Source organism: Cervus elaphus, chromosome 13 (assembly GCF_910594005.1).
Source record: "Cervus elaphus chromosome 13, mCerEla1.1, whole genome shotgun sequence".
Lineage (NCBI taxonomy): Eukaryota > Metazoa > Chordata > Mammalia > Artiodactyla > Cervidae > Cervus > Cervus elaphus.
In genome coordinates this window covers 37,524,653-37,807,322 of record NC_057827.1, presented here as the reverse complement: position 1 = coordinate 37,807,322, position 282,670 = coordinate 37,524,653, and the positions used below count along the sequence as shown (strand labels likewise).

The 282,670-nt window shown below is 50.1% G+C and overlaps 8 protein-coding genes, 1 long non-coding RNA gene, 1 other non-coding gene and 1 pseudogene across 26 annotated transcripts in view; 6 read left to right on the top strand and 5 right to left on the bottom strand.

Moving 5' to 3' along the window:
* LOC122706842 (cathepsin G-like) overlaps window positions 1-8,883 on the bottom strand; it is a 13,937-nt gene extending 5,054 nt beyond the window's left edge. The window contains exons 1-3 of one of the 2 annotated variants that reach the window (XM_043922358.1): window positions 8,765-8,883; window positions 7,872-7,970; window positions 4,384-4,480 (exon numbers count right to left, since the gene is read on the bottom strand). In XM_043922358.1, the coding sequence (XP_043778293.1) occupies window positions 4,384-4,480; window positions 7,872-7,874 (100 nt within the window). In that variant the 5' untranslated portion in view covers window positions 7,875-7,970; window positions 8,765-8,883. Of the gene's footprint in view, window positions 1-4,383; window positions 4,655-7,871; window positions 7,971-8,764 lie in introns of those variants that run through there. The other variant, XM_043922359.1, reaches the window with a different exon arrangement.
* A 7,949-nt stretch (window positions 8,884-16,832) lies between these two features.
* LOC122706548 lies at window positions 16,833-18,988 on the bottom strand (annotated as a pseudogene).
* Window positions 18,989-26,264: 7,276 nt separating this feature from the next.
* On the bottom strand, window positions 26,265-28,414 carry LOC122706547 (mast cell protease 3-like). Its single transcript, XM_043921798.1, has 5 exons — window positions 28,282-28,414; window positions 27,940-28,087; window positions 27,319-27,454; window positions 26,872-27,129; window positions 26,265-26,536 (listed from the first exon to the last, which is right to left on the bottom strand). Exons 1-5 carry the CDS (start codon window positions 28,334-28,336, stop codon window positions 26,375-26,377), a joined length of 759 nt encoding a protein of 252 aa, XP_043777733.1. The 5' UTR covers window positions 28,337-28,414; the 3' UTR covers window positions 26,265-26,374.
* Window positions 28,415-64,243: 35,829 nt separating this feature from the next.
* On the top strand, window positions 64,244-88,818 carry LOXL1 (lysyl oxidase like 1). Its single transcript, XM_043921812.1, has 7 exons — window positions 64,244-65,755; window positions 79,855-79,963; window positions 83,030-83,167; window positions 83,593-83,749; window positions 84,355-84,450; window positions 86,270-86,385; window positions 88,480-88,818. The coding sequence occupies exons 1-7, from the start codon at window positions 64,606-64,608 to the stop codon at window positions 88,484-88,486; spliced, it is 1,773 nt and encodes a 590-aa protein (XP_043777747.1). The 5' UTR covers window positions 64,244-64,605; the 3' UTR covers window positions 88,487-88,818.
* A 16,001-nt stretch (window positions 88,819-104,819) lies between these two features.
* STOML1 (stomatin like 1) lies at window positions 104,820-118,640 on the bottom strand. 3 transcript variants are annotated; one of them, XM_043922123.1, is made up of 7 exons: window positions 118,375-118,640; window positions 116,713-116,819; window positions 115,333-115,482; window positions 114,830-115,033; window positions 111,547-111,742; window positions 110,869-111,081; window positions 104,820-110,348 (listed from the first exon to the last, which is right to left on the bottom strand). In XM_043922123.1, the coding sequence occupies exons 1-7, from the start codon at window positions 118,505-118,507 to the stop codon at window positions 110,155-110,157; spliced, it is 1,197 nt and encodes a 398-aa protein (XP_043778058.1). In that variant the 5' UTR covers window positions 118,508-118,640; the 3' UTR covers window positions 104,820-110,154. The 3 variants fall into 3 exon arrangements, with proteins under 3 accessions (XP_043778058.1, XP_043778059.1, XP_043778060.1); XM_043922124.1 differs by having other exon boundaries at window positions 110,869-111,078; window positions 118,375-118,605; XM_043922125.1 differs by lacking the exon at window positions 118,375-118,640 and adding an exon at window positions 117,846-118,363.
* Window positions 118,641-121,174: 2,534 nt separating this feature from the next.
* On the top strand, window positions 121,175-173,718 carry PML (PML nuclear body scaffold). 5 transcript variants are annotated; one of them, XM_043921691.1, is made up of 9 exons: window positions 121,175-121,428; window positions 123,345-123,811; window positions 150,360-150,940; window positions 152,645-152,715; window positions 158,713-158,832; window positions 159,243-159,501; window positions 160,826-160,878; window positions 170,030-170,180; window positions 171,209-173,718. In XM_043921691.1, exons 1-9 carry the CDS (start codon window positions 121,294-121,296, stop codon window positions 171,991-171,993), a joined length of 2,622 nt encoding a protein of 873 aa, XP_043777626.1. In that variant the 5' UTR covers window positions 121,175-121,293; the 3' UTR covers window positions 171,994-173,718. The 5 variants fall into 5 exon arrangements, with proteins under 5 accessions (XP_043777626.1, XP_043777628.1, XP_043777627.1 ...); XM_043921693.1 differs by having other exon boundaries at window positions 171,214-172,031; XM_043921692.1 differs by lacking the exons at window positions 170,030-170,180; window positions 171,209-173,718 and adding an exon at window positions 161,552-162,628.
* On the top strand, window positions 126,749-126,810 carry LOC122707093. Its single transcript, XR_006344617.1, has one exon. It is a non-coding gene; the product is annotated as a U7 small nuclear RNA (small nuclear RNA).
* A 13,289-nt stretch (window positions 173,719-187,007) lies between the features above and the next one.
* On the top strand, window positions 187,008-195,483 carry ISLR2 (immunoglobulin superfamily containing leucine rich repeat 2). Of its 6 annotated transcripts, none has more exons than XM_043922442.1 (3): window positions 187,008-187,203; window positions 190,161-190,274; window positions 191,764-195,483. In XM_043922442.1, the coding sequence occupies exon 3, from the start codon at window positions 191,772-191,774 to the stop codon at window positions 194,022-194,024; it is 2,253 nt and encodes a 750-aa protein (XP_043778377.1). In that variant the 5' UTR covers window positions 187,008-187,203; window positions 190,161-190,274; window positions 191,764-191,771; the 3' UTR covers window positions 194,025-195,483. The 6 variants fall into 6 exon arrangements, with proteins under 6 accessions (XP_043778377.1, XP_043778378.1, XP_043778379.1 ...); XM_043922443.1 differs by lacking the exon at window positions 187,008-187,203 and adding an exon at window positions 188,686-188,704; XM_043922444.1 differs by lacking the exon at window positions 187,008-187,203 and adding an exon at window positions 188,940-188,958.
* Window positions 195,484-232,135: 36,652 nt separating this feature from the next.
* ISLR (immunoglobulin superfamily containing leucine rich repeat) lies at window positions 232,136-235,275 on the top strand. 2 transcript variants are annotated; one of them, XM_043921839.1, is made up of 2 exons: window positions 232,136-232,447; window positions 233,254-235,275. In XM_043921839.1, exon 2 carries the CDS (start codon window positions 233,255-233,257, stop codon window positions 234,539-234,541), a length of 1,287 nt encoding a protein of 428 aa, XP_043777774.1. In that variant the 5' UTR covers window positions 232,136-232,447; window position 233,254; the 3' UTR covers window positions 234,542-235,275. The 2 variants fall into 2 exon arrangements, with proteins under 2 accessions (XP_043777774.1, XP_043777773.1); XM_043921838.1 differs by lacking the exon at window positions 232,136-232,447 and adding an exon at window positions 232,934-233,068.
* A 1,957-nt stretch (window positions 235,276-237,232) lies between these two features.
* Window positions 237,233-280,160, bottom strand: STRA6 (signaling receptor and transporter of retinol STRA6). 4 transcript variants are annotated; one of them, XM_043921835.1, is made up of 19 exons: window positions 280,029-280,160; window positions 259,560-259,692; window positions 254,371-254,437; window positions 253,994-254,079; window positions 252,654-252,793; window positions 252,033-252,056; window positions 251,683-251,849; window positions 250,207-250,329; window positions 247,761-247,828; window positions 247,506-247,582; window positions 247,173-247,234; window positions 246,089-246,251; window positions 242,862-242,937; window positions 241,489-241,622; window positions 240,120-240,237; window positions 239,930-240,031; window positions 239,123-239,286; window positions 238,747-238,896; window positions 237,233-238,075 (listed from the first exon to the last, which is right to left on the bottom strand). In XM_043921835.1, the coding sequence occupies exons 2-19, from the start codon at window positions 259,673-259,675 to the stop codon at window positions 237,906-237,908; spliced, it is 2,007 nt and encodes a 668-aa protein (XP_043777770.1). In that variant the 5' UTR covers window positions 259,676-259,692; window positions 280,029-280,160; the 3' UTR covers window positions 237,233-237,905. The 4 variants fall into 4 exon arrangements, with proteins under 4 accessions (XP_043777770.1, XP_043777771.1, XP_043777769.1 ...); XM_043921836.1 differs by lacking the exon at window positions 280,029-280,160 and adding an exon at window positions 266,174-266,306; XM_043921834.1 differs by lacking the exon at window positions 280,029-280,160 and adding an exon at window positions 262,882-263,012.
* On the top strand, window positions 261,502-266,317 carry LOC122706576. Its single transcript, XR_006344414.1, has 3 exons — window positions 261,502-261,917; window positions 262,608-262,700; window positions 266,255-266,317. It is a non-coding gene; the product is annotated as an uncharacterized LOC122706576 (long non-coding RNA).
* Window positions 280,161-282,670: the final 2,510 nt, after the last annotated feature.

Here is a 282,670-nt window from a genome sequence, read left to right as displayed (position 1 = left end):
CGCACAGCTGCTGAGTCAGTGCCGGCCACAGAGATGGGAGCCCAGGGCACCGGGGCGGGGCTGGGCACTGTGCCCCAGATCCCCAAACCCACCACATTCAATGATGTCCTCACAGGCACCAAGGCTGGGACCTGTCTGCTTCCTCCTCCTCCCTCGGGGAATAGAACCTGCGTGTCTTCACCCCCTGGTCCTGAGCCCCACCCAGACCCTTGCTGCTCCCACTTCTTTCTAGAAGCTCTCAAGCGCCCTGAGGAGCTCTGCTCCTGGTGGGTGGAGGGCACGGCCAGAGAAAGAAAAGGGAAGAGTGAGGCTCTGCCACTGACCATTTCTCTCTCAGGTCACTTGAGCCCCCAACAAACTCTCAGTGCATCATGACACTGAGGATGGCTTCTATTCTTCTGCCTCCTCCTGAGGTGAGTGTTTTTGTGTCCCAGAAGCTTCCCTGCCTGCAGAAAAAGCCCCGTGACTTGATTTTGTTGACAGCCCTCAGACCCTGTGGAAAAGCATCTCAGATCCTATTCATCCAGGATAGACCGGTCAACCTAAACCCATCTCTGCTCCACGGGCGCTAGCTCCTAAGAAGGAGGCGCCTCACTGCTGTGTTACCTGTGAGACATGAAGAAGGGAACACTCACCATTGAGAGGAAAGGATGGGAGAGTTCTATAGAGTAACACAGGGGGTTGGCAGACACACGTAAAATACTTGGAAGACTCTGTGTTGCCTCAGAAAGCCCTACAGCAAGGTTAAAGTTTTGCAAAAATGTCAGAATTGAATTCTAATGATTCTCAACCTTTTGTGGATTGTTTTAAGGCCACTTGAAAGTCTTATGAAAGTTATAGATCCTCTCTGCATATATAAATACCTGCAGGTTATCACTTATTCTCAGAGGTGCAAAGAACTTAATCCTTTCTCTAATGCATGGTTTATGCTTGCAACCTTTGAATATAGAAGAATTTCTTTATACACTCATCATTGTAAAAACAGATTATATTATACAGATATTGTATTAATATTAATATTGTATATTATACAGATATAAGAAGCACTAACCATCAATAATAATGGATGAGTTCATCTACACTAAAAATGTGTTGGGTGTATATGAATAAAGATAAAATTCTGATTACCAAAGACACTATTGAGACAGTGAAAAGTCAGCCGCATGGTGGGAGAACTAAGAAAGAGTTTTTGTCTGGGAGATATATATATATATATAAATCATATCTATATTAACTTCTAGGTCACTGGGAAGCCAGTAATTTTGAAAATCAGTAGTAAAGAATCTGCCTTCTAAAGCAGGAGACACAAGAGACATAGGTTCAAAAAAGAAAAAAGAGAGAGAGACATGGCTTCAATCCCTGGGTAGAGAAGACTCCCTGGAGAAGGAAATGGCAAACCACTCCAGTATTCTTGTACGGAAAATTCCATAGACAGAGGGGCCTGGCTGGTGGCAGTCCACAGGATTACAAGCCAGACCCGGCTGAGCGACTGAACAGCAACACATGAAACTGACAAATCCTTAGAAAATGTAACTTAATGAAACATACTCAAGAAGTTTGAATTTTCCTATGAATGTTAAATAATTTGATTCAGTTTTCAAAAATAGTCCATCAAGGACAGCCCCAGGCTCACAGGGATTCACTGGAAATCTGAGAATAAAAGTTCCAAGAATGATATACAATTTCTGCTGGCAAGGAGATGCTAAACATCTCCATTATGAGAATAGCAAAACCTAGATGCCAAACCCAGTGATGACAATATAGGAGAGGAACATTATGGGCTAATGTTATTCCAGTATTGATGTAAGTCAAATTGGTCAATAAGCAAAAACATTAGGTCATTTCTAATTTGGGTTTTTTCTGAGGATGAGTTGCTTTTCATTCAACACACAATTACTGTATATATGTTTCTCTGCTTCCCACACCTGTTGCTTTCCTGATTATCAGTTTTGTGTGTGTCTGATTAATAAAGCTGTAGCAGAAGTCTTTTAAAAAAACACACACACACAATTGCTATAACAACATGTTGATTGATGAAAGAAGAAACACCATATGATAATTCACCTGAAGGGGGAAAAGGCATGTACTAAAATTCGCCATTATTTTAAAAAATTCTTAGCAAAATAGGAACAATAAAGAGGCTCTTTATTCTGATAAAAGTCTCTGCAAAAATCCCATACCAAGCATTATACTTAATGATGAAGTATTGAATGGTTTTCCATTGGCGAGCAAAACAATACAAGGTCACACAGATAGCCATAATCATCATTTCTCTTCAACATTATATGAGAGATTTTAGCCAGTACAGTTAAGCAGAAAATAGAAGGAAAGCTTCTATTTATAGATATAAGGACAGGAAAAGAGGAAATAAAACTGAATATTTGAGATATAGTATACATCAAGAATGCCCAAGAATTTCCAGACCCATTATTATGATTACTAAGAGAGTTTGACAAATTTTCTAGGCACAGAATCAATTTAAATATATACCCACTACAATATTGTAAAGTAATTAGCCTCCAACTAATAAAAATAAATGAAAATAAATAAATAAATATTAGTTATATTCTATATACATGGTAATACTGTCAGAAAATGAAATTTGAAAAAAAATTTAAAGCATGAAAATTGTCAGATAAGTAAATATAAACCTAAAGAAAAGATATGGTGAAAATTATAAAACTTTATTAAGAGACACTTAGAAGATTTAAACAGAAAGATATTTCATGTTCATGTTTAGAAGAGAAAATATTTTTAAAATGTCTCCAAAAAGTGATCTATAGATTCACTGCACCCAAGAGGTATTTCATAGAACTTACTTGGTTCTAAATAGACATGGAAAATAGATGTGGAAAAACCCATGACCAAAAATAGCCAAGCAGTCTTAAAGAATGAGAACAAGATGGTAGGTCTTGCTTTAACAAATGAAGTCATAGTAGTGAAGATGGTGTGGCATTGATGGAGCATAGAGATATAGACTAATGGACAAGAAAAAGAGACCCCACACATACTGGGAAAATGATACACACATATCAAGGGCTACCCAGGTGGCTCAACAGTAGAGAATCCACCAAATAATGCAGAAGACCCAGGTTCAATCCCTGGGTCAGGAAGATCCCATGGAGAAGGAAATGGCAACCCACTCCAGTATTCTTGCCTGGGAAATCCCATGAAGAGAGGAACCTGGGTGCCAAAAGTCAGACATGACTTAGTGATTAAAGAATGACACATATATCAAACATGGTTTATGATGGAGGTTTTATGGCAGAGAATGAGGAAAAGACTATCCTTTCCCCTCCTCAATAAGTGGTGCTAGGACAATAAATGGCAGTATGGTGTCTTATAAGGCACGTCTTTCTCCATGGAAAAAATCACTTGGCCCTGCGGCACCCTCTCCTGCTCCTTGACGCTGTGGCCCCAGGGTGCCGCTGACTGAGCTGCAGAGAGCAGAGCAGGGGTGTGAGGAGCGTGGAGTCACAGGAGATGCGGCCCAGGAGCCGGGACGGGCAGCGACATCAGGGCAGGGCTGCAGCTGAGGGGACACTGGGGTGACAGACAGCCCTGGGGCGTGACACTGTGTCTTGTGCTTTTCAATGACATGAGTGCAGGGCTTCTGGGGGCTTTCTCAGGAATATTGTGAATTTAATGTAAGCTTGCACTAGGGGCTTATAGAGGTGGATTTTGTAAAATCCTCATGTCCTTGAGCCTAATGCATCCCAGGATCTCAGTAAATGCTTTTTTTGGCTGCACGAGTGAATGGCTTCCTATTAGCTTTTGCCTGAGATTGGTAGGGATAGTACTGGTGGGATTCAAGACCACAGGGATGGGGGAGGGCACTGCTAAAGACAGCGGGGCAGCTGAGGGCCTGAGAGGCAAGGGGAGCTGGGGCAGAAAATGGACATCTGGGGGCCTGGAGAAGAGTCAAGGCACCTAGAGAGCTCTGGGTGATGTCACCTAGCCACTTCTGATCAATCACCCTGGACTTATCTCCTAGCAGGAGTGAAGGGTGAGGGGCACTGAGAAGTCTTCTCTGGTTCTTAAGCTGGGTCCACCAAACACTCCCGAACTGTGGATGGTTTGTCTGAGTTGTCCTTTCCTGGCTGGACTGAGGGATTTTACTTACTCGTGTTTTGTAGCTTCACATCCTCCAGCAAATGCACAACCCACTTTCCTGGTGGTGAGAGAGAGTCTGAGACCCATGAAAGCTCTTAGTGAAAATCTTTCTTCCAGCCTGCCATCCCTCCTTGCTGAGTGTCTATGTGGCATCAAACTTGTAGTCTTGGGATGGGAGCTGGTTCAGAAATTGGAGCTGAGCAGAGGGTCAGGACTGCAGGAGGTTCAGTGAGATGGGTTCTGCCCTCAGGAATGGGGACAGTCACTCACCTGTCCCAGCCCAGGAGGCAGAAGAAATGCCATCAGGAGCAGGAGTGGCTGCATCTTCCAGAAGGTCTGCCCAGGTCACAGCTGCTGGGGTTTCTCCCTTCCAGACACAAAGCATAGAGGAAGGAAGGAGGGGAGGCTCAGTGACCCCCAGACCTCCCAGAGCTGTGCACCCCCAGCCAGGTGTGAGCACGCCACGTGTGTCCACGTTCTCTGCTGTGGGATAGGTGAGAACGGCAGCCACCACACTTGCTCTCCCACTGCTGAGTCACAAAGCAAGAAGAAGAACACGAAAGCGGAGGCCGGGGTGCAGTCAGCGTTACCAAGTCCAGGCTCCCTGCTGTACAGAAGGTCAGTAAACAGAGAGATGAGTTGTTTGGGCGAGAAATAGTGACTCTGCTTGGAAAGCCAGCAGACCAAGAAGATGTTGGACTTGTGTCCCAAGGAACCGTCTTGCCTAAGTTAGAATTCAGGCTTCTTTTACACTATGATAAGAGGAGGGAGTAGCACCAAACATTTCTTGGTTCCCGTCAGCCTCCAGAGAGGATGTGTCGGCTTCTTCTATCCTGCAGTCTTTCCTTGGGGGGCCTGACCAGGATGTGTCCTGTGTTGTAAATTGTTGTAAATTTTAGCTTAATGCTCATTATTTGGGAGGCAGGATTCCAGAGATGAGCCACCATGTATAATTAAAACTTGTTTCCAACACCCCATTAGTAACTAATCTAATAGACTGCAAGGATTCTTCCATAATAGAGCAGTAGAGGGGCTGGACTCCAGGAGCACCTCAGTGACTGAATCAAGAATGTCTTCATTTCCCCACTGTTGGTTCTTTTATGATTCTGATGAGATCATGAGTAATTACTCAATAGCAAGGCCCAGGGATCTGAGAGACACAGTTCCTGCCCTTGAGAAGCTGACAGTAGGCAGAGGTAGACTTAGCATCTGCGGGTAGAGAGAAAGATGGTGAGGACCAAGACAAGCGGGTCTGCTTGGTGCCACGTGAGAAGGCAGAGACTGGACTTGCCTTATGAGCAGGTACCCTGGACACACCCAAGTGCCCCAAACAGCAATCCCGTTTCCTATCCTGTTACCATTCTAGCCTCACATTTTTGGAGTGTTAGGAATCACCTCTTTAAATGTAAATATTTCACAACATAGGGAGCTTTTCTTATCCCACAGTTCTGAATAGAGTCCTGGACTTGATACTCACTGGCCAAAACAAACCATCCCTGGGACCTTTGGCACTGAGCATCCCTCAGGCTGAGATGGGGGCTCTTCCACCCAAGTCAGAGTGCTTCTGAGTGGGAAGAAGCTTCCTCTCCAAACATGCTGGTGACGGGTGAGCAGTGAAAGAGATACAGATACTGCTCAATCTAGTAATACCTCCCCACAAAGTATTCTCTGTCCAGTGTCCAGAGAACCATGCCTCACATAACCCTGGGCCAGGCCATCCTAAACATGTGCAGATGACCCCAACACTCTCACCAGTATGAGGACAGAGGAAAGAGGAATGGAAAGGACAGCATGAGGAGTTCTGTACAACCCAATCCCAAGTGAATTGAAGGAACAACATCTTATGAACAAATAGAAAAATAGCAAAACGAAACATGTTTAAGCATTAATGATGATCTGAGAATGATGGAATTCTGCACTTCTTTTAACTTTCTTATTTATATGTTCTGTATTTAACTATGATGTCTTTTGCTTTTCCATCCAAAATATATTTGGCCACATTCAAAACTCACTCACCATGCAAGTGTTCAGCAAACCACTCCCCTTCAGCCTAGCCTTCCCTGAGCTGCATGTTTTAAAAGTTAGTAACTTTCCCAAATGCATTCATAGATAAAAATTCAGAGATTATTGATAAATAGAAGGAAAAATTGAGTCAATATCCTATAGGTTATAAGAAACCTTTGAAATATTAGGATACCCCTGAATCCAAAACTTTTTATTACAATGACTTTCCTTTAGAGATAAATATATTTATATACATACCACATGGGAATAATGGAGGTGGGGAGAGGCTGGCTCAGCCCAAGATGGAAGAGCTCCCTCAAGGTCACTTGGGGCTGAAGGAGGATGTGCTGTCAAGACACCAGAGGCTGTATAGAGCCCTGGATCCAGGACCCCAAGACAGGGCTGTGACAGGCACTTGAGCTGGGCCTGGGAATACTGAAGCCCTCCTGAAACTTTCTCAGACTTCTCACCTCTGTCTCTTCTGATGCAGGGAGGGACTGCATTCAGTGAGTTTCACCTTTGTAAACCTCCCCCATTTCTGTTAGGATGGACAAGTGCCCCCCTCAACCCCAGAGCCTCAGGTGGCCCTCCTTCCAAATCTGGATTCTCCTCTGTTGCCCCCTGGGCACTGGGATGAGGGATATGAGAGTAAGTGTGGATGAGGAAGAGGGCATATGGATGAGACACGAGGATGGTTAATAAGAGGGTCGTGAGGAGGGGTCTCTCTTGTCTGATGGAGCTCACGGGCAGCCTGCATGGGGACTAGCTCTGGGGACATGTGACTGGAGGGAGCTGGCTGTCGGTACAGCAGGAGTTTTTATTTCAGAGTTGGAAGGTGGGGGTGGGGTGCGGTGTATGTGCTGGAGGAGGAAGATCAGGTGTGAATAGACGGTTGCCTGACAGAATACATGCCTAACAAATGTGTTTAGGTAAATAAAAGAGGAATCAGTGATTTCTGCTCAAGAGAGGAAAGTTTATTAAATTCCAGGCAGCCCTCCTTCACCCACTTTGCCCAGTGCACCCATTCCAGGGAAGATGGAGGGTCCATCCCAGGGGCACCTCAGGCTGATCCCTGCCATTTGTACTGTCTCACTGTTGTTTGGATCCAGGACAGAAAGCTGGAGATTCTGGTGTAGACATTTGGAGGCGTACCATACTCTTGTCCCCATATATGACTTTGGGGCAGTGTTCACCCCCCAGGGACACAGGACAGAGACCAGATAGGAGGACAGTCTGGGGACACAGGGATGGGGTTCATTCCCACTGCCACCCATCCTCCCAGCTCAGCTGACCCAAGGTTTTGCATGGACAACACTGGGGATCTCACCAAGAAAGTATTCTTCCTCTCCAGCATAGCAAGTGATACATTTCTCCTCCCTTTGGACTTTAAGATCTACCTCCTGTAGTTTGCACAAGGCATATCTATCCCGAGTTGCCCCTAGCCAGCCACACTGCACATTGTACCTGGCTTCACCTTCTGCCAGCTTCTGGGCAGATTGGTGGGGCTTACTGCATCTGTCAAGTCAGCGTCATCAGCTGAAGAAGAGAAAGGCATTCTCACCTAGTGATGGCCACAGAGACTGCAACAGTCGTGGGGTTGCCTTCTTCTCAGTGCTCGCACCACAGAAGGGGTCGCACAGGAGGAAGGGCAGGAATGAGGTCAGGGGGATGCAGAGCCCTGGGAGGAAAGTGTCCCAGAGCCAGTGCAGCCATGCGTCCCACCAGAAGTAACATATCATTGGGCCAAGTCTTACCATTACAGTCTGGGTGGCGGATGGCTCCTGTCACAGGGATGACCTACTGGATCCTCTCTGTTCCATGATGTTGTGGGCCCCCAGGTGACATTGATTGAGCTGCACAGAGAGCAGAGAGGGAGCAGGTGTCACAGGAGATACAGGCCAGAGGCTGGGAGGAAAGATCACTGCTTGGGACAGGGTGGGACTGGAGAGGAGAGAATTCTAGGCGATGGGCCTGGAGCTGAGCATCTCTGAGCTGTCTGTCTCTGGCAGCCCAGGCAGGGAGGACCTCCTGGAGTCCACGAGGGTGTTCAGTCATGCAGAAGCTTGACAGTCACAGAGGGAAACGTGAATTTCTCACACGTGTACTCTAGGGTCCAGGGCACAACCTTGGCTTCCTTCCATTCCAGGTCTGATCAGTTGCTTCTCTTCATGTGCCACTGGCATGCACTTGGCCCTCTCTCCCCAACGCTCACCTGGACTTTGAAGAGCTTCCTACGTCCCCTGCAAGGGGTCAACAGAGGGTGGGGGCCGGGCACTGCTCCTCATCTTCCCAAGCAGTGAGCTGCTGTCAGCATAAAGGCCTCACGCACGAGGAAACCCACACAGCTGAAAATGTCCTCTGAAACCTGATATTCAACAAATGCCATGTAGGGATGGGAGTGTGGCTTGGCCTCATGGCCCCCGATGATTTTCCCTGAAAGAAAGATTCCAGACTGCCCGCTGTGCTCATGGAGGCGAAGGCTGAAGAGGGGAGATCGGACCAAGGTTGCTGGTCTTTGAGAAAATTCAACCTGAGTTCAGAAATTTCCTGACATGGACCAGGGCCAGAGTGTGCATGAGTGTAGCATGTAAGCAGGTCTGTCCATGTGGGGTGTGTCTGGGCCTCTGAGGGTGGGACCATCACTCACCTGCCTCCCCAGTGGGGAACAGAAGAAGGGCTGCCAGGAGCAAGAACAGGACCATCTCTCCAGGAAGGCTGATCAGATTCTGAACAGCTGCTGCTTCCTTCTGATCTTTTAACCCTGAGTATCTCCTCTGCTGTGGTGGCCGTTATCACAGGAGGCTTCTCAGAGTGTCACACCACTGTTTGATCAAGTGTTGGGGTCTCAGTGGAGTAAGAAGTTAACGAAAGCCTCTGATAAGTTCTTATCCGTGGGGTGGTAGGGATACTGCATCAGCAGATCTCTGATCCCTGAGCCCCAGAAACCTGGGCCTCATGATGGTAGATCAAAGAATGTCTTCATTTCTGTTGCTCTCTAGATCATCACAGCGATTGCGTCTTGGACCTCTTTGTGTGAAAGACTGTGGGAAACACTGAAGATAAGCTCTATTGCTTCTGGTGGAGGAGAGCTTGCCATCATGATCAGATAAGAACAGTGAGATTAAGGGAGGGAGACACACAATGGAGGTCATATCTGCACCATGCAAATGTGGAAAGGCATGGAATTAAAAAAATTGTTGTTTCTAAACATCTTGATCCCAAGCCTCTTGAAAAGTAACATCTTAGTTAAACAAACAAAGCCCATGGTCAATAGTGATTCGGCCTGGAGAGTCACAGTGAGCCAAGGGGTCTCCTCACACCACATGTGCTCGAATCCATGCACTGCGTGGCCCGGATATCAGATTACATGTGATGTGAGGCCTGTTCAAGGATCTACCGTAAATCATAAGCAAAATCATAATGGAAATTAAAAGAAAAGAAATTCAAAATGGTAAGTAATGATGAAAATATAGTTAAATCTGTTGGCTATGTGTGAATAAAAATAAACTTGACCACTTAACACTTTTTCTCTAACTCATTGAAAGGTAAAACATGAAAACTTTGAATATAGGAGAATTTCCTTATACATTTAACCTTGTAAAAGCAAATAAATACAAGATATAAAAAGGACTATCAAAATGATGGATAAGTTGATCTATATTAAAAATTTGTTGAGTATGTAAGAATCAAGATAATTCTGATTACTGGATCACTCACCTAGAGCCAGACATCCTAGAATGTGAAGTCAAGTGGGCCTTAGAAAGCATCACTACAAAAAAAGCTAGTGGAGGTGATGGAATTCCAGTTGAGCTATTTCAAATCCTGAAAGATGACGCTGTGAAAGTGCTGCACTCAATATGCCAGCAAATTTGGAAAACTCAGCAGTGGCCACAGGACTGGAAAAGGTCAGTTTTCATTCCAATCCCAAAGAAAGGCAATGCCAAACAAAGCTCAAACTACCACACAATTGGACTCATCTCACACGCTAGTAATGTCCAAAATTCTCCAAGCCAGGCTTCAGCATTATATGAACCGTGAACATCCAGATGTTCAGGCTGGTTTTAGGAAAGGCAGAGGAACCAGAGATCAAATTGCCAACAATCACTGGATCATCAAAAAAGCAAGAGAGTTCCAGAAAAACATCTATTTCTGCTTTATTGACTATGCCAAGTCTTTGACTGTGTGAATCACAATAAACTGTGGAAAATACATCAAGAGATGGGAATACCAGACAACCTGACCTGCCTCTTGAGAAACCTGTATGCAGGTCAGGAAGCAACAGTTAGAACTGGACATGGAACAACAGGCTGGTTCCAAATAGGAAAAGCAGTACGTCAAGGCTGTATATTGTCACTCTGCTTATTTAACTTATATGCAGAGTACATCATGAGAAACACTGGGCTGGAAGAAGCACAAGCTGGAATCAAGATTGCTGGGAGAAATATCAATAACCTCAGATATGCAGATGACACCACCCTTATGGCCGAAAGTGAAGAGGAACTAAAAATCCTCTTGATGAAAGTGAAAGAGGAGAGTGAAAAAGTTGGCTTAAAGCTCAACATTCAGAAAACTAAGATCATGGCATCTGGTCCCATCACTTCATGGGAAATAGATGGGAAGACAGTAGAAACAGTGTCAGACTTTATTTTTCTGGGCTCCAAAATCACTTCAGATGGTGATTGCAGCCATGAAATTAAAAGACGCTTGCTCCTGGGGAGGAAATTTATGACCAACCTAGACAGCATATTAAAAAGCAGAGGCATTACTTTGCCAACAAAGGTTCATCTAGTCAAGGCTATGGTTTTTCAAGTGGTCATGTGTGGATGTGAGAGCTGGACTGTGAAGAAAGCTGAACACTGAAAAATTGATACTTTTGACCTGTGGTGTTGGAGAAGACTCTTGAGAGTCCCTTGGACTGCAAGGAGATCCAACCAGTCCATCCTAAAGGAGACCAGTCCTGGGTGTTCATTGGAAGAACTGATGCTGAGGCTGAAACTCTAGTACTTTGGCCACCTGATGAGAAGAGTTGACTCGTTGGAAAAGACCCCGATGCTGGGAGGGATTGGGGGCAGGAGGAGAAGGGGACGACAGAGGATGAGATGGCTGGATGGCATCACCAACTTGATGAACATGAGTTTGGGTGAACTCCGGGAGTTGGTGATGGACAGGGAGGCCTGGGGTGCTGTGATTCATGGGGTCGCACAGTCTGACAAGACTTAGCGAATGAACTGAACTGAACTGAAAGACACTATTGAGATAGTGAAAATTATAGCCACAGGGAGGGTGAACTAAGAAAGAGTTTTAACTGGGATATATATGTATGTGTATTTACATACATAAATCTTATCTATGCTAACCTCTAGGTCACAGGGAAGTGAACAATTTTGAAAATCTACATGGAATTACAAATCCCTAGAAAATATAACTGAAAGAATCATACTCAGGAAGTTTGAATTTTCCTAAAAACATTACATGAATTGATTCCATTTTCAAAAATAGTCCATCAAGGACAGCCTCACGCTCACAAGAATTCCCTGGAAATTTTTGAAAACAATTTAAAGAATGATGTACAATTTCTGTTGGCAAGTAGATGCTACCCATTTCCCTTATGAGACTAGCAAAACCTTGAAGACAAACCCAGTGATGACAATATGGGAGGAGAACTTTATGGGTTAATGTTATTCTGGTATTGATGTAATCCAATCAGTCCATAAGCAAAAGTATTAGATCATTTCTAGTTTGGGTTTTTCTGAGGATGAGTTGCTTTCATTCAAAACACAATTGCTGTAACACAACATATTGACTGCTGAAAGAAGAAACACCATATGATAATTCAACTGAAGGGAGAAAATGCATCTACTAAAACTCACTATCCTTAATTTTAAAAATTTCTTTACAAAATAGGAGCAGAAATGAGGGTTTTCATTCTGATAAATGGTCCCTGCAAAAATCCCACACCAATCAATATAATTAATGATGAAACATTCGATGTTTTTTAGTCGAGAGCCAAACAATATAAGGTCACCCAGATAGCCATAATCATCATTTCTCTTCAATAATATACTAGAGATTTTAGCCACTACAGTTAAGCAGGCAGTAGAAGTAAAAGGTATAAGATAGGGAAAGAGGAAATAAAATTGTAAATATTCAAGACATAATATACAACAAGAATAGCCAGGAACCTGTAGATAAATTATTACAATTAGTAACTGTCAAATTTTCTGGGCAGAAAATCAGTTCAAACATTAATTATATCTCTATCTATATGATAATAGTTAGAAAATGAAATTTGAAAAAAACATTAAAATATTGAAACAGTGAAATAACTATGTATGAATCATAAAGATATTGCACGTTCCTGTTTGGAAGAGACAATATTTTTAAGGTATTCATTCTCCAAAAAGTGATCTACAGATTCATTGCACTCAGGAAGTATTTCACAGAACTTTATTGGTTCTAATTAGACATGGAAAACCAATAGCCTACATTGGGGAAGACAGTCTTAAAGAATGAGAATAAGATGGGAGCTCTTGCTTTAGCAAATGAAGTCATAGTTATGAAGATAGTGTGGTAATGATGGGGTCATAGAGACATCGATGACAAGATAGAGACCCCGCACACATTGAGACATTCTACACAAATATAGAGCACTTGGTTTATGAGGGAGTTCTATGCAGAGAGTGGTGAGAAACTATTTTCTTCCTCCTAAATAAGTGGTGCTTAGTAAAACAAATGTCTCTATGGTGTCTTTAAGGACACATCTTTCTCCATGGAAAAAATCACTTGGCCCTGCGGCACCCTCTCCTGCTCCTTGACGCCGTGGCCCCAGGATGACGCTGACTGAGCTGCAGAGAGCAGAGCAGGGGTGTGAGGAGCCTGGAGTCACAGGAGATGCGGCCCAGGAGCCGGGACGGGCGGCGACCTCAGGGCAGGGCTGCAGCTGAGGGGACACTGGGGTGACAGACAGCCCTGGGGGCGTGACACTGTGTCTTGTGCTTTTCAATGACATGAGTGCAGGGCTTCTGGGGGCTTTCTCAGGAATATTGTGAAATTAATGTGCGTTTGCACGAGGAACTTATAGAGATGAGTTTTCTAAAATCCTCATGTCCTCGGGCATCACGCATGCAGGATCTCAGAAAGTGTTCTTTGGCTGCACAAGTAGCCTCCCGTTAACTTTTGGCTGAGGTTGTTGGAGATAGTGCTGTTGGGATTTCTGGTCACAGGGTGGGTGGAGGGCTCTGCCGCAGACAGTGGTGCAGCTGAGGGACTGAGAGATGGGGGAGGTGGGGCAGAAAGTGAGCTGCTCGGGGCCTGGGAAAGAGCCAAGACACCTGGAGAGCTCTGGGTGCTGTCATCTGGCACCATCGATCAATCTAACACTGCCTCCTATCCTGGAGAGGTGTGAAGGGTGGAACGCACTGATTCATAAGCCTGGTCCACTGGTAACTCCTGATCTGTGGTTGGTTTGCTGAGTTGTCTTTTCCTGGCTGGTGTGAGGAATTTTACTTACTTGTGTTTTGCAGCTTCACATCCTCTACCAAATGCACAACTCATTTTTCTGCTGGTGAGAGAGAGGCTGAGACCCATGAAAGATCTTAGTGACAGTCTTGCCTGCCACCTCCCCTTGCTGAGTGTCTGTGTGGCATCAAATTTGTGTTCTTCGTTGGGATGGGACCTGCTTCAGAAATTAGAGCTGCACAGAGGGGTCAGGACTGCGGGACATTTAGTGAGATGTGCTACACCCTTAGGAATGGGCGGTCACTCACTGGTCCCTGCCCAGGAGGCAGAAAAAAGGCCATGAGGAGCAGGAGTAGCTGCATCTTCCTAAAGGTCTGTCCAGGTCACAGGTGCTGGAGTTTCTTCCTTCCAGACACAAAGCATAGGGAAGGAAGGAGGAGAGGCTCAGTGCCCCCACAGACCTTGAGAGCTGTGCTCCCCCCTAGCCAGGTGTCAGCATGCCACAGATGACCACCTTCTCTGCCCTGGATTAGGAGAGAATGACACCATCACCCTACTCGCACACAAAGACTCAGCAGAAGGAATAAGAAAGTGACGCCTGTGGTGCAGCCAGTGTTACCTAGTGCAAGCTTGTACTACTTGCTAAGCAACAGGCCGATAAATCATGAGATGAGTTGCTGAAACAAGGAATAGCAACTTTATTCAGAAAGCTAGCAGACCAAGAAAATGGTGGACTCATGTTTCAAAGAACCACATCGCCTGAGTTAGAATTCAGGCTACTTTTATACTAGAAGGGAACCGAGTAAAGTCAAACATTTCCTGGTTCCAGTCAGCCTCAGGACGGTTGTGTTAATTTCTTCTGTCCTGCTTTCTTTCATCAGTGGGCTTGTTTCCTGTGAGCTAAACAAAGGTATTTTAGCTTAAAGTTCATTACTTGGGAGTCAGCGTTCCCAGAGATGTGCCATCATGTATAATTAGTGTTATAGGCAATATACCACTAGTGACTAACTAACAGAATACCAAAGTTCTTCCCTATCACACCAAGAGGAGCTGGATCCCCAGGAGCTCCTCAGTAATTGAATCTCCATTTCTCCACTCTTGGTACTTTTATGATACTGATAATATCATCAACGATTACTCAATAGGGGAGGTCCAGGGATATGAGAGATTCGGCTGCTGCCCCTGTGCAGCTGACAGGAGGCAAAGGTAGACCTAGAATAGGTGGCTAGAGAACCAGTGGTGAGGACTATGATGAGGGGTCTGCTTGTTGCCAAGGGTGAGGAAGCGGCTGAACTCCGTTTGGGAGCAGAAAAACCTGGACTCACCAAAGTGAACCAAACAGCGACCCCATTTCCTATCTTGCCAGGGTTCCAGTCTCATATTTTTGTTGTGTTTACAATTGGCTCTTCAAATGTAAGTACTCTGTGACAGAAATTTTCTTATCCCACAATGTTGAACAAAAGTCTTGGACTTGATACTCGTTGGACCAAAACCACCATCACCGGGTCCTTCAGCATTCGGTGACCTGACTGGCTTGGCTTGTGCTGAGGTATCCAGCATCCCTTGAGCTGAGTTGGGTGCTCTCCCATCCAAATCAGGGTTCCTGTGAGGGGAAGGGCCTTCCTGTCCAGAAATGCTGGTTACTGGTGTGCGGTGATGAGATAAGTGATGGTGATCACCCTAATAATTATTCTCTGCTAATTCTCTCAGTCCAGAGACAAGTGAACCACGTCTCTGGTGTCTCTGGGCCAGGTCATGCTGAACATGTGCAGATGATTCCAGCACTGTCACCAGTATGAGACAGAAGAAAGAGGAATGGAAAGGATGGAATGAGGAGTTCTAAACAAGCCAAGTCCCAGCGAGTTGTAGCAAGAGCATCTTATGAATAAACAGAGCAGAAGGAAATATGCTTAACAATTGATGATGATGATCTGAGGGTGGTGAAATTGTAGGCAATTTTAAATTTCTTACTTACATATCCTGTATTTAGCTATCTTTTCCCTTGTAGCTCAGTTGGTAAAGAATCTGCCTGCAGTGCGAGAGACCCGGGTTCGATATCTGGGTTGGGAAGATACCCTGGAGAAAGAAATGGCAACCCATTCCAGTATCCTTGCCTGGAAAATCTCATGGACAGAGGAGCCTGGTGGGGTTGCACTCCATGGGGTCACACTCCATGGGGATGCACTCCATGGGGTCGCAAAGAGTCGGTCACGACTGAGCAACTAACACTCACTTACTATATGATTATATGTGTTGTTTTTACACGCAAAATACATTTTGCCATGGTCGAAGTTCACTCACCATGCAAACGTCCAGCAAATCACTTCGCTTTAGCCCAGTCTTCTCGAAGCTGCATGTTTTTAAAATGAGATTACTTTCCTGAATAGATTCTTACATGAAAATTGAAAGATTATTGAAAAATAAAAGAGAAAAAATTATTCAATAAGCTATTGGGTATGGGCCACCTTTGAAATTTTAGGATACCTTGAATCTAAAAAATTTTGTTACTATGACTTTCCTTTATAGAAACATACATACATGTGGGAATGATGGAAATGGGAGAGGCTGGCTCAGCCCAAGGTGGAAGAGCTCCCTCAAGGTCATATGGGGCTGAAGGCGGATGTGCCCTCAGGACACCAGAGGCTGCACAGAGCCCTGGGCCCGGGACTCCAAGACAGGGCTGTGACAGACACGTGAGCTGAGCTTGCGAATACTGAAGCCCTCCTGAAACTTTCTCAGGCTTCTGACCTCTGTCTCCTCTGACGCGGGGAGGGAACACTCATGGGGTGAGCCACACCTTGGTAAATCTCCCCATTTCTGTTAGGGTGGACAAGTGCCCCCCTCAACCCCAGAGCTTCTCAGGTGATCCTCTTTCCAAGTCTGGATTCTCTTCTGTTGCCCCCTGGGCACTGGAATGTGGGGGAGGGAAGTAGGTGTTGACGAGGAGGAGGGCATATGGATGAGACACTAGGGTCGGAATCAAGAGGGACCTATAGTCCTGAGGAGGGGTCTCCCTTCTCTGATGGAGCTCACAGGCAGCCTGAGGGGTGTTGGCACTAGGGACATGTGACTGGAGGGAGCTGGCTGTCGGTACAGCAGGTATTTTTATTCCAGAGATGGGAGGTGGGGGTGGGAGGAGCAGTGTATGTGCTGGGGTGGGGGAAGCCTCTGACAGATCAGAAATGTGAACAGATGTTTCCCTGACAGAGAAGGTGGCTAACGAATACGTGAATAAAGGAGGAATCAGTGATTTCTGCTCAAGAGATGAATGTTTAATAAGTTCCAGGCAACCTTCCTCCACACACTTTGACCAATGCTTTCAGTTCCAGGGAAGATAGAGGGGTCTATCCCAAGGACACCTCAGGCTGATCCTTGACGTTTGTACTGTCTCATTGTTGTCTGGATCCAGTACAGAAAGCTGGAGATTCTGGTGTAGACATCTGGAGTTGTCCCATCATCTCTTACATAGGACACAATGCCCTGGGCCACACCATCACACACGAGCGGGCCCCCAGAGTCACCCTGTGGGCAGAGAGAGCAAGGGCTGAGCTCACCTTCTTCAGGTCTAGTCTCCCTGCCACCCTGGGGTGGGTGGTCTTTGTTAGGGGTCCTGGCTGATATCAGGGTCTTGTTGTTCCTGAGGTTTCATCTTGGGTTGACAACCCCACTGGTCTTTCTGCAGGAAGTCACTGCCCATATATGACTGTGGGGCTGTGTTCACCCCCCAGGGACACAGGACAGAGACCAGATAGGAGGACAGGCTGGGAACACAGGGACGGGATTCGTTCCCACAGCCCCCCGTCCTCACAGCTCAGCTGGGCCCAGGGTTTTGCATGGACAACACTGGGGATCTCACCGAGAAAAAATTCTTCCTCTTGTTTGGATCTCCAGCACATATCTGCGTGATGGGGATGTAGTTTTTGAAGCGAGCGATACATTTCTCCTCACTTTGGACTTCAAGATCTACCTCCTGTAGTTTGTCTGCAGATGTCAGACCTCCAGTCGCCCCCAGCCGGCCACACTGCACATCTTCCCTGGATTCACCTTCTGCCAGCGCCTGGGCAGATTGATGGGGCTCACTGCATCTGTCATGTCAGCCTTCCAAGCCAGCTGAAGGTAGAGGACAAGCATTCTCACCTACTGATGGCCCACAGAGGCTGCACGACAGTCATGGGGTTGCCTCCTCACAGCCCTGGGACCACGGAGGGGTGGCACAGGAGGAGGGTCAGGAATGAGGTCATGGGGGATGCAGGGCCCTGGATGGAAGGGTCCCGGAGTTAGTGCAGCCACGGGTCCCACCTGCAGTAACATGATGTCGTTGGCCCGAGTCTTATCATTATACCATGGATGCAGCATGGCTCTTCTCACTGGATGACCTGCTGGGTCCTCTCTTGCTCCCTGATGTTGTGGGCCCCCAGGGTGACATTGATTGAGCTGCACAGAGAGCAGAGAGGGAGCATATGTCACAGGAGAAATGGTCCAGAGGCCAGTAGGAAAAAGCACAGCTTAAGACAGGGTGGGACTGGAAGGGAGAGAATTCTAGGCCATGGGCTCTGGGGCTGAGCATCTTTGAGCTGTCTGCTTGCTGGCAGCTGAAACAGGATGGCAGTTCCTGGAGTCCACAGAGGGTGTTCAGTCTTATACAAGCTTGACTGTCTCTAGGGAAACATGAATTTCTCACACGTGCACCCTGGGCTGCAAAGCACAACTTTAGCTTCCTTCCATTCCAGGTCTGATCAGTTGCTTCTCCTCATGTGACACTGGCATGCACTTGGCCTTCTCCCCCCAAAGCTCACCTGGCCTTTGAAGAGCTTCCTACGTCCCCTGCGAGGGGTCAACAGAAGGTGGGGGCCCGGGCACTGCTCCTCACCTTCCCAAGGAGTGAGCTGCTGTCAGCACAAAGTCCTCACGCACGAGGAAACCCACACAGAAGAAAATGTCTTCTGAAACCTGGTATTCAACAAATGCCATGTAGGGATGGGAGTGTGGCTTGGCCTCACAGCCCCCAATGATTTTCCCTGAAAGAAAGATAACAGACTGCCCGCTGTGCTCATGGAGGCGAAGGCTGAAGAGGGGAGATCGGACCAAGGTTGCTGGTCTTTGAGAAAATTCAAACTGAGTTCAGAAATTTCCTGACATGGACCAGGGCCAGAGTGTATATGAGTGTAGCATAAATAGGTCTCTCCATGTGGGGTGTGTCTGGGCCTCTGAGGGTGGGACCATCACTCACCTGCCTCCCCAGTGGGGAACAGAAGAAGGACCGCCAGGAGCAAGAACAGGACCATCTCTCCAGGAAGGCTGATCAGATCTGAAGAGCTGCTGCTTCCTTCTGGTCTTTTAACCCTGAGTGTCTCCTCTGCTGTGGTGGCTGTTATCACAGGAGGCTTCCCAGAAAGTGTCACACCACTGTTTGATCAAGTGTTGGGGTCTCAGTGGAGTAAGAAGTTAACGAAAGCCTCTGATAAGTTCTTATCCGTGGGGTGGTAGGGATACTGCATCAGCAGATCTCTGGTCCCTGGGCCTCAGAAACCTGGGCCTCATGATGATAGATCAAAGAAAGTCTTCATTTCTGTGGTTCTCTTTAGATCATCACAGTGATTGTGTCTTGGACCTCTTTGTGTGAGAGACTGTGGGAAACACTGAAGATAAGCTCTATTGCCTCTGGTGGAAGAGAGCTTACCATCATGATCAGACAAGAACAGTGAGACTAAGGGTGTGGGATGGCTAGAATGGTATGAAAGTGATGCTTAACAGAGCTTATTCCAGTTACTAAATGACTAGTGATTTAAAATAACACCAACATTGCTTGACCCATGAATCTGCAATTTGCTCATGGTACAATGTGGGCAGCACCCCTCTGCTCCCATTGGTGTCAGGGAAGCCTGAAGCCCAGAAGCTGAATCACTTGAAGGCTCCCTCACACTTGCTCAGTGGTTGCTGCTGGCTGTCCTCTGGGCATATTGGTTTCTTGCCACGGGGGCCCCTCATGTCGTCTCACTTCATGGGATTCTTTGGCTCCATCCAAACACAGTGCCTGGCTCCCCCAGAGTGAGCCTCTCCTAAAAAGTGAACCATCTAGAAGCTGTGTTCTTTTCATTACCTAGAGTTTGATGTCATATGACATCCATCCTACTATAACTACTGCTTGGGGCAATCAAGAGCAAGAACTTTCACCAGATTAAAAAGGAAGGGCCCTAGACCCCACCTCCCAGCAGGAGGTGAGATATTGCAGTCATGGAAGAAGAGCCTGTGGGATGGAGACACACAATGGAGGACATATCTGCACCATGCAAATGCGGAAAGGCATGGAATTGAGAAAATTGTTGTTTCTAAACATCTTGATCCCAAGCCTCTTGAAAAGTAACAACATCTTAGTTAAAAAGAGTTGATGGTCAGTAGATATTTGCCATCACTTCATGGCAAATAGATGGGGAAACAGTGGAAACAGTGGCTGACTTTATTTTTCTGGGCTCCAAAATCACTGCAGACGGTGAGTGCAGCCATGAAATTAAAAGACCCTTACTCCTTGGAAGGAAAGATATGACCAACCTAGAAAGCATATTAAAAAGCAGAGACATTACTTTGCCAACAAAGGTCGTCTAGTCAAGGCTATGCTTTTTCCAGTGATCATGTATGGATGTGACATTTGGACTATAAAGAAAGCTGAGCACTGAAGAATTGATGTTTTTGAACTGTGGTGTTGGAGAAGACTCTTGAGAGTCCCTTGGACTGCAAGGAGATCCAACCAGTCCATCCTAATGGAGATCTGTCCTCGGTGTTCATTGGAAGGACTGACGTTGAAGCTGAAACTCCAATACTTTGGCCACCTGATGCAAAGAACTGACTCATTGGAAAAGGCCCTTATGCTGGGAAAGATTGAGGGCAGGAGGAGAAGGGGACGATGGAGGATGAGATGGTTAGATGGCATCACTGACTCAATGGACATGGGTTTGAGTGAACTCCAGGAGTTGGTGATGGACAGGGAGGCCTGGCGTGCTGCAGTTCATGGGGTCATAAAGAGTCAGACATGACTGAGCGACTGAACTGAACTGAACTGATGTGATGGAGAATAATGATTCAGGCTGGAAAGTCACAGTGAGCCAAGGGGTCTCCTCACACCACATGTGCTCGTAACCATGCACTGCGTGGCCTGTTCAAGGGTCCACTGTAAATCATAAGCAAAATCAGAATGGAAATCAAAAGAAAAGAAATTCAAAATGGTAAGTAATGATGAAAATATAGTAAAATCTGTTGGCTATGTGTGAATAGAAACAAACTTGACCACTTAAATAATTCTCTAACTTCTCTAACTAATTGAAAGGTAAAACATGAAAACTTTGAATATAGGAGAATTTCTTTATACATTTAGCCTTGGAAAAGCAAATTAATACAAGATATAAAAAGGACTATCAATAATGATGGATAAATTGATCTACATTAAAAATGTGTTGGGTATGTAAGAATCAAGATAATTCTGATTACTAAAGACACTATTGAGATAGTGAAAATTGTAGGCACAGGGTGGATGAACGAAGGAAGAGTTTTATCTGGGAGATATATGTTTGTATATATACATTCCATAAATCTTTTCTCTGCTAACCTCTAGGTCACAGGGAAGTGAACAATTTTTAAAATCTACATGGAATTACAAATCCCTAGAAAATATAACAAGGAACATACTCAGGAAGTTTGAATTTTCCTATAAACATTACATGAATTGATTCCGTTTGCAAAAATAATCCATCAAGGACAGCCACAGGCTCACAAGAATTCTCTGGAAATCTTTGAAAACAATTTAAAGAATGGTATACAATTTCTGCTGGCAAGTATATCCTACCCATGTCCCTTATGAGACTTCAAAACCTAGATGACAATCCCAGTGATGACAATATGGGAGGAGAACTTTACAGGTTAATGTTAGTCCTGTATTGATGCAATCCAATCAGTCCATAAGCAAAAGTATTAGATCATTTCTAATTTGGGTTTTTCTGAGGATGAGCAGCTTTCATTCAAAACACAACTGCCATAACACAACACATTGACTGGTGAAAGAACAAACACCATTTGATAATTCAACTGAAGCAGGGGAAAGCATCTATAAAACTCACTATCCTTCATTTAAACAAATGCTTTACAAAATAGGAGCAGAAAAAAGGGTCTTCATTCTGATAAATGATCACTACAAAAATCCCACACCAGTCAATATACTTAAATGATGAAATGTCAGATGTTTTTCATTCGAGAGCAAAACAATACAAGGTCACCCAGATAGCCATAATCATCATTTCTCTTCAATAATATACTAGAGATTTTAGCCACTACAGTTAAGCAGGCAGTAGAAGTAAAAGGTATAAGATAGGGAAAGAGGAAATAAAACTGTGACAATTCAAGATATAATATACAAAAAGAATAGCCAGGAACTTGCAGATCAATTATTACAATTAGTAATTGTCAAATTTTCTGGGCACAAAATCTACTCAAACATTAATCATCTCTCTATCTATACAATAATAGTTAGAAAATGAAATTTGAAAAAAAAAAACATTAAAATCATGGAAATGGTGAAATAACTAAGTATGAATCGTAAAGATATTGCACGTTCCTGTTTGGAAGAACAATATTTTTAAGGTATTCATTCTCCAAAAAGTGATCTACAGATTCATTGCACTCAGGAAGTATTTCACAGAACTTTATTGGTTCTAAAGACGTGGAAAAAGAGTAGCCAACATTGGAGAAGACAGGTATAAAGAATGAGAATAAGATGGGAGCTCTTGCTTTAGCAAATGAAGTCATAGTAATGAAGATAGTGTGGTACTGATGGCGCCATAGAGACATCGATGACAAGACAGAGACCCCGCACACATTGAGACATTCTACACAAATATAGAGCACTTGGTTTATGAGGCAGTTTTATGGCAGAGAGTGGTGAGAAACTATTTTTTTCCTCCTAAATAAGTGGTGCTTAGGAAAGCAAATGTCACTATGGTGTCTGTAAGGACACATCTTTCTCCATGGAAAAAATCACTTGGCCCTGCGGCACCCTCTCCTGCTCCTTGACGCTGTGGCCCCAGGGTGCCGCTGACTGAGCTGCAGAGAGCAGAGCAGGGGTGTGAGGAGCGTGGAGTCACAGGAGATGCGGCCCAGGAGCTGGGATGGGCGGCGACCTCAGGGCAGGGCTGCAGCTGAGGGGACACTGGGGTGACAGACAGCCCTGGGGGCGTGACACTGTGTCTTGTGCTTTTCAATGACATGAGTGCAGGGCTTCTGGGGGCTTTCTCAGGAATATTATGAAATTAATGTGAGTTTGCATGAGGAAATTATAGAGGTGAGTTTTCTAAAATCCTCATGTCCTCAGAAGATGTTCTTTGGCTGCGCTAGTGGCCTTTTGTTAGCTTTTGGCTGAGGTTGTTGGGGATAGTGCTGTTGGGATTTCAGGTCACAGAGGTGGGTGGAGGGCTCTGCCACAGACAGTGGCGGACTAAGGGCCTGAGAGGTGGGGGAGGTGGGGCAGAAAGTGAGCTGCTCGGGGCCTGGGAAAGAGCCAAGACACCTGCAGAGCTCTGGGGGCTTGTCATCTAGCACCTTCGATCAATTGTACACCTGCCTCCTATCCTGGACAGGAGTGAGGGGTGGAAGGCACTGGTTCATAAGCTGGGTCCACTGAAAACTCCCATACTGTGGTTGGTTTGTCTGAGTTGTTTTCCTGGCTGGTGTGAGGAATTGTACTTACTTGTGTTTTGTAGCTTCACATCCTCTACCAAATGCACCCATTTTTCTGGTGGTGAGAGAGACGCTGAGATCCATGAAAGATCTTAGTGACAATCTTCCTGCTTGCCTGCCACCTCTCCTTGCTGAGTGTCTATGTGGCATCAAACTTGTGTTCTTCATTGCAATGGGACCTGGTTCAGAAACTGGAGGGGTGCAGAAGGGTCAGGACTGCGAGAGGCTTAGTGAGATGGGCTACACTCTTAGGAATGGGCAGTCACTCACCAACCAGTCCCTGCCCAGGAAGCAGAAAGGCCATCAGTAGCAGGAAGGGCTGCATCTTCCCAAAGGTCTTTCTAGCTCACAGCTGCTGGGGTTTCTTCCTTCCAGACAAAAGCACAGGGGAAGGAAGGAGGAGAGGCTCAGTGCCCCCACAGACCTCCCAGAGGTGTGTTCCCCCCAGCCGGGTGTCAGCATGCCACAGATGACCACCTTCTCTGCCCTGGATTAGGAGAGAATAACACCGTCACCCCACTCGCACACAAAGACTCAGCAGAAGGAATAAGAAAGTGACGCCTGTGGTGTAGCCAGTGTTACCTAGTCCCAGCTTGTACTACTTGCTAAGCAACAGGCCAATAAATCACAAGATGAGTTGCTAAAAGAAGGAATAGCAACTTTATTCAGAAAGCTAGCAGACCAAGAAGATGGTGGATTCATGTTTCAAAGAACCACCTAGCCTGAGTTGGAATTTAGGCTACTTTTATAGTAGAAGGGAGCAGAGTAAAGTTAAACATTTCCTGGTTCCAGTCAGCCTCAGGACAGTTGTGTTAATTTCTTCTGTCCTGCTTTCTTTCATCAGTGAGCTTGTTTCCTTTGAGCTAAACAAAGGTATTTTAGCTTAAAGTTCATTACCTGGGAGCCAGTGTTCCCAAAGGTGTGCTATCATGTATAATTAATTTTATAGGCAATACACCACTAGTGACTAACTAACAGAATACCAAAGTTCTTCCCTATCACACCAAGAGGAGCTGGATCCCCAGGAGCCCCTCAATAACTGAATCTCCATTTCTCCACTCTTGGTACTTTTATTATTCTGATAATATCATGAATAATTACTCAGTAAGGGAGGTCAGGGATATGGGAGATTCAGCTGCTGCCCCTGTGAAGCCAACAGGAGGCAGAGGAAGGCCTAGAATAGGTGGCTAGAGGACAAGTGGTGAGGACTATGATGAGGGGTCTGCTTGTTGCCAAGGGTGAGGAAGTGGCTGAACTTGGTTTGGGAGCAGAAAAACCTGGACTCACCAAAGTGAACCAAACAGCAACCCCATTTCCTATCTTGCCAGGGTTCCAGCCTAACATTTTTGTCGTGTTTACAATTGGCTCTTCAAATGTAAGTACTCTGTGACAGAAATTTTCTTATCCCACAGCGTTGAACAAAAGTCTTGGACTTCATACTCATTGGACCAAAACCAACCATCACCAGGTCCTTCAGCATTCAGTGACCTGACTGACTTCTGTGCTGAGGTATCCAGCACCCCTTGAGCTGAGTTGGGGGCTGTCCCATCCAACTCAGGGTTCCTATGAGTGGGAGGACCTTCCTCTCCAAAAATCTGGTTAGTGATGTGTGGTGATGAGATAAGTGATGCTGATCATCCTAATAATTACTCCCCACTAATATTCTCTGTCCAGAGTTCAGAGAACCACGTTGCTGATATCTCTGGGTCAGGCCATGCTGAACATGTGCAGATGATTCCAGCACTGTTACCAGTATGAGAAAGAATAAAGAGGAATGGAAAAGATCACATGAGGAGTTCTAAACAAGCCAGTCCCCAGTGAGTTCTGGCAAGAGCGTCTTATGAATAAACAGAGCAGAGGGACACAGGCTTAACCATTGATGGTGATGATCTGTGGGTGGTGAAATTGTAGGCAATTTTCAATTTCTTACTTAGATGTCCTGTATTTAGCTATCTTCATATGATTATGTGTGTTGTTTTTACATGCAAAATATATTTTGCCATGGTCGGAGTTCACTCACCATGCAAACTTCCAGCAAACCACTTCTCTTTAGCCCAGTCATCTCTAAGCTGCATGTTTTAAAAATGAAATTACTTTCCTGAATAGATTCTTACATGAAATTCAGAGATTATTGAAAAATAGAAGAGAAAAAATTATTCAATAAGCTACTGGGTATGGAACACCTTTGAAATATTAGGATACCTTGAATCTAAAAATTTTTAACAATGACTTTCCTTTAGAGATAAATATACACTCATGCAGGAATGATGGAGGTGGGAGAGGCTGGCTCAGCCAAAGGTGGAAGAGCTCCCTTAAGGTCATTTGGGGCTGAAGGAGGATGTGCCCTCAGGACACCAGAGGCTGCACAGAGCCCTGGACCCAGGACTCCAAAACAGCGCTGTGACAGGCACTGAAGCAGGCCCTCGGCATCCTGAAGCCCTCCTGAAACTTTCTCAGGCTTCTGATCTCTGTCTCCTCTGATGCAGGGAGGGAACACTCATGGGATGAGCCATATCTTTGTAAACCTCCCCAACTTCTGTTAGGGTGGACAAGTGCCCCCCTCAATCCCAGAGCTTCTCAGGTGGCCCTCTTTCCAAATCTGGATTCTCTTCTGTTGCCCCCTGGGCACTGGGATGTGGGGGAGGGGAGTCGGTGTGGACGAGGAGGAGGGCGTAAGGATGAGACACGAGGGTCAGAATCAAGAGGGCCCTGTACTCGTGAGAGGGGTCTCCCTTCTCTGCTGGAGCTCACGGGCAGCCTGGAGGGGAGCTGGCCCTGGGGACACATGACTGAGGGAGCTGGCTGTCAGTAAAGCAGTTGTTTTTATTCCAGAGATGGAAGGTGGGGCTGGGAGGCGCGGTGTATGGGCTGGGGTGGGGGGCAGCTGGTGACAGATCAGAAATGGGAAGAGATGGTTCCCTGATATAGTAGGTACCTAACGAATATGTGAATAAAGGAGGAGTCAGTGATTTCTGCTCAAGAGATGAAAGTTTATTAAGTTCCACACAGCCTTCCTCCACACACTTTGACCAACACCTCCTTTCCCAGGGAAGATGGACGGGTCCATCCCGGGAGCACCTCAGGCTGATCCCTGCTGTTTGTACTGTCTCATTGTTTTTTGGATCCAGGTCAGAAAGCTGGAGACTCTGGTATAGACATTTGGAGGCGTACCATACACTTCTCCATAGGACACAATGCCCTGGGCCACACCATCACACACGAGTGGGCCCCCGGAGTCACCCTGCGGGCAGAGAGAGCAAGGGCTGAGCCCCGCTTCTTCAGGCCTAGTCTCCCTCCCACCCTGGGGTGGGTGGTCTTTGTTAGGGGTCCTGGCTGACATCAGGGTCCTGTTGGTCCCGAGGTTTCATCCTTGCATTGACAATCCTGCTGCTCCAACTGCAGGAAGCCTCTACCCATTTGTGACTGTGAAGCAGTGCTCACCCCCCAGGGACACAGGACAGAGACCAGATAGGAGGACAGGCTGCGGACACAGGGACAGGGTTCGTTCCCACAGCCCCCCGTCCTCACAGCTCATTTGGGCCCAGGGTTTTACACGGATAACACTGGGGATCTCACCGAGAAAGAACTCTTCCTCTTGTTTGGATCTCCAGCACATATCTGCATGATGGGGATGTAGTCTTTGAAGCGAGCAATGCATTTCTCATCCTTTTGGACTTCAAGATCTACCTCCTGTAGTTTGTCTGCAGGGGGTATATCTACATCCAGTCGCCCCCAGCCAGCCACACTGCACATCATCCCTGGCTTCAGCTTCTCGAAGCTCCTGGGCAGACTGATGGGGCTCACTGCATCCGTCATGTCAGCCTTCCTAGTCAGCTGAAGGTAGAGGACAAGCATTCTCACCTACTGATGGCCCACAGAGACTGCAGGACAGTCATGGGGTTGCCTCCTCACAGCCCTGGGACCACGGAGGGGTGGTACAGGAGGAGGGTCAGGAATGAGGTCATGGGGGATGCAGGGCCCTGGATGGAAGGGTCCCGGAGTCAGTGCAGCCACGGGCCCCACCTGCAGTAACATGATGTCGTTGACAAAAGTTTTATCATTATAATGTGGGTGCGGGAAGGCTCTCCTCACGGGGATGACCTGCTGGGTCCTCTCTTGCTCTCTGATGTTGTGGGCCCCCAGGGTGACATCAATTGAGCTGCACAGAGAGCAGAGGGGGGTGTCACAGGAGAAATGACCCAGGAGCTGGGAGGAAAGAGCTCAGCTTGGGACAGAGCAAAACTTGGGGCGGGGCAGGGGGAGGGTGTGGTGAAATTCTAGGTGATGGGCCCTCGGGCTGAGCGTCTCTAAACTGTCTGCTCCCTGGCAGCTTGGGCAGGGTGGCAGTTCCTGGAGTCCACGGAGGGTGTTCAGTCCTGCACAAGCTTGACTGTCTCGAAGGAAAACAGGAATTTCTCACATTTGCACTGTGGGCTCCAGGCCACAACCTTGGTTTCTTTATTTTCCAGGTTTGATTGTCCCTTCCCTCCATGCGCTACTGACATTGACCTGTCCCTCTCTCCCCAGTGTTCACCTGTCCTCTGAATAGCTTCCTATGTTACCTGGGTGCACAGGTCTGCAGCCCCTAAGAGGGTTCCCTGGGAAGCTCAACAGCGGCATGGAGGCCCAGGCCCTGCTCCTCACCTTCCCAGGCAGTGAGCTGCTGTCAGCACGAAGTCCTCACGCACAAGGAAACCCCCACACATGTGAGGTTTCCCTGAAATTTTGAACCGAAGAAATGCCATGTAGGGACGGGAGTGTGGCTTGGCCTCATGGCCCCCGATGATCTTCCCTGAAAGAAAGATTCCAGCTTGCCCGCTGTGCTCATGGAGCCAAAGTTTGAAGAGGGGAGATGGGATCACGGTTTCCCTGAGTTCAGAAATTTTCTTAGATGGACCAGACCCAGGCTGTGCATGAGGGTATTGTCTGAGCAGGTCCATCCATGTGGGGTGGGACTGGGCCTCTGAGGGTGGGACCATCACTCACCTGCCTCCCCAGTAGGGGACAGAAGAAGGGCCACCAGGAGCAAGAACAGGACCATCTCTCCAGGAAGACTGCCCAGCTCTGAGCAGCTGCTGCTTCCTTCTGGTCTTTTAACCCTGAGTTGTCCCCTCCCATACTCTGGTCTTATCATGTGAGCCTTCTCTGAAAGCCTCAAACCACTTTTTTGGAGTCAGAGTGGGCTGTGAATTTGAATTTAATTAAAGTGTCTGCTGAGTTTTCATCCATTGGGTGGGGCAGGGGTCGGGGTTGGGGGGGCGGTGGTTCCATCAGCCAGTCCTTAAGCCCTCAGGTGCCTGAGCCCCAGAAACCTGGGCCTCATGATGAGAGATCAAAGAAAGTCTTTGTGTGGTTCATTTGAGATCACCAGGGTGATTGTGCATTGAGACCCCTTCTTCAGCAAGAATGTGAGAAATATTGGAGGTGAGATTCCTTGCTTCATGCAGAAGAGAAAAACCATCATGATCAAACTATAAAGACAAGATCCATGGTGTGGAATAGACATAATGGTGTGAAAGTGATGCTGAAGAGGGCTTATTCCACTTACTAAAGGACTCAGTGGTTTAAAATAACAGCAACATTGCTTTACCCATCCGTATTTTGGTCCGGGTACAGTATGGATGGCATCCCTCTACTCACCTAGGTACCAGGGCTGCTCGAAGCCTGGAGGCTGAATCACTTGCAGGATTGCTCACACATGCCCAGTGGTTGGTGCTGGCTATCCACTCGGCACGTTGGTTTTTCTCCACAAGAGCCCCTCAAGTAGTCTCACCTCATGGGATTCTTTGGCTCCCTTATAACACAGCAGTTGGTTTCCCCAGAGTGAGCATCTCCTAAAAACTGAGCCAACTAGAAGCTGTGCTTTTCCATTACCTAGATTTGGATGTCATGTGGCACCTATTCTACCATATCCCACTGCTTAAAGCAGTCAAGAGCTCCCCTCACCCAGGTTAAAGAAGGAGGCCCTCGACCTCCTTTGCTGCAGTCACATCCCATATCTCCATGTGGGATGGAGACAGGCAATGGCAGTCGTGTCCCCATCATGAAAATGGGGCAAGTCATGGAATCAAAGAAATTGTTGTTTCTAAACATCTTGATCCCAAGCCTCTTAAAAAGCAACAACACCTTAGTTAAAGAGACAAAGCCCATGGTCAATAGTGATTCTGGCAAGAGAGTCACAGTGAACCAAGGGGTGTCCTCATCCCACATGGGCTCGGACATCCCGCACTGGACGACCTGGATGAGATATCAGAATACAAGTGGGGTGAGGAATGTTGCCTTCCATAGGGAATGCAGAAGGGCATGGCAGCCCACTCCAATATTCCTGCCTGGAGAATCCCATGGACAGGGGAGCCTGGCGGGCTACAGTGCATGGGGTCACAGAGACTCAGACACAACTGAGCGACTGTTAGTACTACTACTACGCAGGGAGTGAACATCCAAGGGCTGTGAGGAGGGTGTTTACACAAGGGTTGACCAGTAGGCGGTAAAGGAGCCCAAGGAGGATTCAGGGACTCCAACAGAAAAGGGCATCTGGTGGGATGTGTCAGAGCAGGACAAATAGGGCGAGGTGGGCTTTGCTTTGAAGTGGCTGCCTGATGTGGATCACCAGGGCCTGGGTGGGGAGAGCAGGGGATGCACTTGGAGAAGATGAATAAGAGAAGTGTTTTATAAATCTCTGTGGGGACTAATCAAATAATTAAACATATTAAGGCAAGTGCCCCGATTTCTTACTGTCTGAAGATTAGATGGTATTGGTGGAATCAATGTTAATTTCCTGGATTTGATGGTTGAATTATGGTCACATAAGCAGTCCCTTGTTTGTAGAAATTGCACTCTAAAGTTTTTGAGAACTGATGGAACACCATGTCAGTAACTTTACTCTCAAATGGTTCAGGAAAATAAAAGTTTTTTGTATTATAATTGCTACTTTTCTGTAAGCCTGAGATTACTTCAAAAGTAAAAGGAAAGCCATAGCCTTCACATATATGAACATATATGAACCAGTTTGAAGATACATTTGAAAAGATAATCTGTCACAGCAGCAACAAAAAAATAGAAGAGCTTGGGAAAAACTTAACCAGAATTGTGAAACACTATTTGAGCAAAATGTTAAAGGATTCCTGAAAAATATATAAGCAGAGTTTACAAATAGAAAGACAGTCTTAGTTCTAAGATAGGGTAGAACCACACCAAAGAGGCAATGATTCTCCCGAAATTAATATAAAAATGTGATTGGGATTAAAAAATTTTATTTTCTCTTAGTGTTAGGAAGTTCTAGCTAATGTCTAAAATTTATTTGGAAAATAGCTTGAACGAATAACTAGTCAGATATTAAAAAACATCCTGTAAGATGTATTTTCTGAAAACTGTGTGTTGCCCAGTTTCAAGAGTAGAAAATCCAGAAACATTCCCAAGCACATATGAAAATGTCGTTTACACTAAGGTGACATTTTTTTAAAAAATCGCTGGGGAAAAGTAGTACTTTTTAATAAATGATACTGGAGCAATACGTTAGTCATACATCACATAAACCACCTGAGTAAGTGTAAAATATGAGACACAAATGTATAAAATAAAGCCATAGTAATAAATAAATGTGGATAAATCCCTTCATAAAATTAGAGGTCTAGCAATGACTCTAAATACAGAAACATTAAAAGAAGAGATTGATAAATAAATTGTGATATGTAAAATATAGATTTTAAAGTTTATATCTCAAAAATCAAGCATAAGCAAAACCAAAATACAGACAATAACTTGGTAAAAAATTATTGCAACATATATCACAATCAAAGAGTTGATCTATATAAAAATAAAGAGTTAGAAAATCTAAAGAAGAACCAAGCAGTACTGAAGAATACAATAACTGAAATTTAAAATACACTAGAAGGAATCAATAATAGATTAGATGATACAGTGGAGTGGATCAGCAAAATAGAAGAGAGAGCAGCAGAAATCACTCAACCTGAATAGACAAAAAAGAGAGAGAGAGAGAAAGAATGTTTCTAATGAGGACAGTTTAAGATAATATCAAGGATATTATATATCTGAGATATTATATATATCTGATGATATATATATATATATATATATATGATGATATATCTGAGATAATATCAAGGATACTGATACTCACAGTATAGGAGTCCCAGAAGGAAAAGAGAGAAGAAAAGGGTTAGAGACCATATTTGAAGACATAATAGATGAAAACTTCCCTAACACAGGAAAAGAAAGAAATATCCAGGTCCAGGAAACACAGACAGTCCCAAACAGGATAAACACAAAGATGATCACACTAAGACACTGTAATTGAAATGGCAAAAATTAAATATTAATTTTATATTAATATGCACATTAAAATCAGTAAAGGAAAAGCAAAAAGTTATGTTTAGGGGAACGACCAGCAGACTTTTCAACAGAAAATTTGCAAGCCAGAAGGGAGTGGCATGATATATTTCTAGTGAGGAAAGGAAAAAAATCTTATAACCAAGAGTGCTCCACTAGGCAGGCTATATTTGAAGGAGAAAGCTAAAGTTTTACAACAAGAAAAGCTAGGAGTTCAGCAACACAAAGACAGTCTTATAAGAAATATTATATGGTCTTCCCTAAATGAAAAAGAAAAGACCACAACTAGAAGTATGAAAATTATCAAAGAAAAAGTCTCATTGGTAAGGAAAAATGAAGGTATATGTGTCTGGGAGAGAGTGAAGGACAGGGAAGCCTGGCATGCTGTAGCCCGTGAGGTCACAGAGCTGGACATGATGGAGCAACTGAACAACGTCCTTCAGGGTAGCTATCAACCACTTATAAAGCTAGTAGGAAAGTCAAAGATGAAAGTAGCAAACTCATCTATATCCACAATAGGCAGTTAACGAATACTTGAAATAAAAAGCCATGAAATACAATGTCAAAAAAATGAACAATGAGAGGGATAAAAATGCAGAGTTGTAAGGATGTGTTAAACTTAAGAGGCCAGCAGTTGAAAATAATTACAGTTACAGAATACTGATGTATATATATTGATGTATATATGAGCCTGATGGTAATCACACACCAAAAATCTATACTAGATACACACAGAAAAAAGAGAAAAGAATCCAAGTGTAACACTAAGGATAGTCATCAGATCACAAGGGAAGAGAGCAAAAGAAGAAACAAAAAAAGAAGCACGAAAACAACTGGAAAACAATGAACAAAATGGCAAAAAGTACCTACCGATCAATAACTACTTTAAATATAAATAGATTAAATGAGCCAATTAAAAGGCATGGAATACCTAAATAGATACAGAAACAAGATTCATACGTATGCTGCCTACAAGAGACTCACTTCAGATCTAAAGATACACACAGACTGAAAATAAGGGGATAGAAAAAGTATTCCAAGCAAATGGAGACAAAAGGAAAGCCAGGCTGGCAATACTTGTATCAGACAACATAGTTTTAAAACAAAGACTATGACAAGAGACAAATAAGGACATTACATAATGATCAAGGGATCAATTCAAGTAGAAGATATATCTATTTTAGATATATACACAACCAACATAGGAGCACCTAAAAATACAAATATAAACAAGCATAAAGGGAGAAACTGACGGTAATGCAGTAAAAATATGGGACTTTAACACCCCAATTACTTCAATGGACAAATCATTCAGATAAAAAATAAATGAGAAAACAAAGGCCTTAAATAACACATTAGACCAGATGGAGATATATATATATATATACATATATATATATGTATATATATATATACACATGATATATATATATACACACACACATATATCTCTTTCTCCAGGAAGTTTGAAAGGGTCCATCACCAAGGAGACTGGAAGGTCATTAAAAGGACAGGAATTTTATCATCTGAGAAGCAAACAGAGGAATCTAATCTCAAGTATCTCAGCTAGTGGGATTCTTTATCTGGTGTTGTGACTCAGCACTTTACTCTTAAAAGATCTTAGTGGTCTTATGTTTATTGGGCTAGTAGCCTTTCACTGACCATCACTAATAGGAACGGAAATACCAAGTTACCAAGATGTAACACAGGGAGTCTCATCTTTCCTTGGCAATTAGGATCACCCACCTAACTTGCATAGTAAGTTTATCAGTCTGTCTATTGCTTTCCTACAAATTAAGGCCTCTAAAAATCAGAAGAGTCCAAGGTCATAGAGACAGAAGTAAAACTTCTGAGACTGAGTTAATAGGTTTAATAGTAGGAATGAGAGTCACTGCCGTGGTCGCTTCTTTGTCTCTAGAACTATGTATTCTAGCTATGAGAGAAACAACACCCTATACTCACTGCTGGTTTAAAGCATACACCACATCCTGAAAGACAGCATCCCAACCTTGAAGGGGGTTGTCTTTCCACTATCTACATTACTAAGTCTTACACAATGCTCAGGCCAGCTGTTTCTGAGTGATATGGGACGTGAACTCATGGCTTCAACGTTCTTTCACAGTAAAACGTTTGTTGGCCAAAAGTCGCATTGTGTGGGATACAGAGACAGGAGATAAACCCTGCCAGACCACAGTGAGTGGTACCGACAGCAGCGTGGTCATGGGCAGGGAAGGCAGAGCCATTCCTATTCCAAGCACACTCCCTAACAAACTAGCAGGGGCTTGACCTTTCAGGTCCATCATCCCCAGAGCTGGCCTGGCGGTTCTCTCCCCAGGAATATTGGGACCTGAATCTTCTTGTGGGTCTGGAGGGAAAAAGTGGTGGGAGAGGCCTTGGTCAGTAGAGGCATTTCACTGGAGCTCATCACAGATATTTTTTAAACTGTATTCATTTATTTATTTATTTCTGCCTGTGCAGGGTCTTCATTGCTCCACATGGGCTCTCTCTAGTTGTGGCAAGCAGGGGCTATTCTCTGTTCAGGTGCAGGCTTCTCATTGTGGTGGCTCTGCTTGCTGCAGGGCATTGGCTCCAGGCACACAGGCTTCAGTAGTTACAGCACGCGGGCTCAGTAGTTGTCCTGCATAGGCTTTCTTGTTCTGAATCATGTGGAATCTTCCCAGATCGAGGATCGAACTCAGGCCCCTTGCATTGGCAGGTAGATTCTTATCCACTGGGCCACCAAGGAAGTCCAGGGATATTTTATTTTATTTTGTTTCTTATTTTCATTGCAAAGATCTTTAGACAAGTTAAGGGATGGAGGACATTTCCACAGACCAGAAGATTTGAAGAAATCAGCATGTTTTAGGGGCTTACCCACCTCCATCTGATTGTGCCCGTGAGCAGACAGACCAGCTCCCCAGGAAGCTGTCTGAGTACTTGTCAGAGAGCGGCTTCCATGGGAGCCCAGGGACTCGCTGTGTGTGGAGGGAGGTATCTGAGGGGAGGCTCCTGTCTTGTCCCGGGATGGCAGGAAGTCATCAGTGGGCAGGGGGAGAAAACATGGAAGCCCTCCTGCTGACCTGACTCTCAGGGGCCTGGCTGAGCCCAGGCTCCGTCCTCGCTCTGTGGGGCCTCCAGGCGCTCACTGTCCCCCGTGGGACTCTGTCCCCCTCATCTCTCGAAGGAGGACAAGAGTCTGCAACAAATGTTCTTAAACTTTTTCAAACCACAGAACCATTTCTTCAAAGTAAATGTGATACTGGGGCTGAATATGTATGTGGTTGGGCACCTTTTTTAAACACTATGTTTTTGCTTCTTTGTTTTCCTTTAGTATGATTTCCAATCAACGACCTGGGTCCTAGTACGTCTGGTGATTTTTTCAGCTCTAAATCAGAAGCTGTGTCATCGCTGCTCTTCCTTTGTAAACGTGCCCCAGGTCACTAGGAGGTTGTGTTGCTGCCTGTTTTGTGCACAACCCGAGGGGAAAGGGCCGGCCTTTAGGGTAACTGTATCCCAGAATAATGACACACGCCTCAGAGAGGCACAGTGCTGTGTGGTAGGGGTAGGGCGGCACCAGCCAAGAGCTGGAACTCAGGTTCAGCTCCCAGGCAGCTCAGCACAGCCGTCAAGACCCTGGAGGGATGGTGGATGGAAGTGTCTGGCGAGGGGAGACCAGCACAGGGAGAGCCTTGCCCAGCAAAAATCACATATTCTCCAAACCAAGACCTTCCCAAGGATGGAAAGTCTAGGTCATCTTGGACCCTATGGAGCAGAAGTAATGTAACAGCCTAAGAGCAGAGGCATTTCTCCATTGGTCCAGACCACGTGGGTCTCGCTGACTGCAGTTTGGTTTCCACAGGCAGGAGCTTGCAGCCATGACAGGGAGCCTGTTTCTGGTCCATCCCATGGATGAGTGTTTAGAATCAGATTCTAATTGCCTTTCAAATGGGTGTTCCTACCATTTGAGCATGTGCAATGACATTTCTACCTGCTATCTTAAGAGTGGGCTTCCCTGCTAGCTCAGCTGGTAAACAATCCACCTGCCATGTGGTGAGACTTGAGTTCGATCCCTGGGTTGGGAAGATCCCCTGGAGAAGGGAAAGGCTACCCACTCCAGTATTCTGGCCTGGAGAATTCCATGGACAGAGGAGCCTGGCAGGCTACAGTTTATGGGTTTGCAAAGAATTGGACACGACTGAGCGACTAAGCACAGCACATTCAGAGTAAAAAATAAGGCTGCCCTGTTCCTTCTCTTCCTTCCCTGCTGCCCCCTCCCCCGGGGGCGAGGATGCTCCAGTGAGCAGAGCACTATCTTCATGTCTAGAAACAGAATGACCGATGTTTTAGAGTTACATGAAGTAACACTCCTCTCAGTTTGGATGAGAACGAGGGGCTTCTCAGGAGGCCCAGCCCTGCTCTGGGCCACTTCCCCTGGATGTGGGGGTTACAGGTCAGCTCAGGTAGCCCCCCTCCCCAGTAGGCAGGCCTCTGTCCTGGAGTTGCAGCCCAGGCTGTGCTCTTGGAGTCGGGGACCCGTGGTGTGACCCACTCCCTCCTGCAATGTACCCAGAGCAAGGAGTAAGGAGCTCACCCTGAGCCCCAGGACCAGAGAGGTTCATGTTTTCCCCTGACAGTGCTCAGCTTCAGCCCTTGCAGGAGGGCCAGCCCTGGAGGACAGGTGTGGGTAAGCAGACCTGGAAGACAGCTTTGCATGGGGTTTAGGGGAAGAGATGGTGGGAGGGGGGAGAGGAGGAAGCAGAAAACAGCAGAATCCTGTCATTGCCTTTCTAAACACAGAGTATTTGTGAATAGGAGTCAGTGAATAAATAAGCCACCAGCCCTTCGAGCCCCAGCTGAGAGACAGTTACTGAGCTGTGGGCACCCCCAACCCTGCAGTGTGATTCTGGATCAGCCCCAGGGAAGGTGATCTGATTTCCGCAGTCAGAGGCCTTTAATGGTTTTCTTTATCCAGGGCAGGAAACTTGAGACTTTGGTGCAGGACCCTGGAGGTGACACATAATTTTGCCCACAGGGGACAATGCCCGGGGGCTACATTGTCACACCCCAGAGTCCCCCTGAGGACACAAAAGAGGAAGGACTGAGCCAGCTCTCCTCCTGGTCCTGCCTCCCCATCTTAAGACCCTCTAGGCGATGGTGGCCTTACAGGGCCTCCATCAGAGCCCAGGGCAGGCCCCTGGGGGCTGCTCAGCTCTCAATCCAGGACCCTGGACATTGTCAGTGCTTCACTGCACCCAGGAGGCAGCTCCATCTCCTCCCCCAGGTCCCTGATCTGCTCCACATGAAGACACTGGGGGACTGTTGACTCCAGGCTGGTCTCCAAGGACACAGAAGCAGGGGTCAGGCTGACATTCAGGGTGAAGGACGAGCCTATTACCGAATTCAGGTGTGCTCTCACGGCAGCAGGTAATTACACAGAACCCAGGGGGCAGCCTCCATCCTACACATCAAGGCTGTTCTACTCCTGGGCCGAGGAGACAGAGTTAGTATCCCCCTGTCCTCACAGGACTGACCCTCTCCCTCTGTGTTGCCCACAGTGCTGGACGTGGTGGAGGTCACATAGGCTAGTGTGGTTGGGAGCAGCCGTTTGTGGCTGCAGTTCGTGCAGGACTTGTGATGCTGTCCCTCCTCTTATCAGCTCCATGTATTCCTTTACAGAAGTCAGTGACACAAGATCTTCTCTGCATCTCACATCAAAGCTGCACAGATGGTAGATCTTCTCTTATCGAGGTGGAATGTGAGGAGGGCCCAGTGTGAACCAAATGCATCTAAACCTGATGTTCTCAACTGAGACTTATTCCTGCCCAGGTCCTTCACAACACCCTTGCCTACACTCCACCCCACCCCGCCAACATGACATCTCCACTGGGGGACATTTAGCAAAGCCTGGAGACATCTTTGGTTCAGAACTTGGAGGAGAGGGGGATGTTGATACTGGCACCTAATGGGGAGTGGCCAGGGATACTCTAAACACCCTGCGATTCAGCATGTTCATAGTGATTCTGAAGAGCCCTAAAGATGACTCAGAGTTGATGATGAAGGCAGGGAAGGATCTGCTGTACTTTCTTCTTTAAGGTGGACATAGGGGTCCTGCCACTCCAGGGAACCCCTTTGTCTTCTTTCTATCCCTAGTGTTCTTCACTGTATCCTCTCTGTCTCTCACACACACACCACACACTCACTCCTTTCAAGGCTTCTGGAATGCCTGATGCTGGGAAAAGAGAGGAGACACACGCTTAGGTCTGGAAGCCAGGTGTTCACTGAGATTTATTGGGAATTCTGTGACCTGGAGGGGCCTTCCTGAGGATTAGGGACATAACGGGGCTTTAAGAGGAAAACCGGAGGCAGATCCAGGGTGAGTGGCACAGAGAACCTGCCGGAGTCCTGCTCTGGTTTCCCCTCAGGCTGGCCCAGGTTCCCGGTTAATTCTCGTTCAGGACCTCATCGATCCAGGGCCGGTAATGGGAGATCCGGGTGAAGACGGCGGGGGATTTGCATTGGACTATCCATAGGAGACAATGCCCTGGGCCACCCCAGCACACAGAAGAGGGACCCCCCCGAGTCTCCCTGTGGGACAGAGAAGGAAAGGGAGACAGAGAAGATGAGCTGGGAAACTACCCCGTCCTCCCTGTGGTCCCAGCTCTGTTTGTCAGACCAGCCATCAGGCTCAGGAAAACTGGCATCTCATGAGGTGATATGTCTCTGATTCTGTTTCCTTTCCTTCCTGGCAACCCTTGACCCTGGACAGCACCCCTGACCCTGAGAAGACCCTGGTCAGAGACCCCATGGGGCCGAGGGAGGAGGATGCAGAGGCAGGGTCTCACACTTGGTCACTGGCTGATACTCCAAACTCCATCTCCTTCCAAAGGTTCTGCACCTTAGACAGTGATTTGTGGGGAAGATCGTAGTCTGAGAATCACCTTAAATGCAGATTTTGTGCTCTGAGGATGGCCCACCCACAGCTGGAGATTGTCGTCAAAAGCAGGGAAGAGGCTGCAGGCCTGGGGCTCCACGATTCTCAGCTCCACCGCTTGCAGAGTGCTGGAGGCTGGTTCCTTCACATCTGTTTTTCCCCAGCCAGCCACCCAGCACATTCTCCCAGGATGGATGAAGGTGAATTGGGGTGGGAGGGGCAGTGTCACGGGGCAAGAGCGGATTCCAAAGCCGCCTGTCCCAACTTGAAGCCAGCTGGTGCACCCTCTGTGTTCAGGCCCTGGGGCTCTGTGTTCCAGGGGAGATCATCGGGGGCACAGAGAGCAAGCCATACTCCTGCTCCTACATGGCTTACCTGAAATCGTCACCTTGCAGGGAAAGCAGGCAGCTTGTGGTGGTTTCCTGATAAGAAGGGACTTTGTGCTGACGGCTGCGCACTGTGCAGGGAGCTGAGACAATGGGTCCCGTTTATCTCCAAATGGGAAGTGAGCAGCCAGGGGAGCAATCAGGGCCAGCCCCTGGGGGCCTGAGGGGGAGCTCCTAGGGCTGGGTCTCTTTAGGGAGAGACTATACTTGGCCTTAAGGAAACCGTTCTCAGACTGATTTGTGTGATTTAATATTTTGAATTTATTAAAAATTTATTTCAAAACATTGAATCATGTAGGAAAATGCAATTCAAGAACGCTTTTTAAAACAATATATATATATCTCTATAGTAGAATCTCAATTTTTGTAATTATGGTTGGGTATTTGATGTATGCATAGGAGGAAACTGGAAATAATTAACATCAAATAATTATCGTAATAATATAATTTTAGAGGCTAGGATTAATAGCTGTCTTTATTTCTTTTATATGCTGGCTCTAAACCCCAGGTATTCTAACTGTTGCTGACTCAATACCGTATATGGTCCTACCCATACATAAGCACATACACCTGTTCATCCTTCCATTGGTCAAGGTTTGCTCTGTGAGGAGTAAATACCCTTGCACTTCCAGATTGCATCACTCAGCCCATTCAGGATGCTGCGAAAGAATCTAAGCCTTCAAGGGATCCCTTGGGCTAGTGCACAGACATGGTGGTCTCCTTGTCAGTTACTGCCTTGCATGGACATTCTTTTACCTTTAGCAAAAGTAATGGTGGCCTGGGATTTATACCCATGGGAATGGTGTGAGCTGGGAAGTATAACTGATTGAGCTGATCAGAGGTAGTAATAAAATGGCTCTGACGAAGCCTTTCTTATGCCACCCGAATCCGCCTTCACTTTCTTTTTGTGAATATTTATTTTGGTTGGTCTTAGTTGCAGCACGTGGGATCTTAGTTGCCACATGCAGACTCTTTAGTTGAGGCATGTGGGATCTTTAGTTGCAGCCTGTTGGCTCTACTTCCCTGACCAGGGATCAAACCCAGGCCCCTTGAACTGGCCACTCAGAGTCTTAGCTACTGGACCACCAAGGAAGTCCCATTTGCACCTTCTTACAGTATCTGGATCTTGCCTGATCAAGATGCCCATCCTTCTTTCCTGAGAGGGAAGGTACAAGTTCAAATCTTCAATGCAATAACCAATCACAGTCTCCTAAAAAGACTTATGGAGGGTTGGCAAATCAAGCTACGGGCTCCTTGGCCTCAGCTGTCCTCAGGTCTTAACTGATATTTCTCATCTGACCACTCTACTGCCCATTCTAGCCAATGTTTGTGTTAGTCTGGGTTTATGTTTGCTGGGGTGATCCAGACTTCTAACCCTGAGAGGGGCTGAGTCTTAAATTGCCTTCTATTTGTCGGGTTTGAGTGGTTGCCATTGCCCATTTATAATTATCACTGAGCACAAAGATATAAGGGATGCCCCAGCGAATCTCCTGGCTTGTCATACTCTTCTCTTCCCTCTTTGGACAGCAGGAACACTAGCCTCCCATGAGATCGTGGTCAATTACTCAAACCGGCATAGTACCTCCTTTCTTTGCATGTTGGTCCACTGATACGAGGAGCCTAAAATGGCTAGGTGATAGTCACAACCTCCAGTTCCTAGAGCCTTTACCGTCTCCCTTGGTGAAAGCATGTTCCTCCCAAATATTTGGATCCCCAGCAATATGGCTTTGAACTTTCCTCATTCCATCTAATCCCAACGAAAGCTGCAGCAAGTAACAGAGCCATGCTTCATGGAGGAGAGTGCCCTCTCCTTTTCTCCTCCTATTCTAACTTTTCATCCACCTTCTTCTTTCTTTCCACTCCTTCCACTGTTCCCACATGTACCCAAAGGAGGCCGTATCACAGATAAACCAGTATCAGTTCATAAGAGGTGTCCCTAAAGGTGATTCTCCAGTCCCATGGCTTCTGGCAGTCTCTATCCCTTCCAGCTTCTGAGCGACAACAAAATCTTGTGTGTGACTAAAAAAATCACTGACGTCTCCTGTGCCCAAGGTCTTAGGACAAAGTGGGAAGCCTCATGAGCCTGCAGCTCTCTGGAGCCTCAGGTCTAATTAAGTCATCCGCACTAAATGAAAGGTCTCAGGCCCTGAATGAGAGGCCAGTATAGGACAGGGCTTCTCCAGCCCAGGAAAGGCATCCGTGGGCCTCAGCCAAACCCGGCCCTAGAGCCACCTCTGGGTACACCTGAAACGCAACCTCACTAACATCAGTGACCCCAGGTTTCTATAGAATGCTAGCCAGAATTTTTGAAATTAAGCCAGGCCTCCCAACAAATGCTTTTGTTGAACTTCTTTGCCACATACTTGATGCTCATCACCGCCTACCACTGCAACCAGGACCAGGAACCCTGGCAAGTGCCACAGGTGAACAGCGGGCCACAGTTCATCAAACAGACTCTATAGGAGACAAGGAAGACAGGCCTTCCTGCCTGGCTCCCCAGCTGAAGGAACTCTCCTGCCTCCGCAGCCACTGAGGAACTGCCAACAATCCTGCTCCTTCTGCTTCACAGCTTCAGAGTCCTAACTTCAAATCCAGTCAAAAATGCAATATAATGTGACTTGAAGAAAGCAGGATATTGAAAAATGAACATTCACTGTGATTGCAAATAGTGTAGAGTACTATACATTTTGGGACAAACTAGACAGAATTATTCTGAAATGGAGAATTATTAGAATTGTAATTAAACAAAAGACTTACCTGTTCTCTTTAAAATGATTTCTATAGCTTTGCAAATGACCCAAAAAACTGAAAAATGCAGAGAAACAAAAGTATTTTCTGAAACTGCTTAAATGCTCAGCACGTGATCTTATCCCTGATATTCCTACGTGCAGCACAGTCCCCATAGAGCAGAGGAACCACAGGACACAGTACCAGGATACCAGTAAAGAAGATGGGGAAGGTAGGCATGCTCAGGGTTGTTCACAGGCTGTGTTGTGAGGACCACCTGTGGGAGAACTTTAAGGATGCGCTGAAGCCAGTGACTGTGACTCCACAGCATTTCGGCAGCCTGCTCTGCCCACCTCTGCTTCCTTCACCCTGCAGGTGAGGGGCACTCCCCACTCAAGCCCCTACATGCAAATCTTTATCACCACGTCTGCCTCTCAGGCATATTCATTTCCTCTAGCTGCTGAAACAGATCACCACAAACTGTCTTCAAACAACACCCATTTATTCTCTTCCAGCTCAGGAGGCCAGAAGTCCAGATTCAGCCTCTCTGAGCTACAGTGCAGGTGCAGGCAGGCTGGTCTCTCCTGGAGGCTCCAGGGGAGAGTTTGGTTCTTGTCTTCTCTTGCTCCTGGAGGCCGCCTGAACTCCTTGGCTGGTGGCCCCCTCCTCACATCACTCCAATCTCTGCTTCCTACTTCCTCCTTGGACTTTCTCACCTCCCTTTCATAAAGACCCTTGGGATGACAATTGGAGTCCATTTGATAATCCAGCATAATCTCTCCCTCTCAAGAACCCTAATTTAATCACATCTGCAAAGTCCCTTTTGCCATGTAAGGTGACATCCTGGTTCTGGGGATTGGGATGTTGATATCTTTAGGGGGTACTTCCCAAGTAGCTCAGTGGGTAAAGAATCTGCCTGCAATGCAGGAGATGCAGGTTCAATCCCCGGGTCGGGAAGATCCCCTGGAGAAGGCATGGCTAACCACTTCAGTATTCTTGCCTGGAGAATCCATGAACAGTGGAGCCTGGTGGGCTCGCTCAGTCGTGTCTGACTCTTTGCGACCCCATGGACTGCCTATAGCCTATCAGGCTCCTCCATCCATGGGATTTTCCAGGCAAGACTACTGGAGGGGATTGTCATTTCCTTCCCCAAGAGATCTTCCCGACCCAGGGATTGAACCCGGGTGTCCCGTATTGTGGGCAGACGCTTTACCATCTGTGCCACCAGGGAAGTCAGTGTTGTAAAGAGTAGGATATAACTGAAATGACTGAGCACACAGCACACCCATCTTCGGGTGGGAGCTGCTATTCAGCCTACACACCAGGAAACCGAACCTAAGAAAGCAGCCTCTTCCTTTAAGCTGGAGGCCCAGTGCGACACGCGTCAACGCCTTCCAAACATCCTCTGTGTCAATCCCCAGCAAAGGCAGTCTGATCCATCCAAGGATGGTCACTGGGGTCTGGCTATGAAAGGATGGCTTCTGTAGGCAGTGGGTCCCTAATCTTGAAGGTATGTGATACTCAGTTACCAGGAAGGGGTAAACAGGCTACAAGTCTTTGAGGTCCAGGAATGCCTGACCCCTCTTTTCTCTACCTCTAATTATCCCTCATCACTCAAGGCTTGGCTGCCCCAGCTCAGCAGAGCAGCCGTCTCCTCTCTGACTTACACGCTCCCTGACACCTCCGTTGGTACCTGTCCCAGTCCACTGCCTGTATCTGTCATTGCACAGGTGTAACTTTCCCAGACTAGCGGACAGGAAGGTCCTTCTCCTTTCCTCTCCCCCTTGATGCCCAACGTGGGGTCTGCTCCCCCTGGAGAGGACAGGCCTGTCTGCTTCCCATCAATCCAATAAATGCTCGCAGAACCCGTCATGCTGAGCCAATCTGTGACACCCAAGGAGAAATATGGAAGTGAAAGGTGCCAGCTAGTGCCCAAGCCAAGTCTAGAGGACTCAATCTGAGTCTGCAGGACTCGGCAGAGGCCCCACGCACACTTCCATCAGCCCAGGTCTGGCAGCAGGTAGAGTGGCCAGGCCACTTGCTTGCTCCCCCCAGGCTCTGAGCAGCTCCCCTGTCCACGTGTAGCTCACCTTTGCCCCAGCCCCACAGGCCTTGGAACAGTTCCCCCATTATCTGGGCTTTTTGGAGTAGTCTGTGTCCTCTGCACCAACTCTCGTTCTCCCCGTATGTCAGCCCTCTCTGGCTGCTGCCCCTTTATCCCTCTGAAATGCCCTCCCCAGAGTCACTAACAACCCCGGTGCTGCCCAATGCAGAGGCAGCCATCCAAAGGCTCTGGCCAGAACAGGCTTCTCTGCTGCTCCTGACCTGGGACCCAGACCCACAGCATCTTATCTCTCTTCATAAGGGCATTGTCTGACCCTGGGCTGAACTCGGCCCCCACGTGGGTCAGACTAGAAGGCTGGGGCGTTGACACCCCAAGAGAAACCTTCCACCAACAAGGGACTAGTCACAGCAGATTAATACCCCTGCTTTTCACCCTCCATTAGACAATTCTGGGCCATGTTCACAGGGACCCCACTCGGCTGGGGTCCCGATTGCTCACAGCAGTAGCCTGCTCATTAACGCACGCTTTCTCCACTTATCTCCATCCTGTCTATTTCCCCATCCCTCACCTGCTTCCTGGGATCACCTGAAAAACAAATGACTTCACCCAAATCCTTGTGTAAAGGTCTGGAAACCAAACGAAGACAACAGATCACCTGACTCTCCTCACTGCCTTCCGGGAAAGCCCGGGTTCTTTCCCTCAGTCTTCAGAGCCCTCCAGGACCCTCACCCACGTCTGCCTCTCCTGGACCACTTCTCCCCTCCAGCCTCAAACTTCATGCTCTGGCCACACTGAACTGCTCGTGATCACCAATACCACCCAGAGCAGCCATGTCCCTGCCCGCTACACACACATACACTAACATACACACACACACACACACACACACATACACATGCACACACACACACATAAACACACACACACAGGCACACACACATACAAACACACAGACACACACACACAGACACACACACAGATACAGACACACACACAGAGACACACACACAGACACACACAGAGACAGACACACACACAGACACACACACACATACATGCACACACACACACACACACACAGAGTCTGGCTCACGCCCTCTGGCCGTAACGCCCTTCCCTACACCCTTGGCCCTCTGCCTGAAGCTCAGTGCAGGCATTTCATCTGGAAGCCTTCCTTGGTGACTGTGAAGGTCAGTCCTCGGGCGGCCTGCCCCACCTGAAGGTGAGCGGACTGTGAAGCCAGCTTCAAGGAAGCAGGGGCCTGGGTGGAGTCGGCTGTCAGCCCAGAGCAGAGCCCGTCAGGCCCCGTGAGCCCTCGCCCTGGGAAGGCTGCGGGGGGCTGCTCTGCGGTCAGCCCTGTGAGCAGCCCCCCGCCAGGTCCTGTTGAATCTCCTTCCACCCCATCGCCTGCTGGCATGCTGAAATCAGCTCACACTGGCTCAGAGGAACCAACGTGTGCATCTCTTCCAACGCATCATCATTGCATCGGTAGCTTGGAACCAGCCACGATGAGAGTATTTACACCAAGGAAATCGGAAATGCTACCAAGCAAGGATTTCATCTTCTTCAGAGGGCCTCCACTGCGTGTACCCCATCCCCACCCCAACCATCTGCGGCTCCCAGGTGTAATGAAATCTTGAGTGTGTGGAGTGGTTCGTAGCACAGGTTCTGGCTCTGATCTTCCCTCAAGAGGCAGGCAGATCAGCCAGGAGGAGGGAGGTCAATCAGGCCACAGAGTGCCAGGGTGGATGTGGACAGGACCAGCATGCAGCTGGAGAACCAAAACAAGGAGAAACTGGGGCTCAAAGACAGGGCCAGGTGTGTGTGTGTGTGTGTGTAAGAGTGAGAGGCCAAGGAAAATAGACAGCAGAGACAAGAAGGGAAGAGACATTGAGGTATAATGCAAACACAGACAAACAAAAAGCACAAAGAAGTGAGGAAGACAGAGAGGGGTAAGGTGAGTGGAGACAGAGGCAGAAATGAGAGGAGGACAGTCCAGAATGGAGAAAGTCAGGGGCAGAAATGGGAGAATCTAGGGACAGAGGTGGAAACTGGGGAATGATGAGCACAGACAGCAGCACCAGAGGGCCGCGGAAATCGCAGGCTCAGCCCTAGCTGACCATGAAACCTGCTCCAGGCATTGGGCTCCAGGGGAGCAAGGGCAGCTCGCTAGAGAACCAGGTCCCCTGCCCCTACCCCAGCCAAGTGTGAATCAGCGACTCAATTCAAAGATGCAAACGTTTCATTGCTTCTTCAGTTCAGGCATTGCTGCTGCTGCTTAGTCATTCACTCAGTCGTGTCTGAGAATTCGGCAAGAATACTAGAGTGGGTTACTGTGCCCTTCTACAGGGGATATTCCTGACCCAGGGATCGAACCCAGTTCTCCTACATTACAGGCAGATTCATTACCACTGAGCTACCAGGAAAGCCCCCAATTTAGGTACTAAATCCTTCTAATTCAATAACATGTGGTCCAATTACTTCTAGGATGAGCAATTGTTAAATTAGGTAAAAAACATTTAGGTGATTAAATTCCTAAGTGGTCCGATTGTTTTGGAAAGAGATTCACTCACAAAGGCACTCTTGAGCTTTTATTCTCCCTTGTTAAGCCGACCTGTGGGAGGAAAACAAAGAGTTAGGGGTCTGCTCGCTGGCTCCTCCCCGGCAGAAGCCAGCACATCCTTGAGGTTAGGGTCCCTGGATTCATGCCCTTCCCCTGGCAGGATGGAGTGCAGAAATGGGCTGGTGCTGGCTCGAAAAAACACATTTCCACTTATCTTCCCAATTCTGCACTCTGCGCTTCATGTTGAGAGCCTGACATTGGTCATGGGGGCGGGGGCAGTATTTATTACATGGAGGTTGACAACTGCTACAGACCAGAGCTTCTTTTCGTCCTGAGAAAGCCACCAGTGCCTTCACTTACTGGCTCTGCCCCCAGCAATCTACGGCTCCCAGCTGAGCTGAAATCGGAGCACTCGCTGGATTTATAGCACGTGCTCCAGGTCCTGGCTGTGAGCGCCCCAGGGGAAATTCAGAGAAGAATCCATGGGGGCGGTCAAGCGGGCAGCACGGGGTCTGTGTGGACTTGCTGGGGCCTGGCCCGGGGGTCCGTGCTCCTCTCCTCAAGGCAGCGTGGTCTGCAGGGAAGAGAACTCAGGCAAGGGAATCCAGGCCCACGAGGGAAGTAACTGGCCATGGGTCACCTGCAGTGTGGCCAGGGTGGGGGTCAGGCTCAGGCAGCTGTCCTGCGCTCTGGCTTTGGGGCCTCTCTTGTTCAGGTGCTCAGACTCAGAGTCCCAGAAGGTTTGTGGCCCTACTTCTTTTTTTTTTTTTTATTGGAGTATAATTGCTTTACAGTGTTGTGATAGTTTCTGTTTTACAACAGCGTGAGTCAGCTATGCAGGCATGCGTGCTAAGTTGCTTCCGTCAGGTCCAACTCTCTGTGACCCTATGGACTGTAACCCGCCAGGCTTCTCTGTTCATGGGATTATCTAGGCAAGAATACTGGAGTGGGTTGCCATTTCCTCCTCCAGGAGATCTTCCAGGCCCAGGGATCGAATCCCGTCTCTTATGTCTCCTGCATTGGCAGGTGAGTTCCTTACCACGAGCGCCACCTGGGAATCAGCTGTGAGCACATGCACGTCCTCTCCCTCTTAAGTCTCCCTCCCGGCCAAACCCTACCCCCACCCCTCCAGGTCATCACAGAGCCGGGCTCCCTGCGCTCAGCAGCTCCCCCTGCTCCCTGATTCACAGGGGGTCATGCATCTACCTCAAACCTATTTTCCCCATTTGTCCTGCCTTCCCCTCCCCAGCCCTGGTGCTTCTTCTACATAGAACAGCGTCATTGTTATTTATAACTCTGCATGGCCTTCTCGGGAAGCTGCGCCCCGGTGCCTGGTGGCCCTCTGTGCTGCCCACCTTGAAGGATCTGGGTAGGCAAACGGGGACCTAAGTGGGGAGAAGGGTGGAAAGAAATGCATCTCAAGTGCGGGTATGAGACCCTTTTTGAGGTCTACCACTCAAATCGTTAGTACACTGGGCCTTGCTCTTTGATTGAGTGAATCTGAGGGAGGAGTCGGGGACGGAGCGGTTTGAGGAGAAGGGTGGGGCCCAGCCCCATCGGTTACACCAGGAGGGGACAAAGTGGGTTGAAGAGGAGGGCAGAGGGGGACAGAACCACAGACATGTGAGGAGAAGGCAGGAACTTCTCTCTCTGTTCCTCTGGGAAGCAGAATGTTTGGGGAAACCAAACCCAAGGCACACCAGAGCAAGTGCCTTGATGTCCCCTTGTGAGAAAGAAGAGGGATGTCCTGGCCCGTGAGGGGCACCTGAGGTCACACGACTCTAAGGGACAGACTGAACCCCAGCCCATCCAGGGGGATGTTGCAGTGCTTTGGAGCTGAGCTGCGCTGATGTTAGTCTGTGGGCCCCCCCCCCCCCCCCCGCCAGCTGGAAAGGCTCATGGACCAATATCACATACGTGGAGAAGACAATCTGAAAGGCCTGGCAGATCCTCCTCGGCAAGGCGTGTTCTCTGTCCCACCAGCCCTGATAAAGTTGGGACTTCCCTTCATGAAGAGACCCCAACCAGCTATGATCCTTACAAAGCTGGCCACAGAGACCCAACTCTGAGGGTGAGGAACCAGGCCAGGCAGCGGGCACCTCATTCCCATTCATTCTCTTTCTCTCTCTCTCTCTCCTCCAAGCCTATCTTGTTCCTCACTCCCCATCAGCTAACTAGCCCACAGCTAACAGCTAAATATAGCCCCAATTCCTTGAATCCCAGAAGCCACCACTCTATCTATCAACATTCATTTCTCAGTCATTCCAGCCGCAAGCCAGCTGCTGCTCTGGAATTTCACTGACTACTCTCAAGCCCGTTTTTTTTTTTTTTTTTTTTTTTTTTGGTGGGGTGGGGGGGATGTGGAGGCCAGGGGGGTGTCTGCATGTAAAGAAACCACAGGTTTGAGAGAGCAGCTTTAGGTGTGAAACTGACATGGACTTTGGAATCAGAGAGACAAGGGTTCAAATCTTACCTTCTCCACTCCCTAGCTGTGTGACCTCAGGCAAGTTACTTAACCTCCCCAAGCCGCCTCATCCTCATCTGTACCACGAGACTAATATCGCCTGGCTCACATGACTGTTGGGACTGGCCAACCAGGATAATAGGTGCAAAGCTTCTAACCAAGACCTGGTACAGACAGAGAGCTGGATAACTGTTCTTTCCCCTCCCTGCATGCAGTCATTCTTGGCCTGTCCCATGATAGGACAGAAACAGGAATTATAACGACTGCCCAGAAAATGATGTTACTGAAGTCTGTAAAATCAGTGGCTTGCTATGGACAGAGTATCTGTCCCATGCCGTGACCTTGGACTTCCTCTTGGACACAGGGAGACCAGGTGTGCACACGCGTGCACACATAAACACATACACGCACAGGAAGGCATGTGCACATTCATCAGCTCTGTGTGGAGGCATACAGAGGACAGGCTGACTGAGGCAAGAGGAACAGGCGGGGAGCATGCCATAACCACCCCCTGCCAACCTGCCTCTCTGCTCTCCCCTCCTGGGCCAGGCCTGGGCCTTGGGTGTGGGAAGAGGCTTTGGCGCCCTCTGCTGACAACAGCGATGCCTGCAGCCTACGTCTACCTCAGTTCAGGTCAGTCACTCAGTCATTTCGGACTCTGTGACCTCATGGACTGCAGCACGCCAGGCTTCCCTGTCCATCACCAATTCCGGGAGCTTACTCAAATTCATGTCCATCGAGTCGGTGATGCCATCCAACCATCTCATCCTCTGCCACCTCCTTCTCCTCCCGCCTTCAATCTTTGCCAGCAAGAGTCAGTGACTAGAGCCTTGGTAATAAGCCCTGGGTGCCTGGGGAAACTCCCCTCCCTCTAGTGTAGGAACAGGGAAAAACAGAAGGGAAGAGAAAGGAGATGAGGGACAAAATAAGAAGGGAGGAGTGGAGCCTGGACCCGTTCTGTCCTCCAAACCATCAGGCTGGAGGATCCGGTTCTGTAGCCCCTCCATCAGCCACAGCAGCTGCTCACAGCCGTCACCTCTTCCGATGCTCGTCATGACCTCCTGGAGACTTTGTGGGGACACAGCCAGTCCCTAGGAAGCTTCTCATGCTCTGGTTGTGACGCCTGAAGGTCTACACGACAGAACTATATCCCAGGCCTGGAAGACTTTTCTACTTCCCCTGGGAATGCCATGTCCCAGACCTTCAGTCTCAGAGGCAGGAGAGCTGAATGGTAAAAACTTGTCGACGTGGAAGCCAGACAGACCTGGGCGGAGGGCCAGGCCTGGCCTCCACTAGCCACAGGGCCTTGGGTTCCTAACCTTTCCAACATAACCTCTGCCTGCTCAACCTCGATATGGATGGAAATAATACAGCTGCCCTGAGGATTCAATGAAAATCCATACAGAGCACAGCCCAGGGCCTGGCACATAGTAAGTAGACAATAACTGCCAACTATTATGATTTCTGAGGTTGCTTCCCTTGCCATGGGTTTCATGAGGGCTGAAGGCCATAGCACCATCAGAACCTCTGCAGCTTGCATGGCACCCTGGCAGGTGGTGGGATGGTGGGGTCGTCGGAACCCCCTCCTTACAGAGGTCATGGTGTCAGTCTGACTTCCACCAGGAACACCAGTTGTGCCTGCCTGACGGCCCCGATCCTCTTTCCCTGGGAGGGGCCTTCCCTGCTCCTCTGTGGAGCTGCCCTCCTGGCCAGCCTGACTGTCCACTGTCCTGACCTGGCTGGTGAGGTCATCCTCTGGGATTTTAGATTTGGGGCCTCTGAGAGTCAGTTCTCCAGGCAGAGTTTCCATGTTACAATGCTTGGAAGCTGTGAGTGGCCATATTTTCTGTCTTTTGGACCAAACCTGTGTACAGAGAGAGGAAAGATTGGGGCTGACCTGCAGCAGGAAGCAAAACATGAGGACTGGGAGGGGAGGATTTTGCCATCACTCATGCCCACCTGTGTCACCTCCCTGCCCCCAGCTCAACTATTGGACTCCATGAGATGCTCCAGGATCCCCCCTATAAAACCCCACTTCTGCAGAAGTGAGCATGAGTTGGACTTCTGTCCCCTGAAAGCAAAAGGACAAAGACCTGCTCCTTGACGCCCTCGGTCCCCTGCTGATGGCCAACCCTCTTCATCTGCACTCACAGAAGCTCCCATGCCCTTCTACATTCCCTACTCCCAAAACGTTCCAAAGCTGTTTTATCCCCCTTTTGCTTTTAAGAAAGGGTTTTTCACGTGTAGCACATTCATTGCAGAGTCTCAATCTGTTGGAGTATAAACATGAAATGGTCTTCTAATAACCAACCCCCCACCCCCACCCAGCTGTGTCCTGCTGAAAGCCCATGTCCACTGGGTGGCAGGGCTCTGAATGGCATCTTGGCTGCACCGCCCTGCTCCCCGGCCGTGTTCGTCTGTTGGAACAGTCTCGTTTCCGCAGTCAACACTCAGACCTCTTCGCCTCCTCCAGCAGAGGGGAGACCCCAGCTGCATGGCTCAGGGTGAAGGGGAATCTGGCCCTACACCCATCCTCCTCCTCTCTCTTCCGGGGATCTCTGAGACAGGGGGGCCAGGAGAGGGCTGTGGAAGCAAGTCTCACAAGCCTGTCCTCTCCTGGCTGGGTCGTCACTGCCTTTCTGGCTACTCGACCCATCCTCTGTTCGCAGACAGCCGAGCCCCTCTGGAAGGCCTGTGCATTCCTTGCAGCCTGTGAGCGGCCCTGGGGCGAGGCAGCAGCAGCAGCACTCAGTCTGAGCCCCCTGCCTCCCTCTGCGCTCTCTCCCCACCTGACATCTGCCTCCATTTCCCCTTCCCCTCCTCAGGCGGCCCGGAGGTTCATCACAGAGCCCACAGACAAAGCGGACACCCACCTGGGGGGCGACATGCTGGTCTCGCCTCACAAGAGATCCCCTGTGGCCCTGGGGAGGGAAAGCGCCCGTCCCCATCTCCCCCATGAGAGGGAAGGGCGGACCCTCTGCCACCTGCGCTGGGCTCCCCACGTGGCCAATGACTCGCCCCCGTGCCAGCTCCTCTCCCAGTCACTGTGGCAGCCGTGGTGCTGATGAGAGAAGGGCCAGTCCAGCCCCCATGCAAGCCCTGCAGAGGGGAGATGCTGTGAGCTCCTGGCCCTCACTGGAGGCTCTGTGAATGTAGGCACATGGGTTCCTGGCGTCTTTCATATGCAGTTTTGGGTCTCAGCTGCATCCAGGACAGGACGAGTCCCACACAGCACCCAGGTATGCTGGTGCAGGGCTCTCCTTCCTCCCAGAGCCCAGCTGATCAAAAGGATATAGAAGGGAAAGCTCAATAAATAAACATATTAAAAAAGGTTTTTTGCCTTTTTTTTATTATTATTTTACTTCACAACATTGTATTGGTTTTGCCACACATTGACGTGAATCCTTCATGGGTGTACCTGTGTTCCCCATCCTGAACTCCCCTCCCACCTCCTTCCCCATCCCCTCCCTCTGGGCCAATATGGTATTTATTTACTTTTGGTTGCGTTTGCTCTTAGCTGTGGCCTGGGGGATCCCTCCTTGAATGCCTGGGCCTCTCTCTACTTGTGGTGCGTGGGCTGAGCTGCCCCACTGCGTGTGAGATTTCAGTTCCCTTAGCAAGGATCGAACCCGTGTCCCCTGCACTGGAAGGCAGCCTGTTTTTAAAAATTTATTCATTTTTTAATTGAAGGATAATTGCTTTACAGAATGTTGTTTTCTGTCAAACCTCCATATGGATCAGCTATGGTGGCAGTTTAGTCGTTAAGTTGTGTTCAACTCTTGTGAGCCCATGGACTGTAGCCTGCCAGGCTCCTCTGTCCATGGGATTCTCCAGGCAAGAATACTGGAGTGGGTTGCCATTTCCTTGTCCAGAGGATCTTCCCGACCCAGGGATCGAACCTGGTTCTCCTGCATTGCAGGCAGACTCTTCACCAGCTGAGCGACAAGGGAAGCCCTGAATCAGCTGTAGGTGCACATATATCCCCTTCCTCTTGAACCTCCTCCCATCTCCCTCCCCATCCACCCCTCTAGGTTGATCCAGAGCCCCTGTCTCAGTTCCCTGAGACACACAGCAAATTCCTGTCGGCCATCGATTTTACACGTGGTGATGCCAGTTTCCATGTTAGTCTCTCCATACATCTCACCCTCTCCTCCCCTCTCCCTGTGTCCATAAGTCTATTCTCTATGTCTGTTTCTCTCCCTGAAAATAAATTCTTCAGTACCATCTTTCTAGATTCCATATATATGCATTAATACACAATTTTTATCTTTCTCTTTCTGACTTAACTTCACTCTGTATAATAGGCTCTAGTTTCATACACCTCACTAGAACTGACTCAAACATGTTCTTTTTTATGGCTGAGTAGTATTCCATTGTATATATATACCACAACTTCTTTATCCATTCATCTGTCAATGAACATCTAGGTTGCTTCCATGTTCTAGCTGTTGTAAAGAGTGCTGCAGTGAACATTGGGGTACGGGTGTCTTTTTCAACTTTTATTTCCTCAGGGAATATGCCTAGGAGTGGGATTGCTGGATCGTATGGTAGTTTTATTCCTGATTTTAAAGGAATCTCCATACCGTCTGGAAGGCAGATTCTTAACCACTGGACCACCAGGGAAGTCCCCTTAAATTTTTTTATTAAAAATAAATAAATAAATAAGGGCAAGCCCTGAGTCAGCCTGGAAGCCAGGGGAAGCACATTTCCATGTCAGGAATGCTGGGGATCTGCGGAAAATACGCAGCATCGGGGTTGAAGGGAGACCCCCCAAGGGCTGTTCACAACACCAATTCCTGAGAAAGGTAAACTTCCTTCAAGAGAAATAAGTAGATGAGATCCTGGCAGTGTTTGTCAACTGCCCCTGAATTGGAAAGCATGTGTTGGGACGTGGGGCTTGCAGAGAATATGTCATTCAGAAGCCCTTTCGGGGCTGTGGATCAATAGCATTGGGGAAGAGCTGACTGGAAGGCTTTGGGGTGCCTGTGGTTGCTAGGCCACGTGTATAACTGGGAGGGAGCTCCTCCCTGAATCGGTTTCTCCCTGATACCACGTTTCCTCTTCCTTGACAGGGTGAGCTCAAGTCTTATCATGGCTGCATCAATTACCTAGTGGAGGAGCCTGGCGTATCGCTGGCCCCTGGTGCAGACAGAAGAGTCCCCACTGGGTCACTGCCAATTCCCACTCCTTCCCCCTAACTAGATCCCTGAGCTGGTAATAGCCTTTGGAAGGCTCTACTTGAGTAGAGAAAGAACAGGACAAACACACAGATACACACACACACACACAAGCCCTACAGCCAGGGAGACCTGCAAGTCAACTCTGGAGATGAGCGGGGGCACATAATGACAAAGACAATTTGTGTTCACAGCCAGTTGGTGACATGAGTTGGCATTAACCAGTCCTTCAACCTAAAAGATGACAGGACCTGGAAAAATATCCAGGTGAATGGTGAGCAAAAAGAATCCAATTCTTCCCCTCTTGTTTGGGGGAAAATAATAAGATTTAACAAAACACTGATTTTTTAAGGAGGAGTAAAAGCAAACACACACCCACAGGCACACACAAATGCTTCAAACACACAGAGTCTTTGAAAGATTCTGTATCATGAAGGGAAAGAACAAGTCCTTCAAAGGGCAGAGAAAAACCATTCCTTTGAAGATGATTTATCGCAGATACACAAATAACTTTCAGACCACATCTGCTTTGTATGCACTTCATGTAATCAAAACAGAAACTCTAAGAAAGGGCAGCTGAAATACAAATGGGAAGAATGAAATGAGATGGCTGCTGGCCGAGAGGCAGGTGGAAGTCATAGGCAAACCATATAGGAGAGAGAGAGAAAGAAAGAAAAGGATGTAAAGAAACTACAAAGGCAGCAGTAGGTTTAAAATTGCATTATGATGGTAATGGACAGAATCGAAACTACAGAAGACTGAATCTGTAAATGCAGAGACAGACCTAAGTCCTCTGAGAAGGCTGAGGAAAAGCCCAAAGGAATAAACGCAAACAGGGAGACCACAGTAGACGTAGAGACCCAAAGAAGAAACTGAGCAAATGAAACAAAAGCAAGAATCAAAAAAGGAGATGATACTCCTGATGGGAAGCCTGCGCTTAAACACTTAAAATGTTCCTTTTGATCTCTATGTCAAATTAATTAAAAAAAAAAAACTTAGAAACACCATGCAGCATTTTGTCCATTTTAAGGGTAAAGAAATAACTCTATGGGGCTTCCCTGATGGCTCAGTAGTAAAGAATCTGCCTGTCAATGCAGGCAATGCGGTTTGACACAGATTCGATCCCTGGGTCAAGAAGATACTCCAGGGAAGGAAATGGCAACCAACTCCAGTATTCTTGTCTGGAGAATGTCATGGAGCCTGGCGGACTACAGTCCATGGGATCACAGAGTTGGACACAACTTAGCAACTGAACAACAACAACAGAGTAATCTTATAAGCACCCATACAGAGGGGGGAAATGGGAGAAACATCTATAACATTCTGGAATCATGTTTAATTGGAAGAGAAATTCCATTCCAGGGAATGTTGAGAAGTACTTATGTTACCAACCAGGGTGGCCTTCCCCAATCAACAGAAATTGACCAGAAGCCAGACAAGAAATCCAGACAAAGCTTTATTGGGACCCTTGCTGCAACAAGTGAGATCAAGAACAAACAAGTTTCCCTTGTTCTCTTCCTCCATAAAGCAGGGTGCCAATTTGTTCCTTATACAGAATGAGGGTAGGGGTGTGTCCAGGGGTCAGACCAGAGGGGTGGCTTAGGTGTTTTACCCACTCCTTTGGTGATGTTGAGTGCAGTGGGCATGCGCAGTACACTATTTTTGCTTCTGACACAGTTTTTGCTCCAGGTTCTTCAAAAATGGCGGTTGGGTTTTTGGTCTCTTTGTATCTTTGGTCCAGAATTTGTCCCAAGTGCATATGCATGCAGTTATTTTTAGTCCCACAGTGTCTCCATATTGTGTCGCTTGAGGAGAGGGGTGTCAGGTGCAAGCACCGCAGCACTGCCGCAGAGGCCCCGTGTCCCAGTTATGCTGGAGAAAAACAGCTTCTGCCATAAAATCGGCCTGGGAGACGCAGAATGAGGTGCGGCAAGATCCTATACCGAGGCTTTCTCGGGGCTTGGAAAGCATTTGTGAAATCGGTAATATTAGCGAGCACAGTTTTCCAAGCTTATTTAGCAATGAAACCCTTTTCCACTGGCTGCGTGGAAAGACAGGTGCTCTATGGAACACACTTTGGAAACAAGGCTTCTACAGAATTTTTCGAGATTGCAGCTGTGACCTAAAATTCCCACCATCTGCCAGGTGAGCTCATGCATGAAGACAACAGAAAGAAACTTTCCTGTACTCCAGAACTTAGGACATGTGCCATGTGTAATGTGTCATGGGGGAAAATATTCAGGGATGCAATCTTAGCAGGCAGAGACGAGTCAAAATAAGCAAGATCAGAGTAAACAACGAAAATCAGTACGGGGAAATTGTTGCATATATGTGAAAGTAAATATGAAAACCCTTTCAGGCATAGGATCATGTTAGTCTCCGTCAGAGTCTGGTCACGAGACAGAAACTGCAGCAGAAGCCACATCCTTGCCTGTCTGGCCCAAAGCCCCAGGGGGCTGACCCCACAAACCGCTCCGGCAGCAGCAGTGTCTCCAACCTCAGCACTTGCCTGATGCTATTCTCCCAGGGGTCAGCTCTAGGCACCTCCCTCGTCCCTGCAGCCCTGGGACTGCTGGTGTCTCCCCATCAGTACTAGTCTCTGGCTGCCTCACTGTCCCTCGTTTGTCCCCATCACCTTATCCACACTTCTGTAAGGACTCCCTTCATTAAAGTCTCGCTATTTAGGGACTTCTCTGGTAGTCCAGTAGCTGAGACTGCATTCCCGATGCAGGGGGCCCAGGTTTGACCCCTAGCTGGGGGAACTAGATCTCACAAGCTGCAACTAACGCATGCTGCAACGAGGGTCGAAGATCCCGAGTGTCACAACTAAGACCTGGGGCAGCCAAATAAATAAATATTTTAAAAGTAAAAAAATAAAAAATAAAAATAAGGACTCTCTGTTTCAACCATTTGGCAGTGGGGAGAATGTTTCTTGCCAGGACCCTGACTCACACACTTCCCAGCTCTTTTTAGAAAGTTGGAATAACCCGAACACTAAAATCTGACCAATGGCACGAAGGAAAACACAACGAACGAATGAGTCATTCACTAGTTTCTCTCATAGAGATGTAAAGTCCTAGTAAAAATTTACTCAGGTTAAAGTCCAAACCCAGTCCAACAACATATTAAAAGAACGTGTCCAGTGTTTTCACCGTAAGCATCTTTGCCACAGAAATCTTTGCCGAAAGCGATTTCTGCTGCAAACATTTTTGCCCTGTAACTAAAGGGCTGTGAGGCAATTTTGTGAGAAAGATCAAATAACTGGTTGACTGTTTGGGGTTTGACAGCTTGGTTTCTGCTGGTTGAAGTGTGTTAGCATTTCTTCCAGTTAGCAACGTTATTGATGGCTTTATGGAGCTGACAGAAGACAATGATTTGCCCCAAGAGTTGGTTTCTTATTTTGAAACACACTTCACTGGAGGAGAAAGAGGCCTTCCAGGCACAGTTGAGCCCACTCTTCCCACACATGTCTGGAGTGACAATCAATGGACAGGTGACATTACACCAAGAGCTAGTGACAGTTAGAGGCCTTCACAGCTCACTGCAGAGCTCAGGTATGAAGACACATCCCAGGATTTGGGAACAGATACTCATCTAGTGATGGAAGAAATTTTAGCCTGAAAGAAAAAGAGTGATGCCAGCTAAGAAGACAATTCAACAAGTAAATGCATAAAATACTATGAATGGAAGACCTGGAAGACAGGTGCATATCGGTCCAGTCCACAAAATAAAATCAGTTCTTTGTGTAGTATTTCTATGAATCTATAGTATTTTAAATGTATTCAAATATTTTGTATTTTAAAATAAAGTCTTTTAGATTTCATTATTCATTCTTCATGTTTCTGTCCTTCTTAATGTTCCTCTTAAACTTTTATGGCAAAATTATCTTATAGCCAGCTAGTTATGTGATGTAAATGTTTGTGGCAAAGATGTCTTGGCAAAGATACTTACAGTGAAAGTATCGAGAACTATGAAAAGAATACACCATGAGCAAACACTCCTGGAATGCATGGATAATGCTATGTCAAAACTCCAGGAAACTGATTAACTACAGCGATAGGTCAAAGGAGAAGAAAAAATCATTTTACATGCTGAATAGATACTTGGTAAATTTCAATATCCATTCCTGATTTTCTTTCAAAAAACTCTAGTGAACTAGAGATGGAAGTATATTTGTTTCACTTGGTAAAAAATACTAGCTCTCAAACCCACAGCCAACACCAAATCACAAAAAGCATTCTCATCAAATATGGGAACAAGATAAAGGCTTCTACTGTCTTGTTATTCAACACTAAATATTATAAAAATTCTAGCTATTTCAATTAGAAAAAAATAAGAAGAGTAAATAATAATTATTTGCAAATAGGACTCAGAAAAACTAGGAAAAGGAATACAAAATTATCAGAATAGAAGAGTTTAGTAAAGTAGCCAGTTATAAAATAACTACAGAAAAGTTAATATCTTTTCTACTTCCTGACAACTTATTGGAAAGCATTAAGCAAAAATTAAATAAAGATGCTGCATTAGTTATCCGTTGCTGCATAACAAATTACCCCCAAGGCATAGTGGTTTAAAAACAACAAAATTTATTAACTCACAGTTTCTGTGGGCCAGGAATCTGTGGGTGGCTGAGCTGAGTTCTCTGCTTCTGGACCCCTCACGAAGCTATGATCAAGTAGTTAGCCAAGGCTGTGGTCTCATCTGAAGGTTCAAGTAGGTGTGCTCACTCATATGGCTGTTGGGCTGAGGGTCTCAGCTCCTTGCCACATGGGCTTCCCATATGGCAGCTCGAAACACAGCGCTGATTTTATCAGAGAAGGCAAGAGAGAGCGCCTGAGAGAGGAAGAGAGCTCCAGCAAGACAGAAGCCACAGTTTTTCACAACCTAATCTCAGAAGTAACATTCCATCACTTGTTTCCACTTTCTAGTCACTAGAAGCAAGTCATTAGGTCCAATCCACACATAAAGAGTGGGGATTATACAAGGGAGTGACTACCAGGGGTCATTGAGAACCATTTCAGAAGCTGCCAACTACAGATGTCATTGCCATGTTTCATAAAAGATGCACCAGACACATATATTCATCTATAAAACTTTATTGTAGAACAACAATTTAAAAAGACCTTAATAATAGAAAGATACACCATCTTCCCGAATGGAAACAGTCAGTGTTGCGAAGAAGTTATTTACCACTACATTCATCTATAAATGTAATCCAATCCCAATTTTCAGAGGGACATTTTGTTTTGTATTTAACTTGGAAAAAAAAAATCCAGAGTTCACCTAAATGACAAGCACTAAGAATAATTTTTGGCAGTCCAGTGGTTAAAATACCTGTGCTTCCATTACAGGGGATACGGGTTCAATCCCTGGTCAGGAAACTAAGATACTGCATTCTACAAGCCATGGCCAATAAAGAAATAAATGAGATTTGTATTCTCAGTTAATAACCATTATTTAAAAGCTACAACTATTAAAATAAGGTAATCTCAATGTAAAAATGATCTGATAAGTCAATGGTACAGAATAGAAAGCATATCAAACAGAAAACTTTACAGTATATGATAAAATGGCCTTTCAGATCACTAGGAATTCATTTATGGATTAATTTATCATTCATATTGGGACAGTGGCTTAATTTGTTTTAAAGTCGTTTTCTTACCTCTCACCAGATACAAAAATAAAATAGAGTTAAACATAAAGGTGAGATTAAATTATAAAATCCTGAAATTTAATTGAAAATGTATGCATTCTTGGTGAAGACAAAGGTCATATAACAATAAAGTCTGAGGCCATAACAGAAAAATCAAACAATTTGACAGCTTAAAACTGAAGCACTTCAATATATCAGGAAAGTATAAAAACTACAGATATAAATGACAAACTTCAAAAATTACTTGCACACTATATGACAAAAAGAGTGATATACGAAAAGATGCTAAATATACTACATCTTATAAATCAATACTAAGCAGATGAACATTACAACAGAAAACAGTCAAAGAATATAAAATTAACCATTCATCCAGCTATTCAACTAATATTTATTGGGTGACTCAAAGGTCACAGTCAGCCTAAACATGCACCTCTACTCAGGACTGGCCACTCTGTTCTTATCTGTTTATCTGTGTCACTCCCACTAGAGTGGGGCTCTTTGGGGATCCCCCAGCCAACACAGGGCTTCCATTCAGCAGGCACCCAGGGAACATGCTGAGTGACTGCATGAGTGGACACATGAAGGAATAATTCAGAGAAATAAGTGAGGTGGAGTAAGGGAGATATGAAAGAACAGAAACAATGAATAGAGATTGCAAGCCACTGAAATGGAGGGAGACAGAGGAAATGAATGAATGAATGAAAAAAGGGATATTCTGAAAAAAGGGGGGAAAAAAAGGTAAAGAAACCCAGAAAGACCCAAATGGAAGTTAAAGATATAAAGGCAGGAAAACAAAAGCGGAGAGAGAGACAAGAGAAAAGAGCTTTCCCTTAGCCTTGTTTAGTCACAAATTCATGTTCCACTCTTTGGGACTCCACGGACCCCTGTATCCGCGCTGGTATTTCCAATTCCCAGGGGAAGCATGGAGGCGGGAGCCCCAGAAAGCTAGGAGGAAAAGCAGAGTGGGAGGTGGCCAGGGCCACCAAATTCCCCTGGGTCCTAGAGCAGGGTGAGTTCCTTCCCTTCCTCACGCCCCACCTCCCCATTTGTCCTTCCAAAAGGCTCTGACCTCACCTCCCCCATTTCCGGGCTTCTCCAGAGTTCCAGCCCTGAAGAGAGGCACTTCCAAACCAAAGGGCCCCAGCCCCTTCTGCGGGCCCCTCTATGGCTGCCCTGGCTCTGGGGACCTCCGAAGCCCCCCTGCCTCCCCCACCATTGCACCAGATGTGGCTGCAGGGGAGGGGTGGGCGCAGGGCCCAGCTGGCAGTGGTCACTTGGTGGTCCTCTTGCTGCAGAGTCAGCGCATTCTATGCCAGCTTGCCAGGCCTCCTCACTCAGCGCTTCCTCGGCCCAATTTCTAGAAGCAGCAGCAGGGGCCTGCACAATTCACTGCCAGCTGGGCTGGTGCTTCCACCCCCAGGTCCGCACAAACCCCATCAATAGCCTTTGCCAGGGGCCTAGGCTCAGCAGCCAGGGATCACAGCGGGGGAATAAGGTCCAGCCCCATTCCAGGTGGGGGACAGAGGGCAGGGACACCCGGAGCTTGCCTCATCTTTTCCCCCCAACCACAGAAACATTCTGACCCACAGTGGGCCTCCTGGTCCTTTCCTCTGCAAACCAGTAAGACATCCCACGGCTCCTGTCCTTTCTCAGCTTCCCAAACCCTCTGCTGGTTGGGTCTGAGGCCTCCTCACTCCCTCCGGATTTTCCAGAGCCTGGAGTTCCAGCACAGGATCAAAAGACACTGGCTGTGTCCCATGGGAAGCCCGGGGGTGGAGCAGCCACTTCCAGAACATATTAGATTCTTAACAAAGTCACACACTACCAAAAGCTCTTGCAGCCCTATACCCCAGCCTTCCAAGAACACTTGTGCCTGGTTCTGAGTGCCAGGGACTGGCAACAAGCCTCAACCACAGGGCTAGGTCTTAAACCTGCGGGTGTGAACCCAGCCCCTAGGAACAGGGCCTGGTGAGGAGCTGCCTGCCACCCGCCCCTCACCTCCAGACGGCTCAGGCCCAGCCTGGTGACTCGAAGCCCTCATTTGACCCCAGCTCTGCATTCTTTGCTGCCTGCCCGGGGTCTCTCTCAGACCCTGGCTCCGCTGCTTCCAATCAAAGGATGTCAGGACACCTTCAGGCAAGGTCTTGTCCTGTGTGTGCAGAAAGGGAACCAGCTAGGCTCCTCTGGGCTCAGAGATCCAAGAGAGTCTTATCAGCCACTTTGGGAGACCCAGATTGGAAGAGAGAAGGAGGGCAAGGAAGGGAGTGGAGAGGAGGAGAGGACCGGCCCTAGGAGTGTGCCCTGGGCTGGCTACAAGAAGAGGATGCAGAAGACAGATGAAAAAGATGAAAGGGACAGAGAAAATGGGGAAGTGGGAACACCCTGGGGGATGAAGCCCTCCCTTCTCTCATCAGTCCAGAGGAAAGAAAAAAATAGTGGCCACATGCCCAGCACTGTGCTGGGTACTCTTCATAATCCTCTTATTTCATCCTCCCAAATATACCACGAGAAAGGTATTATTACTCCCAAGTTATAGCTGAAGACTTTGAAGCTCTGAGAGCTTAACAGGCTTCCCTGGGGAGCGTCTGGGGGCCAGGCCAGGACCCCAGGTCTCCAGTCTCAGCAGAGATGGCTGGCAGGGCTACAATCCTGGCCCCAGGAGCTTGTGCAGAGGCCCAAGCTATGTTCAGAGCAGAGTTTATTCAAACAGAGCCTAACAGGAAACTTGGCTCCTCTGACTCACTCTGATTCGACCTTATTAAGAAAAAAGAAAGAGGAGCAGGAGCCAGCACTGGGTAGGGTTTCACGCCAAGAGCTGGCTCCCAGGCGGAGGCCGGCTGAGCACAATGGCCTGTGCCCTGAACTCCCCACAGCTCCAAAGCCCGGAGGCAGCCTTGTCCCCCCCGCCTGGCTAAAGAAGAAGGGTCCTGCCTTCTCTGCTCTGCCAGTGGGGCTCCCGTACCACACAGCCATCCTCTCTCCTCCCTCTCTTCCTCTCTTCCCTTCCCATCCCTGCCCAGGGGTACCCTGGGGCCTGTTTCCACTGCTCCTCCTCCTCCTCTCCTGGCGCTGCTGCCCATCTGGCTGTCGGGAGGGCCCTATAGGACCCCAGGGATTCCAAGCAGCTGAGGCCAGCACTGCAGGGGGGCAGGCTGGAGGGAGGGAAGGCTTAACCCTGCCGGTCCCGGCCCTCAGCATCTAGCTCGTGGTCCTGCACCAAATGGGTTGCTCTTTGCGGGAGTCCTGTCTAGAGACAGAGATCAAACCCCACACGAGGGAGCAGAGGGGCTGGTGTTGAGCAGTTGCTGGCTGGACTAGGAGGGCAGACGGATGCCCTGAGTCACCAGAACCAAGCCTCATCTTGAAGCACAGTGTGATGGGGGAACACATGCAGGGTGGACGAGGAAGCAGGGGCCCTGGGTCTCTGAGGAATGTCCACTCTGGCTGTCTCCTCCCAAAGTGGTCTCCAGGCATTCCCAAAGTAGGAGGGGAATCTGGAGAGACCAAGTTAAGGGCAGGTTCTTCCTCCTGGATGTATAAGCCCAAGAGGGGGATTTCTGCCTTCCAGTTCCCAGGACCAAGGTTCGAGAAGGCAGCCCATAGGAGGCATTCAGAGAGATTTCTTAAACTCCAAAGTGTTCAAACTTCTGAGGCCCCTCCTATTTCTGCCAAGAGAACAGAGAACCTGCCAAAGCACCCTTGGAGACCATCTGGTCCAATCCTCCACTGATCGGATGTGGTGAGTGAATCAGAACAGGGAAAAGACTTGCCCAAGTTGATCCAGCAACTTAACCACATCAACTGGAGTAGGCCCATTCTCCCAAATCCTCTCTTCTGCTGCTCCATGCAAATAACACATAGTGCCTCCCAATGATTCCTAGCCCACATCAAAGACAGCCCCTGAATTTCATTTATCCAGGTGCACACTCAGGCTATTTCTAGGCCATGTCAACTTCAGAGATGTGTGACAGAAACCACACATGATGGGCAGGAAGTTGATCTCTTCCATGTTTTCACAAGTTCTGTTGAGCACGAAGGCAAACTTCCATTCTACAGGCCAGGAGAGTAAGGCCCAGGGGTGTGCCAAGAGGGAAAAGGCTGAAGCTCCATCTTCTTTGTGCGCAGGCCCAGTGAAGGAAGATGCGCCTGATGACGTGCATTAGAGTGGTTCAGCTTCTCCCCACAAGAGGGTAGGATTCAGCATATCCCCCTAGAAGGCCCACCGACAAAGAGGAAGTCTCAGTACTGCTTTGGAGACTAGCAGCCCAGACATCCTGGGCAGAGGCTGGAGTGGACAGGAGTCAGGGGTTCATTAAAGCCCAGGTAAGAAATCAGTAAGGTGAAAGCAACCAGGATGCTGGGTCCAAAGCAAAAGGAAATGGGCCAGAGTGGTGCTGACACCTCAGCCCTGTTATGCCTGCCAGGTCCCCACTCACCAGGCCTGAGTCCCCAGAGGCCTCCTTCCTACTCCCTATTTCACTCCCGTGCTCAGAGGCAGGTCTGCGGCTTGGCTGGGAGCTCCAGGGGCTGAGGGAGCCGGCGCAGCAGCTGTGGGACAGACCACATAGCTAAAACCCGGCGGGCCATAGGGCCCCGCGGAGGAGGCCCCAGCAGGCGGACCAGGCTGCCCGAAAAACCTCCCGAAGCTCCCAGCCTGTTGCTTATTCATTCAGAGTGGGAAAACGCCAGCCCAGCGCGGCCAGCCACAGCCGGGCTGGCCATGTAAGGCCCCCAGGCGGCCCTGCCTGCCCGGTGCCCTGCAGAGAGCCTCGTGCAGCCCTGGGCACCGCCCCTGCCCTGCCCTGACCCCCTTGGCCTCGAAATGCTGTCATCGGAGGAGCCGTCCCGCTCGGGACAAGGCCAGGATGGACAAAGCTAGAGCTGGGGCGGGCAAGGAGCCGTCCTGTCCTCGAGGCCGTGGGAAGAGAAGCACGCACGGGGGGCCACTCCTGAGAGCCTCTCGGTCCACCGGGCCTCCGCAGAGGGGCCACCATGGCTCTGGCCCTAACCGGCTGGCAGCTGGTGTGGGGCGCCTGCGTCTGCGTCCTGGTGCACGGGCAGCAGGCGCCGCCAGGGCAGGGCTCGGACCCGGGACGCTGGCGGCAGCTGATCCAGTGGGAGAACAACGGGCAGGTGTACAGCCTGCTCAACTCGGGCGCGGAGTACGTGCCGCCGGGGCCTCAGGGCTCCGAGGCTAATTCCCGGGTGCTGCTGGCGGGCGCGCCCCAGGCCCCTCCGCGGCGCAGCCAGGGGGGCCTCCGGCGTCGGCAGGCCCCGTCCCTGCCCCTGCCCGGGCGCGTCGGCTCGGACACCGTGCGCGGCCAAGCGCGGCACCCCTTCGGCTTCGGCCAGGTGCCCGACAACTGGCGCGAGGTGGCCGTCGGGGACAACACGGGCATGGCCCGGGCCCGCACGTCCGTCTCCCAGCAACGGCACGGGGGCTCCGCCTCCTCGGTCTCGGCCTCGGCCTTCGCCAGCACCTACCGCCAGCCGTCCTCCTTCCCGCAGCAGCAGTTCCCCTACCCGCAGGCGCCCTTCGTCAGCCAGTACGAGACGTACGACCCCGCGACGCGGACCTACGACCAGGGCTACGTGTACTACCGCAGCGCGGGCGGCGGCCTGGGCGCGGCGGCCGTGGCCTCGGCGGGGGTCGTCTACCCCTTCCAGCCGCGGGCGCGCTACGAGGAGTACGGAGGTGGCGGCGGCGAGGAGCAGCCCGAGTACCCGCCGCAGGGCTTCTATCCGGCCGCCCCGGAGAGGCCGTACGCGCCGCAGCCCGCCGACGGCCTGGACCGGCGCTACTCTCACAGTCTGTACCACGAGGGCACCGCGGGCCTCGAGCCGGCCTACCCCGACCCGGGCCCCGACGCCGCGCAGCCCAACGGGGGCGGCGGGGGCGGCACGTACGGCGGCGGCGGCGGCGACCACCGCCTCGGCTGGTACCCACCCTACGGCAACATGCCGCCCGAGGCCTACAGCCCGCCGCGGGCCGTGGAGCCGCAGCCCCCCTTCCGCGTGCTGGAGCCTCCCTACCTGCCGGTGCGCAGCTCCGACGCGCCCCCGCCGGGCTCCGAGCGCAACGGCGCGCAGCAGGGCCGCCTGAGCGTGGGCAGCGTGTACCGGCCCAACCAGAACGGTCGAGGTGAGTCCGTCCCGGCGCCCGGGGCCTCGTCCATCCTTTACAGAAGGCCTCCCCCGCCTGCTAAGTCAGGACCCCCACCCTGGCCCCCATCGGCAGCCCCAGTGCTTCCCAGGCCTTCGCCGCCATCCATACATCCCCATCCCCATCGGAGCCAGGACTTGGCCAGGCAGGCCAAGGCTCTGACTTGGGGGGATAGGGGGTGGAGGGGGTGGACAGGCCTTGCAAAGAGACGCTTGGGTCATCTGAGGACACATAAAGGAGCCCCTCTCCCCACCTCTCCTTCGTTCCCACTGGGGCACGTCCTCCCCTCTTGGAGGTGCCCCTCCGCCAGCCTCACAGGATGAAACATGGAGCATCCGGGTCAGAAAGGCCTCGGGGACACCTCCAGAGGTGTGACAAGTTCCCAGTCACTGGGCATAGGTGGGCTTGGCGTGAATGAACAGGAGGTTAGAAGAGAGGGTCTGGCCTGACAGGAGAGCAGATTGGACCACCCGGGGTTCCTTCGTGGGACTGCCAGGCCCGGACTAGAGAGGCAAGTGAGGCACTGGCCTGGGCTCCAAAAAGTAATCGACTTAAGAATACTTCAGTGCATTTTTAGATCAAAAATCATGCCAAAAATAGATGAACAAAATATCAAAATTTGAAATAGAATCAGTGATGGTGCCGTGCCAAACTGTATTCAAGCCAGTGAAAAACTGAAAATTAGCAGTAGTGATCTGTCTTTATTTGAAATTTTGATATTTTCTTCATCAGATTTCTTTTTTTTGCAGTACTGCTGAATTTTAAAAACACTGCTTCAAATATTACTTCCCTTAGTTACTGAGTTTTTAGGTGCCCTCTTAAGTTTTGCACCCCAGGCTGGGAAGAGTCCCTGGAGGCAGTTGTGGACAGGGATAGTAGGGGGAGGTTGAAGATACGACCTAGTCTTGGGAAAGCTATCTGCACAGTGGAAGGGGCGGCCTTCCTTCTTCAGATGAGCAGCTCCACACACGCTGTTGGAAGGCAGTCTACCTTGGCGAGGGCCCACAAGTGGTCTGGCCAGGGCTGAACGGCCATTGACCTAACCTCTGCCGTCCTAGATTTCCCCTTCCTGCTTCTGTCTCTGCAAGTCCACAGTCAGCTTTGGTCAAGGTTTTCCATTCAGACCCCAACGTGTATGCATTCCACGTCAGCCTTGCCTCTTTCAGGTTGCAATTACTATTCCTGATTCTTTATTCCTGCTTCTCTGCTCCACACCAGGGGGCTGCGCCAGGCCCACCAGGTGAGGGCTAAGCATTGAGGGGCCCAGGGGCACAGATGCTGCACCTCCAGCCTTCGTTCCTCTGCCTCTGTCCACACGGGGATGCATCCTTGTCTCCAGCCATACTGACCTTGGGTGAGAGGCTGCTGCTGGGTTGCAAGGGTGGGGACTCTTGTCTCTCTATGGGCTGCTGGAGCCCAAGGCTAGGGCAGGGAAGTGTCCCCAATGGTAGTACTCACTCCCTCACATTCAGGGGCTTCCCAGGTGGTGCTAGTGGTAAAGAACCTGCCTGCCAATGCAGTAGACGTAAGAGATGCGGGTTCAATCCTTGGGTCGGGAAGGTCCCCTGGAGGAGGGCGTGGCAACCCACTCCAGTATTCTTGCCTGGAGAATCCCATGGACACAGAGCCTGGTGGGCTACAGTCCATAATGTCGCAGAGTCAGACACGACTAAAGTGACTTAGCTCCAGCTCTCCCTCACATTCAAGGCATAGCCTTCAACTTGGGATGCTGAATCCCACTTTGAAAACCTGCAGGTGCTCAAAACAGGAGCTAGAGGAAGGGCCCGTCTATGCTGTGACGAAGGATTTCGCGGCCTACCTGCATATGATCCTCAGCAGGACTCGCAGCAGCCCTGCAGTGGTGTGTGATACCACTCTGCATCAGCCCTTGCTAGAGCTCCGTGGAGGAGAGCACGTTTTACCTATAGGCTAAACTGTTGTGATGGATTTTCTTAGAATGCAAGACCACGAAGTGGGGCTTAGCCAGAAGTGCTCCACCTCTGGGCGGAGGAGAAAACCCAGGCCTCAAACAGCAGTACTGGCAGAGCCAGGCCTTGGACTCGATGTCTGTGCCCCGAGCCAGTGGGTTTTTCTAAGGCCCTTCTGTGGCCCGTCAGGTCTTAAGGTTCAGAGGGAGACTGACCAGGGCAAGGCCGTGTCTGGAGTGGGGCTGATTGGTCCTCAGGAGGGCCTCTGGCCATTGCCCCTGAGCCCCAGTGTTCATTTGGGATTAAAGACATTTCTCTCCTGAAGGAGATGCCAAGCTGAATCCAGGCCCTGCCCTGAGGGAGGCATAGAGGAGGGGGCATCTCAGTGCTGTGATCAGGCAAGCACTGGGCTGGTGGGGAAAGGATGGTGGTTTACGGGAGCCAGAGGAGGGGCCTCCCCAGTCAGGAGCTAGGAACCAGGGAGGACTTCTAGGAGGAGTAGGTGCCCAAGTATTGCTGCAAGCTGTCAGCACCCTCCAGGTGCCCCTTCCCTAGTCCTGGGGGGCGGGGGGATGGTGTGTGAGTCGGGGCTGCAGGCTAAATCGGGGCTCACAGAGAGGCCAGAGAGGGAGCAGTACCTTCTCCCCCATCATTTGTTCCCCTTCCCACCCTGCTAGGCTGGGACCGTGGAAAATCCAGGCTCAGGGAAGGCCAAGCTTTGTGCTTGAGATCAGACCCCCAGGCCTGGTGTGGGAGTCCAGGGCGGATTCTCCGAGGCTGACCTCATTCCTCCTGGCCGCACACCCAGGGGTCTGAGGCTGGGCGCTGGCAGCCCGCGCGTGTACGGGCGTGGACATGTCCTCACAATACCAAACACATGTGCGCACCGCCCACGGCCTCCACGTTTGGGCGGTTTCCAAGTGCCTGTCCAGAGTCTCGTTTCTTCCCTGGGCGCCTGTACCCCCTTCCCTCCCACCCTGGAGAGGGGGACCCAAGGATTCCTGCAATACCATTGTCTCTGAAACGTGTAACTGGACAGAAGGCAAGGAAACAGAGGCCCAGGTCACATACCTGGCCTGACTGTCCCAGCAAATCCAGGCAGAGGCCTGGGGGTGGGGGTGCCTGCTTCCCAGGCCCTGCTGAGACCCCAGAGCTGTGCCCCTCCCTCTCCTATGGCCAGGCCCTCTCTTCCTGGCCTCCTTGTCCCTGTTCCCGCCTCCCCACAGCCTCAGCTCCTCTGATCTGGTGATATTTGTGCGGACTAAGATGACTCCAGGCCCTGGAAAACCATGCCTCTTCTCCCAGGGCTCCCCCTTACACCCCCGGCCTGTTTCACTGGTTCTGGACACCCTGTGAAAATAAGGTGGAGCAGCCGCCCTGGGAGGACAGCCAGTTGGAGGGCATCCTCCTGGGGCACCTCTGATGGCTGTGCCAGCCGTGCCTGGCACGGTTCCTCCAGCCTGTCCTCACACAGCCAGTTGGAGCTGGGACTGCCCCCTCCCTGGTTTCTTCCAGTCCGTCCTACGTGTGAGGCAGTTACACCCTTGCCTTGCTGACCACATTACTCTCCTGCTCAACGAGGTTCTGGGGCTCCCAAGGCCTTCAGGACAAAATCGCAAATGCCTTAGCCTATTGCTCCAGAACCTGAGGCACCTCCTCCCATCCCCTCCTCCTCCTCTCAGGCCTCCACAGCCCCCAGGGATGGTGCAGACCTAGGTGTTTCTAGGGTCCGCTTCTCTCCATCCAGCCTCCTGCACCCAAGAGTCCAGACAGGATCCCTTAGTCCCTGAGAGTGGCCCGGTCTCCCTGCTGCATCCCCTGCTGCCTGCCCCTCTCCCCACCAGAACCTGCCTTCCTGACTCAGGTCACCCACCCACCTCCACAAGGCCAGAAGGAGATGTAGGGGCAGACAGAGCGGGCCTCCACCCAGCAAGCCTCCAGAGTCAGAGCGCCCAGGCAGGAATGATGCTCACAACCCCAGCCATTTGCAGAGGAGCACCTGCTGAGCTTAGAGGCCTCAATGTGCAATTTCATTCACCCCACAAGCCTCCTAGAGAGGTGTGGATTACAGGCCAGTGGTACAGATGAGAAAACTGAGACCCGGGGAGGTCTCACAGCTGGATGCAGCGGAGCCAAGACTTCGCACTGAGCCTGTCATGTCTTCATGGCATTGAGGGGACCCCACCCTCAAGCCACCTGCGAGCCAGGCCTCAGTTCCGCCAGCCACCTCCAGGGGGAATAATTCTGCTAGCGTATGTTGGACACTTTATATTTATATATCATCTCTCTTTATTCCCATAGCAACTCCACCAGCCAGATGCTGATAATCCACCCCAGTTCATAGATAAGGTGGCGGGTTCACTTGCTGATTGTCACATGACCTGTTAGTAGTGAAACCAGAATTTGGGTCTGCATGACTACCCATCTTGGGTCCTTAACCGCTATGCATTATTTTTTCCTAAATTTTCATGTATTAAGGCTTACCTCTCACATCCATTTGGTCATTTAGCAGATGCTTGACTCCTACTGTGTTCTGGGCAGTGAGCACTGGTTGTGACAAAGTGAGATGAAACAGAGTGTGCACAGATTTAGAAGCAAAGAACACCTTCCCAGTGCGTTGTTAACATGAAGCGCTATCATTTCCACTCCAGACTCCAGAATATTTAACAGGCACATGGACAGCACCTGACACAGTTCTTGGAAATTTACAGTTAGAGTCGTTTAGTCCTCATAACGGGCTTCCCAGGTGGCCTAGTAGTAAAGAACCCACCTGCCAGTGCAGGAGACGTAAGAGACATGGGTTCGATCCCTGGGTCAGGAAGATCCCCTGGCATAGGAGATGGCAACTCACTCCAGTATTCTTGCCTGGAGGATTCCATGGACAGAGGAGGCTGGCGGGCTACAGTCCACGGGGTTGCAAAGAGTAGGACACGACTAAGCACACATACAACCCTTGTTGTTACTATTACTCCCATTTTGCAGATGAGGAAACAGAAGCCCTCGGAGGTTAAGCACCTTTCCCACGATTGCTTTAACTGGTGACTGGTGGAGGCAGAATCACAGCTCATCACTCCTTCTTCCTTCCCTGAAGTTGTCCCAAGTTGCTCCTTCAGAAAGAAATGGAGTCTCAGGCCGAGGAAGTTGGGGTAAAGGGTCAGACAGTTATGGAGACAGAGGGGCCTGGGTCCTCTTGCTGCTCCCCTGTTTGGCAATCGGAGGTCACTGGTGTTGGAACAAACAAGTTGTGTCACGGACAGCCTCCTTGCAGGCAGACTTCCTGTCTCCTCTCATATCTGCCAGTTGAGGGCCACATCCTCTCCCCCTGCTCTCAAACTGGACTATCCCTGCAGGAAGAGACAGCTCCCGTTTTAAATAATTATAATTGCAACTGATATTATTGAACGCTTAATGTGTATCAAGGGCTTCCCTGGTGGCTAGGACGATAAAGAATCCTCTTGCAATACAGGAGACCCAGGTTCAATCCCTGGGTCGGGAAGATCCCCTGAAGGAGGGCATGGCAACCCACTCCAGTATTCTTGCCTGGAGAATCCCATGCACAGAGGAGCCTGGCGGGCTACAGTCCATGGGGTCACAGAAGAGTCAGACATGAATGACGCGACTGAGCACGCACAGTATGCCCCAGACACCATGCCAAGCATTTTATTTTTGTTTCCTCCTTTAGTCCTCCCGGCAAGCTTGTGAGGTATTATCACCCCCATTTTACAGAGGAGGCAGCTGAGGCTAGAGAAGTTCGGTAACTCATCCAGGGTCCCAGAATTCATCAGCAGCCAAGTTCAGATCCAGGCTGACTCCCCTCACCAAACCGCTCCAACCTCCCCATCTGCTCCTGCCCCTCAAGGAAGGGTATGTCTCCACCTTCATTGTTTCTCTCAGACCTAAACCGTCTAAGACTCAAAAAGTTGGACTTTTTGCCTTGAGTTCGCAGGCCCCACAGAGCTTGTTGGGGTGGTGGCCCAGCAAGGCGCTTCAGGCCTTATAGGCACCAGTCTACTGGCACACTTGGCCGGCGGGGGCGGTTCTGGCCTTTTGCCCCCTTCCTCCGCCTCTCTCCCACCCTAGGTGCCCCCATCTCAATGCCCTCTCACCTCCGAAGGGGCACTTCACCTCCAAAGGTTCACTTCTCCCAAGCTGTCCCAGCCCAAGTCCACGCGACTCCTGTCCAAGCCAAGAACACATGGAAAACTCCCCAGGGCAGTGGCTGGAAAGGCAGAAAGGAAGGGCGGGGGAGGAGCCGGTGGTCGGTGGCCCCAGCAGCCCACACCTGCTTCCAATTCTGTGCCCGGCATTCCTGCGGAGCAGCAGCCGGCAGGGAGGGAGGCCGGAAGGAGAGGCTGGTCCCGTCCCTCCCCTGCCCTGACCTAACAGCCTCCTCCCCACAGGCGGCTGGAGCCAGAGGGCCTTGCTGTCTGGATTCAGGATTACAGAGCCAGGCTGCACCTGGGTCCCTCTCCCCGTTACTGACGGGCGCCCAGAAACCTGAAAACGGGGAGAGGGCATCAGGACACCAGAGCAGGAGGGTGCTCAGAGGGGGAGGTCGAGGCCAGAGGAGCGTCAGCCACCCGAGTCTCAGGAGAGAAGCCGCCCTTCCTCCCTGCCGTGGGCCAAGGGAACCATGATTTTCCAGCCCCAAAGCTAATCCTTCCTGAAAAGAAAGGGCTTTTGGAGTCAGCCCCAGCCTCTACGTGGTAATGAAGGCTGTGCTCCCATAGGCAGTGCCAGCAGGCCCTTTGCGGGGTGCCGGCAGTTGTCCTCAGGCTCGCTGAGGGCGTGCAGGTGCCAGGCCCCGAGCTGGGGTCCAGGGAATTCAGGGGCACCCTGAACCCATCCCTGTTCTCGCCGGGGCCTCAGCCCAGGCAGGCAGGATGCCATGGTCCAGGTCCACTTCCTTCTCTCGCCAACTCGCCAGCTCTCAGAGACCTGGGCCACAGCGGGGTGGCGGCAGACAGGTGGTGGGAGGGGGAAGAGGGAGGGGCACCGGGCGGTGGCAGAGGAGGGCTAGCGAGATAGGCCTTGGGACCCCAAGACTACCCCGATGAAGCGTGTGTGTGTGTGTGTGCGCGCCTGCATAGCAGGGGATTCCAGGACAAGGGCAGTATGGGGTCAGAGGTCAGTGGCAGAAGAAAAGGTCAGTTGTGCTAGTAGCTGCCTCCTGCTCCTTAGGGTTAAGAAATCTGGAAGGCCAGGTTAAGGCCAGACCGCAGAAGGCTGGCTGTGGAGAGCAGACACCATCTCATGAGGAAATGCAGCCATTCAACAAATATTCATGGAGTGCCTTACACTGTGCTGGTCTAGAGCTGGGCATTCATGAGGTTAAGAAAAGAGACAAAGTCCCTGTCCTTGTAGATCTTGCATCTTCATGGGTGAACATAATAAGTAAATAATAGAAGGTGGTAAGTGCTGCAGAGAAAGCAGAGAGAAATCAAGGAGTTCTGGAGCATTGGGAGAGCTTGCAGAGGTGTCAGGGTGGGCATCATGAAGGTGACGTTTGAGCAAAAACTTAAAGGAGTCATCTGCCATCTCCTATCTGCCGGTAGAGCATTCCAGACAGAAGAACCAGCCAGTGCAAAGGCCCTGAGGTAGGAACTCCCTGAGCTTTCAGGTGTGCTCCAGCGTGGTTGGAGCAGCACGGCATGGGTGTGGGGGCCTTACAGGAGACAGGCCAGAGAGGGAACGGGGTCCAGACCATGGACGTCCTGTAGGCTACTGTGAGGACTCTGACTCTCCATTCACGGGGGAGCCACAACAGTGACATTTGAGCAGGGTCTCTCTCTGCTATGCTGGGAACGGACTGTGTGGAGGCAGACAGGGGGAGTCTGAGAGGAGGCTGGTACAGAGAGCGAGGCTGAGATATCAGCGGCCGGGCCAGGGGATAACAACGAGGCGGGGGGCAGTCAGTTTCAGGATATATTTTGGGGATAGAGCTGACGAGCTTTTCCTGATGAATTGGATGTGGGGTGTAAGAGAGAGAGAGGGGTCAGGCATGACGGGAAAGGGTCCTGTGCAGCTGAAAGGGTGAAGTCACCATAAGCTGAGATGGGCAGTCCATGGGTTTTGTAAGAAAGATAAAAAGTTCAGGTCACTGAGAAGGGTCTGAGGGGCAGCAAGGGAACCCAGGAGACCACAGGATCTTCAGAGCCTTCTAAAGGTGGGGGCAGGGCACTAGGCAGGGCCTGCAAGAGGGGGCCCGTGGGTGGGGTGGGCGGGCGTGTTCACACTGGGAAGAGTGTGAGTGATGGAGAGGTGTGAGGAGGCGGCAGGAGGCAGAAGGTAGCTCACCTCCCCTGGCGGCCTCCTCCAGCTCTGCCCGGCTACTTCTGGGTAGTTTGCGCAGTTAAACAAATACCTTTGCCCTCCTCTGAGTCTGGAACTGTCACTCAGAGCATCGAGGCCATCACTGCCCTTGGACTGCCTCTCCCAGTCTGGTGGGGGCAGCAGATGGGTGCTGGAAGGAGGGGGAAGGAGGGGAACCGGGTGGTGGCAGAGGAGGGTTAGTGAGGTAGACCTTGGGGCCTCAAGACTGTACCCTGTATAAGGGTATGTGTGTGTGTGTGTGTCTGTGTAGCGAGAAGTCCAGGGCAAGGGCGCTAGGGGGTCAGAGGTCAGGGGCAGAACAGGTCAGTTGTGCTAGGAGATGCCTCCTGATCCTTAGGGTTGAGAGCCCTGGAAGGCCAGGTTAAGGTTAGACCGCAGAAGGCCTTGGCCGCCACCCTGAGAAATCTGAGCTTGATTCTGTAGGTGATGGGGAGCCACGGAAGGTTCTTAGCTAGTCTCAGTGACCATCCTAGCTCCTTTGCCTGGACTGTATTGCCCTTCACAGTGAGCCACAGTGGATCCTGCAGAACCTTGCCTGCCTACTAGTCACCCAGGTGTGGCGCCGACAGTTTAACGTCCTGATTCTTAGACCATCATTTCCTAGGACCTATAGCTGCCAGCTCCTGCCCCGGAGGCCCTCCTGGACCATCCTTATTCCAGGCCATGCTCTCTGAGCTTCCTGCTCTCCCCACCGAGGGGCTGCTCTGGAGTCGGGCCGCTCGGGCCAAAACATCCCTCTCTGTACATATTTCACAACCCACTGACCGGTTCCTGCTGGACATTGTTTATCCTGCAGCCCCAGGCTCGAGAGATTAGGGCTCTTTGGCATTCCATTTGCCTTCAGCTGCTTCGTGTGAGCAGGAGGCTGGGGAGAAGGATTTCAAAGGAGACGAGGTTTATGAAACTCACAGGAAAGAGGAAGCCAAGAGGAAAACAGGTGAGGTGTAGGCACGCGGAGGGAATGTAACCTCAGACCCTCTGCTCTGGGCGACCGCCAGGAACCGCTGAGCAGGAGGGAACAGATTCCTCCTAAAGCAGGAAGGATTTAGGTCAGACGGTGGGAGAATTTCCTGGCAGCTAGAGTATCGTCTGCAGAGGTTGTGAGAGGTCCTGGGCTCTTGCCCAAAGCTGGGGAATGGCCTGAATAGCTCCTGAAAAATATTTTAATCTCCAAGTGTTTATGGAGCCATCAAACCTGCTCTCAAGGGACGGTTACTCTAATCTCCCCGTCATCCACGTGGGGAAAGTGAGCCTAAAGAAGTGCCGGGACCTGGAACACGAGGCGCGGGGCGAGATGGCAGATATCGCCTCTGGACTCTCTCCCACCAGAAGGGCCCAGCTGTGTCCTGCCAGGGAGCGAGAAGACAGTGCTCAGCCTTCCACGGGCTGGTGTGGGGGCCAGCCAGCAGCTCCAGGCCCAGCCCAGGGGAGGCGGGAGGACATCAGACCCCCAAGAGGCAGTGGAAGGGGCCCTGGGTCCCACAGAGAGGAGAGCAGGAATGCCGAGTGCTCGCCCTTGTCCCGCCATTCTGTGTCCTCCCAGGCCTGGAGGGTCCACCGGAGCCCCCACGGCCAAGGGACTGCCTCTAGACCAGAGGCTGCCTGCAGATGGCCTTGGGACCTGGTTCACTCACACCCAGCCCCCCCCAGCTGAGCAGCCTAGCTTTGGTCATCCCAGGGGCCTTGGCCCTCTGACTCAGTCCTCCCAATCCTCGTCCAAACTGTGCAGCCTGAGCCCCCGTGGCCAGCACACTGTTCCTGGGGAAGAGTGTTCACAGGGGGTCAGCCCCAGGCTCCCAGCCCTGAGTGAGGTGGAGGACAGTCAGTCTGTGTTAATGGAAGCAGTGAGGCCTAGACTGGGGCCAGGCCGGCCCAGGGCCTTGCAGAAGGCCTGTAAGAAGTCAGGCTCCTGCCTACCTCCTGGGCAAGGAAGGCAGGGCACTGAAGGTGACCAGGCCTCCCTGGGTAACCTGAGCAAGCCCATCGCCCAGCCTTTGAGGGGTCAACCCCATCCCCAGGAGACTGGCTAGATCGGTCATGGAGGGTATAAACTGTGGAATCCTACTCATAATGACAAGCAATGAACTTGACATATCTTAAAAGTTAACATTGACTGGAAGTCAAGAAACAGAATGAGACCCACAAGGTAATATCATTTATATACCTCACGGATAAATACCCATTTCCAATTTTATACAGAGACACAGATGTTCAAAGACATGTCTAAGGGTCAGGGTAAGGATGAAGGTTAAAAAAACTTAATTATGAGAATGGCCTGGCACAAACCAGTGATAATGGTTGCTCTGAAATGAGAATTCAGTTCTCTGCATTTATAAAAACAAGTGTCTCCAGAAAAACTTCCCACTACACTATTTTATAATGTCTCCAGTGACAGGTCCACAGGCCGGCTGACTCCATACATTCTGCATAAGAGGTCCCAGCCCCACCCCCCACCCCCCACCCCCTCCCACAAAATTACATCCCATGACTGATGGTTCTCCCTGCCTTCTGATGACCCGATGACCAGGATCTTCCTTTTAAAATGCACATTTCTTGGGATGGTGGGGAAGAGAGGTGAGCACAGGTCTTGTTGGAACTGAACTTTAACCAACACTGGCCACTCTGTCTGGAGGGCCTGGATGTACCCCATAAGCCAGAGGGAACAAACCGGTACCCTTACCCCTACATCCACAAGTGCACACTCAAGCCTTCCCTCAGCCCCCTTCCAGCATCACACAGCCCACCCACATACCCAAGCCCCTATGGAGAGGCTGAGAGCCCAAGCCTGCAGGCCTGGCTGCTGATGGAATGCCTCCTGGGAGAGCAGCAGAGAAGGAGGCATTGTTCCTTCCTGGGAAAACATACCAGCTGAGGGAGGGGGCCTGCTGTTCCCAGAGACCTCAGTGGGGGATTTTAAGGGGGGTTGGGGGGACCCAGCCTAGACTCTGCCTTTTCCAGTAGCTTCCCCCACGGCGGTGAAGGTGTGACAGAGGAGGGCGGACAAGGGGAAGCCAGTTAGGGGAGTCACAGGACCCCCGTGATGGTCAGAGATACAGAACAAAGAACACAAAATAATGATCAGGGGGATTCCATTTAAGTTCTAGAAAAGGCATAACTGATCTAAAGTGATTAAAAAGCAGATCAGTGGTTACGTGGGGAGGAGGGAGGGAGGATTTGCTGAGAAGGGGCAGGGAGGAACTTTCAGGAATGGTGGAAACAGACTGCAGCATGATTGTGGCAGCTCTAACACCCTGTGTGTATTTGTCACAGCTTATCAAGCTGGATGCCTAAAATCTGTGCATTTGACTGTATAAATTATAACTTTAAAAAAAGAAAAAATAACACGTCAAGTCCTGGAAGGAGAGATTGGGACCTGGAAGCTCTTCCTGGGGCTTCCTTGACCTGCAGTGTGACTGTGGGCAGATTCACTGCTCTCTCTGAGCCTCCCTTCCCTCTAGCACCACTGTGAGCCGTGATTTCCTGAGGGAGACAGGGTGAGGAGCATGCTGGTGGATGAATGGAGCAGTAAAGTATGAAGCCACTGATCATTAAAGAAGCTTGCCTGACAGAGACTGACAGCTTAACAGTCAGCCAGCCCTGAAGCATGCTGAGGGGGTGAGTGGGGCCTGAGCCCTGCCCTCGGGGAGTACAGACTGCAGGGGAGCAGACACAGGTAAATATGACGAAATCTAGTAGTGAGGCAGAAGTGTGAGCAGCTTGGAATGTCACTGCCAATCAGAGAAGCCTTCCTGGAGCAGGAGGCACCTGCCTGAACCTGAGGTTCCTCAGCAGAAGGAGGAAAATGGTCATCTTTGGCTCAGCCTAGGACCAGGACCAAGATTCAGTGTGTGGCCAGGATCAGAATCCAGTATGTGGTCAGACTCAAGGCACAGTCAGAGGCCAGGAGTGGCACCAGCCCCGAGTATCCCTAGCCTCTTAGCTGGCTCTTCCAGCTTCCCTGGACGAGGAAGGGTCGGGCCAGAAAGCGCTGTACAGTCATCTGTGCAATGTTTATTGAAACCCGGCCTGGGGTGGGGGTGGCAGGCTGCCTGGTGCCAAATGTGGGTCTCATGCAGCTTCAGGCCCAGCTGACCCACCACCACATGTTGCTGAGGGAAAGGCTCTTTGATAATGGGAAGGGGGCCATTCCTGGCCATTCACCCCGCTCTCCCCACCACACAAGCTTCTATGGACGAGAAAGTGAGAAACAGCTTGATACGGAGGTGGCCCTTGCTTTCAGGGCCTGACGCTCCCTGGGGAAATGACTGCAAGCATTCCTAGGGGCTTGAGTAACGGGGCCGAGGCTGGCCAAGACAGCCCCCATCAGCCAGGAGCCACCTCATCCTCACCCACCCTTGTGCTCCTTGCTTCCTCTTCATTCCAAGCAGGTGAGATCACACTGGCTGCTCCTGCCTGAGGCTTGAACCGTAGGCAGGCAGGGGTAAGGTCTGGGAGCCCCAGAGATGTATTTGAGAGGGGTGACAGGCAGGCAGAAACCTCTGGGAAAGGGTCAGAAGCCAGCATCCCCCTCTTCTGTCTCGTCTTCTGGACCTGCAAGCTGACAAGAGGGTTTTGGCAGCAAGAAGAAGGGGCTAGAAGCCTGTCCATGTGACTCAAGCCCCCTCACTGTGCCTGCCCCCCAAAAACCAGAGGGCTTGAAAGAAGCTAAGAAGAGCTTACAGCTTCATTTTATCATTTATCTGCCAGAAGCCCTGCGGCATGAGAGGGGAGGGTACATGGAGGCCCAGGCCCGTTCCCCTTTACGCTGGTGGCTGAGCTGGGATGGAGCCCAGGGCTCTGGAGTCCCCCTGCCCACCTCCCACCCCACCCCTTCCACACACCCAACATCAAGATCTTTCCTTCTTTATTCTGTGTGGCTAGGGTCTGGACACCTGAGTTCAGCTTCTGCTTAGTCCTAATAACTCACTGGGATGAAGTTATGTACGGGGGTGGGGGTGGGGAGCAGAATGGACAGACCCTTGGCTGCAGCCTGACCGGAGGAACAAGTGATCCAGGGACTGGACCAGACTCCAGACTTCCCCTGGGCACTGGGCCCCAGGCCCTCCTCAGACTGGAGGCCAGAGGCTGCAGACGGGAAGGTGTGGTCCGCTCTGGGGGCCAATGACAGGATGAAAGGAATCCTGAGCAAGGCGGGCTGGGCTCCCAAGCCGAGAATCCTGCCCTGTCAGCAGCCTGCTCCAGGGACGTGTTTTCCTGTGAGCCCTTCCCTTCCTGGCCACCCTCACTTCTGCCAACCGCCATTCACCTGGCTCTGCCCAGCAGCCTTCTGGTACCCGCTGAGGGCTGGAAGCCCAGGGCTCGCTCTCGGCGGTTCACGAAGAATGCCAGCTGCAGGGGAGAGGGGAGCAGAGAGTGTCTGGGGGCTGGTGCCCTGGGAAATAAGGACACCAAGGGGAGTGTCTGCGTCAGGAGACTGCTAGGTTCACTCGGTCCTGCCCCCAGGCCCTTATTCATGCTACGCCCCCTGCCAAGAGCACTCTTTTGTCTTCTAAGGTTCTCCAAATCCCACCCCCCAGTCTCCCAGGAGGCTCAGTGGTCCCCACAGCGTGGGGTTCCAGAGGTGAGCCCCTGCTTCCTGACCTCCCTGACCCCACACCTGAGCCTAGAGAGAATGGTTCATGTCACACACCTCGCTCACACACACATTGGGAGGCTTCCAGGAGGAGGTGACAGCCAGTGCAGAGAACTGAGAACGACCAAGGACATTTGGGGTTGGGGAGGTCTCTGGGCTTTAACCCCGACCCTCCTCAATGCCAAGCTATCGCTCCCTCCTCTCTCTCCCACTCCTGACTCCAGGCCTCCCTGACTTGGTCCCAGACCCCAACTACGTGCAAGCGTCCACTTACGTCCAGAGAGCCCACCTGTACTCCCTGCGCTGTGCTGCGGAGGAGAAGTGCCTGGCCAGGTAAGGAGGTGAAGTGCGGACGGTCGTAGGGAGTCACCCAGAACCTGCCTGCAGGCCGCACCACCCTGGCCTTCTCATTGGTGGGCCTGGTCTTCCCCCAGGGTATCAGGTGGGGAAGGGAATGGGGAGATCCAACTTTTATGTACACATTACCCTGCAGGGAACTTAATGACATTTCACCTTCACACCCACTAGTAATAAAGAACCTGCCTGCCAATGCAGGAGACTATAAGAGATACGGGTCCTATCCCTGGGTTGGGAAGATCCCCTGGAGAAGGAAATGGCAACTCACTCCAGTATTCTTGCCTGGAGAATCCCATGGACAGAGGAGCCTGGTGGGCTACAGTCCTTGGGGTTGCAGAGTCAGACATGACTGAGCAACTTAGCATGCAACTTCACACCAACCCCCAAGGGTCTGTGTTGCCCCATCAGTAACTGAGGAGCAGTGAGAAGAACTGCATCGTGAGAAGGTCCCAGGCAAGTCTAGCTGCTATCAGGACAGAGGGCAGGATTATGGAGCCATCTTTGCAGAGGATGGGGGAGGCTGATGGAAGGGGCCAAGGGCACGGGTGACAGTGAGGCCTCCATTGTGTGTTGCACTAGAGAGAGGGGAAGGTCTTCAGTTTACTTGAACCCAGGAGGTGAGCACAGCCGACTCTCCATTATACCTGATTAATTCTGCCTCTTGCAGAGCTTGCTTCTCAGTTTGACGGCGAATGTTCTGGTCAAATATGTATGCGTTGAGGACATCTCCCCATGCTAAAACAACTAGTTAAAGGTTACGTTGACTTATTTCTTTTGTTTACATCCCTCTGTGTTGAAAGCACCTATTTTTCTTAATTATTTGCTTTTTTAAAGCAGTTGAACTCTCCTTTCACTTCTGCATATCTGGGAAGCCCTTGGGGATCTCAGCATTTTTTCATTGAGGGAACCTCTCATTCACTGCCACTCAAGAGTAGCTGACCACAGACTGTTATCTATCTGTAATGAAATGAGGGGCTTGCACTGGAATGTCACTCAATTGACCACTTCCTTCATCGAGAAAGTCTTGCTTCAAAAAAAGAAGTATCAGCTGAACTAGACCGTGTGATCAGTGATGTAGCTGATTTACATGTTGGTGGAAGTTCCTTATCTCCTTACAGACTGGCCACAGACAGTGTGACAGCTGGCAGAGGTCCAGGGACCACACGTGAGTCCCCTCAGCTGGCCTGCCCACTCAGGTCTCGTGCCTGGGAACAGAGCATCATAGTACTGCTCTTCCTACAGCGCCTTCAGAGACCAGTCTCCATGGCTGTCCACTGAGGCTGAGTTTTGAGGAGTCTGAGTCAAAACCAAGCTGTTACTCCATCTTCATGGAACGTCCTGTGTGCCCACACCTGGGCCCCCAGGTGGACTGGGGAGGAGGCAGCCGGGGCTCCGTCCGAGGGCTCTTTTGATCTAGCTGGAGAAGGTAGCCGCTCACCCAGACCCAAGCGACGGGGAGTGGAGGAGAGCTAGAAGGGGTGGTTGGCAGGCTGGAGCTGCTCGAGGCCAGAGGAGGGGGAGGTTGGCAGGGGCTGAGGCATCTGCGGAGGCTGGGCGTGGGATACAGACCTAGAAAATGCGGCAGGACCGACGCCCAGGAGCGGCAGGGCCCTCGGAGATGGCCGAAAGCATGGGCCACAGACCGGTGCCAGTTCACAGACAGTAGGCGGGACTCAGACGAGGGAAGGGACTTGATCCAAGTCTCACCGCGGCTTTGTGGCCAAGCTGGGCCTAGAACCCAGACCCTAATGGGTTCCCACGGTGTGCCGAGCCCAACAGAAGGGCAGGATTTAGCTGAACAGAGGGAAGGAGGATGTTCTGTTCCAGCGCAGACAGAGACAAATTCCAAGCCTCCCTCAGACAAGGCCAAGGGACTTACGTCCTGGCAGACAGAAGCCTGCAGCGCCTGGTGTCCAGACATCTTCTCACAGAGAGCTAATCCCCATGACTGGCCACCTCCTGCCTCTGGCCTCAGGGCCCAGCCCTTAATGATTGCTAGGGAAGTGCCCCTGAGGCTGGCCAAGACAGCTGTCCGCAGTCAGCTGAAGAGGGGGAAGCCTGCAGTCAGCCCTTTCTCCTACCTATAGGGTGTGTGGACATGTGTCCCTTCACTGCTGCCCCCGAGTTTTCTCTCTTTTCCCTTCCCTCCTCACATGGCCCATCTCAGTTGGCCGCTGGGGGACAGCAAGTGAATTGTGAGCAGGCAGTCTGCAACCAGTGTTCCCCCAACAAAACAGGTCAGGTAGCTGGCCCTGAAGCCACACGATCAGGGAGAGCACTCACACAGGCCGGGCTCAGGCTGTGTGTGGTATCAGGGCATGCTGTTAGATCTCCCAGGCAGTCAAGATCCCTCTAAGTGGGGCAATCTCAGCAGACTTCCTGGAGGAGGGGACCTGAGTTGGGGCTAAGAGGCTGGTTGGGTTCTGGGTCAAGTGAACAGAACAGACAAAAGTAGAGATCAGTGAAAGAGTTAAGTCTGTTTGGGAAACAGTATTTGAAGCTAGAACCCAGGGTGTAGGGGGAAGTCAGAATCTCTTGGACAAGGCTATTTTTTAAAAAGCCCTCCGAAGATTTTGATATGCCCCCACACTCCGCTGTGTCTCACTCTTTGCGACCCCATAGACTGTAACCCACCAGGCTTCTCTGTCCATGGGATTCTCCAGGCAAGAATACTGGAGTGGGTATCCATTCCCTTCTCCAGGTCATCTCCCCAACCCAGGGATCAAACCCGAATCTCTGGCATTACAAGCAGATTCTTAACCATCTGAGTCACCACGCGTAGAGACTGTCCCCAACTGAGAGTCATAAGCAGGCATCAGGGACCCTCAGAGCGTCATTATCAGGCCCTGCTTTAGAGCATCCCCACCAGCAGCCTCCAGCCACACGGCAGAGGGGAGGGGGCGGCCCGCAGAGAGGAGGAGGCCTGAGCCTTGGCTGCAACACAGGGATCAGCGGTGAGAACCTTCAGGGACAAGACGGCCCCCGCGGGGTGTCTCTGGCTGGTGCCTGAGTGCCCTCCGCTCTCCCCTCCTGTCCCCACAGCACGGCCTACGGCCCCGAGGCCACCGACTACGACGTGCGCGTGCTGCTGCGTTTCCCCCAGCGCGTGAAGAACCAGGGCACAGCGGACTTCCTCCCGAACCGGCCGCGGCATACCTGGGAGTGGCACAGCTGCCACCAGTGAGCTGCCGCCCCGCTGCTGGGCCCGGACCCGCGCCCCCGCGAGCGCTCGGGAGGGGCAGGGCTGGGGAGAGGGCCCCGAGGGGGGTTTTCTGCCGAGAATCCATCACTGAGGCAAGGACTTTTAAGCAGAGCCTCAGCAACTGGGCTGGAAGATGGGACACAGAAGGATCGGTCTGGATAGGAGATGAAAGTGTCTAGAATGCAGGGCATCGCCCAAGGGAGGCCAGGATAGGGAGGAGTGAGGGGTCCTGCGGAGGTGCCCTCCTAGGGTGCCTGGCTCGGTGGGGACACCAGAGATGCTGCCTGTGGGACCCAGGAGCCCAGGCTGGTCAGGAGGCAGGGTCACCTGGGCCACCTCAGGAGGGGAGTGGGCTGGGCAGGGCCGCCTAGGCCCTCTTCTCCTGCGTCCTCTCCCACCCCAGGCACTACCACAGCATGGACGAGTTCAGCCACTATGACCTGCTGGACGCAGCCACAGGCAAGAAGGTGGCTGAGGGCCACAAGGCCAGCTTCTGCCTGGAGGACAGCACCTGTGACTTCGGCAACCTCAAGCGCTATGCCTGCACCTCTCACACACAGGTCAGGTCAGGTCGGGCTGGAGAGGCGGGGCCGGGCTCCGGACGACGGGGCAGAGCTGCCTGGGGATGGGAGGCTGGGCCACCCTGAAGACAGGCTATCGCCGAGGCTCCTGGCCACTCTACTCCTCCAGAGTGCAGGTCTTCTCGCCAGTCCTCAGGCCGCTGCAGGGCTCCTCGGGGCCTACCCTGCACCTCCATTTCCAGGGGTGTCTGCTCACGGAAGGGAAACATTCCAAGGAAGTCTGGATGGCTTAATGTTCTATTTGTCTAGCTGGGCCCCCAAATCCATCCTTCTGTCCAGAGAGTGTCCATCTATCCTGCCTGTCTCTCTCTGTCCATTCATCCATCCGTCTCTCCCAGGCATCCCCCCACCTTCATTTCACCCCTCCTTCTGGTTATTACATCTCTCATTGCTCTGGTCCATCTGCCCAGTGGGCCTAATACAGGGCAGAGCCATGCTGAGCTGCTCCATGGGGTGGGGGGGCGGGGGGCCCAGGGTCAGGACAGAGCACAGAGCAAGGAGGCCCCAGGCTGCTGAAGTGGGCATGGGGTGGCTCTTTGAGGAGTGCACAGCACCCCAACCTCTGCTCCTGTCCCCTCTCCTAGGGCCTGAGCCCAGGCTGCTACGACACGTACAATGCAGACATCGATTGCCAGTGGATTGACATCACCGATGTACAGCCCGGGAACTACATCCTCAAGGTGGGGCCCCTGGAGGCACTCCTCCAGCCTGATGTCCCCACCCCTGACATAAGCTTCACGTTCTGGGTGTACACCCTCTGGGTGTTAGATCTCACAGGCAGTCAAGAGCACTCTAAATGGGGCAATCACGGTAGACTTCCTGCAGGAGGGGACCTGAATTGGGTCTAGAAGGCTGGATGGATTCTGGGTCAAGTGAACAGAAGTGAAAGAGTTAAGTCTGTTTGGGAAGCAGTATTTGAAGCTGGAACGAAGGGTGTAGGGGGAAGGGGAGGCCAGTATCTCCAGGCTACGGCTCCTCCTTCATACTCCTGTTGCTCTGCAACTAATGATGTCCCCTGAGATCTGCACTTCCCATCTGAAGGTCTTAGTCTCAGGCAGACACAGCCTCTTCCCATAAAAACTCCAAGGAAACTGCAGCCCAGGTGTGGTAATGCTGGAGGAGGGGGTGACTCTCTTCCCTAAGTGACAGAGGACTTGGAGAGCCATGTAGTCCATCCCCCTGTATGTGGGCAGGGCAGGCTCTGTGCCATCTGGGAGAGGACACTGCCCTTCCCTGAGACACAGCTCCTCACAGGACCCGCTGCAAAGCCAAGGGCTTTATCCCCTCTGGCCTGAACCCCTCCTGCACGTCCGATCATTCCAATGCCCCTTGGTTGGGGGCACAAGCAGAAAAGTGCGTAAGGGGCACAGAACCCAGCATGGTGCCTCCATGCAGGCTGGGCAGGGGCCAGGTCATCACAGCCTCACCTGGGGAAGCCAAATCTTAGCCTCTTCCTTGCAGGTGCAAAGCCAGAGTGGGACTCACTCTGTGAGCTCTCTCTCACAAGGAGAAGAGCTCCTTGGGCTCTTCTCTACTCTGGAGTAAAAGAAGAGCAGAGAAGGTGGGCCTGGAAAGCAGCTTTAACCTGCACAAAGATGGGCTGCTAGGCGGCTGCATTCAGAACCCAGCAACCCAGAAGCTGTTGGTTGCAGCCCTGAATGAGCACCTCTCACTGGGCTTGGTGAGGCCTCTGCTCAGCCTCACCCAGGGGCCAGCATTGTTCAGGGTATCTTTTTTCTTCCCTCATTCATCCACTCAACAAACTCACAAAAAAGCCCCTCTGAGTTCTAGGTTCCAAGGATTCAAGACATGTAATGCCCAGTTCCTGCCTCTAATAAATGTAACTTAAAGACAATATCACTGCATCTCTTCTTAAATGTTCTGCAGATAAGGCTGGGTGTGGCCTAACCCAGTGAAGCCCTCTCCTGTCAGTCCAACATTTTAAAGACTTCCTTGTGTCCCAACAACTCCTCTTCAGCCAGGTTACGCTACGGTCATCATCTCAGTTGAGTGTCAGGTGCCTTGGGCTCCAGGCCAGAAGATGCCTCCTGGCATCAGACAAGCCATCAGCGGGTCATCTAGATGGGCACGCATGGTGAAAGGGTACAGGCTTCGTAGTCAGGGAGACTAGGCATGGGATCCCTGCCCAGCCCCTCACTCAACTGCTGGGTTCCCTGGGGCAGTGGCTCTGAATGCCCTGTGCCAGGCCCCCTGTCCTGCCCTGTGACTGAGGAAGCCGCCTGTCTTCCAAGAAGGGTGATCTGATGATGCTTTCTTTGACTATGAGCTGTCTCTTCCTTCCTCTCTCTGTGTCTCTGCGTGTTCTCCTGTCTCTGCATCAGTGCGTCTCTTGGTCTGGTGTGGTCTTTCTCCATCTCCGTGTCTCCCTCCCTTTGTCTCCTCTCTGTCTGCCCGTCTGCCTCTCCACCTTCCTTGGCGACCAAGTGAAGCACAGCTCCCTGATCAGATCCCTTTCCATCTGTTCTCTTCCTTCTTCAGGTGCATGTGAACCCAAAGTACATCGTTTTGGAGTCTGACTTCACCAACAATGTAGTGAGATGCAACATCCATTATACAGGTCGCTATGTTTCTACAACAAACTGCAAAATCGTCCAGTAAGTGTTCGCCCACCCCGCTCCCTGCCCCAGCCCCTCTCCTCCTCGAGGAGCAGGCAGGGCCACCCGAAACACGGAGGATGCCTGCCCTCTGGGTCACCTTGGTGGCCATGCACGGCTGCAGCTGGACCAGCCCCCAGGCTGCGCAGGAGGAGGCTCATCTGTGCCCACCCCGAGCCCAGTGCTAAGGATGGGAGTGGCGCTCAGGCTGCGGGCACTGATCTGGGGCGTGGCCCCCCATCTCTCAACCGGAGACTGGCAGGAGGCAGCGAGGAGGTGCAGGGCCCTGCAGGCCTCATTCTGTGACTCCCTCGCTCTGTGATCTCAGGCAGCTCGTCTCACCTCTCTGATCTTTCCTCTTCGACACTTCCCAGGCAGGCTTGTGAGGCGGATTGAAAGGCCTGACAGCTGTCTCTGCGTGTTCCAGAACCCTTACACTGGTGCTCAGTGACGGGCAGCTGTGTGGGCCTTAGCGTCCCTGTAAAGTGGACTGAATGAAGCGGTCCCAGATTAGAAGGGATTCTGGCTGGAGTCACTTCTAGTCGGTCATCAGCCCCTGGGCCCCATTGTGGAGGGAGCTGATAAACTCTGCGCCCAGGCCTTTGGCACATGGCTCTTCAGCTGCCCGAGCTGGCTGTCCTCATCCTCTCTCCTGATTCCTCATGTGAAGCACTTTGCAGAGGGACTGCCTGCTTACAAACTCATTAAGAAAATGCAGTCGCACTCTGTATGAATTTTAAATGCTTGATCGGGTCAAAGCGACTCTCTTCCATTTAAAAAATAAAGAAAAACAGAATAGTCTTCTAGAACTGTAGTCCGCCAGCTAGGGGACAAGTGGCAGGGATTGCAAGGCCCAGAGAAGCATTTTTCCCCAAACACGCCTGCTTCTTAATGGTTCACAGATATGAGAGGCTTAGCCTATCTCCAGGGTCAGGGCTCAGAGTGTGACCGGGATTAGGGCTCAGTGTGTGACCAGGATTAAGGCTCAGCATGTGACCAGGGTCAGGGCTTGGTATGTGAGGGCTCCGTGTGTGTTTACAGATAGCCCCTTCACCCTTGGCTGCTACCACTAAGCTAACTGTTCACAGCCCCCCACCGCACTGTGAGGACAGTAGCCTCTGGTTCAATTCAGAGATTCAGTTCCTCATTAGTGGGATTAGATCAGAATTATCCAGGTCATGGAGGGACCTGGGAACGACCGACTCCTGCCCCATCCCTGGCAACCTAGCCCTTTGGCAGGCCTGGGTTTCCAGCACCTTCTTGCTCCTCAGGGCTTGTCTCTTTCAGCCATTAAAAGTCCAGGGGTCACCTAAACAGTAGAGGTTTTCTGGGAAGCAGTTGAAGGAAGGAGTGGGACGGGCAGGACGGAGGCAGGAGCAGAGGGGGGAGCGAGGGAGGCAGGGAGCCCACACGCCCTCTTGTCGCTCCTGCTGCTGGTGGGGGGAGCATCCAAACAGCCCCATGTTTTCCGGGAGGCACGGTGAGCTGGGCCCCTCAGCGTGGGGGACAGAGCAGCTGCCCCACACCCTCTCCAGCTCCCCCGGGGCCTGCGGGCACCAGGAATGCTGAGGCCCTTCCTTCCGAGCCCTTTACATAAGTGCTTGGAGAGGCTCAGGTCTCATTAGCGCGTCTCCACGACCCTGACCGCAGGCAGGCGGCTGGGCCAGCACACAGGAAGCTGGAAGGAGCGTTCCCAGAAAGGCCACGGGACTGACGCCTGTGGGTTTCAATCATGTTTCTGAAGAGAAAAAGGAGGCCATTTTTTTTTCCCCAAAAGTACTGAGTTAGAAGAAATAAGAAAGTATTTTCAGACAGTAGCAGCTCTGCTAATGACCCAGAAAAGAGTCTGGAGCTCAGGGCAAGGGGCAGTGTGCTGCCCAGACTACACCCTGGGTGGGAGCCCATGAAACCCCTCTTCTTAGAGCTGGGGGTGCAAGGCCGCTTCCCCTGAGCCCCGATGACTGAGGGGAGTGGAGGGGAACCGCTCAGCTGGGGGGGTGGTGGTCGGTGGGCGGAGGGGAGGGCCTGGCTGACAGTTCAGTGAGGTCTCCCTGCCCTCAGCCTGCCGCTGACCTGCTCTCTTTCTTTCCTTAGATCCTGATCCAGGGGAGGTGTATACAGCCGGCCCACCTCCTCACCTCCCAAAGCAGGCCCTGCTCCCCAGGCAGCCTCCCGCCAGGACGAGCCCAGCCGAGGGGCCCAGCCCCCACTCACAGGCAGGGGCAGCTGGACCGCGGGAGCATCCTTCCCTGCCCGCCTCAGGGAGCGAACGGGGACCGAAACCACAGGGACTCCGGATGCCAGGCCCCACTGTGTACTTAACTCTCCCCCACCACGTTATTTTGTTGGTTGTTGGTTTTTATTTTTTATATTTTGGCCATACCACAGAGTAAGATTGCCCAGGCCTGGGCTGAATAAAACAAGGTTTTTCTACTCCGTGGTTTTCTGCATGTGGCCTGCCGGCCGGGATGACCAGAGCTAGGCTGGGCTCAGGAGACACGCTCGGGCTCCATCCTTCGCAGCAGAATGTGGAAAGGGCAGCCACCACCCGCCAGGACCACGGCTTGACCTAGGGGGCCTCGAGCCCCTGCTGGAAGCCCCACAGGGCCTCTCTCGGCGCCAAGCCCGCTGCGTGGGGAGAGGTCCCCGGCATCTCATCCTCCACCACCACCCACCCCCCTCGCTCTCACAGTCACCCCCGCCACCAGCCACCTGCCCCCTTCTCACATATTGGGCGCCTACTGAATGCCCAGCCTATGGTGGAACTGAGCGCACATTAGAGCCAGAGACAGTTCCTGCTCACGGGCTGGAGGGGGTGCACCCCCCAGCGCGAAAACATTCCCTCCCCAGTAAGACGGCCCCGGGGGGCAGTGGTGGAGCCCGGGAAGAGAAGGGAGAAGAGTTTACTTGGCAGAGGCTGATGGAGGCGGTGGCCCTTTCGCTCCTGTCCTGGCAGCAGTACCCTGAGCTCCTGGACCCTGGATCCAGGCTGGAAGGAGCAAAGAAAGGCACTTACCTTGTTCCTTCTCCTCCCACAAGCCCTTGGAACACCTTTGCACCCACCTGCCTCCTGCCAGCTCCCTTCCTTCCCAGGGCAGTGACAGTAGTGACAAAGGGAAAGAAACTTGGTCCAAGAACCAGGGCTGTGAGTTCCAGGGCCAGGTCTCCTGCTCACCAGCTGTGTGACTCTGGGCAAGGCCTGCAACACCTCTGGGCCTCAGTTTCCCCGTCAGTAAAATGGGGATGCTCTCCTGCCTGGCCCACATGTGGCATGGAGAGCCCGTGAGCTACTCCTGCAGGCCAGCCGCGGGTGACAGACCACGCCTCCAGGTCCTCGTGGTCTCCCCCGCCTGCTGCAGTCCTCCAAGGAGAAGGGGGCCCCCCCTTTTGGCTCTCACACTGGTCTTGCCTCAGGACCCCCGGAGCAAGTAGGCGCTCTAACGGCGTGGAGAGGGGGGTCCTCCTGGAGCCATGCTGTGCTTCCAGAAGGCCCTGGCCCAGCCCACTGGAGCCCTTGAGCCATTCACTAGCCCAGGCAGAGGATGGAGTGGGACTGCAGCCCCTCTCTCCTTCCCTCACTGAGCCTTGCTAGGGTCCCACCCTTTCCCGACTCGGGGTGAGGGCTGTGGCCCTGCCGCTCTCCACCTAGGGCTGGACAGCAGAACTGAGAAGGGGTGCAGGCAGAAGCCTGCCTTCCAGGGGTCCCACTCTGCCACAACCTGTACCCCTGTGTGCCTCAGAAACTCTGTCCTCATTCCAGCCCCACCGCTGTCCTTCCTAGGTGCCCCCAGGAGGGCAAGGAGGATTCAGACGAGGTCACCAAATTCCAGACTGTCAGAAGGTCCCAAGAGGTACAGTCAAGAGTCCCCAGTTGCCAGGTCAGAAAGCTGAAGCCTAGAGGAGGAGCCTGTCTGAGGCCACAGGCTTCAGCAGATGCTCAAGGGAGGCTCCTGGGGAGGAACAGTGCACCTGGGGGATGTGGGACTGGAGGGGCTAGAGGGTGGGAATGAGCGAGACTGCGGCAGGAGGAGCAGGAGGGGAGGAGGTGGTAACCACCTTCAAGCCTGAACCAAAAAAATGTTATTCCTTAGAAGCTGCCTTCCAAGAAAACAGTGTGGGGTTTTCTGGGTGGTAAGGGGCTGGGTGCCAAACAGGTTCCCTCTTGGTCCATGGCAATGCCTGTCTGCCAAGCCCCTCCCCTCTGCACTGGGGGTCCGTCAGCATCTGCACTGGCCCCACACCTGATGCCCACCCCTGGGGCCAGCCTCCTGAGGAAGGTTCCTGCTTGCCCTGCTGCTTCAGACTGAGTGAGGTTAACAATACCTGCCCTTCCAGCTCGGAGCAGGGGGATCACTCCCCAGCTCCCACCAAGCATCTCCCCTTTATGGCCAAGATACCAAGGCCCCCTTGGCCACCCTCCAAGACCTCTGAGCCCTGCTGGTCATGCCCAGGAATGGTCCCAACACTCCCCACTGTGGCCAAGTTGGGTACACACCCAACTATAGCCTTTTTTGGGAAGCCCCACCTCCCCATAAACTCCTTGCTGTCCCCCAGACTGAGTCCTACAGGCAGTGGCCACGGGCAGGGTGGGCACCAGCCAGCTAAGGAGAATGAGAGGCACTGCCCACACCCTGGAAACTTCACTAGGGAATCACAAGGATTCAGATCAAGAGAGCAGCTAGGACTCGGGACCCAAGGGCTCACCTGACACACATCACCCTGGAAATTGCAACAGAACTTTCCAAGAGTGAGAAAGTCCTAAAAAAGCTTCAACAGAGAAACTCAAGGTATGGAAGACAGGGGAAGCAGGTATGGATTTTGGTTCCCATTTGCCCTAGCTAAGTGAAATCATTCTTTTAAAAAAAAAAAGAAAAAGAAAATTTAATCCGCTTTGAGCCCCTGGTTACCAGGTGGGAAATTCAATGTCCTGAGTCATTTTACTCTCATGCTAGAAGCCTCAAAAGACCCAGAACATCAGAGAGGCTGCCCTCTAGCCATTGCATGCAGGCTTGATGAATGAACCCTTGAGGGCAGGTGTCTCTGCTTCCTGCAAAGCCTGGGCACAAGGACACCACGCAGCATGTCCCTTGAGGTTCATACATCCTCAGGGCATCACCAGGAGCAGGACATTGTCCTTGCTACTAGCAGAGCCACAGGCCCCCATCTCCCGAGTCTGGGGGAAGCTATCTTGCCTTTTTTCCCTCTGCCTGCTTCTACCACAACCTCCCTAACTCCTCCCTCCTTTCCTCTTCCCATTTGGGACAAACTTCCATCACCCCAGGACTTCCCTGGTGGCTCAGATGGTAAAGTGTCTGCCTACAATGCAGGAGACCCAGAAGTTCAATCTCTGGGTGGGGAAGATCCCCTGGAGCAGGAAATGGCAACTGACTCCAGTACTCTTGCCTGGAAAATCCCATGGACAGAGGATCCTGGGAGGGTACAGTCCATGAGGTTGCAAAGAGTTGGACATGACTGAGCGACTTCACTTTCTTTCTTTCCATCAGCCCACAGTGTGCCTTGGCTCACAGAAGCCCCCTCAGATCTGGACCTTGAGGTGGGGGAAACACAAGTACCTCCCGGGGTGGAGAGAGAAAAGGACCGAGCAGGAGAAGACCACTGATGATGATGGTAATGACGTTTAACTTCCTGAACTGTTAGCCACTGACAACGGTGCCAGCCGAAGTGTGAGAGTATTAGTCGCTCAGTCATGTCAAACTCTTTGCTACCTCATGGACTATAACCCACAAGGCTCCTCTCTCCATGGAATTCTCCAAGCCAGAATACTGGAGTGGGTTGCCATTCCCTTCTCCAGGGGATCTTCCTGACCCCAGGGATCGAACCCAGGTCGCCTGCATTGCAGGCAGATTCTTTACCATCTGAGCCACCAGGGAAGCCCTAGCCATGTGCCAGGCTCTCCCATAAATGCTATACAAAAGTTATCCTACTTAATCCTCACAATGACTCTATGAGGAAAGGGAATGTTATTATCCCCATTTAGGAGATGGGGACGCTGAGGCCTAGAGAACCATGTGACTTGCCCCAGTTCCCTCAGCTAGTAAATAGGAGAGCCAAGATTCAAATGCAGGCAAATTTCTGGAGACAGGGGTGTGGCTTCCAGCAGATCCTCAAGGCATCTGAGACCAGACAGAAAACCATATGCTTGTGCTTTGAAGCAGAGCCAGGGCACTATTCAAACCTTCATCTCCTTCCTCCATAGCTCTCTAGATTCATGACTCCTAGAAACAGCAGCTCAAAAAGTGGCTGGGCAAGGAGAAGCATAATTCCTCTTAGAAGTAGTGGAATTCATGTCTAGATTGTTCTTTATGGGAAGGGGAAGGCATAGACAAAATAGACAATCCATCAACTGGTCTAGTCAAGAAAATAATACCAAATATGTGGTTAGAAAGGAAGTAATAACACAGCTATAGAGATGACTTTTGAAATTTAAGAGAATAGTACATGCATTTTCCATGCTTATTAATGAGTGCTTCAACATTAAAAACAATATTCTAGTAATATATTTGTAAATTTCCAAAATGGACTCAATGAGTGAGAAACCTATAACTACAGAAGAAATTTTACAATTGTTCTCTAAAAAAGATACAAAACAGAGAGAGTTTTCTTATGAGTTCTTCCAAACTAGAAAAACAGTTCATTTCTATTTCTCTAAACTTTTCCAGAGCACATGGGGGAAATGATGGATGGGTTTTATGCATCCAAATTGATTTTATAAAGTTCACGTACTCCTGACACTCAAATCTAACAAAGATAAGTGTCCTCCCTCCTGACCTTCATGATGATAAACCACAGACAAGTTTCACTTCAGCAATGTATACAAAACCCTGGATAAAAGGCCAGCAAGTGAAATCCTGTTATGGTGTTGCCTAAAGAGGTCAGAGTTGCCCACAATTGTACAACACCCAGTGTTTGGTATGCTTTCCTGGTCCCTAGACTTGTGCTGGGGCAAAACTAGACCCGATATCTGGATCCAGGCAGTTTGGACCCAACATTCCTTTTGTACAGTCCTAAGTGCTCCTCTCAGGAAGCAGAGAGAAGAAAATGGAGCAAGTGTGCAAAGCTTGCAAAAAATACAAAAGGGCTACAGTTTGAATAATTGCTGCTTGCTAGAACCTTGCAGTCAGCTGAAATGCCACATTAGGTTGATAATTTGTCACTTCCTTTCCTTTTTGAGAAGTTCTCAAGTGTTTGTTGTCAAATAAGTTACTTTCTTGTTTTCTCCCTGCTGGGTTTGGCCACATCTGATTAAATAGTCAAGTCCTGGTTGGAATTCCTTCTTTTCTGTATCAATATGCATACCCCCAAAACACCTGGGGACAGTGCCTATGGTGACCAGGGCAACAGAACCCTGGATTCAAGGTATTTGATCCAAGTGGCAGGGTACCCATGGCATGGCCTCTGTCTGGGGTTCCAGAAAGCTAGGAGCTTCTCAGCCAGCAAATAGGACTGTCATTGCCCTAGGAAGCCACTAGATGGCGCAGGACTCTATTTCCAGGACGTGATAACACGTGTTAAGTCGCTCAGTCATATCCAACTCTTTGCGACCCCATGGACTACAGCCCAACAGGCTCCTCTGTTCATGGAATTCTCCAGGCAAGAATACTGGAGTGGGTAGCCATTCCCTTCTCCAGGGGATCTTCCCGACCCAGGGATCAAATCCGGTTCTCCCACATTGCAGGCAGATTCTTTACCATCTGAGTCATCAGGGAAGTCCCATTTCCAGGATATGTGACATCAAAGTCCATTTCATTTCTGATTCACAGCTATTGTTTCTTTCACTTTTAAAATACAATTCAGATATATTAAAGACTAATCTGCATACAGTAAAATTCACCCATTTTAGGTATACATTTTGATGAGTTTTGACAAGTATGTGTAGTTGTAGAAACCCCCCACCCCAATCAGGATGTAAAATATTTCCATGACCCTTAAGTTTTCTTATGCGTCTTTGTAGTCAATTTTCTACCTCCACCCACGTCTCCTGGCAACTATTAATCTGCTTTCTGTCCCTATAGTTTTGTCTTTTCCAGAATCTCATATAAATGGAATGATTCAGTATGTGGCCTTTTGTATCTGTCTTCCTCCACTTGACATAATGCTTTTGAAACTCATCCATGTTGTATCAACAGCTTGTTCCTTTTTATTGCTGAGAAGTATTCCACTGTGTGGACCACAGTTTGTTTTTCCATTTATATCAGAAATTATGTATTTGGTTTGCTTCTGGTTTGGGGCCATTTCAAAAACAAAAAACTTCTGTCAATATTCACATACAGGTCTTTGAGTGGGCATACATTTTTTTTCTTGGGTAAATATCTAGGAATGAGGCTCTCAGTCATATAAGTGTATGTTTAACTGTACAAGAAACTGCCAAACTGTTTTCCAAAGTGGCTATTGCTCCACAAAGTAACTGTTGCCAGCACTTCATATTGTGTGTGTGTGTGTTTTTAAACCATTCTAGTCAGTAAGTACTGTTATTTCATTGTGGTTTTAATTTTCATTTCCCAAATGACTAATAATGTTAAGCATCTGTTCACATACATATTTTCCATCATATCTCATGTCTGATGAAGTTTCTGTTCAAATCCTTTGCCCATTTTTAATTGTCTGTCTTATTACAGAGTTGGAAGAGTTATCTATTCTAGATACAAATACTTTATTAGTTAAATGTTTTGCAAATATTTTTTCCCAATCTGTGATTTGTATTTTCATTTTCTTACTAGTAATTTTGGAAGCACAGAAGTTTTAAATTTTGGTGAAAGTCAATATAATCAAGAGTTTTTTTTCTTTTCTGGATTGTACTATTTATTTCATCTAAGAAATCTCTACCTAAACAAAGTCATAGTCTCTTCTATTTTCTAACATAAATACATAGTGCTATAGCTTCCAAATGCTGCTTTAAAATTTGATAAATTGTGTTTTCACTTTCATTTAATTAAAATATTTCTAATTATTTTCATTTTTTTCCTTTGAATCATGAGTTATTTAAAAATGTATTGTTTAATTTCCAACTATCTGGGGATTTTCCAGATATCTTCTGGTTATTGATTTATAGCTTAATTTTATTATGATGAGAGAACATACCTGTATGGGTTTAATTATTTTTAATTTGTTGAGACTTGTTTTACAGCTTAGCATATGGTCTAACTTGGTGCAGTTCCATAGCCTTTAAAAGAATATGTATCCTGCTATTGTTGGGTGGAGTCAATGCTATAAATGTCATTCAGATTAAACTGGTTAATAGTGTTATTCAAGGGACTTTCCTGGTAGTCCAGTGGCTAAAGACTCCATGCTCCCAACACAGGGGGCCTGGGTTCAATCCCTGGTCAAGGAACTAGATCCCACATGCCGCAACTAAGAGTTCGAATGTCAAAACTAAGACCCAGGGCAGCCAAATAAATAAATACTTAAAAAAAAAAAAATAGTGTTATTCAAGTTATCCATATCAAAGTGGATTTTCTGCTTAGTCACTCATTCTATCAAATATTGAGATCTGCCTATTTCTCCTTTTAAGTCTATCAGTCGTACTTGTATGTATCCTGATGGTCTGTTCTTCAGGTCATCACTTTGAGGTCCTTTTTATTCTTGATGAACTTGACCTCTTTTTCATTATGAATTGTCCCTCTTTATTCTTGGAAATATTCTGTTTCCTAATCTACTTTGTCTCATGTTAATAATGTTCAAACTACCACACAATTGCACTCATCTCACACACCAGCAAAGTAATGCTCAAAATTCACCAAGCCAGGCTTCAACAGTATGTGAACCATAAACTTCCAAATGCTCAAAGCTGGATTTAGAAAAGGCAGAGGAACCAGAGATCAAATTGCCAACATCCACTGGATCATCAAAAAAGCAAGAGAGTTCAGAAAAAACATCTATTTCTGCTTTATTGACTATGCCAAAGCCTTTGTGTGGATCACAGCAAACTGTGGAAAACTCTTAAAGAGATGGGAATGCCAGACCACCTTACCTGCCTCCTGAGAAATCTGTATGCAGGTCAAGAAGCAACAGTTAGAACTGGACATGGAACAACAGACTGATTTCAAATCAGGAAAGGAGTATGTCAAGGCTGTATATTGTCACCCTGCTTATTTAACTTATATGCAGAGTACATCATGTGAAATGCCAGGCTGGATGAAGTACAAGCTGGAATCAAGATTGCCAGGAGAAATATTAATAACCTCAGATATGCAGATGACACCACCCTTATGGCAGAAAGCAAAGAAGAACTAAAGAGCTCCTTGAGGAAAGTGAAAGAAGAGAGTGAAAAAGTTGGCTTAAAATGCAACATTCAGAAAACTAAGATCAAGGCATCTGGTCCCATCACTTCATGGCTAATAGATGAGGAAACAATGCAAACAGTGACAGACTTTATTTTGGGGGGCTCCAAAATCACTGCAGATGGTGACTGAAGTCATGAAATTAAAAGACGCTTGCCCTTTGGAAGAAAAGTTATGACCAACCTAGAAAGCTTATTAAAAAGCAGAGATATTACTTCACCAACAAAGATCTGACTAGCCAAAGCTATGGTTTTTCCAGTAGTCATGTATGGATGTGAGGGTTGGACTATAAAGCTGAGTACCAAAGAACTGATGCTTTTGTTGTGTTGGAGAAGACTCTTGAGAGTCCCTTGGACTGCAAGGAGATCCAACCAGTCCATCCTAAAGGAGATCAGTCCTGAATATTCATTGAAAGGACTGATGCTGAAGCTGAAGCTCCAATACTTTGGCCACCTGATGGGAAGAACTGACTCAATGGAAAAGACCCTGATGCTGAGAAAGACTGAAGGCGGGAGGAGAAGGGGACAACAGACGGTGAGATGGGTGGATGGCATCACTGACGCGATGGACATGAGTTTGAGTAGGCTCCAGGAGTTGGTGATGGACAGGGAAGCCTGGCCTCCACGGGGTCGCAGAGTCCGACATGACTGAACGACTGAACTGAACTGAATATAGACACTTGAGCTTTGGATTAGAACATGTCATTTTTTTTTCTTTTACTTTTAACCTACCTAGGTCTATTTGAAATGGCTTCCTTGTACTTAGGTGTTCCACAGGATTTTCGTCCCACTGTTCGCTTTCGGAGGCCCCTGCCTGCCTCTTGCACGGAGCGGCTCCCTCTGCGTGCTCTCGCTCGCCCCCTAGTGGTACACTGCTGTTGCTGTTTCTCGGTCCTCCTGGGCCCAGCCTCACTCAGAGCCTGTGTACCTGGGACCCACTGGGTGCGCCTTGGCGGTGTTCCTGCCCCTCGCCTTGGTCTTGGGCAGGAGAACCTTTCCTGCCCGCCCCGCTGGGACAAGTGGGGGCACTGACTTTTATCCTTCTCCCCGAAGCAGTGGGTCTTAGTTTCTGCCTCTCCTCCAGTAGTGTGCTGCGACCCGCCATCGCCCCCCCTACAACACCCCAGAAGCTTTGTAAAATTTTATTGAAGGATAATTGCTTTACAGAATTTTGCTGTTTTCTGTCAAATCTCAACATGAATCAGCCATAGGTATATATATATATCTCCTCCCTTTTGAAGCTCCCTCCCGTCTCCCTCCCCAATCCCAGAGGCTTTTTTTTTTTTAGTTTATTTTTTTATTGAAGGAAAATTGCTTTACAGAATTTTGCTGTTTTCTGTCAAACCCGCCCTCCAACATGCTCTCCCCAAGGCCAAACCGTTTGCCTGTTTGGAATTCAGTTCTCTTGGTTGCCTATGATGACCTCAGTTTTCTCATGGGTTTAAAAAATTAGTTTTGCAGATTACCTGGCTGCTTCTTGTCAGAATGGGAGTGACATTTTCTTGTAGCTTTCTACATCCTTAAGAGGAAGTGAAACCCCTCTCTTTCATTTTTACATCAAAATAATCAAAGGGGTTTCCGGACCTAAATGCCCTCTGACTCATTCCTAACCTTTTGTCAGGTGACATTTTGTGACTTGTGTCTCACAAGTTTTCTCATTTCCCCATATCTTAGTTGTGTTTGCTGTCGCTTGAATAGCTGGCATTTACTGAGCCCTACAATGTTCCAGCACTAAGTGCCTTGGCCCATTTTGAGCCCTGATTCGTCTCCTTTTCTCTCACACCCACATCCAGTCTATCAGGAGATCCTTTGGCTCTATCTATAAACATCAGTTCAGTTCAGTTCAGTTGCTCAGTTGTATCTGACTCTTTGCAACCACATGGATTGCAGCACGCCAGGCCTCCCTGTCCATTGCCAACTCCCAAAGCCTACTCAAACTCATGTCCATCGCGTCAGTGATGCCATCCAACCATCTCATCCTCTGTCGTCCCCTTCTCCTCCTGTCTTCAATCTTTCCCAGCATCAGGGTCTTTTCCATTGAGTCAGTTCTTCCCATCAGGTGGCCAAAGTATTGGAGCTTCAGCTTCAGCATCAGTCCTTCCAATGAATATTCAGGACTGATCGCCTTTAGGATGGACTGGTTGGATCTCCTTGCAGTCCAAGGGACTCTCAAGAGTCTTCTCCAACACAACAAAAGCATCAATTCTTTGACACTCAGCTTTCTTTATAGTCCAACCCTCACATCCATACATGACTACTGGAAAAACCATAGGTTTGACTAGATGGACCTTTGTTGGTAAAGTAATGTCTCTGCTTTTTAATGTGCTGTCTAGGTTGGTCATAACTTTCTTCCAAGGAGCAAGCGTCTTTTAATTTCATGACTTCAGTCACCATCTGCAGTGATTTTGGAGCCCAAAAACATAAAGTCTGTCACTGTTTGCATTGTTTCCCCATCTATTTGCCATGAAGTGATGGGACTAGATGCCATGATCTTAGTTTTCAGAATGTTGCATTTTAAGCCAACTTTTTCACTCTTTCCTTTCACTTTCCTCAAGGAGCTCTTTAGTTCTTCTTCGCTTTCTGCCATAAGGATGGTGTCATCTGCATATCTGAAGTTATTAATATTTCTCCTGGCAACCTTGATTCCAGCTTGTGCTTCATCCAGTAAGTGTTCAGGCGTCTCCGGTGGAGGCGTGGGTGGGCGGTGGCCTGCTGCAGGGCTGGGGGCACGGAGTGTAGCAGTGCATGAAAGCGACCTTCTGAAGGAAGTCACCATTATCTTCATCACCCCCACCATAGTTTGGCCCCAGGTAAATAACAGGGAGGGAACACAGCCCCACCCATCAACAGAAAATTGAATTAAAGTTTTACTGAACATGGCCCTGCCCATCAGAGCAAGACCCAATTTCCCCTTCAGTCAGTCTCTCTCATCAGGAAGCTTCCATAAGCCTCTTACCCCTCTCCATCAGAGGGCAGACTGAAAAATATCAACATAACCAGTTCAAAACTAAAAACAGAACTAACAAGGGCCCAGCCATTGCATTTATCCCCGAGAAACAAAGACTTACATTCACAGAAGAACTTGTACACAAAAGTTCATAGCAGCTTTACTTGTCATAGCCCAAGCCTGGAAACTACTCAGATGTCCTTCAGAGGGGGGAGGGTGAAACCAACTGAGGTGCATCCACACCACAGTATAAGTCAGTAAGAAAGAGGGTGAACTGCCGACACATGCAACACCTAGGGTTCGTCTCTAGAGAGTTAAGCTGAGTGAAAAAGCCAGCCTCAAAAGGATACATGCTGCAGGGCTTCATTTATCTGGCAATCCTGAGTAACATAATCATGGAGATAAGAGTATAGAGTAGTGGCTGTCAGGGTGAGCAACAGGAAGGAGGGGTGTGACTATAAAGGGGTGATGCCAAGGACAGTACCATAGAGCATCTTGACCGCTGTGGTGGTTACTCATGTATAGCCTACACGTGACAGAATTGTGTAGAGCTACACACACACACACACACACACACAAATAAGCACACATACAGCCAGGGAAGTCTGAATAAATCTGATTGATTATCCCAATATCAATTCCTTGGTTTTGATAGTTTGGTGGTTATATGAGATGTTGGGGTGTCTCAGGGAGGCAGACACGGGACTTCTCTGTGCATTTCTTTGCAGCTGCCAGTGAATCTATAATTTCAAAATAAAATAATAAAATACACGTAACTACAATCTAATTCCTTCTAATCGCCTGTCCTGCTATCAGCATGGTCCAAGCCACTATCATCTCTTGCCTGGATTATTACAGTGGCCTCTTAATGGGTCTCCATACTTTTACATACAGTTTATTCTCAATAGAGCAGCTTTTATAATCTTAGGCAGTTTTTATCATTTGTGGAAATAAATGACGACCAGCCAAATGGGAAAAGCAAAGGTTATTTTTTCAGAGCTTGCTACAGAGCAAGGGAGTCAGCCACCATTGCTTTGTCCTGGCAGAGACTCAAAGACAGGCAGAGGACTGGAAAGCTCTATAGTGAAAAATGGAAGGAAAGCTTCAAGTGTGCCCTGATTAAGGCTACTTGCAGTCTCCAGCTTTCAAATTGTGGTGCTGGAGCTGAAGAATTTATGCTTTTGAATTGCAGTGCTGTGGAAGACTCTTGCGAGTTCCTCGGACTGCAAGGAGACCAAACCAGTCAATCTTAAAAGAAATCAACCCTGAATATTCATTGGGAGGACTGATGCTGACGCTGAAGCTCCAGTACTTTGGCCATCTGATGTGAAAAGTCAACTAACTGGAAAAGACCCTGATGCTGGGAAAGACTGAAGGCAAAAGGAGAAGAGAGCCACAGAGGATGAGATGGTTGGATGGCATCACCAATTCAGTGGACATGAATCTGAGCAAACTTTGGAGATAGTGAAGGACAGGGGAGACTGGTGTGCTGCAGTCCACGGCATCACAAAGAGTGGGACGCAACTTAGCAACTTAACTATTCCGGCACCTAAGACATTGCTTGGTCTAATGCAAAGTGAGTACCCAACACAATTTTTTAGAATGAATGACTGAATGAATATGGGATTATGTGTGTATGCAGGTATATTTAATGACATCTCCTGCTTATTGGGTACTTGGAGTTTACTGGACATTGTGCTAAATGCTTTCATATATTACCCCCATTTTTACTCTTCATAGCTCTCCGATAGGGTATTGGGTTGGCCAAAAAGTTCATTTGGGTTTTTTCATGAGATCATATAGAAAAACTTGAATGAACTTTTTCACCAACTCAATATTACCAGAGCCACTTACTGTTCAGATAAGGTAATCCCAGGAGACACAGTGACCAGAGTCCCAGAACTTCTCAAGCACCTACATTAAATGTTTAAAACCTGAAAGTCTGGCTCTAAAATGCAAAAACTACAGAACAGCCCAAATTAATAAATGTCTAAAAAATGTCATCAATTGTTAACTTATATCATTAATTCTGTGTCAACTTCTTTAATTATTAAATATGTAGTATTCAAAAGAATTTCATTCTATTTGGAAATAATTTGTAGATATTTAACTCCGCAAGTACTTCCAGAATGTAAATGAATGCCCACCGAGTGCTGAGAACATGCAGATAATTACACCGGTGAATGAATTACTCTTAGTCAAATAATTTCCAAAGCAAACTTACAAAAATCACTTTGTGTTATCTTATGGTAATATGTCATATTTGACAATTCTGTGCATTTCAATAATTGATTTGGGGGAGACACCTCATCCTAGAAAGATCTTAAAATGCCCTTTGATATAATTGGCTCCATTTTGCAGATTTAGCTCCATGATCTGCAGTTTCCTTGATCCTCTCTCTGGTCAATCTCCCCCAATTCTCCTGGCCAAACCCTCACATTATCCGGCCTCCCACATCCCTCCTGACCCCTCATCACTGCTTTGCCAGCCCTGGGCCTGGGTATACACAGGGATGGGTGTGTGAACGTGCATGGGAACAGTTGGGCAAGGTGGGCATCTCCCAGACCTGCCCATCTGGTTCTACTCTTCACTTCTCTCCACAGCGGCAGCTCCTTTGCCCCCAAGATCCTCCCCAGCCTTTGAAAGCACTTCCAGGAGAAAACCAGCCATCCCCCAAACTGCCACAAGATGGTGCCACAAGCTCACGATTGGGCTTCTGCCAGCTCCTTCAAGAAGAAACGCAGGACAAGAGACAGCTGGGTGCCCCCCCACCCCCACCCCAAGCATCTTCTGTTCCCCTCAGGTGTGACTCTGGCCCCTCCAGGGAGACCCTCAGGGCCCTGTTTTCGCCCCTGTGGCAGGTCCTATGGTTTGGTCCTACCTCCTCTTGCTGTCCGTCTCCCTGTTGCTTTGTCTCTCCTTGTTCATCTTCCAGCATCCCCCTCCATCTGTCTGTTTCTCTCCCTCTCTGTCTCCCTCGGTCTCTCCTTTCTTCCTATCTTCACCTGTGCTCTGTCTTCATCCTCTTCAGCAAACCTAATGCTGCTTCATCTTACCCAACAAGTCCATTAAAAAAAAAAAATTTAATGTGTGTTTATTTGGCTGTGCTGGGTCTTAGTTGCAGCACACTAACTCTTGGTTGTGGCATGCAGGATCTAGTTCCCTAACTAGGGATTGAACTCTTGCCCCTGGAATAGGGAGCTTGGAGTCTTAGCCACTGGACCACCAGGGAAGTCCCGAAATAAGTCCATTTTAAAAACCAGTTGCTGGTGCCGGTTATGTGGTGGACACTGCCAATTTCTGGGTCAGTGGAAGCACACTGGAGTCCCAGTCCAGGGGAAGAAGCTCCCAGCTGAGGACTGTGGTGGGCAAGTCCCTTTGATCCTCAGTCTCCTCCCTCTCCTCTCCTCCCCTCTTCACTACTTTCCTCTCTCTCCAGCCTCTCTCCTGACTGAGTGGCAGCAGATCTGGGACAGCAGATGGGGAATATGCCCCCTTCTGCCCACCCCTACCCAGTCCACACCCATCCCCACACGGTGGAGTCAGGCTAAGTGGAGCAACACAAAGCCAGAATCTTAAGACCCTCTTTATTCCAAGCCAATCCCCACAGTCCCCACTGATGGAAGAGGAAGTCATGGGCTGGAGCCATGAGACACAGGTTCTGGGCCCAGTCCTGCCACAAATCCCTCTGGGAAGGCTTTATGGGGGCCTGCTGGTCCTCAGTCATCCCATCTGTGAACCAATCATCTCTTGTTGTCCTGGTTGGGGGAGCTGGACTCCACTTGGCCTAGGACAGGAATCAAGAACCACTCACCAGGAGGAACCAGAAAATTTCTCCTCCCATCTTCCACCCCTGTAAGACACAAACCTCCCCAAGGCCCCACCCCCTCATCACTCTCAATTTCATGGTTTTTGGCTTGGAGGCCCCACCAAAGGGCTAACCCAGTGAGGCCTGCGTGAGTGACACAGTGACCATAATTTACCACTGGCACTTCTCTTCACTGAAACTGTTCAGTTAATAAACACGCCAGAGCTGCCGCCTACCCCAACACGCCCCCATGTACACAGGAGTGCCGGAATCCTGCCCCCAGCCTGCCTTCCTCCCTTCTTTCTCCAGGGTGAGGTGTCAATCTTTGTCCAGAGCTAATCCCATCAGGGCTCGGGATCCCATTCCCTTCTCTTCCTCTACAGTCTCCCTCTGCCTCTCTCTCTACTGGATCTTTCCCCATAATATCCTCTCTCTTTCATCTTAAAAATACCCACCTCCATGTTAGCCAACGCAATTATAAAAGGGAAAGCATTCTAAAGCACTGATATGAGGAGGTGACATTGTCAACATCGGACTGTATATTGAAGATTAAGGACTACTGTGAATAAAAATACAGTTAGTAAGGTAAGAATGAAGTTAGTAAGATACAGAACTCCTACAGAGCAGTAAATTGCACTCTGATCAGATAATAAAATGAAAGGAAAGACCCCATTTACAGTAGAATCAGAAAAGATATAGTACCTGGAAATAAACTTTAAAAAATGTCCAAGACTGTATGAACACTGTAAAACTTCTGAAGAACAGTAAGAGGGGAAAAAAACAACACATAAAAACAGGCCGGTTCACGGACAGGAAGACTCAGCACCATAAAGACTGCAATTACTTGAGTTACTTCACACATTTAATATGATCTCCATAAAGATATAAACAGTTTTTTTGACCACTCCACTGGCAGGTAGGATCTTAGTTCCCCAATCGTAAATGGAACCCAAGTTCCCTGCGTGGGGAGCAGAGAGTCTTAACCACTGGACCACCAACAAAAGTCCCCTAAACAATTACTAGGGTAATTCTAAAGTTTATTTTAAAACAGCAACAAGAATAGGCAGAAAGAATTTCTTTTCTTTTTGTTTTTTTTTAATTTGGCTACGCTGCGTGGCTTCTAGGATCTTAGTTCTCAGACCAGGGATTCAACCCACATCCTCGGCAGTGAAAGTGCTGAGTGGTTAATCACTGACTGCCAGGACATTCCCAGAAAGAATTCCTTAAGAAGCATTAAAAAGAATTAATCTTATAGATATTCAACATTTTATGAAGCCTCAATAGTTAAAACCATGTGAGCTTAGTGCACAGACGAATGGAACAGAACAGAAAACCCTGATATAGATCCCAAGACAAACAGAAATACAGAGCACTGAAAAAAATGTGGTTCTATATATTTTATGCTCATTTAAATCCCAAGGGGTTTGTCAAACAATTACATGTAAAAAATAAAATAATGGAAGTACATGGAATTCCTTTATGATCTTAGAATGGAAGTTTTTCTTATAACTTAAAACCTAAAAGCCATAAAGTAAAATACATATCATTTCAAATACATCTGTCAAATTTCATGGAAAAATATCATAAGCAATGTCAAACTACAAACAATACACTGGGTTAAAAATTTTTACAACTTATATCAAAAAGAGCTAATCTCTCTCCTGGAAGGAGTTCCAGATGTCAAAACAAAAGTAGAAACAACCAACACTAAAAAAAATACATGAAATAACATTTCACAGGAAAAGAAACACAATAGCTCCTAAACATATTACAAAATTTCAACTTCACACAAACTGAGAGACATGAAAAATTTCAAGTTTTGAGGTAATTCAATGGGAAAAATATATCCTTTCAACATGAAGTGCTGGATACCCATATGGAGGGGGGGACGCGGGCTGGGGGAAACATCTCAGCCGTTTATCTCATGCTATATACAAAAAGTAACTCAAAGTACATCACGCCTAAAAGTACTAAAAGTTCTTCTAAAAGTTTATAGATTCAGCTAGTGCTTCAAGGCACTGTGCCTAAAGGTACTAGAAAACACAGGGGGAAATCTTCAACACCTTCGGCAAAGATGAGCAAAGATTTCCAGGAGAGGATACAAAACCTCTAACCATGAAAAAATTATAGGGATTTCCCTGGTGGCCCAGTGGTTAAGAATCCACCGTGTAATGCAGGGGACTCAAGTTTGACCCCTGGACGGGGAACTAAGACCATGAGCCGCGATGACTGAAGCAAGCCCGCTCTGGAGTCTACACGCCACCGCTGAGCCTGCGTGCCACAGCGAAGGAGTCCACACACTACAAGCATCCCTCATGACAAATGAGCGTCCCACCCGTGTGTCCCAAATAAGACCCGACACAAACAGACGAACAAATACATAAATACGTAAAAAATTACAGACTAACTTCATCAAAATTAAAATCTATTGCTTTTAAAAATAAATCGTTAAGAAGTTAGAAAGCCAAGCTACAGTCTGGGAGAAAATATTTCAAGTATCTGCTAAAAGACATGTATCCAGGATTTACTAAGAACTCCTAGAACTAACATGAATATTATACCAACAAGATAAAGCCAGATTTTAAAGTGAGAAAAAATATTTGACAGATACTTCACAAAAAGAGACATATAGCCAATGAGCACCCAAAAGGGGGCTCAAAGTCATCAGGCAGACCCACTGGAAATGACTACCACCACAAGTGTTGGCACAACCATCCAGGAATTGGTTTGGCAGTTTCTAGAGTCAGAAGAAATACTCCTCAGTATTTACCCAAATGAAAACATGTATCTATACAAAGACCTGTACACAGACAGAGGTCCAGAGAAGCTTTGATCAAAACTGAAAACTACTCAAATGTCCATCAACATGTGAGTATGTAAATTGTACCTCTATCCATTCAACAGAGTATCACTAACAATAAAAAAGAACAGTAACTATAGGTACACATAATAACATAGATGATTCAAAAGAACTACAGAAAGAAGCTAGACACAAAAGGATACACATGGCATGGTTTCACTTGTATGAAATTCTAGAAATGTGAAATTTAATCAAGTTATTAGTAAGCAGATCAGTGGTGACCTGGGCCTGGGGGTGGGGAGATTCAAGATTGAATGGGAAGGGATACAGGGAACCACATGAGTTGATGAAAACATTCTATATCTTGATTCTGGTGGGTAGTGGTTACTTGATGTTCCATTTGTCAAAGTACATTTAAAATGGGTGCATTTTATGCACCAACCAAAAGACACAGACTGGCTAGGTGGATGAAAACATATGCATGTATACCCCCCAAACTGTATGTAATTATATTTTTAGGTTAATCATGTTTCCATTATGGCTTGCAATTATAATTATCTTTTATCTGGCTACTTATTATGAAAAATGATAAACATCTTTTACTATTAAAAAATGAGTGCATTTTATCCTATTATCTGTTAAAAAGGTAAATTCTGTGCTTTTTATCTGGGACTGAAAAGAAACCCTGTGCTTTTGCTGGGATGGAAAATCCAAACCTTAAAAAGCAATAAACAATTGAACAACTTTCAAAAAAAATCACACTGAGATGAACTTTTTAATTTACTGAACTGTCAAAAAATTCCAGAGTTTAATAACACATTGTGTTGGCATGGCTGTGAGGAAAAACAGACTCTCACTTACTGATGAGGGGAGTGTAAATTAGAATAATCCCTAAAGAAGGCATTTGGCCAATACTAAATTATAAATGCTTTGACCTAGCAATTTCCTTTCTAGGACTTTATCCCACAGATGAACTTTAACCACAACAGCATATGTGAAAGGTTATTACTGCATGAATGTTTGAAATAGCAAAACATAAAAAAATAATCTGAATGTCTATCAATCCAAACCAGGTAAAATAAACTATGATATACCCATACAATTGAATCCTATGTAACTATTAATATAAAATTGAACAGGGAAAGTCTAGGTGTGCAAATGTGGAAAGAGTCTCAAGCACAATGTTAAGTGAACAGATTAACATTGTATTTGCTATGCTGCCATTTCTGTAAAAAAAAAAAAAAAAAAAATCCCAGAGAATAATATATTTGGATTTTCTTGCAAGTATATTTTTTTTTAATTCCAACTTCTTTTTTTTTTTTTTTTGGCTGTGCAGCACAGCATGTGGGATCTTAGCACCCTGGCCAGGGACTGAACCTGCACCCTCTGTAGTGGAAGCACAGTCTTAACCACTGGACCACCAGGGAAATCCCCAAACCCCAACTTCTGGAAGAATAACTTGGAAACTAATACCAGGGGATATCTGTTTGAAACTACATGGATGGAGTTAAGAGTATGAGGAACAATTTTCATAGCTTGCCTTTTTAAACCTCTCTATTCAAAATTAAATACTTATTTAAAAAATAATATCAGAAAAATACATTATATATAGATAAAGCATAGCGTAACTGTTTTAGTTACCATTATTCATCGGGTTACCTTGGGGAAACAAATACAGGAAGCGTCTAATGCAGAACAGGGGCAGAGCTGGCACACAGGATCAGTTACTACTACAAAATCCCTGCACACATCCCCCCTCAGACTTTAGGTCCCAGTTCCCCAAATCGGAGGTGCTTGCTACCCCTTCCTGTGGCCTCACAGGGACTCTCCCCTCTGCCGAGTGTCTCCCCCATTTCCTTTCTTCTCTCATGTCCGTGTAAACTGTGAGTCTCGGGCATCAACTCCTCAGAAAGCTTTCTCTGATGGACACCCTTTCCTCCCCCGCCCCTCACACCCTGGCCCCGTTAGGTGCCCCTCGTTGCACCCCACCCCCCGGGACTGCAGTCTGCTGGGTCCTCCGAAGCCCAGAGGCCTGAGCCTGTGGGCTCCCTGTCCTGGAGCGCTGGCCTTGCCAAGGAATGAGTTCCCCTCGATGGGATGAGGGCATTAACGGCTGGCAGCAGATTCTGCTCTCCACCCACACAGACATCTATAAAAGTTTCGGTTTCCCCCCATCATGCAGCTCCTCTGACACCCACAGAGAAAATCTGAGTTTCAGTTTCCCTTAAGCTCTCACGAGGAAGGCGCCTGGGGCTTCCCCTCCCACCCCTGGGGCACTGTGTGCAGCCGCCCAGCGACGGTGATGAACGGCTCAGGCAGGAAGCTCAGGGTCCAGCAGGGAGGGCGGACATTCACACAAGAACAGTAACAGAAGCAGCGGGGAATGGGCTCAAAGACAGCGCCAAAGCAGCGCGGGAGCCCAGGCCCCGCTAGGGCTCACGGGCGGTGGGGACTGGAGGCTTCTCAACAGGCGGCCCCGGCTGGGCGGCCTCCAGAGCAGTGGAGAGAGGGTCAGGGTAGGGTCCGCAGCCTGGGGCTCTGGCCCTTCAGGGAGGGGCCCTGGGGCTGAAACCTGAACCCAAAGGCAGTTTGGTCTACTCTGGGAGGACCTACAAGAGGAGGGCCAAGGCGGGCATTGCCAGGAACCAAAGGATAAACTGGATGGAGCCTGGTGCCAAGGCAGCTGGACAGGGCCCTGCGGGGGAAGGCTTGGTGCCAGAGGCCAAGCCAGAGGCTGTTCCTCAAAGAGAAGGCTCGGATTTCCGTTGGGTTTTTTCCACAAGCCTCTCTGGGATGTGAGATTCATTCCTTAGAACTCAAGATGTCTAAGGCCCTCCTTCTCTGGGGTCCCTGGGGTTTGGGCCAGACCAGCGGGGAAACAGTGAGCGGGGGTAAGCAGGAGGGGCAGGACAGGAGCCCCTGCCCTTCGCTGGATTAACGGTTTGCCCGACCCGCTCTGTCACACCCACATCCTTCCTGCAAACCTCTACCCAGACTATAAAGAGGAACATAGTGCCTGCTCCTGCCCGCTTTCAGACCCTCGTCAGGAAGGGGAACTGTGGGTGATTCAGAGCACTGTTGGGGCTCGCGTCATCCTTCAGGGCCTGGGTCCCGGGCTGGCAGCAGGGACATCACCTCGGAGCCCTCTTCCCCACCCCCTTGACCCCTATTTCTCTCCAGATACATTGTAAACAGCACATTTATTTGAGGTTTTCAAACCTCTGGTAAGAAGCACAGGAACAGCAGGGCTCTCCGTCATGCTGCCCTGGCCCCAGCCCGTCGGGCATGCAAGACTGAGGCTGGGAGATGAGTCAAGACACCCTCAGGAGCAGAGCCAGGGAGACGCCGCCCTGCCCCACTGTCTCCCTCCCCTCCCCCACCCCCAGTCTGGACCTGGACTGCAATCAGCAAGGCAGACCCTGCCCAATCTCAGATCCCTCCCAATGCAAGGACCTCTGCTTGGTCCCTTCTCTCTCCCTCCCTGAGCTGCTCTGACCCCCCTCTCTGACCCCCTCTTCTGGAACCTGGAGCCTGAGTCACATGCAGAGCTCCCTCACACCAGGACCAAACCAGCTGCTGCTGGGCTGTTTCTGTCAGCCCTGCCTCTCTAGCCAGGTCGCCAGAGGAGCAGAGCAGGCCTGGCTCTCCTGTTATTGCCTGTGTACCCAGTTGGGCAGAGGACCAGGATCAGCAAACACTTGTTGAGAGAACTGCTGTGGGTGAGAAGGGCAGGGCTGCCTGACTCAGCCTCTCCTAGCTCCAGTGTCTCCCAGCCTCCACTCACTGTCTCCCGCTGGGTCTGACACTCCCCAGGGCTTCAACAATCCAAGGTGCAGTGCCAGGGCTTCCTCCTCCAAGATGTCTCCCTGGCTAGGTGCCTGGCTCAGGGCCGGGCTACCGACAGGCAGCCAAACCTGCTACTTCAAGGCCTTGAGGACAGCCTCCAGCTTCATGGCCACGGCCAGGTCACCCTTCACCTTCAACCGCCCGCTCATGTAGGCCCCCAGGGGCCGCAGCTCCCTGCACAACAGGGCCTGCAGGTCCTCCTCGGACAGCTCCACCACCACGTCGGGGACGACATCAGGCACTCCGCGTCCCACCCTCCCTTGCCCTGTGGGGAAAAAGAAAGCTGAGAATTAGTGGGGGGAGAGCTATGCTACAGGGGGTAGAAGAGGTCAGCACATCCCACTGGGAGGGGTGGGAAGACTGGCGAAGAGCTCAGGCGCTAATACCCAGGGTTCAAGTCCTACTGGCTGTGTGACCACTCAGAGCCTCAGTTTCCAAACTGGTGAGAAGAGGATGATAATAATCACTAAGTCACAGGTTCATGATAATAAGTAGGTGAGATGATGCACAAAACGCACTTAGACAGGCCTGGCACGAACAGGCCTGCGATGTGTGCAGGGCTCTTGGTCCAGGCAGCTCGGCCATCTGGGCGGTCCTACTCATGGGGATGGGACAGGGAGCCCAAGGCCTGGGCAGTCACTGCCTGCAAATGGCATTTGAGCTCCTGACAGTTATGGGTTTGCCCTAAACTGCCAGCGGGAGCAGGGCCTGGGCTGAAAAGGACCACAGGTGGTGGGGCTATGAGCAACGCCAGGGGGGAAGGAGCGGGCAGGGGACAGCGGCACCTGCAGTGAGATCCAGGAAGTAGATGTTCTGGGGGCCGCTGGGCAGGACGACGTTGAACTGGTAGCAGGCCCCGACCTGGCTGACCAGGGCCTCTGACAGGAAGGGCTTCAGAGCCGTCAGCAGCCCCTCGGCCACAGGCTGCTTGGGGCTGGACCCGGCACCCCCGTGAGGGGCAGATGGCTCAACCTCGCTCACCATCTCCAAGGTATCTGCTGGTGGTGGCCAACGGGATAGGGGAGGAAGGCAGAGAGAAGGAAGTCAGTGCGCTAACAAGGTCAGGACGACGGTGGCCTCCCCTGCAGGCCCTCCTTCTCAGCGTTCTCTCTTACATCCCTGCAGGCCTGTGTTCATTCTCCTCCTCTGCTAAGAGGCTGCCCTTGAGTTTTTTGCCATAACCCCAACCCCCATTTCTAAACCACTCCAGCCTTAAGTCTAAAACTTTCTTCTGGATGCTGTTGCTTCCTCCCATGGAGGCTCCCAAAGGCCTCCGCACACTCAGACTCTTCTCCCTGCCTCAGTTCTGGCCAGCTCTAGAATCGGGGTGGCTGGAACAGCTGGGCAGGGTGTGCACTGCACAAGCTGCTTGGTTAAAGCAACAAGAGGCAAAGCTCAGTCTGTGCTGGACACCAAGATGAACGCCCTGGGGAGCACACCACCCTTTCCCTGAGGCTCCTCACCTGGTCCAGGGAGCCGGGCAGCTCCTGCCCCTGAAGGCACACTGCCTCCCAGGAGGTGGAGAGCCAGCTGCTGCAGGGAGCTGTCCAGGCTGGGCCCCGCTGGGCTGTCCTGGGGCGGCTGGAGCACGGCCTCCACTGCCAGCTCCACGCGGTCCACCTCTAGCCCCCAGGCCCTGGTCACATCGTTGATCTCCAGCTGGAGGAAGTGTGGGAGAAACAGCACTCACTCCACAAAGGCCCCATCCAGAGCGCCTTCTTTAGGCAGGCTGGTATGGCCATGGTAACACATGAGGTACCAGGCCCATGTACCCAGCCTGGACGTAGGCAGAGCGCAATTACAGTGGGAAGGTGTAGTGTGCACCAGGAGAGGGTGTGGGGCAGGGAGGAGGGGGTGATGCTAGGAGGAGGAGGAGTTATTCAGGAGAAGGGGGCATAAAAGGAGGACCCTTCCAGACAACAGGAACAGCATGTGACAAAGCCCAGAGAGGAGCACCTCAAACGTTCGAGAACTGTGAGTAACCACAGTTCCATTTAGCCAGACCCTCAAGAGTGGGCTGGGACACTGGAGACAGCCAAGGGGGCAGAGGTGGCTGCTCTCTCTCTCATTTGGACTTATTCTGAGGCACAAGGGGCCCCCGAGAGGAGTTCAGCAGCAAAGTGACAGAGCAGTCTTCCTTGTTGCAAAGATTCTCTTGGCTGCTATGTGGACACTGGACTGGAGGGGTGGAGGGTGGAGGCAGGAGACCAGGTAGGATGGTGTTTCAAACTGCAGGCAAATGATGCAGATGCTGTGTCAGGCAGAGAGGCAGCTTTGAGCCGAGACACACGGCGGAGGGGCACCACTCTGTAGACCCTAAGCTACAGGACACTAGAGAATCAGAACCACTGGGCTTCTCGGTTGCCTGAGTGTGTGAAAAGAGGAAGGATGCTGAGGAGCTGGGGGAGCCAGGTTTCTGATGTGGGTTCTTGCACAGATTATGAGTGTGGGCATTCACCCAGAAAGCACACACAGAGGAAGACACAGATATGGGGGTGGGTAGGCAAAGGATGATGAGTATTCCTTTAGGGAAGGAATAATGTATTTTTAAATACATGAAACTTGAGGTGTCTACGGGACAGCCAATCACAACTGGGTAAGTAGGTCCAGGAAGTAGGACAGAATAGGACTGGATCAGAGTGTCATGAATAATTAGTGTCCAGAAGTAGCAAAAAGCCCCAGGTGGATCACAGGTAAAAAGAGACCACTGAGGGAGGAAACAGAAGGGCAGGAGGACAGGGAGTAACCAGGAGTGTGGGATAACAAAGTCAGAGGAAACAGGGGATCCAATAATAAGAGAAGGAAGCACCCATGGAGTCCAAGGCTGCCTCCAGGTGAAATGAGGGAAGCACTGAGAAGTGCTCCCGTGCTGGCAAGAGGGAGGTCATTGTGGGGTCGGCTGTTTTAGGAGCCTAGGGAAGCCTAGAGTAACAACAGGAAGGGAGGAAGGAAAGAGAAGAGAGGGGTGAAGAGCTAGAAGGGGTGTGGGGCAAAGGGAGAGAATGCAGAAAGGCAAGAAGAGGATGAGCGGAGGGAGGGAGCCGAGTCCTGGCCTCCTCCCGAGCACCGCCCCCCCTCCACCAGCACTGGCAGTGCAGAGGAACCAGATGCTTCCAGGGAGGCAGGAAAACAGCACAGAGGTAGATGAGCTTCAAGGGGTAACCCTGGAGGAAGCTGAAGAGTTCTCACCCTAGAGCGCTTTCTCCTGAGGATTAAGAGGCCAGGCCTGCTGCAAAGGGATGGGTGGGGCTGGGGCCAGCAGTAGAGGAGGCTGGGTGGGGCAGGGAGGGGTGAAGCAGCAGGCACAAGTGGATAAGCAGCTAAGAGGGCCCAGCAAGGGAGAGGTGGGAAGCTGCAATTCCTCCAGGTGCAAAACAGGCAAACGGAGGAGTAAAAATGAGAGAAGTATGTCTGAACCAGGCCTTGCTGAAGGTGGGCTGGATTTCCTATTTCATTTTATCCAGGCACTGAATCCACTTTGCCAGGAGCTAGGTCAGTCTGGGTAATGGCCCTAAAGGATTCTAATGCCGTGGTACGGGACTCACACCCCCAAATGGCCTCTCTTGGCTTTGCTGCACCAAAGTAATGTGCAGCAAGGCCAAAAACAAAGGCCAAGAACAATCATGCATTGGAGGAGGAAATGGCAACCCACTCCAGTATTCTTGCCTGGAGAATCCCAGGGATGGGGGAGCCTGGTGGGCTGCCGTCTATGGAGTCACACAGAGTCGGACACGACTGAAGCGACTTAGCAGTAGCAAGCAGTGGACTGGAGGGCAGGGACAGGTGATCTGGCTCTGGCCCAGCTCTGCCCTTGACCACGGCTCTTAGGGGCAAGTCAAATAACTTCTGAGCCTTAATTTCCTTCCTCCAAAATAAAAGAGTGATGCTAGCCTTTGTGCAGCAAAATGCAAAGCTGAGATACACTGAGGCAGGCAAAATGCTATGTGTGTGAGAAGTATTGTTACTATCACAAATAGAATTTTCTTGGGAATTTCAGCCAGTTGATTTATTTCCTGAAGGGACTGGAACCTCCAGGACTGGCATTACCCACTCCCTTCCCTGTCTAACCCTGGGGAAGACAGAGGCTAGGGGAACAAGGAGAAACTTCACCCACGGTCCCCTGCCAGGACATGGGAGAAAGCCTGAGGTGAGCATGAGGAGCAGTTGACATGCCCTCACACGTGTATTTCAACCCTTCTTGTCACAGGAGGGATCTGAGGTGAATTCCAGTGTAACTGCTCACACTCAAGAGAAGAGGGAGGAAAAAGATCCAGAGCAAAGAACACAAAACCACAAAAACACACATGCTGCCTTGGGGAGCATGGAATTCCCCAGAAGGTAACTGGGCCAAGAAGGCCCCTGCTCCTTTCACCCACCTGCCCACCCAAGAGGCTGCTCAGTGCCCCTGAGGCCCGGCGTTGTCATGGCAATGCCCGCAGGGCAGTGAAGAGTGAAACCTCAGGCAGTCAGGGGCAAGACTCGAGAATTCCTGTCAGGCCACTCCCCTGGCCCAGCCCCTTCACCTCTCAGGCCCCGTTTGCCCAAGGTCGCTATGGTCTGTGCCCACCTTCCATCCCTCAGCCCACAGTCCCACCAAGACCACCGACTCTTCACAAGTTGTTACACTCTTGGGACACAAGGTAAACTGAGGCCCAGAGTGACCTGGTGCTTCGCTAAAGTGCCCCGGCAGGCAGAGCCGGGCCCATGTGCCAGCCACGGAACTCTGCCTGGTGCGGGGCTGCCTACCAGGAGCTGGTCGCTGATCTTGAGCGTCTCCATCTGGATCTCTCGCAGGGGCCTCCTGAGCAGGGCCTTGGTCATGGCGTTCTGGGCGGTCATGCGTGTGGCCGTGTTCAGGTCCTTCACCGTCATCACCGACAGTACCGGGTCCCAGATGCGGAACTGGACATCGGCCCCCACGGACAGCACAGCCCCATCCTTAGAGGCCAACTGTTAGAAGAGGCCAGGAGAGAGGGGCAGGGGCTGCAGGGAGGCCAGGCCCACTGAGACCACCTAACCTGGCCCTCTTGCCTGGTCACTGGCTCCTCGAGAACAAAATGGAAACCCCAAGTGCAGGGGATTAGATACATAGAGCAAGGATGTCCTCCCAGCCTCCCTCCACCTTTTTCTGGTGTCTTCCCCACCCCTCAGCCCTGATGGCTACTCACAGGCCAAGGTACTGACATCCACAACACACCCAGCACAAGCTCCCCACTTCCCCAGTCTGGGGGAGCCGAGAAGCCCCTCACCTTGCAGGGAGGAACATTGAAGGCTCGTGTCCTCAGATCTACCCTCTGAAAAGAGTCGATGAATGGCAGGAGCAGAACCATACCGGGTCCTTGAGGGGTGCGGATCCGGCCCAGTCGAAACACGATCATGCGCTCATAGGTGGGCACGATCTGCTCGTAATAGCAAAGGAAAGGATCACAAGCACTGAGCTGATGCTGACAATTATGTCTGCCCAGGTCTTTCCCTCGCCTCTCTCCCTCAGGTTCAGGGTCAGGGATCCTTAGCTGTTTCCAGATGGAAAAAACCAAGCTCTGAGAGATTAACTGACTTGCTCAAAACCCACAAAGTCCCCAAGTGAAACAGGCAAGATCTGACTCCAAAAGCCACGCTCTCAACTGCCATACTGTACTGACTTGATTGTCTGTGAAACCTTCTACCTGTGTGGTCTAAAGTTAAACATGACTCAAACCAGGAAATTGTCTGCCCTTGTCTTAGTCAAGGGACTAGCTGGGCCACTCTAACAGCAACCCTGAGGGAAGAGCTTTGCCAGCCTCAGGTTCCTGGAGTCCTCAAGGAAGGAAATATATCCAAATTGAGAAATGAAGGCTCAGAGAGGCAGTGACTTGCCCAAGGTCACACGATATTTGTTTCAGTGGCAGTTTTAGGATTAGAATTTAGGGCCTTCTAAGGACTTCCTTCCACAGCACCCCAAACCCTAAAATTTCCAGAGACACTGACTGCTGTCTGGGGCTGCACAAGGGTCAGCTTCCACCTCCACTGCAGCTCTCAGGTGCGAGCATCTACCCCAGCTCATCCTTTCCCTTCTGCCCCATCCCTTGTTGAAAATGAGGCTGAAATTCCTATTACTCATCACTTGCTGGGCCAGGTTGAGGGTTTTTCATTTCTAACTTAGCCTAACCCAAAGGGAAGAAGATATTTGTGTGCACCTTCATGCCAGCGTTCAGACCCCTAAACTTGGGCATTTGGGAAGATTTGCTTCTGCCACTTATTGGCTCCCAGTAAAGTTGAACCTCAGTTTCCTCATCTGAAAGGTGAGAATGAACAGTTCTTGTCCAGCCCATTTCACAGTGTTCTTTGCTCAATTATGTCCAACTCTTTGCGACCCCATGGACCATAGCCCACCAAGATCCTCTGTCTATGGAATTTCCCAGGCAAGAATACTGGAGTGGAGTGCCATTCCCTTCTCCAGGGGATCTCCCCAACTCAGGAGTTGAACCCAGGGCTCCTGCCCTGCAGGCAGGTTCTTTACCGTCTGCGCCCATTTCACACAGGTGTGATAATACTTAGAGGAAGCGGGCAGAGGACAGGAAATTCATGCACCAATGTTAAAGCTCTCAGTGTGGCCCAACCACTCTGGGGACTGACCCAGCCAGCCTTACCTTCAGGGCAAACCAACCAGAAATGGGGAAGGTGATCAGCAGCAGCAAGAACCCCAAGAAACTGATGAGGCCATGACAGAAGCAGGAGGGCCAGCTCTGAGGTGCATCTGGGGACAAGAGAGCAGAGACAGTCAAGAAATGCCAACTGGGTCTGGCATGACAGCTGCAGGCTGAGTGAACTTGGTCAAGTGCACCTTTTGCCCACCTCCCCTTTCAGTGGCTCCTTCCTTCTCAGAGCTAAAGTGTTCTTCCCTAACTCACAGTGTTTCATTTCACTGGAGTGCCCTAAAGACCATCAGATACTTGCCTTGCCTAATACTAACTCCATATCTGTGGGCAGGAGCTAGTTAAGGACTGTTCCTTCCTCCCACATATCAGAATCAATTTGTTCCAAGTTCCAACCTCACAAGGCCCATTCTCTGCTAGGCAGCAGTAATTGGAACTGAGAAGTTAATCACAGGACTGGGCTCTCCTCACTGGGCTGAGCAGGAGTCAATCCTTTTGTCTGATTTAAACCGCCTCCCACTTCTGGTAAAGCCAGGAGAAACTCAGCATCTGTAAACACATGCTAGGTTGAACTGAATGCCGCTGGCATAACACTTCCTCCACTATCGGCCCCGGAAGTATGCTTTCAATTTGGAGGTAATGCGTTAACCAAAAGGGGTAAAACGTCAATGGCTCTTCAACAGATGCCAAAGATGAGGGCTAAGATGCTCTTTCTTAACTCAGAATTCTTCACACTTTAATGTCCTAATGACCATCAAAATGCACGCTTCACCTAGTCCCCTAGAGGGACTAGGAAGACTTGGCTGAAGCACAGGTCCCTACCCCTGGTGAATGAGAATCCCATGATGGGATTGAAAGCTGAGAAAACCCCAGGATCCTGGGGATCCTCTCCCAACCCTGAACTGGAAGCAGACAGAATCCTCTGCTCCACCCTTCCAGGAACACCATACCCTTTGGGCTCTCTGAGCACCAGAATACTAAATCTCCTTTCCTGCTTCTTTCTGACCCATGTGGCCCCAGCAGGAAAAGAACTCTTGGATAGGGACAGCTGTCATTAGAGGAGGGGGTCACAGAAGGGCCGAATCCTCTGGGGTTTGGTTGTCAGACTGAGGCATGTGGGATCTCACCTCTGGATCAAGGGAACTACTCAAGGCTTTGAAGAAAAACAGGGCCTGGGAAGACACGACAGGCATCTAAGGGCCTGACTTTTTGGCCTGCGCATCTCCACCAGGAACCAGGGAGATACTCAAGCTTGAGGAATCTAGAGGTGTCCCCTGAGGTTAAGATTCTGCCACTTCTCGGCGGCCAAGAGCTCTTGGAGTGCTGGTGACTTCCTATGCCTTGACCTTAGTTTCTTTCTGGGCAAAATGGAAACCCGAAACCTTTGGGCTGATAAATGCCAAGAAGAAATGAGGTGGGGTGAGGCTTCATGGAAGATGAGAGAGCTCCAGTGCTGCCGCCCCGTAGCTCAAAGAAGGGCGGATGGGCGGTAGTGTCCCAGCGCCTGATCCAAGCCCTTCTCCACATCGTGGAAAACCCCTCTCAGTCCCTCCTCTTAGGCTGCGAAGACGCAAGACACGCTGATTCCCAAGAGGCAGAGAGTTCGGGGGTGCCTGCTGATCTCCCTCGGATCCGCTGCGCTGGGCGGCCACTCACCGGCCCCCGGCCCCACGCCGCCCGGCTCCGGGGACAAGCAGCCCTTCTGCGAGCCCAGGAAGCCGAAGTTCGACTGCTGGAAACGGTCAAAGTCCCCCAAAGGCAGCGCCCGGTACCCAGCCCTGCCAAGCATGGTTCCCAACAGAGGGCACGCCCCGCGCCCCAGGGCAGTGCGGGGCTCGACCAGCCAGCCGCTACACTGCCCCGCCCCCGCCGGCCGCCGCTTCCGGTTTCGGCTGTGCAGCCGGGCGGGGGCGGGGGGCGGCCCGAGGGCAGGAGGAGGAGGCCAACCGCGCCCGGCTCGTACCGTTGCGTAGCGCCCTCTGCGCTAGGAGGACCGAACTGCGACCGCGGGGCTGGGAGGAAGGGTAGTCATGTGCTCCTGGAGGCCCGCAGCGGTCCGCTCCTCATACACCTTTTCCCACTGGGTGTTAGAAAAGGAGCAGGAAGAGAAGCTGAGCTTTGTAAGGGAGTTTTCAGGAGCTGAATCTTCTCCAGAAGCAAAGAAATGCTACCAGCCGTCTCAGCACAAACTAACAAACTCGGGACGGGATTTGGGGAAGGTTGCCTTTAGAGTTTCTACAAGGCATAATCACATTATTCCCGTTCGTATCCCTGAAGCTCCATTACTTCGGCCACCTGATGCGAAGAGCCGGCTCATTAGAAAAGATCCTGAAGCTGGGAAAGATTGAAGGTAGTAGGAGAAGGGGACGACAGAGGATGAGATGGTTGGATGGCATCACCGACTCAATGGACATGAGTTGAAGCAAGCTCCAGGAGACTCTGGGAGATGGTGAAGGACAGGGAAGCCTAGCGTGCTGCAGTCCATAGGGTTGCAAAGAGTCGGACATGACTGAGCGATTGAACAACAACAAAGTCCAGCAAGCAAGGCCTAGCAAAGAGAGGATGTCAGTGCTTATCTGTTGAGTGAAGGGGTAACCAGGTCATTGTGGGTCAACCTGGGGCAGGAGGGCCTGAGCTCAGGCACAAAAAGAAATTCTGTGTGCAGATCTTGGGGAGCAAGGCACAGTAAAGAAGAAGGGGATTGCACAGCGCTATCCCAGGGCAGCCCTCCCGAGCATCACAGAGGCAAGACCCTCAGTCATGCAGATGCTGAAATAGCACATCCCACAATCCAGGTACCCAGACATAACTTGCTTCTCCCTGGCTTGAGAAAACCAAATGCAAAAGGTGAATTTACTCTGTATACCAACAAGTATTAATTTCCAACAAGGCAGGCTGTGTTCCAAAGTGGGCAAAGAAATTAATAAAGCTTTTCTTGTTCCACACATTCCGGTCCTGCCTCCTAAGGCCCCTCAGCCATAGTCCACTTCCAGGTCCCTTCTGCAAATGGCTGCTTACCATCTTTGGCTTTTCCTAGCTTCATAGCCTGGTTCTAAAGCCCTGGGGGCACTGATCAAGGAGCAGGGTGCATGCAGTAGGCTCTTGAGGTTTTTGCACTGTCCCTATGAATTAGTTCTCCCCTCTCCTCCCACCCCCACCCTGAACTATAAGTTCACCCCACCCCCAACTATTAAAGTTTTACAAGAGTAAGGTCCTGTCACTGTCCCTCTAGTCTGTCCCAAGCTGGAACTGAGCACAAAATGGGTACATGGGAGTCATCACAATGATTGGAATGCATCAAGGTTTGAAGACAGGAGCACTGGCCCAGTGATGCCACCTGGAGCTGTGCCTTCTCCCCTCACCAGCTAGAGCTGGGACTTCTCCTTTGACCCACTGCTAACTTGCTGTCTTCTCACTTTTCTCATACCTGCCCACCAGCTCTCCCCAGTCCCTACTGCCTCAGATCCACCAGCCCGTCCAGCTGTCACACCAGGCATCATCCTGTTCCCCCTCATGTCCACTCAGCATCCGCCAAGCGTCTAACTCGGGTCCCTCCTCTCATCCCACAGCCACTCTCCCAGACCACCTGGCCCTAGGTTGTCAGAGAGACTGTCATAACATACACAATGGGCATGGTTCCTTGTTTCCAAACCCTTTACCAACTCTGTTATCCACAGCCCTAGTCCATCTCATTAGCTATCATCTTGCCCAGCCCATCCTCGTCTGACATTATGCATGGGTCCCTTCTTGAATCTGAAAATAACCAAAACGAGTTGCTTTTTTCAAAACTAGTTTCCAAACAGGTTCTGTTTCAAACCTCCATGGCTTTGCATGTGCTGTTCTCTCGGTTTAAAGGGTCGCTCACCCATCCCCAGCCTCTGAATCCCTGGCAAATTCCCACCATCACTTCAAATCCCAGCTGCGTGATCTCCTCTCCAGCCAGTCTCAACACTGTGAAAATCTCCCTTTGGGGGCCTGCTCCTCCATTAGATATGGGGTGCTTCAGACGGTAAAGAATCTGCCTGCAGTGCAGGAGACCTGGGTTCCATCCCTGGGTAGGGAAGATGGCCTGAAGAAGGGAACGGCTACCCACTCCAGTATTCTTGCCTGGCGAATCCCACGGACAGAGAAGCCTAGAAGAGGACAGTCCATGGGGTCCCAAAGAGTCGGACACGACTAGAAGACTAACACTTTCACTTTTTTTTCCAAAGTAGGGGCCACGCGTGGCTCTTGCTCCCATCTGAGGGCTGGCACGAAGCTGTGCCAGGGTGAGCTGAATGAAAGATTCTACGCCGAGGGCAGGAACGGCCTCTATCCTGAAGTTCTGCCACTGTCCTGCGGGTGACTTCTTCTCTCCCTCCTCACCGCTCTGGGCGTGTCTTCAGGACCCTGGCCCAGCCTCTCCGCTCCTAGAACTGCCGGTAGCTAGTGTCTCACTTCCTCTGGGAGGCGGGCCCTGAGCTGGCACCTCCCCTTTAGGGCTGCTCCTGGAGCTCAGCGTTCTGGCGCCTGCCTCTGTTTCAGCTTCTCCGCTCTCGAAGAGCAAAACTGAGAATCGAAACTGCGCGGGATTCCATGCAGCAGGAGCCGGAACCGACCGGATCGCCGGGGCCCCAGCAGGACCCCGCGCTGCCCCACTCCCCCAGCATGCCTCCCCCGGAGTCACTCTCCGAAGGCCACCAGTCCAGCCACAGCGACAGCCCCACAGAGGTACTACTGCGTTTGGGGAGATGGGGTTCGGGCTTTGTTAATTAGGTATGGTCGGTGGAATGGGAGGACTGGGGAACTTGACCAAGTACCTTGAAAAATGACGCAAAGAAGGGAGACCAGGTGCGAGGGTCCTGACCTTCTCGGCAGGGTTAGGGGTCGTGGAAAGTAGAAAAGGGGATCAGCATGAGTTTGAGGGAGGAATCTCTGGGTTGCTATTCCCCATAAGCAGCGGGGTGATGCCGAAGGTGAGTGGAACTCCGGGCCAGACTCTTCCGCCCCAGCTGGCGACATGCCTCTTATCCCCTACCTCAGATGAAGGACCACCTGTTAAGGAAAATGGAGGTAGTAGTCTTATCGCACCCGCCTGGCAACCCCGGACATGTGCCAGGTGTGGAAAAGCCAGAACCCTTGTTCCCAGATCAGAAAGTGGGAGAGAGGTGTCTTGGCTAAAGTTCAGGGTTCCTGTGGTTTCTCCTCTAGGAAACTTCTTGGATCCTTTTCCTGGAGCACTGTGCTCCCTCAACCCTCATCCCCAGGGGGTTTTTAGGGGTTTACTGGTCTTCTCCTGCACAAACTCCCCACCCCCAAAGGAAGTGCTTAGATCACTTGCTCTGTTTTCTTCCAGGCCCTTTTTACTCTCTTTCATGAAAGTACAAATAATACCATATTGCATTAACTTTTATTAGTTGCAGTAAAACACCTAGGAATAATATTTACAATACTAGTTAACATGTTTGAGTATTTTTCATGTGCCAGGTACTGTATTATGTTATGTATGTTTTATCTGTTTCTAGGTGTACAATTCAGTGGCATTAAATGCATTCCACAATGTTTGTAATCATCACCACTGTCTATTTTCAGAATTTGTTCATTGAAACAAAATCTGTACCCTTTAAGCTCCTCATTCTCCTCTTCCCCCTGGTTGCTGGTAACCTCTAATCTACTTTCTGTTTCTCTGAATTTGTCTAGTCTAGATATTTTATGTAAGTGGAGTCCTACAGTATTTATCTCTGTGTTTGGCTGGCTTTACTTAACATGATGTCTTCAAGGTATATTCATGTTGTAGCATGTATCAGAATGTCCTTTTTAAGGCTAAATAATATTCCATTGTATGTACATACTACATTTTGTTTTTCCATTTATCTGTTGATGGACACTTGAGTTGTTTCCACCTTTGTGAGTAATGCTGTGTACAGAATAATGGATGTACAAGCATCTGGATCCTTGTTTTCTGTTCTTTTGGGTATATAGCTAGGTGTAGAATTGCTGGAGCCTATGGTAGTTCTATGTTTAAGTTTTTGAGGAACCATCAAAGTGCAGTAAGCATTTTGTGTGAGGCTTTATGACCCACATTTAATGAATCTCCTTTTTTAAAGTCCCTTGAAGGCAAGGGTTTGTCCTGGAATCAGGGGTCCCCAAGTTCCAGACCACGGACCGGCACTTGTCCTGGCCTATTAGGAACCGGGTTCACAGTGGCAAGCAGTCAGCAAGAGAGCAAAACTTAATCTGTACTTACAGCTGCTCTCATTGCTTGCACTACCAAATTATCACAGTGGAAACAGAAAAATGTGCACAATAAACGTAATACATTTAAATCATCCCTACATCACCCCACCCATAGAAAAACTATCTTTCAGGAAGCCATAACCTGGTCCCCAAAGGGTTGGGGACTGCTGCTATACATCTGTGTATCTTGTCTCATGAGAAGCAGATGCTCAGTAAATCGTGGAGTGAGTGTGGGAAGGCCTAAGTCAGTGGAGGACTGGGATACTGATAAGCCTGGGTTTTTGTGTCATCCAGTGACAGCCTGGTATGAAACAGGAAGTGCCACTGTCAGCAGGCAGCCGCAGGATGGGTATCCGGTCGGGTGGGGACTCCTGGGACTTCACGTCTCACCTCCCTCTCTGATTCCCCAGCAAGCCACGGAGGAAGAGTTCCAGTTCTTGCGCTGCCAGGGCTGCCGGGCAGAAGCTAAGTGCCCCAAGCTCCTGCCTTGTCTGCACACGCTGTGTTCAGGATGCCTGCAGGAGTCCGGCGTGCAGTGCCCAGTCTGCCGGGACCCCTGGCCCTCAGGCGCCGGCACACAGGCCCTGGACAACGTCTTCTTCGAGAGCCTGCAGCGGCGGCTGTCGGTGTACCAGCAGATCGCTCGCGAGCAGGCATTTTGCACCCGCTGCAAAGAGCCGGCCAACTACTGGTGCTTCGAGTGCGAGCAGCTCATCTGCCACAAGTGCTTCGAGGCCCACCAGTGGTTCCTCAAGCACGAGGCCCGGCCCCTGGCGGAGCTCCGCAGCCAGTCGATACGGGAGTTTCTGGATGGCACCCGCAAGTCCAACAACATCTTCTGCTCCAACCCCAATCACCGCACTCCTATGCTGACCAGGTGAGCAGGCCGGCCGAGGGTGGGGTGGTGCATCTAAGAGCCAGGTAGAGGCTGCGGGGGGCAGAGATCCAGAGCCTAACAGCCGGAGCGTGGGTCAAGGAGCTTCTGAGGTCTTGCAACTCACAATGTGGTCCACACACCAGCAGCATCAGTAGCCATGACCACAGTTTACGCTTTCCCGTGGGAATGGATGGATAGTAATAGTTCCCAATTTCCCCTCACAAGAAAATAATGCTGCAGAATCATCTTTTCACCCATATCCAGTCATTTCTTCAGGATAAATTTTTTAAAATACCGGGACTCGGTGAAGGGATATGAAAGTTTTACATTTCGATACATGTTACCAAACTGCCCTTTAAAAACTCTTAAAGAAAAAAATAAATAAATAAAAATAAAAAAATAAAAACTCTTAAAGAGTGGAATTTTCCATAAGTGCTGCCACTCAAGTCTCCCTAAGCTAGATTGTAGAATGAGATGTGGGTAGTTAGTTCCTGGCTCAAAAGCACTCCCGAACTTCCTGGGAGGGTCTATGTGAAGAAAGTCAAGTCCCATTTTAATTATTTTACCAAGCAGCACAGGAATTTAAATTCAGATTTTTTGAGACAAATAAAATGCATTAATACGGTTCAAAAAATTGCTAACAAAACTTATAGAGAGAACAAAGTCTCCATTCCATTTTGTCCCACATCTGCCTAATACCCATCCCTTCTCCCTCCCCAATCCAAGGTTAACCATTGTTACCAGCTTTAAAGGGCTTCCCTCGTGGCTCAGCTGGTAAAGAATCCGCCTGCAATGTGGGAAACCTGTGTTCGATCCCTGGATTGGGAAGATCCCCTGGAGAAGGGAAAGGCTACCCACTCCAATATTCTGGCCTAGAGAATTCCATGGACTACAGAGTCCATGGGGTCACAAAGAATCAGTCAAGACTGAGCAACTTTCACTTTCACCAGCTTTAAAAGTTTCCAGAGTTTATGAATATACACACAGATATAAGTGTATAGTCTTATAGGACTTATTTTTCCCTTTTTTAGCAAAAAGATAGCATACCTGTGTGAACTTTTAACACTCTCCTCTCACCCACCTACAATAAATAGCTGTATAAGATTCTTGGGGATCAGCTTACAAAGTGAAGGTATTCTTTGCCCATAAGGGGCACACTCAGACAGAGTTCCATTCCTGCTAAACTATAACTTACGCTTGCTTCCTGCTAGGAGGTTTACCACCTGTACTACCAGATTCCACAAGGGCTGATATTATTGTTTGAGTTTGGATTTCTTTATTTATTATTGAGGTTGTCCAGTGACTCCTCATGTGTTTATTGGTCATTGAGCTTCTTCATTTGTGAATTGCTTACTGAGGTCTTTTGCTTGTTGATTTGTTTACTCTTAGGAATTACTCTTCAATTATAAGAGCTTGTTATAGTGCAGACATTTTTCCTGTGTTGACCTTTGTCATTCATTTAATATAAGGTGTTGTGTTCAAGTTTTTAGTTCTATATAGTCTAATCCATTAATCTCTTCCTTTATGGTATCTGGCTTTGGTCATCCTAGGAAAGATTTTGCCTATGCCAATATTGAAAATATTTACTTATACTCTATTTTAATAGTTTCTTTTTATCATTAAATCTTTAACTCCCGTGGAACTTATCTTTGTGTGTGATATAAGATAGGAACACTTGCTTCTTGTTTCTCTTCAGATAGAAAGCCAGTTCTCTCAACAACTTTCATTGAATAATCCACTCATTTTGTTTGATTTTTCCCATTTTTTAAAAATTGAAGCATAGTTGATGTACAATATTCTATAAGTTACAGGTGTACAAGATAGTGAATTCAGTAGCTTTATATTTAGTAGGGTGAATTCCCACTCTTCAGAAATAATTTTGCTTTTACAATTTGTGCAGCTTCTCTTGCTCTTACACTTCAGGCAGCTTCAGAATTCGCATTTTCTTTGGGATTTTGATTGAGATGGAATTAAATCTTGGACGAATTGACCTCATCTCTGGTTACATCTTTTGGGTTTGAAAAAGAATTCCATGGACTGCATAGTCCATGGGGTCATAAAGAGTCAGTCATGCTTGAACGACTTTCACTTTCACCAACTTTAAAAGTTTCCAGAGTTTATGAATATACACACAGATATAAGTATATAGTCTTATAGGACTTATTTTTCCCTTTTTTAGCAAAAAGATAACATACCTGTGTGAACTCTTAATGCTCTCACAAATACCTTGAACTTTTAAATTATAGTTAAATTTACAACATGTAGTGAAGGTCCCCGGTGGCTCAGCAGTAAAGATTCTGCCTGCAGTTCAGAAGACTCAGGAGACATGGGTTAGATCCCTGGGTCAGGAAGATCTGGAAATGGCAACCCACTCCATTATTCTTGCCTGGGAAATCCCATGGATGGGAAGAGCAAGGCAGGCTACAGTCCATGAGGTTTCAAAGAGTTGATCATGACTGAGCATGCATTGCCTGTGAGATAATATGCAATAATATTATGAATGGACTCTTTTCCATTATAGTTTTTAACAGATTATCGTTAACATTCATTAATATGTATGTGTATATATATAGTGAAGAAGGAAATGGCAACCCACTCCAGTATTCTTGCCTGGAAAATCCCATGGACAGAGGAACCTGGCTGGCTGCAGTCCATGGGGTCACAAAGAGTTGGACACAACTGAGTGACTAACACACACACACATACTATATCTAGCCATCCTATTGGGCTCTTTTATTCTTGTAAGTTTTTCCATTGATTTTTTTTTTTTTTTTTTTTTAGATTTTATAGGTAAGTAGTCATATCACCTATAAATAATAAAAACTTTCTTCCTTCCAATATTTATACATATTACCTTTTTGTAACTTTGTTTCACTGATTTGGCCAGAACTGCAGGACAACATTGTATAATGTGAAGTGGTTAGAAAAGGCAACTTTGAGTGTTACAGCTCTTTTAGAATTTGTCTAGCAGGTTTTCCGGTTCGCACCGGAAAGCCCCTAAAAAAAAAAAAAAAAAAAAAAGAAAAGGCAACTTTGGTTTGTACCTGTCTTTCATGAAAAAGTTTCTTATGTTTTCTTGTTCAGTATGATGTTTATTGTTGACTTCCTTAGGTGACTTTTAAAAATCACATTAAGAAAGTTGCCTTGTGCATCTAGTTTACTAAGAGTTTTGTTGTTGCTGTTGTCTTGTTTTAACTCAGGGATAGGTGTTCTTTGGACTCCGAAGGTGTCCTTTCACCTTTTAGTATAATGAATGACATCACTAGGTTTCTTTATGTTGAACCATTAATTCCCAGGAGGAAAAACTGTATTTGGTCATGACATACAATTATTTTAGTTTCTAGCTTGATTCCATTTATTACTGTTTTATCTAGGCTATTATCTATATTTGTAAATGTGCTCAATTTTTATGCATATATATGATTTCCTTGTCAAGTTTTTGTATCCATTTGATACTAATCTCTTTCAATGAGTTTGTAAGTTTTTTTGAACATGATGATATATATAAATTGCTTAGCATAGTGCCTGGCACATATTAAATACTCAATAAATGTTAAAATACTATTCTTATAATTTCTCTGTTGTAGAATAAAGGACATAAGCAATTCAAGCTTATAGAAGTTTCTTGAAAAGCTATCTGAGACAGGTGCCTTTTTTGAAGAGTAGATTTTTTTCCCTTTTTGGGGACGGTCATGAATCAGATTTTCTGGAATGTTTTCTAAATCATCTTGAGTTATCTTACAATTTAAATATCTCCTCTATACCTGTAATTGTGTCCCCTTTCTTATTTCTTTTTTTTGGGGGGCGGGGTGAAGTAGAAAAGTTTTATTCCTTTGCCAGGCAAAAGGAGACACAGAGGGCTCTTGTCTCAAAGTGAAGTGAAGTGAAGTCGCTCAGTCGTGTCCCCGACTCTTTCAACAACACGGACTGTTGCCTACCAGGCTCCTCCATCCATGGGATTTTCCAGGCAAGAATACTGGAGTGGGTTGCCATTTCCTTCTCCATTATTTCTAATGTTGTATGAAAGTTAGAGTGTTAGTCACATCTGACTCTGCAATCCCATGGACTGTAGCCCACTAGACTCCTCTGTCCATGGGATTCTCTAGGCGAGAATACTGGAGTGGGTTGCCATTCCCTTTCTCCAGGGGATCTTCCTGACCCAGGGTTCAAACCTGAGCTACCAGGGAAGCCTCCTAATGTTGTATATTTGTGCTTATTTTAGTGGTCTTTTCAAAGCACTAGCTCTTTTTTTGATCTTTTTATTGCTTGCTGATATTAATGTTTTCCTTTTTTCTAATTAATCATTTTATTTTTAGCATCATTATTTTCTTTGTTGTACTCTTCTCTCATTATTCACCTAACTGAACTGAACATCTAATTCCTTTACTTGCTATCCTCATTGTTTACTGCATTCTTTGAGTATAACATTGCCTGCCTCCCATAACTTTGACAAGTAGTGTAATCATAGTCAATCGTTTCTCAAATATCTCTAATTTCAGTCTTTTCTCTTTTCAAACATTTTCTCCTTGTTAGAAGAGTGTGGGGGAGAATGTTTTCTAAAATTCTCAAGTGGCTTGTATTGTTTGATTTAAATGTTTGATGTTAATTTCTACAATATGGTCAACTAGTATTTAAGAGTTGTATCTATGACTTTGTTGAGGTTTTCTTTGGGGCCTACTGTATTCCTTTGACTAGCACATTCCTCGGATTTTTTTTAATGTGTATTCTTTGTAGAGATGTATCTATATCTCCTCTTTCTACTCTTGTTTAAATTTTTAACAAACATAATAGAACATATGTGTGTATGTGTATCTCTCTCTCACCATCAAGAGTGAGTGAGTGTGTGTGTGTCTGAGTGTGTGTGTGTGTGTGTGTGGTTAGTTGCTCAGTTGGCATCTGTTTCTTTGCGACCTTATGAACTGTAGACACCCAGACTCCTCTGTCAGTGGAATTCTCCAGGCAAGAATACCAGGTTGACATTCCCTTCTCCAGGGCATCTTCCCGACCCAGGGGTCGAATCCAGGTCTCCTATATTGCAGGCAGATTCTTTTCCAACTGAACCATCAAGAGTAGATTACAACTGTTCTTCCAGATAGGATAAAACTTTTAGCATACTTTTTCCTCTCTCCTTCCGTTCCCACATTCAGATATAGTTGTATTAACATGAAATTTTATCTCTAGATTATTACCAAATTTTCTATGTCTTTTCTATCCTAAGCATCTTTTTTTGGCAGTTAGTTATCACATTGTAACCCACTTGTTATTTATGATCTTAGATTCTTATTGGTGTTGCTGCCCACAATAATTTTCTCTATATCTTCCTCTTTCTTCAATTATTTAATGTTCTTCATTTCCCAGTTGACTGGAATACTTCAAGTAAATTTTTTGGTTGATTTTTGAAGCATACTTTCCAGAACTTTGAGTATCTTAACTTGCAGGTTCTTTTGCTGTCACATTTCTGTATTTATAATGTTTTTTGGTTGTGCCATGTAGCTTGTGGGATTTTAATTCCCTGACTAGGGATCAAACCCAGGCCCTAGACAGTGAGACCACGGAGTCACATTTAAAGGAAAGTTTAGCTCATTGTAAAATTCTGAGGTCACAATCACAAATCTTTCATCTTGGAATACATAAACTTTGCTTTGTACATTTGTGGCCTTCAGTGTTGCAGGTGAGAAAGTCAATTATTGTCTATTTTTCCTCTCTGGGTAATCTGTTTTTGTTTGCTAAGGATTTTAAAAAAGATCTTTATTTTATTTTTCTGTGATGGGTCTTTGTTGCTGCATGCAGCCTTTCTCTAGTTGCAAAGAGAGGGGGCTACTCGCGGTGAGAGGGCGTCTCATTGCAGTGGTTTCTCCTTGTGAAGCACAGGCTCTAGGCGTGTGGGCTTTAGTAGTTTTGGCGCATAGGCATTGTTGCCCCCCGAGGCATGTGGAATCTTCCCAGACCAGGAATCCAACCTGTGTCTCCTGCATTGGCAGGTGGATTCTTAACTACTTGACCAACAGTGAAGCCCCTGCTAATGACTTTTATGTAATTTTTCTTTATTCTTGAAAATATTTCTTCAAGCTATAGGTCTTTTCTTTTTTCAATGATCCTCTCTGACATTGTTGAACTGAAAATTCAAGTCTTTCTTCAGCTCAAAGAAATTGTCTTCTACTTTTTTTATGTATTGCTCTCTGTTCATTTGCTTATGTTTTTCTTTTTACAAGTATTTGTGTGTGTGTGTGTGGCTTTTTTAAAATTAATTTTTTATTGGAGTATAGTTAATTTACAATGTGATATTAGTTTCTGCTGTATAATGGAGTGAATCAGTTATACGTACACATATATCCACTCTGTTTTAAATTCTTTTCCCAAATAGGTCATTACAGAGTAATGAGTAGAGTTCTCCATTCTAAACTGGAGGTTCTTATTACTTATCTGTTTTATATATAGTACTGTGTTTATTGGAGAAGGAAATGGCAACCCACTCCAGTGTTCTTGCCTGGAGAATCCCAGGGGCGGCAGAGCCTGGTGGGCTGCCGTCTGTGGGGTCTCACAGAGTCGGACACGACTGAAGTGACTTAGCAGCAGCAGCAGCATCGTGTTTGTGTCAATCCCAGTCTCCCAATTTACCCCTCACCCGTGTTCCCCCTGGTACCCATAAGTTTGTATTTACATCTTTAACTCTATTTCTGTTTTGTAAATAAGTTCCTTTGTTTCATTTTTTTTTTTTTTTAGAATCCACATATGAGTGACATCATATGATATTTGTGTTTCTCTGTCTAACTTAACGTCACTCGGTATGGCACTCTCTATGGTCAGTTGTGTCCATGTGCGACCCCACGGACTGTAGCCCCCTGGGAATTCCATTAATTCCGTTACTTTGCCTTTTTTCTTCCAGATTCTCATAGGTACTTGAATTGATTTTTTAATCCACCAGCTTTTTTTTTTTTTTTTTTTTTTTTGAGACTTCTTTCTACCGTTTACTACTTATGTTGAGGGTTTTTTTTTTTTCAGGTTTTTCCCCTAGCAATCATGTTTTTTTTTAATTGCCAAATAAGGTCAGTTTTCTCAGGATGCTTTTTCTTGTCGGCCTATTCTTCTTTTCTCAATGTATATTCTTAAATCTCCCTAACTAACAAGCTTAGAAGTTTTGGAAGTTTTATGTTTCCTATATTACCCTTTTATCAATGTGAGCCAGAAGTCAGTTTGGTCCCCATTTTGGCTGCTAATTCTCTTTATAGATCCTGTGGTTTTGTGTTGTCTGCTCACATGTAAATGTGAACATCTAGATCGCACAATTTTAGTAGCTGATAGGCAGCAGTTGTATGAACCACAGTTTATATCTCCCACCCTGCAATAAGGACAGGACCTCCGCCAGAGCCCCAGGATGGTGGTAGCTCACGGAGTGCCTCACCTTTTAGTGTAGGGGTGGGCGTGGATTTCTCCCCAGGTATAATGAGCAAGGAAGTCCTTCCAGAAAGAAGACAGGATTCTTTTCCCTTGTGCATGGTAGATGTCTTCAAAAAGCTGACCGTGTTATTTAAAAACCATACGTACACAGTCACAGTTCACATTGTTTCACATTTTATCAGTGATTATTAGAAAACTTCAACTTGTTTCTTCTGCACAAAACCTCAATGTCACAAATAACCCACAACTTCCTTCAGCTTACAAGTCAATAATAAACCCTTCCATCCTTTGACATTGAGCTGACTTATGATTCACACTAAGAGGCAGCATCAGAAATGGCTTTAAACTTTTAAACCCAGCCTGGGAGGGTCCTCCCTGGGGCCCTTGGCATTTGGTCACCATGCCTCTGGAGTCCATTCTTTCAGCCCACCTTCCTGCTACATAGCAGGCCCTCTGCTAGGTGCTTGGGTATAAATATAAACAGATACAGCCCTTGACCTCTGAGGTCACAATCTGGTGAAGGAACCAGATCTGCAATTAACAATCAAGGTTGCAAAGGGCTTTGAGGAAGCCGGCTCACGTGGGTCACTCTGTGCCCATAGTTGCCCTAAGGACAGTGTGAAAAGCCACTGTCCTCTGCCTCACGTCTTCCCTTGCCAGAGGGCCAACGTCCCATGGGTGTTCAGTCAGTCATTTAAGGGCAGGAGGAAGAAGGAAGGCAGACACTGGGCAAGTGAGCTCAAGAAAGGCCACCTGCCTAGCCTGGATTGGCTGCTGGTTGGGGACTACAGCTTCCAAGGGAGTATCGTACTTAGGCTGATAGGTAAGGAAGCAGAAAGAGGAGGGAGCGTGTGCAAATCAAGAGGCTCCAGCAAGTCTGCTGCATTTCAGGAACTCCAGGTAATGGGTGTGCAGGGTGGCAGGGGCTAGAAGGGTGAGCTGGGCTCAAACATGGGGGAGAGGGCTTCCCTGGTGGCTCAGTGGATAAGAATCTGCCGGCCAGTGCTGGAGAACGTGGGTTCAAACTCTGGTCCGGGAAGATCCCACATACCTCAGAGCAACCGAGCCTGTGCACCACAGCTCTTAAGCCTGTGCTCCCGAGCTGGGGAGCTGCAACTACAGAGCCCACGCGCCACAGCTACTGAAGCCTGTGTGCCCTAGAGCCGGTGCTCCACAGCAGGAGAAGCCACCGCAGCGAGAAGCCCTGGCATCGCAACTAGAGTAGCCCTGGCTCTCCATAACTAGAGAAAAGCTCATGCAGGGACAGACTCGGCACAGTCAAAAACAAATAAATACAATTATTAAAAAAGAAAGAAAGAAAAAACATGGGGGAATTGGAAGAGTTATGACTCTGTCCTGTAATTTCCAGGACAAAGAAGGTTCTCAGTTTTCCCCATTTCCCTGCAGTTGGCTCTTACACCAGTGAATATCCTAGAGAACACAGTGTGAGTGGATCTATGGGGGACTCTGTTGGAAACCCCCGAGAGGAATTAAGGCAGAGAGCAGGAGAGTGTTCAGATCCTCTCTCTGTACTCTGCTATTTGATTGAGGTGAGCAAGTTTAGGAGCAGGGAGACCAGGATTGTTTTCTTTTTTTGGCTACGTGCTTATTTACATTTTGAGAATGAAAGTGTTAGTCACTCAGTCGTGTCCGACTCTTTGCAACCTCATGGACTGTAGTCCACCAGGCTTCTCTGTCCATGGGATTCTCCAGGCAAGAATACTGGACTGGGTTGCCATTCCTCTTCCATAAAGAATTTGAGATTTACCAATTTATTGTTGGGTATATGACCCAACCTGAAACTGAAGCAAAGAATCTGGACCTGGGGGAAAAGGAGCCACTTTAGGAGGCTGAGGCCATGGTACAGGTGGGGCCTGCAGGAATGCAGAGATGGCAGCATGGGGAGAAGGCCAGGGTCTCACACAGCCATGGACAGCCTGTCCTGGAGGTCAAGGTGGCTGCCAGCCTTATCATCACATGTGCTCGGGAGTGCCTTAGGGTAGGGGTACGTTAGGGGAATCAATCTAGGACCGTTAAAATTTGTAGGCAGGAAGAACTTTAGCTATAGTTGAATGGGGGAAATGAAAGACCTATTAGCAGAGACATTGCCTACAAAGGTCCGTATAGTCGAAGCTATGGTTTTTCCAGTAGTCATGTACGGATGTGAGAGTTGGACCATAAAGAAGGCTGAATGCCAAAGAACTGATGCTTTTGAAATGTGGTGTTGCAGAAGACTCTTGAGAGTCCCTTGGACAGCAAGGAGATCAAACCAATTCATCCTAAAAGAAATCAGTCCTGAATATTCACTGGAAGGACTGATGCTGAAGCTGAAGCTCCAGTACTTTGGCCGCCTGATACAAAAAGCTGACTCATTGGAAAAGACCCTGATGCTGGGAAAGATTGAAGACAGGAGGAGAAGGGGATGACAGAGGATGAGATGGTTGGATGGCACCACCGACTCAATGGACATGAGTTTGAGCAAGCTCCAGGAGATGGTGAAGGACAGGGAAGCCTAACGTGTAGCAGTCCATGGGGTCGCAGAGAGTTGGACATGACTGAGTGACTGAACAAACAAAAAGTAATCTAGTTTGAGAAGTATGATGAGATTATCAACTGGGAAAAGCGTTCCCAAGACCAGAAGTTGGGATGATTTGCAACAGGTGGGGAGAGGCACCCTGGTTCAGGGCAGAGGCAACATCATACAGTAGCAGCAGAAAGCAGAGTGCAGGGGACAAGTATGAAGCCAGCCTTAAGTGGTGCTCTTTGACTCCTTGGTACCGGGGCAGTACTTTTCAAGTGGGAAACTTTGCCTTTTCCGATACGGTCAGAGAATGGGCTCTTCTGGTTGGATCTGACCTCATCTTCTTTTTTAGATTAATTTCTGTTGGAGTATAGTTACTGTACAGTATTGTGTTAGTTTCTCCTGTACGCAGAGTAAATCAGCTCAGTCACTCAGTCGTGTCCAACTCTTTGTGACCCCATGGACTGTAGGGCTCCTCTGTCCATGAGATTTTTCAGGCAAGAATACTGGAGTGAGGTCCCTTTTCCTATGCATATACATCTATCCCTCTTTTTTGGGTTTCCTTTCCATGTAGGTCATCACAGAGCTCTGAGTAGAATTCCCTGTGCCATACAGAAGGTTCTCATTAGTTATCTATTTTATACATAGTAGTGTCTATACGCCAATCACAATCTTCCAATTCATCCCTCCCTTTCTTCCCCCCTTGGTATCCATACTTTTGTTCTCTACATCTATGTCTGTTTCTGCTCTGCAAATAAGATCATCTATACCATTTTTCTGGAGTCCACATATAAGCGATGTTATATGGTATTTATTCATCTCTATTTGACTGACTTCTTTGTGTATGACAGTTTCAGGGTCCATCCACAGCTCTGCAAATGGCATGATTTCGTTCCTTTTTCTGGCTGAGTAATATTCCATTGTATCTGTACCACATCTTCTTTATCCATTCCTCTGTCAGTAGACATTTAGGTTGCTGCCATGTCTTGGCTATTATAAATTGTGCTGCATTGAGCATTGGGATGCATGTAGCTTTTTGAATTATGGTTTTCCTGGGTATATGCCCAGGAATGGGATTGCTAGGTCATAGGATAGTTCTGTTCCACACCCTCCTATAAGATTATTGAGAAAGAAAGAATTGTTGCAAGAGGCCAGAACATTAATGGGAGCTCATTCCCAAGTAAGAGGTCTTATCCCAGTGAGGACCAGGACAGGACACAGGATTTCCTGACTGCAGACTCTGTCTACACAGAGCCTGACCCGGTGCTCCCAGCCTCCACATGCAGGCAGTCTTCAACTAACAACCAGGCCCAGCTGCAAAAAAAAGAATTCTGCAAGTTGCTTGTTTAGAGCTGAGATTGTATTTTCCCTTAGAATTAAATTATTCAAAGGAAGTTTGCTATTTAAGCAATGTTACGTTTAATTTTCCTTGACTTTGATGAAAAAAAAAGATATTGAAGTAAAATTAGACTTGTTCAGTCGCTCAGTCATGTCTGACTGCAGTGTGCCTGGCTCCTCTGTCCTCCACTGTCTCCCGAAGTTTGCTCAGATTCGTGTCAGTGATATTATCTAACCATCTCATCCTCTGCTGGCCACTTCTCCTTTTGCCTTCAGTCTTTCCCAGCTTCCAGAGTCTTTTCCAGTGAGTGGGCTCTTTGCATCAGGAAGCCAAAGTATTGGAGCTTCAACTTCAGCAACAGTCCTTCCAATGAGTATTCAGGGTTGATTTCCTTTAGGATGAACTGGTTGCATCTCCTTGCTGTCCAAGGAATTCTCCTGAGTCTTCTCCAACACCACAGTTCAAAAGCATCAGTTCTTCAGCGTTCAGCCTTCTTTACGGTCCAGCTCTCACATTCGTACACGACTACTGGAAAAACCATAGCTTTGACTAGATGGACCTTTGTTGGTAAAGTAATCTCTCTGCTTTTTAATATACTGTCTAGGTTTGTCATAGCTTTTCTTCCAAGAAGCAAGCGTCTTAATTTCATGGCTGCAGTCACCATCTGCAGTGATTTTGGAGCCCAAGAAAATAAAGTTTCTCGCTATTTCCCTTGTTTCCCCATCTATTTGCCGTGAAGTGATGGGGCTGGATGCCAGGATCTTCCTTTTTTCAATGTTGAATTTTAAGCCAGCTTTTTCACACTCCTCTTTCACCTTCATCAAGAGGCTCTTTAGTTCCTCTTCACTTTCTGCCATAAGGGTGATGTCATCTGTATGTCTGAGGTTATTGACATTTCTCCCAGCAACCTTGACTCCAGCTTGTGCTTCATTTAGCCCAGCATTTTACATGATTACTCTGCATATAAGTTAAATAGGCAAGGTGACAATATACAGCCTTACTGTACTCCTTTCCCAATTTTGAACCAGTCCATTGTTTCATGTCCAGTTCTAACTGTTGCTTCTTGACCTGCATATAGGTTTTGCTGGAGGCAGGTAAGGTGGTCTGGTATTCCCAGCTCTTTAAGAATTTTCCACAGTTTGTTGAGATCCACACAGTCAAAGGCTTTAGCGTAGTCAATGAAGCAAAAGTAGATATTTTTCTGGAATTCTCTATTTTTTTCTATGATCCAGAAGACGTTGGCAGTTTGATCTCTAGTTCCTTTGCCTTTTCTGAATCCAGCTTGAACATCTGGAAGTTCTCAGTTCATGTACTATTCAAGCCTGGCTTGGAGAATTTAGAGCATTACTTTGCTAATGTGAAATGAGTGCAATTGTGCGATAGTTTGAACATTCTGTGGCATTGCCCTTCTTTGGGATTGGAATGAAAACTGATTTTTTTCCAGTCCTGTAGCCACTGCTGAGTTTTCCATATTTGCTGGCATATTGAACACAGCACTTTAACAGCATCATCTTTTAGGATTTGAGATAGCTCAACTAGAATTCCATCACGTCCACTAGCTTTGCTTGTAGTGATGCTTCCTAAGGCCCACTTGGCTTCACACTCCAGAATGTGTGCCTCTAGGTGAGTGATTACACCATCGTGGTTATCTGGGTCATTAAAATTTTTATAATGACACAGTTCTTCTGTGTATTCTTGCCACCTCTTCTTAATATCTTCTGCTTCTGTTAGATCCATAGCATTTCTGTCCTTTATTGTGCCCATCTTTGCATGAAATGTTCCCTCAGTATCTCTAATTTTCTTGAAAAGATCCCTAGTCTTTCCCATTCTATTATTTTCATTTATTTGTTTTCATTGTTCATTTAGGAAGGCTTTCTTATCTCTCCTTGCTCTTCTTTGGAACTCTGCATTCAGATGGATATATCTTTCCTTTTCTCCTTTGCCTTTTACTTCTCTTCTTTTCACAGCTATTTTTAAGGCCTCCTCAGACAGTCATTTAGCCTTTTTTGCATTTCTTTTTCTTGGGGATGGTCTTGATCAATGCCTCCTGTACAATACCACGAACCTCTGTCCATAGTTCTTCAGGCACTCTATTGGATCTAATCCCTTCAATCTATTTGTCACATCCACTGTATAATCATAAGGGATTTGATTTAGGTCATGTATTAATGGCCTAATAGTTTTCCCTACTTTCTCCAATTTAAGTATGAATTTTGCAATATTGAGTCCATGATCTGAGCCACAGTCAGCTCCTAGTCTTGTTTTTTCTGAGTGTATAGAGCTTCTCCATCTTCGACTGCAAAGAATATAATCAATCTGATTTCAGTATTGACCATCTGGTGATGCCCAGATGTCATTTCTTTAGAGCTTTATAGACTTTGCTGAATTATCGTTCAGCAGCAGATGTTCACCAGGAGAGTCCTAAGGACAGATTTATTTGCTTTTTCTGTCTTGATGCCTAAAGATACTTTTCATTCCTGAAATGTATTAATTTAACCAAGCTGTCTTAGTGTTGAGCATTTTGTATCAAGTTATTCTAGAACCTGACTTGCTCCTTTAGTCTAAAAGTTCTATTTCAGTGAAAATTTCTTATGTTATCCCTCCTCCTCTTTCTTCCTCTTGCTTATTTTCTTCTTGCTCTGTTACCTTTAGTATTACAGTTTTTAATTTATTATTTTATTCTTTTTCAGATTAATAATCTTAACAGTATTACTACAGTTTGGGGGAAATGTGTATGTTTAATGAGTATTGAATGAATAGCAAAGATCAGAACCATAGTAGACCCTCAAAGCTACATAAAATCATTTTATTATCTTTTTTATAAAAGTACTTGGGGTGGTACTTTTGTTGCTAAATTATGTCCGATTCTTTTCAACCCCATGGACTGTAATCTGCTAGGCTCCTCCTTTCATGGGATTTCCTAGGCAGGGATACCAGAGTTGGTTGTATATGTTTAATGGGGATTAAATGAATAACAAAGATCAGAACCACAGTAGACACTCAAAACTACATAAAATCATTTTGTACCCATTTTTATAAAAGTACTTGAGAATGTCAAAATTGTTTGTGTCACATGAGTTACTACTTGTTTTCTATGTCCCCAGATTCTATTTACATTTAATGATTAACTTTATAGTCATTGAATTGCATAACAAATACCTGCTTTGGCATATTTTACAATTTGGATTTGTTCTGTCAAATCTGTTAGAGTTGGAGAGGTATTTTGAGATTGGTACAACTAAATAGAAGAGCTGCCTCTTTATATCATATGTTCCTTAACTAATAAAGTATTAAGTTACATATGTGTGTGCATGCTCGGTTGTATCCGAGTCTGTGACCCCATGGACTATAGTCTGCCAGGTTCCTCTATCCATAGGATTATCCTGGCAAGAATACTGGAGTGGATTGCCATTTCCTACTCCAGGGGATCTTCCAGACCCAGGGACTGAGCCTGAGTCTCCTGCAGCTCCTGCACTGGCAGGAGACGTCTTTACCCACTAGCGCCACCTGGGACGCCCCCATAAAGTGAAAGTGAAAGTTGCTTAGCCGTTTCTGACTCTTTGCGACCCCATGGACTCCATGGAATTCTCCAGGCCACAATACTAGAGTGGGTAGCCTTTCCCTTCTCCTGGGGATCTTCCCAACCCAGGGATCAAACCCTGGTCTCCTGCATTGCAGGCGAATTCTTTACCAGCTGAACCACAAGTTATTGCTATCTCAATCATCAAATATCATTTTTCTTTATCAAATATCAAATATCATGGCTTTAGTTAATTGATTGTTTAAGCCATTTCCATCTGTTTTGCCATTTTATTTATTGAAATTAGGTTGACTTAAATAAAATAGCTTGATAATCACTATCTATGTGATAAACTTTGTCTTGTTGTCTTGCAAAATTTACTGACATGTAAATCCAAATCGTGTTCATGTTGACTAGTATCCAATACTATATAATTATAGTATATTATTATACAACTCAATGAATTTGCCCAAGTGATCTAACTTTGCTCAAAACTTGAATCTCCTTTATTAACATATAGCTTACATGCCACTTAAAATATTTCCTGCACTTGGTAACTATTCTGGCAGTACTTCCAAGGGGCATCATTGCAATCACTTAAGCTAATGATGGTAATCACATTTTAGAAATACTGTCTGGAGGCACTAGGAAGGGTTGACTGGAGAGACCAGGGGCAAGGAGGCCTACTAAGGGACCGTCTTAAAGGCATCCAAGTCATAACTGGGACAAGAACAAAGGCAGTGTTGTTGGGAATTGGTATGACAGATTTAGGAGCTAGAATTCAGCCTTAATCATCTCTACGCTCTAGCCCCATACCTGCAACATAATTGGTATTCAGTTGTTATATTTAAGCAGATGAAGAAAGAATTTAACAAGACTTAACGATGAGTAATTGTTGAAGCAGTCTAGGAGGGGAGGAGTCTGGAATTCCCCTTGATCTCTGGCTGGAGTGGCCTTTGGATGGTAGTTCCCTTCACTGCCATAAAGAGGGAAGGGGAGGCAGGGGCCCATGCAGCAGTGCGCCTGCTAAATGAGTGACGTGGCCCAACAGAACACTGCCCACCCCGTCTGGAAAGCAGAGACCTACACAGGAAAGAGTGCGGAAGGAAAAGTACAAATTTCCTCTTCCTCTTTCTTGGTTGTGGGGCCGGTATAAGGAGATAGTATGAAATAGACAAGGCTTCCTTCTCTCCTCTTTCCTAACTTCTCTTATCTTCCTAAGACCTCAGGTTTCCCTATCTCTGCCACCACCTTCTCAGCCATGACTAGTTAACGGATAATGCTTTCATTCTCTTTGAGCATCTTGGCATCTCCAACTATGCATCTCCTCTCCTCGCTTCAGAAATCGTTATTTCCTCAACTGTTGTCACCCTGGAGATAGTAGGAAACCAGGCCCATTAAATGCATTCATACTGCTGTGCAAATGACTAATGGATCCCTTTAATTCCCCTCTAGTTAATTATTTGAATTTCCAAAGGAGGCTGTTCCTTTCACTACCCCTCAGAAGTGAAAGCTCCCAGTCACCTTGTTGAGATGGGGGTGTGACGTGGACGGTTTTTCTGTCACCATTCACCAAGCCAGGCCCTGCCCTGGAATTGTGCTCTGGGGCCAACTCTCCTCCACGGGTCCTGATTTCATAGGATTTTTGCTTCTTGCATTCTGAGGATGCAAGATTCCTAGGACAGCATAAGTGGCATGCTGCTGTGGTCCTCGTCGGAGGTGAGGCTGGTTTAGGGTGGCATGTCCCTACTGGAAAGGGAGCAGTCCAGAAACCACGCTCAGTGGCGATATTTCCTTACTGCCCAAGGTTGAGAGGCTCACCCACCAGCAGCAGGGCTAGCCCCCCTCCCCACACACACACAGCCCCACTCCCCACACACGCCGCCCCGCTGTGTGCTCAATGCCCGCTCTTTCACAACTCCAGAACGTCCATTGTGTGCCTGGCACTGTGCTGGTTGCTTCCCATGCACCAGCCCCTCATCTTTGTAACCATCTGTGAGACAGAAGCTTTATCCCTACTGTGTAGATGGGGAAATTAAGACTCAGAGAGAACGTAATTCACTCACGGTCTCGTAAGTAGGAATCATGGAAGAGCTCCCGATACCTTGTCCCACTGTCAGATGGCCTGTGGGACGTTTAGACACAGGCAGCTTAGGAATGGGAAGGCTGAGAACCCAGGGGACTTATTGGAGCTTCTGTTAAAATAGTCATAGTGCAGTCAATTCACTGCAGTCATAAAGGAATACACCGAACAATGTGTCACAAAACAGAAGAGATAGAGCTTTGTTGTAATTCCCACTTGGAATGTTCTCTGTTGGTTCCCCATTGCCTCCTATTTAAAGTCCAAACTCCTTTGTTTAGAATTGATTATGGAAACTTTTGGAAAATCTCAGTACATAAAACAGGGGAGGGAGGAAGAGAAAGAGGTAAGTGCTATCAGTATAGAGTTTTTCCTTTCCTTCCTTCTGTCTCTATAATTATCTAAAACAGAATGAACATCCCTGAGTGTCACAAAGTGTAATTTCCTTAAAATAGGAGCTCGTGCATGTCTTTTCAAAAAATAGACCATTTTGAATTTTCAGGCAGCTCCATCTGTTGATTGTATGATGTCTTCCATTTCTTCCTTGGTTATAAGGTCTTTATGATCATGAGAGTAAATAACCAACTATTACACCCCCATGGTGTTATTTTTCATATTTAACTCTGATTCATCAAAAATATATCTTGTTGTAGAGCATGAGGCAAAGCTCTAACTTGATTTATACCCCTGCCCCCCGCCTCCCCATAACCAGTTTTCCTGATAAAATTGTTGAAAAACCCTTTAATGTCCATTAGTTTGGGATGCTCTTTTTCATTATGTAAAATGCTGTATTCTGATAGATGCCAGGGTCTCTTTCAGGGCTTTCTGTTTTGCTGATCTTCCTCTTGGCTATTAGACCAGTACATTAATAGTGGTAGTTCTATAATGTTGTCAGTGGCACTGAAAATCCCTATCCTTACATGGATTTTTACAAAAATTTCTTATCTATTTGATCTATTTACTCCTTCATGTAAAATTTAGAATCAGTTGGTTAAGTTTTAAAATCTCATTCTTGGGATTTCTCTCATTGTCCAGTGGTTAAGAATCTGCCTTCCAATGCAGGGGATGCAGGTTCGATCCCTGGTCGGAAAACTAAGATTCTACATGCTGAGTGGCAACTAAATCCATGTGCCACAACTAAAGCGCCCACTCGAAGTAGAGCCCATGCTCCACAACTGGAGAAGCCCCCTACTCTGCAACTAAAGAAAGCCCACACACCACAACAAAGACCCAGTGCAGCCAAAAATAATAATAATAATAATAAATTTTTTAATTGCTTTAAAATCTCATTCGTAGTTTGCCTAACATTGCTTCAAACCTTTATATTAACTTCAGAAAAATTAATATAATAATAATAGTCTCTGTAGTTGGGACCTTGATACACTCTTTCGTTTTTTTAGACTTTCTTAGTGGGTTTTTTGTCCTTTAGTCTAAATAAGTTCTACATGTTTCTTGTTAGGATTATGTCTAGGTTTTTTTTCTTTTTTTTTTTTTTTTTAAGCATTTTAGAAATTGTCATTGTGAATGGGAGCTGGAAAATATTTACCATATTTTCTTTTTGTTTGCTTTGCTGGAATAGAATTAAGCTATTTTAATTCTGGCATATTGATTCTGTGGTGTTTTAGTTCATTTTTTTGAGTATTCCAGGAGTAAACAAGTGCCCTTTTGCTCTCCAGAGCTACACCTCTTTGCATTAAGTCCAGATCCTTATCATGGAGCTCCTATGGGCAGGTGCCCACCTCACCTGTGTCACCCCTAAAAATGTCAAGCACACAGGAGGTGCTCAGTAAGTGTCTTTTGAATGAGGAACCCTAAGCCAAGGAAGTCATTCATGGTCTTGGGTAGCAGCCCCATGAGGGATCATTCTGATTCAGAGTCTGCACCTCAGTCTTAGCAGAAAGTTGGGGGCTTTGGGCCCCAGGGTGTCTGTTGGAAGACCCCAAACAGAGAGAGACCTGAAGCTAATTGTCTCCTTCCATCAAGAGGGGAAGTGGGAGGGTGGTGGTTATCACTCAGTGGTGGAGCATTTGACTGCAGAGGGGGAGTGGTGGCTGGTTTCCCTTGGGAGACCCCACTTGGGGCAGAAGGCACCAAAGAAGAGGACCCAGCAGAGACTGTGGTCCACCCAGCAAGTCTTGCTCTCCCTCCAGCCAGGCCACTCTAGGGGTCCCCTTCCCAGGCCTGGAGCACTCTTCTTTTTTTCTAAGTTTTTTTCTTTTTTTTTAATGTGGACTATTTTTTAAAGTCTTCATTGAATTTGTTACAATATTGTTTCTGTTTTATGTTTTGGTTTTTTGGCCAGGAGGCATGTGGGATCTTAGCTCCCAGACCAGGGATCGGAACATATACCCCCTGCTTTAGAAGGTGAAGTCTTAAACACTGGACCACCAGGGAAATCCCTATGTCCCTATGGAAAGGGACACTCACCACAGACTCAACCCCTCTCCCATGGACCCAAAGCTGAGAAAATGACAGCTGGTTCTAGTTCTCCCTGTATGTCTATAGCCTAATTGCCCACATGGAGAAAGCAATGGCACCCCACTCCAGTACTCTTGCCTGGAAAATCCCATGGACAGAGGAGCCTGGTAGGCTACAGTCCATGGGGTCACTAAGGGTTGGACACAACTGAGCAACTTCACTTTCACTTTTCACTTTCATGCGTTGGAAAAGGAAATGGCAACCCACTCCAGTGTTCTTGCCTGGAGAATCCCAGGGACGGGGGAGCCTGGTGGGCTGCTGTCTATGGGGTCGCACACAGTCGGACACGACTGAAGCAACTTAGCAGCAGCAGCAGCATTGCCCACATCTAATAGAATTCTGTTCTTTAATTAAAAACATAGGTAATATGTTCACACAGTTCAACCAGGAGAGCAAACTCAAAGGTGTACAGTGAAATGTCTTACTCCACCTCTGCCCTGCCCCATCGCATAACTAATAATTTGTAACCTTCTAAGGTTTCTTTATTCAAATGCCAATCAAATATGAATATATTCTTGTTTTTCTCCATTCATATACAAAGGGTAGCATCCTATATATACACTTCCACATCTTGATTTATTTAAAATATACATCATCATAATTGAATACAGTATATGCTGGTCACTGTTCTAACTTTATATATATATAACACATCTAATCCTTCTAATACTCCTATTATTATCCTTATTTTGCCAGGGAGATTTTTGCCTCTAATGAACCTCCTCTGTTTTTTCCAGCTGCATAGTACTCTGTTGCACAGGTGCATCTTAATTTATGTAACTCTTTGAGTAGTGATGGGCACTTGGGTTGTTTCTATTCTTTGCTATTATGGACTGTGTTACGTTGTACAGATGTTACCTTTTATGCATGGAGATAGAACTGTAGAAAAGAAATCTAGAAGGAGGTGTTGCTGGGTCAAAGGATAAATACATTTGTAATTGTGATGAATGTTGCCAAATTTCCCTCTCTAGAGTTACTCATTCTTTTCATAATTCTTAGCATTTCTCATTAATAGTGTCATTAGAGAACACTAATATTTCAGTCAATTATAATTATAGTCTTTGTTAAAAACATTCATGAAGGACTTATTTTGATCTTCTCCAGCACTCCCATATGAGGTGGGAATTATCCGTATTTTACAGATAAGAAAACCGAGGTCCAGGGAGGTTATATGACCTGCCAAGGAAGGGCACAGATCTGAGGTCAGATCTGCATCTGCCCAGCTTTTTTCTCTGCTCCCCCTACCACTTACCTCAATCACTGACCCTGCCTCACAGCCTAGATGAGTCTCTGTTACTTAGGTCCAGTGTGCTGAGGCTGGATGAGTTGAAGGCTCATGACCCAGTAGTGACCCCCATTTCCCTTACCACACATTTTTCTGTCTCCAGAGAAGCTTTGTTAGTGTGAAATGAGTCTCCTCTGTTTGATCAAGAGGCTCAAGCCCTGGGACTTACCACCTTAGGTGACTTGGAAAGGTTGAGAGCTGGCAAAGCTGAGGACTCGTACCTGGCACCTGGTGCCAAGACTTTGGAACTGGGTTGGCCAGAAGGCTCTCTGTTGGCATTTCTGGGACAAGTTGATCTCAGGAATTGAGACCAAAGTGGCCCCAGCTAAAATCCTTTCTTCTGGCCTTAGATGGGCTTACTTGTTATTCTCATTGCTGGCTAGAGTAAATTATAGCAGTATTTCTAGGGAAGTAACTAATATTTTTCCTGGTAATATTTTTTTTAATTTATTGATTAACTTCTGGCTACATTGGGTCATCATTGCTGCATGCAGGCTTTCTCTAGTTGCGGTGAAGTGGGGCTGCTCTTGAGTTGCAGTGCTCAGGATTCTCATTGCACTGGCTTCTCTTGTTGGCAGAGCACAGGCTCTAGGGCACACGGGCTTCAGTAGTTGTGGCACCCAGGCCCCCTGCATGTGGGATCTTCCTGAACCAGGCGTCAAACCCATGTTCTCTGCCTTGGCAGGCAGATTCTTAACCACCAGATCACAGGGAAGTCCTCCTGGTACTCTTTGAACAGTAATATTTACAGTGCTTCAGTGCATGGACTCTGAGCCAGGCCACTTGGGTTTTAGTTAGTTTCCTATTGTTGCTGTAACAATCTACCACAAATTTAGGGGCTTGAACCATTACAGATAGATGATTATTTACCTCTGGAGGTCAGAAGTCTGCAGTAGGTCTCATTGAGCTACAATCGAGATGTCTGTAGGACTGTGTTCCCTATGGAGGTTCTTGAGGAGAGCCCATTTTCTTGCCTTTTCCAGTTTCTAGAGGCTGCCTGCATTCTTTTCTTTTTTAAAAAAATATTGTTTATTTATTTATTTGACTGTTCCCTGTCTTAGTTGCAGCACATGGAATGTTTAGTTTTGGCAATGTGGAATCTAGTTCCCTGACCAGGGATCAAAGCCTGGACCCTGCATTTGGAAAGCAGAGTCTTAGCCACTAGACCTCCAGGGAAGTCCCTGCCTGCATTCTGTACTTCATGATCCCCTGCCACCTTCAAAGACACCAGGACAGTATCACTGTGACTTGCGCTTCCTCTCCCTCTCTCACTCTCCTGCCTCTCTCCTCTTTCCCCTCTGAGGTCTCCTGTGATTACATTGGGCCCACCCAGATAATCCAAGATAATCTTCCCATCTCAAGATCCTTAATGTAATCACACCTATCAAGTCCTTTTTGCCATGTGAAATGAAGTGAAGTGAAAGTGGCTCAGTCAAGTCCAACTCTTTGCGATCCCATGGCCTATACAGTCCATGGAATTCTGCAGGCCAGAATACTAGAGTGGGTAGCCCATCCTTTCTCCAGCGGTTCTTCCCAACCCAGGAATTGAACTGGGGTCTCCTGCCTTGCAGGCGGATTCTTTACCAACTGTGCTATCAGGGAAACCCTTCTTGCCATGTGAGGTGTCATATTCAGGTTCCAGGAATTAGTACTTGAATGCACACCATTATTCTGCCTACTACAGTTTGCTTCTGGACTCATCACTTTCTAATTGTGTGACCTTGAACAAGTTATTGTACCTCATGCTTAGTTTCTCCATCCTTAAAATGGGAGCAATGATAATTCCCACTCCACAGGATTGTTATAAGGATTCAGTTCAGTTCAGTCGCTCAGTCGTCTCTGACTCTTTGCAACCCCATGAACCAACTATCTCATCCTCTGTCGTCCTCTTCTCCTCCTGCCCTCAATCTTTCCCCGCATCAGGGTCTTTTCAAATGAGTCAGCTCTTCGCATCAGGTGGCCAAAGTATTGGAGTTTCAGCTTCAACATCAGTCCTTCCAATGAACACCTAAGACTGATCTCCTGTAAGGTGGACTGGTTGGATCTCCTTGCAGTCCAAGGGACTCTCAAGAGTCTTCTCTAACACCACAGTTCAAAAGCATCAATTCTTCGGCACTCAGCTTTCTTTATTGTCCAACTCTCACATCTATACATGACCACTGGAAAAACCATAGCCTTGACTAGACGGACCTTTGTTGGCAAAGCAATGTCTATGCTTTTTAATATGCTGTCTAGGTTAGTCATAACTTACCTTCTAAGGAGAAAGAGTCTTTTAATTTCATGGCTGCACTCACCATCTGAAGTGATTTTGGAGCCCCCAAATAAAGTTTGACACTGCTTCCACTCTTTCCCCATCTATTTGCTATGGAGTGATGGGACCAGATGCCTTGATCTTAGTTTTCTGAATGTTGGGCTTTAAGCCAACTTTTTCGCTCTTCTCTTTCACTTTCATCAAGAGGCTCTTTAGTTCTTCTTCACTTTCTGCCATAAAGGTGGTGTCATCTGCATATCTGGGGTTATTGATATTTCTCCCGGCAATCTTGATTCCAGTTTGTGCTTCCTCCAGCCCAGCGTTTCTCATGATGTACTCCACATATAAGTTAAATAAGCAGGGTGAGAATATACAGCCTTGACGTACTCCTTTTCCTATTTGGAACCAGTCTGTTGTTTCATGTCCAGTTCTAACTGTTGCTTCCTGACCTGCATACAGGTTTCTCAAGAGGCAGGTCAGGTGGTCTGGTATTCCCATCTCTTGAAGAATTTTCCACAGTTTATTGTGATCCACACAGTCGAAGGCTTTGGCATAGTCAATAAAGCAGAAATAGATGTTTTTCTGGAACTCTCTTGCTTTTTCAATGATCCAGTGGATGTTGGCAATTTGATCTCTGGTTCCTCTGCCTTTTCTAAAACCAGCTTGTACATCTGGAAGTTCTCGGTTCACGTATTGCTGAAGCCTGGATTGAAGAATTTTGAGCGTTACTTTACTGGTGTGTGAGATGAGTGCAGTTGTGCTTAGTTTGAGCATTCTTTGGCATTGCCTTTCTTTGGAATTGGAGTGAAAACTGACCTTTTCCAGTCCTGTGGCCACTGCTGAGTTTTCTAAATTTGCTGGCATATTGAGTGCAGAACTTTCACAGCGTCATCTTTCAGGATTTTAAATAGCTCAACTGGAATTCCATCACCTCCATTACCTTTGTTCATAGTGATGGTTCCTAAGGCCCACTTGACTTCACATTCTAGGATGTCTGGCTCTAGGTGAGCAATCACACTATTGTGATTATCTGGGTCGTGAAGATCTTTTTTGTACAGTTCTTCTGTGTATTCTTGCCACCTCTTCTTAATATCTTCTGTTTCTGTTAGGTCCCTACCATTTCTGTCCTTTATTGAGCCCATCTTTGCATGAAATGTTCCCTTGGTATCTCTAATTTTCTTGAAGAGATCTCTAGTCTTTCCCATTCTATTGTTTTCCTCTATTTCTTTGCACTGATCACTGAGGAAGGCTTTCTTATCTCTCCTTGCTATTCTTTGGAACTCTGCATTCAAATGGGAATATCTTTCCTTTCCTCCTTTGCTTTTCGCTTCCCGCTTCCCGCTTCCCTTCTTTTCACAGCTATTTGTAAGGCCTCCTCAGGCAGCCATTTTGCTTTTTTGCATTTCTTTTTCTTGGGGATGGTCTTGATTCCTGTCTCCTGTACAATGTCATGAACCTCCATCAATAGTTCATCAGGCACTCTGTCCATCAGATCTAGTCCCTTAAATCTATTTCTCACTTACACTGTATAGTCATAAGGGATTTGATTTGGGTCATACCTAAATGGTCTAGTGGTTTTCTCTATTTTCTTCAATTTTAATCTGAATTTGGCAATAAGGAGTTCATGATCCAAGCCACAGTCAGCTCCCAGTCTTGTTTTTGCTGACTGTGTAGAGCTTCTTCATCTTTGGCTGCAAAGAATATAATCAGTCTGATTTCAGTGTCGACCATCTGGTGATGTCCATGTGTAGAGTCTTCTCTTGTGTTGTTGGAAGAGGGTGTTTGCTATGACCAGTGCATTCTCTTGGCAGAATTGTGAGTTGATATTTGTGAAATGTTTATAAGTGTCTTGACACATAGTAAATACTGTGGAAGTGTCTGCTGGCTAAAATATATTAAATAAATAAAAATATACATTCTCTTTGACCTAGCAATTCTATTATTTTGTAGTATATTTCATAGAAGCAAAGGATCTATGCATTAGGCTACATAAAGCCTTGCCCATATTGGGGGGGAAATGCACAAGCAGGAAATCATTGGTATGCCCGTTAACACAGAGTTTTGCAACACCCTGTGCTGCAGACCCATACCGACCAGAAACCTGTTAGGAACTGGCGAGGAGCGAAGAAGGCTTCATCTGCTGCTGCACATTGCTCTCATTACTGCCTGAACCACCCCTTGCCACCCCTCCCCCAACCCATCCCCCCTCCCCTGCACACACCCCTCCCACCCACCCCATGGAAAAATTGTCTTCCAGTAAACTGGTCCAATGCATTATTAATAGGATGACTGAGTCAATGTGGTCCATCTGGAATGTAATAGAGCTATTAAAGAATACATTAGTCCATCCTAAAGGAGACCAGTCCTAGGGTGTTCTTTGGTAGGACTGATGTTGAAGCTGAAACTCCAGTACTTTGGCCACCTGATGTGAAGAGCTGACTCATTTGAAAAGACCCTGATGCTGGGAAAGATAGAGGGCAGGAGCAGAAGGGGACAACAGAGGATGAGATGGTTGGATGGCATCACCAACTCAATGGACATGGGTTTGGGTGGACTCCGGAAGTTGGTGATAGACAGGGAGGCCTGGCGTGCTGTGGTTCATGGAGTTGGCCGCAACTGAATGACTGAACTGAACTGAAGATTATGCTTGTAGCCCTAGATGAGGAGTGTCTTGGACAAAAGTTGAAGAGGAGGAAGTTACAAAATAATCGTTTAGCATGATCTGATTTTTTTTTTTTAACATCAACCTGCCCAAAATTGTTGTAGGTATGAGTTAGTTATTTAAGCTCTGAACATCTTGTTTTCTTCTATCTGTGAAGTAAGGATAATAATAATTCTCTCTTAAAAAACTCTACTGAGGATTAAATGGGATGAAATGTATCAAGTCCTTAGAATTCTGCTAGCAGCAGAAGAGTGTGAATATTTATGTGAAGTGGTTTGAAGAGCCAGAGGTGTGAAGGATGCACCCAGGATGCTCGCCTGGTTGTCTCCGAGGTAGAGAAAAGAAATTCAGAAGTGCTGGGGTGCTTCTGATGATGATTAACTCTGCTTTAAAAAAAATTATTTAATTGGAGGATAATTACTTTACAATATTGTGATGGTTTTTGCCATACATCGATATGAATCAGCCATGGGTATACATGTGTCCCCACATCCTGAAACCCCCTCCCACCTCCCTCCCCACCCTGTCCCTTGGGTTTTCCCAGAGCACTAGCTTTGGGTACCCTGCTTCACGCATTGAACTTGCATTGGTCATCTATTTTACATATGGGAATGTACGTATTTCAAAGCTATTCTCTCAAATCATCCCACCCTCGCCTTCTCCCATGGAGTCCAAAAGTCTGTTCTTCACATCTGTGTCTCCTTTGCTGCCCTGCATGTAGGATCTTTGTTACTGTCTTCCTAAATTACATATATATGTGTTAATATACAGTATTTTATGGATGGAGGCTAGCTATTACTACTTTAGTAACTTTTTTATGTTCCAGTAAGTTTTATTGGTAGTTTGGATACTATCACCATAACCAGAAACACTGAACTGAGAAAAGCACAGACTTAGAAACATACCAGGATTCAAAGTTTTGCAACTTTTTTGAAGAGGCACTTAATAAAGAATATTTAAAGAGAAAAAGAAAGCAGGAATGCCCTAACTCAGGCCAACCTTCTCTGTCCGCAGCATCTACTGCCGGGGCTGCTCCAAGCCCCTGTGCTGCTCGTGCGCGCTCCTGGACAGGGACCACAGCGACCTCAAATGCGACATCAGCACGGAGATCCAGCAGCGGCAGGACGAGCTGGACACCATGACCCAGGACCTGCAGGAGCAGGACCGCGCCTTTGCGGCAGCGCAGGCGCAGATGCGCTCCACCATCACCCAGCTGGGCCGGGTCCGCGCCGACACCGAGGAGTTCATCCGAGAGCGCGTGCGCGAGGTGGTCGCGCACGTGCTCGAGCTGGAGCGTGAGCTGCTGGAAGGCGTGGGTGCGCGGTACCAGCGCGACTACGAAGAGATAGCGGGCCAGCTGGGCCGGCTGGACGCCGTGCTACAGCGGATCCGTATGGGCAGCGTGCTGGTGCAGAGGATGAAACTGTATGCCTCGGACCAGGAGGTGCTGGACATGCATGACTTCCTGCGCAAGGCACTCCACCAGCTGCGCCAGGAGGAGCCCCAGAGCCCGCGAGCCACGGTACACACAGACGGCTTCGACACATTCAGGATGCGCCTGCAGGACCTCCTCTCTTGCATCACCCAGAGTACAGGTAAGCCACCATCACCTCATGGCTGGCCTGTTTACCCTGTGAGGGCTTGGGCCTGCCGCTGCCCCTGGGGAAAGGCGGGTGGAAAAGATCAGCCCGGTGTGACCCAAGAGGAAACTGTGGGGTTTTATTAAGTCTCTTGGGTTTGATCACATCATAGGTTACAGAGCGCAGGATAAGTCTGGGGGAGCGGAAGCCTGCAGCCACCCAGAAGGGTCACGTCTGACTGATATACAAGACCCTAACTATTAGTTGTGATCTTGTGACCCTCAAGGAAGTTGAAAGTGAAAGTCACTCAGTTGTGTCCAACTCTGCGATCCCATGAACTGTAGCCCGCCAGGCTCCTCTGTCCATGGAATTCTCCAGGCAAAAGGGAGTAGATTAGGTTGCCAATTCCTTCTCTAGGGAATCTTCCCGACCCAGGGATTGAACCCTGGTATCCTGCATTGCAGGCAGATTCTTACGCTTGAGCCACTTGGGGAAGCCCCTCAAGGGACTTAAAAAACTATAAAGCTGAGAACCATACCCTGTATCATTTTAGCCCCAGAGGGGCCAACCACTTCAAGAGGTTCTCATAAGCCCCCTGTGTCCAGCAACAGAGAACTCAACAGGAACGTGAGGTTTGGGTGGGGCTGAGAACCTCCACCACCACCACCGCTCCTACCCCCCACCCCCATCCCCTGGTTGGGTGCTTACCCAAAACCAGGCTAGGGCTCAGTGGAGGAGATCTTTTGCCCCTCGGATGGCCTGCCATCTGGACTAGCTGCCTACCTTTGTGGGCCCTGCCTGGTATTGGGCACTAGGGAAGTGGGAAGACAGGACCAGTTTCTGACCTGGAGTTGTCCAGTCCAACTGGGAGACAATGTCGGGGCACATCATGTGGCTGGAGAATGAGACAGGGCTTGGCTCTGCAGCCCAAATCCAGGAGTTACAGCAGCTCTCTAGGCACTGGAGGCAGCAGGGAGGCTTCCAAGAGACACAGGGGCCACTCAGGAGGGCCTCCAGGGTAGGGAGGCTGAAATGGCTCTTTGACTAAATCTCCGGTTCTGGTGTGAGGATGCCCTTTCACTGAGAAAGGGGAGGGAAGCCTTGGAATCTGAAGGTTCTTGGGCAGATGGCAGTGATGGAGACCTGCTCACTCCTGCCCTCAGAGCTAGTGAATGTGGATTCATCAAAATGCAGTCCTAGCGTGGACATGCGCCTTCTCCACCTGGGTGGTGACTATTACTGCATGTACAGGACATGACCTCCATAGAGTTTAAACAGCTTGCCTCGGTGGTGGCAGAGAAAGGAGTTATTTTATCTTCCAGCATGAGGATTTAGATTTAATAAACACAGGCCACAAATCAGAAGAGTGTCATGGAGCTCTCACTGTGCAGAGAAATCAGTGAGCAGTAACGCTGTTAAGGATTGTCCGTGCTTTGCCTTGGTGGCGGCCCCAAGTTGGAGAGAGAGCTGTGCTTGGGGTCTGGAGCCAAAGGCAAGCACTCTCCCATGCCACGCCTCTCTTCCTTCTAGGTGAGTTCATGCCCACTGCAATCAGGGAGCTTTCTTCCCAACTACAGCCACTCCATGGAGCTGCCAGAGGCCCTGGAAAATGGGTCTCCAGGAAAAGCAACAGGGATGTTTGCTTTGTCCCTGTCCTCAGACAGGATGCCTCACCAGGAACGTCTCTGACTTGCCCGTGACTTTCTTTGTGTTCTCCAGATGCAGCTCTATCCAGGAGAGCCAGCCCAGAAGCTGCCAGCACTCCCAGAGACACTTGTAGCGCTGACCCGGTGAGATGGACTTGAGGTTTGAAGGGGAGGTGGTCCATCCCGCAGGCCGGGCGGGCTGGGAGTTCCCCTCCATCGGGAAGGAACCTGAGTCTTGCTGCCCCTATGTCTGCAGGAAACAGGGGAGAGAGAGCACCCGAGAGAATGACAGCAAGGGCCTGGACCGAGCCTTCAGTGGGAGGGGGCGGAGGAAGGGCTGGCTGGCTCTGGGCTCCTAAGTGCCATAGTAGGTCTTGATGTGTCCAGGAGGCATTAGGCCCAGGGGTGGACAGGAGATAAAGGAGTGGTCCCTGGCAGGCAGGCCCTTGATAGACCTGGCAGATGTCCCTCCCTTCTGTGTGCCCCACTCCACATATGTGGCCCTTCCCCCACATATGGTTCTGGAGAGGAATGGAGAATGAGGCCAGGAGTCAGACAGTGATCGCGGCAGCCTGGGTTCCATCAATGTGATTTCAGGGCCATCACAGTCCTAAGAGCCATAGTATTCAGGGTTGGAAAGCGCCCGCACTCCCTCTCATGTGGTCATTCCCTCTGCAGCACCGCTGACCTGCGACTGTCCAGCCGTCATGCACATACCTCCAGGGACAGGAAGCTTGCTCGTTCTTGAGGCTTGAGCCACTCCCATCTCTGCAGTGCTCTTAGGGCTCATCCGTGGGTGCAAATGCAGTGGCATCCTGTTAACCTGTCCTCTTGGCTACGTGCATGCATTTCTCCTCTCTCCCAGGATAAGCTTTTTCAGTTCCTCCCTGGATCAGGCACCTGGTCTGCTCCCCATCCTCGTCATCCAGGTGTGTGTGCCTGTCAAGGAGCTGGGCCCAGGATTGACTGGTCGTCCATGGAAAGCAGGTCTTCTGGTGAGGGCAGTCAGCCTTGCCAGCTTTGCCGTGGCTAATCTCTCTCGTAGGAGACAGAGATTGTTGTAGGTTGAGGCAATTAGAAGAGGCTTCCCATAGGAGGCAGAACTTAGGACCTGAGAGCTTTAGAGTTAGGAGAAATCTTGGAGTCTGACCTGCTCTTGTATAGAAAATGAAGCTAAGACCCCAAGAGAGGGTGTGACTTAACCCAAGGCCACACAGCATGCTGATGCTGAGGGCAGGACTTGAAGCCAGTTCCCAACTGTCTTGGGTACTGCATTCCCATATACACACATATAAAATTTTAAAAGGACATTTAATTCTGGATATTTAGGGCAAGTAATACAATCACATGGTCAGAAATTGTCATAAAAGCATAGAAAGTGATAATGTCTCCCTCCCACATTGTCCCCCATCTGACCAGTGTTTACACCCATACTGTTGTTGTTTAGTCACTGAGTTGTGTCCGACTCTTGCAACCCCATAAACTGTAGCCTGCCAGGCTCCTCTGTCCATGAGATTTCCCAGGCAAGAATACTAGAGTGGGTTGTCATTTCCTTCTCCAGGGAATCTTCCCAACCCAGGGACCAAGCCTGCATCTCCTGCATTGAGAGGCTGATTCTTTACCACTGAGCCACCAGCGAAGGCCTACCTATATATCTATCTTTATTAATTTCCTGGGCTTCCCTGGTGGCTTATATCCTTCCAGAATTTCTTTATGTAGTTACAAGGAAATGTGACTATATATTTGCTTTTTTTTTTTTTTTTTGGACAAAGGTAGCACAGTGCCGCATATATATCATGCCTAGGGCACAATCCTGTTGGGGAATTCTTATCTCATCAGTAGGCAGGGAGCTGCCTGACGCCTTTTTATATCTGCATAGTCGTCTCTGCTAAAATAGGTGTAGTGTGATTTGTTTAGCCAGTTCCTTGGCTTTTAGGTTATTTTGATATGATAGACAATGCTAGAATGATAAAGTGTCTTCAAAGAAATTATGAGTGGTGGTGACAAGTGCCCCAGGGCCACAGACTGCACTGGCTTCCAGGTGCCAGTCGTTAGTTAATGAACAGCAAGAGAGCCTGTGTTGTTGTCTTGTGTGAAGACGGTCTAGGTGTTTTTCTGGGCCTTGTCTTGTGCCCCGTTGCTGCCAGCTACTAAGCAGGTTGAACTTGGAGCATCAGAAGAATGCTCTGTGCAGACTCTCTTGCTTTCACTTTGGTAATAGGCTTGGGGGTGCGGGTGGATGGAGCTGGGGAATGGAAGTGGGTCATACACCATGAGTGCAAAGGACAGGTGCGGCTGCTTGAGGGAGACAGGCGTGGTCTGACTGTGCCAGGAGAGAAGTACCGCTCGGACCCACATTCCTGCCTTAGGAGGCAGGCACTGGGCTTCCAGCACCAACACGCATCCCTCTTGAAACCGCTGGTTTAGTTTCATCCCCACCCCGTGCCTAGGTGGAGAGGATGATAAATACCAACTGGTGTAATTAACTAGGAGCGCTTGGGTAGGACGGCACCTCGGACATTGTCCTTCCTCTGTCTCCCTTGGTTCTTTCTGTAATGATGTCACAATACTTTAATGGAAAAAATAAATTGTTTTAAAACTGTAAAATAACTATGAATCAGTCATGATGATTTTTTTTCTTTACTGAGCCCTCGTGTGTGTCCCTGCTTCATTAACATGGGTAGGGGGTGTCAGGAAAGATGGGCAGAGGCTGAGAGGAGCCCAGCTCTGTCTTTGGAGAGTTCACAGCCCACATGGAAAGAGGTTCTGTTGCATGCCAGCAGTTTTCAGAGACACACACAGACGAGCAGACCAAGACCTTTCCAACTCTTTTCATTTTTTAAAAAAATTTATTTATTTTTTGGCTGCACTGGGTCTTCATGCTCACTTGAGCTTTTTCTAGTTGCCACAGGTGGGGCTACTCTCTAGTTGCGGTGTGCACACTTCTCATTGTGTGGCTTCTCTTGTTGCAGAGCACAGGCTCTTAGAACGCAAGCTCAGTAGTTGTGGCACACGACCTTAGTCGCCCCTCAGCATATGGACTCTTTCTGGACCAGAGATCGAACCCAGGTCCCCTGCATTAGAAGGCAGATTCTTAACCACTGGACCACCAGTAAAGTCCCCACTCTTTCATTTTTAATGGTGATCAAATACATATAACATAAATTTGCCTGGAAGTGGAATTGCTGATTCGTATAGTAATTCTGTTTTTAATTTTTGAGGAATCACCGTAAAATTTTCCTTAGTGGCTGCACTGTACTGGTGCACCAACAGTCCACAGCGGTTCCAGTTCTCCACATTCTCATTCACACTTTTTTTAAAAGTAGTGGCCATCTTAAAGACTGTGGAGTGGTTTAAAGTTTTTGACCACCACCCACTGTAAAAGATATATTTTACATCTAACCTACTGGTGTATACACATGCACATACCTATAGCTAAAACAGAAGTTTTGTGCAATAAATTACACTTATAAATGTGGAATGTACTCTTAAGATTTTTCTGTTCTGTAGTATTCTATGTAATACACAAAATGCTAGTCATGACTTTGCTTCCGTGACCCACTCACGGGTCACAACTGTAATTTGTAAAACACTGGCACCCAGAGTACCCTGGAGATTATATATTTTTCCAAGAGGCCTGGGAGAAAATGACCTGCCAGATTATCCTCTCCTCCCACACAACCCGCCCCCCACCCCAAACAGGTCTGCTCTCTGATTCAGAGAGACAGCTCTCCTCTCTTTTTGTGAAGATGTTGAGGAAAAGAAACCCGGGAAGGAGGGGAGGAAATCAGTCCATGATAGTCCATGATTTGGGAACCCACATTTGACATGAATGCACTTGACATCAAGAAGAGCCCCGCCTCGGGGTCCTGGTCCCCAGCACACGGCCTGTCCTGCCGGGCTTCCCTGCCTTCCCCTGCCCAGGCTTGGCCAGGTCAGCCCTGCCGTTCACCCTGCGAGGGTGGGCCTGACCACGTGCCCCGCCACACGGGAGCGGACAGAGCCTGTCCCCATGAGGAAGGCACATTCCTGACCTCACCCTCTTACAGCCCAGTGCCTGGGTTTTCTGACGCAGCTCAGCTGAGCCAAGAGCCCCCTCCTGCTGTGTGGATGGACCTCGGGCTCTGGATGGACCCTCATCCGCCGAGTGCATAGGGAGTGTGAGGCGCCAAGGGGTCAGGATTGGAGGCAGGAGGGGCAGGCCGGGGCCCCTGGCCTGAGCACCGGAATCTGGGCCTCTCATTGCAGAGGGATGCTCGCCACATCACAAACACCGTTTCAGCAAAAGCTCCAGCTTACTCTTGAGTTTCCCACGACAGGGAAAGATGGTGCAGAGGGACATAAAGGAGACAGTGAGTGAAGAAAAGGGAGCGTACTCAGGCGCTTTAGAAAGGGAACTTGCATTTCAGAAGCACTGGATTTGGACTTCCCTGGTGGCGCAGTGGATAAGAATCTGCCTACCGGTGCAGGGGACGTGGGTTCAATCCCTGGTTCAGGAAGATTCCACATGCCGCAGAGCAGCTAAGCCCATGCGCCTAGAGCCTGTGCTCCACAAAAGAGAAGCCCTCACCCCGCAACTGGAGAGTAACCCCCTCTTGCCGCAACTAGAGAAAGCCCGCACAAAGCAATGAAGATCCAATGCAGCCAAAAATAAACAAATTTTTTAAAAATTAAAAATAACACTAGTTTCAGGCCCCGGGTCCAGGCCCTTATTAGGTATATGACCTTAGGAAATCACTTCACCTCTCTGTGCCTTGGTTTCCTTCTCTGTAGATGGGCAATAATATAATATATATATATATATATATATATAATATGTAATATAGCACCACCTCCTTTTTTTAAAACTGTAATTTCATTGTAAAATTCACATGAGAAAACTCACCATTTTAACTATTTTAAAATGTACCATCCAGTGACATTTAGTGCGCTCACAGTCTGGTATAAGTGTCCCAGACGATAGTTCCTGTACTTTCATTTCCCCAAAAGGAAAGCCCATATCCATGGAGCAGTCACTCCTCACTTCCCTCCCCCAACCCTTGGCGACCCCCAGTCTGCTGTCATTGTGCAGTTGGCACTTCTGGCTACTTCGTATAAATGGAATCATAGAGTATGCATTCTTCTGTGGCTAGCTGTCCACTTAGCATGATATGTTCAAGGTTCATCCACCTTGTGTGGTCAGAACGTCATTCCTTTCTATGGCTGAATAACATTCTCCTGAATGGCTACCCTATATTTTATCTCTTCATCCATTGACATTTGGGCTGCTTCCACCTTTAGGCTATTGTGAACAGGTGATGGGGCGGGGGGCAATGTCAGCTCCATGGAAGGATCCCTCCCTATTATGAATTTGCAGCTAGAGAGGAGCTACTACCATTAGTAGGGACCACCAGCACCACTTTGTCCCTAGAGTTGTTTGTGCTGGTCTGCGCTTTGTCGCTGAGTCATGTCTGACTCTGCAACGCCAAGGACTGTAGCCCGCCAGGCTCCTCTGTCCATGAGGATTCTCCAGGCAAGAATACTGGAGTGGGTTGCTATGCCCTCTTCCAGGGGATCATCCCAACCCAAGGATTGAACCCAGGTCTCCCACATTGCAAGTGGATTCTTTACCATCTGAGCCACTGGGGAAGCCCCAGAGTTGTCTAGGCTGGGCCTACTTGTCAAGCAAGCCTTGAGTTGTTGGGTAGTGTGATCCCTGAGGTCATCTTCTGGCACCATTAGGATGCACAGGCATTGATGTGGTCCCTGGGGTGCCAGCAACTCAGGGTTGCCAGGGGGTGAAGTCATGGAGGCTGCAAGGAAGACTCCTGGTCCCCATTAGGCTGTCAGTATTGGACCAGGAGCCAGCTCTTATGTCTGGGTGAGGCCTTGGAGACTGAGCTGACCCCAAGCCAGGGGACCTGGCTGGTCCTACCGCCTGGTCATTTTCTTTCTTTCTTTCTTTAATATTTATTTATTTGGCTACACTGGATCTTAGTTGAGGCACAGGCGCTCTTTAGTTTCAGCATGTGAGATCTAGTTCCCTGACCAGGGATCAAACCTGAGCCCCCTGCACTGGGAGTGCAGGGACTTAGCCACTGGAGCACCAGGGAAGTCCCCTGCCTGGTCGTTTCTGACTACTTCTGTTTCCCAACTTTGCAGCCAGAGGAGGTGCAGAGGGACCAGGAGCAAGCCGCGGGACTGGCCGTGGTACAGCCGGTGCCAGGGGCACACCCTGTGCCAGTGTACGCCTTCTCCATCCAAGACCCCACCCGCAGAGAAGTAAGATGTTCCCCAGCCCTCACCTCCCCTTCCCAAGCCCCAGATCCCACTCGGTGGTAAGAGGTGGAATGGAAGTGAGAACCCAGACCTCAATAGGCACTTACTCTGCGCCCTCCCAGCTCTTGGTGGCCGTGTCGGGAAGCTCCCCTCCAAGCAGGAGCCCCTCCCAGGGCAGTCAGAAGCCAGCAGAGATGGGTGGTCAGTGGTCACCAGCAGGGCCAGTGTGCCTGCTGACCTGGGAGGGCCTCTGTGTAGAGAGGTGTGATCTGCATGGCAGATAGCAAAGGGGAGAGCAGGAGCAAAAGGCATGGGGCGGGGAACTGAGTCCTACAACTCAGGTCTGGGTCTCTGCCCACTGCCCTGGTGCCCTGGAGGCTCCTGACCCCGCCCTGTGACACCCCACTGCACAGGAGGTCACCAACACGGCCACCCCGCAGAAGAGGAAGGCCTGCCAGACCGAGTGCCCCCGGAAGGTCATCAAGATGGAGTCTGAGGAGGGGGAAGAGTCTAGGTTGGCTCGGAGCTCCCCTGAGCAGCCCAGGCCCAGCACCTCCAGGGCAGTCTCGCCACCCCACCTGGATGGGCCCCCCAGCCCCAAGAGCCCCATCATAAGAGATGAGCTCTCGCTGCCTGACAGCAACCATCAAACCAGCGACCCTGCAGAGACAGGTAGGGAGTGGGGGTGGGCGGCACAGGCTGAGGCCTGCATCCTGTCTTCCCGGGGCTGGGTGGGACCCCTCCTCTGCATCCCGATGCCCTTCCCAGGAAGCCCAAGGCCAGCAGCATTCCCTGTGTGTCTTGTCCTCAGCTGCCACCAAACGGGGAAGGGCAAGTCCAGGGTTTGTCTGGGTTGGGGGCGCTGGCGCGAGAGTGGATGGTTTAGCCCATGCTTTGCTGGGATGCCCGTGTAGGGAGCATGATGGGCTGGGGAACACATTTCTTTAGCTCCTTCCCCTGACACACTCTTTTCGAACCCAGACCATGCCTCTGCACAGGCTGGGTCTCCCCAAACAATGTTTGCTGGTGGGTGTCTAGCACATGCTCAGAGAAGACTTGGTAAAGTTCACACCCATCAGTTCCCAAATTTCTTTTAAGTAGGCCATCCACCTAAAGTATCTCACTTGTTCAATGTATCTTTTATGGCCACTGCCAGAGAGGGAGTCCTTTCATGTGAGTGGAGGTCAACCCACAGAATTCTGGAATGTTCAAGACAGTTCTTCCTGGAGCTGTCTTACCCAGTGTCCAGCTTTGTTTTCATTCTAGGTCCCACGCTGACCCCTGTCCCTGGTCACACTGAACCCTGACCCTGGCCGCACACTCAGCCCCAACGGAGAATCCTTACTCACAAATGCTATTGGTAATCAGAAGGTTTTGTAAACCTAAAATATCTTTTAACTCAAACATCTCGGCTCACGGAGCTGAGGATTGGAACAACCAGTGTGCTGCTTTAGGATGGCCCAAGGTTCCAAACCAGGTGGTGCTTGTCACACCCCCTCCACGGGTAGTCAGTTCTGAATCATTCCAGGGCCAGCAGCTGAATTAAGTCTTCACAGACAAGACATGCAGGCAGTGATGGAAAGCCACCTTGAGTAACCCCTCCGTACAGGCAGATCCTGGCTTCCCAGGTGGCCCAGTGGTAAAGAACCCGCCTGCCAACACAGACAGACATCAGAGAGGTTGCTTCGATCCCTGCATTGGGGGTCCCCTGAAGGAAGGCACAGCAACCCACTCCAGTATTCTTGCCTGGAGAATTCCACTGGCAGAGAGGCCTGGCGGGCTACATCCACAGGGTTGCAAAGAGTCAGACCTAACTGAGGGACTAAACAGGCAGATCCACACTGGCCGACACGCTGAATGTTGACAGCCCCCTTGCCGGGCACATGTCACCCGCCCAGCCCACTGGCCTGCAAGGATTCCCACAGAAGAACACCCTGGGCTCCGTTCACGAGCAGCCCTGCCGGGGCCTAACCCCATCTCCCTTGCTCCATTTCAGAGGAGCGCGTCGTCGTGATCAGCAGCTCAGAAGACTCAGATCCTGAAAACCCGGTGAGTGGTTCAGAAGTCCGGCCCAGGACACTTCCTCCCCCCATTCCAGGTCCCCAGGGGCATAGCCCCCAGCAGGTGACTCTCAGACTCACCTTGCGCCCGGGGGATTTATCAGCGAGGCAGTGAGTCCCACGCTGTCCAGAGGATAGTCTCCAATTGCCAGCTGTGGCCTGGATCACCCTGGCCCTCCCGTTGTACCAGGGCAGGAGCCATCAGTAATCACATGTACTCTTTCTGAAGAGCTGGACAGGGCTTCTCTTCAGAGCCCTGTGTCTTTTCTGGACTAGCCAGTGCCTGTGTCTGCAGCTTCCTTATGCATTTTCTGCCTCCTAAGTCTCAGTGAGGAGGGCGGACCCGCACCCGTTCCCCCGGTTAATGGCAGCGATGCAGGGCCACGTGGGGGTGTGAGGGTGCAGGGCAGCACCACGCAGGGCCCAGACTAGCACGTTGTGACTCCACATAAGCAGTACTTTCTTTAAAGCCATCCCACAGTGGGACAAGTGGCCGCATGGGTTGTGACCCTCCTGTCCCCGGATGTTTGTTCATAGAGGGTCATAGAGGCCGGGCTGTCGCCTGCCCAGGGGCGAAAGGGATCGGAATTAGAGTGGAAGGCTGGACTGGGTGGCCCCTGAGGCCCCTGCCAGCCCTCAGTCTGAGGTTCTGTGTTGGAAAGCGTGCGGAGCCCACTGAGACCGCCGTCCTGCCTCCTTCCTCGTCCGTCCACCCCCCGCCGAGAGCTCGAGGAGCGTCCCGCCCCCTCTGGGCCTCTCGTCTGTCCCGTGGCACATGCCGCCCCCCGGCTTGGCCTCCCCACCATCCCGCCCAGCAAGCCGCCGTCCCCGACGCTGAGAGCCCCAGCCAGCCTGCCGGTCACCAGGAGCAAGCCGCCGTCCACCGTGGGATCAGCTTCCTGTCACGCGGGGTGCAAAGAGCCCTGCGCCCTCCCAGCACCTTTCACCTGCCCCTCAAAACGTATGGTGCCCACACATGGACTTGGCTTTCCCCCACGGGTCAGGCCACCACCCCGGCCACCACTGGGCCTCCCAGCCAACCTGCCAATCCCCAGGAGGATCCCGCCTGCCCCCAAAGGGCCGGTGGCCAACCCCGCCTGTTGCGACTGGCTACACGACCCCTTGACGCCTTCCCCGCTGTGTCCCAGTGGCTCAACATCTTTCCCCTTCCTCACTCCCCTGGGATCTCCCAGCGTAACACCTTTTACAGGAGAGTAATGGGGGGAGGCAGAGCATCCCAAATTCCTGGAGCAGAGGTCTCCTCTGGAGATTCTGGCAGGGCCCCCATGGAGAATCCCCCAGCCCAGGTCCCCATGGAGGCCTCTCCAAGTGCATTCCTACCACCCCACCCTCTGGAGAGGCCACCCACCAGCACAGACACCCCGCAGACAAGCCTCTGAGAGCCCCAGGTACCTCCCTCCTCTGCAGCCCTGGAGATTGGCAGGTTGGCATCCCGTACGTCTTGTCACAGAATGAAGCAGGGAATGAATGGCTCCATGGACCTCTGAACAAAGAGGCTTAAGGCCTCCCCAGCCAGGATATTCTGGTTCCGCACATCCTCAGGTCTCTTTGCCCAAGACGAAGCTTCTCGCACCCTTTGCAACTCCCACTGCCCCATTCTCCCACCCCAAGCCTTCCCACTGGGCCTCTGCCAGGATGTAAGCCCATGAGGGCAGGGACTGCGTGGCTCCCAAGCCCTGGCAGGTGTGGCTGCTCAATAAACACTCATTGAACGATTACCCTTGCAAACCCTTCTTCCATGACCATCAGATTCCCTGCTGGGCCTACCTCCTCCCAGCTGGCGGTCTTTGGCTCCTCTGCACAGACACTCGGTTCACCTGTGGGGTTGCTGTGACCCTCTTGCCTCCATTCCCTGTGTGAGCCTCAGAGGTGGGACGTGGGGTCCAGGCCCTCTGTGCCTCCTGGACTGTTTTGGTTCTACTATCTGGCAGCATCCTCCATGCCCTTGAGGTTCGGGCTCTCCAGATGAACCCCACTTTCCCCAGCTCATCTCAGACATCCTTCTGCTCCCCACCATGTAGGAAGACTGCCTCCTAGGTTTCCTCTCCTCACCCAGGTCCCGCTTTCTTCCTGGGTGACTCCAACATCCACCAGCCTGGCCTCTCCTTGACGTTTCAAGGATCTTTGCCCCATTCCCCAGTAGCTGCCAGCCCCACGCCTCTTGCCTCCTCCCCCCAGACCACTGCATCACTGAGAACTTTCCTTCTCTAGACTGGCCCAGACTGACCATAGCCTCCTTTTCCTTGAGCTCCCCATCAGTTATTTCCAGGACAAGGGCTCTGTCCCTCCCAGTTCCTTCTGCCATTACCTCCCGCCCACCAGCTAGCAAGGTCCACCGTTTCAGCCAGTCCTCCACCAGGATCTTGGTGCCCTGTCTCCCCACCGCCCCGCTCCTGGTAGCCGGCCCTCCAAACACAGCCCTGGAAGGAGGCAGTCGTGTCCCCTGCTCTGCACTGCCACCTGGAGGCCAACCTCTGTTGGAGAAAAGTTGAGGGGAGGAAAGCTACAGATGATTTGTCTCCTGGGCTCCTTGGCCTCCTGCCTAGGCATGCCCCGCTCCCTGCTCTTCAGGGCGCCTCGCTGCACCCCTACTTCCCTAGCTCTGGTCCCTCTTCCCCACCCTTGCTCTTGGCCGGTGGCTGCACCTTCTGCCCTAGGAGGACCATAGGACAGGTGGCATGGCAGCAGCCCACATCTTGCTTTCTGATGACTGACCTGACCCCATCACATCCCTCCCCATCCCTTCTGTTAGGATAGTGAGGGTGGCCACCCCCCCCCACCCCCCTGCTAGGACTCACTGCTCTTCCTGGCCCTGCCCTCCTGCCCTTTGGGAACCTCCCTCCATCTCCCCATCCTCATTTGCATCTTCAAACACTTCCTGTGGGCTGTAACTAAGCACCCTGGAGAAAGTCCTACCATTGCATTCATTCCCCCCACACATACCATTTACGTGCTTCAAACTTAATCCCCTCGGTGCTCCTTCCTTGCCCCAGTTCCCTGCCCTTCCCCACCATGCCTGTGAGCCCTGTCACCATCTCCAGATGGTGCCTCTGAGTCCAGTGGTCACCTTCAGTCCTAACGCCCCAAGACTGCTTCCCTTGGGTTCAAGAGGTTTCCTCCTGCGGCTCTGGCTGGTCCTCCTCACCTCCGCTTCAGGTCTCTTCGTTCTTTTAAACGTTGTTCTTTCAGCTTTAGGTTCTTGGATCTCATCTCCTTCTAGAATCTGTACACTCTCCCCATGATCTCAACCATGCACACGGCTGCCTATGGGCTCCTGCCTGCCAGAACAATAAAGCCAGAAGCCGCCCAGTATCTCCACTCAGATGCCCCACAGAAACCTCAAATTCACCTTGCCTCTTGTCCTCTCTGTAAGTTGCACACATCTGCCTAGTTGCAAAAGCTGGGACCCCAGAGCTGCCCAGGACTCCCCCCACCCTTTTTACTATTCCTCAGAGCCAATCACTTTGTGAGTCTTTCCATGTTCTAAATTCCTCAGAAAGCTGGTTACTTCTTTCTATCCCATAATCTTGATAACATTAAAACAAGGTTAACCCTGGATGGAAGTAGAAGCCTGGGAAAGAAAGAGCAAGAGAAGGATTTGAATGCTGTTAATCTGGCCAGACTTCATGAGAGTCAGGTAGAACTACTGAAACCAGAAATATTTTGGTGGGGTGGGGTTGGGGGTGGGGTCAGACTAGCACTTAGCTGTCAGTAGCAAGGAGCCAGTACTCTTGCCTGGAAAACCCCATGGACGGAGGGGCCTGGTTGGCTGCAGTCCATGGAGTCGCTATGAGTCGGACACGACTGAGCGACTTCACTTTCATGCATTGGAGAAGGAAATGGCAACCCACTCCAGTGTTCTTGCCTGGAGAATCCTAGGAATGGGGGAGCCTAGTGGGCTGCCGTCTCTGGGGTCGCACAGAGTCGGACACGACTGAAGCGACTTAGCGGCAAGGAGCCACTAGGTGCTATCTGAGGTTGATCAACTCAGGAAGGAGAAGTGCATTTCAGGTTACGAAGAATTAAATGATTAGAAGTAGTTGCTCATGTCTGGAGGCAAGAGGAACCAGAGGGATACTGCTTTTGTGTAGGCGTTCTTCAGACATGCTTTTAAAATTAACCATTATAGGAGTCTGAAACTTCCTGGAAAAAAAAAATTTAGAAAGCAAACAAATTAGATCCTTCTCAGTAGGTGTTTCTCTCATCCACCTTCAGTGCTCCCTTCCAGACCCCTGGTGCTCCCAGAGTTCCTTAGCAGGAGGGGGCAGGGCGATGTCTGCAGGATGCTCCCAGCTCCCAGGTCCTCCCCTCCCTATGGACTTTATCCATCCTGCCCCTGTATGAGAGCTTTGGAATGCCTGCTTAGTGGCTTCAGTCATGTCCAGCTCTTTGTGACCCCATAGACTGTAGCTCGCCAGGCTCCTCTGTCCATGGGATTCTCCAGCCAAGAATACTGGAGGGGCTTGCCATTTCCTTCTCCAGGGGCTCTTCCCCACCCAGAGGTTGAACTCATGTCTCTTCTGTCACCTGCTGAGTTGTAGAATAGTGGCCTGCTAAGATACTGCGTTTTCCAAGTGTACCAAGGCATGCAAGCCCCCAACTTGTGCTGCAGCTGCGTCAATGGCTGGAATCCAGACATGTGGGGGCTCTGGCACCGACCTGGTGTGGTGGGCGGGGCTGGGGAGAGGCTGCTCGAGAAGCACAGGTGTTCTGTCAGAGACCTCGCCCCTGCTGGGAGAGGCAGTGGAGCTGTAGTCTTGGGGTGGAGGGGGAGTCCCAGGCCTGATGCTGGAGACCTGGGGTGAGGACTATGCTTAAAAATGAGGTGGGTCAGCCACACCTCTGCCGCGGGCCCTGTGTCAACAGAGCCAAAGGAGAAAAAGATAGATGTCCTCACCCACTCTTGCAACAGAAGATGCCCCAGTGCCCGGTAGCAGCAGGACCAAGTGGAAGCAGGAGATGGCCTTGCCGAGGGGGCAACCTCCGGAAGAAGTGCATGGTGACGGGCAGTGGAAGGGAGGCCTTTGGGGAGCAACTGATCCAGGGGAGTGACCGTGATGCTTGTGAGTGTGCACACCAGAAAAAGAAACAGGTGCTCGGCTGAGAAGATGGGAGCCGTGGCCCCTGGAGCCTGCAGAGGGGCCAGAGCAGGAGACAGAGGGCCGTAGGGACCACAGGCTGGCTAATGGGATCATCTGGGTTAACAGATAACATGTGCGGTATCTCTGGGGCCTTCAGGCTTTGCAAGAGCTAGGGTTTTCTGTCTGCAAAATACAGGCATGCATGTGTCTGGCCAATCTGATCCCAACTATTGCTTGAGCTCAAGTGCTGAGAAAGTTCCTCAGGAGCCGAGGACTCTCTCGATTAGCATTAATGTCAATACTAGATACTTCAGGTGAGGATGTTGAATAGCAAAGAGCTTGGCTCCTGTCTGATTTGCTGATGCCCAAACATGGAATGGATCAGTAATTAGGACAGTTGTTCCCAATCCTGGCTATGTACTGCTATCACTTGGGGGTTTTACCAAGGACAGATTCCTGAGTCCCACCCCCAGAGAGTCTAACTGAATTAGTCTGGGTGCAGCCTGGACGTCAAGATTTTTTAAAACTGCTTGTGCACAATCAAGGTTGTTGTGTTCAGTCACTAAGTCATATCTGACTCTGTGCTGTGACCCCATGGACTGCAGCATACCAGGCTTCCCCGTCCTTTGCTGTCTCCCAGAGCTTGCTCAAACTCATGTCCATTGAGTCGGTGATGCCATTCAACCATCTCATCCTCTGTCGCTCCCTTCTCCTCTTGAGGGATTCGATTGCATATCTGTGTCAAAGAAACGCTGCTCATTTGTGTACGTATCAGCCTTGAATAGAGGTGACGTATACATGCTGGGATATGATCCAGTTTGGAAAGGGGAGATGCTGGGTCTTTCCAGATAAACCTCCTATAAGGTTTTTTTGGAAGGTGATAAGGTGTCAGCCTAGTGGCTTCCTAGGAGCACCTCAATATGGCCATTACACCTGTTGTGTTAAGTTGAGATGCAATTGATCTGCTAAGTTGACTGTGATGGAGATAAGTGAAATTGAGCTCGTGAGCCCAGTTGCACATGTATCCTGATTGCCTGTGTATCCTGAGAAATATCCCGGATCCCACATGGCTCAGTTTTGCAGTCAAAGAAACACAGTCCATTAACCAACTATCTAGTATATAGTCATCTTTCAAAGACTATTACAGAGAATACAATTCATAACTCACAGCAGCACTCCTTAAATCCTTCATCCCTTCAGGCTCACCACCATCATCTCCTACTCATTGGTCCCTCAAAGCCTTTTCTCACTTTTCACTTTCCGGTCCTCATATGTGGGCTCTGATCGCTTCCCCACTCTGGTTCTTTCTGCTGCCATTCCTTTCCCTTCCAAGCAAATCTCAAGCTTTTTCCAACAAAAGGCCCTCTCTTGGATTCTTGGGTTCAGGTCTCTGCTACTCTCCCCCTATGCTCCACCCCCCACCCCCTTAATCCTGATTGTGGAATGAGGTTGAGGAGTGGCAGGCAGTGGGGGGCATGGAAGAGGGACAGAAAGATATCCAGCATCGGAGCCTCTATGTGCTGATTCTGTTAACCCTGGGTCTTTAGGAAAGTCTTTTTTAATTGTCAGTACTTCCTAGCTGTACTGCTGGGATTTAAGGCAGGAATGGGGAACTGCTTGTAGTGCTAGCTGGAGTTCAGTGGAAGGCATTCCTGTGAGACCAGTCCGGTGGAATAGCCATACTTTATGGTCGTTCCCCAAGGGCAAGAGAAATCTGGGTGGAAGGGGAGTCAGGGCTGGAAGATTCAGCCTTCCCTCCCTTGACAACTCGATGGAAAGGGGTGTTCTTTTATTAAGGGGGACGACAGGGTCTTCGGTAAGTTCAGGACAAAGGGTATTTCCATGACTATAAAAGAGAGAATGACCCCAGGGCCATGGGAGGCTCTTGAAAAGTGAGGTTCTCGTGACTATCATAAGTGACCCTGGCATAAAGATGGGGGAGCTGGCTCAAAGATGCTGCTCTCCAGGGAGATCAAGTCTTGGAAAGGACTATCTGAAGAGAAGACACTGGCTTTCCAGCCTGAAGAGACAGCGCCAGAAGACAGACGGAAGCACTCAGGGCCACTGCGAGGGCTTCGGCAGTTTGGAGCAAAGAGAAGAAGGAATAGGGGAAGGCCATGTTGGTGGGTGGCAGAGATGACTCGGCCAAGTGGGGACGGCAAGGGGACAGCACTTCACCTGCAGCTCAGGGGAGGCCACAGCAACGGGAGTCCAGCTGTTTTCACCAGCCCCGGTGTGAGAGCACCACTGCTTTGTGATCAGGACAGGCACTGGAAGGTTGGAGGGAGGAAACAACTAGATTCTCCCACGGGGAGGAAGGTAGTGTCTCCTGTCGGCACTCTAGCAACTTCAAAGAAGACTCTTGGAGAAGGCTCCCTCCAGGGAGGCCAGGGAGCCCTGATAGCAGGACAGAGACTCAGAAAGACTTGCCAAGCCAGCTTTGGCTGCACGGCCAACTCGAGGATACTGATCCACAAGGCCTATGTTTTGTCAAAGTAGGGCCTCGGGTATAAAGTCCCAGAAAACTCACAGGCAGCTGTAAGCCAAACCAGGTCTAGATGGACTCAATGAGTGTCTATCAGTGCCTAGGAGGAAGTTGGTGAGCCTGGGAGAGGGCTATGAAATGCAAATAAAGCAGAAATCAGGCACTCACAGGAAAATTCCAGCACATTTTAATTGTGGTTAACAAAGACTTTGCACTTGGCTGAAGTTTCAGTAAAACAGAGGTTTCACCTGGAGGGTGGAAGGGCCGAAGACAGTAGGCTAGTTCTGCCCAGGCCAGGGACGATAGCCAGAGGTCAGAGTTCAGAGAGGCCTTGGATGGCCTCGGGTGAGGCCAACTCCATCAGCCACCAGGGGCAGTCTTTCAGAGGGGGAGGCTGGGGCCTGCTCTGGACTCTGACCGTGCAGCGCCCCCAGCGGGCCCTGTGACAATGGCCACGTCCCTTCCTCCTGGTGTCTGGTTAACATCCACAGGTGACACAGGAAGTTCTGAGCAGGCCGCCAAAGCTGAGCTTTGCCCGGTGGGCAGATGATAAGCAATTAATTCTACATTATGAAAGGCTTTACCTCCCTCCTTCGCCCCAGCCCCGGGGGTTTAAACGCTTACAGCTAGAGGCCCTCCCATCCCCAGGGCCTTTCAACAGTGTCCACACCTTGGTGCTGGAGAGAACAGAGCCTCGGGTGCCCAGCCTGGCGGAACCGAGCCTTCAGCTTACCTAAGCAGCTGTGTCCTGGACTCCAGATGACAGAGAGCTCCCTGGTTCTGAGCCTACTTCTCCACTGTTCTCACAGCCAGACGCTGTGTGTCCCCTAGAGGTGGCGTTCCGGAGGTCGGGCAGCCCTCCCTCCTCCTTCGTGCAAGGTTCCGGGACCTCAGCTCACTTGGGGGACAAGAAAAGCTAGGCATCTTGCCCCTTCCAGAGGAACACCTGAGGTTCGAGATGGGACTCCTTCCCCCGCCGCCCCCCACTTCACGATGTTTGTTCTGAGTCGGCTCAAGGAGTTGAAACAAGGAGCAGACACATTGGGCCCTGCCCACCTCCGCCCCGACACCTTCCCTGAGCCTCCACACCCAGCCCTGCTCACCCATATGCACACTCAGCCACACAGTATCACACTTTCACACACACCTGTGTCAACACAGGCCCACAAAACCACACCCCCCATACACACACACACAATATTTGCATTCATTCCCACACTTTTTCACACTCACTCACACTTGCCCCCGTGATCCCATCCTACTCACACACTGACACATGTGTCCTCACACGCATGACCCTCACACATGCCCATGCACATTCACATCCATTCAGGCACTCGCTTGGAAACGCCCCCTCCCTTTCCCAGTAACAGACCCTCCCTGAGGTGCACACAGACCCCCCCTGCCATACCCATGTGCTCTCATCCGCACCCCGCCCCACGCTCACGCACATACCAGCATGCATGCCTGTTCACGGGGAACCGACTCGCATGGCCACTGCCCCCTCTGGGCCCCCACAGCCCCCTGACCTGTTGGCTTCTTGTGTGTTGCAGGACTCCCGAGAGCTGGACGACAACAGCAGCGAGTCCAGTGACCTCCAGCTGGAGGGCCCCAGCTCCCTCGGAGTCCTAGACAACAGCCTCTCCAACTCCCCAGTGGAAGACAAGCCCCTGGTTTTCTTTGACCTCAAGATTGACAATGAAAGTGGGTTCTCCGGTGGCCACCCCCCACCCCTTTCTAGCTCAGTCCCTAAGTCCCCAGGATAAGTGCAGGCAGAGCCATCTGTGAGCCCGGGAGAACCCTGAGCTGTGGCCAGTGGTTGCAGCCAGAGAGTGGGCAGAGCACCACAGCTCCCTGGGGCCCCTCAGGTGTTTGAACTTGATTCTCTGAATAAGGACGTCTGCTTTGATCAGGGCCTGAAGGCATGAGGCAAGCACCTCCATGAGTCCCCCATGACTGGTGCTTCCACTAGGGGGCCTTGGGAACACACTTCTAAATAGAAACAACGTTAAAGTCGCCGAGGTGACAGCAGCAATCCAAACACAGCCCTAGGCTGAGTGCAGAGCCCATTTGTTCCATGGTTGCTGCGAGGGGAGGCCAACAGAGCCAAGGTCACAGAGAGATGTGACCCCTTCTCCCTCAACTCCGCGGTGCTCACCCTGGCCCTGCGGGAGGCCGGGTCCCATCCAGTTGCCTGGGCTTAGCGTGGGGCCAGCCCAGGCGGACACAGCAGCGGGTATTTTGTAGGACAGGGAAGCCGTTTGCAGACCTCACTGGAAGGTTCGGGGCCGTGCTCTGAATGGAGTGGATCAGGCAGGTGTGCTGTCTGACCCAGCACTCTGACGGCTGGGGGCCTCAGCTACGTGACTGATGGGGTTGGCAGTCGGGGGGAAAGGGAGTGGAGGGCTAGGCTGAAGCAGTGAGTGGTCCCTAGGGCAGGTGGGTGGAGGCTGGCAGAAGACAGGAGGGACCCGGAGTGAAAGGGTTTGGTGAACTCCGGAAGGTGGCAGGGCAGGGGGGAGCGGGACTCCCAGCAGGGGAGGAAGGGGGTTTGGAGGGTGATCCCACCTCCCCTTCTGACCCCCATCCCTATCAGAGCCAGGGTCAGAGCTGCGTTTGAGGCTGATGCTTGATTCCTGCCATCAGGCCCCAAGGTGGGGTTTCTGGATGGTGGGGTCGGTGCCCCCCCACCATGCCCTTGGGACCTGACGCTGCCCTTCTCTCCTGCCCAGCCCAGAAGATTAGCCAGCTGGCAGCCGTGAACCAGGAAAGCCACTTCCGCGCATACATCCAGCCCGAGGTGCTCAGCGTGTGCTCCAAGGCCGTCTCCCTGGAGGTGGGACTGCAGCACTTCCTGCACTTCTTGGCGAGCATGCGCCAGCCCATCCTGGCCTGCCATAAGCTGTGGGGGCCCAGTCTCCCCAACTTCTTCCAGGCCCTGGAGCAGATGAACATGCTGGGGGAGTTCCAGAAAGCCATCTCAGGCTTCCTGGACACCCTGCCCCTCATCCGGGAGTGCGTGCCCGGGGCCAGCAGCTTCAAACTCAAGAGCCTGGCCAAGACCTACCTGGCGAGAAACATGAGCGAACGCAGCGCCCTAGCGGCCGTGCTGACCATGCGTGACCTGTGCCGCCTGCTCGAGGTGTCCCCCGGCCCCCAGCTGGCCCCGCACATCCACCCCTTCGGCAGCCTGCAGTGCTTCTCATCCCTGCAGCCCCTGGTGCGGGCGGCCGTCCTGCCCCGGGCCGAGGCCCGCTTGCTGGCCCTCCACAAGGTCACCTTCATAGAGCTGCTGACCGCACACCACCATGACCCGCGGGGCGGCCTGAAGAAGTACAACCGCTTCCTGAGCCTCCGGACCCCTGCGTCATCCCCTGCTCAGCCTGCGATCGACCTGCAGTCTCTGGGCACCTACTTCGAAGGCCTGTTGGAGGCACCGGCCTCGGCAGGGGCAGGAGACATCGCTGCCCCTCCGGCTGGCCACAGCTTGGCAGAAAGGGCTACGCAGCAGACCTGAGGGGAGGGGCTGACTGGCTCAGACGCTCTGGGGACAGAGAGAGAGGGGGTCCCTGAGCCTGCCCCTGCCCACCGCAGCATTCCCAGGTCCTGGTCCCCAGTTATCTCCCTTGTCATTTGGTCCAGAATCAGTTCTCCTTCTCCGGGACCACATTCCACTTCTCTAAAAATTCCACAGAGAAGGTTCTGAGGCCAAGCTACCACCCGCCGGGGGCCACCAGATCCCTGGGCGGCCCTGGGAGCACCATGAGTTAGCCCAAAGACCCCCCTGGGCCTCCCTCTCCAGGAGCCAGAACCAGGGCAGGGAGGGGTCCCTGGTGAAGAAGGCCTGGCCGCTGGGCTCTCGAAGCAGCCCCCATATTGCCCCAGCCAACCGACTCCAGCTTCCAGAGGGGTCCTTACTGCTCCCCCCTGAGCCCTGGCATGGCCCCAGGGGGCCTGCTGAGAGCGCCCACGGACACTGCCTACAGCACCAGGGGCCCCACGGGTACCAAAGTGCCTTTCAAACCAACCCTTCCTTGAGGGGTTTGGGTTCTTCTAGCCTTTGAATGCCCGGAGGCCAGCCCAGTTCACGTCCCCTCTGGAGCACTTTGACCCCCAGAGGGCCTCCTCTCAGCGGAGATGGGGCCCGCTGCTCCCTGCTTCCAGACATGACCTTCCAAGCCTGCTTCCCTCCTCCTGGCCACACTGGGCCCTTCTCGCTCTCTGCACTGCCCCCCACCTGCCCCAAGCCCTCCCGAGGTGTGACCTCCAACCCAGCACTGATCTCAGTGGAGTCCAGGGACCTGCAGCATAGGAGTCTCTGGGGTGGGGCCCAGCAGGCTGCTTTAGCAGGTTCTCCAGATGATTCTGAGGCCCGCCAAGTTTCTGCGCCATTGCTTTGATAGACTGCCTTCCCAGGAGAAGCAGTGTGGAGCAGCAGAGAAAGTCCTGGCCCTAACTGTGTGCACTGAGTGGAATCCAGGAAAGGGCCCCTTCCTGAGCCCCCATGTCCCCACCTGTAAAATGGGCTGGTTAGCCTGCCCGGTCCCAGAGCTCCCATCCAGCCCCGCCATTCTGGGGGTTTAGGAATGAACAGCAGGCCTCTGGGGCAGTGGTCAAGGAGGTTTTCATTCTTGAGCCCATGGCCCCGACCCTAAGCTAACTAAGGCCCCCAAACTTGTGCGGCACACAGGGAGGTGGTCTTGTCTGACCAGCGGAACCACTGCCCCTTCCCCTCTGCCATCCCTCTTCCTTGACACCCTGATCCTGGGGACATCCCCATGGCCTCAGCTTTCACATGGGTGAAGGCTGTGTGCCCACACCCCCTCCCCATCCATTGGGGACCCTGAAGACCCACAGAGGGATCACGTAGGAACTTGTTGCCACGTGAGAGTGCTGGCTATAACAGCGAACTCTGATGCATTTAAAATCAGATTCCGACTTAAAAGTAGGCACTGGCTCTGAAGCTCAGTAAAACCGGTGGCTTGGGTGAGGGGAGGAGGGGGCCGGAGCCTCAGTCTGTCTGTGATGACCATCTTGGCAGCAGGAGGGCAGGACTTGGTCCCCTTCTCACCACATCTTCCCCCCAGCCCCACCCCAAGACTGAGCCTGCTGATTTCCAGCTCCAAGCCCAGCCCCAAAGGCTTTCTCCCTTCAGATGGAGTTGATCACAGGTGTTATAGCAAAGGACTGTTCAGCTCTCTCGCCACTGTCCTAGCCTTTAATAAAGATGTGAATCTTCAAAGCCTGGTGCGCCAATCACAGACTCTGCCCAACCCACCCCAGGAGTCCTGAGCAGTCTCTTGCCTGGTGAAGGGGGAGCTTGCTGGCATAGCTGTTCTTTGTGAGGGGGTCTTTCAGGACTCAGCAGAGCTGAGAACCCCTCGTTGCTCAGTGCTGAGGGTCTCAAGGACATGAGCCCCCGTTCCAAGCGGGGAGACCAGGGTGGACCTGTCTGGGATCATCTCCAAGGGGGGTAACCACGTGGAGGGAAAGAAGCGCCGGTTTCAAGAATCACCCCCTAGGGGGAGTCAGGGACCAGAGACCAGGGACCGAAGGAACTTTATTTCTGCCTCCTGCTGGGTAACGTTGTGCCCTGGCTGTCTCAGAGGGAGTTCTCATTAGTGCCCACAGGGGCTCCCTTGGCACAGGGGATGTAGGAATTAGTGCCCCCCTGGCCTGAGTGAGGAGCCAGGTAATGTGATTTGATCAGTGCCTCCATCCTTAGCCTCACCTACCTGTCTCACTTAGTCATGTCCAACTTTTTGTGGCCCCATAGACTGTAACCTGCCAGGCTCCTCTGACCACGGAACTTTCCAGGCAAGAATACTGGAGTGGGTTGCCATTTCTTTCTCCAGGCTGTCTTCCCGGCCCAGAGATCGAATCCGTGTCTCTTGCATCTCCTGCATTGGCAGGCAGGTTCTTTACCACTAGTGCCACCTAGGAAGCCCAAGTCTCTAATAGCAAATCCAAATACTTCTCCTGTGCTTTGAATCTCTGGATCAATCTTGGGTTTATCTGTGTCAATGAACCACAAGCTTGCTGGGCCAGAAGTCAGGGCACTGAGTTTCAGTCCTGACTCAGTAGCCTCTGACTGGTCTGGTGCATCAAGCTCACTGATGTTCAGGCTCCAATTCTGTAAAATGGTATAAGATGGGTCATTTTTTACCTCATAGGATCTTGTGTGAACCAGTAAGGAGACGTTTGTGAAAATAGCCTTTTAATGTAGGAAGAATCACACAAATGTAAGATCTTATCTTACCGACAAACAAGACGACTGTTATTGCTTTATAAACAATAGAAAAAAACAGATATTGGATCTTAGTAAACAAAGGACTTGGGCTTGTCTTCAGGGGGATGAAGAACAAGCCCTGGGATGGAGCAGACAGCTAAGGAGTGGGGTGGGGGTGGGGGTGTGCTGGTCCTGGGTCCCAGGAAGGAGAGCCAGGGAACCTGCCTTGGAGAGGTTGAGCAGCGACTGGCGCTGTGCCCCCTGAACACCCAGATGGGAGGTTTCAACCACACAGACCTGGAGCTGAAAACAGTCTTCCCGTGACAGCCAGCTCACTGACACCCCTAGGAAGGTCACCGGCAAGTCCACTTTCACCTCAACCTTGCCCCGCCTTTTACCTGCACAACTCCCAAGCCGCTGCTTCACCGCAGGGCGTTGCTGTCTCCCCTGCTGTCTCTCCGAGCTGCACCCTCCCCTCATCCAGCCCTGGCCGGTCCTTAACATCTACCCTAGACTCACTCGATCCCTAAGTCCCATCTCTGACAACCCTCCGCAACTCAGAGCTCACCCTTCACCCCGCACCTGCCCGAGGTCCCGCCCCCGCCCTGTCCCCACCTCCTCGCTCCCCAAGTGCCCCAGCCCCTGCACCTGGAGCAAGGGGTCCTTTCTCACTTCTCTTCACGCCTCACAACGAAGGAAAACTACACCGCTAGTGACATCAAACGTCCAGTCGGAGAGAGTCGCCCCTTGTGGATCCCGCCCAGACGGAAGGGGAGCCGAGCTGGAGCGGCTCCCATACCGGCCAGCAGAGGGCGCTGCAGCCCCACCGAGCCCAGTGCTGAGGCTGTGGCTCCTCGCGGATGGGGGCGGGCGGGACGTGGGCTCAAGGTCTGGGTGGCAGCATCTTTTTCCAAGCGCCACGCGTACCGCCGGTGGCGTGGCAGGTATCTTTAAGTAGACGGTGCATGGAGAAATATTTTTAACGTGTTGACAACTTTGTATTTATTTTAACATCTATCAGAAACTGTATAACCAGCCTATCGATGCCCTGATTTCTGGAATCTGGCTGCTCAGAATGATGCTAAAAGAGAATTCTTTCCAGGTCTGATTTAAGGACAGCTATGAAGTAACTACAAGCTCAGAAGGAACAAAGGAACAGCAAAACTTGTGACAGTGGAAGTGGAAGACTTAATTTGGGGAAATACTGGGTTTGCTGTTGTTCTGTTGCTAAGTCGTATCCGTGTTTTGTGGCTAAGTGTAGTCATCCTCTTCTAGAAGCATCCAGCAGGGATTCCACCCGAGCTCACTGAACCCTGGGAAGGACACAGTGACCATCCAGGTGTGAGTGCCTGGGACAATCAGGTGACTAAAGCTCCCAAGTAACATGACTGAAAGGTAACTACGTGCTGGACACTCTTTTCTCACTCAGCCTCATCTAATCTCCCCAGACACCCTATGCAGTTACATTATCATCCTCATTCTTTTCTGGACCCGGGATGGGGGCTGGGGCAGGAAGGTTGAGTACCTGGCTCCAGGTCATTGAACTTGAATGTGGCAGAGTTGGGATTTGCCCCACAGGGAGGCTGTGTCTACGCTGGAGCCTTCTGTAGCCCACACTGCCAGGGCCATTGCCGTGCATTTGGGTGGTTTCCACCCTCTCCTTCCGGTGCCCTCCTGGGCTGTTCGATCTCACACGGTGCAAAATGCAGGGCCCAGAAAACTCAACACCAAAACCTTCTGGTCCCAGGGTCCCAGAATTTGAACTTATCCTAATTCTATTTTTTTCTTTAAGAACACTGCTTCTCCAACTTCTTTCCCCATTATTGCCCGCCTCTCCCCACCCACCCAAGGAGACTTTTTAGACAATGTTTTTTCCCAGTTGAGACTCCCTCCCATGAAATTTTAATACTTGATTCCTTAGGATTTTCTATATACAAAATTATGTCATCTGCAAATAGAGATCATTTTACTTCTTCCTTATACAGATGTCCTATATATCTGTGTATGTTCTGTGGTCCTTTGGAAGGTCAGAAATCATTGGCATATCTAAAGTGCCTGCTCTATCCCGAACCAATTTTCATCCTCTCTGGGGCAATATGGCCCCTGTTGAGAACGCATGATTTAGGGTAAGGCCCTATCTCTAGTTATAATGCAAGTCAAGAAGTCATGATGGGTGTCAGTCCCTCCATATGGTATTGGGAGCCGCCGGGATGCGCCCAGTCTGTTACACGGCCATGGGACGAAAGAGGAACCTGCAAGGCAGCTCTTCCTCACACAGGGCTGCCCCCGGGGCCCAATATGTCCCTTCTGGAGCCGCCAGGCGAGAAAGGAACCTGCAAGGCAGTTCTTCCCCTCGAGGTTTGTCTGGGGGCCTGATATGTCCCTTTCTTCCTTCTGTCTTACTGTTGTTGGGCTTTCTATTAATTTTTGGAAATATATTATATAGTAATAAGGCCTCACTGGAAAAGTCCAAGCCTTTTTGGAAATGCTTATGATTGCTCTGGCTCAGAACATGACCATAAACATCAAGTCAAAAAAGAAAAGGCCACAGGTATAGTTTGGCTGCTTGCTTAAAAGATTATAATGTTCTAGAATAGAAAAGAGTAGAGGCATTTAGATTTAGAAGTAGATATACTGCTTTAGTTTACTTGCTCCCTGGTTGAAAGGGTTTTCACTATTGCTATTTCCTTGCTGCTATTTGTTCATTGTTTCCCTTTCTTTAAACAACATGGGATATTATGGGTATTTTTGTAGAGTTAGGAAATGGGGTACATAGGATTTCAATAGAAGATTTATATTAACCAGCTTCACTGCCATTATCTCACTATTAATAGAGGTGTTTTGCTGCTTTAGAGGTGTTTTTGCTGTTTAATAGTTAATCATTGTAAATTGAGATTTTGTGGTTTCAGGTAAAGAAAAATATCAGGTTTTTCTCATGGTACTATTCTCAGAAATGTCAAACATGTTACTGTGACCCTTCCCATGTATTGTTTTATTGTCCAAAGAATTTACACTATACCTGAGGTTTGTGGAATATTGTTTTTGTTAGAGTGAGAATGTTAGGCCATTGAGGCAAGAAGATTATGTACGGGACATTTAAGAATAAACCCTGTAATCAAATACGTTCTAGATGAATGTGTAGGGGGAAAACATGGGGAAAAAAATATTGACGGAAGCACAAACCAATATCTGATGTAATATGTGGTGACTTAAGGGGGAAGTAACATTCATTCTATAAAAACTGAGCTATCCTAAAAATTAAAAAAAGCTACCTCTTCTACCAACCTTCTGTGTGTGTGTCTGTCTGTCTTCCTCGCCGACGCCATTCATCCCTTGGGTATTCCTGGTCCTGCTGGGGCTGGACCTCGGCAACATGGCTTGGTTCACAGTGGGGATGAGGTGAGCCTAGACTACAGGGAAAAGAGAGGGAATGTGGGCAGAGGTCTCTGAGGACATGTTTCCCTGGGGTGGCCTTAGTCCTGGACTCAGGTCGAGATCCAGGCTGAACCTGGGGCTAGGAAGGATGGGGCAGCACCATTATTTATTTTTGTCTCAGAATCCAAGTGTCAGCTCCAAAGCTTTTGGACCTGAATAAAGCAGATATGGGTCTAGAATTTCAACTGACTCCCCCTCTCAAAAAACAAAACCCAAAGTTTGAAAATCTCTACCCACTCCTACAGAATGCATTTGCTGCCAACAGAGGGAAAAAATTCCTTCATTCTTGGCTCAAGGAACTTCCTTAAACTCAACCCAGAAGAATTCTTTCAAGACCAGCTGCCTGGACTATGCTGAAGTCAATTGATAAATATTATAAATATCCCAAAGTTGATAGCTAAGCAGATTACAAAAGCTAGCTAGCAAACCACAGAAAATTTCCACAAAGCCATCCAGCCAAATATTTGTGACCGGAAATATTGTAAAATCCAGTGTCACTTGTCTAATTGTCTAAAACGGAGTTCTTTGCGCAGACAAAATGCAGAGGGCCTGGGGGTAGGGTTTATCTGAGGGCTGACTCTCTCCTGGTGTTCTCCAGCCATGAAGCCCTGGCTGACACCACAGTGGGCTGACTGTAGAGTGAAGCAGACCAACCAAGGAGAAGGCAGGGGGTGGGTGGCCCTGGGCCCACGATGGCGGTGCCCTCGTCAAGTTTGCTTGGGGGTGTTGGGGGGAGATGATGAGCAGTAGTCAGGACTTCGGCTTTGGAGGAACTTGGTTCAAATCCCAGCTCTGCTGGGTGACCTTGAACAAATAAGTTAGCCTCTGTGGTCTCAGATGCAAATTGGAGGTAATAATACATACTTAGAAAATTGTTAAGATCCAATGAAATACATAAAGCATTAACTTTGTGAATTGAAAAGTGAAAGTGTTCATCACTCAGTCATGTCCGACTCTTTGCAGTCCCATGGACTGTAACCCACCCGGCTCCTCTGTCCATAGAATTCTCCAGGCAAGAATACTGGAGTGGGTTGCCATTTCTTTCTCCAAGGGATGTTTGGATGCAGCAATGCTCAGTAAAAAAATAACTATACATCCAGTGCCACAGAGAGAAGGCACTGTGTTGATTCCCAGAAAGCAGTTGGTCTACAACGCTCCTCTCCCATGCCCTCCCCGCCCCCTCCCCCTTCCCCTTCCTCTCTCCCTCTCCTCTCTCTTCTGGTTCCAGTTCATTAGGATTTGGGCAACTCTGTCCCCAGCTCCTTCGACTAGTACCTCTGTCCGCATCTCTTCAAGCCTCCTCCACCATCTCCTCTATCCCGATGGGGTCACCCCGCAGGCTGCAGGCTGGATGGATTTACTACAGCTTCCCCCCGCCCCCCGGCCCCCACCCGGCTACCAGACACAGCCATCTGCAGGAAGGTCACTTTCTCGCAGTACCGACAAAGATGTGGGTTGGAGAGAGGAGGTCCTGGGAGAAGCTAATAAATACATCAAGTTCCCAGCTGGGTCTGGAGATAAGGGCTCCGGAGACAGGCCAAGGCATCGCTGTATCAGTTCACGCTTCCCAGCCTGTCCACGCCGGTAGCAGGAAACCCTATTTGGGGAACTTCAGAGAAGACATTGCAGAGAACTGCAGGGTGGGGGCATGGAGGGCAGGGAAGGGGCTGTCCGTCCTGGGGATGAATCTGGTAGGGACAGGCCTGACAAAAAAGAATATGATGGATCCTCTTCTGTTCCAGCTGAGGCCAGTGGGTGGGGAGGGATGGTTAGCCCCAAGGCTCAGGAGGGGAAACTGAATCCAAGAACAGAGAGATTCTTTTCCAAAAGTCTCAGAGGAAGTCGGTGGGAAAGCAGGTACAGCCCCCCACCCCTGATCTCCTGTTCTGGATCCCCTTACGCTGAGCTCTACCTGGTGGTCACCAAGGGGTGACCTTAGAACTGGACTTGCCTGGCTACAGATCGGAGGCCCCTCTGCATCAGGCCGAGACCCACTGAGGAGGGCTCTCATTTCTCCAAACCTCTGCCCCAGCCAGCTGCCTGGCTGAGGGCTGTAATCAGGGCTGTTCCAATCCAGGGCCCAACCTCAGTCTGGCTCAGACATGGGCATGGCTCTGCTGCTGATGACCACGAGGCCCGGAGGAGGACAGGGGACTAATACAAGAAACCCGAAGTTGGAGCACCTGACCCACTCCAGAAACACCTGCCCTCTGCCGTCGGAGAGGCCACACCTCCTGAGAGTTTCAAGGGACCTTGAGAATCAGCAAGGTCAGTGATGGCCGCCGAGCTCAGACTGCCCTGGGAGGGCATCTCAGAGAAGCTGCCTGCTGGGGGCATCTCCCAACCCCGCCTGCTCTGTGACCTCTGTCTTGGCCTGTCTTCTCTCCTGTAAGGTGGAGAGGTAGGGAGAGAGGACCTCCAGGGCCTGAGCTCTTATGCTTTGCAAATCCAGACAGCTCCCTATCTGTCCTGCATCGCAGGCAGGTGCAGGCTTCAGAGAGTCCTTCTGACTTTAGCCCAGGTGACCTGTTGGAGCCCATCCAAGGGATGCTTGCCTTCCGGAAGCTGGTTCATACACACAGGAGATCTGATCATGCTGGGAGGTACAGGCGCACATCAGCTCTCTTAGGGCAGAGACGGCGTCTGCCTGGTTCACAGCCATGCCCAGGTCAAGCAGGGCACCTGGTAACATGGTGGGGGCTCTGCATAGTTGCTCAGTTGCTCATAGTTGCTGACTCTTTGTGACCACCCCTGCCCCCGGCCCTGTGGACTGTAGCCCACCAGGCATCTCTGTCCAGGGGGATTCTCCAGGCAAGAATATTGAAGTGGGTTGAAGAATGCTGGACTGGGTTGCCATGCCCTCCTCCAGGGGATCTTCCCAACCCAGGTCTCTGGCATTGCAGGCAGATTCTTCACCAGCTGAGCTAGCAGGGGTGGGGAGACTCAATTAATTAATATTTGTGGAAGAATGATGTAGCAAACCTGTCTCTGCTTGCCATCCCTCTGCTTCTGGGGAGGGGGTGGGCAGTGTTGGGTCATTGCAGCAGGTGGAGGTAGGATCTTGGTTGTGGTGCAGGTGGGATCTTGGTTGTGGTGCAGGCTTCTTTCCAGAGCCCATGGGTTCTGTAGTTGTAGTGCATGCGCTTAGTTGCTCCTTGGCTCATGGAATCTTAGTTCCCAGACCAGGAATTGAACCTGCGTCCCTTGCATTGGGAGGCAGATTCTTAACCACTGGACCACCAGGAGAGTCCCTGCCTCTGTGCGCTTTACTTCTGACAGCTCACACCTGCAACTTTCTTCCAAGGCCTGCCCTTAGGCTGCTGAAACTGATTGCCTACAGGCACAGAGAGGGAAATGCCTGGAAGCTTCCAATCCCAGGGGCAGCCCCTTGAGAATATCTATCTGTGTCTGTGGAAGCCAAGCTCCCCTCCCTAAATCAGGGCAAACTCTGAGGTGTGATTATGCCTAGAGCTTCCTGGGATCAGGCTGAGCCTGCCTGAATTCACACCCTGGCTTGGCTTCCTCCCTTTCCTCTCCTGCCTCCCCTCTCCCTTGCTGGTTTCTGCTGAGGCATTTCCTTAATGGATCACTGGGGTGCGAATCCCTGTCTCCCTTCTGCTCTCTGGGAAACCGTGACCCAGAGGAATCGGGTGGAGAGGGAGGTGGGAGCGGGGATCGGGATGGGGAATACATGTAAATCCATGGCTGATTCATGTCAATGTATGACAAAAACCACTACAATATTGTAAAGTAATTAGCCTCCAACTAATAAAAATAAATGAAAAAAAAAAAAAAACAACCAAATGAAAAGCCTGATGGCCACAGGAGACTAAAGATTCCCAGGAGGAAATTCAATTTAGTCCATGCCGCCACATGACCCCCATGGGCTTTGATGGGGACAGCCACATGACCCCCATGGGCTTTGATGGGGACAGCCACATGACCCCCATGGGCTTTGATGGGGACAGCGGATGCAGAGACCCTGGGTGACCCTCCAGGAGCTTTGAGCCTGAGGGATGGAGGTGGCGGAGGTTCCCTGGGCCTTGCTTGCCCTTGTGGGCTCTGCCAGAGACCACACTGGGTTGGGGGGGAGAGTCTCTAACATATTTATTGTGATCTTCTCTCCAAGTCCTCTGATAATGCCAGGCAAGAGAGAGCCGAGGGCCCCAGAACAGAGAAAAGTGGCCTCAACTGCTGGAAGAGTTGGAATCCCTTCTGCATCCCCACCCCCACCGCACTCCACCAGCCAGGGAGTCCCTGGCAACCTTGGTCTTTCTTCCTAAGCCTACTTGCCACATTCTTGAAATATTCATTGATTGGATTTAATCTCTAATCACATCACACCCTCTGCCCCTAGACTCCTACAAAGTGAAGGACCTTCAGGAAGTGTTTTGAAACAGGAGTCCCCCTGACCACAGAGTTGTGGACAGCACTCTGGGGAGGGGTGAGCTCCTGGGCGCAGGGATGCTGATGGCCTCAAGAGATAGGGTAGGCTGCAGTGTGGTGGGAGGGTAACAAAAAACCTGTCTGGGGGCATGAGGAGGAGGGCAAGAGGTAGTCCCCAGACTTTATGAAGAGCCCCTCCTGCAGGAAGCCCTGGCAGACGCCCCCTAGAGGCCTCAATTCAACCTGCAAGCTTGCTTCTCAAGCCGCAGCACCCCAGACAGCGGCCCTGGAAGGGCCTCAGAGCTCTTCTAGCCCATTCTTCTACCTTCCCAACGATAGAGGCTTAGAATGAGAGAGGCCGAGGAGTTGCCTGAGATCACACAGCAAATGTGGGAAGCTGGCACCTTCGTGCCACCTCCGCGTTCTTCACAAGACCAGTAGAATTCTTCCTCCTGTTTTCCACCTCGACAGTAAAATGCCTCTCTCCCTTGCCATGGGACCCAGTGACATGTTCAGGATGTGAAGTCATGTAGGAACAGTCTTTGAATTCAGAAACATCTCCTGTTCATAAATACCCAACTAACGACTGAAACTTCCACGGCTCCCAAAATAGCTTTGGATCCAGCGCTGGCATTTCCAAGAACAGATTTTTATCCTTTCAAGAATTCTATGAAAGCAGAGAATCCTCTAGTCTGTATGCCTGCTCAAGAGAGCTCCCTGACCCTGGTCACAATCTGTGGACATAATCTGGTCTTTTTTTCCAGATAAGAGGTATCTACTATGGTTCATTATAATTATGTTAGCCTCAATTCATTTTAATACAATGTTAGATTACTCTGATCATGCAATTGCCCAACTTCTATTGAAAGATTTCTTGCTTGTAGTGAATCTTCGGACTGACTCTTCAACATCCATTTCAGGACTAGATGATTACTCTAAGCCAATCAATCCTATCCCCTTTGCCAGTGACTGGCTCAAAGATGGAGAGTCCTAAGCCAATATGTGTCCATAAGACCTAAGGAGAGGCAATAGCTTCTGGAAAGAGAATCTAGTCTCTCTCTTCTGGGGTCTGCTACTGATAAGCATGTTATCCCAGCTGCTGCCAAAGCCCTCCAGTGACTCTGAGGGACATGAGGCTCAAGTTGAAGCCCTGTTGAGAATGGGAGAGGAGACAGAAGACCCCAAGCCTGCCACTGTCATTGAGCTACTGAATCAGTCAGCCCTGAAGCCAGACCTGCTTCCTGCTTGTGAGATGATGCACTTAATAGTTTAACACACTTTAAAGATGGGCATTCTTTTATCTGCAGATGGAAGCATCATAAATGATTCCCTGGCCTCCCTGCCCCTGCTTCCCCCTGCCATGGAGAGGCTGGCTGCCCAGGACTCCAGCTCTGGGAGTTCCAGTCATGCCTGGACTGGGTAGAATAGCTAAGCATGTTGCTCTGGCAGGCGTGTTGTGTCTTCCAGGCGGGAGTTTCCCATCTTTGGTGAGACAAGCACAGACTCAGATAATTACATGAGATGCCACTGGAAAAGCTGCCGTTAATTTTGATGGCAATAAAGCGCCTTGCCAGCAAGTTAAGCTAATTTCATGAAAGCACTGGGAGGAAGGTCATGGACTGGATTCCAGCTTATTAATAATGTCGAACTTCATTTGAACCATTCAGGAAATTCTTCCCAGTTGCCTCCAGCAAACTGCCACAGGTTGCTACTTTCCTCTGAAATCAACAGTCTTCCCATATGCAAATGTGGATTTTTCTGTTTTTCCCTAGAAAATAATTAAAGTCACAGAGTCCAATAAATACTTAAACAGATTGTGGTTTTAATTAAAACCCTTTCTCCAAGCCTGCAGCTGCAGGTCTCTCTTCCCAAACAGGCACGCTGGAGACAGCTGCAAATATGAGAACCTGGGTTTAAGCGTCTGAGACTAGAAGACTTTACAAATAATAATAATAGCAATTCTGATTTTTACCTATGCCATGCTGTGTGGGAGGCACAGGAGGAGTGAAGAGAGATTTTGGGGGGAGGGCCAAGGCCTTTCTTCCTACTGGAGAGGCAGTACACAAGCATATTGGAGCACGCTCAGCAGAACATATCATACCTGTACCCAGTGCTGTGAGACAACAATGATGGTTAGTTCTAGCTATTGTTGGGAGGGGGGGAATAGCTCATTTCTGAGCACTACCTAAGTGCCAGTGTTTTGCACGCATTGACTCATTTAATCCTCACAGCAACCCAATAAAACAGTTATTCTTGTTTATACCCTCCACTCCACTCCCCCCACTCCACACAGAGAGGTTAAGTAACTTGACCAAGGTCACACAGTGCATACACGGTGAAGTTAGATGCTAGCACCTTCCCTCCTAACCACTATGTAGAGTGTGTATGAGGAGAAGGAGAGATGGAAGTTGGGATTGAAGTGTGTTAGTCGCTCAGTCGTGTCCAATTCTTTGTTGGACCCTAAGGACTGTAGCCCACCAGGCTTCTCTGTCCATGGAACCCTCCAGGCAAGAATACTGGAGTGGGTTGCCGTGCCTTCTCCAGGGGATCTTCCTGACCCAGGGATTAAACCCAGGTCTCCTGCATTGCCAGCAGATTCTTTATCATCTGAGCCAAGGTTGGGGACGGCTGGAGGGAGGGGGTTGTGGTTTTATAAACAAGGACTACAGAAGCTGAAAGGTGGGAGCTGTGTGTTTAAGAGATTTTGGCTGGAAGGCAGGTGGGAAGGGTCTTCTGAATAAGTTGCTATGCTGAAGATATGTGATGCCCTTCTGGGTTGGCTTTCTTACTCTCAGAGACCCTTGTTCTTTCATTAAATCACCCGCCTGTCACATTAAGTACAAGGGCATGATTTCCAAGTCATTGTCTGTTAATGCCGTCATCTCTGTGATTTCTATTTCTGTTGACTTATTTTTTCTCTTAGTTACGGGTCCTATATCCACCTTCTTTACATGTACAATAAGTTTTGATTGGACACTGTGCATTATGGATGTTTGGATTTTTGTTCTTTTCCTTTAAAAAGCATCAAGCTTTTCTTTAGGAAGGCAGTAAATAAATATAAGGGCATGTACAACTCTGCATGCAGTTGCAACGGAACGGTCTGCAGAGTGTTATATGTCCTAAACATTTCATCAAACGTCTACTACTTCCAACTCTGCAGTTTTCTATTTCCTTCTTAGAGCTTGAAAGAGATTTTATTTTTCAGATTGAGGCATTTTATAGGTTCAGTTCAGTTCAGTCGCTCAGTTGTGTCCGACTCTTTGCGACCCCATGAATCGCAGCACGCCAGGCCTCCCTGTCCATCACCAACTCCCAGAGTTCACTCAAACTCATGCCCATCGAGTCAGTGATGCCATCCAGCCATCTCGTCCTCTGTCGTCCCCTTCTCCTCCTGCCCCCAATCCCTCCCAGCATCAGGGTCTTTTCCAATGAGTCAACTCTTCGCCTGAGGTGGCGAGGTCTGGCAAAATCAGAAGACTTAAGGTCGGCCTTCTAGGCCTGTGTGCGTATGTGTGTGTGTGTGTGTGTGTGTGTGTGTGTTAGTCGTTCAGTTATGTCCGACTCTTTGCAACCCATGGGCTGTAGCCTGCCAGGCTCCTCCATCCTTGGGATTTTTCCAGGCAAGGGTACTGGAATGGGTTGCCATTCCCTTCTTTCCGGTCTAGGCCTGGGTCCTGGACTCAAAGAGAAAGCCCTTAGCCCGCACAGGGCAGGTGGGGGAGGAGTACAGGGTGGCTTCCTCCCAAGAGAACTAAACTTCTTCTTGCTCACCGAGTATCCAGAGGGTACCAATTGTGCCTTGGGCGTGGGAAACAGCAGGGTGCAAAGCGGGGACTGTGCCTGTGTTGTGCGGGGGTGAAGAGCCTGCAGATTCCTAGGACGTTCGCTGAGGGGTGGGCATGGGGACGAAAGCTTTGGTGCTTGGGTTAGCATGTCCCACTTCGGAATGTCTCACCGCGGGATGCAGAACCGGGAGCCGCGCAGGCTTCGGTCCCAGCCCGGGTTCGAGCCTCAGAACCTCCCGGCCCAAGGTACCCCAGCCCCTGCCCTGCGCCTGAGTCCGGCAGGCTGCTTCCAGCAGGGGGCGCGCACGAACCAGGCCTGGGCCCGAGCTTTGAATAGACAGAATCGGGGGTAGCCTAGTGCCGGGATCCAGGGGGTTTCAACTCTCCCTACCCTCGGAACCGTGAGGATCGGCAAGGTCGCAGCTAAAAGTCCACAAAAAGCTGCCAAGAGCTCGAGTTATCCTCTCTGGGTGTATCTAGGGTCGGCACCGCAGCCTGGTCCAAAAACCTTAGCCTAGATTTCAAATCTGGGCGCTCCACGCTGGCGTCTTGGAAACTTGTACCTCTTCTCTCCCCTATTTCCACGCACCTAATTAGGTGTCTGTTTCTTTAACCATAAAAGACGTGGGCGGAGGTGGGGGTGGTATCTTCGCTCCCGGTTCCCCAGCCCTTCAGTAACTGTACCATCATCCACATTACAAACATTAGAGAGGCTGGCTCCTGCGCGCCTGGCGGCGCCGGTGGAGATGCGCGCAGCCTTCTCCAAGAGGAGCTTGGAGGCTGATCCTGGAGCCGTAGCTCGCAACCGAGGCCTCGGCGGACTCTTCCCGGGGCGACTCGGGCTCCAGCCCTGCCCGGGCGGGCACTGAACTCTTCAGGGTTCAAGGCGGGGGTAAGGGTTGTCTTTTCCCCCAAGGCAGGCTCGGGGAACAAAAGCGCTTGCAGGAGAGTGGGCGGGAGCTGCGGGGGTCCGCGGGAATTGACGCCCTCTCCTGGGTGGCCACTGCGCCCTTAGCCCCACTCCAGGCGCCTGGAGCCCTGTCTCCCTGCCAGATTCCCCGGGCTTCTGCATCCCTGGCAAAAGAGCAAGGAAGGGGATCTTTCTTGGCTCGCGGGTCCCAGAGGTCCCCAGGTGGGGCGAGTCCCCGAGGTCGAGGAAGTTCTTCTGCGGAGAGAGAGGTCATTTTTCCTTCCATTCCCCAGCCTCTGTCTTCCAGTCCCTCAACACTTCCGAGTTACCCCATCCCTGCCTCCCCTGACGCTTCCTAGCTGAAGGCAAAAAGAACCAAAACGGGAGGGGGGGTTAGTGAAAACTGGTCCACAAGTTACCAGCCTCCAAGCCTGAGTCTAGGTCACTGCCTTTAAGCCAGGCGCCCCTACCCCTGCCAAAGAAAGGTCTCCAGGACCCCCCATCCAGGACTCTATTCTCCACCCGGGCTGCAGGGCCCCCATCTCCCCCAGATCTCTCTTACTAGACCAAGGCTCCTGGAATTGCCCTTCAAGATGCTCAAGACGCTCAGACTGTACACCCAGGAAACTCCCCTTACTGCGCAGACAAAGAGGCTGTGCCAGGCCCGGCGGCCGGCGCCATTCCCCCACCTAGCCAGGCCCAATCCCCCACCCCCACCCCACCCGGACTCACTCCTGAACTAGGGACATGCTCCTGCTGCCCCTACCCCGCGGTCAAGAGCCTCTTACCCCTCCTCCCTCCTCGAAGACACCTTCTCCCTTTGGGTGCCCCCATCGCCCTTCCCCGGTGGCGTCTATAGGGATTACAGACACAGGCAAGTGGAGTGAAGTTCAGGGTTCTGACTTCTGGGTTGATGAGATGCGCTGGTCCCATCAGGGCTGCCTGTAGGTACGGCAGGAATAGGAGAGCGGAAAGGATGCGGAGTATGCATGGAGCAGTCTGTTCATATTTAATTTACAAAGCCTCCTCGGAACCCCTAGTGGGGTGGTCTCTTTAGATGCAGCGCTCCTCACCCGTCGCTCTCCCCCACCTACTCAGCTCATTAAAATGTTCAAATTCAAATAGGAAGATTGATCTCGGAGGCCCCAAACCGACCCACCTCCAGAGACCGCTTTGGCCGGAGTGAGGGCTGGGGGGCCAAGAGCCCCCAGAGTGCTCAGCGTCTATGGAAAAACCGAGGAAGGAATGGGGCTCTGCATGTTCCCCCGAGCCTGCACCCCCCTTTCCGATTCTGGTCAGCAACTCTGTCTCCAGGGCTATCATGGACACTGGGGGGTGGGGGTGGGGACGGAAGTCGAGTTCTATACAAATGCCTGGACATCCCTGCGCCTCCACTTTCTTGTCGCTAGAAGAAATGTCGGAGTTTCGCCAGAGACAGGAACAGCAAATATTCGAGTCTGCTGAGGCCGACTGTTCTGTGAGGGTGTGAGACAGTAGGGCGGTATCGGGGCTGCGGAGGCTTTCAGGGATAGTGAGGGGGGGGTGGCTGATGGTGTGTTCGCTGGTTAGACTGTGAAGACGTTGGTGGGGGCGGAGGAGGGAGAGATGCTCAAGCCTTACATCCCCAACCCACAGTGCTCAAAAGGAGCAGACGTTTTGTAACCATGCCTCTCCATCTCGCCGTCTGCTGCAGCCTCGGAGCCCCAAGCTAGCAAGACCAGAGAGCGAGGCGCTTGGGTGCGCTTGGGCGGGCTTCCTGGGAGCGCAGGCTGGTACCCACGCGCCCTGGCGATACGCACGGTCCCGTGCGCTGGGCGGTGGGCTTCAAGCGCTGGGTTAGCCACAAAAGACAAGACGTGCGCAGTCCAGCTGAGGAGGCTGGGCTGGGGCGGTGGTGGGCTGGGGAGGGGAGCGTCGCTTCTCCGCGCGCCCAGTAGGGCGGTGCGTTCTAGTCTCCGGGTTGGGCTGTTGGGGGTGGGGTGGGGGCGGGGAAAACAGGGGCTCGTAGCTGCCCGGATCCAGGCAAAAATAGCAGGGAGGGTGAGGCGCTCTGCTAACACTATCAATTATGCATCGTGTTGAACGTGGCTTCGGGGAGGAGGCGGCTAGCAGCGAGGGTGCGGGAAGGAAGGGTCCGCGCGAGCCGGGAGGCGCGCAGCTCAGTCAGTCCCGGGCGAGGTCTGTCGGCACCACCGCCTGCCTTTGCAGAAAGAGTTTTAAGGCAAAGACACGCCTCCCCCACTTCAGGCGTGCGCCTTTCCTTCCCCCAATTCCTCAAAGATGGTTTGTCTCACGTGTTGCGGGGCGTAAAAGAGGCTCGCATTCAATTAGCAGCAAAGCTAACGGGCCCTGGCGGGACCCGGACGTGAGGGTGAGTGCGCATGAATGTGTGTGCGTGCAGGAGGAGGGGAATGGTGAGTGTCCCGGGTGTGAATACTCACCGGCGAGTGAAAATGTGTGTGAACATAGAGAGAGATCAACACATTGGCGCGATTATTACATGATTATGGGTAATTCTAATATTGAAGAGCAACTGTGTGGACGGTGTGAGGGTCAGTGTCTGAGCCAACTTGTTTGAACGGGGGGGAGGGGGCTGTATAATTAAGAATAGTGATAATGTCTGCAGATGTGTAGATGTAGGGGGAACGTGGGTTGTGGGAGTGTGGTGAACTGGAAAGAGCCAAGTCGAGGGCGGTGGGCGTGGGGGCGCCTCTTTGTGACCAGGGGAAGAATCTCTACGGCTTTAACAAATGTAGATGATGCGGGAGGTAGGAGAGGCTGCGCAAAGCCCCGCAGCCCGCGAGGACTCTTCAATCTGCAGCCGGTGAGAGGTAGGGGGAGACAGATGCGAAAAGGAAAACTGAAGTGGGACCGCAGGGCCAGGGGAATCCGCAACTTACCTGTCCCTTTCTCTGCCTCTCTACCATCTTCCCCTACAGTCGCAGCAACAGATGTGGGAAGCGCCCTTGGGCTGTCGTCCTGGCTCCGCGACATCGAGTCTGGAGAGGGGGTTGCAACCCGAGCGCAGCGCACGGAGAGTTGGAGAGCAGCCGGTAAGCCTCGGAGACCACTTGCACAACCCTGACCCAGGAAGGGGTAGATTCCGTCCAGGGTGTCAGACCCTGCTGGCTCTAGCAAGCGGGAGACGGGGGAGCAGAGGGGAGGGGCCTTCCCTCGGGAACAAGAGGGAGTGGGGATGCGGGTTCTAAAGACCAGAGTGTGGGAGGGGCTCTGCCAACCTGTCAGGAGCCCTAAGTGGGAGGGGGGATTCTGTTTGTAGGCGCCGTTTGTTGTGACTGGGGATAAGAATCTTTTTTTTTTTTTTTTTTTTTTTGCTGGGGGGCGTCCTCAGGCATCCGGGCTGCAGAAGAGAGGCCAAATCTTGAACCTTCTACTTGATTAGCTGGTGACAGCCACCTTGACCCCACTGGCCAGGGACACCCCCTCCCCCCATGGGAGGTCCTGAGGGGGGAGTGAGAACCTTTAGTGACGTCCCTCCATTGCTCTTGGTCCCAGCTTGGAGAAGGAAGGTTGACCGAGCAGCCCTGATGGTTTTCCCCTCCCTGGAGTTGCAGCCCCCCAGGAAAGGCAGCTTTGATTGCAGCCCGAGAGGGGCCAGGCGAGTCTGCTTTCCCGGTCCCCGGCCCAGTCTTCTTGCCACCTGCAGCAAGTTCACACGTTTTGCTGAGCCGCTGGGATTTCAGTCTCAGAGGGCTGTGTGCAGGCGCAAGTGCCCACCTGTGTCCCGGTATGTGGGTCAGCCGGTGTGAGGACTTGTGCCCCGATGTCTGTCAGTTGCAACAATGAACAGGAAGGCGCCTTGCCCGGTGCTGGAGGACGGTGTACAAATGCTGTGTTCAGTTCAGAGAACAATGAGGGCTCCAGAGTATATGGTGCCTCGGTCTGGGTGTCTTTGTGTTTGTCTGTCTGTGAAATGTGTTGAGACCCCCTAAACCCCTAAACAGAAGTCCCGGTTTGATGGCAGGTGCCTGGGCTTGTGTTGCATTGTCCAGCGACTGTATGGGCGTGTGTGGGCGAGTTCTTTGCAGTGGGACAAAGAGTTCAAGGGAGGACAGAGGGTCACGGACAAAAATAGCCTATGTATCCCTTTCACTGAGTTAAACCTAGGGTTAGAAAGAGTCAGGGATCAGGGCAAAGCTCAGGGCAGACCGGGTAGCGGCCCAGCCTGTGGAAGGTCTAGCCCCAGGCTGACCGGATAGGTAGAGAGAAAAGGGCGAGGTAGGAGGCTGCTAGAAAAGGAAGTCCTGAGAGGGAGCACGCATTGAATCCCGAGACTTATTGAGCTCCAACTCGTGCCTAAGAGAGACTCTGGGCCCAGAGCAGAAAGTTACCAGAGCCCTGGGATCTGCCCTAGACAGGTTTACAGGAGGCAGAGCTTGGCAGGGGAGGGAAGCTGGAGCTCGTGAGTCACATTCTCCCCCTCCCTCTCCCCGTCCTACGCCTGCCCCCTCCCTCTCCCATGCCCACCCTTGTCCCCCCACCCCACGCCTACCACCCCCTCACCCCCGTTTCCACCTGCAGGATCAGCGATGGTGCCCTTGAGGGCATTGTGTCTGGCTTGGGCGCTGCTAGGAGCGGCCGCAGCGTGCCCAGAGCCGTGCGCCTGCGTGGACAAGTACGCTCACCAGTTCGCCGACTGCGCCTACAAGGAGCTGCGCGAGGTGCCAGAAGGACTGCCGGCCAACGTGACGACCCTCAGTCTGTCGGCGAACAAGATCACCGTACTGCGGCGCGGGGCTTTCGCCGACGTCACGCAGGTCACCTCGCTGTGGCTGGCGCACAATGAGGTGCGCACGGTGGAACCCGGCTCGCTGGCCGTGCTGAGTCAGCTCAAGAACCTCGACCTGAGCCACAACCTCATATCCAGCTTCCCATGGAGCGACCTGCGTAACCTGAGCGCGCTACAGCTGCTCAAGATGAACCACAACCGCCTGGGCTCGTTGCCCCGGGACGCACTCGGTGCGCTGCCTGATCTGCGCTCCCTGCGCATCAACAACAACCGGCTTCGCACACTGGCTCCTGGCACCTTCGACGCGCTAAGCGCGCTGTCGCATCTGCAACTCTACCACAACCCCTTCCACTGCAGTTGCAGTCTTGTGTGGCTGCAGGCCTGGGCCGCGAGCACCCGGGTCTCCTTACCGGAGCCCGACTCCATCGCGTGCGCCTCGCCTCCTGCGCTGCAGGGCGTGCCGGTGCACCGCCTGCCCGCCCTGTCCTGTGTCCCGCCCGGTGTGCGTCTGAGTGTGGAGCCGCCGCCCGAGGCGCCGGGCAGCCCGCTGCCCTCCGGCCTGACGCTCATGGTACACTGCGTCGCCGAAGGACACCCCACGCCCCGCCTGCAATGGCAACTTCAGATCCCGGGTGGCACCGTAGTGCTAGCCCCGCTGGTCCTGAGCGGGGAGGACGGCGGGGACGGGGCGGAAGACGGGGAGGAGGAAGGAGATGGGGACGGGCCAACGCAGACAGAGGCCCCAACCCCGACTCCAGCACACGCCTGGCCGGCTCCCCCAGCCACCCCGCGCTTCCTGGCCCTCACCAATGGCTCCCTGTTGGTGCCCTTCCTGAGTGCCAAGGAGGCAGGCGTCTACACCTGCCGTGCCCACAACGAGCTGGGTGCCAACTCCACGTCGGTACGCGTGGCAGTGGCAGCTGCCGGCCCCCCAAAGCACGCTCCTGGCGCAGGGGGAGACCCTGATGGGCAGGCTCCAACCTCTGAGCGTAAGTCCACAGCCAAAACCCGGGGCAACAGCGTCCTAACGTCTAAGCCCGAAGGCAAAATCAAAGGCCAAGGCGTGGGCCGGGTTAGTGTCCTCGGGGATTCAGAGATGGGGCCGGAGCAGGAGGAGGCGGAGGAGGAGGCAGGTGAGGGTGAAGAGGCGGAAGACCAGGTCCCCGCTGACCCAATGGAGGAGCAGCGCTGTGGCCACGGGGACCCCTCGCGGTACGTGTCCAACCACGCCTTCAACCAGAGCGCAGAGCTCAAGCCTCACGTTTTCGAGCTGGGCGTCATCGCGCTGGACGTGGCGGAGAGGGAGGCGCGGGTGCAGCTGACGCCCCTGGCGGCTCGCTGGGGCCCGGGGCCAGGGGGCGCTGCGGGAGGAGGGCGACCCGGGCGGCGGCCACTGCGCCTGCTCTACCTGTGCCCGGCGGGGGGCGGCGCAGCAGTGCAGTGGTCGCGTGTCGAGGAGGGCGTCAACGCCTACTGGTTCCGTGGCCTGCGGCCCGGCACCAACTACTCCGTGTGCCTGGCGCTGGCAGGCGAGGCCTGCCACGTGCAGGTGGTGTTCGCCACCAAGAAAGAGCTGCCCTCGCTGCTGGTGATCGTGGCGGTGAGCGTGTTCCTCCTGGTGCTGGCCACCGTGCCCCTGCTGGGGGCCGCCTGCTGCCATCTGCTGGCCAAACACCCAGGCAAGCCCTACCGCCTTATCCTGAGGCCGCAAGCCCCCGACCCCATGGAGAAGCGCATCGCCGCCGACTTCGACCCTCGCGCCTCCTACCTCGAGTCCGAGAAAAGCTATCCCGCGGGTGGCGAGGCGGGAGGGGAGGAGCCAGAAGAGGCCCCCGGGGAGGGCCTCGACGAAGACGTAGAGCAGGGGGACCCCACTGGGGACCTGCAGAGAGAGGAGAGCCTGGCGGCTTGCTCGCTGGTGGAATCCCAGTCCAAGGCCAACCAAGAGGAGTTCGAGGCGGGCTCCGAGTACAGTGACCGGCTTCCCCTGGGTGCCGAAGCGGTTGACATCGCCCAGGAGATTAACGGCAACTACAGGCAGACAGCGGGCTGAACCCCCAGCCTACCTGGCAGCCCATCCCCGTCCCCGACCTCGGGTATTTGGAAGGAGAGGCATAGGGCTGTTATGATTTATGCCCAACCCCACCTTCACTTACTCCACCCCCTTACCCTGACTACTGGGGGCGTCCAGTGGGGAGTGGGACGACTTCACCAGTCCCACCCACGATGGTCGTTGTCCCTGTGGGCTGAATTCCCCTCCAGGCAAGCACAGGTCCCCTGCTCCTCCCTCCCTGTATGAGACAACATCCGCTGACCGTGAGGCGAACTCCAAGCCTCTCCATTCCCACTCCAATTATCTGCGCAATCCCGCCCGGGAGCCCACTTCACTGTGGGCTCGGAAGCCGAAGGAAATGGAAGAAGACGTTGGAAATATCGGATGGTCATGCTGTGGCTCGCAGTCAGCCCAGGACCCCCAGCAGACGTCCCTGGCGTGGAGCGCTATGGGGTCCCGCCCCAACCCCCTACTGTGCCCTTTTGGGGGCTGCGCATCCCAGAGGCCAGGATTCGGCGGCAATCCCCAGTTTCTAGTTTCAAAGCCCCCTCCTGACTGGCAACCAAACGCTTCTGTACTTTCATCGCATCTCCACTTCGGACCGGCTGGAGCCGAGCCGGGTGCCTGGGGCGCATTTCAGCGCCGCACTCCGATTTTCGTATTTTCGTTTTTTTCCAAGACAGCGACTCTCCGGGTCTGGTGCTAACACTCCCTTCTTTGCCTCTGGGGAAAACTGGGTGTGTGTGTGTGTGTGTGTGTGTCTGGGGGTGGGGGGAATCCGTCTTCTCTCGCCCTCTCCCCTAACTTAAAGTGCCGGAGAACCACGCACCCTTTTTCCGCGGAGGGTGCGGCCTTGGACCCCGGCCAATTTCGTTGTGAGGGACTTGGGGTTTCCGGAGATTCGACAGCTCCACTTCCGCCGCTGCTCGCGGCCTGGACCTCAGATCGAGAAGGGCCGAGGGTGCGGGAAGGGGGGCAGGAAGCCTGCTCTGGCCTCCTGGATTCGGCCTCCCAGGAAGGGCTAGTGCCCCGGTTCACACAAAGCTTGCGCGTGACTGTGCGGCGGGGTCCGGATGGAGAAAAGCCACGGATGTTCGCGCCTCCCCGCCCCGCCCCTCCTTCTGCGGGAATAGTGTTTGCCCCGCTGTAGTCCTAGACGAGCGTGCTCTGTAGGCGAAAAGTCTGTGTCCCGTAAAAGTGTGTCAAGTGTAGTGTTGGGAGGCGGGCGGGAGGGAGGGCGGGGAGAGGGGACGCGGCGCGGCGACTCGGGCGGTGGTCTTTTTTCGTTCTTGCAGAAAAGCCTAGGGATTGGGGTGGGGGGTTGGGGGCATCGGGGACCAGGCCTGTCGGTGAAGCGCAGCACAAGTGCGGCCTCGGGGCGGAATAGCCCCCTGGAGCCCGCGCCCTTTTCTAAAGGCGTCTGTATGATGTAAACAGTCAATAAAACAATCGATTTGGACTGGGCTTGGTGACTCTTTGTCGGGGGGACAGAGGGAGGGGATGCAAGTGGAAACCTGAGGAGGAAGGAGCCCCTGGGATCCTCCTTTTGGTGTCCTTTGTGTGATTTTTTGCTTGACTGCTTTGTGATTTTTTCCAGGTGTTTACACCCTGGTGCCTACTCTTGGCGCCTCCAACTCCGAGGAGACCAAGTGGGATGGGGGAGGCTGCAAGTGAGTGGGGAAGGTTAGCAGGGAGGGAGGGGTGGTTTTCTGCAGACTGAACTCTTGGCGAGCTCCAGAGTGTGTGTGTGAGTGTGAGAGCATGCACAGTCCTCCCTGGTTTGACCCTGACACTATGATGGGCTGTGGCTCTGTGTGTGAGGACGGCCTCGTTTCTATGTGTCAGCACCAGCTTGGGTTCTACGAGGAGGTAGAGGGGCAAGACTTGTGCACAAAAGATGGCACAAGTCCTGCAAAGGACAGAGCAGGCAAATGATGGAGAGCAGCAAAGGGGGAAAACTCCAAAGAACAAGCTGGTACCTTTAGCCCAGGGGCCGTGTGTGTGTGTGTGTGTGTGTGTGTGTGTGTGTGTTGGTGGTGGCAGTGATGATGCTCAGTGAAGTGATGCCTGGGCCCCTGGTAGGGCATGTGATGCTGGTGTGGGCTGAGGTACGTACCCTCAGGATTGGAAGCACACTGATTTTAGTCCTAGAAATGGGGCTTCTTGGGTGGGAAACAGGAGAGAAGAGGGATGAAGAGTGACGCTCCTGTCCAGCTTACAGTTCTGGGATTGGGCTGGTGTGTTTCAGCTGAATCTCCTCCCATCTCCCCAGGCAGGGGTCATGTGGGTAGGGAACCACCAGGAAGGATGGAAGAGGAAAGGAATAGAAAAGAGTGGGGCAGGTGAAGAGTCCGTCCCTACGCTCCCTACTTCTCACTTTGAGTCTCTCATCCCTCTCCCTCTCTGTGGGTATCAGGTCTTCCTAACTGGATCAGGCCGGTCTGGAGACCAGGCCCAGGTCCAGACATCCAGCATCTTGTCCCAGCTGGGACACTTCCCGGGGCCAGAGCACAGTTTGCCTTCCCAGGCCAGCTGTCTCTGAGAAAGATTCCTCTCTGAGGGCCACAGCCCCAAAGCCCCGACACTGTAGCCCACACCACTGTCAGGGACATAGCTCAGAAGTATAATCTTTTAGTAAGAGGGCTGCTTTGTTCTACCTGCAAATGCTGCTTTTGAGCAGGGGGCAGGGACTGGCCCGATTTCTATGATTGGTTCCTGAATCCAACCACACGGTTGCATTTGAACACAGGCCCGGCTGATGAGTGCTTATCGATGTCAGTCCCACACAATCCTCTCATCTTGGGAGGGGAGGGTCAGAGGGCTAAGGGCTCCTTCTTGTCCCCTCTGTTCTAAGGATTGAGAACCCTCCTGGAGACTTCCTAAGATCCTGCATGCCCCTAAGAGACTGTGCAGAGTTGCTGAGAGTTCTGCCCTCCTTTGTGCCAGGCCAAGCTTCCTAATAAACACACTGCTCAGGTGGGCCTCATGCCCCCTGGGTGGGGCCAGGCCCAAACACTTGGCCCACATGACAGGAATGGGTGGGTGCTGAAGGGTGCTGTGACACTCTGTCCACCGCCCATTGAGACACCAGCCTCTCAGGAACTCCGCACTTTCTGGCCCATGCATAGAACGGTACCCAGCCTCCAGCCTTCCTTCCTGTCTCTTTTTATATTTTGTTCTTCCATTTCCTCCCCCTCTCTCCTCTGTTTTTTTTTTTTTCCTTCCTGCCTCTCCCCTTTTGCTTCCACAAGGAATGTCATAAAACCCCAGGATGGGAAGGGACCCTAAAGACTTACTCATTCACCTGCTCCCCCTGAGATTCGATTCTTTTCTATACGGTCCCTATTGGGTAGCTGTGCAACCTCAGTCTATACGGATCCAGACACGGGAACTCACTGTTCACTGCCTCCCACCAAGGAACCGGTTGTTGAGCAATTTAAAATGTGTGTCCTACGCACTTCCAGCCCCCGGGGACTGACACTGCCTTGGCACGTGCTCTGTGAGAACCTACAGAGGTGTGGAAGTGAGAGCCCTGCCTCCATCCCTCGCTTCAGGGCTCCACAGTTTCTCCTGCAAAGCACGTTTGTGAGCCTCTACTGTATGCTTCGGGTGCTGTGCTAGCCACCTAGCTCCAGTGCATTTTGTCATAAAGCTTGTTTGAGTGGGAGTGGTGTGTAATGGGTTGAAGAGACAGACAGAGAGAGAGAGTCTAAGTGTGTATAAGGGGACCTGGAAAATGGTCAGAGAATGCAGGATGACAGCAGTAGCCTTGGAACTCGGAGCAATTTATCAGGAGCAGTAATTCTTTGAGCTACAGAAACCAGATGCCCAGGATGTGGCCTTGAATCAGATCGGAAAACTGTCTGCAGAAAGGTGATTTGAAAGGCGTGCCCCCCTCCCCGCCGCACAGCGTCTCCTAAAGATCAGCTGGAAAGAGAACCATCTTGAAGATCGTTAGAGAAAGTCCATTAATATAGAAGGACAAAAGGAGGCAGGGCTTCTTTGAGGAAGCAGCAGCTGGTGCAGGGTCCTTGGCTTCCTGATCGCCTGTCTGGAATGCAACCCCCACCACCCCCATGAAACCTGAATAACGCCCACAACTAAAGCTAACATCTCTGAAGATTACCTGAGTCAGTAAATGTTTGAATTGCTATTCCCTGGTGGTGATTCTAACCTTGAATTTCCTTCTGGGATATCAGGGTGATGCATTTTGGTACATAAAGGAAAGGGGATGGATGGCATCTTGCTATGGCTGCCTTGTCCCAGATTTTTTTTTTTTTAAACATAAGTTCTCTAAACTCTACTTTCTTTTTTGAGGATTTTTCTGAAGGAGTATTTTTTTCTTCTTATTATTATTTTTTTTATTTAACTGTCAGGTCTTAGTCATGGTGAGGGGCTTAGTTGCTCAATGGCCCATGGGATCTTAGTTCCTGCCCAGGAATCAAACCCACATCCCCTGCATTGCAGGGCACTTCACAGGGAAAGAGGGACCTTCTGTCTGCACAAAAGAAGGCATCATCTATAAAGAAAGAACCATGACTGCAAAAGCATGAGCGAAAGAAACTGGGGGACCTTGTCCTTCTAGGGATTATATGCGTTCTCTGCTGAAAAGGCAAGCTCAGATACAAGGATATAAGAAAGGCCCCAGGTAGAGGCCATAAATTGCCAAGTTTGACCTAACAAATACCTTTACCTTGTAAATCTCCAACATAAAGATAATGACAAGAGCAATTCTGGAAAATTGAGGATGGAGCAACCAGAGCCACTTCAGTTGTAATGTGTCAATTAATTGATTGTATTTGCAATACACCCACCCACGCATATGTGCTCAATGACAAGCTTTTGCCTTAGGACTCAACAATGAATAAGATTACATTGAAAATGAAAGATCTGCTGTGACAGGCATACAAAAGAGATTGAATTATAAAATGTCTTACAATATTAGCATTTATTTCAAAATATGACCAGTGTTCCTAATGAGACTTGATATGGATTAAAAAAAAAAGCCATCCAAAGACCCCATGATGGGTAGACTTGTTGGTTTAAATTAGTTGGAAAGATTTTGTATCATCTGTTGGTTGAATAAGCAATTTAGGTAATTTGAAGATGGTATGATTTTTTAAATTGTGCTAATTGCATATGCTTTGTCTGGACATGTGAATGGAAGTTCAATAATTAAGTTCAAGTCCACATGGAATAAGGAGAATAAAAGTGTTTATATTTTTATCAACTGTTTGCTGCTTAAACATTTCCCCTTGTGTATTAGGAGTTAATTTGGTTTTGGCAAATTAGACGCATTTTCTCTTAGCAACACTAGCAAACTGGTCCTTAAATTGAGTCTAAAAGCCATTCAAGGCATCCAACCATTTGTGAGAAAAACTGCCACAATCCCAGAGATCAGAGAGAAACTTCGTAAGAATTGATCAGTGTTGAAATGGAGAAAAGAATGGGAATGGAGAATTAATTACCAATGCTTTGTAATAAAAGTGGACTATCATGTATTAAAACTGGCTGAAAACACTACTGGTCACCAAACATTAATAAAAATATTAATAATACCAATACTAGCTAAGACTTATTGAACTACCATATTTAAGGCACATGCTATAGAACTTGTAAGCATTATTTTATTAATCCTTACAATAATCCTGTGAGATGATATTATTTCCATTTATAGGCAGAGACCAAAGTGCAGAGAGTTAGTCATTTGCTGAAGGTCACATAGCTGTTACTTGCAGAGTTGAGTGATGTTTGTTCTTTGGTTATCTGACTCCAACATCAGAACTCTAAGACACCAAGCCAAACCTCCTCCCAATACCTATATAAATCAGTTTAAGCAAAGGGTAATGTATTTTACATAGTGTTGCCAAATTTGCTTCTAATTATGGAATTTGTCTAGAAAAAGGATTTCTCTTGCTGTCTCTCTTATTTCTCAAACTAGCATCACTCCCCGCCCCCACCGCCCCTGCCACAATTATAAAAGATAGGCATGATTTAATACATATGGTTTAGCCACACTGGGACAAATCTTTGACAGTATTCTAAAGGTAAAGATACAAAGACCTTATGATACAGCAATTTCACTCTTGGGCAAATACCCAATAGAAATGAATGCTTATGTCCATCAAAAGACAAACGAGTCTTTTGGTAGACATAAGCACAAGGATGTTCATACTGGCTTTATTTGTAATAGCCCCAAATTAGAAATAACCCAAATGTTCACCAAGAGTAGAATGGTTGGTGCCGGGACTGTGGTATATTCATACAATGGGATACCACACAACCACGAAAAAGAACAAAGCTACAATTACACATGACAGCATGGATGTCATAACATTGAGTGAAAGAAGAATATGTAATATGTGATTTCATTTACATGAAGTTCAAACATGAGTCAAACTACTTTTTGGTGAAAGAAGTCAGAATAGTGTTGAAAGGCTCTGACTAGGAGTGGGAGCGGTCAAAGGAGTATTCTGAATTGTGAGAAGGTGTTTCATATCTGGATCCGGACGGTGGTTTTCTTTTTCTTTATTTTGGCCGCTCCGTGGGGCTTGTGGGATCTTTGTTCCCTGACCAGGGATCAAACCTGGGCCCTCAGCAGTGATAGCCTGGAGTCCTAATCACTGGACTGTTAGGGAATTCCCCCGGTGATGGTTTCATATCTGGAGATAGGTGGTAGTTTCATGAGTATGTGCATATGTCAAAATTCATCAAGCTGAAAACTTGAAATTTGTGCATTTTATTGTATGTTATACTCTGATTTTTAAAAATGGAAAAATAACCCTTGGAAACAAAGCAACAAAATAATATGTACTCACTATATTAGAACGGCCCTGACCAATGCAGCTGCCACTAGCCACATGTGGTTATTTAGATTTAATTTTAATTAATTAAAGTAAAATGAAAAATTCAGTCCTCCATTGAATTTCACAGTTCCTAACCACATTTCAAGTGCCCAATAGCCACGCATGGACAGCGATTTCTGTATATCGGGTAGCAGAGAGAGAGAACATTTCCATCCTCAGGGAAAATTCTGTTGGTAATGTTTCAACAGAAAATTGAAAAATGCTGAAATATATAGAAACTTCCCTGGTGATCCAGTGGTTAAGAATCAGCCTTGCAATTCAGGGGATGCAGGTTTGATCCCTAGTCAGAGAACTAAGATCCCACATACCCCAGGGCAGCTAAGCCCCTGCTCCACAACTATTGAGCCCATGCACCTCACCAAAGGGAAAGAGCCCATGTGCTGCAATGGAGACCTGAGACAGCCAAATAAATAAGTAGTTTTTAAAAGTATATAGAAAAATAACAGTATTCATAGTACCACATTCAACAAAAACCATAGTTCACATTTTGTATGCCTTCCAGGCTTGCTCTAAAAGAAGTTTTTATGAAACTTACATGAAACTTTTTGAAATTACATGAGTGATGTATGAATGCATTCTCATCCTAAAATAATTAAATGCTGATTAACTGAAACTCCCCTTGACCACTAGCTGCAATCCCAGCATTCTCTCCAGGGATAATCACTCTTACTGGGGGTAGTGTGTAGCTTTTCACACCCTTTTTGCATGCTCTTGTAAACATGTATGTATCTGTATGGGCGTGAGTGGTAAAGAACCCGCCTGCCAACACAGGAGACATGAGACTCAGGTTCCATCTCTGGGTTGGGAAGATCCCATGGAGGAAGGCATGGCAACCCACTCCAGGATTCTTGCCTGAAGAACCCCATGGACAGAGGAGCCTTGTGGGCTATAGTCCATGGGGTCACAAAGAGTCACACAACTGAAGCGACCTAGCAGACACACGTGATTGTATCTGTATGGAAATATAAGCAGTGTCATTAACACACCCCAGCTCAGGGAGCTTCCACCTGGTTCAGTTCAGTGTCTCCCAATGCGTGTAAAGGGTGTTATCTTCACCATCCACACCCTACCAGGGGTCAAGGGCTCCACTCCCCTTCGTCTTAAGCTACTGTGATCCTGAGGTTTCGTAAGAACAAATGTCACAAGGGCAAGTCAGACAGGGGCCCAAGCACGGTCTCAGCTCAGAGGTGCTTCTCCTGTTGGATGCTCCCAGGACAAAGAGCTGACGATAAATCAGGCAGAGTGTTACTCCATACTGACTGTTCGGAGAGCTAGCCTGTGGCCCAGGGCCAGCCTGATTGATGGTGGTGCTTGCTAGGGTAAAGCCTGGGAGGTCTGCAGGCAGGACTCTGCTCCCACTGGGGGGCCTCACACAAAGGTCTTTTGCTACTCTCACACCATGATGGAGCACGGAACTCTTTTGTGAGGCTGCCCAGGATCACATTAGTACCAACATAAGAATTTTCTCTCCGAGCAGCACTGCAAGGATTGTGGCAGAGTCTCCCTCTGACTCAGACCAATGCAACTCTCGGTGTTTACCTTTTGAGTTCTGTTCTTAATTCATTAAATTTTAAATTTTCTTGATTTTAATATATGCATCTATAGCTATTAATGTCCCCCTAAGTGACACTTTAACAACATCTCCCAAGTTTTGATAGTGTTTGCATTGTCACTTAGCTTTAAATATTTTATTTCCATGAGATTTGTTCTTTGACTAGTGAATTATTTAGACATATACTTTTAAATTTCCAAATGTATGCATTTTCCCCTGCCACTTTTGTGTTTGATACTAATAGCTGTATTCAAAGAATAAGGACTGTACAATGTTGGTTATTTGATTATTAAAACTTGCTCTGAGAATAGAATGTAATGAATTCAGGTATATGTTCAAATATATTTAAAAGAATGTTTATTATTGAATTGTTGGGTTCATGTTTATATGATATTTTCATTGGATCAATTTGTTAATTTTATTATTTACATCTTCTATTTCCTCACCAATTTTTTGGTCTGCTTGCTCTATAAATTTCTGAGAAAGATGAATTAAAATCTCCTTCTATGATTGTGGATTTACCCATTTTTTCCTTGTATTTTGCTTATTTTGCATTGTGTATTTTTGAGGCAATGTCATAAGATTCATCCTTTTTCAGTTAGATTTTTATCAAAGTATAACATACATACAGAAAAATATTTTCACAAACAGAAATCAGGTGTACCATCATTCACATCAACAAAAAGAAAATTAGCAGCATCCGCAGCCTCCCCGTACTCTCTTCCAGTCACTCCCCTGCCCCCACTATTCTAACTTGTAACATCACAGACTAGTTTTGCCTCTATGTACAGTATGTCTCTGAGAGTGATTCATCCATGTCATTGCATACAGTGCATTCATTCTCACTGTTGTATAGTGTTCCAGCATGTAAATATACCACAATTCATTTATTCATACTACTGCTGATAGACTTTTACGCTGTCTCTAGCGTGGGACTATTAGAAATAATCCTGTTATGTACATTCCTGTATATGTCTTTGGGGAATTGATACATTTTTGTAGGAGCAGAATTGCAAGACAATGCAGCGTGCATACACAGCATTGATGGATACCTACAAACAGGTTTTCAGTAGCTACCAATTCACATTCACACCAGCAACGAGTCTTCGTCAGCACCCAGCGCTGTCTGCTTTAGTTTTAGACATTCTGTTAGGTATATAGCAGCGTTGCACTGTGGTTATAATTAGCATTTTGCTCATAAAGTAAACATTGTTCTTTACTGTCCATTTATATATATATATGTATGTATTTGGCTTCACTAAGTCTTAGTTGCAGCACATGAACTCTTAGTTGCAGCATATAGGATCTAATAATACCCTGACAATGGATAGAAGCGGAGTCCCCTGCATTGGGAGCATGGAGTCTTAGACACTGGACCACCAGGGAAGTCCTGGGTGTCCTCTTAAGTAAAATGCCTTTTACTCATTCTTCTCTGGGGTTGTCCAGCCTTTTCTTTCTGATTCCTAGAGTTTTTAATATATTCTAGGTACCCCAACCCAGGGGCTGAACCCACGTTTCCTGCTTGTCAGGCGAATTCTTTACCAATTCTTAATTTTAATGTATTCCAGTTTATTGATTTTTTTCTATATAGTTAGAACTTTTTTGGAGTTTAAGAAATCTTTGCCTATCCCAAGGTAAAATATCCTCTTATGTTTTCTACTAAAAGCATTTTTTTTTTTTTTTTGCCTTTTACATTTAGATCTACAAGTCATCTGGAAGTTATTTTTGTGTATGGAGTAAGGTGAGGTCAAGATTCATGTTTTTCTAGGTGGATAACCAGGTGATCCCATATCTTTTACTGAGAAGATGTTCTTCCCCCAACCCCAGCCCCCAGTTTAAGGCTTTGGCACCTTTATCATTGGTTAGGAGACCATATATGTGTGCATTTTTTCCCCTGGACTCTCTGATCCTACTTTGGTCATCATATCTCTTTTTGTGTCTCTTTTCTATGTCCTTCTTTTAATTTTAAGGATCTTTGTGATCATGTTGAGTTCCCCCAGATAATCCAGGATAATCTCCTCATTTTAAATCAGCTGATTAACTATTTTAATTCCATGTGCAACCTTAATTCTCCTTTACCACCAAACCTGAAATACTCAGAGGCTCTAGGGATTAGGGTATGTACATCTTTGTTGTCGTTCAGTCGCTAAGTCATGTCAAACTCTTTGCAACCCCATGAACTGCAGCACGCCAAGCTTCCCTATCCCTCACCATCTCCCAGAGTTTGCTCAAACTCATGTCTTCCCCAGCTTCAGGCAGGGTCTTTTCCAGTGGATCAGCTCTTTGCATCAGGTGGCCAAAGTATTGGAGCTTCTGCTTCATCAACTGTTCTTCCAATGAATGTTATCTTTGGAGGTCCATTATTCTTCCTACTGGAATGAATGATTCAGTTTTTCTGCATCCTCACAAACATTTGGTGTTTTCACTATTTTTTATTTTAGTCATTCTTGTATGTGTGTGATTTTAATTTGCAGTTCCCTAATGGGGAATGATGTTGAATATGTTTTCATGTGTTTACATGCCATTTACACATTCTTCTCAGCAAAATGTCTGTTCATGTCTTTTGCTGATTTCCTAATAAGACTGTTTGGAATTTTTTGCTATGGAATTTTGAAAGTTCTTTGTATATTCCAGATACTAGTCCTCTGTTGGATATGCGGTTTGCAAGTATTTTCTCCCATACTGTAGTTTTTCTTATTGTTCTTTTAAGAGTTTTTCATATAGTAAATATTTTTAATTCGGATGAGATCAAATTTAGCAATTTTTCCTTTTGTGAATTGTGATTTTTCTGTCAAGTTGAAGAACTCTGCCAAACCCAAAAGGTTTTCTTTTATATTTTTCCCCAAAGTTTTACAGTTATAGGTTTTATATCTATGATCTGTTTTAAGTTAATTTTTGTACAATGTGTGAGGTTTAGGCAGAAGACCCATTGCCTGTGAATTTCTCCAACACCATCAGTTAAAAAAGATATCCTTCCTCCAGCAAATTGCTTTTGCATATTTGTTAAAAATCAGTTGGGTGTATTGGAATGGGTCTATTTCTGGGTTCTCTATTGTCTTCCATTGATCTATGTGCCTATCCCTCCACACACTGATACCATGATGTATGGATTATTGACTAAATATCATGTAGAATGATTCCTTCCATTTTACTTTTCCTTGTCACGATTGTTTTAGTTATTCTAGGAACTGTTCCTTTCCATGAAATTTTTAGAATAAGTTTGTCTATGTTATTTAAAAAAAAAAAAACCTCACTGGGATTTTTATAGGAATTGTATTAAACTTATGGACATCTTTAGTATATCAAGTCTTTAAATCCATGAACATGATATGTCTCTCCATTTGTGTAGGTTGTGTTTGATTTCTTTCATGAGCATTTTGTCATTTTCAGCGTGGGGATTCTGTACATACGTTAATAAATGTATACAGAAGTATTTCATTTTCTTTGGGGTTTCTGTTAAAGGTGCTATGTTTTTCATTTTGGCTTGCACATGTTCGTTATCAGGATATAAAAATGTGATGGGACTTTGCTGGTGGTGCAGTGACAAAGAATCGACCCGCCAAGGCAGGAGACACGGATTTGATCCCTGGTCTGCGATGATCCCACATGCTGAGGGGCAAATAAGTCCGGGCACCACAACTGAAGCCCGTGTACCCTAGAGCCCATGCTCCACAGCAAGAGAAACCACCACAACGAGAAGCCGAGCACTGCGGCTGGAGAGTAGTCTCCACCCGCACAACCAGAGAAAGCCTGTGTGTGGCAACAAAGACCCAGCACAACCAAAAATAATTGCTTAAATTATTTTTTACAATGTGGATTTGTGTATGTCAGTCTTATACTCTACAACCTTGTTGAACTCACTTATTCTAAGAACTTTTTTTAAGATTCCTTGGAATTTAACAGGAAGATATTTTAATAGCCAAGTCTTATGTTTATTTATCCACATGATCAAGTCCTCATTATCGCTCCTAATGTTGTTTATTTATGTCTCCTCTTTTACTTGATTTCCAAATTGTGGACTTTTAAGAAGAGCAAACAGCTTTTGGTTTTGTTAATCAACTTTACTATTTTTTTGATTAGTTAATTAATTTCTGATTTTTATCTTTACCAATTTTCCCACTTTCCTTGGGCTTATTTTTCTGAAAAACTTTTGCTTTTGAGTAAATTCCTTGAAGCTTATAGATTCTCTGTATATCATTTTAGATAAATCCCAGAAGTTTTCTATGTCATGCTTTTGTTCTTATAAAAAGTTTGTGTTTCATTATGGAATTATGAAAAAACTTCTGGAGATGGATAGTGGTGATACTTGCATGAAAGTATGAATGAACTTAATGTCACTCGGTTGTACACTTTAAAATGGTTGAAATTTTTTGGTTGTGTATATATTTGACCACAGTAAAAAATAAAGTTTGTAATTGCAGTTTGAATTTCCTCTCAAGTTAATGAGAGTTTTCCTAAGTGCATTTTAAATTTCTCAATTTTTGTGGTTGTTGCTATTGTTTCTTTTGGCTATTTTTTTTTTTAACCTTAATTTTATTATATGTGGTTTGTGAAGGTATCATGTATGCTTTGCTATTTGAACTTTATTGATTTCTTTTGTGGCCTAAGAAAGTTTAATTTAGGAAGAACACTTACTGTGTTCTTGAAGAAAATATGTAGTTTCCCATTATTGGGTAAAATATTTTAGGAAATTTTTCCATCTAGCTACTTAATTATTATCAAGCCATCTGTATCTTTACTTATTTGCTATCTGATCTCATCTGCTGAAAGATGTGTTAAAAATCTCCCACTTTGATTGTAGATTTTTCTCATTATACTTCTGTCAAAGCTGTGTTAGTAGATGCATACATGTTTATGCCCATTGTATCTTCCTGATGGGCTATACCATCTATTAATATGAAATAGTCTCCCTTTTTAATGTGGGTTGCTTTGAATTTTATTTTTTTCTGATGTTAATATTGCAACTCCTATTTTTTAAAAAATGTACACCTAGGACTTCTCTGGTGGTCCAGTGGTTAGGAATCCTGCAAATGGGGACATGGGTTTAATCTCTGGTCTGAGAAGATTCCTCATGCCTCAGGGCAACTACAGCTCACAGGCCACAACTACTGAGCCCAAGTGCCATAACTACTGAAGCCTGAGTGCCTAGAGCTTGTGCTCTGCAACAAGAGAAACCACTGCAATGAGAAGCCTGCCCACTGGAACTAGAGAATAGTTCCCACTGCCACAAGCTGAGAAAGCCCATGTGCAGCAATGAAGATCCAGTGCAGCCAAAAATAAAGAAATAAATAATTGTAATAAAAAATAATCAAAATGTATATACCTAATGTATGTTTTTCTATTATCAAAATTAATTTCCAATGAAATAATTTTCTAAGGCTTATGATGAAAAATAGTCCTGATTTCAATTCTCTAAGGCAAACACTTTCAATTTTTTCAGCTACTTCTTCCAATATTTCCCACTGTATTAAAAAAATACTTCTGTGTTATTTCTTTCAATTTTGTGTATTACCTATTGACTTTCTATGGAAGTTGAAGAATTAGCTCTCTTACATACCCTCTCTTAACCTCCTCTATCTTCCAATATGATTAAATTATCATTTCTGCTAAAATCAACGTTCAGTGTTTACATTATGATAATTACCCAGACATTATTCACAGCTGGTTCCTGTAACTAATTATGCTTCTATTTCTTTTCTTGTAGAACCTTTTGTTCTCTCTGGAACTGATAATTACCTTGGTTGCATGGTTTTGTTTTTTTTTAATTTGTTTACTTTTTTTTGTTTGTTTCCATTACTCTGCCAATGCAGGAGACACAGAAGAACTCAGGTTTTATCCCTCAGTCGGGAAGATCCCCTGGAGGCGGATATAGCACCCCACTCCAATATTCTTGCCTGGAAGTTTCCATGGACAGAGGAGCCTGGCAGGCTACAGTCCAAGGGGTCGCAGAGTCAGACTTGTCTTAGCAACTGAGCACACCCTATAACTTATTGCAGAAATACACATTTTCTCTCAGTATACCCTTAAACGTGAGTTACTTGGTCAGTTTCTTCTGTTTTAAACGTTTTGGAGCTATTCCTCTGAAGCCCTCCTTCTGCTCCCACCCAGGCCAGGCTGCTTGCTCCCTACACTTGCTGCACAGTTGCCATTCGGGGACTTCCCAGTACCATCAGCCTCAAGCTTGCCCCATCTAATGTTGTACTGCTCCTTTCCCGGGTCTTTTTCTTCTTGGTATATTCCCACTTTTTGATGGAGCACCTTCTCTAGACAAGCAGGAGAGGATCCCGGTTTCATGGGGCCGAAGATATATAATTATACAAGATTAAATATGACAGAAAATACTTAGTGTGAGAAAAGAAATCACAATTTGCATTTTTGAAAATGGTAACAAATACCACAAACAACACAAAATTCAGGAAATTAGTCCAACATTAAACTGTATGATATATCTCTGTAATAGTTTTCCTCCTAATATTTTAGTTGTACCTCTGATGCCGTCTGTATTAGTTGAGGTTCAACCAGAAACCAATCTCACTAGAAGGAAAAATTTCTATCTATCCATCTATCATCTATTCATCTATCCATCTATGTGTCTTATCTCTATTTATCTGTAGATCTGTTAGGGGGCTTTGACTTTGCACATTGCAGAAGCTGGTTAAGCAGACTGTATAAGGCTGTTGCCTTTGCATATTCAGCTGTAGCCTGATGTCTGCAGGGCAGGGAGGGTGAAAAGGAAGCTGGATGTAAACTTCCATCCACGGACAAGCTTGTGGGGGATAAGCTTGGACAAGCTGGCACCCCAGAGCATAAGCTGGGACCCGCAAGGACTGACTGGAACTGTCTCCAGCCTTGATGGTATGGATGTCCTGGGAGAGGAGCTGGTACCCTATCTCGAAGAGCTAAAACACAGCTGACTCAGGAGCTGGAGAAGCTAAAGAGGCTCTAGGGGAAGGCAATGCAGTTGCCTGCCCGGCTGCTGCCCCAGACAAAGGAGGTGAGCCAACTGGAAAGAAGCAGTGTGCGTGAGCTACAAAGTAGCTGCTGCTTCTCTCCAGCTCTCTAAACATCCCTCCAAAGTGTCCCTTGTGGCCACCCCAAATGGAGACATACAAGAAAGGGAGTTCTGGGAAACAGTTCAGCCCGGCCAAGTCAACTCCAAAGACACCAGTGCTTCTTAGTGGTAATGATTTGGTAACATTTTATATTCTCCATTGAGAGAATAAAAAGGTAATACAGTCTTAATCATATAGTCAAAGCTATGGTTTTTCCAGTAGCCATGTATGGATGTGAGAGTTGGGCCATAAAGAAGGCTGAGCGCCAAAGAATTGATGCTTTCGAATTGTGGTGCTAGAGAAGACTCTTGAGAGTCCCTTGGACTGCAAGGAGACCAAACCAGTCAATCTTAAAGGAAATCAACCATGAATATTCATTAAAAGGCTTTTGCTGAAGCTGAAGCTCCAATACTTTGGCCACCTGATGTGAAAAGCCAACTCATTGTAAAAGACCCTGATGCTGGGAAAGATTGAGGACGAGAGGAGAAGGGGATAGCAGAGGATGAGATGGTTGGATGGCATCACTGTCTCAATGGACATGAATTTCAGCAAACTCCGGGAGACAGTGGAGGACAGAGGATCCTGGTGTGCTGTAATCCATAGGGTCACAAAGAGTCAGACAGTGACTTAGCAACTGAACGATAACAACAGTCTTAACTGTAGCATGTTCAATCAAAATTTATTTCTAGTATTTCTAGTTGAGATTCATAAAACATGCGACCTCACACAGTTGGACCTGAGATTTATAATACTATTATAGTTCTGTGTCCCATAGACATGGACTCTGAAAAATGCCATTTCGTGTGGCTCTCACTCAAAAAGAAGGAAAAAAAAATGTGCCCTGACAATTATTTTCCCTTACTATTTGGAAGTTATTGGTCTATTTTGCAATACTGAATATATTCCTGATAGGATTCACCATTGGCATTGACCAAGCTTCAGTGAGAACGGAACTCTTCCCTTACAATTTTGTACATCTGATGATGGGAGAAATTTCCTACAGACTAGCTTTTGGCTCCATGCATCCCAAACCTTGTTTTTTCTCTTCCGCCCACCTAGGTAATTGCCAGATGCCATAGAATATATTATGATTCAATATTTGGCCTTGTACCTTCCAGTCAGAGTGCCAGGTAAGTCAGTGGGTGATGGAAGTATTCCCAAACATGATTTTTCTTCATTAATTTTTATTGGAGTACAATTGCTTTACAACGTTGTGTTGGTTTCTGCTGTATAGCAAAGTAAATCAGCTATACAGTTACATATGCTGCTAAGTCGCTTCAGTCATGTCCGACTCTGTGCAACCCCATAGACGGCAGCCTACCAGGCTCCCCCGTCCCTGGGATTCTCCAGGCAAGAACACTGGAGTGGGTTGCCATTTCTTTCTCCAATGCATGAAAGTGAAAAGTGGAAGTGAAGTCACTCAGCCGTGTCTGACTCTTAGCGACCCCATGGACTGCAGCCTAGCAGGCTCCTCCATCCATTGGATTTTCTAGGCAAGAGTACTGGAGTGGGGTGCCTACTCCCCTCTTTTCTGGATTTCCTTCCCATTTAGGTCACCACAGAGCACTGAGTAAAGTTCTCTGTGCTATACAGTAGATTATCTATTTTATACATAGTGTCAATAATATATACATGTCAATATCAATCTCCCAGTTCTTCCCACCCCCAAACACCATTTTTACAATTCAATGTGAATAATCACAACTGCTTAAGAAAGTGACTGAAAACCACATAAAAATATATAGGTCACTGTGAAAGGTTGCTGCTGCGAGCTGTGTGTTGCCAGGATTCATGACCTCCAGAGGAGAGGATTTCAATTTGGGATTAGAAATGAGGCTTGACCACTTGAAGATTTTTGTGTAGCAAAGTTTTTTTAATGTATAATAGAGGTAGGGAAAGCTTCAGACATAGACGTCGGAAGGGGACAGAAAGAGTGCCCCCCTGCTAGTTTTTAGCAAGGCGTTTTATGTCTGTTAGAAAGCTGTTAATCAGACAAGAGAGACACCTCAAGACTAAGGGAGTTTCACCAGGCCCCTCTCCCACAACATGCACTTTTGAGATAGGATGGCAAAAGGTGTGTCACTCCCCAGCCATAAAACAACTGACAGGAATCCTGGTTTGTTGAGCCATTATCAGCCCAAGGTTTGAGAAAAGGAAAAAAAAAAAAAGTAGTCTTAGGCAGAACCGTTTTGAAGAAAGGCAGATTCCGAAGCAAATACATAGTTTCATTAATATAGCTTAAGAAAAACATTTCCATGAGAAAAAGGCATTGTTTAGCTCAAGGCAGAACCAAGTGTCCTCAACACAGAATTAAAGAAGCCTCTTTTAATTTTGTGTTGAGAAGGAATAAAATGCCTGCCACTTGCAACTTATTTCCTCAGGCTGCTTGGGGACCTCTGGCCTTCCTGACTGTTACCCTGTCAACTGAACCCAAACTAAACATACCCCCAGCTCAATACACTCTTAATCTGATCCCAGACATCCCTGCAGTCACTGCTAACACCGGCCAGCAGCATGTTCTGGACTTGTGACCACTTTGATAGATAGAATGTGACAGAAGTAGCTGTGGTTTCTGAGATTTAAGTCTTCAAAAGCCTTGAAGCTCCCTCTCTTGCCCCCTGGGAACCACCCAGTCATCATGCTGTGACGAAGCCCCAGCCAACCTCCAGCAGGATGAGAGGCCACATAGAGAGAGCCCAGGAACCCCGCTGAAGCCATTACCAACGACCACGCACGGACTGCGGACATCTCGGTTTCTTCAGCCTCAGTCGAGCTGTCCAATGACATCAGCCGCATCAGTGATCCCAGGCCAAGACCAGCAGAACTGCCCAAGTCACCAACCCACAAGATGGTGAAAAACACTTTTGTCTTTAACCACTATGTTTTGGAGCTGTTTGTCATGGAGCAGTAGATAACCTAATATACATTAATTACACAATCACATATAACTAGTTTGAATGCCTTTCTTTTCATTGTTAATTGCTCACATATAACCAGTTTGAATGCCTTTCTTTTCATTGTTAATTGCTCACAATTTATTGTACTTAGTGATATGTTCATGTATGCATGCGTGCTAAGTTGATTCAGTTGTGTCCGATTCTTTGTGACCGTATGGACTGTAGACTACCAGGCACCTCTGTCCATGGAATTATCTAGGCAAGAATACTGGAGTGGATTGCCATACCCTCCTCCAGGGGACCTTCCTGACCCAGGGATCGAATCTGCGTCTCTTATGTCTCCTGCTTTGGCAGGCAGGTTCTTTACCACTAGGGCCACCTGGGAAGCCCAATATGTTCATATCTATTCCTAGCACCTTATTTTGAGTTTTCTCTCTACCACGCTTTTCTTTTTTCCTTTTTGGCTTTTCCCCCATTCCCATGTCTTGCCTTTTGTTAATTTGGTCACATTTTATTTATTGTATTTTTCTTCTCATGATTTAAAAGTTACAAATTCTATTCGCATTCTTCTGGCTTTTCTATCCATGAGACAGAAGAATATATGTGAACCTGTTTCTTCATTTTTCTTTGGCTAGTGGGTGTGCTTTGGGGGTAATCAGGTTGAATTTTACCCATTGGAAGGGAAGCTATTGCTTGTGGTCTAGAAAAATATAAAATATAGAGTAAAGCAATCAAAATCACAACAGGATAGGAGCCCTAAGAGCCTCTCTGTGTGTGGGTGTGCGAGTGGATGGTTATTGGAAAATGGCAGGAGTGCAGCTCGGCATCTCTGGTCTTGTACTTATCAGCCGCCCACCTGACACTTATTGAAAGTGTCTGCAGATGGACCAAGCATCCACAATGGCCCCTTGCTTACCCTCTGCTTTACCTTGACCACACTTTGGGCAGGCTTCTCTTTGCACTCCAGGCCCCTGATCCCTGCTTTCCCCCCAAGCCTGCGTAAGCACAGAAACACTGGGATGTGCCCCCCTCCCCCATCTGCTTCTCCTGGGAATTGCCAGACCACAGCGGAACACTTTTCCTGCCAAACCTCACTGGTATTTCCCCTTGTGTTTCAGCTTTCCCTCCAAAGATTCCGCTTATCGTTTCTTGGCTCTCCTCTACCCTATAAACGAAAATCTCTTTTCTGTTTGATTTTAAGATGTTTGCAGATTTCTGAGATGAATGTTCTCCCTATTGCAATAGTTTTTCTAATTAGAGTCTCTAAGTCTCTTACTTAAGTCTAGATTTCTGTTTATTTGACAAGCCATAATTATCATTTGCTGAACTAAAAACCTGGATAACATCAGAAACCTGGAAGGTAAACTCTTTACAGGGAGTGGGACTAGCCCCTTATTTTTTTTTCCATGAACTTAGACTGCTCTTGAACCATTATTGGCATTGAATAGGTATTTCCTAAGTGAATGAATAAACAAATGAACAGTTGCTGAACTCAGAAGATGGAGGAAGAGATTGGGACACCTGGTGCCTTGTCCCTCTTTGCCCTAGAAGATAAGTTGTCCCTGTTCAAATCTATAGCTACTAGAGATTCTGGAAATACATCTTCTACCTTGGAAATATGTGTAACCAGAGTGAGAAATTTTAAGTTACTTTAAAAAGGCTACATTGTTTCGAAGCAGATCTCCTTACTCCTGCAGGAGGCAGGGACTGGGTGACAATGGCGGAGTCACATGGTTACTGATGACAGTCTCACATGAAGCTAAAACAATAGCTGGAGATGCAAACATTTTTGACACTTACAGAGTTCCCTTGCTTTCCCCACTTTTACCTTCTCTAACTTCTTGCAGCTGGGTGCATATGTTAGCAGCAGCAGCTCAGCCCTCCCTAGTGACTGAGGCAGGAAGTTGGTCTGTCAGTCTCAGCGGCTCTTGACAAAGCCCAGTCAGCTAAAAGCTGTCAACCCTTCCCCCAAAGCTGTTGCTAAGGCGAGTCCCCACCCCCTGGCGGCTTTGTCAGGCCTTGTTTATCTTTTCATCACTCTTGACCGGCTCTGGACTATTTCTGGATCCCATATCTGGGATTTCCCAGACAAATCCCACATCTCTGCCAGCTCCCTGGTGTCTGAGATTCTGAGAGGTGTGGAAAAACATTGTCTAACTGAACCAGCATTCCACTGTGGCAAAAAAGTAGATTTGTCCAAAGCAATTCGGGCACACATGAATGTCCCTAGTCACCAAACATCCCCAATCACTGGTTTTCCCCACGGTGAGCTTTTGCCAACACTTAATCATCTCCACGCATTTTAATGCCCTGATATTAATTTCGATTGATTTTTCTCTCTCCTTTACTTAAAAAAATCATTTAAATCCATTTTTAGTCGATTATTCCTTCTCTGAGCTGTTTCTAGAACAGCTGGAAACAACATAATTATTAATGGCAAGAGATATTCCCCCTCACCTGGTGTGGGGTCCCTGTGATTGCAGTCTGGGGCTTACCTTTCTCCTCTCATTGGCCTCACTTGCAGCTAACCTATAGTCTGGTGGCCTAGCCTCTTTCCAACCATCTGACCTCTGCCTGGTCCACCCAATCTGACAGAGCATCTTCTTATTCCTGGTGGGAGGATGAGAGGAGCAACTGAATGGAGCAGAGAGAGGCCTGTCCACGGGTAACTGATGACAAAGGTGCAACTGGGGACTTCCTTGGTGGTCCAGTGGTTAAAACTCTGCCTTTCTACTGCAGGGGTCATTGGTTCGCTCCCTAGTTGGGGAACTAAGACCCCACACACTACACCGAGCGGCCAAAAAATAAGTAAATAAATAAATCTTTTTCTGAAAAGATTCAACTGATCTATGCACCCAACATGCTGTCTCTCCCACAAATGTGGGCTGCATCCCTGTAGCTGCATCTGCTCACTCTCGCTACTCACCTCCCCAGTGCAGAGCATTGAGGATGCTCTGTTAGTGAAACCCTCCCCTTGCTCACATTGTATTGGTAGAACATTCCCCCACGTCTCTCAGTCACGAGTAAGGCCCAGAAGCAGTTATACCAATTAGAGCATCACCTCCTACCTTTCCGGCTACACAGTTGACTAGATGTGCATCAATCTAGAAAAGTCATCCTGAAACCTCACTCTAGTGTGGGGAGGCGACACACTCTTGCTTTGTTCCAAGAGATGTTCTTCTGAGGTCTCTGTAATGGAGGGGAGTACCTCCCTGACCAAGCACACCAGCCTGGCTGGGGAAGGAAGGATCTGTTCACAAGTCTGAGATGCAACAGTTACTTCCAAATCAATCAAGAGTTTTCATCTCCCCAAAGATACCAATGCTCGAATAAACATGGCAGCCGCTGAATTAGACTAGGTACATTATTTATTATGGTGCTGTTTTCTTGACTGTCTTGTGAAACTAAGTTGCATTTCCTGATTCAAAGGTTATAATGAAAATGTTCTTTGGGGGAAACAAAAGGGGGAAATTTTGTTTAACAGATATCTTGGCCCTTTGCGGGGTAGAGCGGATTCTGTGAGCTGTTCCAACATGCACACATTCAGTAACACATCTAGCAATGTGCTGAACATAGTAACCCAAACAGGTTCTCCCGAGGTCTGTGGTATTTTGAGTTGAAAGATGGAGTTTTAAATTGTTTTCCTGATTTCTTTGAAGATCTTAGTGAAATCACAGATTATACGAAACAAAAGATTGTTATCTTGTCCAAATGCTAACTTTGCTCGTCTGTCGGCATATTGTCAAACAGTGCAAAAGTAAATGTTGAAAAATTCCATTTAGTCTATGAACTTCTCACCAAAGAGAAATTTTTAAATCTTACCTGTCCTGTACACCTTTTACATAACACTGCTAAAAAGAGGTTTGATTTGCTTACCTAGGATATTGAGATTTTCATAATGAATATTTAGGTCACTTTTCCATTTCCTGAAAGCACTCAGGAAATGAAGAAGCACTCAATGAGATTTTTAATCTATAGAAGCAGAAGAAGATAGCTTCCTTAGGCATATGCTTACAAGACGTCTTATGGAATAGACGTTAAAATATTGACCTACTATAAAATAACACTTTCCAAGTGTGGGACCAGAAGAATGTCCTTCTCTAACTTAGAAATACACTGAGAGGGAATTCCTGGTGGCTTAGTGGTTAGGATTCTAGACTTTCACTGCCGTGGCCCGGGTTCAATCCCTGGTCGGGGAACTGAGATCCTGAAAGCTGTGTGGCATGCCCTTGACCACCACCCCTCCTCAAATATACTCAGGATGAGAGTGGAGAAAGCAGTTACTGTGAAATGGAAATCTACATGCCATTTCTCCAAAATTGTCTGATGATCTTTGAAGAAGTTGCAGAAAAGGATGAACTGAGTGCACCTGACTAGTTCCATTCAGGTGCAGGTTGGACAGAAACTCATCCAGTGAAAAGAATGACTCATTTCTTGGAAGTGAGACTGCTTCGGAATTGAAAGAATTATCATCAGTAAAGGACAGCCAAGCTGAACAGGACTTTCTGAATTCTTTTGCCATCACTCATTTGAAATCCAAATTCAGTTTCACAAGTTCAAATGGCCTCTGTGCTTTGGAACCACTTTTCCTGAGAAAAGAGATTTAACTTGTGATGACCTTCGATAAGCTTCAAGATGTTTTAAAATGATGAACATTTAAGGCTTCCTTGGTGGTCCGGTGGTTAAGAATCCACCTTCCAATGCAGGGGACGTGGGTTCAACCCTTGGTCAGGGAACTAAGATCCCACATGCTGCGTGGTAACTACGGAAAAGCCCACGTGCCACAACCAAAAATCCCTCAAGCTGCATCTAAGACCAGACACAGATAAACAAATCAGATTAGTAAGTATCTAAATAAAATAAAGTGATGGATGTTTTAGACATGGAGAACATATGGGATGAATTTATAGACACAAAGGACTGACCAACAGCTGGTCTTCCAAAATGAGCTTGTAGGTACAAAGAGGAAGGGCATTTTTGGAGAGGTGGAAAGTAATTTCTACAAGTTCAAATTTCTGCTGATGCAGATAAGTAAAATCCTAAGTATTCCAGGCTCACACACTTTTCTTGAGAGGCTACCTAGCACAGTGTCGTCACACTGAGCCGACACTAGGACCCTGTGTAGTGCAGGCTTGAGAAAAGCTGAACTGCAGGTCAAAGTGTTTAACTGTTTAAACTCTATTTGTCTCTATTCCATTTCACCACTACATAAAGGAAAAGAAGGCTGTCATAAAGGCTGCAGGCAATTCAGAGAGGTGTCATTGGTAAAAGAAGCTGAAAGAGTGAAAATATGCTACCATATCATGGGACAGAAGGAAAAACATCTTTCTTACTTTTTATTAAACACAGGTAATATCTGTTTTGTTTAACTGATACTATTATATTTATAGAGTTTTCCTTTTAGAAGTCTTACATGTATGTATCTTAAGAATATATAATTAACCCATAAAACTTAAATATCCAATAGATTTTTAAAAGATAAACTGCTATGTCAGAGGATATAAAGAGTACAAAAATATTTTTATTGTTTTTCTCATACTTACTACATGCCTAGTTCTACTATTAATTGCTACTATTGTTTAAATGATAGTTTTTGTGTAACAGAAAGTAAACAATATAGAATAATACATAATTTCAAATAAACACCTATTTTTATATTTGTATAGTAAAATTTAAAAAGTAATAGCTCATATGTATATAATTATTTATTACATATGATATTATTATAAATTTATTTTTGGGTCTGGTATGGCACAGCTGTCTTGGACTATCTTTCTGGAAAGTTGGTCATCCTGTTTGTCATTCAGCATAATAGCTCTGAGATTCATCCATGTCGTGTGTATCAGTTATTCAATGTTTTTTATTGCTAAGAGGTATTCCATATTATGGATATATGCCTGTTGTTTCTTTTAATTCATTCATTAGCTGATGTTGTTTCATTATTGGGCGATTATGATTAGTGCTATTTTAAACATATGCATGCAGGTTTTCGTATGAACACGTATTTTTATTTTTATTGAGTACCTCCCTAAGAGTAGAATTGATAGGTTGTACCCTAAATATAAAGGTAAGCTCTTGTATTGTTTCCCAAAGTGGCTGTGCCATTTTGCATTCCCCCAGCCGTGTACGAGCTGCTTCGCATCCCAGCAAGCACCTGATTATTTTAGAGTTTATAAAAAAATATTCCTTTTCAGCCATTCTAATAGGTGAATAATGCTATTTCACTGCTTTAACATTTCACAGCAGTCATTCTGATGGACATGCACAACTGCCTTGAATGGAACTGAGACAAAAAGAAAACATATAGAAAAGAAGTCCCCCAGTGAAACTGGAGAATGGGACAGGTGTGGGAAGGGCCCTGGGGAATGTACGTGACTTTGGGTAAAGAATCAGCTTGTGGTTGCGGAAGAACAGGAAGGGGGATCAGCCAGACTCTCCCCTCCCCTAGAAGCTCACACCCGCAACCCTAAAAGCTCTCAAGAGGAAAGAAGGAATGGGGGAGAGGGGAAGAACTCTTGCTCAGAGAGTTCACTCTCAAGGACTTTCATAAACTCTATGAAGGCAGCCTGCTGTCCACCTCATCCTGTGCCCTCTGTCTCCAGAAACTGCCTCACCACAGGAGCCCAAGGGATGCTGCGGAGTGAATGAATGAGGGTCTCTGGGCCACTGAAGCTGCTCCCTCTCACCATCCCTTTGTGAGCCTTGCTCAGAAGCAGTGACTGCCCTCTCTGCCAGCCCAGGGAAAGCCCCTTTGCTCACCCTGTCAGCAGAAACACACTGACTGAAACCACCCACCCTGGCCAGGCACCATAGTAACCATTTGTGTGAGTTATTTTAAGACAGGAGGTCCTGGTAAGGAACATGGACTAACAAGCCACCACCAACTGGAAGAGTTTGGGAAAGGTCAAAGGGAGACACCACACATCCTACCACCTCCCAGAATCCTCCTCTCTGGAATCCATCTTGGCTGAGCAATGTGTGTGCCACCAGCAAGAATCCTGAGTCAGGATGACTGGCCAAAGACAACCCAGAAACTAATCCCATCATCATAAAACTGCGAGCCACAAGGCAGAGCAGTTCTCTGGGGTTCCCCACCCTTCTGTTCTCTGCCCGGGCACCCCTTCCCAATAAAGTCTCTTGCTTTGTCAGCACATGTATCTCCTCAGACAATTCATTTCCGAGTGTTAGACAAGAACCCACTCTCAGGCCTTGGAAAGGATCCCCCTTCCTGCAACAACCCCAAGCCCAGGCCCAACTTGTTCCCATCTGGTTATATCCTCACTGCCTCTCACCCCTGCCCTCTCCACTGCTCCTCCCTTCCTGCTGCTTCTCCTCTGGGTGATTGACACAACCTCCTGACAACTCTCCCTGCACCCCGGCCCTCTTCTCTCCTGCCTTTCCAATCTATCTTCTCTGCACTAGATGCTGAATTCACAAACCCCAGCTCTTATCCTGTAGTTCTCACATCCAAGCATCTTCACCAGCTCCTAGATGCCCATACAAGAAAAGTCAATGGGCTGTCTGGGCCTGGCTCCCTTTATCACACTGGCCCTCTGTTGGCTTGGGATTTTGGCCAAATTCCACCTTCACGTCGCTTATCCTCCCCTTTCCTGATGAAGCCACACTGATCCAGAATGTCAGGCCCCTTGAGAACCAGAGAGAGTTTGCACTCTGGTCCCCTTATTTCCTAAGTAAGGGGACGTTGACGAATTTCTTAACCTGAGCCTCAGTGTTCCCTTCTCTGTTGTGTCCAACTCTTTGTGACCCCATGGACTGTAGCTCACCAGGCTCCTCTATCCATGGGGATTCTCCAGGCAAGAATACTAGAGTGGGTTGCCATGCCCTCCTCCAGGAGATCATCCTAACCCAGGGATCAAACCCAGGTCTCCTGCATTGCCGGTGGATTCTTTACCATCTGAGCCATCAGGAAAGCCCAAGAATACCAGAGTGGGTAGTCTATCTCTTCTCCAGGGAATCTTCCTGACCCAGGAATTGAACCATGGTCTCCTGCATTGCAGGAGGATTCTTTACCAGCCGAGCTACCAGGGAAGACCTCCCTTCTCTAGAATGGTTAATAAAATAGTTAATTAAAAAATGGGTAATAAAAATGCCTATGTTTTGTGTGGTTTTAAGGAGATAGTTTGTATGAAAGGTCTGGAACATGGTATTTAAAGAATGGTAGGTACAGTTTTTGGTAATTCCTGCCTCAAGTAAGAAAGGAAAAAAGGCTAAAAATGTAACAGGAGGGAAAAGGACGGGGCACAACTTTTGAAAGAATGACATAGCCCAAGACAACATAAACTGATTAGAATCAAATGGGACCAAGATGGCAGACAAAACTAGACCTTGATTCTCAATCAGCAAGCTAAATGACACACCCAGAGGCGCCATGACAGTTCCAAGGCACTGTCAAAAGACCAAGGAGTGGGCAGCAGCCCAATTCCTGAAAACCTCCACCCCTTCTACAAAATAGATGGCATAATGCATATGAAATTACCCAGCGTATAAAAACTAACCACACCACATTTGATGGCTGCACTCACTCTCTGCCATGGTCCACACTTTGTCTGTGCTCCTCTCTAAATCTGAATAAATCCACTTCTTACTGATCACTTTGTCTCTTATGAACTCTTTCTGTGATGAGACATCAAGAACCTGAGCTTCATTAAGTCCTGAAACCAGGTACCATGGGTTTTGGCTGGGTTCGAGTCCCAGACACATGGGCTCACGTCCCAGGCAAGGTTTTGGCTGGGTTCAAGTCCCAATTTGAGGTAAGTGGTTTCAAAAACAGGGGTATAATTTTTTTTCAAATCCCCTTCCAGCCCCAAACTGGAAGATTCTTCCCTAAAACTCATCAGAGGAACCGCCTGGAAGAGATAGGGTTTCAAGGGTGGGTGCTGCTGTTGATGCGGAGTAGGGCCCTGTGCACTCCTAGGCATGGAGGCTTTTTTGTTGTTGTTCCCCATTTCTTTTTTTTCTTTTTTGTTCCCCATTTCTTATGGGTAAGACTCCAGCTTCCAAGACCTTCTCTCAGTTCCAAAGGGTAGAAAGCTGCCAATCAAAGGAGGAACAGCAAGGGAACCACCTGAGGCAAGATTAAAGGACGAGAGACTCATCAAGATTAGGAGACTGACTGGACCACCTAAGATCCCTAACACACCCTCACCTTGTCAGCAACTCCACTCTTTTGAAACTTTATGAAAGACTGTTACTGCCTTGATTCTTACTGCATACTCCTGCCTGACTATATAACCTCTCCTTACTCACTGGGGGAGGGGGTATAATTCTTTTGGCATTGGCCTACTGTGTTCCCCCTTTGCCTGGCAAAGTAAAAAAGCCACTCTTTCCTTCTCCTCCATAACTCTGTCTCTCCTTATTTCTGTTTGGCATTGGTTCGCAAAAGAGCCAAGATTTTGGCAACACTGCCTCTGAGTTCAGTGCCCCCACGCTGGCCTTTGGGGTATCCCATAATGGTTCATACACCGTAAAGAGGAGTGGGTCAATCGATGTGCCTTCCCAAACTCTCTCTGCCCTCTTCCCACCAGCAACCAGCCTTCCTGCTTGGGAGAGAGGTCTCAAGGGCCCAACAGGAAGTGGTAAGGAGAAGAGCCAGAGAAGATCTCTCATTCTCTGGGGTGGGCAGTTGGGTTTTTTCCTCATGTGTAAGCCTCATGTAGCAGCAAGATAAACCAACAGCTGGAAGCTTCCTGAGGGCAGTCACTGAACTGGGGGTGGGCACAGGGCTCCAGAAAACACTAACAATGGTTGGAGTTCTTCTAAGAAGGATATCCTCAAAGTTCTCCTAAGTGATGGGCCTCTTTGGAGTAAAGAGTTCCCCAGAATTGATGGTGTTCTAGAGGGAACATCATGATGGAGTGTCAGGGAGGAGCTTGGGGCTTCTAAAGGGGTCTTTAGATTAGATGCCCTCTCAGCTCAGTTCAGTCGCTCAGTCGTGTCCGACTTTTGCAACCCCATGGACTGCAGTACGCCAGGCTTCCCTGTCAATCACCAACTCCCAGAGCTTGCTCAAACTCACGCCCATCAAGTCAGTGGTGCCCTCTCAAGACTGGCCTCATTCAGGGCTCTATAACTGAACAAGGCATCAGGGTTTCAAAGGGCTTCCAGCTGCTTGGAAAGCAAAAATAAATAGAAGCAGCTCGTATATCAATAAAGCAAGTCATTAAGGAAAGCAGGGGCTTTTAATGTGAGGCAATGTCATCACAAGGAGACATATACAAAGCAGGGTCATTTTTAGAATTTGGTGAAGGCACATTATTCTTTTGACAATAGGAATAAAGAAAGCAATTAGAAACTCCATGAAAATCAAAAGCTGTACAAAAAAAGCCATCACCCAAATATAAAGAAAATGAAAATGTGACAAGCCTTTGAGTACTTGATGGAGCCTAAGAAAACTGAATACATGTGACCTTGAGGCATTCTTAGCCACCCTTTAAATGGCCTGGGCATCACGACCTCAGATCAGAAGAGAAGGAAATCATCCTTGGGTACATATTCCTTCTCTTAGCGGTGAACTATACTCCTAGTAATATTGGTTTATTGATTTTTCTTAACTTTTAAAGCTGATCTAAGGACAAAATGCAGTTGTCGTAATTATGACTTCAACACAACATTTACATATCATCATTCTTTTAAAATGTCAGGCTGTTACAGACAGGTTGAGAGGTAGATGAGTGTGGGGGAGGGGAAGAGGAGAGAAAGAGTGGTAAATTTCTCATTTTGTATGGTGGAAAGGCATTAGATGGTGTCTCCTTTCCTGGTGGCTCAGATGGTAAAGAATCTGCCTGCAATGCAGGAGACCTGGTTTCAATCCCTGGGTTGGGACGATCTCCTGGAAGAGGGCATGGCAAACCACTCTAGCATTCTCGCCTGGAGAATCCCCATAGACAGAGGTGCCTAGTGGGCTACAGTCCATCGGGTCGCAAAAAGTCGGACACAACTGAGTGACAAAGCGCCGCACACAGTACCTCTCTATGGAGTAGGAAGGAAGGGGTACTATTTAGAGCACAAATGCAACCAACAGAAGAACCAGGACAATTTTAACTAGCCCTGCACTTTAGAAGGCTCTGCTCTGACTCTAGCCTAGAGTTACCATGTTTAGTAGCATTTAGATAACAAATATGGTTGTTGTCCCAGTATAAGTATGCTCCCATTTGCTATTGGGGCCATACTTACACTAAAAAATTGTTGTTTAGTGGACATCCTGTATTTTATCTAGCAATCCCATCTTGCACATGCCTCTCAAGGGGACTTTTCCACCTAGAGCCTGCACCCAGTTCTAGACCTGGGACCCTGGAATTCTCTGCCCAAATGAACAGCCTGAAACCTACTTCCAGGGCCTCTGTAAGTCTTCTCACCCTAACCACTCCTCCTGAGGGAGAGCTACACCAGGGTGTGTATCCCCTGAGGCCTGAGTCAGTTTGAGGGAGGCAAGGGATGTGGACAGAGCTAGGGTATGGGGACTGGGACGTTCACTTCTCTTTGCATAGGGCCCCTCATGGTACGGGATGGAGCCTGGGGTGGGAAGAGAAACAGGACAGCTGTCAGCTGGGGGCTGTGGGAGACGGTGGGTGGGCCCTGCCTGCCTGTCTAGTTCTAGGACTCCAAAGAGTACAAGAATTCTAAATTTGAACTTGGCCTTCAAGTGGTTATGAAAGTACATTTTTCAAGGTGGGAGAATGGAACACATTATGTAGTTTGCAGGATTTACAACTTCTAAATATTTAGACATATGCTATGTGCGCCCCCAATGTACCCTTGTCCCAAGCCCTGCAAATGTTCTGGGCAGGCTTGATGGGTGTAACCACAGCAGAACTAAAAACAGAAACCATCCCGACTTGTTGCCTCTGGGGAGGACGGGGGAGGGAAGGATGGGAGGCAGAGAACCGTAATATTTTATATTAAGCCTCTCTGTCCATTTGATTTTCTGTTGTATGATTTGCATTCTTTGTTATGAAAAATCATTCAAGTTCCAAGCTCCTCCCTCAAATCTTCCTGACCCCCAGCTCACACCCTCTCCTCCCAACCCCTACACCCCTACGTGGTGTGGCATTCTGTCCTGCCTGGCTCTCTCCCAGAGTTCTCTGCAGCCGAGGCCACCTCCCCAGCTTGGCCAACCACCTGCCTCCTCTCCTTGTCTTCCCTTGAGAGGCAGCCTTAGGCTGAGGTCAGCACAGGCCTGTGGCCCTGCTTCCCCATGGTCAGCGGCCTCAGCAGGAACTCCTGTCCTCCCTACATCTCCGGGTGGTACTCTCACTGGTACCCTCCAGGCAGCCTCTCAAGGTTGGGGGAAGCCTGCTACCCTGCCTGCAACCTCTTTCTGCAGGTTTGTGTGGAGCAGGATTACATGGAAACAGTGCTGCAGCCTGGCCTGTTAATGGGAAGCAGGTACCCAGAGGGCTTTCTGCTGCTGGAAGCATGCTCCGCGCTCCTCCGGGCTGTCCCTGCCTTTCCCATCTTGTTCTCTCATGGCTCTGGCTCTGCCTGCTCCCTCCTCTCTTCTTTCTCTCTCTGCCCTTGTCTCTCTGTTTCTCCTTTGGTCTGTTTACATTAGCCTGTAGTCTTCTGCCTACTGCCGAGGATTCCACTTTCCAATAGCACAGGGACCATTGCTACTCTCCCATGCTGGATCCCAGACCCTGCTTCAGACCTGGTTTTCAAATACTCCTGTCCCACCCTCTAAACCTGCACCTTCATCCAAACCTAGCCTTTGAAATTGACCCCTAACAAATAGCCTTTGGGCTGTTTCGGCACCCTGGAGCTACTTAGGGACAGGTATCCTGACCGTATAACTCTGGTTCCAGTCTAGAACATTAATTCAAAGCCTCATTCATTCATAGCACTCCCCAATCCCACCTCTAGCCTCGTAGAAGGGCTGGGGCTGAAATGTGGAAATCTGGTATGTGCCCTGGGTGTGTGGCCAAGGTCTGAATTTCTGGAAATTGTGGGATTGGCCTGCAGAAGAACAAAAATAATTCCAATGAGATATGTCCCAGTTGGTGCTGCTGCTGAAAATGGTCCCTGTGAACTAAGGGAAAGGTCAGAAGAGGGCAGCGAGGATGGTGCTAGGAGGTGGGGACCAGGAAGGCCAGCTAGAGAGTGTCCAGTGACAGAGAGGGCAGTACCACACCAAAGGGAGGGGCTGGAGAGACTCTGGGCAGACAGAGGAGGGCTGTGGGCAGAGGCTTCCTGCTAGGAGCCTAGAGGTCTTTCTTCACTAATTCATTCAACACTATTTATTGCGCACCTACTAAGTGACTGGCCCTTTGGCAGGCGCTGGGTGTATTGCAGTGAACAGAACCAAGTACCCCCTCATGTGGAGCTTATATTCAGACTGGGGAGATGGAGAAGAATTATACTCAGATACTTCATAGGTGTTAGGAAGAAGGACAAAGAATTCCCTTGTGGTCCAGAGGTTTAGGATTTTCACTGTCGTGGCCTGGGTTCAATCTGTGGTCAGCGAGCTAAAATCCTGTAAATCCCACAGCCTTGTGGCAAAAAAAAAAAAAAGAAGAAGAAGAAGGATAAATAAGGCAGGGTGAGGGGACAGATTCAGACTTAAATTGAAGAAAGTAGGGAAAACCACTAGATCATTCAGGTGTGACCTAAATCAAATCCCTTATGATTATACAGTGGAAATGAGAAATAGACTTTAGGGACTAGATCTGAAAGGCAGAGTGCCTGAATAACTATGGATGGAGGTTCATGACAATATACAGGAGACAGGGATCAAGACCATCCCCAAGAAAAAGAAATGCAAAAAAGCAAAATGGCTATCTGAGGAGGTCTTACAAACAGCTGTGAAAAGAAGAGAAGCAAAAAGCAAAGGAGAAAAGGAAACATATATGCATCTGAATGCAGAGTTCCAAAGAATAGCAAGGAGGGATAAGAAAGCCTTCCTCAGTAATCAGTGCAAAGAAATAAGAAAAACAATAGAATGGTAAAGATTAGAGATCTCTTCAAGAAAATTAGAGATACCAAGGCAACATTTTATGCAAAGATGGGCTCAATAAAGGACAGAATTGGTATGGACCAAATAGAAGCAGAAGATATTAAGAAGAGGTGGCAAGAATACACAGAAGAACTGTACAAAAAAGATCTTCATGACCCAGATAATCATGATGATGTGATCACTCACCTAGAACCAGACATCCTGGAGTGCGAAGCCAAGTGGGCCTTAGGAAGTATTACTACAAACAAAGCTAGTGAAGGTGATAGAATTCCAATTTAGCTATTTCAAATCCTAAAACATAATGCTGTGAAAGTGCTGCATTCAATATGCCAGCAAATTTGGAAAACTCAGCAGTGGCCACAGGACTGGAAAAGGTCAGTTTTCATTCCAAACCCAAAGAAAGGCAATGCCAAAGAAGGCTCAAACTACTGCACAATTGCACTCATCTCACATGCTAGTAAAGTGATGCTCAAAATTCTCCAAGCCAAGCTTCAACAGTACATGAACCATGAATTTCCAGATGTTCAAGCTGGATTTAGAAAAGGCAGAGGAACCAGAGATCAAATTGCCAACATCCACTGGATCATTGAAAAAGCAAGAGAGTTCCAGAAAAAGATCTATTTTGCCTTATTGACTATGCCAAAGCCTTTGACTGTGTGGGTCACGATAAACTGTGGAAAATTCTGAAAGAGATGGGAATACTAGACCACATGACCTGCCTCTTGAGAAACATGTATGCAGGTCAGAAAGCAACAGTTAGAACTGGACATGGAACAACAGACTGATTCCAAATCAGGAAAGAGTATGTCAAGGCTATATATTGTCACCCTGCTTATTTAACTTATATGCAGAGTACATCATGAGAAACACTGGGCTGGATGAAGCACAAGTTGGAATCAAGATTTCCGGGAGAAATATCAATAACCTCAGATATGCAGATGACACCACCCTTATGGCAGAAAGTGAAGAGGAACTAAAGAGCCTCTTGATGAAAGTGAAAGAGGAGACTGAAAATGTTGGCTTAAAGCTCAACATTCAGAAAACTAAGATCATGGCATCTGGTCTCATCATCATGGCAAATAGGTGGGGAAACAGTGTCAGACTTTATTTTTGGGGGCTCCAAAATCACTGCAGATGGTGACTGCAGCCTTGAAATTCAAAGACGCTTGCTCTTTGGAAGAAAAGTTATGACCAACCTAGACAGCATATTAAAAAGCAGAGACATTACTTTGCCAACAAAGGTCCGTCTGGTCAGGGCTATGGTTTTTCCAGTAGTCATGTATGGATGTGAGAGTTGGACTATAAAGAAAGCTGAGCACCAAAGAACTGATGCTTTTGAACTGTGGTGTTGGAGAAGACTCTTGAGAATCCTTTGGACTATAAGGAGATCCAACCAGTCTATCCTAAAGGAAATCAGTCCTGAATGTTCATTGGAAGGACTGATGTTGAAGCTGAAACTCCAATACTTTGGCCACCTGATGCGAAGAACTGACTCATTTGAAAAGACCCTGGTAAAGATTGAAGGCGGGAGGAGAAGGAGATGACAGAGGATGAGATGGTTGGATGGCATCACTGATTCAATGGACATGAGTTGAGTAAGCTCCAGGAGTTGGTGATAGACAGGGAGGCCTGGTGTGCTGCAGTCCATGGGGTTGCAAAGAGTCGGACACAACTGAGCGACTGAACTGACTGAACTGAACGGAGGGGACAGAGTGACAATATGGTGGCTGGGAAGATCTGGGGAGTTGGTATTTGAAAGTCTCCTGAGATAGAGGAAGTGAGCCCTACAGAGTCCAGTTTGAGAAAAGAGCAATAGCAGGGCCCCAAGGTGGGAGCGGGTGATGTGAGAAGATAACACAGGGAGCAGGGTGGGGGTTGGGGCAGATCACGGAGACACTTCCTGGTTTTCAGGGTCTGAGGAAGTGAAACCAAAGAAGAGAAGGGAGAGACCCTCACACCTGAGCAATGGGAAGGGGTGTGTGGAGAGGAAGGTGGAGGGTGGGAAAGGAAACAGGAGTAGAGCAGAGTCAGCCAGGGGCCAGGCATGCTCTGTCTGGGCGGGGGGCCTCTGGGAGGAGGTGAGAAGATGGGGCCTGGCCTATGCCCCCAGTTACAGCCTGGGGAGCCCCCACAAGGAACTGACGCTCTAGCTATCTACCCCTCATACCTGCAGGGTACACGTACCAACAAGTACACATGGAAAACCAGCACAGTGCATGCAAATAGAAATGATTGTGCATGAACACACACATGCACACAAACTCCTCATGTGAAGGTAGACTTTCATTAGAAATTCTAGGACATCAGGGCTGAAGGATATCAGATGGTCTCATCTGACTCCCACCTGAAACAGAGAAACTGTATTCTCAATGGCCCAGAACAGACTCTCCTTCCGGGGAGACCCACAGGCTTACCCAAGTCCCTCCAGGAGCAGCTGAGCTCCCTCCCAGTTATTCCCACAAGCTGTGTGGAGAGAGAGTGAGGTTGGGATCAAGACCCACCCGCCCTCTTGGCAGGATGGCAAAGCCCTACCACCACGACTGCCCACGCATCTGAGTGCCTGCTGTCTCCTTCCTCTCAAAGCTGGTTTCAGGGCCCACCAGACCTTCTCTCTTCACCTCTTTTTCGTGTCTTCCTTTCTCTACCTTCAGCTCTAACCCTGGCTCTTGGTGATTCTGCACTTTCGCCCGTCCCCCCCGCCCCTGTCTCTCTTTCCTTGGTCTCTCAGCTTCTCTCCGGTTCCCTCTCTGCTGGGCTCTATCCCTCTCACTCTATTTTCTTTCTCTCTCTCCAGGATCTTTCTTTGCCTTCCAGGAAAAGCTGACGTGGCTCTGGTCACTCAGCAGGAGTGAGGCCTCTTTGGGGTGGGGGCTTCAGGCGGGTTGAGCTGCTGCAGCTGGGGAGGGATTGGCCGCCCTGTTGGGGGGAGAGCCTGGATGGATGGGAGGAGAAAGGGCTGGGCTTCCGAGGAGGGCTGGAGAAGGGGGAGCCGGAAGAAAAACTCTGGGAAGAGGCGAGCCCCACCTCCTCTGTTAGGGCAATCAGCCGTTCCAGCTGGCCTGGGACTGTCTGGATTTTAACACCGAAAGCCCCACATCCCAGGAATGCCGGGCACTCTACCCTGAGGCCCACAGGAGCTAGGATGGGGCAGGCAGGAAGGGCTTCCAGACCTGACTCCTTCCCTCCCATTCCCCACCTCCCAATTCTCCCTTCCACTGTTGAAGGGCTGCCGGGTATCCAGGGATGGTGCAGAGGTTTGGGGTTTGAGAGATGCTCTCTAGTCCTGGGCCTTTGTGCCCGCATCTGTGATCTGGGGACAGTCAGTGTGTCCACACACTCACTGAGGACCCCCATCTCTAGGCCCCCAGGGAGCTCCTGGCCTGGGAAGAGAAAGGGGAGCTGACTCCCAGCTGTGTCCTTACCTGCTCACATCATCTCCTTGGGGACGGGCTTTGCAGGAAGAACTTGATAAGATGATGGTACGTGGAGAGCCTAGGGGCTGCCTAGGAGGTGATAAGCCCCACCCTTGGAGGCGCGCCTCCACTTCTCAGGCTCTGTGGTGGGTGGCCCCGCGTGGCCCACTGTGAAGCGCCTTGGAGGACATGAGATGCTTCTTAGTAGAGGCCCACTGGGTCCCAGTGGCCCTTGTCCTATTGTCCTTCCTGGGAGAGGTGTGTCATGCTGTCCCCTTTTTACCCTCAGGAGGTGATGGGATCTGGGCAGATGGGGAAGGGTTGTCAGTGACTGATGCGTGCAGACTTGGTTCTGCCTGGGTGGGCAGGTTACTCTTGCTTCTCCTGCCATAGCCCCCGTCCCCACACCACACCACACCCCGCCCCCCCCCCCCGCCCCAGCTGTTCTGCACAGGATTCTGAGGGTGGCCTAGTGCTGGCTTATCATCAAGGTCTTTGACAATGTGGAATGAGGTGCAAGGACCCCCAGGAAGGCTGGTAACATGCTCACACACCCAACAGAGTATGGATCCCCCACGCATGCTCATGCTCATGCTAAGTCGCTCAGTCGTGTCCGACTCTGTGCAACCCTGTGGACTGTAGCCTGCCAGGCTCCTCCATCCATGGGACTCTCCAGGTAAGAGTACTGGAATGCGTGGTCACTCCCTCCCAACCCAGGGATCGAACCCACATATCTTATGTCTCCTGCATTGGCAGGCAGGTTCTTTACCACTAGCGCCACATGGGAGGTGGGTCCCCTACATTGTGTGAGATAGCCTTAGAACGTCCTGTCCTAAGGAACCTGGTCTGGACCCAGAGTCCCTATTTGTAAAAGAGGGTGTGGAGAAGGGAACCTCCAAAGTGCTTTCATTTCTGGCATCTGATGCTCACCCAGCTCACTCACTCATTGAGTTAAGGGCTATTTATTGAGCATCTTCTCTGTGCCAGGGATTAACAACAACTGGGAGAACAAGTTGTCTGCTTTCAACAGGCTTCTTCCCTAGTAGAGGGATCTCCCTTTAAACATAACGGAGTAAATTTATGTTGAGTAAATTAACTGAGAAAAACCTCTAAAAGGAAAGATAGTTCTAAACAAGTTAACTAATGGCCGGGGGGCTGGGGGGGGGGGGGCAGGGAGAAGGCAACTTGAAGAAACAGACCATGCAGATAGAGGGACACGTTTTTAAAAAAGCTATTATTAGCTTCAGAGAAATTTAAAAAATATACATATATATACATGAAACAAGAACTGGGTGTAAATCTACTCCCCCGGAGGCAGTTAGAGTTGGAACAGTGGAGTTCAGAGAGCAATGCTGCCTCTCCAGACAAGCAGCGCCAACGGTGGGGTTTCAGGCAATTTGGGAGACCCCAGAGAGAATATCACAGAAGGAGAAAGGTCCTCAGCCTCACCTGGCTGCCAGGTGGAGAGTCCTGGGTGATAGAACCATCTCTGTGAGCCTGAGTGCCTCAGAATCCCCGTCAGAAAGCTGAAGCCTGGCCGATTCCTGTCCGGAGCTTCCTTTTACCCGACTGGAGGGCAGTCACACCCCTGCCTGCCTCCCCGCCCTCCTCTCCCAGCTCATCAGGGAGACCTCCTGGGACTTCAAGTGTTTAGGGCAGCCTAGCCTGGAGCCAGCAGGCAGGCATGACTTGGGGAGGGAGCTGGTGAGGAGGATGTGTTTTCTTACATAAACAGGCCGGAAGTTTTGGCTTCTCCCCGAGACTCTGGATCATGGTGGGTGTTTTCTACGCTCTGGCCTCAGCTTTTCACTGGAACACACCCACCACCCACACAGATACACGGTCACAGAGACGCACATTCATTACTACACATAAACACACACACACACACACACCCAGATATATGAATTAGACTCACGCACATCCACACAAACACACGAAGACTTAGCCTCACAACCTGCACAAATACACACACTCAAACATTCCCAAACACACAAAGTCATACATACATGATCTCACACCCACACCCACACACCCCCCACACACAAACTCATCCACACACAGAGATGTCACACCCACACTCAGACATGCACACACAGTCCCTCACATGGTCCCAACTTGGAGAATACCCTCTCCTTTTTCTCCTGTTCAAACTGAGGTTAAAAGTCCCCCACGTTCCATGGGATTCAATTTCTCACCCCTCCCTCCCATAAAATCCTTCTGGCCCCATCTTTTCTTGGGTTCTGTCCAGCTAGTGCTGTGTCTTTAAGGAAGTTGAAGCTGCTAAAAGTGAGTGAGAGAGAGAGAGGAAAAAAAAAAAACAAAAAATTTGGCATCTTTTCCCCCTCAAGTTTCTGGTGTCACTTATGAAACACGGGTCCTTGTTGCTGCAGAGAGGCAGTCGTTTTGCTGGAAGGAGGGAGTATACGGACTGCCTGGGTTCCCTTCCTGCAGCCTCTTCTCAACAGATGGTCTCAGGCACCCTGTCTGGATAAGGGCAGGCCCTTATTCAGGGTGTGCAGACTGAAGGTGGGACAGGGACCAGGCTGCCCCTTCCTCCAGCATCGCCATCTTCCCTTGGCCCTGCAGACTGTCCAGGACTAACTCTTTCTTTGTTGCTTGTTGGTTCCATCTTAGAAGAAGCTCTGCTTGACTAAGAAAGAGTAGTTTGAAGGTAAGTCAGCGGCAAAAGGGCTCCAGGGGCCAGTGGGAGGAGAAAGCAGTCTACTGGGCATGGGGACTGGACAGTTTCCTGTTGGTTCGGGGTGCTCAGACAATCCCTTGCTTGGATCTGTCCAGGGGTCATGGATCCCTCTAACAACCACAGCTCTGGAAACCCCAGCAGTATTTGGGTTGAGCCACTAGCCTCATCCAAGCCAGCTGAGAGGTCCTGGCAGGGGTTTATTTAGGCAGCTGCCTGGTGTAGTTTGAACCGAAAAGGCCAAGGGTGTGAGTCTGTAGAAAGGGTCTGGTGTGTGCTGTGGTCACGGCTGGTAGGAGCAGGAGAGGGGTGGGTGGGGCAGATGGGGGTGGTGTGCACTGCACAAGGGGCCTTGTCTAGGCCAGGGGGCAGAGCGTACCTTTGGGGGGCTCCAGGGGGAGGGGCTGTGGCCAGGATGTGGGAGGGCAGGAGGGAGGCTCTGCCAAATGCTGGGGGAGGAGGCGGCTGGAAAACAGATTTCAAGTCACAAAGTCAGCTAGGAGCCGGCCGAGGCAGGGAGAGCTCTCGGCTCAGAGAAGGAGCTGGGGTCCTCTTCCGTCCTGTCTTCGCCCCCTCCTGACTGCGTGACCTCGGGCAAGTCTTGGACCTTCTGTGGGCCTCAGTTTCCCTTCTGTAGAATGGGGGTGGTGGGCTAGGTGCTGTGAGGGGTGTCTTATCTGGATTATGTGGGCAGGGCCTTCTGATGGGGAAGAGCTCTGTGTCGGGGTGCCTTCTGTGGGTCTTTGGGGGTCACCTTGGAGGCATGTCCTTCTCTGCAGGATGCAGGAGCTGTGTCTGCTGTGCCTGGTGGTCCTCGCGGGCCTGGTGCAGGCCTGTCCGGAGCCCTGTGAATGCGGGGAGAAGTATGGTTTCCACATCGCCGACTGTGCCTACCGTGACCTGCAGGCCGTGCCATCCGGCTTCCCGGCCAATGTGACCACGCTGAGCCTGTCGGCCAACCAGCTGCCAAGCCTGCCGGGGGGCGCCTTCAGGGAGGTGCCCCGGCTGCAGTCGCTGTGGCTGGCCCACAACGAGATCCGCAGCGTGGCCGCGGGTGCCCTGGCCTCCCTGAGCCAACTCAAGAGCCTGGATCTCAGCCACAATCTCATCTCCGACTTTGCCTGGAGTGACCTGCACAGCCTCAGTGCCCTTCAGTTGCTCAAGATGGACAGCAATGAGCTGACCTTCATCCCCCGCGACGCCTTCCGCAGCCTTCGCGCCCTGCGCTCGCTGCAACTCAACCATAACCGCCTGCACACGCTGGCCGAGGGCACTTTTGCCCCGCTCACTGCACTGTCTCACCTGCAGATCAACGATAACCCCTTCGACTGTACCTGCGGCATCGTGTGGTTCAAGACGTGGGCCCTGACCACGGCCGTGTCCATCCCAGAGCAGGACAACATCACCTGCACTTCGCCCCACGTGCTCAAGGGCACGCGGCTGAACCGCCTGCTGCCGCTGCCCTGCTCAGCTCCCTCGGTACAGCTCACCTACCAGCCCAGCCAGGATGGGGCCGAGCTGCGTCCGGGCTTCGTGCTGGCACTGCACTGTGATGTGGATGGGCAGCCGGCCCCCCAACTCCACTGGCACATCCAGACGCCCGGTGGCACCGTGGAGATCGCTAGCCCCAACGTGGGTGCCGATGGGCGTGCCCTGCCTGGTGTCCTGGCAGCCAGCAGCCGCCCACGCTTCCAAGCCTTTGCCAATGGCAGCCTGCTCATCCCTGACTTCGGCAAGCTGGAGGAGGGCACCTACAGCTGCCTGGCCACCAACGAGCTGGGCAGCGCGGAGAGCTCGGTAAATGTGGCCCTGGCCACACCAGGTGAGGGTGGTGAGGATGCGCTGGGGCGCAGGTTCCAGGGCAAAGCAGCCGAGGGGAAGGTCTGCTACACGGTCGACAACGAGGTGCAGCCATCGGGTCCAGAGGACAACGTGGTCATCATCTACCTCAGCCGCCCCAGGGGCCCCGAGGCTGCAGCAGCAGCAGAAGGGGTCTCTGGGAAGCAGCCCCCTGGCCTGCTTCTGCTGGGCCAGAGCCTCCTCCTCCTCTTCCTTGCTTCCTTCTAGCCCCACCCCCACCTGAGGGCTTGCTGACTCTTGCCCTGACCGCTGGCTGTCCCTCACAAGGGGTGCAGGGGCCTGGGGGTAGCAATTCTTGGAGCCTGCATCAGGGACTTCCCACCTTCCTACCTCCCCTTCTCATCCCTTCTAGGACACTCAGCACCCCAATTTCTAGACTTGCTCAAAGCTAGTGACTAGGATGGAATTGGATCCCCTAACTCACCGTCTATGGTGCTAATTGCTGCTAACCACACTGCACATGCTCCTCTGTCTCAGGGGCAGCATGCTGACCAGGCGATGCCCTAACCACCTAGGGGGAGCCTCACTGATGGAATTCCAGGCACTGGGACTGACAAGCTGTCAAAGTTACGGTCAGGGCCTGGGGCTTGGGGCTGGGCGGGGAAATAGCCTGAAGATGGGCACGGGAGATGTAGAATGAGGACACAGAGCAAGTGGCTGGCGTGGCTTTGAGGCTCTCTGACCTGCTTGAGTTCCTGCTGACCTTTGGTGTTCTCTAACGACTTGAGGGCTTGGGAGTCTCTGCCCTCAGACAGGACTAGAAGACCCAGGATGGTGCTCATCTCCAACTCTTCCTCCCTTGGTGTGCCCCTCCATCCTGGATTCCTGCCCTGCCTTCCTCTCCAGGTACACATCTATAGCCTGCATCCCCCCCGCCCCCACCTCGGGAGAGGCTAGCCAGCCTGGGGGCGGCAGAGAAATAAATAGCATTTCTGATGCTCCCCTGCGTCTGCCTGGAGTTTTGTCTGGATCTGGGAGCCCTGCTACTTCCAACCCCGTCCCTTTCCAGATCAACGTGTGCAATGCTTAGGGACAAGAGCCTGTGAGAGAAGCTCTGAAGCCTCTGACCAGAGCCCCCAGAACTGCTGAGACCAGCAAAGTGGAGACAGGGAGGCCCAGGAATGTAGGGTAGCAGCTGTGAGACTTGCAGTCTGGCCAGCCCCGCTTCCCCCTCCTTCCACACGCAGTATCTCCCCATCCCCCCCCCCCCCGTCAGCTTGCAGCTCCCGCTGAGCTGCCATCACCAGAGCACATGTCGAGGATGACTGCACCTCTGATGGAAAACCGCGGGATGGAGCCAAGTCCCCTGTGCTGTGTTACCTTGGGTGAGTCACTGCCCATCTCTGGACTTTGGTTTCCTCAGAAGACAAAGGATGGGGTAGGCCATGGTAAAGTCACGGGTTCCGTTGACTCTGAGTATCTAAGGCCTTCTAATCCTAACTGAACGTGGACCCCTCGACATCCCTGGCTCTGTTCACATCTGAGTAGGCTTAGCTTCTTGCAGTAGGATGTGGGCCTAAGACCTGAGGCCGGGGGAGGCTGGGGAACATTTGTGCCCTGAATGAACTAGCTACTCGCTTGTTTTAAAGTCACCTGTGGCCCCCGTGCCCTCAGGGTGAAGCCCAAGTCTCTGGTCAGACATTCCTGGCCCCTCTGACTGGCTCTCTGAAGCCACCCAGCCCCACCCCTCTGGGAACAGCTAATTAATTGTCCCTTGAACGCTCTGAGATGTGTCATCCTCTGTATATTTACTTACACTGTTCCATCTCTCTGGATATCCTCCTGCTTGTCACTCGACTAAGTCAGCTTTTGAGACTTGGCTTAGGTACCACCTCCTCCAGGAATCTCCGGGATGCTTTCCCCTCACCCCCTCAAATGGGACTAGGCCCCCTCCTCTGGCTCACATAGCCCTGAGTGTCCAGTGTCCCCGTCTGATCACTCTCTTGTGACTCTGTTTCCATATTAAGGACAGACCCTGTCAATCACAGACACAGGGCTAGGAATACATTTTACAGTGGGCTTCAGTGGGATCAACCCTGCCTTCCTTGCCCTCTTCCTGGGCACCCTTGAAGGTGGGTTGGAGCTCCCTGGCCCCCCCTGGCTTCCTGCCAGTTTGAGGCTGTAGTTTGGGTTTGGGAATGTGGTGGGGTTGGGGGTGGTCTTCACTAGCTGTACAGACATCTCCTGAGGCCCCACTGATCCAGGTATGTGGGGTGGCCACATTTGCCCCACTCTCGGTAGCCCCAGCCCCATAGTAGTCCACACCTCAGCCAACCCCCCCGCAGGAGTGGGGGACCCCCTCAGGGGCCCTTCCGTCTGCAGGCCAGTCTCCTCCCACCTGTGTGTGTGTGTGTGTGTGAGAGAGAGTCAGTCTTGTCCAGCTCTTTGCCACCCCATGGACTACAGCCCACGAGCCTCCTCTGTCCATGGAATTCTCCAGGCAAGAATACTAGAGTGGGTTGACATTTTCTTCTCCAGGGGATCTTCCTGACCCAGGGGTTGCACCCCCGTCTTCTGCATTGTAGGCAGTTTCTTTACCCTCTGAGTCACTAGAGAAGCCCCCCACACCCCAACCTCCACACTCCTATTCATATTGCTTTCTCCTGAAATCTCTCCTCCTCCCCAAATCCTAAACATTCTTGAAGACCCAGAATCAGTCCTACACCCAAAGCCCACACTCACACAGCTCAGGGGTGGCACCCTGGGTCCCCAGGCTCTCCACCACCCAAAAGGATGTGGCCACGGGTTCCCCCTCTGCCCTCTCTACCCAGCCCAGCATGTGACCAGAATACCCCAACCCCACCCAAGCCCCACAAACACAGTGTTGATTCACTGAGAGTCCGGGTGGTTTTCCCCAGATATCCCCCTCCCCGCCTCCCCCCACCTCAGGAGGACTGCTTCTCAAGCACAAGTTTATTACAGAGAGCACACTAACCTCTTTCATAATCTCTAAGGGCATACCAACTACAAAAATATCAGGCTCTCAAGTGTGGCCAGCTTGGTGTGGGGCCTGGTTGAGCCATGACTTTGCTGTGGGGTAGGAGCCCATGGCTTCCTCCTGGGCTGCCTTGCAAGCCATAAGGGCCCCCAGAAAGAGAGGGGGAAGCTTTAGGAGACAGGAGGCACTGCGTCTCGTCACGGTGGGGAGGTCCGTCTGCAGCTGAGGGGGCCAAGCTGGAAGGCTAGGCTGCCCTGGCCTGAATCGCCAACCCCGGTCAGGAGAAGGCTTCAGGGAAGCCTGGAGGCTGGTGGCAGGGCTGGGCGTCGGCAGGGGCCTGGACCTGCTTCCTGGACCAAGAGGCAAAACCACTGCTCGCCTTCTCCAGAGCCCTCACTGGCTTCCCAAGGTCAAGAGAGGCAGACCAGAGGCTTCCCGAGGCTCAAGGCTCATAGTGCTGACAGACTTCCATCCAACCAGAGTGACCCCCCGGCTGGTCCCGCTAAATCCCCGGGACCTGCGGGCAGAGCTGGGGCCAAGCAGAGGGCTGCCATGGCCATGGTGATGACGCTGGGAGAGCCGGGGAGGGACGGGCTGGGAGGCAAGGACACGGAGGTGTGGGCTTCCCCCGCCTCAGGGCTGGGAGCCGTTGGCCCGGGCACCCGGCGGGGCTGTCTTCCGGAAGGCCTGCAGAGCTGGGTTGTGCAGCAGCGTGTACGCCAGACCCCAGCGAGCCCTGCCTTGACGGGCCCTGGGCCCCGCTCCCTTGGCCACCAGGTCCTTGGTCTGTAGCAGCTGAATCCCTGAGAAGAGGCCTTCTGTGAGTCACTCAACAAACACCCAGCCAAACCCCGCCTCCCCCCTACCAACCCCAAGATGAGGGCAGAATCTGAAAATCCCATGTGTAGAGTGGGGGAGGTTGATGAGACAGGGGCTCCGGGTGCGATTTCACAGGGTGGGAAGCCGGGAGAAGTGCGGGGCTGCAGAAGGGCTTTGTTCAAGCTCAAGGGGTCATCCTCTGGCTAGCTGGTAGGAGAGGGAGAGGAGGAGCTCTGCGGGGGGCAGGGATGGGACAAGGGGCTGGAGCCAGCTCCATGCCCCGCTCCCTACCACACCCAGGCAGAAGGGCAGGGGAAAGATAGACTGCTTAGATGGCGAGTAGGGGGTGGCCTGGGTGGTGGGGGTGACTGAGCCCCTTAGCAAGACAGAGGACTCATTCCCCAAGTAAGAATTAAGTGTGTGTGCACACATGTGACAGTGTGTATATGTTAGTATCAAGGAAAAAGTTACCCTGAGACGGGCCAGGAAAATTCTCACTTCTTCTCTCCCACAGGCAGCCCAGAGAGGAAGTAAGCATTTTCCTGGCCCTCTCTCCCTTGCCCGTGTTGGAGAGGGGGGCATGCCTTCCTCTTGGGAGAAGCCAGGTGGGTTCAACTCCCCCCCACCCCCGCCCATCCCCAGTGGAAAGGCGCACCTTCCTCTTCCTCCCCCAGTCTGAGGCCATCCTGGGGGGTGACGCGGGGCTGGGGCCTCTGAGTTCGCAGGAGCAGGGCACAGAAGGCCATCACGGCTGGGTGTGACTGGCTGACCTCCATCTTCAAGAAGTTGCAGTATGTGTGGTAGCCTGGGTGGGTGGAGGAGGCAGCGCTAGTCGGGGAGGACCCAAGACAGCCCGTAACACAGATACAGGGAGTATCCTGCATGCCCACGTGGACACCTGAGCACCTGCGAGTGGCCCCCTGCTCAGGGTTACGGACATCCTCCAAGGAGACTAGGTCAGGGCAGACCCGCCCTCCCTGATTGGCCAGCCTGAGCATCCCCTACCCTTGGCTCCTGCCCAGTGACCTTACCGGGGTCAAGAGTGGCGGCTCTAGGAGGCAGCAGGCTGAGGTCCATCCGGCCAAGGTGGACGGCGTTGTAGAGGGCAGACAGGAGCACTCTCCAGGCGGCCACCATGGCGCCCACCAGCACGTTGACGGGGAAGAGAAGGAAGGTGGCTGCATAGAGCACTCGCCTGGGGTCAGGGAGAGGAGGGCTGAAGCAGTTCCCCACACAGAGGCCCTTCCTCGGGGTCAGTGTCAGACTGACAGGACCACAGCTGCCATGTATTTACTGAGTACACCTCTGTGCACCCGCCTTGTGCCTTATGTAACCCAGCTCACCCATTTCCCCAATCTGGGAGGCCCAGAGAGATGGGGTGACTTAGCTAAGGCTGCCTAGCTGGTCAGTGGCAGATTTGGGGCTTCACTCCAGGTCCACCTGGATCTTCCTATGATCCTGGTGTCTCCCACCTCCTTTCTCTGGGTCCCTTGTTCACAACTCTAAGCCTCTCCTGGGGCCAGGATCCTCCCACAGCCTAGCAGAGAAATGACATGGCTGTTAACCTCCTCCTGCAAAGGGGAGAGCAGGGCTGATCCCCAAGATAGGGAAAGCTCAGCGGGTATTTCTGGCCCTGTGACAGGTAAACAGAGGCGTTGTGAACTAAGCTGGGCCACGGCAGCCTCTCTGTGGAAAAGGCGAGCTCTTTTTACCACCCGCTGGGGCCCCCTGTTAGAGAAAGGGGAAAGACAGCAGTGGAGGGAGAAAGACACAGAAAGGAAGACAGGGAAGAAGCGGCCAAGGGCCTGCGGGAGCCACAAGCCCAGGAGCCACCTCACCGGTTGGTCAGCCCCGGGCGTCCATGGTGAGTGTCCAGGAAGACCCAGTGGGCCGCCACGTTCTGCAGGGTCACAGCCAGGACCAAGGTCAGCCAGAAGGGCCTGTGGGAGGTGAGGGGATGGGGAGGGTGTCACTGTTAGTGGCCCTTAGGGAAGGGGTCCCAGAAGCCTCAGCCCCTTCCTCACTCACCATGAGGACTTCAGGTAATGGAGGAGCAGGAGGTTCCTGCCGTGGAGCATGGGCATGAACACCAGGAAGGCCAGGGTCAAGGTCCCCAGGAAGAAGAGGATCTGCTGCACCAGGAGCCCTGCCAGCATCGGGAGGAGGGGCGCAGCCATCAGCCCACCCCCGCCACTCCCAGACACTCAAAGCTTTGGAATCGGGTAGACCGGGTTTCAGATCCCTGCTCTGCTGCTGTTTAGCTGTGCCACCTTGAGCAAGTTACTTAACCTCTCTGAGCCTTGGTTTCTTCCTCTGTAAAAAGGGGAGAGGGCCCCCCTACCCAGGAGGACCGTGCTGAGGAGGCAGTGAGACAAAATCTGTGGCCACTCTTGGAAAACCACAAAGTGCTTTGCAAATGTTACTTTTCCCCCCAATTGCTCCTGCATCCTTGAGGACAAGACAGTATTTGAAAATAATGTTTACATTCCTACTGGCCAGAGCCTGGCCCGTGGTAGGCACCTGAAAGCTGTCTATTGAAATGATGGGCTAATTGTTTACCTAGGATGTGTACAAAAGGGCTTCGGAGGCTTAAAGTTTACTAATTCAAGGAATTATGACTTTTAGTGCTAATAGTCCCTCTACCCCTTTTTATCATCTTGTCCCACCTTACCCAGAGAGTTGAGAGCTGAAAGAACCAGCAGGAAGGGAAATCAGACCCTTGCTGGCTTCGGCCCACTCACATTTGAGAGGACTTTACTCACTGCAGTGCCCAAGGAAAGAATCAGAAACTCGGAGCATGGAAGGGTCCTTGAAGTCCATCTAGTCCAGTTCTCTCAGAGTAGGACCCCCTTTGCAGCCCCCAGTAATGGCCACATAACCACGCTAGTGGAGGATAGGGAAGCCTGGCATGATACAGTCCACGGGGTTGCAAAGAGTCGGATGTGACTTAGCGACTGGACAATAATAACAGTCATGCTTGAATACTCCCAGTGACAGGGATCTCATTACCTACTGAGAGGCCATCATGATATAGCCCTCTCTTACAAAAGCAGCAATGTGCCTCCTTCATCTTTCCAGCCCTGGGTCACCCTCTGTGCTAACACCTGGTGGCACCCAGGAGCCAATCTAGTGATGGATGTTCTTTCACCAAAGGCTCCCGCACCTAGCCCCTCCCACTCATCCCATCTGTGTGGACTCCCTGAGGGCAGGGGAGGCAAGGTGGTTCTTTCCTTTTGCTTTTACCCCAGAGCCAGCTCTAGCACAGGCAGGCAGACCCGCAGGGGCAGCCAAGACCTGCAGCACATTCTCCACCCTCCCCACCCCCAACTCGGGCCAGTGTCTGGGGTCAGATGGAGGTCAGTGCTGAGGTCAGGTGGAGTGGACGAAGGGGGCTCACCAAGGCAGGTAAAAGCAGTCTGGTAGGCGGTGAAGCTCATCCAACAGAATATGGCCTGGCGGGAGGGGTGGGGGCTCTGGGTCAGGGGGCCCATGTCCAGGGCGCCCCCTCGGTGCAGAGCTTGCAGGTTGGTCCTAGGGTGGGAGTGAGGAAGGCAGGGATCTCAGGGAGCACACATACTGCCTTATTCTCAGCTCTGGGCCGGCCTCTGGCTGAACCCCCAGTCTAACCCACAGCCACGGGCAGGGAAGCCCAGGGCTGTGGGAGCCCAGTGGAGCCTACTAACCCAGCCTGGGAGGTCAGGGAGGGCCTCCCAGAGGAGGTGATGCCTGAGTGGAGTCTTAAAAATGAACGAGAGTAAGCTGGTAGCGGGTGGGGCAGGGATCAAGGGAGACAAATCAAAACAGAAGACTCAACCTGAGCCAAGTCAGGAAAGTGAGACACAACAGTAGGGATGGAAAGTGACTTGCAGCTCAGCCACCAGGGCGGGAGGCCAGGTTCCAGGTGGGCAGAGGCTTGAGAGCCTGAGCCACCTGACGCGAAGAGCCGACGAATTAGAAAAGACTCTGATGCTGGGAAAGATGGAAGGCAGGAGGAGAAGGAGGTGACAGAGGATGAGATGGTTGGAAGGCATCATTGACTCAATGGGCATGAGTTTGAGGAAGCTCTGGGAGTTGATGAAGGACAGGAAAGCCTGGAGTGCTTCAGTCCCTGGGGTTGCAAAGAGTCAGACACAACTTAGCAACTGAACAACAACAAATAGTGCCAACCCAGTAAGAAAAGATTCTGGAGCAGGAACCATGAGGCCTGATCAATGTAAAGTATACAGACCAGCTTCCTGCTAAGTCCCTGGCCCTCCCCTCCCCACCCACCCTACTCCCAACCAGAACCTTCTCTCCTTCTCTGCTCACACTTCTTCAGTGCTCCTTACCATTCACCATGAAAGGGCGAGGTAGGCGGCTTGGCATTCAATATCCCACAAGAATCTCTCCGGTGCCCCAGGCGCCAGCCGGCCCACCCCCTCACCCACACTCACACTTGCTCTTGCCCATGCAGCTCCTCCTGCCCATGTCACCCTGCCTCCCTCGTCTCCCGGTAGGATGCCAGCTCTCCCAGGCGACCCCTCCTCAGAAGGCAAACCCCACTCTTCAGCCCTTTATCAGCCGTGCCCTGCATTATTCACAGATATTTCTCCAACCAGATAGGGAGACCCCACCTCCACCCACCGCAGGGCAGCTGGCCTCAGGGACAGCTTGGTCCTGCAGGTATTCTCCCTCCCTCTAGTCCCGATTTCCCCCTCCTGGGTCAAGGGTCCTGCAGGCCCGACCTCTCCCCCACATCTGTATCAGGGGGTGTCAGAGCCTGCCACTGACCTGTGTGTCACCAGCGAGTGGACCAGCATGAGGAAGGTGAGCAAGCAAGACAGGACCAAGGCCGAGATGTAGCAAACTGGAAGGCCGAAAAGGAGCAAAGCGGGAGGTCAGGGCCTGGGGCAGGTCTCCCGGGAACCTCTGAACTGCTGTTGAAGGGGTGGCTGGGTGGGAGTTACCCCCACCCCACACCCATACTGAGCGGAAGCCTCTCGTCACTTTCCCTGTTCTCAGATCCAGTGTAAGTCAACAACTTCGGTTGGCCCATCCTGCCAGGTGACGTCTGGTGGCCAGGATGGGAGAGGCCGGCTCTGAGGTTGCAGATCTGGCCCTCACCCTGGTCTTGCTGCTTCCACTGCTGTGTGGCCCCCAGTGAGGGACTCCATGGGGGTCTGCCTGGCGTATGCCTCCAGCTCCATGACCTCCTGGCTGTGAGGCGTCAGGAGATCATGCCATCGCCCAGCCTCAACTTGTCCATACCAGGCACACCGCTGGGCTGCCCATCTCCCAGCATGTTGTGAGCCCTAAAATCCCATCAGGGCCAGCATCAGTGGCCTTGGTTCAGAGCACAGAAGATGCGAGCGACCATCAGTGTGACCTGAATCCATCAGAATGAGGGATGTGACCGCTGCTACCCATCTCCTCCCCAACTCCCCATCCACCCTGGCCAGGAGTTCCTTGTATCAGCAGTAACTGGGAGAGAATGCATGATGTGCTGTGGACAAGCCTAGTCTTTAAGCATAGCAGGGCTGCAACCCTTCCACCCGATATCCACAGCCAGTCTCACACAGTACCCTCAGAACAACCCCACAGGAGAGGCCCAGGGAGGCGTGGGACCAACAAAGAAGCTGAGACTCAGAGCTGGTGGGCTTGACCCACCAGCCACACCGCTTGGATGTTATGGAGCATGTTGTGCAATCTTCTGATCTAGGATAAGCCTGGGAGGTCTGCACCCTGATCCCATTAGTCATCTGAGGGAAGTGTTCCTGGTTCCCATCAGAGACTCAGGAGGGGAGCAAACACACATGGGAGAGGCAAGCACTGGGTCCTTGCAGCCACAGGTACTGGAGATGTGGGTCTTACCACTGACAGCATATTAGGATCACCTGGAGCTGTTTCAGTTCCCATGGCCCAGGGACTTCCAGTGGCCCAGTGGTTAAGAATCTGCCTTGCAATGCAGGGGACACGGGTTTGATTCCTGGTCGGGGAACTAGGATCCCACATGCTTCATGTGCCACAGCTACTGAGCCTGTGCATCACAGCTGGAAAGCCAGAGTGCCACAAGGGAAGATCCTGAATACTGCAACTAAGACCCCACGCAGCTAAAAAAAGAAATAATTTAAAAAATTCCCATAGCCCAAGCTGCACCCCAGAGCAATTAAGTCAGAATTCCTGGGCATAGGACCCAGACCTTAGCTTTTTTGGAAAGCAACCCCAGTAATTCCAACATGCACTCAGGGTTGAGAACCACTGAACTGGGTTTTTTCCCCCAAAGTCAGAGCCTTAATGATCTCTTATAGTCAGCAGTTGATTGAAATCCATCAGGCCAACCAGCACATGTAAAGCGCCAGCTACAAGTGGTTCTCAGACTCAGTCTTGTATTTGAATCATGGAGAAGGCTTGTCCAATCACAGAGGCTGGGCCCCACCCTCCAGATTTCTGAAGTCTGACTAGAGCCTTGGGATTTCTTCAAAGTTACCAGGTGATTCTCAGGCACAGACAGGAGTGAGGACAACCACTACAGAAACCTGGGGCCACTGTGCCTGCCCCTGGTTCAGTCGTGCAAGGAGGCAGAGGTGGGCGCTTTACTGAACAGAAGGCCAGGAGAAAGCCCTGGGCATGTGCAGCTCTGCTCCACTCTGTCCAGAGCCAATACGGTGCCAGCAAAGATACACCCTGGACTGTCTCAGCCAGGAGGCAAGGAGTTTGCCTGCTGAGCCTCCAAGGTGAGCAAACAGGGTAACTTGTAAGTGTCAGGTGTGTTGAGTAGAAACCAAATCCCCTGTCCTAGACATGTCTGCCTCTTGAGTTCCTGCTCTGTGAGAGGAGATCAATGATGCTGACCCAACAGGGCTGCTGTGAGCAAGGTCTGAGCTTGGATATGGACTGATAAGGGTCATGTCTGCTCCTGCCCGTGGCTCAGATTGTGACCTACTTGGAAAATCTTGGAGGTGTCATTTTTCAGCCCATCCAGAGCTTGTCACCTGTGGGCTTTAGCCACAGTTCCAGGACAGATTCTGGTAGGGGAGCAGATGCACTCAGGAAAGTGATGGTCAGGGAAGGAAGCAGTCACCGCACACACCTCTGCCCACCCCTGCTCCCTCCCTGATGGTCTTGGTAAGGAAGAGCTGCAGGGCAGTCATACCTCCACCCGCAATAATGGCAGCCTAAGCTCCAACCATCACATGTTACTCCTCAGGAGCTAGGGTGCCTGTGCCAGCCAGAGACTCCCTAGCCAGAAGAGGGTGTAGGCCCCTTGACATCTGACCACCAGGCCCTGAGTCAAAGTGGTGGATAGTCCCAGCCTGGGTTAGGAGACTTTGTTCTTCTCTTGGCTGTATTTCTGTCTGGCTGTACAACCTCAGACCAGTTCTTCCCCTTGTGTCAAGTGAGGATGTGTCTCAGTCTCCTGCATAGGGCTGTGGAGGTGAGGCAGGTGGGTAACAGGGCTAAGGGCTAGCGGAGGCATCAGACCACAGAACTGGGAGGAAGGGGGGCGGCTGGTATAGTTTCAGAGCCCAGGAACTCATTGTCAAGGGAAGGAAGGAGAAAGGAGGTGCCTTGAGGACAGGGATTGGGAAGAGAAAGCATTTGCCCTTCCTGACCCCACCCACCTGCCATAGGATTAGCTCAGAATCCTCACCCGCCATCCCACCACAGTGCCTCCTTTCCTGCTTCCCTCAGAGCCTACGGCTGTCCCCTCAGTTCACACACACCATGCTCTCCTCGACCTCCACACCTATAGAGAGGGGCAAAGTTGCTGGGGGTAGGGGTAGTGGTGGGGGTGAGAGATCCCACACGAGCTGACAAGGGGCCAGTGAGATGACCCCTTCAGGTCTCAGAGACTCGGAACCGGAAGCTCCAGCTGTCCCAATTTGTAGATGAGACAGCCGAGGCTCAGAGAGGGGATGCCCAAGGCACCCCACGTGTCCGTGGCTCCTGGGACAGAGCTCAGGCATCCCAGCTTGGGTCCCCACTGCGGCACCTCGGGGGCTCCTGGGAGGCCTCACCTTCTAGAGCCCACAGGTGGTGCTTCACCAGCTCCACCACCTCCTGCCTGTCCTCTGACAGCACGATCCCAAAGCCGGCCAGCAGGTAGGAGACGTCCGTGGTGATCCCCGCCCTCACCTTCTGGATGGTGGGTACCACGCCCACTAGCAGCAGCAGGGCCACCTGGAAGAACCCCAAAATCAGGGCGGCAGGGCCTGGCTGTGCTCACACCAGACACTCCCATCCCAGGAGAAGTGTTTTCTGAGACTTCAGGAGATAAACTCCAGCAGCCCTGGGCTGCAGCCATGTGCCCATCACTCATCACAGTGCTCTTATCTGTCTCTTAAAGCAGCATCCTCAGGCCTCTAATCAGCATGTTACAGATACGACTTTAGCCTCATCGACCCCAGACATGCTTTCAAGCAACACAAGTGCATGTGTGCATCTCTGAATCATCTATCTAAATTTAGTATGAAATTTCCAAATTTTCCATGTTGGAGAAAGCAAGGTATCCCATAAGTGAGCACAGGCATTGAAGCTAGCTGAACCTGGATTCAAATTTTGGCTACCCTGAGATATCAGCTGTAGGAACAAGGCCAAGTCAAATTCATCTCTCAGCCTTAATTTCCTCCATCTGTGAAAGGGAAAAGACTCATACTGACCTCCCAGGATCTTCAATTTTTTGTCTTTTTTAGGGGGAGGGGTGGTGGTGGTGGTGGGGATTTATCAAACATACATTATCTCACTAAATCTTCTCGACTGAAAAGAAAATAATTCTATTTCCTCCATTTCACAGCTGAGCTAGTGGGTTCAGGGATGTTGAGTAACTCGTCCAACATCACTCAGGAGGTAAATAAAGGAGTGAGGATTTAAATCTGTGTTTACATGACTACAAAACTCATGCTCTGACCCTGTGTGAGCCCAAAAAAGGTTAGCATCCCCTCCCTTCTGGGTAGGCCAGCATTCCCAAGATGGCCAGAAGCAACAGGATAGGATTGTGGGTGGGGCTCTTGGGGAGCTGAGCAGGGGAGCCTGAGTCATCTCAGGGTTGGGGGTTGGGAGCAGGGGTCCAGAGGCAAACGGCATGACAGAGGCAGGACATACCTGGTAGATGGCCGTCCCTGTCAGGGTGACTGAAAGCACCAGCTTCAGGGGGAGTCGGAAACCTGCAGTCCCCAAAAGGAGGGGCATGGTGAACCCAAGCACCACCCAGGCCCCAGAGCCCTCTCCCGCCCAAAGGACCCAGGAATAGGACCACAGGTCACAGGATCCTGGACCACCCAGGCCAGTCAGGGGCTTCCCCTTGTCCCAAGCTGGGGTTGTTGCTCCTGATGACAATGGTACTAAAGGTCAGAGCTGGCTTTCTACAGCACCTGTTCTGTGCAAAGGAGGGCTGAGGTCACCTGTCACTCTTGACCTCAGCTCCCCACTCTATACCTCGCTGTGGAATGTAGACGGAGTGTCTGAAGTAGATCCAGGCCCGGGACGCAAAGCCACGCTTGCAGGTGTGGGAGCTGAGGAAAGACCCAGGCAGGAGGGAGCTCTCAGGAGAAGCTCCTGCTCCGAGCCTGGGCCCCAGGGTCTGGTTGATTCTTCATCTCTGCCCCAACATGTGGCCCGGTGCCAACCTCCCAAACAAACCTGCCTGCCCAGGCCTGTCCCCCAGCCCAAAGGATGTGCTTGGAACCTCACCTGCTTTTCAGCTTCTTCTGGCAAAGGAGGGTCCTGAGATATTCTTCAGAGTAGCTGCTCTGCAGCCCCTGTGGGGACAGAAGGACAAGAAGATGGGACCTGTCTTGAGCCATCCCTGGGGCCCTGGCTCAGGGTACCATGGTGGGCACCCTGTAGGTGCTCCATACAAACCTCTTGGCTGTGGTAGAGTAGAGAGAAAGGGCACCTTGTGGGGATAAGGGCCATGCCCCCCAAAGCTGCCCTCCCCTCCTCCTTAAATAAAAGACTAATCCGTCTCCTAGCTAAGAACTCCCAGTGCTGGCAAGTTTTTCCTAAGGGCTATTTCCAACCATCCCTGGCTTTACTCAGTCTCTTCACATCATTGCTTTCCCCCTGGCCCTCAGGCCTTTGCTAGCTGAGACGGGGGTTAAAGGGAGACTATGTCCCACGAGTTTATCCCTTGACCAGGACACAGGCTGGGCTGTTTTGGGTCAGATGCCCCAGGCCTCTCCTACTCCAGGGAGATCACAAGGGTGACCTGATTTGTCTAAGCCACATTCCAGGCCTTAAGCTGCCTGCCAAGTGGCAGAGGCCCACAGTAAGATGCGGTGAGCCCCTGGCCCCTGATCATTTGGAAAATATAGGCCAAGTCACCCATTGCCATGGGAACCCTGGGATCCAGGGCAGGTGTGGATCAGCTCAGAGAATGACTGTGTCCTTTGAGGATTAAAACTCTTTGACCAAGGGCCAAAGAGGATTTTATTTCTCCTAAGACTTCCCAAGAGGAAAGGCGTGAAATGGAAGGAGAGGCTGAGAAGATCCCCAGGAGAGGAGGGAAGGGCCTGAGCAAGGCAGAGACGTGCCTGGTGTATCCTGGGGAGCCGCTCCCCTCCTCTGAGCGTTTGGAGGGCAGTAGTGACAAGTACCGAGGACCCTACTGCTACCCTGTGAGCTCAAACCTGCAGTCAAGTGGGTCAGCGGGGGATCCAGAGCCACCCTGGAGATGCTGAGCCCACCTGCCTCTTCTCCCCTCCGTGGGGACCTCACTCCTTCTCTGGTTTCAGTCCCAGCCCCTCTGTTGCGCTCCAGGCCCAGAGTCCAGCTGCCCGCCAGACCCCTCGGCACCACACACGCACATCTGTACATCGTCCCCCGCACACCTGCTCTCATCCAGGGCTCTGCATGTCGCCAGGAACTGGCGCCACCACCCACCTGCTGTCTGTCCTGGATGCCACCCTTCAAGCTTTTCCTTCAACCTCCCCATCTGCAGAGCAACCAGCCTTTTGCATCTCTGTGGGGTAGTTTCCCTCCTCCCCCTCTCTCACCAGGCAACGACTCGACCCCTCCTCCACCCATGGTCTGGGGTTGCAATTCTCACACTGCACTGTAAATATATGTCTCTGTATCCATCGCCCCCAGCACACTGGGAGCCCTGGAAGTCCAACTCAGGTCACCTGGCTGAGTCCATAGCCCCAGCCCAGGACCTGCATAAGATAGGTGCTTGGAGAATGGTGAATATGATTGCCATATCTTGTAAGAATTCTCCCTTGCCATGACATATTCATCCACACACCCACCTACCCAAAACTTCAGAAATATTTGCTGAGTGTCTACCATGTCTACCATCTCCACCATGATGCTGGGAAAGTTTGAAGGCAGGAGAAGGAGGTGACAGAGGATGAGACAGTTGGATGGCATCACTGTGTCAATGGACATGAGTTTGAGCAAACTCTGGGAAATGGTGAAGGACAGGGAAGCCTGGCGAGCTGCAGCCCATGAGGTCACAGAGAGTCGGACATGACTGAACGACTGAATAGTAACTCATGTGCTAAGACCTGCCCAATGCTGCAAATCATGCAAGAATGAAACAGATGCAGCCCATTTCTGCACCTCACACTCTTTGCTAAGCCTGAAATGCCTTTCTTTTTCTCTCCCTACTCCAGATCTTCCCTGTCCTTCAGCCCCTGCAATGTCTACTTCCTCCAGGAAGCCCTCCAAGCATTACTTAGTTCTTCCAGCCCTCCCCTTTATCCAACGTTATCCAACCCAGTGTTGATTCATAATACAATTCTGCCCCGGGTGCTCCCTGAATCATGTCAGCATCTGCAGAGCTTCTATTAGGCACAAGGCCCTGGCCTGTCTCATTTCTCCAGCTAGATCCTCCATGTTCCAGAAATAGAGCTATGAGTTCCCTGTCTTCCAGCCCACTTCTCCTTTGTTGAGTCCCCACTCTGCAAACAGCCTGATGCTCTAGGCATCCTGGGTGCCAGCCAAGGGCCTGGCTTGGCCTTTGCTTGGGGAGGGAGGACTCACCAGTCCCTCAGCGACTCAGCAAATGTTTTCTGAGCACCTTTTATGTTCTAGGCCCTACATCAAGTATGACCACATGTAGGAGACCAAAAGACCTGGGCGAGTCCAAGGTATCTTGAGTGCCGAGTACAAGCCCACCCCAGCCCTGCGCCTTTACCTTGGAACCCGTGGCTGCCCCATGACTGAAGCTTCTCACCAGCTGCACTGGGTACCAAAGGCTCAGGAATCCGAGGCCCAGAAGGAGAGGCAGCGAGGCCAACAGGGAGTAGTACTTGTAGATCTGGAGGGACAGACAAACATCAAGACACATCTACCTTCTGCCTCCTTTTCCCAATCAAAGACTGAGATTCATTTCCCTTCCCAGCTCACAGGGGCCCCTGAAGGTGATCGAGGGTGTGTGGGAAGGCTTCTGGTTCTATCACTACCCTACAACCTAGGCCACTTGGCACCGACTCCTACTTCTCCTTCTCTGGCCCCACAGAGGTGCTTGCCCCTCCCCCAGGCCCCTAGACTCCCAGGGCCCTTTCAGAAGCCAAAGGGAGGATGTTTTGTGAGCCCCTCCTACCCACCCCAGGGGACTGCCATGGGACCTGAAACAGGAGACAGCCACCTTCTAAGTCCTGGTGCTTTGACACTGGCCTGTTTTTGTTTTTTTCCTATTACAGTTTGCAACCTGAGCAACTGCAAAGAACATGCCCTGCCTCCTGGAGCTGAGGGCCTCCTAGGGTTGAACATGGATTCATTTATTTATTAATTCTGTATGTTTTTACTGAGAGCTTAGTATGTGCCAGGTCCTGGCTGGTGAAAAAGACCAACCAAGTCCTTACTCTCACGGAAACCACCTGAGCTTCAACTCTACCCTGAGGGATCTGTGTTATCAGCTCCATTGATGGGAGCGGGGTAGGGTAGGTGGGGGAACCTGAGCCTCAGAAAGGTGATAAGGTGTTCTCAAAGAACCTGGCACCACCTGGCATCATTGCATGCATTTGCTTGTTTGACTGCGTGTTCCCTTCCAGAAAAGGCAGCTCTTGGGATGCCAGGGACTTCATTGGTCTTAGTCACAGTGCTACTCAGTGACTGGAAATGCCCCTGGTACAGAGAATATGCTCAAATATGTTTGTGGAATGAACTAAGGAAGGAAGGGATAAAGCTGGATTCAAACTTGGGTTGTCTGATTCTAGGCTACACCTACACCCTTTGGGCTCCAAACCAGGCAGCTTCACACCCCAACCAGGCCCAGTGAACCAGGTTCTGAGGTTCTGGACTTCTCTTTTTAGCCCTCTGAGACCATCCCCCAACTCAGCGCTTGCGTTCTGCAACTTTCTTCACTCTCTCTCCAGCCTGGCCAAGGAAAGTCTGGGCAATTAATAATGGGGAGATTTCAGGGTTCCTCTCCCTCCTTCTCTGCCCCTTCCCTCCCCTCCCCCTCCCAGACAGGAAGCTCCTGAGGGCAGGCCCAGCTGTCTCTCCCACAGAAGGGCCAAGCTTGGAACCAGCACATGGCTAAAGGCATGAATCCCGTGCCCAGTAGAAGGCAGCAGGGAAGCGTGTAGACAGGGACGAAAGGAGCCTCGCTGGCTGATGCAGCTGCCCCATACCGCGCTGTCCCAGGCCGTCCCGAGTCCGTGGTTACCTTGGGTGATTCGGGACACTCTGCCCTTTGCCAGACCTGGACCCCCAAATGAGCCCAGGACAGCACGCTGCCTAGCAGGTGGGCGGCTCCATGCCTGACGGTGGCACAGGCAGCCAGCGGATAGTAGAGGGCAGGATAATAGAGCAGAGCCAGTATCTTCCACAGCCCTGGAAGGCAAGACAGGCAGAGAGACACATGATGGAGGAGCAGAGGTGGGGCCTGGGTCCCGCCCATCCCCACTTCTCTCCTGTCTCTATCTTCCCAGCCCCTCGACTGGTTCAATAGGCAAGAGCCCTGCATTCAAGCCAGACTCTTGACTAGTATCAGCTCTGTGATCTTGGGCAAGTTACCTCTTGAAGTCTCAGCTTCCCCATCTGTAAAATGGAGTAACATAGCACGTTAGCAAAGATCAAAGGAGAAGGTATGTGTAGGGTGCCTAGCACCATGCCTGAGTTAGTACTAAATAAATTCAGCTACTATTTTATTACTGTTCCCATCTCTGACCCTCGGCCTCCACCACTGTAGAATGGAGCTGATATCTGCACTTTGCGGAGTCATTGTGAGGATCAGATGACCTGAGGCGGCCACGTTGGAGGGCGGTGGCTCCTCTGGATGGTGGCTGTGCTTTCTACCACCACTTCCTTAAGCCCAGATCAACTCTCCAGGACCCCTCCCTATTCCCCTCCCCTGCTCCTTCATGTTCACATGGGACTAGGCTGTCTGAGGTCTGGGGGACTCCGTCTGTGCCCCCTCACCCAGGGGGGTGGAGTTTGTATAGGAGCAGAGAGGGCAGCATTGACCCAAGGATGGAGCGACAAGATTTCAGACACTGGGGTGGGACAGTTGGTGAGGGTGATGGGACAGCGTCTTCTGGGCCATGGCACACAGCTGGGATCAGGAGCCCCAGTGCTCTGGATTCCCACCAGCCCCCTGCCATCCATCCAGCCCAGGGCCTTAGCCATGCTGGGTACCTCGGCCGGGTGGTGAGGTGAGGCTCAGGAAAGGCAGCGGGTCCTCGGTGGGGAGCAGCAGACACAGGGAGCTGAAGAGGACCATGAAGACGGCGGCAGGCACGGTCCGGGGCCTGTCCCCAGCCAGGAAATCCACAGGGCTGGTACAGAGCAGGGGCAGGACAAGAGGCCGTCACTCAGGCCCTGCATGCCCGTTACCACCCCGTGTTCCACACACTGGGGAGGTGGAATCCTTCCCCTTCCAAATGGGGAAACCGAGGCCCCTTCATGTATTCATTCCACAAATATCTGTGGAGTGCCTCCTACGGATCCAGACCTGGGCCCTATGGCAAGTGACTCAGGAACACGCCCCCCTCCCCACAACACACAGACGCAGAAGGAGCAAGCCTAAGCACTGCTCCCCCCTCCCACTCTGGAAGCTTCAGGAAACGGCCGCCTCCACACTAATCGGTCTGTCTGGGCTGGCAGACCTTCAGAGAGCTGGAGAGTCACAACATCCTTATGCAACGGCCGCCGCCCTGGCCTGGGAGTGGCCCCAGGGCAGAGGGCAGACAGCGGGCACGGCTATCCCAGGCATTGCCCCTCTGAGCTCAGAGCAAGCCTCTGAGACCCTCTGCTTCAGTGCTCCAGCTTGCCTCCATGCCCAAAGGGCTCCATCCTGCCTCGTTCACCCCTGGGCCCTCCCCTAGGCAGGGCAAGCTCTTTTTCCTGGCCAGCCAGTGCAGTAGAAACCCCCGGCTCTTTCCCGTCAAAACCAGCATGGCAGGCCCCACTCCGGTGTTCGGTGTGCAGTCTGAGTGCAAGGCTGTCTACACTGGGGCTCCACCTACCACCTCCCCAGATTCTGCAGTCTCTCCCACACACACCTGCCCAGTCCCAACTTCTCAGGGTCATCCCCATCCCAGGCTCTGGGGTTGCAAGGCTGAAGGAGGCAGGGAGAGAAATTTCAACCAGAGGAGCTGGCGGTCAGTCCCTTATAAAACTGTGTCATGTCTAGGAAATACCCTCAGGGAAGAGGGTGAAGATGGCGTGGAGTGATCATGGCCTGTCTAGACCATGGGTTGCCTGAGGGGGTGTGTCCTGGAGCTGGGCCCTCTTGGGCCCAATCTCCCTGGGGTCTGGAACAGGTGTGGGTGCCCCTGAGCGGGTCCCTCCCCTTCTCTCTGGGGGTCCCAAGCAAAGCTGGAGATCTCAGTGAAGGGGGGCGGGATGGGAGAACCTCCAGACTGAGAAAGTTCTGGGTGTCACAGAGGCCCAGGGACCTAACAACTCGCCACCCCTCCAGAGTGGCCCTGTCAGCTGGGCCCCCCAGAGAGGAGAGCCGAGGCCAAGGCACCAACCTGGGCAACCCGGGCCTGCCATGCCCACAGTGGGGCCAGAGCTGGCGGCGCCTCACCAGCATGGCCAGCAGCAGCAACACGAGGATCTGAAAGAATAACACAGAGGCGGGGCTAGGATGCCCAGGCCTTCCCCCAGGGGCTGAGTCAGAGCCCTCGGCCCTGGGAGGCCCCTAGCCCCCGTGCACACTCGGGCAGCATGCTGGGGACCAGCAAGGAGGTGACAGAAGTTTGAGAGGTTAGACTCCGTCTGCATCCCGGTGTGGGTGCCCGCCCGGGGAGAACTCCCAATACCACCCCCCAACCATGTTTAGGGTCCCAACGTCTCCCTTAACCACCCCAGCCTACATCCCCCTGGTAGTAGGCCAGTTTGGACTCACCGACAGCACGGCCAGGCAGGCGTGGTAGAGGCCGGGTGGCACGCTGGGCTGACAGGAGGGGACCAGCCTGCAGAGCAAGTGAAGGCTGGTCAGGCTGAGGTAGGGAAACCCCAGGTGTGCGGCCAGGCCTGGGGTTCCAGGCTCCCTAGGCTGGGTCTCTACCCACCACCTCCCTTGACCCCTCTGATCGCTCACACACAGTTCCACCTTCTCAGGGCTGTTCTGGGCCCCATGACCCTATGGGGTGCCGCTCCCATACCAAGGCTTAAGGTTATAGGGCTGAAGGAGACAGAGGGCTCCAGGGGAAGACATGGGAGAAACAGAATGGGTCAATTCAGCCTTTCTCTCCATCAAGGCTCGCTTCATTCCTCCCTCCTCCAGGAAGCCTCCCGGACTGCTCCAGGTGTCAAAGACCCCTTCTCCGAACTGCGGCTGAGCATACCACCTGGATCCAGCAATCAAGCACTTGGTTCTGTGATCTGCCTTTCATTCACTGGCATCTGAGTTTGGTCTGTCTGTGACTAGAATGATCTACCTTGGTCTTCCAGGATTTATGTCTCTACTTGTTTTACTTTTGCTAAGGGCTGAGTCATGTGTCAGAGAAAGGTATCAGGTGGAAGCCCTGAGCTCAGGATTGGACCTAAACCTAGAAAAGCAGATAGGACTGGGTTCCTGCGGGAGGGCTAGACCTCTGGGTTTGCCCAGCTGGAGCCTGGGAGTGCCAGAGGGAGGCCACCAGTGTGGATGGGACCACCAAGTTCTGGCGGACGAGGCATCGGAGGAAGCCCCTGCTGCAGCTGGGCCTGCCCTGCCCAGGGGTGGGGGCAGGGGGCTCACCCACCCTGATGGGCTCCGTCCCCTGTGTGGACAAGATGAGTCTCAAGGGTGGGCCTGAGGACTCTGCGCTAGAACAGCCCAGGCTTCCTGAGCTTGGAAATCCCAGAGAGTGAGGAGCAGGAAAGAACCCAGTCCCGTGGGCTTGTCCTTCAGGTGGCAGGGTACAGAATAACCTTTTTTGTGCAATTTCTTGGCTCAGGTAGCTCCAGCCTCTTTCCAAAGCAGAATAGTGCTCATGGTAGAGTAGAGTAGGCGTCACGGGGGATCAGGTTCCTTCTGTCTGCCCTCAGGCCTCACACGCCCCACTTACAACTCCGCGGCACCTTACAGGAGTATGTGGGGTCGGGTTTGGGTGAGACAGGGTTGCTTGCCAGCCCCAAGAGTCCAGAGCCCCCACTCCTGGCCATCTCTGGTGGCATCTCGTCACTTGACAAAGTCCTACTCAGTCCTGCCCCCCACCTCCAGGTCCAGCCAGAGCAGGGGCTCAGCAAACTGTCCCTGGGCAGCCTGACCCTTTCCCATTCATCCTAGACCAGGAGGCACCCTGGACCCCCTCCAGAGACCTGTCTGGGGGAATCACTGGCCCTTCTGTGCCACCTGGCACCCGCCTCCATCTACCCTTTATTTAGCTCCGTTTGACTGAATCTCATGAACCCTCAAATGTTTGCGGTCTGGGCAACAGAAACTTGGCCAAGCAAATGTTTGGCTGATGGTGCGTGGACCCATGTTTTGTGCTGTGGGGCAGGCAAGATGGCACAGACATGAAGAACAGCGTGGTAGGGAGGGTGGGAGCTTGATCCTCGAGGGAACACAAGCAGATGCTGGAGGATGAAGAGGGGGAGACATTTGGGCCAAGGCCTCAGAGTGGGTGGTATCTGAGTTTGGAAGATGGTTAGCATCTCTTCAGGCAAACAAGGGCCAAGGGAGCTCCATGTAGAGGAAAGAACAGGAGAAAGTGCAGTGACAGGCAGCAGCGAGTGGAACTGGGGCCACACAAGGTTTTCAGCTTGATCGGAGCCTGGCAGGCTGAGAGCCGGTGATAGCAGGCATGGGAGGCACTGAGGGTGTTTAAGCAGGACAGTGTTCTAGATTTTAGGAGATTTCTGTGGCTAGATTTGAATAAATACAACAGCACGGACTTCCCTGGTGGTTCAGTGGTTAGGAATCCACCTCCCAATGCAGGGGATGTGGGTTCAATCCCCGGTCAGGGAACTAAGATTCCACATGCTGTGGGGCAACTAAGCCTACACTCCACAACTGAGCCCAAGTGCTCTGGGGCCTGTGTGCAGCAACTAAGACCCAATGCAGCTAAATAAATAAACATTAAAAATTTAAAAATGCAACCTAGTACTTACTAAGCATTGAATAAGTGCCATGTACTGCTTGTTCCACATACTAACTCAGTTGTTACCTAAAAGGTGGATGCTATTAGTATCCTTGTGTAAACGAGGAAAACAAGGCTCAGAGAGGCTAGGTGTCTTGCCCAAATCACACAGCTAGTAAAGCACCAGAGCCAGGATTCACACTGAGGTAGTCTGACTCCAGCAGCCGCAAGTGAGCAGGATGTGAAAGATAAGGAGTATGTGGAAGCCATTAAGTTGAACCATATGAAACTGCCATTTCTTTACATCAGAGACAGTTGCACATCAGCATTTCCAAATGGCCCAGCGTAAACAGTCTCAGAGGTATTTAGGAGGAAGAACTGACATGACTTAATGTGGAGGAGCAGGAGGGAAGGGGCGTTTCTGGGATGGCTGTAGGGTCCTGGGCCTTATTCCAAGATGAAGAGTGAGGACCAGAGTCAAATGGAGTCCAAGGAAGCAGAGGCCTGGTACTGGGCATCAGAGGTGGTGACAGGCCCTCGGGGACAGAGGCCAGATTGCCATGTGGTAAGGACAGTGGGACAAAGGAGAAGCCAGAAAATTGTTTCAAAAGTTTGACTCTGAGCGAGAAGCTGCAGAGGGCCCCACCCAGAGCAGAGGGCAGAGCACAGCTCTGGGGGTGAGAGACAGGCTGACTGTCTGGGGCAGGGGTCTGCAGGCCTGGGTTCCAGGGGGGCCTGGAGCCCTGCTCCCTGGCCCTGTCCCCCTCCCACAGCAGAGTGACCTGCAAATCACCCTGGCGTTAGCCTCACTTAGTAGGAGGGCAGGCCATGGAGGAAGCCTCCCAGTTCCGCCTTCCAGGCAGCCCTTTGAAGTGGTGGGGAGGTGACTGACATCCTGGACAGCTGCCACAGATGTATTTGTGTCCCCAGGCTCTGGCTGGGGAGCTCAATATTGATGACGGGTGGATGACACGTGAGCACATGGCAAGTAGCACCTGGCCGGAGGAGCCTCTGGGGGGAGGAAGGAGCCAGCCTGGCTTCTATAGATCAATCCTATGTCCAGAGAAGACCCCAGCCAGTGCATCCCAACCCCATCAGACTCCCCCCCCCCCCCCCCCACCACTCCAGCCAGGCCCTGGTGCCAAGGGGACGCTTGAGTAAGTGTGACCAGGAGGTTGAGTCCATCCCAGACACTGTCACCAGTGCCCATGACCCCAACTCCAGCCCACTGAGGCACAGGGGGAACCCCTGTCCAGAGCTCCTCCAAGTTTTGGGGCACGACCTCACCAGGGTGTCTGACTCACACAGGAAGAAGTGAGTCCAAATTCACCTCCTTGGGATTCCCCTGGGATCCCAGCTTCCCACTCCCACCTCCAGCAGGAAGCTCGACTTGGTTGGGCCAAGTACATAGAGTCAAACAAAGCTCTTCATTCTCACCTGCAGTGGGAGAAGGGAACTACAAATGCGAGATGTCACCTACCGCAGAGGTAGTGCTGTTCATCACCCAGTCCCTGCCACGCTTCCAATTTTATTCTAAGGCCATGTCTAAATACTGGAGCCACGGAGCTGGTGGCGGGCACCTGGCCCCAGCCAATGCCTGGGCCCTGAGGTGGCTAAGGACACAGCTTCCAACAAAGGCCTTAACTTGGGTGGAAGTGTGTGTCCTCCTGGGGCTCCTGGGCCTCTCTCCATTCTTCTGCTTCTCTCAACTCACACACACACACACACACACACACACACACACACACACAGAGCAGGAACCTGGGGAGCCCTGGGCTTTCAGGCAAGGGAGGCGGGTACATTGTGCTGACAGCAGGACTGCTTCCCAGGTGGTCAGAACCCCAAGTCCTCCAAACAACACTCCTTCCCCCAGGCTGGGGTGGGGCCTCCCTGCCTGCCGGGTGACCCAGGCCTGGCCAGGCCGCAGCCCGGCCCCTGGGAAGGCACCAGAGCATTTTCCCTTCTCCAGTTTTGGTTGCTGATGGAGAACAGATGTGCACATATCTGGCTCGACGCCGCCCACCCCCCACCCCCGGCCCACCTCACCTTTCCAGTTCCCCAAACCCTCAGACAGAGCAGGGAGGTGGGGGATGGGGCTGAGGCCAGGAACAACAAGAGGAGAACTGGGCTCCGGGGCCCACGCAGGCCGGGCGTCCTTGGCAGCATGGGGGCACAGGGAGGCCCAGCTCCTCTGCCAGGGTGCCCAGACTAAACAAAGATAGAGGGATCTGGGCAGAGGCGGCCGTGGGCCGAGTCCTCAGGCCACACAGACTTGGGAGGAGGCCGCCTCCCTCCCCTGACCTGGCCCGAGCACTCCTGCTCAAGAGAACTGGGTCTCCTACCTTCACGGAGCCTCAGACCAGCCTGCGCCAACAGGGCAGCCTGTTCCCCCAGGCCTCCCCCTGACCCGGGCCTGCTCGGAGAAACTGACGCTCATTAACAGCACACCCAAGATGGTCACCACACAGACCAGTAACCCCTTGAAGGCAGGCCCGACTTCCCTCAGCCACTCACCCAGCACTCTCCGTCTTGGCTACAGGCCAGAGTCACCCAGCCCAGGTGGATCTGAGTTTGCAAGAGGGGCCCCCGGAGTCTGTTTTTGAAACACACCACAGGGAGTTCCCTGGTGGTCCAGTGGTTAGGACTCAGCGCTTTCATTGCCAGAGCCCGGATTCAATCCCTGGCCAGGGAACTAATATCCCACAAGCCATGTAGTATGGCATCACCATCCCCCCACAAAAACAGTCAAAAAATAAACACGCCACACAGGTGATAGTTAGGTGCCTAGCCTGGCCGAGGTCCCCCACCTCAAGTATCTTAACACCAGTGTGAGGGCTGTTCTCACAGAACAGGGGAGGAATTGAAACCCAGAGAGGCTGTGACTTGCCGAGGGTCCACATAGCAAACGAGCGACAGAGTCCCTCTTAGCAACCCTTGCTCAGGGTCTTCCCCACCTGCCCCCCAATATCAGTAACCTCTGCCACACCCCTCATGCTGGCCAAGAAGAGCCAGAGAGAGTCCAACTCACCCCTCGGGCTGGAGCTCCTGGCCACCCTGGGGCTCGTCGATGTACCAGCTGTCATAGGAATCCTCGTCGTCAGTGGCCCCGGAGGAGGTCTGGTTCCCTGCTGCCTGGGTGGACATCCTCCGACCCTTCTCCTCTGACCCAGAACAAGAGGGAAAAAGCCACTACAGATGTGAAAAGAGGCTTGGGGGGAGGAAAAAAAGAAGAAAGAAAGAAAACCCAAACAAAGAAACGTTTCTTTTTAATCCTAAAGGTTACTTTCTTGCTTTTAGCTCTCTGGGAAAAGCCCGTTTGGGAGTGAGGGCCGCAGGAGGAGGGAAGGGCTTCTCCGGTCCCCTCCTGTCCCTTCCCGCCCAGTCTCGTGAGGTCCTGTAGGAGGCTATTATCCCTCGGGATCCCTGGGCTCTTGCTAGAGCACCTGTCTGTCTCTCTGTGTGACTGGCCACGGGTAGGCTTTGCCTTAAAGCACCATTTTCAAGGAAGTTTTATCCAATCCAAGCTGCCCACAGAGACCTCCCCCCTTCCTTCCCCTCCTCCCAACCACCCAGATGGACCCACAGACACACACTCAAGGAAGGACCAGGGAGGAAGAAGCTGCGGAGATGAAAGGGTGGGCGGGCAGCGGGCGGGCTCAGCACACCCGGCTGGACTCTCCCAGCTGGGCTCCTGTCCCCTCCCGCTCTCAGGGGTCCAGCCCAATCCCCTCCTCTTTGTTCAGGTTCCCTGGAGACCATCCCCCAGCCGCAGCCTGCCCCTCACTGGCCCCTGTGGGCGCCAGTGATGGGAACATACCCGGGGTCCTCGCAAGCCCCCCTCCCAGAAGTGGAGGCCCGGCTCCACCAGCGGCCCGAACCTGGGAGGAGCATGATCTGGAGGCCGGCACCTGACTGCACCCACATACCTGCCTTCCGCGCCTGCCCCAAATCGCTCACACCTTTGCCCAACACATCTACTGGGCCCCTGCTTATAAGTCAGGCATTCCGGCAACCCAGGGAGACTGCTGGGGCTGGGCCAGGGGTGGAGGCAGGGGAGGGAGCCCGTCTGTTCCTTCTCCTGGAGGAACATGTGTCCCTCGCGGGTAAAACCTTTTTGTTTCTCCAACTTGATTTCACAAGGAGATAACTCACCCCCACAAGGCAGAAATTAGTCCTTTAAACTCAAAGCAGACCCACGGGTAGGCAAGAGCCCTGCCTGCCTCCTGTTCCTCCCGGAGTGTGGGATGTGGGTAAGGAAGGCAGGAGTGGGGGTTCCTCTCCCCTTCCTGGTTCCCAACCGTGGTGGGAGTACAGCAAGATACAGACGAGGCAGAGAGGGGTTCTCAGGACCCTACTCCTGGGTGGGAATCAGACCCGCTCCCTGAATTTTTGAGGGTCCCTGTCCTTTCAATACCCCACAGGTGCCTGGGCCCCCACTGCCTTACCCAGCTAAGGCATTCATTCAACAAGCACAGAAAAGGACATTTATCTACTTATTGTTTTAACACACATTCACTGAACACCTATGAAGTGCCAGAACTGTTTGGGGCCCTGTGACAGGAGAATCTACAGTTTAGGAGGACACAGAAGTTTAGGAGGAGGTGGTAAATAAGCTCGAATCTGAAAGTTACAAAGAGAACATAGATTGCCCTGACGTACACAAGAAACTGAATTTAATCTGAAAGGATGGGTTGGGTGGGCTGGAGGGAAGCGTGTTCCTGATAGAGGGAACAGTGATGCTCAGAAGGGTCAGAGCTTGAGATCCTAAAAGCTCTCCTTCCAAATTCTGTAGCCAGGCCCACCAAGCCTTCCAGAATTAGGACATGATTTTGCTCTGTTGGCCTTGGCTCCTCCCTCTCCTTCCCGATGGCCCCTCTTCCAGGAAGAGGGCTCTGGCCACCCCTCCCCTCCCCCACAGAGACGTCAGAATCTTGCTGACTCAGAGCTGAACCTGAACTTTGATGCAACGCAGGAGCCCACACTGCCCATCTGATTCCAGGCATTTGGGGGTGAATCCTGCCTCCCAGGCCCCGCTACGATCTCCTAAGGACTGAGCTGGGTCTCTGCTCCTCTGCCCTCCTTCCCCTGATGCACAGTACACTGGGGCCACACAGACTATCTAAACTGGGTTTGGCTCGCTGCCTGTTCTGGTGACCGTGACTCCTCCACGGGCCTGTCTCGAGCAGGCTGCTGTTTCCCCAGGCAGCTTTCCAGAGCGCTGTGCTCCAGCACCGAGCCCACCTTCCCTTCACTGTTCAGGAGTCTTAGACCCGAAGCTTGCATGCATGCCTGCTAGGTTGCTTCAGTAGTGTCCGACTCTTTGCGACCCTATGGACTGTCTATGGGATTCTCCCACTGTCTGCCCACTGTCTGCGGGATTCTCCAGGTAAGAATACCAGACTGGGTTGCCATGCCCTCCTCCAGCGGATCTTTTAGGGAACAACTAACTCTCTGATGTTAAATCCCCCTCCTGATTCCTCCAACAACTGGATTCCAGTCTGTGCTGGGGAGCTCACTTGCTCTACCAGGTAGAGAAGTTCGGAGCTGGATAAATGCCCATCAGAAACTGCCTCCTACCCTACAGGGAGCCTGAATCTGCCTTCCCAGTCTGGTTTGTTCATCCCCTCCTTCATTCAACAGCTCTAACTGCAGGCCAATTACGTGCCAGGCAAGGTTCTCCATGCTGAGAATAGAGCAGTGAGCAAGACAGAGAAAGTCCTGCACCCCAGGGACCCTCATGTGTAGTGGGGGCAGGGAGAGAGAACATGTGTCAGGTATGCTGAAAGGGAAAATAAAGTGAGAAAAGAGAGGAGAGACAGACAGACAGAAGCAGGCTATTTTCGGCAGGATGCTGAGGACAGGCCCAGGTGAGAAGGTGATGTTTGAGCAGACACCTGAACAAAGGTGGGCACCCAGATGGGCACTGAGGAAAGGCATTCACGCTGCCTGGAGGGGCCTCCATCAGCCTCAGGGGCTGTAGCCAGAACAGCAGGGAGGGGCCCAAGCTACAAGGTCCAGGCTTAGCCCCTTCCCCATAGCGCCCTTCCCTGACCCAAAGCCTGCTCTGTTTCCAAAGAGACCTCAAGTGGAGACCGTGCCTTCTCCCAGGGCTAGCCCGGTGCCCATGCAGAGAATGCGGAGACTACTTTCAGGAAGGCCCTAAGCAGAGGTAAGGAAATGATGAGCTTTGCCTCTCTCCCCAGGTCCGGGCACAGTGGAGAGAGGGGGCAGCCTTCTGCCCAGTTCCCCTATTCAGGGCCAGGCTGAAAATGGTAGGAAGCAGGTCCAGAAGAAAAGAGCTGGGTTTCTACATGGCAGGGAGAAGTGCCCTGGTTGGGCAGGCAACCTACCTGGATTTGAGCCCTGGGATGGGCTGTGTGACCGTGAGTGATTCCCTTGGCTTCTCTGAGTCTCAACCCTGCCTCTCTCCCAGGATGGGGCAGGTTATCCAGCCAGGAGATTCTTTGATTGTGGGCTCTCTCCTCTCTCCAAGGCCCCCGCTCCCTGCCCTCAATGACTTCATGGCCCAGGAATGTGGAGCCAGCACACCAAGCACTGGTTGTAGTAAGAAGGTCAAAGCCACAGAGAGCGGCTGCAATTGCCCAGGGTACCCCATTTTCTTCCACCCACCCACCCTCTTGGCCCCCGAGTGGAGTGGCTTCCACGCTGGTGGGGGCAGGGAAGCAGGCTGGGTTGAAGATCCATGGCTACCGGGTGGTTGCGGAGCTCAGGCTGGGAAGGGGACCCCACTTCTTGAGCCCAAAGCACCACCCCAGCTTAAAGGTAGGAGAACTCACATCTGTGAAATGGAAGGTTATCACTGAGGTGTTAGGAAGGATGCCACCCAGTCAGATTGCGAGCTGGTGAGAAGAGAAAGGTGGCAATGACATGCTGCTGAATTCTCCCAAAGGCCTGGAGGCAGAGGAGAGGGCAGGCCCTCTGGGGTTGGCTGTATAGGGGAACTCTATCCAGAAGAGTCGGAGACCGGCACCTGCCCTCAGGAGAGGGAGGGATGTTGAGTGGAGGTAGTTGGAAGACAGACAGTGAAATCCTGGAGAAGGGAGAAGAGGGGAGGAAGAATAAAGAGATGGTCTGAGCAGCCTTGGAGGCTTCCTGGAGGAGGGGGCCTGGAGCGAGGCCCAGAAGCCCAGAGGCTCAGACAGTAAAGTATCAGCCTGCAATGCAGGAGACCTGGGTTCAGCCCTGGGTCAGGAAGATGCCTTGGAGGGGGAAATGGCAACCCACTCCAGTATTCTTGCCTGGAGAATCCCATGGATGAAGCCTAGCAGGCTGCAGTCCATGGGGTCACAAAGAGTTGGATGTGACTGAGTGACTAACACTTGAGCAGTCTTGGAGGCTTCCTGGAGGAGGGTGCCTGGAGTGAGGCCTTGAGATCAGACAGGGTCAGCGATGGCAGCAAAGATGAGTTGTGTCATAGGAGAATTGAGAAGGGGAATTTGAGAGGCAAGGACAGTGCAGAGCAGTGTTCGGAGATGCCTGGCACACTCAGATGAGGCCAATGCCAATACCCAAGGAACAGCCCAGGCCAATAGGGCTCCCAACTGAATACAGATCTGGGGGTGTTCATGCTGAGAGGGGGTCACCAAAAGCTTCTGGGCTTGAGCAGACAAAAATCATCTGCCATCTGGGCTTGGCACTGAACTGCCCGGCCCTGCCCCTTGCGCTGGAGTTGGCCCATGCAGATCTCAGGACAGGGCTTCCTTCCTCTCCGTGTTTTTGTTCAAGTTGATTAAATCTGAGGAATTTTTGCGTCCAGGAACAGAGGCCCACGTGTGTGCCTTCAGCAGCCCATGGTTATCAAAATCCTTAAAAGGCAAAGTGCTAAGCTTAAAAGGAACTGACAGTGGGGTGGAAGGCATGAGGAAGAACCTCAGACACACCCCCAAGGACCTGCAGTTCCTCCAGAGCCCCCCACTCAGCATCTCAGCAATATCCCCAGAACTTTAGTAACACCACAAGAACTCCCAGAACCCAGTGTCAACCCTCTATGAGCCCCCAGAACGTCAGTAACACGCCAGAACATCTAAAACACCCGAGAACCCCAGCCACTTTCAGAGGACCCTCAAACTCTGGCAAATCAGGCATGGGTGGGGCAAGATGGTCAAAACCATGGTGGGTAGGTTCTAAAGGCCCAGAGACCCCTCACTGCTCACCACACTCCCATCCCAGCTTTTGCCTTGGAAGTCCAACTGCACCCCCAAAATTTCTGCAGCACCCAAACCTCAGTAACACCCCAGAGCCTCAGCAACACCCCAGTCTCCAGCAGCACAGCAGACAATGGCCAAGGAGTGCTTCAGTCCAGGGGTAGGGGGACGGCCCATGTCCCTGCCTGTGCAGCCCAGCCCCCTATGACCGTGTGGATAAGCAGCCAAGGCGGGTTCAACCCCATGTGGATCTATGAGCTCTGGGTCTGTCCCCATCTACACAGTGCCCTCACTCACACACACACACATACTGAACTGCCCCCGGCACACGCAAGTGCCTAATCCTGGCTCCAGACCTAGCCTGACCCCATTCAGTGGTTGGAAGGCAGGGTTACCGGCTGCTCAGCTCATGATGGGAAAGCGTGGATAGCTCTCGACTCCTACCTCCCTTGCCACATGGGAGCATCAGTAGCATCATCTGAAATGCCTTTCTTGGAATTCTCCTGCCCCCTCACCAATAGCATCACCACAGCATGAGGGGTTGGAGCCAGAGTCCTCTGGCCTGAGTGTGGACACTGGTGGGAAGGCAGGCAGCCAGTTCTTGCAGGCAAGCAGTTGTTCTTCCCCTCCCAGAGTGCTAGGCTAGAACTGGTTCAGAGGAGGGAAGGCAGGGAGGCAGATTTCAGCTCAAGACAAAGGTAGGTTTCTTAATCTCACAGAGTAGTGAGCCCACCACAAGAGGAGGCAATCAAGAATCGGCTAGTAACATCAAGATGCTGCAGAGGGCTCCCTGCCTTCAGAGGAGGACTGGTCAAAAGGCCATGAAGATTCCCCCAGCTTTAGAGGCCTGGATTCTCCCTTCCTAGCACATCCTCCCTAGGATGGTACCACCGCGGTCTGGTCTTGAAATATGGGCTTTGTGCTACGCTCCTTCCTCACTCAGGACACCGACTACTGGGCAGATCCCAAGTTCTCCTTCCTCGTTCCCTGCTGACTACAGGACAGGGCTCTCCATCAATCTCTTGCCCACTTGCAAACCCTATGTGCTCAGTCGCTTTAGTTGTGTCCGACTCTTTGTGATCCTATGGACTATAGCCCCCAGGCTTCTCCATCCACGAGATTCTCCAGGCATGAATACTAGAGTAGGTTGCCATGCCCTCCTCCAGGGATCCCAACCCAAGGATCAAACCTGCGTCTCTGGTGTCTCCTGCATTACAGGCAGATTCTTTATCCACTGAACTATCTGGGAAGCCAATGAAGACTGTATGCAGACACAACTGTTCTGATGTCCCCCTGCCTTTTGCAGCTTGCACTAGCTCCCCAAAGTACCCCAAGTCCAGCCATCTCCAGGCCTCCAACCTCATCCCCCAGAATTGCTTGACCTTACCATCCCTGCCATCTTCCCGCCCCAGGCCTTCACTTGTACTCTGCCCCCCCCGATACCTTTTCCTGGCTCCCCAACCTGTCGCAATCCTACCTGGCCCGCAGGCTTGGCTCCAGCCCCACTGCCACAGCGTTCTCCTGACCTCTGCCTTCAGTATCTCTTCCTTCTCCTTAGTGATCACCCTGGGGAGTCCTGTGCCTCCCGGCACTCTGCTCCCCACCACCTGGGACCTCCTCCTCCTCCTCTGAGCACCAGCCCCAGATCTGGCTGGGATCCCGGAGGGATGACGGGCTGTACTGCTGTCTCAGCACTTGGCCCCGAGCAGAGTCCCCAGCACCTGCTTTAAAAGGTGTTTGATCTCCTCCCTCTCTCCAGGAAAGGCAGTTCCCTCCTTCCTACCAGTTCTGGCCCTGCCCCTCCTCCCACCCCCCAGGCCTCCCCCATCCCCCAGGCCTCCTGCCTGTGATTCCGGGGATCAGAGAAGCCCACCCCACCCCCATCTCTCCAGCTCAGGCCCACAGCCTGGCTGGGGCCCCACACAACACACAGGGCGGCTTGTTTTTGGCGGAGACTCTCCAACCCCCAAACCATTTGCCCGAAACTTGATCTCCTTGGCCCTCAGTCACCTCGGTGGAGAAGTCTGCACGGGGCTTTCTTTGATGGCTGAGTTTCCCCAGCTGTGGCGCTGGGAGGGTTCAGGAACCCCCTACCTACCTCCGTTTGTCACCATCCATCACTCCTGGGGGGCCATTGCCTGATGAATTGCACCAGGCCGGAGGGGAACCACCAGCTAATCTTTTAATAACCCGATCAGCGTCCTGCTGCTGCCCAGCTGGGCTGAGGGCCCTGACCCTGGGAAAAGGGGAATCTGTCACACTTTCATGGGGCCTTGGGGCTCAAATTTCAGGTAGGATCCATTCCAGGGGGAGAGCCTAAAGCATCTCTTGAAGAGCCTTCTCTCTATTCTAGAAGAAGGCTGGGGTTCTGGGGGCTGCTACTCACCTCAAGCACAACCCCCAAGGCTGCAGGGACAGTCACCCCATCCCTGTCCCTGAGTTGGGAAGGGGAGGTGTTTTGATCAGATTTTCCCATCCTCTCCCCTCCCCCTCCCCCAGCAGGGGTGACCTGGAAGGGTGTGAACCAGATAGGGAAGGAAAACAGGGCTCAGAAGGTGCAAACATATGGTGCTATGGTAGTCAGGGAGGGAAGGAATGAAGGTGGGGACCAGAAGCAGGGCCCTCAATTCCCAAGAGAAGGATACCATGGGAGGTGTCTTCTGCCTCCTCAACCTGGGAAGGGGATCCAGTCAATGAAAGGATGGGGCAGCCTAGGCAACAATTAGGATGTGAGACTGGCTTCTGGTGATGGCACAGACCCCAGAACAGGACTTCCCTGGGGGTCGTGTTTAAGAATCCACCTGCCAATGCAGGGCATGCGAGTTTGATCCCGGGTGAGGGAAAATCCCACATGCCATGAAGCAATTAAGCCTGTCACCACAACTACTGAAGCCCACGTACTGAGCCTGGGCTCTGCAGCAAGAGAGTAGCCCCCACTCGCCGCAACGAGAGAAAGGCCACGCACAGCAACGAAGACCCAGCACAGCCAAAAAAAAAAAACAAAACCCAGAACAGCGGGCACGGAGATGAGGATGGTGCCAGAGCTGTGCCCGCCAAATGGAAGGAGGGAAGGAGGGAAGGAGGGCAGGAGGGGGAGTGAGCCGTCCAAGCCAGGAGGGAAGGGGTCTCTGACCTGACTGTTCTCTTCCCCGTGGAGAAGAAGGATTTTCACAGAAAGGGTTAAACCCCCAACACTAGGAGAGAATTCAACTTTTGCTCATTTCTAGGAATCTGTTCTCAAGGACCACTTGTAAATATATGCAGAGAAGATGCCTAAGACTGTTAGTAATGTAAAAATTTGTCAACAAGCCCAATATCCATCAATAAACTTTGATAAGTCTGTATGGTAAGGTACTGTTCCACTGTCACAAAGAATAGGTACCTCCTTGTGAAAAAACAAGGTAGAACCTCCAAGACAGAATGCCATGTAATAACCAAAAAGGCAAGTTGCAGAACGATATATACATATGTTCCTTTAAACTAGGTACACATTTTGTGTGTGTGTTGTTTGTGTGTCTGTAAATACATAAAAAATGAAATGGACAAACACATAGCAAACTGTCCATAGTGATCACACTCAGGGGAAGGATGAGTTTAGGGAAATGAAGGGCGATTTTCACTAACAAAAACTATTATCTGTCTTTAGTAAACAAAGGAAAACATTGTAAGGCTGTGTTGAAGCTGCTGTGAGGAGCTGTGACACCATCACTGAACTGTGTGAAATGGATTCTGTGCCCAACCTAGTACTGTACATTTCACAGTATTCCTTGAAGTTAGACGCAACCCTGTGTTGTAAGTATTAGCCAATAAGATGGAAAAAGAAATGTTGAGTGTGACTTCCAAAGAGGTGTTCTTTTAAAGAGGGGTGGTTTCTTTAGCCCTTCCTTCTTCCAATTGGTTGAAATGTGCTTGTGATGGCTGGCCCGCAAGCAGCCGTCTTGGACTATAAGGTAAAGGTCATGAGTTAAGTAGGAAAGAGCAATAAGTCAACGGCAAAAACAGAGTCTGAGTTAAGACCACATCCAAGGGCTGGAGGAGACCTCAGAGACCCCTGCCTGAACCCACATCCAGAGGAAACTGAGGACCAGAGAGGACACATGATGTGTCAGGGGCAGCGACTGAGCTAGCAGAAGCTTTGCCAGAGATCCCCCACCCCCATCCCACCCACACATATACACAGAGCTCATGGTTCTTTCCCCAGAAACCTCCCCCAGAGCTTGAATGCTGCTCTGTTCTGTGACTAGGAGATCCCCTCTGGGGCCCAGTCTTAGGGTTGAGTGAAGGCCCCCACAGTTGCTTACGTGACTGGCCTGGGACATACCTCTCGTACTCTGACTCTGGTGAGAACATAGCAGAACCTTTGCCCACCAGTGGGGCTGTCTGTCAGTATCTCGGGTTTGGTTTCTCTCTCTCTCTCTGTCCTTCTGTCTTCTTGTCTGTCCCCGTCCATTAGCACCTCTTTTCATCCCAGTTATTGTCTCTCTCTCCTGTATTCTTCTCTTTCCATCTCCCTCTCTCTGAGCCTGACTGTGAAGCACACCTCTCCTCTCAACATTTCGGGCAGTACCCTTCCTTCGGTCACACTGTGTGCCGACTCGGGGCCGCCCCTGCCAGCTCCTGCCTCCTCTCTCCCCCTCTACCTGCTCTGCCTGCCGTTGGCCCCCAGGCAGGCTGGACGCCCTCTCAGGGGCTTGAGTCCTTGAAGCCAGTGGGGCAGCTGGGCAGCTGGGCACACAGAAAGCAAAGCTCAGCACTGCGGATGCCAGTGGAGAGGCCAGGAACTGCTCCCTCCTGCGACCCCAGAACTTTAGCCCTTCTGCAAGGCTGGCAGAGGGGGCTGTTGGGGTGAGCCCAGGGACCATGGGTATGACTCCAGCTCAGGCTTGGCTGAAGGCCAGAGCCAGAGGGCTTCAGGAATGACCTAAGACCCTCCAGTGTTCCAGGCTGGAGCCTGGAGCAAAAAGTCACCAGGGGAAGGGTATGTAAACTGATGGGGTCGGAGGCGTGGGGACTGGTTCAGTCACCACTCAAGAGAGGAGAGTTTCAAGGTAGCCATACCCCAATCCTGACCACCACAATCAATGGAGGGAAGAAACCAGGCTTCTAATTTTGCCTTTATCACTCACTAGCTGAGTGACCACAAATAAGGCCCTTTCCAGCCCTGGGCCTCAGTTTTCCCATCTGTGAAATGGAGAGAAATAGGCTGCAGTGTTTCACTTTGTTGGTCTGGGTCTGTGATTCTATCACCTCATGAACCCCTGGATTTGAAGGGAGTAGGGTGTGGGGCTCAGATGGTTTCCCTGTTGGGGAGGAGAGGCTAACTGGAGAAGGGCTGGGGACTGAAATTCCAGTGTGAAGCAGTGATGATCACACGATCCCACTGGCCTGGGAATCAGGAAGTCTGAGGTCTGAATCTACCCCTTCACTCATCCGCCTGGTCTCTCTGTGTCTCCGTTTTCCCTTCTATAGAAGGGGATAATAGTCCCAGCCCCCAGGCCTCAGGAGGATCCAGTGAACTCCTCCTGGTCCCTACCAGGAGGACTCAGCTCAGACTGCGGAGGTGAGGGGTGAGGAAGGGGGGAGCTGGAGGTGGGTCTTGGGAGGTAGGAGTCTGCAGGCCTACAGGAGCCATGGGGGCTGTCAGCAGGGGGGCTATTGTGGGAAGCAGGAAGGGGGCTCTCTGGAGTGGGCTAATCACAGGCCGCGGCTCTTCCAGACAAAGCCAGCAGCCTCTGAATGGCCACTCTTCTGGAGAAGAAAGAACACTTGAGGGCCCCATTGAGGCCTTGCACGCTGGGACTGTGGAAAGCAGCCTGGAAGTCAGCCCCGTTGCCTCCTCTCCTCACCCCACACCCCCTGCCCCTTCTTGGCTCCTTCTGTGGGAATCAGGCTTTTTCCTAGAGTTTAAACCTTTTGAAAAACCACAGGAGGCTGAATGCTGAATCGGGGAGGCAGCTGGGAATAGAGAAAATACTAGGAAGGGAGTCAAGATCTGGTCCTGCTCTACTATCCTGGGCTCAGTTTTTCCATCTGTAAAATGGGGGTACTATCCTGTCCTGACCTGCTAAAATTCATGAGGTGTCCAGACTTTTTTGGTGGAATACAGGCTAGGCTCAGAGAAGCCTGAGAATTAGGAACAGGCCTACTGCCCTACCATTGCTGCCCTCGCTCCTGGCACCGGCCTGTCCCCTGAGACACCAGGATGCATCTCCGAGTCCAAGTGCGGGTGAAAAGCCCAAAACGGTCTTCATTATCACAGATGGGTTCCAGATGAAATGGCCAAAAGAACTATTTCCTATTCTTTCATGCACCCGCGGGCTTCCCAGGTGGCTCAGTGGTAAAGAATCCCCTTGCCAGAGTAGGAGACAAGGATTCGATCCCTGGGTTGGGAAGATCCCCTGGAATGGGAAATGGCAAGCCAATCCAGTATTCTTGCCTGGCAAATTCCATGGACAGAGAAGCCTGGCAGGCTACAGTCATGGGGTCGTAAAGAGCCACACGCGACTGAGCACGCACACGTGCTTGCATGCACAAGCAAAAGCTGCATTGGGTCTGTCCTTCAATTCTTCCTTCTTTCCTCCCTCCCTCCCTTTCCCCCTCCCACTCTCCCTTCCTACTTTCCTTCCTTTCTTTCTATAAGGCTTTAAGTTCCCCCAGTCACCTATCCTTTGCCCAGCCCTGTCCTGGGCACACAGACATGATTCCTGAAAAACCTTCGGTTGAGCATGGGCAAGACATCATTTGAGACAGGAGAGGCATATGCAGTGTGTGGCAATCAGGTGGAGTCAACAACCTGATTCCAGAGGAGGAGGTTATTAGCCAGACTGGAGGGTGAGTAGGGTGACATCAGGGGAGCCTGTGCAGTTTGGGCAGAGAAAACAGCCCCAGCAAAGACAAGAAGGGGAGACAGGGCAGGCTTGGCCTGGGGTAAGAGTGAGCCCTCCCCAGGACACTACGCTGAATGAAATAAGTCAGCCACCAAAGAACAAGTACCATGTGATTCCACTTACCTGAGGTGCCTAGAGTAATTTCATTCATAGAGACAGAAAGTAGCCTGGTGCTTGCCAGAGGCTAGGGGAAGGGAAGTGGAAAGATGTTGTGTAATGGTGTAGAGTTTCAGTTTTACAAGATGAAAAAAGCTCTGGAGCTTGGTTGCACAACAATGTAAATATCCTTAACACTACTGAACTTGCACACTTAAAAATGGTCAAGATGGTTGGTTTTATCTTATGTATGTGTGCGTGCGTGTGTGCTAAGTCACTTCAGTCATGTCCGACTCTTTGCAACCCTATGGACTGTAGCCAACCAGGCTCCTCTGTCCATGGGATTCCCCAGGCAAGAATACTGCAGAGGGTTGCCATGCCCTCCTGCAGGGAATATTCCCAACCCAGGGATCAACCCAGGTCTCCTAAATTGCAGACAGATTCTTTACTGTCTGAGCCACCAGGAAAGCCCTTATATTACATATATTTTATCACAAGTTGAAAACAAAAACAAAAACCAGCCACACATACACACCAAAACATGAGTTTTACCCAGAGACTAAGGAGGGGAGAGGAGGCTAGCAATGGGAGGAGTGGGGTTTCAGATGCAGAGGGCCCTCAAACCACACTATCACTGACATAGTCATCCCAGATCCTCTGTGGAAAGTTGGAGGGAAGGAAAGAAGAAAGGACAGGGAAAGAGGGAAGCGTTGAGGAAGGGACTCAGGATAAACCAAAGGACAGTGGTGTGCAGAGGCAAGGGGCTGGCCTGCAGGAGCAAGGGTCTGGGTGCAGTGTACAGAAGTTTGTCCGAGGGCAGAAGGGACTGGTTCACATCTTATAACGGCTCTGAGGGTCACTTCAAACATGCAAGAGAAGAGCATCACTGAACTTCTAAGACTTCAGACCTAGAAAAGGCATACCATGGCTTCTGGACCCAGCCTGGTTGGCCAGGCCCAGTTGTGGAGTTAAAGGTTTCTAGATAACCTCTGCCAGCCAAAATGGCCAGACTGTGGCCTTTCCCAATATGACTTACAGAGTTTTAGAACACCAGAGTTCATCCGGGAAGATTTGTCCATCTGACTCCTACCCATTATACAGATTGGTCCACTGATACCCAGAGGGGGAAAGGAATCTGCCCAAGATCACCTACAAGTCAGGTGACTACAACTCTGGTCTTATGAACCCTCTCTGTCTCAGTTTCTCCTTGGAGGAGCTGAAGAAACTGAATTTTAATCATTGCAGAGGAAGCCTACCACATACCCGAGGGCCCTTAGCTGGACTGGCCAAACCATCTTTAGAGTGTGTGTGTTAGTCATGTCTGACTCTTTGTGACCCCCATGTACTGCAGTCCACTAGGCTTCTCTGTCCATGGAATTCTTCAGGCAAGAATACTGGAGTGGGCTGCCATTCACTTCTCCAGGGGATCTTCCCAACCAGGGATCAAACCCAGGTCTCCTGTGTTGCAGGCAGATTCTTTACAGTCTGAGCCACCAGGAAAGCCCACCCGTAGACTGGTTCTCTTATTTTTTGAGAGTGATGTCTTTCAGTCAAGATGACTTCAAATAGTGCTTTTGGATGAAATCTATGCTGTCCATAAATCCACTCTTTAGTCTCAGAACTTTACTTCTAGAGTTTTAAGGTACAGAAGTCCTGAATAGTATGATTAAAATCCATGAGCCAGTCCCAGGATATGTTTAGCAGGGGGAAATGTAGATAGATTTAGAATCTCTAGGTTCAGATCTCAACTCTGCTTCTTACTAGCCACATTATCTGAGATTCTCTCAGCCTCAGATTCTTCATCTGTAAGATGAGGATAATTATATCTATCTCACAGAGCCATATAATGTCTGGTACCTGTAGCTGCTCAATGAAGAGCCATATAGTGTCTGGTACCCAGTAGTTGCTCGATGAAGAGTATCAGAAATGATGGTGATGATATTGGCTAAGGATGAGAATGATGATAGTGATGTTGATGATGGTTGTATTGGTGGTGATGGTAGAGATGGTTCTTACTGAGGAGTGTTCAGAATCCCCCTTCTCCCACTGAGTATCAGCAAGACCCAGGGTGAGGAAGGATGGGTTCCAGCTTGACAATTCTTTGGTCAAGAATTGTGGCAAGCTCTGGGCTCTCTGTAAAGAGAAACTGTGCCCCATATTCTATGTTTTGATTCAGAAGGTTAACAAACTGGTTCTAGAAACAGGTGTTAAGGGTATGTTCCCAGGGAACAGACAGTTCCCTAACTCAAGATCTCCAGGGAATGAATAGGCATGTGGAAACAGGCTTTCCTGGAAATGGGAAGTCCTGATTACCCCATACCCACATGCTCCCCACACAGGGATAAGTACTCCTTAACCCTGACCCTGCTCGAATTTTTCCATAGAACTTATCATCATCTAGCAGACATCACAGTTTACTTATTTTCTACATTTAGTGTTCACTTCTATCTGCCCCACCTCCCTCCCCCACTAGAAGATAAGCTTCAGGAGGGCAAGAATCTTTGGCTCACTGCTACACTCCTGATGCTTAAAATAGTGCCTGGCACATAAGACATGCTCAATAAATATTTGTTGAATGAACAAAAGCTAAATGGGAGGAATCTACCTGGGAATCTATTCCTGGGGATAGGCCCAGCTTCCTAACTTGTTACCTGGGTTCTCCACAAACAGAGAAAGGTGGGGTGTGGCCCTGAGCACCCAGCATGTAGGTTTTTAGACTGGGCCCAGGTAGGGACTGTGGGTGGAAGGGGGCTATGTTGAGCCCAGGGGTCAGTCCCCAACACAGGCAAGGCCTTCAGGGGGCCTGAACCCCAGGTCCCTACATCCCTGCTGAGTCAGAGGCTGAAGACTGAGGAAAAGACACTGGACCTGGAGTTCGAGGTCTTGAGTGTGGGGTTTAATGAGGAGGGCAGGTATGCCCTGCAGCTCTCAACTGAGAACCCCCTGCAGGCTGCTCTGGGGCTGGGGTGCAGCTGCAGGTGATTGATGGGGACCCCTCCCCACCAACTCTGCTGTCACTGATGTCACTGAGCAGAAAGACCCTGGACAGAGCCTCACCCTCACCAGGAACAAATTAGTCTGTACTTTTCCTAAAGGTATGAAGTAAAGGTGGTAGCTGGGAAGAGACAGAGACCCTGCAAATCCTGCCCAGCCCCTGTCAGGGACTCCAGGGAGCCTCAGGGGAAACAGGAGGGGCAGGGCCAGAGCTCTAGACTGAACCCACAGTTCTGCCAGTGTGACTGAGGGCAAAGCTGACCCTCTGTGAGCCCCCACCTCCTTCAGGGTGACATGGGGACGCTGATGCTGGTCAGGGTCAGATGAGGAGGGAATGAAAGGACAGGTGAGGAATGGCTTTGTGAAACTGTGAGAGCTGAGCACACAGTAGGTCTGGGGCCAGTCCTGCTGGGCATCACGCTGAGTAGCCACTGGACTGTGGGCATGCAGGGTAGACAGAGAGATGATGACCTGGGCCCCACCTTCTGGAAGATTCCAGCAATCAGGTAGAAAGGCAAAAATTTCAAATAAAAAATAGTTAAGTGATCTGGAAAGAGGAGAAAATCCCTGCCTGGCTTGTGAGGCCATCCAAAGAGGCTTCCTGGAGGAGGGGGCAGTGAGGGAATGGGGAAACTAAGTCCCAGGCTTTCACATGATCAGAGATCAGGGTCCAGTTGAACTCCTCCCTGGGTGGCAGGACCCAGGATCATCTCACAGGCTAGGAGCCCTCAGCTCCCCACATGAGTAAAGTGAAGAGGCCATGGGGGTGCCTGACAAAGGGTCATCCTCAAGAAACTCCTAGCCAAGCCTGGCTTCAATTCGAAGGCCAAGCCACCCGGGTTTCCCAGGGGCCCTGCCTGTCATCCTCATCCCCTGAGGGAGGCAGAGAGAGAGATTCCAGAGTCCATCTCTGGGACTCACTTTCCCTACCCAGGTTTCTGCAAGAATGATGGACAGCATGACATATAACTGCATGTGGAGGCGCTGAGCCTGGCCAGGGCCTCGGGAAGGGTGGCCCAGTGGGTGGACGTGGCCACCTTCCCCATCTACCCGTGCCCAGACCAACCCCGATGAATCGCTCTGCACGGGACAGGAACACAAGGACTTCTACCACTACTGCCGCGATCTGGCTCTGCTCCAAGCCAGTGCAGACCCCACGGCCCACCACTGAGGGGACCTGGCCTTCCACGTGCACCCTGCCCCTCAGCCTCCTACCACAAACTGCCATCCTGGGCCAGCCCACTGGAACCAGTGTCACCACACCCAGAGCCCCAGCTGCCCAGGCTGCAGGGAGGTATTCCCTGGGTGCCCATCAGGTTCTAGCATCACTGCTCCCCTAGTTAGAAAACCCTGTGTCTCTGATGAGCCTGGCTGCCCCACAGTGCTTCACTGAGCAGAAAGGCAGAACTTCCCAAGGTTGCCTCATTGGGTTCTGAAGAACAGGCAGTCTGAGAGTGGAACGGGGAGTTCCAGTTTGAAGTGGGAGACAAAGGAGCAAACAAAGGCCACACAGATCAAGGACATCACTGGGTGGGGTTTCTCTGCCCAGTGGGTGAGTGTCCCCAGAGACACTTCAGTCCTCAAACTCACTTTCACATGTTCTCACCGGGTTTCAACGGAGGCCTGGAGTGACCAGGAGACAGAAGTCTTTCTTTTCCCTCCCTCAACCCCATCTAGCTTCCACCACAACCAGGAGGGACTTAGCCCTGAACTGGGACCCTGGCAGCCTCAGGCCCAGGTGAGAGGATCTAGCTCTTGTCCAAGCTAAGGAGGATTCATTCCCCAATGAGGTAGTGTTCTGCAACCAGACAGTGTATCTGGTGGGCCTCGCAGCCAGTATAGGTAGAAGCTAGTAGAGTAAGCAGCCCATTTCACAGGTGGAGAAACTGAGGCTCATCCCCCAAGGATGCCTGATTCCATCTAATGCCAGCCATATTTCCTGGGGACCTTAGTGCACAGTAGTGCATGGGATCCAAAGCTGGATCAAACCCTGGGTTCAAAAAAAAAAAAAAAACCCTGGGTTCAAGGTGCCACCTGGCTTGAAGACAGCCTGGCACAATGTGGGGATCCTATGGGCCCAGAAATTATGTGCTGGGAGGAGAGCTCTGATGAGGGAGTGTGCAGGTCTGAATTTGAAGCCTAGGAAAGGCTTTTCAAAAGAGATGTCATTTTAGGTGAATCCTTCATTCATTCAGGCTTCCCTGATAGCTCAGTTGGTAAAGAATCTGCCTGCAGTGCAGGAGACCCTCGTTCGATTCCTGGGTTGGGAATATCCACTGGAGAAGGAGGCTACCCACTCCAGTATTCTTGGGCTTCCCTTGTGGCTCAGTTGGTAAAGTATCCGCCTGCAATGCTGGGGACCTGGGTTCAATCCCTGGGTTGGGAAGATACCCTGGAGAAGGGAAAGGCTACCCACTCCAGTATCCTGGCCTGGAGAATTCCAGGGACTGTACAGTACATGGAGGTCACAAAGAGTTGAACACAATTGAGCCACTTTGACTTTCATTCATTCATTCCCTCATTGATCCATTCATTCATCCATCAAACATTTGTTAAGTACTGACTCTCTCAGATTCCATGCTAGGTGAGTAAGATTTAGGAATGGTAATTGTGGGCTTTGAGGAGAATATTCTAAGAAGGAGTGAACAGAATAAGCTGACTGAGAAGGAAAGGGTTTGGCTGGCAGAAGAAATGAGCTGAGGGTGAAACCAAAAGTTTACAACCAAAGGTACGTGACTCTCCTGCAGTGCCTCCGTCCCATGATGCATTGGTCTGAAATGGAGCCCAGGTGGTGCGCTCAGCTGGGCTGGGAGATGGCCGATCGATGGATGGGAGAAAGTGGAAGGAACAGTGACAAAAGAGCTAGATGGATATTTAGGTCAGGAGGCAATGGGGAGCCACCAGAGGGGTTTGTGCAGAAGAAAGACAATCTGATCTGTGGGTTAGACAGAGTAATCTGGCAGAATGTGCCGGGACAACTGGAAGAATGGACCAGGGACCAGGGACCAACTTTTCTTGCCCAGGTCTCAGTTTGTGACCTGGACTACTCTGGCCTCTGTTTGGTCGTTAATCAGTCAATCAGCAAATACTGTTGATCACCTACTGTATGCCTAGCTCTGAGCTGGGTGCTGAGGGTACTGTGGTGAGTTTGTGAATAAAATAGATAAGGCCTGGATTCCTACGTGTTCTAGCTCAGGGAGAAGCAGTCCTGGGCTGTCTAGGTCCCTGTGTGCCCTGACCACCTGTTCCAGGGGCCACGTGGACAGTTTTTGTGCAGGCTGCTCCTCTGAATGCCTCTGAGGGAGGGTGGGACTCCTGCAGGGAAGGGGGGCTGGGAGATGGCTGAGCCAGCCGCTGCAGCTCTAATTTCTGTTATTTAATGTCATCATCTCCCTGCCATTCTCCCTCTTAAAGTGTCAGATGTCTGCTTCTACCAAGACAAGAAAATGGCTTTCAAGGGAGAGGAAAATCACTTCCCTCCTAGGGGAGGGGTCAGCCATCACAACCCTGGCAACAGGGCCAGGAAGCCAGTGGGGGGAAGAGACCACGGAGAGGCGTCCTCCAGAGGATAGAAGGGCTGTCTCAGCTCAGGCAAACTCACCCAGCAGTTCAGCATGAGGAACGGGGGTACCTTTCTGGCATCTTTGGAGGCTCAGAGACACAACTGGTGGGACAGAGCATGACCAGGCACTCAGGGAGGGGTGGGCTTGCAGGTGGTCCTCTGGATCTCTGGGCAACTCCTCAGGGAAGTGGATCTGGCCTAGAACCACAGGGAGGGAAACCACCCTCTCTCCCCTCATTGCAGATAGGGAAAATGAAGCCCAGGAAGGAAGGACTTAACCCAGTTCTCTTTGATTCTCAGATGAAGAGGAGGAGAAAGCAATCTAGAGGGGTTGAGGGTGGCGAGAAGAGAAGACAGTGAGCAGCGGGGAAGGAGAGGAGAGGAAGGAATTGCATTCTCAAATTCAGCCCAATGTCAGCAATATTCAGTTCAAGGCCAGGAATGGATTTCTAGGCTCCAGATGCTCATGGATAGACCCAAGGCCACCTCCTGACAGGAAGCCTTCCGTGCATTAATTTTGTTCCTTCCAAACTAGCCTCCATCCTGTCTGCATCAGTTATTTCAGTCATTCAATCGTGAACTTTATTGTAAACTCACAAGTTGTTCTCCAACTTGTGTGTCAGGTTTTTTTTTAAGCCAGAACTGATGATAGTCATGTTTTGAGAGTTGGGGCAGAGGGCAGGGGATTAGGAATACCATGATCAAGAAAGAGTAAGGGGTAGGAGGCAGGGCTCAGTGTGAAGCTGCAGTGACTGACTTTGAATCACTCTGCTTCTCAGCCATGGTCCACAGGTTACATAGCCCTAAATGGCCATGCTGGCTAGTCACAGGTTTCCAGAAATACTGGAGACTCTGCTGGGACAATCAATTCCCCTAAACTAACATCTTCTCTTCAGGTCTCAAGTTACCTCCTCTGTGTCTGGGGGAGCTGGGAGGGGGCTGGGGGTAGGGGGGGTAGGGGGAGTAGGGGTTGGTGGTAGGGAGGGCTTACTCCCCTGAGTATTTCCAGTGTGTACGGCCAGGCCACAGACCCCAGAGCAGACCCCAGACCCTCGGGGCCTGACCCACAAATTGGGGGCATTGGCTGCAGAGGGAAGATTACCGCGCACAGGAGGGAACCAGCTCCAGGCTTCCTGCCAGATGCAAGGGGTGCTCCGGCGGTTTCCTTTCCAGGCAGAGCTCCGCCAGACTCATCCTGTCCCTGCCTCCTTCACCTCTTGGCTGGTTTGAGACCATGAGGCTGCACCACCCCAGCACTCCCAAGGCCCTTTCTCCCCAGGGCAAGGGTTGATCTGGGCAGAATGAGGGTGGCCTGTCCAGTGCAGGACAGGGTAAGGTACCCAAGGATGAGGGAAGCAGCAAGTGTTAAGTCGCTCAGTCGGTGTCTCACTCTTTGCAACTCCATGGACTGTAGTCTGCCAGGCTCCTCTGTCCAGAGAATTCTCCAGGCAAGAATACTGGAGTGGGCAGCCATTCCCTTCTCCAGGGGATCTTCCCAACCCAGGGATCGAACCTGGATCTCCTGCATTGCAGGCAGATTCTTTACCGTCTGAGCCACCAGGGAAGGACAGACGGAGGAGCAAGGTGCAGGCCAAATCTGGCTGCTGAGCCCCTGTGTGGGGCTCCTGCTCAACTCCTTAAAGGGCATATGAGGCCTCTTGGGAAATAAGGGGTGGGGGGAATGGGGTGGTGGGGACGGGGTGGGGGGTGGGGAGGAGGCCACCGCAGCTTTGGGCCGGGAGCTACAGGGCCCTGGAGGCGCCGGCCGCAGCCCCTCCTCCCACCTCACTCACCTCTTTAAGAGATCCTGAAGGTGTAAGGACAAACTCCTGCGAGCCAGGCGGAGCTATTTAAGAGGGAAACTGTGGCCTGGAAATTCCCAGTGATGAAATTTCTGGAAACATGAACTTGAAAATTCCTTGCTGCGGCTCTGTGAGCCATCCTGGGGGCTCCTGCACGCTAGGCCCTGGAGCTTCCTCCCACGCAGGGGTGGGAGTGAGAATGGGAGCGGGAGGCTGGGGAGGTGGGCTCCCTCCCCTCACATTTACCTCTTGCAAACAATCGCAGTTTTGTTTCAAGGAAATGATTCTGTTCCCGAGAAGCCTTTTAAATGATGCTTTCAAGGGTCTTTTTTTTTTTTTTTAATTCTTTCCATTTAAAACATTTTTTTTCTTTTGCCCTGGAGGGGAAAAAAAAGAGCAGAGTAAAAGCTAATAAAGCAATCACCAAATACTGAGCACCTGGCTCTAAGCCTGCGGATTCTGGTTGTAGCTTTGGCACCAACAGGCTGGGGGGCTTTCATTAAAAAGAAGTGGAGGGGAACGAGCAGTCAGCGGCTCTACCCGCATCCCTGCCGCCGGCCGTCCGTCTGGGCGTCTGTCTCCCTTTGTTCCCTCCTTCCTCCCCTCCCCCACCCCCTCTCGGATTCTCTCCTTCCTCTCGGATCGCAGTTCCGGCTGGCTCTCCAGCCCCAACACTTCCAGCCCCAGGCATCCTTCTGCCTTCGGGCCAGCGCACTCCAGGCCTTCGCTCTCTTCCCCTTTCTGCTCCGCTTTTCAATTTATTTTGCCTTTTATTGCTCGCTATTGCATAGACTATTGCCCTGGAGACAGGACTGGTTCTAGTAGGGGAGCGCTCACTTGGTGGATTTCATTAACATTCCTGCCCGGCGCATCTGGGGTGGGGCGGGGAGCTGGCCCGGCGGGGCAGCGGGCTACCTCTTTGTTCCCACCCCCACACCTCAGTGCCAGACCTTTAGGGTCAGGGTCCGCTGCCCAACCGTACCCAGTCTAGTGGTGGAAGGGGAGGGCCCATAGCCCATTTCACAGGTGGGGAGACCGAGGCTCGGACTGCTACTAACAAGATGGGAAGGGTGAGACCAGGTTAGATCAGGGCTGCCAGCCCCTCCCCAGCTAATGCCCCAGTTCCTCGGTATTGGGGGCCCCATGTCACCCTCCCCTCTCCCTGCCTGTGCTCCGTCAAGTGACAGAGGCTGAGAGCAGGCCAGCCCCTCCTTGCAAATGAGGCAGTTTTATGGGCTTTAGAAAAACACTCCAATTGTTCCCTCAATTACCCTGAGCGGATTGAATATATTAATCTCTCTCTTAACTGGAGTGAGAGACTCTGCTGCTGCCCCTCCCCCAGCCCCAGCCACCAGCATCCCTTCACGGGCACGTGCCGCGGAGTGACTCTCAGTCCCCGCTCCCCTGGCCTGGGCCCCTGAGTAGGTCAGCCTGGGTCCAGGCAACATACTTCTGCTGTGCCTAACACACACACACACGTGTGCACATGTGTGCACACTCACACATGCACACACTCATAGACGTACACACACACACACACTCATACACAGACACACGTGGCTGCTTTACATCTCTCTCTCAATTCGTATTGATTTTCTCCTTTGCCGCTATTTGGAAGAATCTTTTCCTTGTGTAAAGTTGGTCAGGGGGCCGAGGGGGGCGGGAGGGGAATGTGGGCAGCTCCCCCTTCTGCTCCTGTGACAACTGCCTCCAGCTTAAACACACTCTGCCCCAGGCAGCCGAGCTCCGTTAAAAGCTACCCGAGGTTTCCCTTTGTAGCTCGATTTTCTTTTATTTCTGGGGAACAAAGACGCTGTCAAGGCGTTCCCCATGTGCTGTCACCCATGCAGGGAAGGGTGTAGACCCATCACCAGTCACCCAGGTGGAGAGGCCAGGCTGGTAGGAGAGGAGCGGCTGGCCCAGGCCGGCCCCAGGGAGGGCAGGGGTGAGGGACATGGCCAGTCCCTCCTCATGAATAGAAAGGCTCTTGGCTATTTGTACCATGATGACCCTGCCAGCTGCCTTCTGTCCCCTCATGCTCCTGGATGGCACTGAAAGATTTTCTGCCCATGGGGGTCTCTGAAGGGCCTCAAAAGTCCCTGAGTAAGACCTAAAAATATGTTATTTGGGGGGGTATCCCATATTTAGGTCCTTGCCCAAGCTGGTCTCTTCTCTCCCACGGCTGATTTCCATGTCTCTGTATATGCCTCTGGAGTCGGTGCCTGAAGCTCAGAAGAGTAGGGTATAGGAGAGGTTTGGAGTCCAGCCACCTCGCAGTGAGAGGCAGGCATAGTGGGGTCAATTGGATCTGGGTTCAGGTCAGTCTCTGGCATTTATGTAGTAGCTGGGTGACCCTGTGCAGGTTGTATAACTTCCCTCAGCCTCCATTTTCACATCTGTAAAATGGGGTAGGGCCATTCCTATGCCCTCTATTGCTGGGGAAATTAAATGACCTAGTATATGGTTAGCTCTGCCCTGCAGGCAGGGTTTAATAAATACTGTCTTAGTCACGAGTTGAGATGTCTAAGCAAAGCAGATAGGTCTGAAATGGCCTCAGTTTCTGCATCTAGGAAAGAGGGTAGCTCCTTCATGCCTAACTGGTCTCCCAAGGGGAGGGCATTGGGATCTTGTGA

Coding starts and splice junctions, on each gene's coding strand:
- LOC122706547 (XM_043921798.1), bottom strand. CDS start 28,336: ATGGTCCTGTTCTTGCTCCTGGTGGCCCTTCTTCTGTCCCCTACTGGG. Junction 28,088..28,281: donor GTCCCCTACTGGGGAGGCAG/GTGAGTGATGGT, acceptor TCTTTCTTTCAG/GGAAGATCATCGGGGGCCAT. Junction 26,537..26,871: donor AGAGGAAGAGTTCTTTCTCG/GTGAGATCCCCA, acceptor CTCTGCCCGCAG/GGTGACTCCGGGGGCCCACT.
- LOXL1 (XM_043921812.1), top strand. CDS start 64,606: ATGGCTCTGGCCCTAACCGGCTGGCAGCTGGTGTGGGGCGCCTGCGTC. Junction 79,964..83,029: donor GAGGAGAAGTGCCTGGCCAG/GTAAGGAGGTGA, acceptor CTGTCCCCACAG/CACGGCCTACGGCCCCGAGG. Junction 83,750..84,354: donor CCTGCACCTCTCACACACAG/GTCAGGTCAGGT, acceptor CCCCTCTCCTAG/GGCCTGAGCCCAGGCTGCTA.
- STOML1 (XM_043922123.1), bottom strand. CDS start 118,507: ATGCTTGGCAGGGCTGGGTACCGGGCGCTGCCTTTGGGGGACTTTGAC. Junction 111,082..111,546: donor TGCCCGGCTCCCTGGACCAG/GTGAGGAGCCTC, acceptor GGCCACCACCAG/CAGATACCTTGGAGATGGTG. Junction 110,349..110,868: donor CTTCCTGGATCTCACTGCAG/GTGCCGCTGTCC, acceptor TTTTCCCCACAG/GGCAAGGGAGGGTGGGACGC.
- PML (XM_043921691.1), top strand. CDS start 121,294: ATGCAGCAGGAGCCGGAACCGACCGGATCGCCGGGGCCCCAGCAGGAC. Junction 121,429..123,344: donor ACAGCGACAGCCCCACAGAG/GTACTACTGCGT, acceptor CTGATTCCCCAG/CAAGCCACGGAGGAAGAGTT. Junction 158,833..159,242: donor AAGACCCCACCCGCAGAGAA/GTAAGATGTTCC, acceptor CCCACTGCACAG/GAGGTCACCAACACGGCCAC.
- ISLR2 (XM_043922440.1), top strand. Junction 190,275..191,763: donor GGAGAGTTGGAGAGCAGCCG/GTAAGCCTCGGA, acceptor TTCCACCTGCAG/GATCAGCGATGGTGCCCTTG.
- ISLR (XM_043921839.1), top strand. CDS start 233,255: ATGCAGGAGCTGTGTCTGCTGTGCCTGGTGGTCCTCGCGGGCCTGGTG.
- STRA6 (XM_043921835.1), bottom strand. CDS start 259,675: ATGTCCACCCAGGCAGCAGGGAACCAGACCTCCTCCGGGGCCACTGAC. Junction 252,794..253,993: donor GGCAGGCCCGGGTTGCCCAG/GTTGGTGCCTTG, acceptor GCTCTGTACCAG/CCCTGTGGATTTCCTGGCTG. Junction 242,938..246,088: donor CCACCTGTGGGCTCTAGAAG/GTGAGGCCTCCC, acceptor TCGGCCTTCCAG/TTTGCTACATCTCGGCCTTG.